This window comes from Oryx dammah, unplaced genomic scaffold, assembly GCF_014754425.2.
Source record: "Oryx dammah isolate SB20612 unplaced genomic scaffold, SCBI_Odam_1.1 HiC_scaffold_29, whole genome shotgun sequence".
NCBI lineage: Eukaryota > Metazoa > Chordata > Mammalia > Artiodactyla > Bovidae > Oryx > Oryx dammah.
Window position 1 is genome coordinate 78,849,160 of NW_024070213.1, and position 220,499 is coordinate 79,069,658.

The 220,499-nt window shown below is 38.7% G+C and overlaps 2 protein-coding genes across 10 annotated transcripts; both read right to left on the reverse strand.

Annotated features, from left to right (window-relative positions):
* Positions 1–36,332: 36,332 nt before the first annotated feature.
* GXYLT1 (glucoside xylosyltransferase 1) lies at positions 36,333–82,678 on the reverse strand. 2 transcript variants are annotated; one of them, XM_040233767.1, is made up of 8 exons: positions 82,338–82,678; positions 73,576–73,668; positions 64,270–64,441; positions 57,916–58,041; positions 53,813–54,064; positions 45,870–45,993; positions 45,484–45,656; positions 36,333–37,667 (listed from the first exon to the last, which is right to left on the reverse strand). In XM_040233767.1, exons 1-8 carry the CDS (start codon positions 82,556–82,558, stop codon positions 37,506–37,508), a joined length of 1,323 nt encoding a protein of 440 aa, XP_040089701.1. In that variant the 5' UTR covers positions 82,559–82,678; the 3' UTR covers positions 36,333–37,505. The 2 variants fall into 2 exon arrangements, with proteins under 2 accessions (XP_040089701.1, XP_040089703.1); XM_040233769.1 differs by lacking the exon at positions 73,576–73,668 and having other exon boundaries at positions 82,338–82,618.
* A 2,797-nt stretch (positions 82,679–85,475) lies between these two features.
* Positions 85,476–167,550, reverse strand: YAF2 (YY1 associated factor 2). 8 transcript variants are annotated; one of them, XR_005719768.1, is made up of 7 exons: positions 167,337–167,517; positions 166,769–166,894; positions 164,845–165,224; positions 141,631–141,702; positions 141,438–141,537; positions 94,737–94,889; positions 85,476–93,948 (listed from the first exon to the last, which is right to left on the reverse strand). XR_005719768.1 is itself a non-coding variant. In XM_040233773.1 (5 exons), the coding sequence occupies exons 1-5, from the start codon at positions 167,360–167,362 to the stop codon at positions 93,711–93,713; spliced, it is 615 nt and encodes a 204-aa protein (XP_040089707.1). In that variant the 5' UTR covers positions 167,363–167,517; the 3' UTR covers positions 85,476–93,710. The 8 variants fall into 8 exon arrangements, 3 of the variants coding, with proteins under 3 accessions (XP_040089707.1, XP_040089704.1, XP_040089705.1); XR_005719767.1 differs by having other exon boundaries at positions 141,631–141,763; XR_005719770.1 differs by lacking the exon at positions 164,845–165,224 and having other exon boundaries at positions 167,337–167,516.
* Positions 167,551–220,499: the final 52,949 nt, after the last annotated feature.

The window sequence follows — 220,499 nt, forward strand, 5'->3', positions numbered from 1 at the left end:
GAGATCCAACCAGTCCATTCTGAAGGAGATCAACCCTGGGATTTCTTTGGAAGGAATGATGCTAAAGCTGAAACTCCAGTACTTTGGCCACCTCATGCGAAGAGTTGACTCATTGGAAAAGACTCTGATGCTGAGAGGAATTGGGGGCAGGAGGAGAAGGGGACAACAGAGGATGAGATGGCTGGATGGCATCACCGACTCGATGGACATGAGTTTGAGTGAACTCCGGGAGTTGGTGATAAACAGGGAGGCCTGGCATGCTGCAATTCATGGGATTGCAAAGAGTCAGACACAACTGAGCAACTGAAGTGAGGACTAACATAAATACAGAGTACTATAAGAGCTCTGAGGTAGGCCATCTCACCCAGTAACAAACAAAGTCCTAGAAAAAGTGATGTCTCAGTCAAGCCTTGAAGAATAAGGGCTAGCAGAGGGAAAAAAAGAAAAAGTATAACAAAATAGTATATGCATGACTCAAACTGAGATAAAGCATAACTTGTCCCAATAATTATATATCTGATTGTATGTATGGAGTACAGTGTATGAGGGTGGGAGTGGTGAGAGATGAGGCTGGAAGTGACATAAAAGAGCATTATAGGATCTTTAGCTAATATAAGAAAAATTTATGAAGATTCTGGTAAGCCAAAATGATAAGCTAAATACAACAAGAAATTTAAGAGAGATAAATGCAAATTTCAAAGTCTAACTCAAACTCTACTCCAGGATATGTGGAAGTGTTTAAAAAGCATCAGAAAAGAGAACAGGGATTTTGGTTGACAACAAGATTAACACAATTTAAATGAGTGTGAAGGTGACCCATTTAAAAAAAAAAAAAAAAGTCTTCAAAATCCAAATCCTAGGGACTTCCCTGATGGTCCAAAAGTTAGGAATCTGCCTGCCAATGCAGGGGACATGATTCGATCCCTGGTCTGGAAAGATTCCACATGCAGTGGGGCAACTAAGCCCACGTGCCGCAACCACTAAGCCCACACACTGCCAGCTGCTGAAGCCTGCACACCTAGAGGCTGTGCTCCACAACAAGAGAAGCCACCACAATGAGCAGGTCGTACACTGCAACTAGACAGTAGCCCTGGCTCTCTGCAGCTAGATAAATCCCGCATACAGCAACAAAGACCCAGCACAGGCTCCTCTGTCCATGGAACTCTCTAGGCAGTTCTACTGGAGTAGGTCGCTGTTCCCTTCCCCAGGAGATCTTCTTAATCCAATGGTGTAGCACTTGCCACACCATAAATCAAATTTTGTGTCATTGTATTTGACTTCAAATGTCTAAAAGGCCTTTCACATGGAAGAAGGAACAGACTTGTTCTGTGAGGCTTCAGAGGACAAGCCTGGCATGAGAAAGTTATTTACTGAACAGATTTGGCTTTTCACCTTTCAAAATCAAACAACTGAGAGGCAAGTGTTGATGAGAAAGGAAGTCTGCTTTATTCAGAAAATCTGGCAATCTGGCGAGATAGTGAACACTTGTTTGAGGTTCGCTCAGCCATGACAATTTTTTAGGGAAAAGGGAGAAACAATCCCAGTTAATCATTAAGGTAAGAGGTCAGATTCTTTGTCATTTTTCCATTGAGTGCAGACCGACTGACTTCTCCTGATCCTTTTTTGGATGCTGTATTGCCCACATGGGCAACATGCAAATTTGCTAAGGGGAAGTTTGGCGTAGAGAGTCAGTTATTCTTTTACTACTTACTTCTTCACTTTTTACTCCTTTTAATCCAGGAAAGGAATCAACAGGTTAGGCAAGGCATTGTGTATGTTCAGTAAAGTAGAAGTCAAGAATTAGGTTAAATGTTACCTAGGGATCTCATTTTTATGATTAAGATTCGAGGAAAACAGAGATAAATAGTAAAGCTGCTTGCCAATTCCCACTGTCAGATATCCTTCCATATGAGATTAGGGGCAAAGGTCCCTCTTCTCTGTTTCATGCTGAGAAAGGGCATCGAGATCTTAGATTGAGAATTATCAGCATGGGTCTGCAGCATCTCTTTGCTGACAATTTTAGAGCAAGCTATGATTATTCTAATGCCCACAAAAATATAGATGATTATAAGCAACAGCATTAATCCCAATTTTTCATCAGACACTGAGTCTATGACTTTATTGTCCTAATCATTCATTGCTCCAGCCTGCTCTTATGTGATCCTGGGAGGCCTGGGAGACTTCAGCTTTTCTACAAACAAGAAGCAAGAGACACAGAGGGGTCTTTGTACTTGCAGGCAGGGAAGCTGCATGGCTCTGCTCAGTTTCAATTAAAGAAGAGCGAATAAAAATTCCTCAGGAGAAGAAAAGGTTTTCGCCTAAACTGTCAAAACCAGAATGGGTTGACTGGTATAGTGGGGGTAATTGTGTTGAAACATGTTCAAGCAGAGGCTTGTCCATGACCATTTAGATGGATATCTCCAAAGACCTTCATCCAAGACTGACCAGGCATAGTAGGAGTGAGAGGATAAAAAAGTGAATAAGAGATGTCCCTGCCTTTGATCTAATATCATGCTCTATATAAAGAGGTGCATGGAAATTAATAAGGCATGTTGAAATCATACTGTCCCTCAAAACTATCCTATTTTGGAAAGATTCTTTTGCCTAAATACTGACTTTTATAGCTCTTTGTGTATTTTTTGAAACTATATTGCCAAAATATTTTGTATTTCAATTTTGCAGTTAAAAAGCATTGATTTACAACCTAACATAAGCAAAGCCACACTCTGACTCTAAAGATTGAAAAGCTGTTTTCTGTGCATGCCACCATGGGGGCCCATCCAGTATCAAGGCTCCATGCTTTCTGTGAAATGGACTCAGACTTCGCCTCCAGCTGTACAATATAGAACCCTGTGGACAACATTTTTAAATTTGCCATTAAAAGTATAAGAACGTTTTCCAGACTCTACCGAAAACTACTCTTTCAGACAATGGAAGTCATTTTTTCATAGCACTAAACTGAAAAAGGCACTGTAAGTCAGAATCTTTATACTCAGAGAGCACACATATTCATTTATTCCAAATTCCATCTGAGAATGAACCACAGCAGTGGTGATTCACAATTTGTTACAGGCTGATTTATCCTGAAAAGATCCAAAATAGCCTTTCTATTCAGCATACAATATCTACTCATCTATTGTGAGAATCTCATCTTCACTACATACTCTCTCTAGGTATAGATATTCTTTGTGATATTCACTTGACTTTGATCACCAGTTTGCTAGCTTTAGCCTCTATTGAAGAAAGTGTTCTCTAGTTTAAATACTTTGACTTAAATAGAAAACTGTAATAGATTAGTTGAAGAAAGGCAATTTTATCTATTTTAGAATGTTTAGAGACTTGTAAGAATAAGACATTTTGAACTAGCTAATTTTTGTGGGTTTTTTAGAAATAATAATAAACTGATTTTTATAATGGACTCAGTAAAAACAATAGTTTGCCAGTCTCCTTTATATCAGGGACTAAGAAAAGTAGGGGAGGAAAGAAATAAAACACAGTGGTTTTTAATATTTCTCTTGAATAAGGTAAGAACTCAAAATACAGTTTTCAAAACAAATGTTATCTACTTTTCAGAAATAAGACAAAAATTGGCACAATGTATAACCAATAGAGCCTGGAAGTTTTACTCTGTAATGCTGACTCTATGAAATTTCTTTGATTCTATATAATATAAATCCTCTAACTATTAAAATTCAATGTAATTTAAAATTAATGATGTGAAGATTTTTTTTTCAGCTATCATTTAATCAAGCCACTTTCATAATTCAGCTAGTCACCTTGGCTTTTCAGAAACTAGTGAGAGAAATAACTTCCCAAATGGCAGGGGTTATGGACTTTGGCATCTGATGTTTTACTACAAATCAATCACTGACTACCTCTATAATCTTGGATAAGTCACTTCACTTCCCTGGTCACAGGTCTTTACCTGAAAATACGTACATTTTTTCTATGTGCCTATCACCAGTGCTGTCACCAGCTATGGACTGAAGGTTCCAACCAATCAAATTTGGTTTGATTAATTTGTTAAGAGTAGCTTGCAGAACTCAGAGAAACACCGTACTCACTACATGAGCAGTTTATTTTAGCAGGCATAACTCAGCAACAGCCACATAGAAGAGATGCATAGGATAAGGTCTAGGGAAAGGGCCCAGACCTCCCACTGTTCCTGAATGGCATACCATTCTTCCTGAGTCTCCACAAATTCACCAACCTGTCCTTTCAGGTTTTATGGAGGTTCATTACATAGGCATGATTGAGTAAATCACTGGCCACTGGCAATGAATTTAACCTCCAGACCCTCTACCTTCCCAGGAGGGCACGTGGCTGGACTGAAAGCTCCAGCCATCCTAATTATAATGGAGTGGGTTGTCATTTCCTTCTCAGAGTATCTTCCCAACCTAGGGTTCAAACCCTGCATTGGCAGGAGGGTTCTTTACCACTAGCACTGCCTGGGAAGCCCAATTCATGGAAGAAGAGACACCTTAACAGCTCTTATCACTTAGGAAATTCAGAGTTTTAGGAGCTCAACTGAGTGAAGACCAAATATATGTCACAATGGAAGAACTGATGCTAAAGTGGAAGCGCCAATACTTTGGCCACCTGATGCAAAGAGCTGACTCATTGGAAAAGACCCTGATGTTGGGAAAGATTGAAGGCAAAATTATAAGGGGGCAACAGAGGATGAGATGTTTAGATATCATCACCGACTCAATGGACTTGAATTCGAGCAAACTCTGGGAGACTGTAAAGGACAGGGAATGCTGTCGTGCTGTAGTCCATGGGGTCTCAAAGAGTCAGACACAACTTAGCAACTGAACAACAACAACAACATCATAGCAATATACAGAATACACACAAGGGGTGGATACAAAGAGTAATAGATAGAGTCCCATTTATATGGTATAATCAGAATTACAGTAAAGATTACAACAAAATAGAATCACAAATATAAAGCACTTGGCACATAAATGGCATTCAATAAACAGTATTTTCTTATTACATTGCTCAGAGCAAGATATGGAGAAAATTCTAAAATATGAGTAGGTAGTATTTGAAATTTAAAGGAATAGCAGGCTAGATGTTTTCTTTTTTTTTTTTTTTCTATAAGATACTTGGAAAAACTGAATCAAATATAAGTCATTCTCTCCAATGCATACCTGAGTTCATTTTTTTTAATGTATGGGTAATTCCCCCTAATTTTAAGCAAGTTGTTACCCATAGTTGCAAGCTGATCCTAAAAGTATAACTGGCCTCAAAGCAGTGGACAGTTCCCATTTTCTAAAGGCTTGGTTTTTAAGAGTGACCTGCAGACAGAAAATAAGATCTTGAACTTACAAAAACCAGGGATTTGGAGTTGAAATCCATGTGCTCAACCTCAGTAAAAAAAGAAACCTAGAAAATTGCTGTCTGCCTATCAGCAAAAAGGAAACGCAAGATTGTTCTGTCTTGGCGCAGATTTAGGGTGCTTAAAAAGTAAAAAATATCTTCTGAAATTCATAACTACTGGTTTACCCTCATGCATTTGGGATTAAAATTCAGTCTCTGATTGGTTTGGGAAACCCCCAAACAATAAATTAACATACAAAATTCATACAAACATGGTATCACCATCCAAAATTATAAAACACACCAGCCATGAGCAAAAGAGCTGGAGAAATAAAGAATTAGGCCCTCAAGAACTGTAGCTGTTGGAAATATCAGATAAAGAATACAAAATTAGAATGCCCCAAAGCAGCTTAAAGTGACCCCAAGGTAAAAATCTAGAAAAAATTATACTGATAATGGGATAGGATACCCACAAAAACTTAATCAAAAATAAAAAGCTGAAAAAATTATAGGGGAAATGGATGTCTATAAAATATAATGGAATTGTCTGGAAGGTGTCTGAAATTTACACAGATGTCTCAAACTACCTCTAATAAAATAAAATTCATACATCACAAATTTTTTAAAGTTTCAGGACTGAGAATAAACTGCTAAAATAGTGTCTTCTTCAGTGAAACAAAGATTCTTGTGCATATAATATAATATGATATGATATCTGAGGCGATCTCAGGCTTTCATTAGAACTACCTTATTTAGAATTGAAACAGCTATTCTTTTTACAATTTTGATCAAGAATAATTTTGACCAAGAACTGCTATTAGAAAAACAACTTCACAAAATTGGTATCTTGTAATGCAAGCCCAGGGTTGATCAGGAGTATACAAGAGAATCATATGTGTGAAATGTAGGTTTGTACACATCGGGGCACTGTCATTTTCTCCCCATTTGGTATCTGCTGAGAAAGTGGTCTTGTGTATGTGCCCCCAGGCTGACATGAACAGAGGAAGGGGAACAGGGGAGAAGCAGTATGGAGAAAGCAGCCATTGGAGTCAGTACTTGTGCTACTTTGTATGAATAACATGACTTTATGTGTGGTTGATGGATCCACAGAAACTGCGTGGAAGGGAATCATCCAACCAGAACAGCACTCATGGAAGCCATTGCCAGGAAAGTGGTCTGCTAGTAAGAAGAGGTCAAGGCAAGAGGCTGATCTGAAACCAAAGATCCCAGAGGAAGGGATGTTGTATTGGGAACCCCGTCAGAAAGTCAGCATCTGCATTTTGCAACCAGGCATCCTCTCCCATCAGCATTACCAGAAAAGCAACAAAAAGCAGATTGTAATCACCCAAAGAAGACAAAAGAAGTTTTTCTTCCCTGCCATCCCTTCCCCAAGCTCCAGATAGAAGACAGAAGGCGAAAAAGTCTGAACAGCACTGGAGAAGAGTTTTTGCATCAGATATGAAATTGAAGCTTTTAACTGGACTCAGTTCAGTTCAGTCCAGTCACTCAGTCATGTCCGACTGTTTACAACCCCATGGACCGCAGCATGCCAGGCTTCCCTGTCCATCACTAACTCCCGGAGCTTGCTCAAACTCAATCCATTGAGTCAGTGATGCCATCCAACTATCTCATCCTCTGTCGTCCCATTCTCCTGCCTTTAATCTTTCCCAGCCTCAGGGTCTTTTCCAACGAGTCAGTTCTTCACATCAGGTGGCCAAAGTATTAGACCTTCAGTTTCAGCATCAGTCCTTTCAATGAATATTCAGGATTGATTTCCTTTAGGATAGACTGCTTGGATCTCCTTGCAGTCCAAGGGACTCTCCAGAGTCTTCTCCAACATCACAACTCAAAAGCATCAATTCTTTCGTGCTCAGCTTTCTTTATAGTCCCACTCTCACATCCATACATGACTACTGAAAAAACCATAGCTTTGACTAGACAGACCTTTGTTGGCAGAGTAATGTCTCTACTTTTTAGACATGGTTGGTCATGGCTTTTCTTCCAAGGAGCAAACAACTTTTAATTTCATGGCCTGCAATCACCATCTGCAGTGATTTTGGAGCCAAAAAATATAAAATCTCTCGCTGTTTTCATTGTTTCCCCATCTATTTGCCATGAAGTGATGGGACCAGATGCCATGATCTTAGTTTTCTGAGTGTTGAGTTTTAAGCCAGCTTTGTCACCCTCCTCTTTCACTTTCATCAAGAGGCTCTTTAGTTCTTCTTCACTTTCTGCCATAACGGCGGTGTCATCTGAATATCTGAGGTTATCAGTATTTCTCCCTGCAACCTTGATTTGTTTGTGCTTCATCCAGCCTGGCATTTTGCATGGTGTACTCTGCATAGAAGTTAAATAAGCAGGGTGACAGTATACAGCCTTGATGTACCCCTTTCCCGATCTGGTTCCAAATCTGGTTCCATGTTCAGTTCTAACTGTTGCTTCTTGACCTACATACAGATTTCTCAGGAGGCAGGTGAGGTGGTCTGGTATTCCCATCTCTTGAAGAATTTTCCACAGTTTATTGTGATCCACACGTCAAAGTCTTTGGCGTAGTCAATAAAGCAGAAGTAGATGTTTTTCTGGAACTCTCTTGCTTTTTCAATGATCCAACAGATGTTGGCAATTTGATCTCTGGTTCTTCTGGCTTTTCTAAATTCAGCTTGAACATCTAGAAGTTCACAGTTCACGTACTGTTGAAACCTGACTGGAGAATTCTGAGCATTACTTTGCTAGCATGTGAGATGAGTGCAACTGTGCTCAAAATGCGGGGCTTCCCTGGTGGCTCAGCTGGGAAAGACTCCACCTGCAATGCGGGAGACCTGGGTTCAATCCTTGGATTGGGAAGATCCCCTGGAGAAGGGAAAGGCTACCCACTCCAGTATTCTGGCCTGGAAAATTCTATGGACTGTATAGTCTATGGGGTCACAAAGAGTTGGACACAACTGAGCAACTTTCACTGGCATTGCTTTTCTTTGGGATTGGAATGAAAACTGACTTTTTCCAGTCCTGTGGCCACTGCTGAGTTTTCCAAATTTGCTGGCATATTGAGTGCAGCACTTTCACAGCATCATCTTTTAGGATTTGAAATAGCTCATCTGGAATTCCATCACCTCCATTAGCTTTGTTTGTAGAAATTCTTCCTAAGACCCTCTTGACTTCACATTCCGGGATGTCTGGCTCTAGGTGAGTGATAACACCATCGTGATTATCTTGGTCATGATCTTTTTTGTAGAGTTCTGTGTATTCTTGCCACCTCTTAATATCTTCTGCTTCTTTTAAGACAATACCATTTCTGTCCTTTATTGTGTCCATCTTTGCATGAAATGTTTCCTTGGTATCTGCAATTTTCTTGAAGAGATCTCTAGTCTTTCCCATTCTATTGTTTTCCTCTATTTCTTTGCATTGATCACCAGGGAAGACTTTCTTATCCCTCCTTGCTATTCTTTGGAACTCTGGATTCAGATGGATATATCTTTCCTTTTCTCCTTTGCCTTTAGCTTCTCTTCTTTCCTCAGCTATTTGTAAGGGCTCCTCAGACTACCATTTTGCCTTTTTGCATTTCTTTTTCTTGAGGATGGTCTTGATCCCTGCCTCCTGTACAATGTGACAAACCTCCATCCATAGTTCTTCAGGCACTCTCTCAGATCTAATACCTTGAGTCTATTTGTCCCTTCTACCATATAATCATCAAGGATTTGATTTAGGTCATACCTGAATGGTCTAGTGCTTTTCCCTACTTTCTTCCAATTCAGTCTGAATTTGGCAATAAGAAGTTCATGATCTGAGTCACAGAGAGCTCCCAGTCTTCTTTTTACTGACTGTAAAAAACTTCTCCATCTTTGGCTGCAAAGAATATAATCAATCTAATTTCAGTATTGACCATCTGGTGATATCCATGTGTAGAGTCTTCTCTTGTGTTGTTGGAAAAGGGTGTTTGTATGACCAGTGTGTTCTCTTGGCAAAGCTCTGTTAGCCTTTGCCTTGCTTCATTTTGTACTCCAAGGCCAAATTTGCCTGTTACTCCAGGCAATTTCCTACTTTTCCTACTTTTGCATTTCAGTCCCCTATAATGAAAAAGACATCTTTTTTGGGTATTAGTTACAGAAGGTCTTCTAGGTCTTCATAGAACCATTCAACTTCAGCTTTTTCAGCATTATTGGTTGGGTCATAGACTTGGATTACTGTGATATTGAATGGTTTGCCTTGGAAATGAACAGAGATCATTCTGTCATTTTTGAGATTGTGCCCAACTACTGCATTTTGGACTCTTTTGTTGACTATGAGGGCTACTCCATTTTTTCTAAGGAATTCTTGCCCATAGTAGCAGATATAATGGTCATCTGATTTAAATTCACCCGTTTCTGTCCATTTTAATTCACTGATTCCTAAAATGTCAATGTTCACTCTTGCTGTCTGTTTGACCACTTCCAGTTTACCTTAATTCATGGACCTAACATTCCATCTTCCTATACAGTAGTGTTCTTTATAGCATCGGACTTTACTTCCATCACCAGTCACATCCACAACTGGGTGTTGTTTTTGCTTTGGCTTCATCTCTTGGCACCTACCGACCTGGGGAGTTCATCTTTCAGTGTCATATCTTTTTGCCTTTTCATACTGTTCATGGAACTCTCAAAGCAAGAATGCTGAAGTGGTTTGCCATTGCCTTCTCCAATGGACCACATTTTGTCAGAATTCTCCACCATGACCCATCCATCTTGGGCGGCCCTACATGGCATGGCTCATAGTTTTATTGAGTTAGACAAGGCTGTGGTCCATGTAATCAGTTTAATTAGTTTTCTATTATTGTGGTTTTCATTGCCCTTTGAGGGGTAAGGATAAGAGCCTTATGGAAGCTTCCTGATGGGAGAGGTTGACTGAAGGGGAAACTGGATCTTGTTCTAATGGGCGGGGCCATGCTCAGTAAATCTTTAATCCAACTTTCTGTTGCAGGGTGGGGCTGTGTTCCCTCCCTGTTGTTTGACCTGAGACCAATCTAGAGTGCAGGTAATGAAGATAAGGGCGACCTCCTTCAAAAGGTGCTGTGGACGCACTGCCGCACTCAGTGCCCCTGAACCTGCAGCAGGCCACTGCCGACCCACGCCTCCACTGGAGACTCCTCAACACTAACTCACAGGTAAGTCTGCGTCAGTCTCTTGTGGGGTCACTGCTCCTTTCTCCTGGGTCCTGGTGTGCACAAGGTTTTGTTTGTGCCCTCCACGAGTCTGTTTTCCCAGGCCTGTGTAAGTTCTGGTGGCTCTACGGTGGGGTTAAAGGTGACCTCCTCCAAGAGGGCTTATGCCATACCCGGGTCTGCTGCACCCAGAGCCCCTGCCCCTGTGGCAGGCCACTGCTGACCCACACCTCCGCAGGAGACACTCAAACACTCAAAGCCAGGTCTGGCTCAGCCTCTGTGGGGTCTCCTGGTGCACAAGGTTTTGTTTGATCCCCCCAAACATCTCTGGTGGGTATGGGGTTTGATTCTAAATGCGATTTTGCCCCTCCTACCATCTTGCTGGGGCTTCTCCTTTGCCCTTGGATGTGGGGTATCTTTTTTTGGTGGGCTCCAACATTCTCCTATTGATGGTTGTTCAGCAGCAAGTTGTAATTTTGGAGTTCTAGCAGGAGAAGATAAGTGCACATCCTTCTACTCTGCCATCTTGGCACAAATAACAGAAATTGATCAGAAAGGTGTAGGAATTGCTCAAGGTGTTGTTAGGAGGTTGAAAGTCATACTTGGCATAGAATTATTAAAAGTGGCTTGTATTCCAATGTTTCACATGTCTCAATATTGCAAAGAAAACTCTGCAAAAAAGCAGAAAACAATACTCAGTTTCCAGTTCCTCCATTAAATAGCACACCTGCATTAGTTTTTTTTGTGTGTGTGGATGGAAGTTTACAATCTATTTAGAGAGATTAAGTTCTCAGACATAAAACGTTAATGCAAAGTACTTCACATAGGCACAAGGGGTTAAGTGCTATATATGTGGCACAGACTATGAGTTGAGAGAAGGAAAATGCTGTGAGGTACCCAGTGAGGTTCACAGCCAATATAGGACATAAGCTGTGTCTGAAGAGATGAATATAATTTGCATTGATAAAGTGATGTCAGAAGGATTTTGCAAAAGGAAGAGGCATCATGAGCCAATGTGCAAGTATGGCAATCCAGGCAACCATGGTCTACCTAGCTGCCAGGGGATTCACATGAGGGAACAATGGGACATAAATGTGCAGAAAGAGTTCAAGGTCAGATTTCAGCAGCCATGACGAAACAGCCAAAGGAATTTGCATCTGATCAAACAAATAATAAGAAACTATTAGGGGTTTTGCACAAAGGTTGTCAAACAAGAGAGAGAAAGAAGCACTTAGGAAAGGAAAGAAAGCATTTATTTTCCAAGAGGGCAAAAGAATCAGACTTCAGAAGTGGCTGGCCAGAGTATTTAAATTTAAAAGCTGCAGAATTACCCAGGTGACCAAGTTTACGTAATTCTGTCCATGAAGGAAAAACAGCAGTTTTCTCATATGATCATCACATTCAAATGGTCATGATGTATCTTCGGACACCAACATGGCAAATAACAGGTATAAAATGATTTTCAGGGAATAGTCAAGCTTTTGCTCTGCATGGGCCAAACCCAGCCAAGGTGGCCTCATTATTTTTGGTATATGTCAGGGGGTTACATGTTTTCTCTGACTGTCATATATGAATTGCTTAAGCATATTGGAAAGAGGGCAAAATGTCCCTCGTAGCTTCTACAGGACCAGTGCAGAATTTGAAGCCAGTGCACTTGATACTGGTGTTCAGTCAGCTTGGTGAGCAGATGTCTCTGTAGGTCTGAGCAGTTTGTGTTTTCCAGTCTCACCACAAAGAAACTGAGGCAGAAGTGTCACTGACAGGCTCAATAACATATCCCACTGGGCCACGGTATGCAGTTGACTGCATGGCTGTCTGTTCCACTTCCCTAGCCCTTCTGATTAGGCTGCTGAATCATTTCACTTCTCATTCAGTAATAACTCCCAGTGAATTAATTCAAGTGTGGGTGTTTTGGAGTTGCTATCAACAAGACAAATGATACAAGCCTCACCAGCAGGGCCCATAATTCAATTATTCTTAATTAGGCAGTGCTAATCTGAGGAGGAGGCATCCTACAAGATCGCAGATGCCTCCCTGGATATATCAGCATTATTGTCAGAGCATCTGCCTCCTTTATTGCTCATTCCAAAACATATGATTTACTTCTTATTATCTTGTGGGGTTTTCCCCCTTGAACCTGGAATGTGCAGTTGGTGTCTTATTATTACATTTTTCATCTGGCCACAGAAGGAGCAATGTGAGGTTACAAATATGCCTCGGTGGTGTCATACCAATTCAGCCATTAAGAGAGTCCCATTATTTCTGCCTGGCTCCATCTGCTACTGTGCTGACGGGATGAATCCCTTTTTAAAATCTTGACAGTATTCATTTGGTTTTTAATACACAATGGACTATTGTTCAATAACTAAGTATTAAAAACACAATAATTCTCTACAATATGTTGTATAAAGCAGAGAATTTTTTCCATACCTGTTATTCAAAGTTGCAGATTCAGACCTTCTTGGGTCTTCATTTGTGTCACACAGTGATTTTTTTTTCTAACAGAGTGTTGACTTGGATTTTTCTGTTATCTTGACATTGCTGTTAATTTAGTCGCTCTTTGTACTGATCTGACACACACAGCATTCAGTGTCAAAACAGACACACAGCTCCATGACTCTGCAGTTACAGTTGTGTCTGTAGACATATTTATAAAACTGCATTGGGGCAGTGGGAGTTGGTAGTGGGGGTCAGAGGCAAAGAAAGAATAAATTACAGATGTTTGGGACTTGGAAGTAGACAGGGGTTCTCAAAATGCTCCAAATAAAACAACTTTTTTTGATGCTTTTCCTTATATAAAATGCTTTTACTATTTTGTGAAATTATAATAAACATGATTCAGTTCAATCACTCAGTCGTGTCTGACTCTTTGCAACCCCATGGCTGTAAAGGACTGAGAATACGTCAAAGATGTTTTGCTCAACAATTGACATCTTAATAATTTCATTTTAAAAAACTAAATTATAAATTAATATGATGTAAATTGAAATACAAACAAAACTTCCCCTTTAAAAGTAATTTCTGAGTGGAAAGCTTGTCCTTCGAGTTTTTGTCTTCTCCCCACTGATGGCAGTTTTCCCCTCAGCTAGTTTGATGTAATTTTATTGAGAAGCACTGTGTTCTCTAACAGGGTGGTAATCCTGAGGCAGAAGGAACCCCCTACCCAAACTGGACTCTGGAACGAGAAGAGTGCCAATCACTAGCACCTTTATGGCGTGTGTGTGGTATAATACATATACCATAAAATTTAACATCTCATCCATGTTTAAGTGGACAGTTCAGTAGTGACAAATACACTCACACTGCTCTGCAACCCATGACCAGAATTCTCCTCATCTTTTAAATCTGAAACTCTCTACCCATTAAACTATAATTCCCATTCCTTCCTACCCCCTCCTCTGGCATTTATGCCCTTTTAAGAACCCCTGTTTTGTTTCCTTTCAGTGCTGCCTGTTTGATGGTCCCCACCAGTTTTCAATATGCCAGCAAATTTGGAAAACTCAGCAGTGGGCACAGGACTGGAAAAAGTCAGTTTTCATTCCAATCCCAAAGAAAGGCAATGCCAAAGAATGCTCAAACTACCACACAATTGCACTCATCTCACACGCTAGTAAAGCAATGCTCAAAATTCTCCAAGCCAGGCTTCAGCAATAAGTGAACCATGAACTTCCAGATGTTCAAGCTGGTTTTAGAAAAGGCAGAGGAACCAGAGATCAAATTGCCAACATCTGCTGGATCATTGAAAAAGCAAGAGCATTCCAGAAAACATTTCTGCTTTATTGACTATGAAAAAGAATTTGACTGTGTGGATCACAATAAACTGTGGGAAATTCTTCAAGAGATGGGAATACCAGACCACCTGACCTGCCTCTTGAGAAACCTGTATGCAGGTCAGGAAGAAACAGTTAGAACTGGACATGGAACAACAGACTGGTTCCAATAGAAAAAGGAGTACATCAAGGCTGTATATTGTCACCCTGCTTATTTAACTTATATGCAGAGTACATCATGAGAAATGCTGGGCTGGAAGAAGCACAAGCTAGAATCAAGATTGCCAGGAGAAATATCAATAACCTCAGATATGCAGATGACACCACCCTTATGGCAGAAAGTGATGAGGAACTAAAAAGCCTCTTGATGAAAGTGAAAGAGGAGAGTGAAAAAGTTGGCTTAAAGCTCAACATTCAGAAAACTAAGATCGTGGCATCTGGTCCGATCACTTCATGGGAAATAGATGGGGAAGCAGTGGAAACAGTGTCAGACTTTATTTTTTGGGGCTCCAAAATCACTACAGATGGTGACTGCAGACACTCCTTGGAAGGAAAGCTATGACCAACCTAGACAGCATAAAAAGCAGAGACATTACTTTGCCAACAAAGGTCCATCTAGTCAATGGTTTTTCCAGTGGTCATGTATGGATGTGAGAATTAGACTGTGAAGAAAGCTGAGTGCCGAAGAATTGATGCTTTTGAACTGTGGTGTTGGAGAAGACTCTTGAGAGTCCCTTGGACTGCAAGCAGATCCAACTAGTGCATTCTGAAGGAGATCGGCCCTGGGATTTCTTTGGAAGGAATGATGCTGAAGCTGAAGCTCCAGTACTTTGGCCACCTCATGAGAAGAGTTGACTCATTGGAAAAGACTCTGATGCAGGGAGGGATTGGGGGAAGGAGGAGAAGGGGACAACAGAGGATGAGATGGCTGGATGGCATCACGGACTCAATGGACATGAGTCTGAGTGAACTCTGGGAGTTGGTGATGGACAGGGAGGCCTGGCGTGCTGCGATTCATGGGGTCGCAAAGAGTTGGACACGACTGAATGACTGAACTGAACTGAACTGAACTGAACCAGTTTTCTGCTTCTAGGAATGAAAGGCGTTGGCTCTGCCAGCTTCCACTCTCTGCCCAAGCAGCCCTCTTAGCTTTGTCGCACTCATCTCCATGCTTCTTCATCATTCCTCTCCTACCCAGTGCTCCCCGTTTCCTCTTTAGCATCCATAGTAGCTGGAACAGCTCTTCCTTCTCCCCAGATTTATTTTCTTTTAGATTGACTCTGAGTTGACATTTTAAACAGAAGTTTAAAACGTTTCTGAAGGCTGTGGTTGCTGAGTAGCAGTAGTAGCAGGGGAGTAGGCAGCTATCGTAAAGCAAAACTGAGACTGAGGAGACAATGAAAAGATGGCTGCCTCGAGCACCTGGACCAGAATTCATTCCTAAAAACTCCTTCTTGGCCATTCTCCCATTAAGAGTCTTCAACCTTCCCTTTTCAACCATAGCTCTGTACTTCCACCCCACCTTAGCCACTGATACTCCATCTTAGCCCGTTGTTTACAAACAGCACTGCATAGATGTGTCCGGAGAGATAGGAGGTGGGAGAAAGACTTCTGTGAGTACAAATTTAGACAATACTGCGTACTCTTTTCCCCTCTTGGACATTCCCAATGTTCCTTTGAATAATAAAAGCTCTGACAAGTGCAGTAATGAAGAAATGAATGTAATTTCATCTAAAATGTTGCTGTTCAGTTGCTCAGTCGTGTCCGACTCTTTGCAGACCCCATGGACTGCCGCACACCAGGCTTGCCGATCCTTCATTGTCTACCAGAGTTGGCTCAAACTTATGTCCATTGAATCGGTGATGCCATCCAACCATCTCACCTTCTGTTGCCCCCTTCTCCTCTTGTCCTCAATCTTTCCCAGCATCAGGGTCTTTTCCAGTGAGTCAGCTCTTTGCATAGGTGGCCAAAGTATTGGAGCTTCAGCTTCAGCATCAGCCCTTCCAATGGATATTCAGGATTGATTTCCTTTAGGATTGACTATTTTCATTTCCTTGCTGTCCAAGTGACTCCCAAGAGTCGTCTCCAGCACCACAATTCAAAAGCATCAATTCTTTGGTGCTTTATGGTCCAACTCTCACATCCATTCACGACTACTGACAAAACCATAGCTTTGGCTGTACAGAACTTTGTCGGCAAAGTGATGTCTCTGCTTTTTAATACGTTGTTTATGTTTGTCATAGCTTTTCTTCCAAGGAGCAAGAGCCTTTTAATTTCATGGTTGCAGTCACTGTCCACAATGATTTTGGAGCCCAAGAAAATAAAATCTGCCACTGTTTCCATTTTTTTCCTATCTTTTTGTCATAAAGTGATGGGGCCAAATGTCTAAAATAGCCTTTTCCAAATTACTTGACTATGTACCTCATAACATGATGGTGAAAAACACAGGTTTTTGGAATCATGAAGCTCTAGATTCCAGGACCAACTTTTCATTTTAAAAGTTTCACCAAGTTACTTACCCTCTCTCGGCTTTGGTTTCAACATCTGTGCAAAAGGTTAAATAACATCTACATTTGTAAGGAAGAAAGGGGAATCCTATAAACTCAATTTCTATGATGACATGGATTCAAACAATTTGATTTCATAGATTTAACCTAAATATAATAGTAATAGCAAAAAAAAAAAGTCAGGATCAAAAACTAAAAGCAGCGAATGAAATGTTCCAGATTAAAAGAGACTAAAGAAACGTGGCAGTGTTACACAATCCATGTGCATGGATTAAATCTTGAACCAAAAAAAAAAAAAAAGCTATAAAAGACAGTATTGGGATGATTGATAAAATTAGAATATAGGCTGTATTTTAAACAAACAAAATGGTGTACTTGTTAAATTTCTTTTTGTTTATTTACTTTGGGCTGTGTTGAGCCTCCATTGCTGCACAGGCTTGTCTCTAGTGGTGGTGCTCGGGCTTCTCACTGTGGTGGCTTCTCCTGTTGCGGAGAACAGGTGCTGCGTCTCTCAGTGGTTGCAGTGCACGGCTCTAGAGCACAGGCTCAGAAGTTGGGGTACACAGGCTTAGTTGCTCCACAGTATGTGAGATCTTCCTGGATCAGGGATTGAATCCATGTCTCCTGCATTGGCAGGTGGATTCTTTACCACTGAACCCCCAGGAAAGCCCGAAATTTCTCGATTTAAATTATTGTACCATGGTTATAAAAGAGAATGTCCTTATGCCTAGGAAACACACACTGAAGTAGTTCGGGTAAAGGAGGCATAATGTGTCTAACTTACTCTCTAATGGTTGAGGGAAGCCTCAGAATGCAAGAGGAGAGGTGGAAATGATAAAACAAATGAAGCAGAAGAATTAAGAATATATAGGAGTTCCTGGTGCTATTCTTGTAATTTTCTAGTTTGAAGTGAATCAAAATGAAAACTTACCTAAAATTCATGATAACATACATAATGGTTAGTTCAGGGCTCATCTTCTCAAAAACACCTTTGTGTATCTCCCACTGGCCCCTCAAGTTTGGCCTCCACCACCCTTCTTGCCCCAGTTTGATCTCTGGAGATCTGTCTTTGAGGCCTCTATCAATGGACTCTCTGCTTTCTGGTTTTCAACTGGATTTGCCCAGCAGGAGATGTTCTCTGGGTTCTGGCAACCCTAACACCCTGCTCTGCCCCTTTGGACTTAGAAGTGATAATAGTTCCCCAGTGTTATGAGCCCTGGATATTCCAACATTTTGTGTTGTTTTCCCTAAACCTTGACCCTCATTTGTAACTTGTTTCTCCATGTACTTCTGCTCAGTTACCCAATTTGAACATGCTTCAGTACACTCCCTAGACACTAGAGATAACAAGATGGTTGAACATGAATCACGTATTCTAAGTGCTCACGATCCAAAGTAAAAATTGAATCAGCTAATGCACTGTGATACCCTCAGTCATAACCTGAATTACTCAGGCACCTTTCCTCGACCCTCTCTTGCCTGGCTTGTGGTTTGGAGATTACTCTTGCCTAAATGTTCTCCGGCTGTATTTGAGCCATCCCCAAAGGATCTTGCAGAGACCAGGAGCAGGGTCTTTGGTCTCTTCTGCTCTGGCCTCGTGTCCACACACCACTGTGTTTGACAACAGTGACACGTGTACGATCACCTGCCGAGCCCAGTTAAGGTGGTTTTCATTCATTTCTCAGAGGAGAGATCTTCTCTCTAAATGGTGGCACTGGTGGTAAAGAACCCACCTGCCAATGCAAGAGATATGAGAGATGTGGGTTCCATTCCCGGGAAGATCCCCTGGAAGAGGGCAGGGCAACCCATTCCAGTGTTCTTACCTGGAGAATCCCAAGGACAGAGGAGCCTAGCGGGCTACAGTCCATAGAGTTGTAAAAGAGTTGGACACGACTGAATCAACTTAGCACACACACACACAAATCAGAGAAAATGTAGTCAGTGCTAATAGAAATTACTAAAAGTCTTAGAAAAATGGAATATTATAACTTAACACCTACCACTCTGCTCTGGAATGTCCTGGTGTTCTTCATCTAATTCACTCACTGCTTCAGTCCGCCACCAGAAGCAACCCCGCCTAAACTTCCAGTGTGAAACAATTGAGAAGATTAACAGATCAAATAAATCTTTAAAATGATGGGAAAGTAAACAGCCATTAAAGATTAAAGATATGCTAAAACGAAGATCATGGCATCTGGTCCCATCACTTCATGGGAAATTGATGGGGAAACAGTGGAAACAATGTCAGACTTTATTTTTGGGGGGCTCCAAAATCACTGCAGATGGTGATTGCAGCCATGAAATTAAAAGACACTTACTCCTTGGAAGAAAAGCTATGACCAACCTAGACAGCATATTCAAAAGCAGAGACATTACTTTGCCGACTAAGGTCCGTCTAGTCAAGGCTATGGTTTTTCCTGTGGTCATGTATGGATGTGAGAGTTGGACTGTGAAGAAGGCTGAGCACCGAAGAATTGATGCTTTTGAACTGTGGTGTTGGAGAAGACTCTTGAGAGTCCCTTGGACTGCAAGGAGATCCAACCAGTCCATTCTGAAGGAGATCAGCCCTGGGATCTTTGGAAGGAATGATGCTAAAGCTGAAACTACAGTACTTTGGTCACCTCATGCAAAGAGTTGACTCATTGGAAAAGACTCTGATGCTGGGAAGGATTGGGGGCAGGAGGAGAAGGGGACAACAGAGGATGAGATGGCTGGATGGCATCACCGCCTCAATGGACGTGAGTTTAAGTGAACTCCGGGAGATGGTGATGGACAGGGAGGCCTGGCGTGCTGGGATTCAAGGGGTCGCAAAGAGTCGGATATGACTGAGCAACTGAACTGAACTGAACTGAAAGAGCTATATAGACAATAGTGTTTACAATGGTTGAAGTAAGAAAAATAGTTTACAGAACTCCTTGTAGAGTATGAATTCATACTTCCTGGTGGCTCAGACAGTAAAGCATCTGTCTACAATGTGGGAGACCTGGGTTCGATCCCTGGGTCAGGAAGTTCCCTGGAGAAGGAAATGGCAACCCACTCTAGTACTCTTGCCTAGAAAATCCCATGGACGGAGAAGCCTGGTGTCCATTGGGTCACAAAGAGTCAGACATGACTGAGGGACTTCACTTTCACTATACAAACATGTATGTACTTACACACACACTATAGTCAAATTTGTTAACCTGGGAACCATGTTTCCCAGAAGCCCCTTCCCTGTCTAGGTCTGAGCTGGAGTCAGCAGCCACATTCTGAAGGAATTCCCAGTGAGATAGAGTCAGACAGACCCAGACTTACCTGGCAGCTTCCAACTTGTTCTAACAACCCTTCTCAGCCCATGTCCATCTCTTCTGCTGCTGCCACAGCAGCCCCATCCCAGCTCACCCCACAAAGGCAAAAGCTTCCCACAGATCTCACCACAAGTCTTGGCTTTTTTGTGAGAGGTAGTAGGGCTTCTCAGATTTCCTACAAGCTTCAACTTATCCACCCACAGCACTGCTTTGGGAGAGTGGCTACTAGCTCTTTCTCAATCCTCCAACTCCCTCTTCTGGACTTTCATTTTTCCAGCTCCCCCCCCCCCCAGTTGGCTAGACTCTAATTACTATAATTAACCCCTCTTCTGTAACATCCATGGGGACTCTGCTTCCTTGACTGTACCCCGACAGAAACAACACATGAATGTGTGAAGGAAAATATCTGAAAAGATACATACCAAATGGAAACCCTCATTATCTCTGTATGTTAGGCTTTTTAAACTTATTATATTCTATCAGTTCCCATAAACTATGTTTCCCATACTGTACAATATATCCTTGTAGCTTATTTTACGCATGGCAATAATCCCCTTCCCATGTATTACTCCTCCCACTTCCCTCTCCCTGCTGCTAACCATTATTTGTTCTTTATGAGTTTGTTTCTGTTTTGTTATATTCATCCATTTGCTTCATTTTTTAGATTCCACATATAAGTGAAAACATATAGTAAATACTATATGTTATGTCTTTCTCTGTTTGACTTACTTCACTAAGCATAATACTCTCCAGGTTCATTTACATATATATATATATATATATTATACATATAAAACATCTTTATCCATTGATCTGGTGATGGACATTTGTTTGCTCCCATACCTTGGCTAATGCTGCTTTGAACATAGGGGTCAATGTATCTTTTCAAATTAGTGTTTTTGTTTTTTCCAGATATATACTCAGGAGTAGAATTGCTCTATCATATGGTAGTTCTATTTTTAATTTTTTTGAGGAGCCTCCATAGTGTTTTCCACAGCTGCTGCACCAAGTTACATTCCCACCAACTGTGCACAAGGGTTCCCTTTTCTCTATTATCTTTGCCAGCAATTATTATATGTGGTCTTTTTGATGATAGTCATTCTGACAGGCCTGAGATGATAACTCATTGTAGTTTTGATTGACATTTCTCTGATGATTAGCAGTGTTAAGCATCTTTTTATGTGCCTGTTGGCCATCTGGATGTCTTCTTTGAAAAAACGTCTATTCAGGTCTTCTGCCCACTTTTTAAACTGACTTGTTTTTTGACATTCAGTTGTATGAGTTGATTATATATTTTGGATATTAACCACTTATTGGTCACAACATTTCCAAATATTTGCTCCCATTTATTAGGTCTTTTAATTTTGTCAATGGTTTTCTTTCTTTTTTGGTTGAGTTGCATGGCTTGTGGGATCTTAGTTCCCTGGCCAGGAATTGAACCTAGGGCCACAGCAGTGAAGGCCCAAGCTCTAATCATTGGACCACCAGGGAATTCCCTATCAGTGACTTTCTTTGCTGTGAAAAATCTTTTAAGTTTAATTAGATCCCATTTGTGTTTCCTTAGCCTTAGCAGACAAATCCATCAAAGTATTGCTATTGTTTATGTCAAAGAGTGTTCTGCTGCTGTTTTCTTCTAGGAGTTTTATGGTTTCTGCTTTTACATTTAGCTCTTTAATCCATTTTGAGTTTATTTTTGTATGTGGTGTGAAAAAATGGTCTAATTTCATTCTTTTACAAGTAGCTGTCTCATTTTCCCATCATCACGTTAAGAATGTCTTTTCTCCATTGTACAGTTTTATCTCCTTTGTCATAAATTAATTGGCCATAGGTGCATGGGTTTATTTCTGAGCTCTCTATTCTGTTTCATTGATCCATGATCTATGTTTTGTGCCAGTACCATACTGTTTTGATGACTATATCTTTGTAGTATAGTCTAAAGTCACAGGGTGTGATTATCTTCAGCTTTGTTCTTTTTCTCAAGATTGCTTTGGTAATTATGGGTCTTTTGTGGTTCTATATAAATTTTAGGATTATTTGTCCTATTTCTATGAAAATGTCATGGCTATTTTGATAGGAATTGCATTAAATCTGCAGATTGTTTTGAGTAGTATGGACATATTAACAATATTCTTATAGTTCATGAATATATGTTTCTATTTGTTTGTGTCATCTTCACTTTCTGTCATCAGTGTCTATAGTTCTCCATATAAAGGCCTTTTACCTCCTTAGTTCCATTTTTTTCTAAGTGTTCTAGTCTTTTTGATGTGATGATAAATGGGATTATTTACTCAATTTCTCTCTGACCGTTTGTTGTTATTGTATAGAAATGCAACGGATTTCTGTATATTAATTTTGTATTGTGCAACTTCATGAAATTTGTTGATGAGTTCTGGTAGTTTTTTGTTGAGTTCTTTAGAATTTTCATGTACAGTATCATGTCATCTGCAAACAGTGACAGTTTTACTTCTTCCTTTCCAGTTTGGATTCCTCTTCTTTCTTTTTCTTGTCTGACTACTGTGGCTAGGACATCCAGTACTGTGGTTTTTGTTGTTGCTGTTCCCTGAGGTAAGCTTGTATTACTATAGACTTCCCTCTTAGAACTGACTTTGCTGCATCCCAGAGATTTTGGATCACTGTGCTTCCATTTGTCTCCACATAATTTTTATTCCCTCTTTGATTTTTCAGTGATTCATAGTTGTTTAGTAGCATATTGTTTGGCCTCCACACATTTGTGTTTTTTGTAGTTTTTTCCTTGTACTTGATTTCTAGTCACATAAAATTTTGGTTAAAAAAGATGCTTGAGATGGTTTGGATTTTCTTAAATTTACTGTTTTGTTACCTAGTAACAAGCCATTTTTAATCACTTGTATACAAGAACCATAACAGGAATGAATAGAACTGACTAGCTGGCATCAATATTAGAATCTTCTCTTCAATATTTAGCCAGAAGTACTCAGTTTATTCCCTGAGGCAATTAAAGCATCTCTGAAATATTATGGGTTTTTTTTTAAAAGAGAGAGACAGAATAATTATAAAATTTCAGACTTTTGATCACCTTCACATTTCTTCACTGATTTTTTTTCTCACCCTGGAAAAATTCATATACAAGCTTTAATTTTACAGAGGGAGAGACTCACAGAGAGGGCAAAGGAGAGTAAATTTTAAATTTTAAAGTTTAAATATAATGTTTTTCTAAAACTATCACAAATAAGGATCAATGATATCTGGAATATATACAAATTCTGTATCAATTTGTAGGTCTTGGGTGGGAAGGTTTTCTCTTGTTTGCTTTTCCAGGGTAGGTTGATTTTTTTTTTAATAGACCAAGTGGTCACATGTTTGGAATACTTTATATAAATATATTAAATTAATTTTCAAGATGATATTTTAACATTAAAAAGTTGGCAAATTGTCAGCAAATTTGACAATTATTTAAAAATGAACATTTTATCAAATGAGTCTGTACGGTACAGTATATAATTACAGAGCTATGGCTATGATGCTAAGCTATCCGAAGGTTAAGCATGGGGTGAATTTGATTCTTGGAGCATGAGGGTAATGAAAAGCACTTTACTCTACTAAACTACCCTCCCTCACATGACCTAAAGTGGTATTAACATAAAAACCAACAGAAATTCCTTTTAAAGAGAAATTTAAATGATTCATTCAGTAGCTAACTACATATTCTCCAAAGATAATATAGTAGTAGAAAAAGGAAGAACCACAATAACAACAAAGCAAAAGGATGCATATTAGTTGCTCTGAGGCTAAGAGTAAGAGCACTGAGGAACTTCCAGTTCAAGATGGCATAGTAGAAGGACATGCACTTATCTCCTCCTGCGAGAGCACCAAAAGCACAACTAGCTATTGAACAGCCATCAGCAGGATGCTGGAACCTACCAAAAAAAAAGACACCCATGTCCAAAGATAAAGAAGAAGCCACAGCAAGACAGTAGAAGGGATACAACCACAATAAAATCAAATCTCATACCCACCAGGTGGGTGACCCACAAACTGAAGAACAATAATATCAAAGTTCTCCCACTGCTGTGAAGACTTGGAACACCACATCAGGCTTCCCACCTGGGGACTGACAAAGAGACTGGGAATCCCCAGAAAATCTGACCTTTAAGGCCAGTGGGATTTGATTATAAGACTTCCATAGGACTGGGGGAAACAGACTCCAATCTTGGAGGGCACAAACAAAACTTTGCCTGCACCAAGACTCAGAGGAAAAGAGCAGTGACTCCACAGGAAACCGAACCAAAACCACCTGCTAGTATTGGAGGGTCTCCTGTGGAGGCCACAGGAATGGGGGCACTGGCAGCAGCAGTCCTGGAGGGGCCCCTCGGCATAAGCCCTCTTGGAGGTTATCGTTAATTCTACCATAGACTTGAAGGCTGGGTCGCCTCAGGCCAAAAACTACCAGAGAGGGAGCACAAACCCACCAATCAGCAGATAACTTCACTGCAAGACCCAGTTTTTCCCACCACCAGTTCCTCCCATCAGAAAGCTTACACAAGCTTCTTAGCCTCCTCCATCAGAGGGCAGACAGAAGAAGCAAGAAGAACCAAAATCCCACAGTGACTAAAACAAAAACATTACAGAAAGTGAATCAATGAAAAAGCAGAAAGTTATGTCCCAGATGAAAGGACAAGATAAAACCCCAGATAACAACTAAATGAAGTGGAGATAGGCAACCTTCCAGAAAAAGAATTCAGAATAATAGTGAAGATGATTCAGGATCTCAGAAAAAGAATAGAGGCAAAGATTGAGAAGATGCAAGAAATGTTTACCAAAGACCTAGAATAACTAAAGAACAAAGAAACAGAGATGAATAATACACTAGAAGGGATCCTTAGCAGAATAACTGAAGCAGAAGAACAGATAAATGACTGGGAGGACAGAATGGTGGAAACCACTACCACAGAATAGAATAGAGAAAAAAAAAAAAAGAGAGAATAAATGAAGACAGCCTAAGAGATCAGAGACAACATTAAATGCAGTGAAATCTGCATTATAGGGGTCCCAGAAGGAGAAGAGAGAAAGGACAGAGAAAATATTTGAAGAGATAACTTCAAAGAGATAACATTTGAAGCTGAAAACTTCCCTAACATGGGAAAGGAAATAATCAAGTTCAAGAAGCACGGAGAGTTCCAGGCAGGATAAACCCAAGGAGGAACACACCAAGACACATAATAATAAAACTGATGTAAATTAAAGACAGATAAAATATTAAAAGAAACAGGGAAAAAAGACAAATAACATACAAGGGAACTCCCATCAGGCGATCAGCCGATTTCTCAACAGAAACTCTACAAGCCAGAAGGGAATGGCATAACATATTTAAAGTGACAAAAGGGAAGAAACTACAACCAAGAACATTCTACCAAGCAAGACTCCTCTTCAGAGTTGATGGAGAAATCAAAAGCCTTCACGACAAGCAAAAGTTCAGAGAATTCAGCACCACCAAACCAGCTTTACAACAAATGCTAAGGGAACTCCTCTAGGCAAGAAAGTAGAGAAGAAAAAGACCTACTTTTTCTTCAGTAAAGTAAATCAGAAAATAAATCAGAACAATTAAGAAAATGGTAATAGGATTATACATATTGATAATTACCTTAAATGTAAATGGATTAAATGCATCAACCAAAAGACATAGACTGGCTGGGTGGATGAAAACGTGCATGTGTGCACTTCCATTTACCACATCACTCTGCTTGATCCAAATTGTATGTAATTATTTTATATTGTTAGGTTAATCATGTTTCCATTATGACTTGCAATTTTAATTATCTTTTATTTTGGTCTGGCTATGGATTGTAAAAACTGATAAACATCTTTTACTATTGTGATTATTTAACTATTACTCACTTAATACCATTGCATCATAATTGGTCAACAGAAAAATAATTCTATATCACCAAAATTACCATTTAATAGAAAATCCAGTAATCACTTTTTAAAATCCAGGTGTATATCAGAATTATCTTGAAATTTTTTGAAAAATACAAATGCCCAGGTATTGCTTTTATTCACCAGAGATCCAGATATGTTTCTAATGAGCAGTGTGTTTAAAAACAACTGGAGTATATTAGGATCTTTTACTTTTGTCTAGTTTGATTGACTTTTTCTATTTCATATTCCGTGCTCCCATTTCATTTACTTTATGTTTTTCAATTTCTCCATCTCCTTTTTTTCTGATGTTCTTTCTCAAGCCTTTATCAAGCATAGTAGAAAAGTTTTTGTGTATGTATATATATATATAAATATGTATAATATATATATTTTAGAAAACATTAATTTCTGCCTAAAAACTATGACATTTTGATTTCACTTGTTTGACTTAGTATGAATAGAATGTTAGATTTCTAATTTTAAAAAATAGATATGCAAGAAGCAACAAAGGTTCACTGTATAGCATAAGGAATTATACTCAATATCTTGTAATAACCTATAATGGAAAATAATTTCAAAAATAATATGTGTATATGTGTAAGTGAATCACACAAAAAAATAATTCTTTTTGAAATTTAGTAATGTTTATCTTTTTGTTAGTTATTCTAAATGTCTAATCACAACGTGATATAAAGTTTTAAATATATTTGTGTAGGACATAAGAAGAGAAGGCAATGGCACCCCACTCCAGTACTCTTACCTGGAAAATCCCATGGACGGAGGAGCCTGGAAGGCCACATGCAGTCCATGGGGTCGCTAAGGGTTGGACATGACTGAGCGACTTCACTTTCACTTTTCACTTTCATGCACTAGAGAAGGAAATGGCAACCCACTCCAGTGTTCTTGCCTGGAGAATCCCAGGGACGGGGGAGCCTGGGGGCTGCCATCTCGGGTCACACAGAGTTGGACACGACTGAAGTGACTTAGCAATAGCAGCAGCAGGACATAAGATTAATACAAATGAATTAAATATAAATCTATTATATTTAAATTATTAATGATACAATTCAAGATGCTCCTGTTCTTATTTTTTCTCCACTTGATAAAATATTCTCAGAGAAATGTTAGTATGTCTCACTATGATTATATTTTTTTTCCTTTCCCTTGTTATTTCTTCTGCTTTTTGCTTTATATATCTTTCCTTTCCTTAGGTGTCTAACGGTTTATGATTTCTATTTTCTTTGTGAATTGTACCTTTTATTAAAAATACTCATCTGTTTCATTTATAACAAATAAATTAAAGAAAATAAAAACAATGCTAAAAAAAAAAAAAGAATAAGAGCATTGAAGTCTGCTTTTGCCACGTAGAAGTTGTTTTGCCTTAGGCCAGTAACATACCAGGCCTCTCATTTGCTCCACTTAAAAAGTGCAGATAGTACTATCTCACTCCTAGATCTGTCATAAAGATTTCATGAGATAATAAATATAAAGCAAAGAGCATCATACTTAGTGCTGTATCTCAGAAAAAGCTTAGCTCCTTTTATCAATTCTTGTTCAGGTGGAATAAGGAGCTTTCTGAAAGAAGAGGGAGCTTGAAACACCCAGAGTTTAGCTAAATGAGTCTTTCACATGTAATTAGGGCCATTAGACATGTATAAAGTTAGAAGCATAGTAGAAAAGAAAATCAAAACTCTTCATGTTGGAGTTTCAAGAGCAAAACTCTTCAGGCTTTCCTGGAGGCTCAGTGGTAAAGAATGCACTTGCCAGTGCAGGAGACAGAGGTTCAATCCCCGATCCGGAAGGATCCCATATGATGCATGGCAACTAAGCCCGTGCACTGCAAGGACCGAGCCTGTGCTCTAGGGCCCAAGAGCCACAACTCCTGAGCTCACATGCCACAAATACTGAAGCCTGCTTGCCCTGGCGCCTGTGCTCTGCAACAAGAGAAGCCACTGCAATTGGAAGCCCACACACCACAATTAGAGAGTAGCCCCAGCTCACCACAGCTAGAAAAAAGGCCATGCAGCAACAAAGACCCGGCACAGACACAAATAAACAAATTTTTTAAAAAGCTCTTCATGTTGGGACGTCCCTAGTGATCCAATGATTAGGACTCCATGCTTCCACTGCAGCATAGGACACAGGTTCGATCCCTGGTTGAGGAACTAAGATCCTGCAACAGCTCATGGCTAAAATACAACAAACTGCCTAATTACATAGTGAATTGAACTCACATATTTACCTTTGTGTCTTCACTAAATTCCACCAAAATGATAGCAAAACAGAAGCATACATCCACACGGGCAAAGAAAACAAGAAAGGAGATGAAAGCAGCAACAAAAAAATTGAAAGCTGAAAAGGGACAAGGAGTTGCTGACCATTTTCTTTGCTGAAATGTAAGCAGGAAATGGGCTTCCCTAGTGGTTTCAACAGCAAAGAATTCGCCAGCAATGCAGGATACACAGGAGACATGGGTTTGACCCCTGGGTTGGGAAGATTCCCTAGAGAAGGGCATGGCACCCCACTCCAGTATTCTTGCCTGGAGAATCCCAAGGACAGATGAGCCTGGTGGGTCACAAAGTCAGACACAACCAAAGCAACTTAGCACACAGCACAAGCAGGAAATGGGGAAAGCACAGGAATAAGCCACTTGAACCAGAGTCCTGAAGAAATATCAGGAACTGGAGTACAAGTTTCTACTGAAGGTAGGGCACTGGTGGCCTCAACAAATGAGAGCTAGCTGGAGCTGCTAGACAGCCCCCCTAACCTCACCCGACCCTGTACCTCTGTACAGTGAGTACCATTCCTCCACGAAGACAGAGACTGGAGTTTAACTGGCTAAAGAGTTTGAATTTTTAAAGAAAATAAAAATCTCTGACTTTGGATACATTAGCCTCAACTGATGTTACCAAAAAAAAAAAAAAAAGAGGGGGAGGTGAATTAAATGATAGCTAACAGCTCCCTTCCCCTCCTTAGTTCTTATAACTGAATGCAGGCTCAAACCACATAAACTTGGTCTCCTTTCTGAGGCATCTGACCAGCCCAAGAAAAAGACCTATAGATACTGAATCAAGAGTTCCCAATAAAACAGCACAGATTATCCTATGGTAAAGCCCATCAGATAATAAATCTCACCCACACAGAGCTTCCACTCAGCTCTAAGGCACTTTAATATTAACTACAATCACCAGACATCCAACATTAGAGGCAGACCAAATAAAAGGCAGAGAATAAAAAGAAACTTTGTGATTGGGATAATGCAAAACCATTAAGATCCTTGGGGAGAAAAAAGAAGAGAGTGCATTTTTGAAATGAGTACAAGATGCTATGAAAGAAAACACCGGAAATTTAAAATATAAAAACAAATTGAGAGATGAGTAGAAAAGAGGTGGGCACGCATGCTAAGTCGCTTCAGTCGTGTCTGACTGCAACCCTATGAACTATAGGCCGCCAAGAGGGCCCCAGGGAGAAGGCAGCGATCCACCTCTCTCCGCACTCTGCTGCGAGCACCACTGTGAGGGTGACTGTTGGCAGAGTGGGTACCTCTCACCACCGCACATGCTAACAGCAGCCTCATGACAAATCCAGTGCAAGGTGAAAGAACTGGCTTTAGACGGGAGGTATAGTAACATAGGAAAGCCAGAATCTACCAGAGCAGATTTAGGTTTATTACACATTTGAGATTAATATGGGTGCATGAATAATCAATGATCCAAGAAGTGGACCAGGAGGGTATGTGGATCATATGACCTCATACTGTCACTTAAGTTCTGTGCAGTGGACACCACAACCTTGCTAGCACTGAGCTTCCTCTCATTATCTCAGACATACACACTTTAATCAGACTAAAATTTTTTCACCCCTTCTGGTTAAACCTCCTTCACTATCCATGAGGGTATACATTTTTGGGAAATAGAATTTTGTCTTTAAAAATAAAATGGCCAGACTTCAAACTCGTACCAATTTACAAAACACCTCCAAAGTTTTATAAAACATCTCTCAATTAAAATATATTGAGCAAATCTGTGTCTACCATGTATAGTCATGGTGACAGACACTACTTGAAAAAAGAAATGACTTTTGCCTCCAGAGTTTACACTCTAGCAGAGCTGTGCTGTCCAATACATTAACCCCGAGCCACAAGTGGCCACTTGAAACGTGACAAAGCTGAACTGAGCTGTGCTGTACGTGATAAGTGCATGCTTATTAGTACACTAGGGAAAAAATATGATCTCACCAAACATGTTTATATTGACTACATGCCCAGATGATAATATTTTGGATATACTTAAGCAAAATATACTATTAAAATTAGTAGCAAGTGCTTTTCATTGCTTTTAACGTGGCTACTAGGAAACTTAATTATTTACGTGCTTGTATTGTTACTTGTCAGACAGCACCGTTCTAACAGACTAAAAACCTCTTTTAACCTGTTAAGTGACCCTATTAAAATATTTTAAATGCTAAAGAACAGTAGATAAAGCATAAGTAAAACTGATGGTCAAATTTTGTTAATTTTCACAAATTTTTTAAAACTTTACTATTCAAAATGTCTTTTTAAGAAAGAATGGAAAGATATAATAACCCCGAAGTAACAGTACTTAGACATGTCAGTCTCACAAAGATATAACTATTACTTGCTTTGATTATACTATTGTATATTACAAATTATTTTACAAAAAGTTTCGACTTAATGCACTTAAATTAACTCACAACTAGAAAAACGGTAAAAGTAGTTAATGACTACTTCCCCTAACAAGTTAAAACTCATTACTTTTGGTTTCATACTTCGAAGTCCATAGGCTAATCTCAACTTAAGTACACTATCATTACATAATATGTAGCTAAAGAACGAGGTGGACCTAATGTATCAACAAGGCAAGATATTATAATGTATAATCTGACATGAGGCAAGCTGTCAGACATTGTAGCAGCGAGCCCAGTGTGGGTGCCTCACCTGTAAATGTGCAGAGCAAGACAGGGAGGATACACACTAAATGCTCTCAGGGGTGGCTTGTTAGGAGTCTCTTTTTTTACTTAGTATACTTTTAATTCTGTATTGTTTTAATTTTTTTCAAAAAGGACATTGTGTAACATAAATGATTTAAAACAAAAGATAGTTGATTTTAACTCTCTTGTAAGTACTCATCACCTCAGTTATCTTTTAAAACCCTTATGCTTATGCTATTATTTGTGACCAGAAAACCACAGTATAAATAATAAAATATGTAAAAACCTGAGAACTATTGGATCATAACATTACAGAGACCCATTAAAGTACAATTACACTCTGGCACAGAAAAGGTGCTCTTCTCTAGATCTGAAATTTGATCCTCTGGGAAGTTTTAAGAAATACTTGGGCCAGTAAAATCATGTAGGTCTGTTATCTACCCCTCTACCCCACAGACTTCTAACAGAACCCTGATGTTACTTCCTTTTCCTTTCCTGTGAGTAGCCATTTTTCAAGAGGAGGCTATGTTTAAGTTTCGGGCAAATCAAGAGCTGAGCGAACCATTCAAGTTTCATTCTCTTTGAAAAGTAATTGTTTTGCACACAGACAGCCACTGCTATGGCTATGAGGGCAAGTGAATGGGGACACGTGGCACCTTCCTCTTATAAAAAGATGTATTTTTGCCTCTGGTTGTCATTTGGGACCCAGAATGCTGCCTGTCACTTAGGGGCCATGGGGGGAAAACTAGCTCACATGTGAGAACAGTAATGTAAAGACAGAAGGTGCCTAGGTTTCCAATGACATTGTCCAGTTGCTGAATTAGTCAATCCAGGAACTGCCACCTGCCTGGACTTTTAGTTATCAAGTTTCCCAAGCCTAATGATTTCAAAATTACTTTAAAAAAATTATTTAAATGGAAGATAATTACTTCACAATATTGTGATGGTTTTTTTGCCATATATCAATATGCATTAGCCTTCTAGAATAATTCAGACACATCATTTGAAGAAATCAGACATTTATTGAGTATATGTTCATTTAATAACACCACAGAAAAAGATGATATGAACTCCCCCCAAAACAGAACAAAGCAACTTGCCATTATTCTCACATTATATCTGAATCTATAGTCTTGAACTCACCTTCTCTTTAATAAATGTCAAGACACACAAACTACTTGGAGGAGGATATCCAATTTATCCTAAAATCATAATATTTTAAGGTAAAAAGCTGTTTAAGAGTAGTAATCGCTACGTATCACAGTATAGCAAAATGCCTTCTTGCAGCTTTAGAATCATTACTACTCAAAATATTAACACATTTATGCAAATACTTGTGAAAAATGGAAACACCTTCCAGTTTCTGATTTCAGGAACAGGTGCAAACCACCGTCTCCTTCACAGATCTTCTGTTACAACATCCATCAAAAGCCACTGGCCCAGCTCTCAAATCCTGACAATGATGTGATGCATGTGTGCTCAGTTTGAACTGGATGACAGGCTACAGCGAAGCTACAAGACCTTAATTATTTGTGCATAACACCCCAATATTCCCTGAAGAAATTTTATACGCAGATTGAAAACAGCTATTTTCCATCATAGTCAAAGTCCACTTATATTTTAAATGGAAGGTACACTGTTGCTTCTCTTTAGTTTTTATAAGGACTTAATATGATGTATATTTGAATATGCTTACAAATTCAGACAGTATATGTAAACTACACATCATCTGAGGCTTCACATCAGTTAAGTTTGTATTAAAAAGTCTGACCAGACCTTCCAAATAGCATTCACAGCATTAAAAGTGAGATTTTTTTCTTTCTTCTCTCCATATCTTTTCGAAGGCTCTCTTTTGTTTGAAAACTGGAGTTATAGAAAATTCTTAAAAAACAATCCCATTAGATATTTGGAATTATTGGTGGAAATGAGTTGACAATAGATATTTTCCATTTAGAAGTATGTCTGACATTGATTTGTAATCAATTTTAAATTGCCTAGTTCAACATGCTATTCCATGTTCTTATAGTTCTGTAATTGCTAGATATCTAAATTAACATCATATTCATTTTTAATTAAAAAAATTCTTGCACCATATTTTACACCTGCCTTAAGTTCATATAACTTAGTTTTAAAAATCTAGTTGCATGTTCAATGAATCAAGAAACAACAAACATCAGGACAGTTAAGCCAGGCTTTAATAGGCAAAAAAGGGTTGCTTTGGCAATGTATAAAAGGATAACTGTTACAGTACTAATCATTATTTAATCTATTTTAATTACATATTAAAATGCAATAAGGCAATTGTTTTAAGACACTTGAAGTTACATTTAATAAACTGATAACTGTTCCTACACTGACACACTGTGCACCTACCTTTCCTGACATCGTGTGCCCCTACTTCTGTTTACGAAATCAAAAAGTTAAAAACAAAAAATTAGTGGTCTTGCTAAATCACTACTGATTAACACTAAGATGTTTACTCCTTACAATATAAACTTCTGAAAAAGAAGACACTGACTACCCTCTTTTAAGGTTTTTCCATTTAATGTACTCCTGTTGTATCCTGTTCTCTTGAATCCCTTCCTAACACTTCACGTGGAAGAATGCCTATTGAGGAATCAATGGATGTGATGTGTGATTTAAACTGCCACTCAAGGCAGGGCAGTGGTTCCCAAACTGGCCTCCTATCAGTATCATCTGGGAAAACCAGAAAGATTCCTGGGCCCCCTGCAGATCTAATAAGGTTATCCCCTCCACCCTAACCTCCTGTATGATCCATGTGGTCAGTTCTACATAATCCATTATCTGGGAGGACTAAAAGGATGTCAGAAAGGAAGATATTTGTCATCCTGTTTCCACAGGTCTTAGGTCACAAACTGGGATCCAATATATAAAAAGAAGAAAAAAAAAACTGCAATGTAGAATCATAGCACTAAATGATCAGTAAGCAGAGTAACTGGGGAAAGACTCTACTATCAACAAATCAAACAAACAAATTCAACAGAGGTAGCCTGGCTGCCCCTTCCATGAAAGCCTGACCCCGCAGGGCCACGAACTGAAACAGGAAGGCAAGCTGGCAGCAGTCCAGGCTAGGGGGCTGCAGCTTCAAAAGTGACTGTCCCCACACCACTCCCCTCCCTCCTCCCTTCTCTATTCCCCACTCTTGGCCACTCTTCTCTTTCTCTGCCTTTGGCCATTCTCACTCTTATTCCCTTCTCTTTCCTCACTTCTCTCACTTCCTCTCTTTTCCTTCTTCCTCTAATCATTCATTTACATCATACTTTTCTTTGCTTTCTCTTCCTTAAAAATTCTTCCTTACACAAGCTAAGCAAATTCACACTGGAGATACAATGCACGTCAGCAAACATTCAGTCTAAAACAGAATGACCTGTACAGGAGGCAACAGGGCAGCCCAGAACTTCAGCAGCAAGGCTGCAGGGGCATAAGGCAAGCCATGCAACTAACCCAACCTTTCTTCTGGGTCTCATAGCTCCATGACTGCCAAGTCTCGTGAGGCGGGAAAGGCACACTGATTGTTCGCAAGCTTAGGGTACAGAGAAGGTGAATGATATGCCTTGGCCCCCTAACCAAGAAGAGAACGCAGATCCAGTTCAGTTTGGTTTTCTTTCCTTTATACCAATAACATTCGACTTGAGGCAAAATGAGAGCGCAGTGAAGCAGTGATACTGTTTCAGGCTCTAAAGTATCCGGAGATAACCGGGTTACTGAATATACATTATGAACTACTCTTTCCAGGGGGAAAAAACAAAGTATGTATTTTCTTAAAATGTAAATCACAATATATATTTTCTAAAGGTAGTTTCCAAGGTTTTTTCCTCTAAGATGGCAACTTCATATAAATGAAGGTTGACTACATTATAAAGTCATTCCACTTTGGTAACACTGTAGCCCAGAGATAATTCTGAGGTCAGAATTTTTCTAAGACATAGACTCAAAGAATATATAATTCAAATACACTGCATAGATACACTGTCTTAAGGAAAGAAATATAAAACATTCTCTAAGCTGCTCTAGAATTTAACCTCACTAATGCTGAGAAACTGTATTTCTTGAAACTTCTCAAGGAAAAAGTTTATCTAAACTCAGAAAATTCATTTTAATATTGTTAAGGACTTTCTGTGATATCCTAAATTTTACGTAAAAACAGTCCCTCAGTGGAGAGTTTTCACCATAACCCAATGTATGGTAAAATGCTAAAATTAGGTCAGGACTGAATAAACCAAGTGAAGAACCTTCCAACTGAGCCCACAATGGAGAGTGTGATGGTATAAAGAAGGCCCATGTGTGAGACCACAACACAGAGTCCAGTTAAACTACGACACATTCTACCCAGTCTCCATCATACTAGAGCCCATGGGGCTAAGAGTCTGTTCACTGAGAAAATTAAACCTAAGGAACTTCCTAACAATATAAATTCATATCTTGTAAATAACCCCAAGTACTTCCACTAACATTTCAGAATCACATTTATAATCCACCAACTGTGCTGAGAATTGTGGTCCTAACTTCAACCTTCAAGTTGGCAGAATAATTTCCAGTGGTTCCCAAACTAAATGACGCCAAAATCATCTGAGGTGCTTATAAAAATAAAATCATAAGGTGACTTATTTTTGCACTCTTATCATATGGGAAATGTGCCTTTGATATTAACTGAAGCCAAAAGGGGTACAATGTCATTGTAGCTACCAAAGTGTTTATACAGATGAAATAACATGATGACTGGCATTTTCTTTAAGATACACCAGCAAGGAAAAAGGGACAGATAACACACACGTGGTAAAACACTGACGTGTTCAATCTGGACGAGGAGGCCCAATGTACTGTTCTCTCCACTTCTGTGAAGTGTGCAGACCCAGCTGGATATGGCATACCAGGGTCATCTAGGGTGTAGCCCAGGCCATTCTCGTCAAGGTCCTCACAAGAGCCTAATGTGCCAGGCAGCCAAGGGTCTCCTCCGGGGCCATTAAAAATGATCCTATCTGCTCCAAACTTCGAAATTCTAGGGATCCCATTTTTTATTTAGCCAATTCGATCTCAACAAGTTCCCGAGTTCTCATGTTCACTGTGGCATTCCCTGAGTGCTTCTGTCCCATGAGAGCCGGGCTGGCTGTCAAATTCTGAGTCGTCTTCCTTACACCTTCCTTTCGCAACCTGTCCCTGACTGAATCGCGCCAGACAGAAGCCAGCTCTTCTCCCACGTCCCCACAGAGGGCACTGTGTCTTCATCAAGCCAGTCACCACTATTTTAGGTACTTCATGAATGACCAGGGAGTGGCAGTTTTCCTTCATGATTTTCTCTTCTCTATTTAAGTATTAAAATATCAAAAGGAGGAAAAGAAGTTGACTTCCTAGTACTTGGTAAAGAGACATGTGCCCCAGAGAGTACATGCTACGTACTCAGAATCTATAGTTGTATCAGTTAAAGGTCAAAAACACCAAGAAAAGTAATATTTTTCTTACTGTCAAGATAAAAAACATAGCTGTCTTAAGTGACATTCAAAAAAGGAGGACATGCACATTAACCAAATCAAAACTTTTTTCTACAGTCACATGTGACAATCTTAAGCCAAATCATCCATGAAGGTTTTCTAATGTACTTAAATTAAGGTTGTATACGTATATTTGCTTCTTCAAAGATATTTTGCAAAGCCCCTTTGAGGTAGAAGGGGAAAGGTTTCAATGGACCACTTTTTCCTGCTCCATTATAACTGTAATCACTGCTCACACAAGACGCAGCTTCTGTATTTTGGTCCATCACATTTTCCACCATCACGTAAGTATACTTATTAGGTTCTCACTTTATTATCTGCATATTTATTGCTTCCAGAATGCCCAGTAAAGCTGAAATTTTTCATTTAAAGTGATAAAAAATGTTCCTAAAATACTTGCTTAATAATCTTAGATTTGACTTTTGGCAAGACAGTTAAGCACATACAAATGGAAATACTACATTTCACAAATACACACAAAGACTAAAATCCAAACTTTCACTGTTTTTCTTATAGAGCTCAATCTTAAATGTGCAGCTTACATATAAACTAAAGACACTTTTAAACGTGATTGTCACAAAAATATTTTAAACAGAGATGAAATGTATAAAGGCACGCACAGATTGTCGATAGTGACATCAGTTACATCACATTTTTTTAGAAACAGAACCTTTCCTGTTTCTGTAAACAACTTTTTTTTTCTCACACATTTAAAGTGAGGTTAGTGCTGACATAAGATTATTGCTATACTCACAGTTTGAGTGTTTCCACTGTGTATGAGGTACATTTCTCCATCCATACATCCCTACTGCTCTTACCTACTTGAGAGTTAAGAGTCAACCCAAGTCTGTAGGCTATAACCATTCAATAATATTTTTGTCAATACTGGAATGATACCAGATAACATTATAAAACATCAGAGATCAAAAATATCTTCTTGTTGAGGTCCAAGACTTCAACTTGTTCTTCATTTCATGAAAATACAGCTCATTTAACTTCTTCAGGAAAAAAATTATACTGAAGATGAATAATTCCTTCCTGAAAACTTCATCTAAGACTATTCCTTCACAATAGTCTCTGATATTTTGTTGTTTTAATTCATTTGACTCAGCAGTCACCAAGAATCACCTTTCTTTTGGCGGTCTGTCGTAACGGTCTTGTATGCTTTTTGTCAGCTGTTTGATAAATATTTTGTAAATTTTTCCACAGTATGTATGCACTGTCTTTTGTAGTTCCAGTTCTAATGGCTTTAATAAGGAATGGATATTGTCATCTTCAAAGGAACACTAGAGAAAGAAGATAAAAAGACAAAGATATATATAAAAATTTAACTCTATTCCCAATAACTTCTTCAATCCACTTTATTATCAACACTCTCCACTTTAAGAAGTCTCATAGAAAGCACGTGCCCAACAAATAATTTCAATGAATTAAACAGAAGACATCTCATAGGAGGAGGGAAGAGGCAGAGAATCCTGTGTCAAGGAAAGGACATGGTTAAGAGCAGAAAAGACCCAGAGATTCTCACAGCTGTGAAAAGACAAGCAACAGGTCTGAAGATGGCTGAGAAAGACTAACAAAAGCCAAAAAATCACTCCAGTAAAACTGGTGAAGCTGGACTGGAAAGGAGTGAGATAAAGAGAGCACAGTTTAGGGTTTCCCAAAGAACCCTAGCTGCACAAGGATAAATGTTTGAGAACTGCTAAACACCATGCACTCTTGAGCGAGATTCACAGGGGCACGTGAGAAACTATTAAAACAGAAAATGTACCTGTTGAACGCTGTTTGCCCCACTAATTCCAAAATGTACTTTCAGAACCCTTTTTCACTACAAAATGTCTTCTTATCTCAAGAAATATATTTTGGAAAACACTGTAGTAGTAGTAAGTGGAAAAAAAGCTGAGATCTTAGTATTTTCGGCCATGCACCTTTTTGTTATTTGCAACCACAATTAGAAAGACTGAGGGGGCTTGAAAATATCTTACAGGAAAGTTTGAAGTCAGTAAAAAAATGGAAGACTCTAAAGGAAATTCAGAACCTGAAATCTAGGAGGACTGCAAATGACTTGAGGTTTACTACCCTGCCACAGAGGGAGAGGAATGGAAGCACCACTCGAATCACAATTAGTGAGTCTGTAGGAAGCTGCAGCCCCTCTATGGAGAACAGGCTGAACTTCAGTGCTCATTCAGAACACTGATGTGATAGGGCTGCACAGAGACCCTAAACCCTGGAGCCTCTAGTGCAAGAAAACTAGGATCATTATGCATGAAACCTTCCCTCTTGGGTCATTTTTTCAAACCTAATCCCATATACTGAAGAGAAATACCTTAAGGTATTTTTAAAAATGTAAAAAAAAAAAAAAAAAAGGTGGGGAGGAGAAGAGGCTTAACTAGGAAGAAATGTAATGAAAATAATAACTCTGGGATCTGGGAGAAACTGCTGAAAGCTAGACTGGTTAAAAAGAAAGCACTTCCTACACACCAGGCATCAGGCTAAGAGCTTTATATGTAGTAATGCATTTAAGCCTCACACTGACTTCATGAAACATGACAATTTACAATGAAGCAACTAAGGTAGGGAGAGAGGATTTTTCCAGTTACAAAGCTCTAAATGGCTGAGCCAGGATTCCACCTGCAAAGAGCTTTACAACCACATAGCACTGCTTACCCAAAAAAGCAAATGAAATTGCGCCAAGTGAGTTTCAAAAACTCTGCTGCAAAGATGAAGCTCAGTTAACAGTGGTGAACTGCCCTGTGCTATATATAGGTATGTCCACATTTCTCTGGGGTTAAAAGTAGCAGCCATGCTGAAGAATGTAACCTTCATCAAGCTGTAGCACCCGTATGAAGTGACACTGCCTGGTAACATTTCACTGTGTACAAAAACATCCTAGGACAACTGTGGCTGAGAGGCGAGTAATCCTGGGAAGACCAAACTCGTCTTTTTCCTACTCTACAATGACTAAAAATGAAAATGTTACAAAGGTGTTTAAAAGTTAATTCCTGGGAATACTTGAGATTCTGTTCATTTCCTTCTGATTTTAAATCCCAGTGTTTGTGGTTAAAAAATTTTTTTTCTTCACTGGGGAGGTCTTTTGATGAATATTTTCCTGAAATAAAAACAGTGCCTCATGGATTACAGCTCTTTTAGTCCACCATATACAAGAAGTTTGACCTTTAAAGAAGAAGGTGCTGCTGTTGCTGCTGCTAAGTCACTTCAGTCATGTCCAACTCTGTGCGACCCCATAGACGGCAGCCCACCAGGCTCCCCCATCCCTGGGACTCTCCAGGCAAGAACACTGGAGTGGGTTGCCATTTCCTTCTCCAAAGCATGAAAGTGAAAAGTGAAAGTGAGGTCGCTCAGTCGTGTCGGACTCTTAGCGACCCCATGGACTGCAGCCCACCAGGCTCCTCCGTCCATGGGATTTTCCAGGCAAGAGTGCTGGAGTGGGGTGCCATTGCCCTCTCCGAAAGAAGAAGGTGAGAAATCACCAAATGCCCACCTGTACATACAGAGCCAGCAGTCACGCCCTCCACCAGGCATAGACTCCACAAGCACCCAGGACCGTGCATGCACCTGCATCCAAAGGCTCACCTGCCCAGAGGCCACAGTGCCCTCAACTGACTACAAGTCTCCTCCTCCCCTACTGTGTGATACCCGGACTCATCCACACCTTTCCTGGCTGCCTGGTACTCGTCCTTCCAGCTCAGTCCAATGTCAGCTCCTCTGAGAAGCCTCCTGACACAGATAATCACTTCCTCTTCACTGGCACTGTACCCAGCACACAAACTTTCAGGAAGGCCATGTTTTATATTTAAGAATGTCAGCTGAAGGCAGATAGTAAACAGTGAGGCAATGATGCCCACAATGAGATACTTCAAGGCATTTTCAAAAAACAGAACATGTTTTAAAAATACAGGTACAATGGCAGGCAGTCCAATCCTTCAGATGCCAAGTGCCAGCTACATACAAGAAAACTGTGCAGGAGAGGAGGTCGAGTCCTCTACATCTCTGCAAATCTACTGCACCTTATGCAGATACAAGCAAGGTGTGAGGTAAATCAAAGTTAACACAGAAACACCACGAAATCTAATAATTCAAATGAAATACAGGAAGCAGAAAATACTTTACAGAGCAATAAAATGTTTTATTCCCACTATGAATCTGCACTTTTTAATCTTAGTGTTTGTATTCACTCAACAAATAATATTTAACAATTGTGTATGGACTATAAAACCTGATATGCTGGCAGACATAGCCATGCATTCACATTTTACAGGTGGTTCACGTCCTTATGGTTCACAACATTCAATGGCTATGACTAAGCTTCTTTCTTGAAACTTGCATAAATACCTCTCTCTGAACAGTAATTCTTTTAAAAATTATACTTTCCATTGAATAACAGAAAAGATAAAAAAACTAACCAAGCACCAAAAAGACTGATTAACTTCATTAAGTTGAAAACTGGGTAGATACGGCTAATTAATACAAACTGAAAACAACCACTAGTCATTAATTACTTCAGTGTTTGAAACAGTTTTTAAAATAAGATTTATTTCTTAAAAATTGAGTGTAATTAATCAGCTTAAAACAAATACTCAGTTTTTTTTAAGTATATACTTATAAGAGATCAAAGAAAAGATCAAATAAAACTAGTAAGATTTAATTCCTTAATAATGGATTTTTAAAAAATGCTCAGAGGCAACAAAGAAATCACATTTTTATAGGAGTGCATTTCTTTTCTACCCTGCAAAGTCTCAGAACTCCAAAAGTACCTTTTGTTATTTTTATCACCTCTTGACAAGCCATAATAAAGCATTATTAAAATATAATATTGATTCTGAAGGCATACAAGGTCAGCTACATGAAAATGAACATCAACACTAAATTTTATAATTCTTCAGTGAGTGTAGCTGTATCATGATAAACTGATTATTCAGAAACCCTATCTCTCAGGCTTATAGGATTAAGAAATTTAGAAAAACACTACTGTAGCCTACAACGCTATCAGCACTTTCCCTACCACCAAGTGTGAGCAATACTCATTTCCAGGAGAAAACTTCAGCTCCCTGCACTGCAGATCACCATTTTACACAGCACACATCGTCACCACATCCGGCCCAGTCCAGCCACTGCCTACTTTCACCCATCACCCCAGTTAAACAGCTCAACTCCTGACCTCCTCATGGGTTTTCTACCACCCACACGACTGAGCAACTTCACTTTCACTTTTCACTTTCATGCGTTTGAGAAGGAAATGGCAACCCATTCCAGTGTTCTTGCCTTGGAGAATCCCAGGGACGGGGGAGCCTGGTGGGCTGCCATCTGTGGGGTTGCACAGAGTCAGACACGACTGAAGCAACTTAGCAGCAGCAAGACCTTTTCTCAGGCAGTGTTGGTTCTGCCTGCTCACCTGGCAAACTCTTACTCATTCTTCAGGGTTCATTTCAAATGCCTCCTCATCAATGAGGCCTTCCCTGGCCGTTTGGTGCACAGCTGTTACACTCTTCTTCCACATCCTAAAACAGTCTGTGTCTCAGGAGATTAGAGTTCAGTATCTTTATTCTCATTCCTATTAATGAGACTGTACTAGCAAATACTGACTGAGATCAGTCATTAGCAAATGCTTAGAGTCTCACCAATAGGAGCATCAGCTCTTTTGATCCCCACACTTAGACCAAACCAGCACTCCTGCTACTGATATTTGTCTTCACATCCATATACGATTAGACACAGTCCAGCAGCACAGTGAACATACCCCCTGAGAGATGAACGGTCACATATAACTTCTCCCCAGGTATCAGTGAATTAGCTGCATGGATAGTGCCTGATATACAGCTCATTAAGCAAAATCATAAGTCCAATCCTTATTTGGCTTTGCCCCAAGTCTTGGTCCCCAACATACTCAGATACGTGAAGTATAATCATCTCCCCCTGTTAATCCACCTTAACTACATAAAAGCAGACCCAAGGGGAAAAAGAGACAGAAACAGGTATCTGGGGTGACAGGGCCAGAAAAATTTTTTCCAAACTCAATATAAAGTTTAGTATTTAAAAAAGAAAACCTCATTTACAAAGGCAACAAAGAAAACAGAATAGACTTAAGATATGTTCAAAATCTACAGTATGAAGAGATCTATTCAACATTCCTGAAAGACACAAATCAAAGACAACCCTTGTTCCTAAGATGTCTCAACACCATCAAAACGTCAGCAGTCACTAAGTCAACATGTGAAGACGACACACTCCCAACAAAAAAACAACTTTTTGTTAAATGCACTGATATCTGTGTAAAAATAAAAATACACTAAGTAGGAAGACACTAAGAGGACAGGATGTGAACAGGGAATAGCCCTATCAGGTATTAAAATACAGCACAAAGACTTCATACTGAAAACGGTGTGTGTCAGTGCACAAATGGACAGACCAGTGGAGCAGAAGAGAAAATCCAGAAATCACAAATGGAACTTTAGTACATGGTAAAGTCAGTATCTCAACTCTTCAGGTTATCGATAACCTTTCAAATAAACATAATTGGGACAAGACGGCCACTTGGAAAAAGATCAAATCAGATCTATCCCTTACTCAAGAGTAAATTCCAAATTGAGAAGAAGACTAAATGTAGTAAGTGAAACAGTATATAGGTGAAACTTTCTGTAAGCTGAGTATAGGTAGGGAAAGACTTTCTAACTATGACTTTTTTTAAAAGGTTTTAAATTTGATTACACAAAAATTTTTAAGAAAACAAACAACTCTGAACGACAAAAAACGCCATAAACAAAGTCAAACTGGGAGAAAATGTTTACATCAGATATAACAGAAAAAGAACTAATATCTTAAATACACAAAGGACTTGCAGCAACTGATGGGGAGGCGGGAAGTCAAGTATGAAAGCCTCACAGTAATGACTGTACAACTCTGTAAATATGCTAAAAACCACCAAACAATTTACACTATGAATGAAAAGGATGGCATATAAAATATGTTAAAAATAAAGTCATTTTAAAAAATCAATAGAAGACTAAGTAAGAGACCTGAAAGAAAATTCACTCCAAAAAGATGTAAAAACAGCTGTTAGATATATAAAAAGATGTTCATCTCACTCACAAGAGAAAGTGAAATTTAAACTAAGATTCTATTTCTCACTTATTAGCATGGCAAAAAATTTTCAAGGTTGACAATACACTCCTGTGCATAACAGGCTTCCTCATGAACTGCTGGCAGGAATGCAAATGATCCCTATGTAGGGGAAACAGGCAGCAACTTCAGTTAAAATTATCCCATGTCCAGGAATTTACCCGACTTAATACATTGCTTTTTCCTTCCTTCCTCCCTCCCTCCGTTACTTCCTTCCTTCTTTTCTCTCTCTCTCATTCTCTTTCCCCCCTTCTCTTTATTGGCCCACCTTGCAGTTTGCAGAATCTTAGTGCCCCCAAACTAGAGATCTAACCAGAGCCCTGGCAGTAAAAGCATGGAGTCCTAACCACTGGTCCACCAGGGAATTCTGCTGCATTCTTATTCAAAATGTTGGAGAATACCAAAACGTTCAAACATTAAGAGATTAATTGAATAAACTCCAGTACATGCATAAAGTGGAGTATCATACAGTTGTGCAAAAAAAGTATGAGGAAGATATTTATAAATGCCCAAACTTACAGAAAATTGTAAAACAAAAGCAAAGAACAAATAAAGATGAACAACACCTTTCATGTAAGAAAAGGGAACTTACAAAGCATACGTGTACCTACTCATCTGTATAGGAAGGACAAACCAGAACATGAAACTGGTGACTGGGGCTGGGACTTGGTGTAGAAGGAAGCAGAAAGAACAGGTTCTGAGTAAACCCTAACACAGCTTTGACTTTTTGAAGTATATTAATATTCCTCACATCAAATTGAACTGAGGACTTCCCTGGTGGTCCAGGGGTTAAGACTCTGCCTGCCAGTGCAGGACACGGCTTCAATTCCTGGTCTTGGAAGATTTCACATGCCATGGGGCAACGAAGCCCAAGAGCCACAACTCCTGAGGGCCCTGCTCTAGAGTCTGTGCTCTCCAACAAGAGAAGCCACTGTAAGGGGAAGCCTCCGCACTGAAACCAGAGAGCAGCTCCCACTCACTGCAACTACAGTAAGCCCCTGTGCAGCAACAAAGACCCAGCACGGCCAAAAAAGTGATTAAGTTCTTAAAAATTAAAGTTAAATCAACAAACATGAGAAAAAAACTTAAAACTGAAAGCATATGGAAATACATGAATCCAACAGTATTTCAAATGAATAAATAAAGACACTGACAGGAGCAGAAAAAAACTAATGCAAATAACGTCTGAACACAATACAGAACATACCCCCTGATCCAGTGGTGGGGAGGGCGGGAGAAGGACCGTGAACAAACTGAATGCTTACAGCCGGCTAGCTTTTCAAGGAAAGGAGTGGGGACAGTAGTCCAAATGGAGGATTTTTGAAATTATTTTAAATGAATTATAGCTTTAAGCAAAAGAGGAAAAGTTTTCATTTGGAGCCAGGATTCTAACTGGAAGAAAACAGAAACCAAGTAGAAGAGTAAAGGAAGGAGCCTGGGAGAATGCAACTGGGCACACAGGTGTGAGCACAGGACTCGGTGTGTGCATGTGCTTGCATTTTTGTATTTCCCAGCTCTGCTGCTGAAAGCGCTTAGAAGGGAAGACACCTTTGCAGCAGTAAGTATCAGAGTTCCTTAGAGAGACAACTAATTTCAGGGCGAGGGCAGGGAAGGCATAATAAGATAAGCCTGGGATATTTTGCTTGTACCTCCTCTTTGAGAAGGTACTCAAAATAATGATGGGAATGAGTCAAGCACAAGAGATCAGCATCAATATAAATAAAATTGAACACTGCATTATAATTTGCTGAAAAGAATAGTATCGTGAGCTCATACTGATAATGCATAGGTCAGTAAGTGGGCAAAAGGTAGTGCCCTTCCTTACAGCAGAAGGCCAAGTGCCAGAGCTGTATGGGGAGGGTGTGGTGGGGTTTATCACTGATGACCTAGAGTAAAGGATATGCACATTCTCTGTAAACCAGGGAGTATGTCCACAAAAATACTTAAAAAAAAAAGAGAGCTTACATTTCTCAATGCTTCATAAATAGCTCTAAATGCTGGTTGCTTATCATCATGGTAAACACCTCTGTTCCCATGGAGAATAAAGATTCCTTCTTCTTCAGCTTCTTGGCAATTGCTTCCATATATGCAATGATCTGGACGATAATTCCATTGGCAAGGAAAAACAAAAAGGCTTTCTATGCAAAAATAAAACAAAACAAAGAAGTAAACACACCCTAATTCCACAGAATTAACGTTCTGCAAAGATTTTAAACCTAGTTTACTCTGTTTTAAACATAAAGAGTGATAACTTAATATAAGCCAAAATCAAATAAATGTATTTTTTTCTATTTTGACTAAGTACTATGTTTTTCTTTTTTACAAAGAATAAAAGAAATTTTTAAAATTACCTGGATTATGAAAAAATATGATATTCAACAGATCTTGATCACCCCATGTAATGTTCAGTTTGTATTTTTTAAGCAGTGGCATCAGTATATCTCCCCATCGTAATCGCACGGTGGTCATATCATTCTGTTGGTAAATATATTAACAAATTTCTCAGACTTCCAGGTTAAAAATGGCAGCATAATGACAGTTCCTCATTCTTCCCTTAGCAATCGTTACAGAGCAACAGGAGGTGTGTAAACTTCTTTTGTTACAAAACAATGTGACCCTAACTTAAACCTAAATGTGAGGAAGAATGAACAGCTCAAGTGGAGAGACAACAAAAGATATCTGAAGCTGTACGGAGCCATGATGAAACTAAGAAGTCGGGAAGAAAAGGGAAAGAGAAAGGAGGTGGTGGTTTCAGTGATACGACTGTGCCCTCATCTTAAAAAGCACAGAGTTTCAGTACCTATGTCTTTGTAATACAGCTGTTGAAGATTAAAGGTGTTAATATATAAATGAAAAGTACTAGAAACAGTGGGGCTTCTCTGGTAGCTCAGACGACAAAGAATCTGCCTGCAATGCGGGAGACCAGGGTTCAATCCCTGAGTCAGGAAGATCCCTGAAGACGGGAATGTCTCCCCACTCCATTATTCTTGCCTGGAGAATTCCATGGACAGAGGAGCTTTGCAACCTATAGTCTATGGGATCGCAAAGAGTCAGACACGCTGCTGCTGCTAAGTCGCTTCAGCCGTGTCTGACTCTGTGCGACCCCACAGATGGTAGCCTACCAGGCTCCCCCGTCCCTGGGATTCTGCAGGCAAGAACATTGGAGTGGGTTGCCATTTCCTTCTCCAACGTATGAAAAGTGAAAGTGAAGTCGCTCAGTCATGTCCGACCCTTTGCGACCCCATGGACTGCAGCCTACCACGTTCCTCCGTCCACAGGAGTTTCCAGGCAAGAGTACTGGAGTGGGTTGTCATTTCCTTCTCTGGGAGTGGGACATGACTGAGCGACTAACACACACACACAGGAGCAGTACTTGGTACAGTGTTGGTTAGCTCTTATATTATCACCATGATCACTATGACTCTTAGACTGATTTGCTAATCCTTTGTAACTGGCATTTCAAAGAGATCACTTGAAACTGATAAATAAAAAATAGATACTGAATTTAATCAGATGCCTTTTCAGCCTCTATGGAATTACTCATAGCTCATTATTTTAAAACTCAAAGTCAGATACCTAAGGAAACAACAGAGTTGAAAGAGGGCTGGGGATCATTTGAATCTAGGATGAAAAGGGGTGGAGTTGAATACTAAGTCTTTTATACAAATTTGACTCTTGGAAACTCTCCAAGTTTAAACTAAGTACTTTTCAAATTATAGTTTGCAACATGCTGATGAGTGAATTTTTCATATCCTCTGAGAGATTCAAGTACAGAAATTCAGAGTAAGATTTAGAAACTTTTATAGCAATTTAACAGAGTAATTTTATATCTATTTATTTTAACATTTTCCAAGTAATTTATTTATATTATTTTTTTACAAAACCATTGGCTCAAGACAGATTCCAAACAATGTTTAAAAAAGCACTTTCCTTCTTCACTGATCCTATCTCCAGATAGTCTGAAAACAATTGTTACAAGCTATTCTGTTGCTGCTACTACTGCTGCTGCTAAGTCACTTCAGTCATGTCCAACTCTGTGCAACCCCATAGACGGCAGCCCACCAGACTCCTCTGTCCCTGGGATTCTCTAGGCAAGAATACTGGAGTGGGTTGCCATTTCCTTCTCCAATGCATGCAGGCATGCTGAGTCGCTTCAGTCGTGTCTGACTCTGTGTAACGCCATGGACAGCAGCCCACCAGGCTCCTCTGTCCAAGGGATTTCTCTAGGCAAGAATACTGGTATATATAATAAACTCAATGGAGGTATAAGCAATCTGTCCTTTGAGAAGGAAAAGTAAGAATTCCTAGGGGAAAAAACTACATATTTAAACTAAATGTAATCTACTATAGTAATTGTATTACCTTCTTTCTCAGGATGCAATAAATATAGTGACTATACACACATACAATCTGGAAAATGACTGAAACAAATTTTACTTAAGGAAATAGTAAGAAAACAATTTATTGAAAGGATAACTCTGCAGTGAGTCATTGATCATGTTAACTAAATGTTCTTAGGATCTGAAAAGGAAAATATGAGTTGATCAACAAGGACCAAGACCAGCAACACATTCAATAGACAGTACTTTGGAATATCCCTTGTATCATGTCATGCTCAAGTCTTCACTAGATTTTACTTATTTTAAAAAAAGAAGAAGAAAAATACACCTATTCAAAGAAACACATCTACTCAAAGAAAAAAAAATCTTTATTATGCAAAGGAAAAGTCCTACCAGAAAAATACTGGACAAGAAGCAATAACACTAGTAGTACTTGTTGAGGCTATAACCTAGAATATCCAAGACTAGAAAAGCCATGAAAAATGAGTTTAATAAAGAGGCATTATAAACAAAAAGAGTTTAAGCCAACAGAAACAGAAAAACAGCAAAGAAGAAAAAGTCAAAGGAAATGGACATACAGCCATTCAAAGGGAGGAAACAAAAACAGCTAAAAATTGTATGAAAAGGTTTTCACCCACATAGGTGGTGTAGTCAGGTAAGTAAAAATTAAAATACATGAGGTGTTTTTCAGCCATCAGTTCAGTTGCTCAGTCATGTCCAACTCTTTGTGACCCAGCGGACTGTAGCACACCAGGTCTCTCTGTCCATCACCAACTCCCAGAGTTTGCCCAAACTCATGTCCATTGAGTAGATGATGCCATCTAACCATCTTATCCTCTGTCATCCCCTTCTCCTCCTGCCTTCAGTCTTTCCCAGTATCACGGTCTTTTCAAATAAGTCAGCTCTTTGCAATAGGTGGCCAAAGTACTGGAGTTTCAGCTTCAGCATTAGTCCTTCCAATGAATATTCAGGACTGATTTCCTTTAGGATGGACTGGTTGAATCTCCTTGCAGTCCAAGGGACTCTCAAGAGTCTTCTCCAACACCACAGTTCAAAAGCATCAATTCTTTGGCACTCAGCTTTCTTTATAGTCCAGCTCTCATCACATCCATACATGACTACTGGAAAAACCATAGCCTTGACTAGACGGACCTTTCTTGACAAAGTAATGTCTCTACTTTTTAATACGCTGTCTAGGTTGGTCATAGCTTTTCTTCCAAGGAGTAAGCATCTTTTAATTTCATGGCTACAGTCACCAGCTGCAGTGATTTTGGAGCCCAAAAAACTAAAGTCAGCCACAGTTTCCACTGTTTCCCCATCTATTTGACATGAAGACATGGGACCAGATGCCATGATCTTAGTTTTCTGAATGTTGAACTTTAAGCCAGCTTTTTCACTCTCCTCTTTCACTTTCATCAAAAGGTTCTTTAGTTCTTCTTCACTTTCTGCCATAAGAGTGGTGTCATCCAAATATCTGAGGTTATTGATATTTCTCCTGGCAATCTTGATTCCAGCTTGTGCTTCCTCCAGGCCAGCGTTTCTCATGATGTACGCTGAATATAAGTTAAATAAGCAGGGTGACAATATACAGCCTTGACGTACTCCTTTTCCTATTTGGAACCAGTCTGTTGTTCCACGTCCAGTTCTAACTGTTGCTTCCTGACCTGCATACAGATTTCTCAAGAGGCAGGTCAGGTTGTCTGGTGTTCTCATCTCTTTCTGAATTTTCCACCATTTATTGTGATCCACACAGTCAAAGGCTTTGGCATAGTCAATAAAGCAGAAGTAACCATATAACTACATATTAATACCAGTACACAGAATCAAATCAAATTATTCTTTCTCCATAATATGACACACATTAAATGTGACGGGCTATATGTACTAACATAAAAATCAACTATATATTTGCTAAGTGAAAAAGGCAAACTGAAGCTGTATAAAAGGACTCCACATTTAAATGCTAATGTACATGTATATCTGCTTCAAAATGCCTTTTTAAAAGGGTCTGAAGAATACAGAGCAAAATACATAATGTCATTTGGGCAAAGAATGAAACTGGGGATAGTGGTATGTAAAGCAGAAAAATGTCTTTTTTTCAATGAATTGCCTGAATTTTTATAAGCATGATTTATTTTGTAATTTTTTTTAAAAGATGCAGCTCTAATATTCATTTCAGCAACTCTACTGAAAATGCACATGTATCATATTAAGATAAATTAGTTTCATTTTTAGAATTATGTAAGCTTTTGAAAACAAACTCATTATTTCCATCAGTCTATGTTATATGTAAAAATAAAATTGACAGATGACTATTCATATCATGCTCTGACAATGCTAGAAACTGAGAACTCATGAATTCTCAAAGATTGGTTACTCTACTAATTTCTGAAAAGTTCTGTCCCTTTTGGTAAGATGTTCAATGACACTGTTTTCTTAGGCTATATATGTAACACAATAATAGCCTTCCATCACACACATATTTCAAACATGTAAAAACAATCATCACAATTATCTCACAATAAGTATTCTATTTTTTAATACTTTATTCTAAAACTTCTGTCTGTCCTCTGCCAGTAATTATCCATTGAGTTGCTACTTTATGCCAGACTCCATGCTAAATATTCTGAAAGCAAAGCTGTATAAAAGACATACCCTCCCCTCAGTACATGGAGAAAACAGGCAAAAATTAAACTTTACAAAATAATAAATGGCAGGACACAAACAAGGTACAGCAAACATACAAGAAAAGAATTCTCAAGATGGCTTATTTATAGTCTTTGGTTTTTATCTAATAAATAGGAAAAGGTCAAGAAATATCCTAATAGGGATTCAACACTGCAGAAACAATCATAATACAAAATACAAAGTTGTATCTTAGCCAGGGTTATATCAGTGTCTATCAAGCACTATGAGAAACAAAACAAAAAGCTAAACTTTTACTATTTTAAATTTTAAAATACATGATTATAATACATAAGGTTGGAACTGAATAATTATGAATGGTAGGGGCTGGGTGACAACAAAGCATATTAAGAATTTAAAACATGTTCATTGTCCTATGGGTTGTCTTACAGCCTTTCATGTGATAATAACTATGGGATAACATTTGTGGACCTGTATGAAACAGTTTGAAAAGTTATTACAGGTAATTCAGTTATATCACTAGAGCTCTAAAATTTAACATCTGTGCCAGAAATTGTGAGTCAGTAGGAAAAAAAACAAAGCCATGTCTGCTAAAGATATGTTTGGAAATCAGGAAAAATAAAGAGATATAAAATGGAACAAAAAAAAAATCAATAAATTTTGTCAAAACATATCAGCAATCGAAAATAAAATATTTTAAAAACAGAGCAAATCTTTGTTCCCACTGGGCAAGAACAGAGTTGCCTGAAACAAAGGGATAGTACGTATGAAGTAAATTGTACCTACTAAATTAATATACAATCATACACCTCATATGTTCTTCATTAAATCATTAGCACACAGACAAAAACAAATGTTTGAAAGCTTAGAAATTATTTCAACTGCCATATCTACATCTCTAGCTGGATTAGAACATACCACAGACAAAAAGTAAAGGGGAGAAACTGTTACAGATACTTAAGAATGCCATTCAAATAAGTAAAAGGCAAATAAAAAATAATTATAGATTTGAATTACATAGCTTCAATTTGAAATGTTCTTAAAAATCAAATAATGGTGTTACACTAAATTATCTCTAAGGTTCTTTGCAACACAACACTTCTCATAATTCTAAGAATTTCAAATGATGAGTTCCTAAGCACGTACATTATTCCTTAGCACATAATCTTACAGCACCATCTTCTGGTATAGTATTACCGTGCATAGTCTAACCATCAGAAAAGGAAGAAAACTCACAGTGTGACACCTGCTTTATTTAGTATAATGTTATGGTAGATAAATTTTTAAAACTCAAAATATATTAGCAAATTGGGTAACTGAGGTTGACTGATAAGCAAGAACACAGGTTACACTGGCTTCACTAATGCATTCATTTGTGGAAGACAAACTGAAAAGACATCAAGATTTCATAAAGGTACAGAAGATGCGAAAGCTAAACAAACAAACAAACCCTATGTAGGCTAGATATACAGAAGACAAGAGTGATGGATATTAAACTGCCTTAAGATTGAACAGTCCAGATGTGGGTGGTGATGGCTACAAGCAGTACAGTGGCCTGTAGGAAGGATATGAAGGGACAATAGATTTAAATCAGACATGAAGACAGGAATAAAAATAATGGTGTAAACTCTGGTCCACCACAGCCAATGGAAAAATCCTAAATATATACATGTGCAAATATGTATGTATAGATATTCGTATCATAAAATATCCCTTAATGCTTAATTCAGTATTAACCAGATGTAAAGGGTCAAACAGTGAGTATGAGTGTTTCAGAAATCACTGCTTTTAGCTAACACTGAAGTGCTAACTACGTGTCATGCCTTATACTAAGCACTTTGAATGGGTCTCTTTTAAAAAGACAACCTACTTAAGTCATTTATTATCTGTTTTTCAGCTGAGAGAACTGACACTTGAAAATTAACTAGCTGGCTAGTAGTTGTGGTGAACAGGCGACAAAGTTAAACATAAGGCCAAACCACTTGACTCCAATGGCCCCAGACTACGACTTAAGGATTCATCAGCATGAAACTGATAAACAGCACAATGTGTTCAGAATGCACAGTCAGAGAATTGAAATAGCCATACTTTTCTGATCCCAAAATTTGAGACAAGAAACATGTACGGATTTTTTAAAAGTCACTATAACTTCCAGTAGCACCAAAATAGCCAACATTTCCTATGTGTTAGGCCTCTGTTCTAACTAATTTATTCCTCACAAAATCCCCATGACATACATACTGTTATCTATTATACCATTTCACAGATGAGGAAATCAAAGCCAGGAGATGTGCAAAACTTAACCAAGATCTCAGTGTTTGAATCAAGCTAATGTGAGTCTTAAGCGCTTAACTACAATCTGTGCTCCTCCAGGACATACCACACTTGAGAGTCAAGTACTATGAGGCTGCACTACTACAAAATGACAACTCTTGTCTAGAACACCAAGCTCGGAATGTTCACACTTGCCGCTTGATACTTGACTGTAATGCCACCTGCTGTGACCTACTGGCAAATAGAGGGGGAAACAGTGTCAGACTTTATTTTTCTGGGCTCCAAAATCACTGCAGATGGTGACTGCAGCCATGAAATTAAAAGACGCTTACTCCTTGGAAGGAAAGTTATGAACAACCCAGATAGCATATTCAAAAGCAGAGACACTACTTTGCCAACAAAGTCCGTCTAGTCAAGGCTATGGTTTTTCCTGTGGTCATGTATGGATGTGAGAGTTGGACTGTGAAGAAGGCTGAGCACCAAAGAATTGATGCTTTTCAACTGTGGTGTTGGAGAAGACTCTCGAGAGTCCCTTGGACTGCAAGGAGATCCAACCAGTCCATTCTGAAGGAGATCAGTCCTGGGTGTTCTTTGAAAGGAATGATGCTAAAGCTGAAACTCCAGTACTTTGGCCACCTCATGCGAAGAGTTGGCTCACTGGAAAAGACTGATGCTGGGAGGGATTGGGGGCAGGAGGAAAAGGGGAGACAGAGGATGAGGTGGCTGGATGACATCACCGACTCGATGGACGTTAATCTGAGTGAACTCCAGGAGTTGGTGACGGACAGGGAGGCCTTGGGTGCTGCAATTCATGGGGTCGCAAAGAGTCAGACACGACTGAGTGACTGAGCTGAACCGAGCTGAGCTGAATCCTCTAATGAACAGAATACTAAAAACATACTTGCTTCAATTACTCTAGGTTAGTAGAAAAATTCTGAATAGGTCAATCTAGCTTTTAAAAAAACAAAACTAAACTGGAAACCAAACAATCTGGAGGGAAAAGAGCAGAATGCTAACCTGAATCAGTAACTTACCTTAAAATACTTCCTTCTCATTCTGGTCATGTTCATCAGCATAACTCCCGAGTTCACTCCAGTTTTCCCATAGTATGGATGTCTGGCAAAACGATTATACCAGCCTATTCGAGGCTCTTCATGTTCTGGTGCCATTGCGGCAATTTGTGTGGAATTAAACTTCTTTAGCAAAGACCAAATATCGTCAACAGGCCGTAAAAAAAGGATATCAGTGTCGACATACAATAGTGAGTCAACTTCTTTCAGGATTAACTATGGGGAGAGATATTTGAATCAGTAACTCTATTTCATTTTAAAACAAAAAAGGCTTTCATTATTTTTTTAAAAAATACTTAAGAGATAAACTACTTGACATTAATTTTTTAAATTAATTTTTCCCAAGTCTGCCATTTTTACAACAGCATATATATTCTGCTAATTTTTGTATTAACTTTTAAAGAAGAAAAGCTATAAAAACACATCAGAATAAAAACTCAATACTAAAAACTGGAAGAAAAAAGTAAAAGCAATATCCTCAAAGACTAGGGAGGAAATGTTTTCCATAATGGAAAATAACATTATCTTTGGTGAACTGACATAGCAAATCTTAATTTCCTGAGATAAATACAGAAATTAGCCAATACAAATGAAGATCTGAACTTGTCCCCTCTGCCGTAACACTAATAACTGGTACCTTTACTTCATAATGCCCTCAGCCAGCAACTGGTAGAGCCAAAATTGAAATCCAGACCAGCAAGCTCGAGTCCATGCTGATAGGTGAGCTGACCATCTCCTAACAAATCAAAGATCCTGCACTTAAATAGCAAGGGCTAAAACAAGACTTGTGTTGGAAGACTGGTTATGTCACTTCCCCAAGAGATGTCAAACCTCCTGCCTGCTCTGGCTGTCCTCAGTTGTGTCTGACTCTTTGCAACCCCGTGACCTGCAGCCTGCCAAGCTCCTCTGTCCATGGCATTTTCCAGGCAAGAATGTTGGACTGGTTTGCCCTTTCCTACTCCACAGGATCTTCCCCACTCCAGGGGTTAAACCTCCAACATGTATCTTTTACAGGAATTTTCAAGGGTAAGTTTTTATTTCTGCCTCATCCAAAGACTTTAGAATCTGACCCCTGCAAATTTAAATTTGTCTATCCCAGTGTACTAGTAAGACTCAATGATTAGGTTAACCTAACTTAAAGCTTTTTGGTTAAGAATATAATGAGGATAAGAGCTTGATCCTCATTCTGCTCCCTTTCAAAGCTGCTGCCTCCTCCTGAAGCTAGGGTTAAGCCATCACCTTAATGACCAGTTAGGAAGCTGAAATCACTCCATGCCCCCACTGATTTAACACCAGGCTGAGGGAAAAACATCTGACAGTTAACCCCAGAGCCTGAATAGGGAAGGTTCATTTGTTCAAGGACTGTAATTAAAAGGATACGTATGTATGTGTCTGTATGTCTGTCCCTCTCTTTTTTGGGGGGACAGAAAAGTGAACGAAATTGTTTTGCTTCTGTACCATGAGACAAATGTGTTACAGACTGCTGCATTGGTAGCAATCCAGGAAGACGCTGGAGGAAGCTCCAAGGCCACTGTCGGGAGCCACTGCCACTGGCGGCCACGTTGTGTGTGTGCTCTATCACTTAGTCACGTCCCACTCTTTGTGAGTCGGTGGACTGTAGCCCACCAGGCTCCTCTGTCCACAGGATTTCCCAGGCAAGAGTACTGGAGTGGGTAATCATTTCCTCCTCAGGGGATCTCCTCCACCCAGGGATCGAACCCACGTTTCCTGCATTGCAGGTGGATGCTTTACTGCTGAGCCACCAGGAAAGTCCACCTGGAAGCCAGCAAGGAAGTCCACCTTCACACATAAGGTGAAATAACAATCCCATCAGCATTTTTCTATGGTTCCTTTTGGAGGAAGGAGGATTTGCCAGAGCTTACATTGGATCTTTTAATCCCTCCATTTAAAAAAATTTTTTTAAGGTTTATTAATTGACTTGGTTGTGTCAGGTCTCAGTTGTGGAACATGAGGTCTTCGCTGCAGTGTGCAGGCTTAGCTTCCCTGTGGCACGAGGGATGCTGGTTCCCTGTCCAGGAATCGAACCCACATCCCCTGCACTGTAAGGTAGATTCTTAACCACTGGACCGGGGAAGTCCCTTAATCCCTCCATTTTAAAAAAGGAGAAACAGTTAAGGTTTTTACTTAACTACTTCAGTAAATACTTTAAGAAAATTCTTCATTTAAGAAAAATGAAGAATCAATTTACTTAGAATCTGGTTTAAAAGATGCAGAACTAAGAGTGAATGAAGTACAAGAACAATTTGACAGGTTTCAAGTATTTAATTTCAGTATTTCAAATTTTTAACTAGATCACATCATTAAATGATCTGGCAAACTTCCTATCACAACATCAACAATTAAACTTTATACTGCTGAACAAAACAGAAGAGCAATGGTTGTAACCTCATGCTTCTTTCACCATTCATTGGTTTTCAGTGGTGTATTGTTTATTTAATGTCATAAAGTGTTTGTTTAAAAGTTCATCTCCCATATCAGACAATAAACTCTGTGAAAACAAGAAATCTGGATATATATTCATTCCTATATACCCAGCACTTCAGGACAGATACGTGGCAGAACAAAGGCACTCAAACTACTAATTAAATGATGTAACACTGCAATGATTCAATCTAAGTATTTTTTTTTTAATTTTTAAAATTTAAAGCCTGTGTGAAGTTATCTAAAACTTCTTAGGCTTTTCCCCTTTTAATCCCTTATTTGTGCGCTTCTTACAAGGGAGGCAGACAAGGAAGACATCCTAGGATCAAGATTTTTTATGCCCAGCAATAAACCTACTGGTTAGGCAGATTCAACTATCAAAATGCAACATGATTTTAAATCTTAACTGACATCCTAGATTTGACAAATTCTATTCTCAATATGCTTAGAACTGCCTTACTGCACTTAATAACAAATAACTTAAGTTTCTTCCCGATAATTCCTATACTTAACAGAACTCATGTGCTTTCAATATTTCTACTACCGTAATTATTTTAAACATTATAGTGGTTCTAACAACTACTGAGAATTTTTTAAATGTGGGTGAATTAAATTCAAAATGGAAGAGGTAATCTTGCTTCTGAATATTTTTAAAAATATTTATTATTTATTTGAGTGTACTGGGTCTTAATAGCGACACATGGGATCCTCTATCATTAGCTGTAGCAGTGGGATCTAGTTCCCTGACTAGGGATTAAACCTGGGCCCTCTACACTGGGGGCAGAGTCTTAATCACTGGACCACCAAGGAAGTCCCTGAATATTTTTAGATTAAAAAAATAATAATCAGGGTTTATCACCAAAGACTACCACCAAGGAAGAGCCCCACTGAATAAATGGTTCCCATTTCCCTTTTAGTTCACGGGCCTCAAATTCTGTTTCTGTGTTAAAAGTATCAGCTAGAAAAGGTGAACTGACTTGCTGTTAAAACAGAAATAGTTATTTAATAATCTGCTTCATTTCCCAAATTACAAATGCAGCCTGCAACTGGCAAGTGATCCTGCCACTGCATTCTTACTGGCAAAGATTTGGCTCCATTAAGATCTGATAACCTCTAACTCCTTCTTAGGGCCTCCCACATGGCACGAGCAGTAAAGAACCTGCCTGCCAATGCAGGTGGCATAAGAGACGTGGATTCAGTCCCTGGGTCGGGAAGATTCCCTGGAGAAGGGCATGGCAACCCACTCCAGTATTCCTGCGTAGAGAATCCCCTGGACAGAGGAGCCTGGTGGGCCACAGTCCATGGAGCCACAGGAATCAGACACGACTGAAGTGACTTAGCAGGCAGGGAGACAGGCAACTCCTTCTCAGAGAAGAAACAGTTTATAGCAACTGAATAAATTAAAACATAAGAAATAGTACTGCAACAGAAATTACTTACACTTTTCATTTTTAACAGCGTATTTTACCATAGCTTTTATTTGTTCTATGGGAAGTTTTTTCTTTCTTCTAATAGTCAAAGGGAAAATAATTTGAGTGTGTTTATTTAACTGATTTACATGAAATTCTTCATTAACTCGTGTGTAAAAGCAAGATGCAAACAAAAAACACTGGAGAAAAACTTACTGGCAAGAACAATCTCTGGGAAGCACACGGCTTAAACAGTTTTTTCCACTCTGCTGCATTCTCACTTGGAAAAGTTATCGGGTATAAGGAATAATTAAATGTTTGCAGAAATGACCAGCTGTCAAGCTACAATAAAAAAAAATAAAAGAACTCAATTCAAACTTGTTTCACTTTCTCTGCAAAATTATAAACCAAGATTATTTTTCAAAAGCTGAAAATTAAGATGTTATACATCGTATGTCACACACAGTTAAGAGAAAGTTAAGATTCTTCTTTCCCACCATTTTGTTTTCATTCAAAATCTTAAAATCATTCTAATAGCTAGAAAGACTTCACCACAAAGATCTAAGGGACAATTAAAATGATAAGAGTATCAATCAAAAAATCAGGAAGTTGAGACAACCATACAAACTGTTCACCTCCATTAAACTTGACCTGATGTACAAATCTTCTCAATCCTTAAACAAGTTAAACTCAGAAAAATTAAGCACTAATTTTATTACCATCATATGTATGACATAATAGAAAATGTTTACAATCAGAGTCAGACCAATGTAAAGAACTGATGAGAAAATATTATCTGGGACTTCTCTGGTGGTCCAGTGGTTAAGACTCCAGGTTTCCACCGCAGGGGGCTCAGGTTCATCCCTGATTGGGAAACTAAGATCCCACATGCTGTGAGGCACGGCCAAAATATATTTTTTAAAAAAGAAAGAAAATATTTATCTATGCATTTTCTATATTCATAGATGTTCCTCATAATAAAATATTTCAGTCAACATATATCTAGCGCAGAGTTTCTACTTCTGGCCGCACTGTGCGGCTCACAGGATCTCACATCTCCAATCAGGGACTGAACCCGGGCCCTTGGCCGCAAAAGCTCCAAGTCTTTACCACTGGTCTGCCAGGGAAGTTCTTCCAGTGCCCATTTTTAAAAAATCATTAGAAAAAAGCACAAAATCTGATTTTCTCATCTGAAAATCTATAATGAACACATTTACTTTTTAGTTTCCTGAATGCATCTGGAGACTGAATTGTTTCAAATTCAGAAAGCATTACCTATCATTGCTGCTTCAACAGTACTGTTGATGCAAATTTCCCACAGAGCACTCACAATCTCTGGGGGAAGAAAAAAATAACAGACTGAAGATCTCTTTTTGAATTATGTCTGTGTTCAAGTAATTTTTAGAAACATCCTCCTTCTTCTTTCTTTTCTTCCAACATATGTTTGGAAGGAACATATGCCTTCCAACATAGTTTAAGGGAATAGCTTTATATCTAACACAGCTTTGATGTCTCCATCAACTAATTTCAAACACTAAAATTTCAAGCATTTTATTTCCCTTGCATGACTTATTAATCACTTATTAAAGATCCTAAATACCAACATCAAAATGAAATCTTAATCATTTTTAAAGTTCCAGTATCTAGTCATCTTTTTTGCAGTGAAAGCACATTCCAGAAAATATTCGATTCTCTTTCATCAAAAGAAAACCCAAACATTCTCAGAGTTAACTATGATAGTTAAAGAAAAACTAAGTTTAAAAATATAACATATACTACACAAGCAATAACTCATCCAGATTTGAAGACAACACAGAGCTGCATATAAGATGAAGCAATAAATTTATTTTACTTTTATATTATATTTTCAAAGGCTTCCACAGTTGGTAGCAATCTGTTGCTAGTCTTTGAACTGTTAGGACAAGATTAATTCTTCTGTTAATATTTCAGAAAACAACCCAGATAATGACCTTAGCATCACAAAAGCACATATCACAGATACAGAAACTATAAATATTTTAAAACAGTTAAGTAAAGCCTTTATTTTGGTTATTTTATTGAACTACAGCTGATGTACAATATTCTGTAAGTTACAGGTATACAATACAGTGATACACACTTTTTAAAGGTTATACCATTTAAAGTTATAAAATACCAGCTACAGTTCCTATGTTGTACAATATATCCCGTAGCTTATTTTATACATAATAGTCTGCATCTCTTAATCTCCTACCGCTATATTATCCCTCCCCCTTTCCATCTTCCCACCGGTAACCAGTAGTTTGTTCTCTATAACTGTGAGTCTGTTTCTTTTTAGTTATATTCACTTGCTCACTGTAATTTTTAGATTCCACCTATAAGTAATATTATACAGTATCTTTTCTCTGTCTTATTTCATTTAGCACAATACATCAAATGGAAAATTTTCATTCTTTTTTATGGCTTGTTAGCATTTCACTGTGTGTGTGTGTGTGTGTGTGTGTGTGTGTACACACGACCTCTTCTTTATCCATTCATCTGTTGATGGACACTTAGGTTGCTTCCATATCTTAGCAACGGTAAATCATGTTGCTATGAACATTGGGGAAAAAACATTTAGGTTTTTTTCCCAAATATAAACCCATGAGTGGAACTGCTAAGTCATCATGAGAAACACTGGGCTGGAAGAAGCACAAGCTGGAATCAAGATTGCCGGGAGAAATCTCAATAACCTCAGATATGCAGATGACACCACCCTTATGGCAGAAAGTGAAGAGGAACTAAAAAGCCTCTTGATGAAAGTGAAAGAGGAGAGTGAAAAAGTTGGCTTAAAGCTCAACATTGAGAAAACGAAGATCATGGCATCTGGTCCCATCACTTCACGGGAAATAGATGGGGAAACAGTAGAAACAGTGTCAGATTTCATTTTGGGGGGCTCCAAAATCGCTGCAGATGGTGCTGCAGACATGATATTAAAAGACGCTTACTCCTTGGAAGAAAAGTTATGACCTAGATAGCATATTCAAAAGCAGAGACATTACTTTGCCAACAAAGATCCGTCTAGTCAAGGTTATGGTTTTTTCAGTGGTCAGGTATGGATGTGAGAGTTGGACTGTGAAGAAAGCTGAGTGCCGAAGAATTGATGCTTTTGAGCTGTGGTGTTGGAGAAGACTCTTGAGAGTCCCTTGGACTGCAAGGAGATCCAACCAGTCCATTCTGAAGGAGATCAGTCCTGGGTGTTCTTTGGAAGGAATGATGCTAAAGCTGAAGCTCCAGTACTTTGGCCACCTCATGTGAAGAGTTAACTCATTGGAAAAGACTCTGATGCTGGGAGGGATTGGGGGCAGGAGGAGAAGGGGATGACAGAGGATGAGATGGCTGGATGGCATCACTGACTCGATGGATGTGAGTTTGAGTGAACTCCGGGAGATGGTGATGGACAGGGAGGCCTGGCATGCTGTGATTCATGGGGTCGCAGAGTCAGACGCGACTGAACTGAACTGATGGTAGTTCTATTTTTAATTTTTTGAGAAACCTCCATACTGTTTCCCACAGTCTGCACCACTTTACATTCTCATCAAGAGCATACAAAGGTTCCTTTTTTCCAGGTCCTAACATTTGCTGTTTGGGTCTTCATGATGATAGCCATTATGACAGGTGTGAGGCAAGAGCACATGGTGGTTTTGATCTGCGTTTCCCTGATGATTAACATGCAACACTGAGCATCTCTTCCCGTGACTGTTGGTCATCTGCATGTCCTCTCTGGAGAAATGTCTATCCAGTTCTTCTGCCCAGTTTTTTAATCAGGCTGTTTTTTTGATGGTAGGTTGTATGAGCTGTTTATATATTTGGGACATTAACCCCTTACTGGTCATGTTGTTCAGTCACCAAATCGTGTCCAGCTCTTGTGACCCCATAGATTGCAGAACACCAGGCTTCCTTGTGCATCACCATCTTCCGGAGTTTGCCCAAGTTAATGTCCCTTGTATCAGTGATGCCATCCAGACATCTCATCCTCTGTCACCCTCTTCTCCTTCTGCCTTTAATCTTTCCCAGCATCAGTGTTTTCCAACGAGTTAGCTATTCACAACAAGAAGCCAAAGTGTTGGAACTTCAGCATCAGTGTTCAGGGTTGATTTGATTTCCTTTAAGATTGACTGGTTTTGATCTCCCTCCTATCCAAGGGACTCTCAGGAGTCTTCTCCAACACCACAGTTAAAAAGCATCAATTCTTCAGTGCTCTACCTTCTTTATGGTCCAGCTCCCACAAATGTACATAATTACTGGAAAGACCATAGCCTTGACTATACAGACCTTTGTCGGCAAAGTGATGTCTTTGCTTTGTAACACACTGTCTAGGTTTGTTATAGGTTTCTTGCCAAGAAACAATCGTCTTCTACTTTTAAGGCTACAGTAACCATCTGCAGTGATTTTGAGGAAATCTGTCACTGCTTCCACCTTTCCCCCCTCTATTTGCCATGAAGTGACAGGACCAGATTCCATGATTTTAGTTTTTCAACACTGAGTTTTAAGTCAGCTTTTTCACTCTCCTCCTTCACCTTCATCAAGAGGTTCTTTAGTTCCTCTTTGCTGCCATTCGAGTGGTATATCATCTGCATATCTGAGGTTGATGATATTTCTCCCAGCTATCTTGATTCCAGCTTATAACTCACCCAACCCAGCATTTCTCATGATGTGCTCTGTATGTAAGATAAATAAACGGGTGACAATATATAGCCTTGTCATACTCTTTTCTCAATCCTGTACCAGTCAGCTATTCCACACAGGTTTCTAACTGTTGCTTCTTGACTGGCACACGGGTTTCTCAACATACAGGTAAGGTGTCTGGTATTCCTATCTCTTAATTTAAGAGCCTTCCACAGTTTTTTATGATCCACACAGTCAAATGCTTTAGCACAGTCAATGAAACAGAGGTAGATGTTTTTCTGGAATTCCCTTGATTTCTCTATGATCCAGCAAATGTTGGCAATTTGATCTCTGGTTCCTCAGCCTTTTCTAAACCCAGCTTGGACATCTGGAAGTTCCCAGTTCACGTAATGCTAAAGCCTAGGATGCAGGATTTTGAGTAAATCCTGCATGCTAGGCATACTGGTCATATCATCTGCAAGTATTTCTCCCATTAAGCAGGTTGTGTCTTTTTGGCTGGTCAATGGTTTCCTTTGCTGTGTAAAAGCTTTTAAGCTTAATGAGGCCTTATGTGTTTATTTTTACTTTAGGAGACAGATCCAAAAAACACTGCTATGATATATGTCAAACAGTGTTCTTCCTATGTTTTCGTCCATGAGTTTTATGGTTTCAGGAGTTACATTTAGGTTTTTAATCCATTTTGAGTTTTTGTGTATGGTGTTAACAGAATGTTCCAATTTCATTCCTTGTAAAACGGTAAGTAAAGCTTTATACCTCTTAGAATCAAAGATTTTAGCAGGAAACTAAAAGACTTGAGGACACAAGTAGTATTTTTCAACTAATATGAAAAATGAACTAAATTACCTGAGAAAATATCAAACAAGCTTTTCCTACATAGGTCAAGCATAAAAATCCAAATCAGTTTGAAAGCTTAACTGAATGGACACAGAGAGACAGACAGAGATGGTGAAGGCATAATCACCATCACTTTTACCACCATTTCCGAACACAAGGTAATGAGATTTCTGGGGAATTTTCACTGTGTGTATGTTCTCCCTTCTATATTTATCTGTTCTCTTCTACTTGCATAGTAATTTTTTTTGGTTAAGATAATCCAGTGGTCCTGATTAAAAGAGTATATTTTCAGTCTTCACAAGTAGCTAGATATGGTCACGTGACTAAGATCAGACCAATGCTACACTGGCAGGAAGATCCTGTGCGACTTCTACAAAGTCTCCTTAGAAAGGAGGAGAACACCCTTCTTCACTCCTTTCTCCCTCATGTTGGCTAGGATATGAGTGTGATGACTGGAGTTTGAGCAGCCATCCTGGATCATGAGGTAGAAGTCCTATGTTAAAGATGGCTCAGCCACGAGAGAAAAAAGAGCAGAATCCCTGAAAACATGGGGCTGCCACGTAACACAGACTGCCTGCTTTTATATAAGATAGAAATAAACTTCTATGTTTTCAAGACATTTGGGGTTTTCTGCCAATCCAGCCAAACTGATTGCAACTAATGTAAAACCAAAATAAAAAACCTTACTATCAGAGCAAGAAGTCACTTCCCTCCATATTATCAATTAAAAGTTCCCCCCACTCAAAACAGAATCAAAACCTTGTGCACACTCTGACGCACTCTCAAGTCAAGGATGGGAACACAATTAAGACACAGGACTTCTCAGTCAAAACATCCTGAAACTACAGTTAGTAAAACAAAACCTCCATGCTTGGCAAAGGACTAAGTAGGACTAAGCAGCCTAACTCCTTCACAGAGACAAGCCTTCTTCTTAAACCCCAGATCTGGATGCACAGACAAAAGTGGCAGCAGGGAGCAGTCCCCACTCTAAGAGGGCAGAGCTGCAGGATAAATATTTTTGTTCAACAACATTTTACTATAGTATACGTTAAATATTCAACTCTACAGACCTAAGTCTCAAATACTTACTATGCCTTTAAAACTATCATGCAGTTGATCTTCAGCAAAAATATGGAACTGAAGAGGTTTGATGCTAAAGATGAGCGCTGACTTCAACATGGTTACTGTTTCTTCCAGTCTTTCCCCGCAGGCAACCACAGCTAGGTGCACTCTCTCAATGGGCTGCATTTTCACACCGTACCTGATACAAAAGATAACCACATTTTCCAACACTTTTAGTACAGGGTAACACGTTAACAACATGGTATTCTGACTGTGTTCAAAAACTTAGGTTTGAACAATAAGGTCCTACAGTATAGCAGAAGGAATTATATTCAATATCCTGTAATAAACCATAATGGAAAGAATATGAAAAAGAATATATGTATATAACAAAATCACTTTGTTGACTTCAATTTTTGGTTAGAGATCCTTTCTGTAAAATGTAAAAGGGGATTAGAAATTACATAGTTTAACATTAATACTTGTATGTATATATTACTAAGTAGCAGGGACAGGTGATCAATCATTTTTCTTAATTTTACAGGCTAAAATTATTGCAGTTACATTGCTTATTAGCACAGGACTTTAGAATCTTTTGAGTATTCACGTTTGCATGTGTCAGAGTGGACCCAGAACTGTTTTCTGAAGAAAATCTTATTCATGGATATTCCCTCAACTGACAAGGATATCAGAAAAGAGAAAATATGCTAAATAAAATTAAATACAAACAACTGACCACATAAAACATGCATGCATGTGTGTGTGCTCAGTCATGTCTGACTCTTTGCAACCCCATGGACTACAGCCCGCCAGGCTCCTCTGTCCATGGGATTTCCCAGGCAAGAATACTACAGTAGGTTACCATTTCCTCCTCCAGGGGATCTTCCCAACCCAGGGACTGAGCTCATGTCTTCTGCCTCTCTTGCCTTGGGCCTACTAAGCCAGGTAGGCCCAAATATTAAATTCATACATCTTAATGTTTTAACATTAAATATTTGGAATTATACTATTTTTTATCCTCTTTAATAATTATACCAATTATTAACATTATAAAAAATTAAGCCTGGATATATATATATATATATAAAAAACGTGCTCCTGCTTTTACTGTGGATCTGTCCATTCCTATTAACAAGCTTGTTTGTTAAGGGCCTAGAGACACTTAAGACAGCAGTTGAAACTGATGTTTTTCTGGTCTTACTGGGTTCCTGAGGCCTGAAAACAGGTTCATTTCTCTTGCATACATAATCACTGGTAACTGTCAGAGTTCAGCACAGAATACTCACCTCCTAGGAAAAAAAAAGGGGTGATTTCCTTCCCTAATCCCTCAACTGGCAGACTGAAACTCATAACCTTGATACCTTACCCTTAACGGGCTGATTATTCTAAAGGTGAAGCTCTTTAAAAACAAACAACAAAAATCACTTTTAAGAAAATGAAATTTCCCCCAGATAACTGACTAAGTTAAACATTATTATATCACTTTGTTAAAGGTGGTAAATGGAGAAGTCACATATAAAGTGGTATTCTTAGAAGAATATTTACTATTCAAGAAATGGTGCTGATATTTCATTCATCAAGTTATTAAGACTATTAATAAGATTAAGATATCAGGTACATATCTTGCTTTTAAAACTTGTATCAGTCTACCAGGAACTGATTTTTATGAGTGGTCTCAAGAGGGGACAACTGCACAATTTTGCATGTGGCTATCCAGTGGTCCAAGCTCCTTCTATTACAGGGTCACAGAGAGGCCAGCCTTTCCCTACCCACCTACTATGCCACCTCTCTCATACATAAGGTGTAGCCTAAGCCTGGGTCTTTTGAAAGCTCTGTTCTTCTGTACTGATAGCAATTAGAAAGCAACAGCACCTCCTTCCTTGTCTGCACCTTCTATCCATTCCCCTCTTTTCTGTTGAGCCCGTCAGTGTTTAACACTGGACCCCTATCAGAGGGGAGACCACCCACTTTCTATATCTAAACAAGGGCATGTGAACCCAGTTCATCTCTAAGCAGTGGAAGTCACATAACACAAGCAGAAGCCAGGGCAATCAAGACACTCAACAATTTCACAGAGCTCTAAACTGTCTCATCTTTCTGATAAATGCCTCCAGATCCTGTTCCTCATGATGACCAAGATTTGAGAATCTATAATGGGCTCGAATTACCCACCTGGCCATAACTCGATCCTGTTCCAAAGATAAAAAGCCTAGAGACTTAAGAGAGTAAGCAGCATGTGCCACTTTGCAGAGAACTCTCTACATACAGAGACAAGAAGCAGAATAAGCCTTCTCAAGAAAAACAAGTCAAATGTTCTTCATGAAAAAAAAGTCCCTCTGAGTCAGTCCCAGGGACTCTGGCTCTCAAGCACTGCAGCAAGACTTCTTCTCATCATACTGCTAGCACTCCTTCCACCAGTTTCTATGAAATTTGCTTTTCTGTTATGTGTCTCTTTTCAGTAAAAGCATTATACACAGTACATCTGCACTGAGAAGACAAAACATAGTTTGAAGATGTCTCTGCCCACCACCCTGTCCCTAGACCCAGGGATGGGAAGTCACTGCAACTGGACGAAATCTAAAGTAAGCTTCTACACTAGAGGAAGGGATGACTAAAACTTTCGAAGAAATATTAGGAAAGTAGCCATTCAAGGAATTTTGATTCCAGCTGAATGGTGTTAATATTGTCAGGATCTACAAAAATGTGCTATATGCTATATATTAATCACAGTGTCAATAAGAAAAAACCCCTGTGGATTTGTTATCCAAAAGGACATTTTAAAGTCAACTCTGTTCTTCTACAGATATAGGATCAGAAGATATCCTTCAGATAATTCAAAGTTAATACCTCAGGGACCGCATGACTAAATTTGGCATCACCTGAACACAAACAGCAATTTTAACAGTAATGAAGGGTAACACATTCTATTAAAAAAACTGAATCAATGGGTCCAAAATTATACTAGGTAAAGGGTAAAGAGGGCAGGGAGAGGAACTCTCCTTTAAAGAAGAATACCAGCCAATAAATGTAGAAGGAAAGAGAAAACCACAAAAAGCACTATTTTGCATTCACTCTTGTAGTAGATGATTTGAACAGGAATAATTAATAGATGCTAAAACCACACAGTATCAAGGTTTTATCCCCACACATTACAAAGGGGATAATGATACTGTTACAGTGTAGAAATGTGATACCACCACCATAACCACCTGATCAAACAACCAATTATGTTAACCGTCTGCCACCAGGTGCCTCCCAACAGCATGCCCAAAGGGCACCGGATCTCCTCTGCAGCATTCCTGCCAAAGATCCTGAATCTGATCCCAAGCGGACAGGCAAGTTCAAACAAAGGAACATTCTGCAAAACAAAAATATCATGTCCCTGCCCTGCACCCTCTCAAAAAAAAGTCTGCAAATTGTCCTAAAGAAAAGGGGGACTAAATAGATTTAAATAACTGAATGTAATGTATTTTCCTTGACTGGGTTCTGAATGGGGAAGCAAAGATATAAAATTCATTAATAGGTAAATAAGGAGATATGAATATATATAAATGTATTATAAATGTATCTGTAGTATATAAATATAATATTGTCAGTGTTTGAAGCAGGAAATGGCCACCCACTCCAGTATTCTCGCCTGGAGAATTTCATGGACAGAGGAGCCTGGTAGGCTACAGCCCATGGGGTCGCAAACAGTTGGACATGACTGGGCAACTAACATACACATATTGTCAGTGTTAAATAAACCGAAGTGCCAATTTTGTTATGGTGAAACTGGAGAATACCCATGTTCTTAGGCAATACACGCTGAGTATCTGTCGCGGTGGTGGTGATTTAATCTCTCAGTTGTGTCTGATTTTTGCGACTCCATTGACTGTAGCCTGCCAGGCTCCTCTGTCCACGAGATTTCCCAGGCTAGAATACTGGAATGGGTTGCCAATTCCTTCTCGGGGGATCTTCCTGACCCAGGGATCGAACCCGCATCTTCCGCACTGCTGGTGGGTTCTTTACTGCTGAGCCACCTGAGAAGCCCGTGAGTCATAATGGCTGTCGTTCAAATGGTTCAGCCAAAACAAAGTGGCACAATGTTAGCAACAGGTAAATATCCAGTGACTGGTAAGCGTGCCCACTCTGCTAGTCTTACAACCCCTGTAGATGTGAAAACTTATCAAAGTAGAAAGTTGAGAGGAGGAATCTAGGAAAAAAAGTTAACAATGTTTTAGATGAAAATTCTAATATAAATACTGTAAATAGACTTAAAAGCCTTAAGAACAGACTTATTTTAAGTAACATTCCTGTTATAAAGGAATAATAACTTTCCCTCTCTTTTTAAAAAATTAGGCCACAATGAAAGCTTCCAGTGTGTTCTTCTAGCCTATAATTAAATTACTGTTTTCTCTATAAAAGAAAACAATGTACAATAAGATTTAGACTAGGAATTTGCATTATAACGAAGTACATAAATTTAAGGTAAGTAAATTACATTTCTGGTAACATTCTCCTCAAACTAAAAAAATAACTACCATGAAATAATTTTTAAAATTTGCAGTTGAACAAAACTGGAAAACTGTACTCAGAAACACTAATGATAATTTCCTTCATGTGTAACCTTTTAAAAAAAGTTTTTATTCTTACTATAGAGAAAAAGAGTTGTAGTGAATTATCATACTAGGTAAAACTACTTTAAAGGTTGTATATAGATCACTTTTGGAAAAGGGCATGGCAACCCACTCCAGTATTCTTGCCTAGAGAATCCCATGGACAGTAGAGCCGGGCAGGCTACAGTCCATGGGGTTGCAAAGAGTCAAACACAACTGAAGCAACTTAACATGCAGCACGCATAAATCACTTTTGGGACAAAATACAATTCTTTGCAAAAAAACTCTGCAAGGTTTTATGTAAAGCATTAAAAAATCTAAAAATTCAATATGAAGTATTAACTGTTAAAATACAATTTTAAATAGTCCGTAAAAATGTACCTCTTAAAACTAGTATGGACAGTTCAGGTAGTAAATACACAGACACTATGAACTGAAAATCAATTCCCATCATAAAGAGAAAGATTAAATATTTTAAAAGCTCAAGTCATTTAATAATATTTAAATTAAAAGATTATATAATGAAAAGATAACTAAAATTTTAAAATTAAACTGATTAGTTAAACATTTGTAATCAACGTCAAAAGTAGAGTATATTCTTCTTAGAGTTCATAAAGTAAGCATTAAAAACCAAACCGGTAAATATCAATACAGACAATGCAAACAAAACTTTTAAAAGATAAACAAATACAGAAATATATTCAATAAATAATCAATGAATATAAATCAATAATAAAATATCATTTTACTCTAATAGGTGGCAAAATTATAATTCCCAATAATGAATGCTAAAGTTATGGTGACACACAATGCTGGTGCAGGCTTAAATCCGTATAATTTTTAGAACACAAGGGATTATCCATTCTTTGTAATATCTGAACTCCTTTCACATGCTAGACATGGGATAAGCCAGAAAGCCACGATCAGAACCTCATACAATTTACAGCCTGTTGTGAAGAACAGATTTTTTAAAGATTTAAACAGAAAGCATGGTAACTGCTTAACTAGAAAACAACTGAGGTTGCTAAGAGGGCTCACTACACAAACATCTAACCTTAAGTCTGGAAATGCTGGGGGAAATTATTGCTAGTCGTTTACTGGTTGCCAAGCACCTGGCTAAATAATGGGGCTTAAATAATGAGCAACCCTTGGTGTCCGTCTACAAAGCCAGCACTTCTTGAAATGGGTAACAATTCACAACCACAGGAGATGGAGCAGGTACGGTTAAGTGAGAGGATACAGAGAAGGAAGAAGAGGTGGGCAGGAAGTGAGATCACAGTGGCTGGATGAGCAGTGATGGCATGGGAGTTCAGGGAGAGAAAGGAGCAGGCCGGCCAGAGCGCGGGGCAAGAAAGGAGACAAGCAGGATAGTCACTGTGGACTGACATGTGCAAAGTCCACGGCGCATGAAGATACAAAACCCAGACGAGGGGAGGCGTGATGAGCCACAACGAGTCAGCAGGCAAAAATCACCCCAGTGCAGCTGCAAACACGGCTTGGGAGCCAGCAAAGAGCTCTGATGAAGAGACCAAATAAACAGGTGATCCCGTGACCATCCAGGGAGCAGGGAAAGAACAGAGTCCTAAGGAGTCCAGAGGCAGAGAAACAAACCCTGGGACACTGGTCTCAAGAGCCAGAGATGGAGACGGCACTGAAAGGAAGACAGAGGAAGAGGTAACAAGGAGGCAGATGAGGCCTCAGAACAATTCCAACATCAGAGGTGACCTCGGGTCAGAAGCAGGTGCTGCTCACAGTTGGGGTGTGAAGGTGGCTTTTTGTTTTGTTTTTTAAGGAAGTAAAGCCAGAAGATACTCTTATAAATGCTTGCTGGTGAAGAGAAAAAATAAAGGAAGGATGCTTGAAGGGAAAGGGCTGGAAGCAGGTGCTGTAGGGACATCGTACTTGTTGTTTCAAGGACAGAGGAGGGAGACGAGGTGTGAGCACTGGGGCACAGTCAGCCAGCAAACACTCAGATGCAGATACAAATTACCAAAAGCATATGCAGGAAATGGACAAAACACTGGTGGTGGGTGTCCTAGAGATTTTGGGTTTTTTGTTACTTTTAGCAGTCCATGGGGCTGCAAAAAGTCAGACAGGACTGAGCCACTGATGTTACTTTATGATCATTGTATAATAAATCAATTGGGAGGAATTAACCCTTAAGAAAAGATCAAAATATATAAAGAATTCAAACTGGGAACTCTGAGACAAGTCTGAGGAGAAAACGGTGCCAGCTGAGGGCCCACTGCTGCCAGACAAGACGGGAGTCCTAATGTTGGCAGAGGGGATTTCCAAGATGTTTTCCTAGGTGGGTGGAGAAGCTCTCGTGTCAGGCCGAAATGCGGTGTTAATTAAATACTGAAATGGAGCATGAGAATGACACAGCAGCTGTACAGCACTTTGGCTTGTCTACCAGTTTGAACAGGCTAAATAAATACGGGATTCCCAAGTTTAAAGCAAGAAACTACGCGTGCTGGACTGCAGCATGCAGGCCTGCAAGCCTGTACTCGCTCAGTTCCAAGACGGGAGGAGGAGGCTGGAGTCAGGCGACTGGGACATCAGTGGCTTAATGGACAAGGGGAGTTTACACATAGGAGCAAGGCCCTGCAGCAACTCCCCACCGTGTGCAGAGGACAGGCAGCAGTGTCTGTCTCTGGGGAAGGAACAATCACCAGTTACCGAGAACTGACCTCAGGTTGGCTCACTGGTTACCAGGGAAACCAGCAGAGGGGTTGGCCTCTTACCATCCCTTTGATAAACTATCATAGAGGAGATGTTTTGATTTAAATGTTAGAACACTCACTAGTCTGTTTAGGGGCAAGTACGCAGGAAGGTCAATCATGTGAGCAGGGTGAACGTAAAGTGGGCAGCGGTGGAGAGGGAATGTACAGAGAGCAAAAGAACAAGCCATCTTGGCTGGCCTGATCATACACTAAGTTTAAGAGATTTTACATAACGATACGATACATGTAACAGTATGTTACAGTAATATGTACATATATATATGTACACATACAGTAATATGCACACTTGCATCTAAAATGGTTTCAGAATTACACTTTGGATGTATAACTTTTCAAATCTCCAATTAAGGATGGTAAAAAGTGCAAGGTTTGCAATATCATGTAATGGAATGGAATTCCTTCCAGGGAATACGTGGGAGTGTTGGGGAAATACTGAGTTGGAGAGGCTCAAACAAAAGGAATACTAAGCAGAGCTCCAGGATTCAGACTAGGTCAGCTTCTCTAGGCTGCTCCTGCAGTAAAGGAGTAGGAAGATTATTACTCATGCCAGAACTTACAAAAGGGTCTGGGTTGTATAAATCAGAGAATACAGGGGCTTTCAAGCTTACCCAGCTTTCAGAGTGAATAGATTTATGCCACAAGACCAGAGATAACAAGTGGAGCTTGTCAATACTCTATTCATTAGCAAACTCTTTAAAGAAGGAAAAATATGGAGCTCCTACTCTCCAAAATTATGAACAAGTTGAATGGTAAGATTATCTTTTAAAGTTAATTCTTAAGTGTACATAATCTGACTTGACTGACCCATATTAGAATTTCATTCATCCAATCTTTTCCATAACAACCAGATTAAAATATCTGATTTCAACTATCTCTTCACAGTTGTTTGTGGGCTGCATAATATATCTGGACTATAAGAATTTAAAATTACACACTACTAGAATTGATTAAGAATGCAGTTCTTCCCACCTGGAATATATCACCTCCTGTCCTTAAGCCTGGCTAATTTCCTGTTCATCATGTAGTCAACCCCTCCAAAAAGCCTTCCTTAATGCCTTAAGATAATCCCATCTGATGACCACCTGCTTCTCCCATCATCTTGGCTATAACTTGTCACCCTCTACTATAATCTCAGATCTGAAGCTTCCATCAGAATGTAAGCTCCAGAAGGACAGGGCCATGTTAACCAGCCTCAGTCTGATTCTTACCAACTAGCACTGTGCCTGGCAAATGGAATGAGTAGAATTAAAATTCAAATGAATCACAAAACAATGTTACTCTTGGGGAGGGCATTTCAGTCTATTAGCTCACTCTCCTCCTGCCGCTATCGCAGAGTCTGCTATTCCATTTCTACCAACACTTGTTTCCCTCATTGAGGGTGAGAAGCAGGAGGTACCAGAGAGTCAGCCAACCCTGTGCCTTCATTATCCTGATAGGTGAACAAAGCCATACTCTTCAAAAGCTTTTTTAAAAAGGGTCAATAAACATTGTCACATCATTTGCTTCTTCATTGTACATTTGTCTTTTTCCTCCCATTCCCAAATATTCAATCCCTCTGCTAATGACCAACTTAACCCTTCCCCAGTTGTCTCCATCTACCTACAAATGTTTTTTTAGTATACCAGCTTTAAATTAGATAAATGCCATATGCCTGTAAATGTCAGTGGAAGTCTATATTCAATATCTGTTTATCATTTTATCACCTATTACCTAAAATTAGACCATAAATTGTTCTATGAACAATGGGTTATCTTAATAACATCTAAAAAATTTTAGAGCATTTCACGCAAAGTATGGATTTAAAAATTGGTCATAACTACTTCAAAGTGGGAAAAAAAAGAAAACCTAATGAGAAAATGAATTACTTACTTTTATGATAATATTAGATTACAAGAAAAGAAACCTTTTTCTGACCTGTTACAGTTAAAAATGTATTAGCTACTATCTGATCTTACCTACACTGATCTACCAATTAAATATTAAGTGCCTACCTAAAGGCCGCTTCCCAAAAGCAGTTCATTCCACAAACATCAGAGGGCAGCATCCAATAGGGATTCCAGTAACACAGAGAGAACTCTTTACACCTAACAGAGTGAGACAGAAACCTATGTGAGTATTCAGGCTTAAAACTAACAAGGAATTTACTCAATAACATAAAAACTTACTGTTCTATTTTACAGCAACAAAACTGCAAATCCAACCTGCTATGGTAATGAGGATTTCTGGAAATTGATTTCTCCCTTAGGGTACCACTATTTTAAACAGAACTGTGAAACTTTTAGGCAGAAAATACTACAGACTGGAAAAGTTTTTTAGTCATGAATTCTCTAATATATAATAAGATCTCCTTCTCAGATGACACAGAAAATACTGGCATACTTCTAAAATTTTCCTTCATGAACTGCACACATTCCCCCTAGAAAAAAAATCCATTTCAGCCAAACAAAACATCTGCTTATCCTGAAGCAAAATTTAAGCCACAAATGCTGGTAGAATGGAAAAAGATCTTTAAATGCTTTTAAACTAATCTTGAATCCAAGCTACACATATGATGTTTTAAGTGGGAAATAAGAAATCATGCTGATATTCACAGTTCAGTTTCACTTTTCTACACTTATCTCAGCTTCACTGTATTTCACAAGCTAAACAGGAGGATCAAATTTCTTCTTAGACTGCAGGTTGGAGCTAAAAAAAAGAAACCACACACAAAACAGCAGCTACTTACAATACAAAATGTGTGTATTTTCATTGTTATTTCTTCTCAAAACAATAGTCTAGCTGGTAATTCAGGACAGCGGAAGCCTGAGTTTACTAAAGTAATCAAGTATGAAGCCAGAGTCACTAAACCATGTCCCATCATCACGAATTCAATTAAGTGACTGTTCTTACAGTGAAAGGTCTATGAAATGTCATATTTGCAAGATCTCTGAGTCCACCTCTCACAAATACCAACAGGTTAAGAGGGGGGGGGGCTCAGATCCAGGACACACAGTGAAATCAGCAGAGACCCCTACACTTGACCTGTCAAATCAGAAACTCTGAAAACAGGGCCAGGCACTGCTGCTGCTAAGTCGCTTCAGTCGTGTCCGACTCTGTGCGACCCCATAGACGGCAGCCCACCAGGCTCCTCCGTCCCTGGGATTCTCCAGGAAGAACACTGGAGTGAGTTGCCATTTCCTTCCCCAATGCATGGAAGTGAAAAGTGAAAGTGAAGTTGCTCAGTCATGTCTGACTCTTCGCGATCCTATGGACTGCAGCCCACCAGGCTCCTCCGTCCATAGGATTTTCCAGGCAAGAGTACTGGAGTGGGGTGCCATCGCCTTCTCCAGGGCCAGGCACTAGTAGTTTTTAAAACCCTGCCTAAGTAATTCTGTATACTATTGCACAAAGAACTAAATCAGAATTTTAAATCAATGGGAAAAAACTGACATTGTGATGTGGTTTTTCTTGAAAGGGGCAGCATTCTCAAGCACAGCATAAAACGTTAACATATCTTAATTTAAATGGTTAAAAAATAAGAAAAAGAAAATGTGTACAGATCAGTAAAATGAACAACTTGATAAGGAAATTTACGTTTGTCCCCTTCCAGGTGTGGTCACCTAGTTTTTAACTTCTGCATTTCCTTAGGCTCAGTGGAAGCCGCAACAACTGAGATTTTTTTCCAGACTCAAGAGCTTTCACGTCCATTTAAGCCTCAAAACAAAACTGTTCAAATAGGTATCCCTATCTTTCGGATACAGACATTATCAAACCTTTCTTTCAAGTCCACAATTTATTTATAATCAGCACCTTTATTTAAGGAAGGAAGCTAGTTATTCCGTCTCCTGTCAAATCTTCCAACAGTAGAAAATGAAGTCTCAAGAAAATGACTAAGTTTTTCTGTAAAAATGATTATCTGAAATTATGTATTAACACCATTTTCTGCCTTAACTTGCATTACTCAATCCCTTAGCCCTAAGGAATCACACTATTTTCTGTCTCCATAGATAAATGGAATCATTAGTATGTGGCTTTTTGAGTCTGACTTTTTTTCACTTAGCTTATTTTCAAGGTTCACCCACTGCAGCACTTATCAGCACATTTCATTCCTTTTAGTGGCCAAATAATATTCCCTTTTATAAATGAATATATATACCACATTTTCTTTATCCATTCTTGAATTAGTGAATATTTGGGTCGTTGATAGTTTTGGCTATTATAAATAATGCTTTTATGAAGATTCATGTACAATTTTAAAGTGAACATATGTTTGCAATTCTCTTTGAGTGTGAGTATGTATCCCTACAAGAGGAATTGCTAGATCATGTAACCAACTGTAAACTGATTAATGCAGATAAAACTACAGGGGAAAAAAAATGTCAAGTTTTACCTAAGTTTCTTGATAACTCAATGTCAGAAAACACAGTTTATAGAAGAATGTTTTCTTTCTCTTTCTTTAATGAAAATATGAAACATATGCATTAGTGAGTATACATTTTCCTTATTTAAAAAAAAAAAAACACACATAAAACACTGAGGTGCTGCTGGCAAGAGGAGACATAATTTATTTAAGGTTTCTATCTCCCAAGCTTACATTCTCTCACTTATGAAAACTTGGTTTTAAAGACTGAAAAAAGTAGAAACTCATACTGAGAACTCATTACATACCAGTAGCCATCACTACAAACAATAAATTAGGAAAAGCAACTAAACTAGCAATGATAGTACTTGCACTTTCAGGCCAGAAAAAAAAAATCTTTAAAATGCTGGAAAAGTAAAGGTGACTTATCCAAGTTCTGGCTATTAGTTGCTTTTGCTTTTATGCCTTAAGACTACTGGAAAATGGAACATCAGATATACAAAATTCAAAAACATAACTTCAATATATTTAATGGAATAAAACTGTAGCTGAGCCAAATGGGTATATCTTCAGTAAGTAATAATATCCAGAATCAGTAAAGTTCATAAATGCAAAGTTTTTCCACCATGGATCAGACAGAAATAAAACTTTACTAAGGCTCACTCTTCTACTTCATAGGCTTAATGTTTCTAACTGGGTGGCTTGTCTAGACGCAAACTGATCAAGGGATAGCACGGGACTCTCCATGATGATAAAACAGTCTGTATCCTGACTGTGGAGGTGGTGACATGAATTTTACCTACTGATAAAACATCATAAAACTACACATACAAACAAGCGTATGTAAAACTGGTGATGTCTGAAGATGGTGTATGGGTCGTACAGTGTCAATTTCTGGGGTTCTAGTACTCCACTACGTTCATACACATATATTCCAGATATAGAGGTACTATACCAAGCTCATGTAAGATGTCACTATTGGGGAAAAACTGAGTGAAGATTAAATGGAATGTCCATGAAGTTTCCTGTAAACTTACATTTACTTCAAAAGTTTAAAAAAACAAACAGGTCACAAATTTCAGTAGGTGAAAAATGTTTTAAATATTGAGGCATCACGCTCTGGAGATTAAACAGAGCATTAAACAGTAATAATGCTCTCCACGATAACAGTTTTCAAACTTCAAATTTACTTAAATCCAATAGTGGAAGGTCACTTATACTTTTAAATTCAACTGGAAAAGGTATTTTTCACTTCAAAACATCCATGATAACCATGAGGCTTTAGTGAAAACCATGCATACTGAGGAGAGTTGGGGATATGCCTAGGCATATCCAGCATAACAGTGTGGAAGTCTGAATGAGGTGCCTCACCAATGAAGCACCTTAAGGCATGAACAGATACCTTCACTGTGACTGCAAGAGAAACGAAGATGCTCACAGCCACGTTAGAGGAGACTATTCCCATGGTTCTGGCCACCACTATTTAAAGATAAGTACCTGCACAACTCATTTTTACCTAAAAATTGTCTTCAGACAAGTTAGATTAGTTTCTAGCTCTAATCAGTTTTCTTTTTCTTAAATATCTAGTTTCAGGAATATTCAGGTAGTGAGAAAGAATTGTTTACATACAAATGGCAATGAACAGTTATTTCAAAAAATAAGTTAGCATCACACTGAACAACCTATCCTCTCTCTCAAAAAAAAAAAAAAAAAAAACTGAGTTAAAGATTTAAATGTAAAAAAAAAGGTGGGAAATCCCACTGATAGAAAGGTTTTCTACACGACAAAAATAAAAAGAAAAGAAAAAACTGCCAATCTGAATACAGTAAAATTTTGAACTTCACATAGTATACACTCCAAAAACAAATTTAAGTCAACATGTTTGGGGGAAGTATTTCCAACAGGTATGACATATAGATAATAATCTTAAGGTTTTAAAATAGGATTTCTAAGTCAAAAATACACATTTTTTCACTTGCCTAATCATTTCACTTTTCAAAATCACAGAACAATAACTAATTACTAGTTAAGTTTGTGCTAAGCACATTACAAATACATGAAATGTAATCTTCAATGAACTGAAATACAAGGTGCAAAGTTACTGGTTTTTATATAAGATGTCGCTGCATTAACAAAGCAGAGATTTAAAGTGGCTTTAGTAAATAATTCAGCCTTCTTCACTGTTCACTGCTTAACTCCTCTCCTCTTCAAAAATAAGCACAAGGAAGAGGGAAGAAAATTCTCCCCTAGAAAACAACAGTGCAAAAATAGTGGTCAAATGATTCCCAGTTAAATCAATGGTTTAATCAATCTTTGGTTTTATAACAATAACCTGGAGCACATATCTAAAATACAGATCCCCAGGCCCCACTGCCTAGCACTCTGGTTTAGTAGGTCTGGACTGGGGCCTGAATTTTCCCCCAAAGGTCAGAAATCAAGAAAAAAAAAAAATCACTTAAAATTTAAATGATCAAAACCATCACTGAATTATCTATAATTTTATTGTGCCAGGCACCACCAAGTAATCTACACATGCTATTTTATTTCAATTCCCACAAAAAAACCCAGTTATCATAGATACTCTTACCTCTTTGTAACTGATGAGGAAATGTGTTCAAGGTTAACACAGTCAATAAGGGGCAAAGCTGAAGTCTGTTTCCAAAGCCCTACTGGTGTTCCTGGGACCCAGCAGAAACCATAACTTGAGGGCCTGACCAGATCTGCAAAGGAAAGGAAGGTGCCTACCTCCCAAGGTAACAGTCACTCACACTAAGGGTAGGACAGTCCAGAAAAGGTATCACTCAAGTGTGTAGTAGTTTCTGGGTTCGCCACTACCAGGATTCATCAGTGAAATGTGAGAAATTACTCATCCTGAGAATCTAGTTACAAAACGGTTTAATTCCTTCTGGAGAATTACTGACACCTGGTAATATTAAGTGCTGTAGATCGAATACCTGTAATACAGTCTGTCCACGGTTAGCAGCTTCAGAGAGTCTCTCACTTCCCTCCACAGAGGCCACTCCTCTCCCACACCGGTCATGTGATTATGTCTGCAGTAGAGATGTGCAAGGGATATAGCCCACAAAATCAGAGTTCCCCATTCCAGTCAACAACAGCTGGCCCACGGACAGGCACGTGATGCAAAGCAAGTCCAGAGAGTCTTTTTCTAGAATTTTTACTTGAGATTTGAGATGAAACACTATAAGTGGAAAGACGCATGAACAAAGCCTGTCTATAGCAGCAGAGAAAGAGTCCTCAGCCCTTGAGGTTCCTATGGCTGACAGGCATTTTTCCTTTAATTCTGTTCCTTCTAACAACCCACATAAGTCTACATGTAATACTATATATACACAGAGAGAGAGAGACTCTCATATATATATCTCTATATATACAGTCTGTTATATAGGAGAAGGCAATGGCACCCCAACTCCAGTACTCTTGCCTGGAAAATCCCATGGATGGAGGAGCCTGGTGGGCTGCAGTCCATGGGGTCGCTAAGAGTTGGACACAATTGAGTGACTTCACTTTCACTTTCATGTATTGGAGAAGGAAATGGCAACCCACTCCAGTGTTCTTGCCTGGAGAATCCCAGGGACTGGGAAGCCTGGTGGGCTGCCGTCTATGGGGTTGCACAGAGTCGGACACGACTGAAGCGACTTAGCAGCAGCAGTCTATTATATATAGTCTACAGCCTATATATACTATATTGTCAGTTTTAATGGGTTCTGATGACTGACAACTAAGAATTCTGATTGTGTGTGTGCTGTGTGCTTAGTCATTCAGTCAAGTCCGACTCTTGAGACCCCATAGACTGTAGCCTGGCAGGCTCCTCTGTCCATGGGATTCTCCAGGCAAGAATACTGGAGTGGGTTGCCATGTCCTTCTCCAGGGTATCGTCCTGACCCAGGAATCGAACTCAGGTCTTCTGCATTGCAGGTGGATTCTTTACCAACTTGAGCTAGTTAAGGTAAATATAAACTACATTTTACAGGTGACAAAAGTAAAGCAGAAAGGCGGTCAAGGTTACACAGCAATCAGGACCAGAAAGACAACACAGGTTTGTCTGACACTAAGATCTACCCATTTTCTAAACACCAAAATAATGGATCCAAACAAAATGACTAATTAATAATAAATTTCACTGAAAAACTGTTTCCATCATTTTCGACTTTTTACTTTGAGAATGTGAAAGGACATTTCCAAGTATTTTGTTATCGTGGAATACTGTGAAATAAGTATTTTCTACTAAGATTTGACCAATGGAACCTATTAGATATAACTGTAATCCCATGTTTTAAATGAGAGAAAGAAATAGTAGTTTTAATCTTTGAGCTAAGACTGCTTCAAAAAAAAAAGAAAGAATGTAATTGATAATCAAGTCCTACCAAGAAAAAAACAGATGTTGCTTGCCTCATAGCCCCATTTTTCACTGATTAAACACCTTCTAGACTAGAGTCTTATCACAGCAGCTTTATAGAAAGTACTGGCAGAGCAAGCAAAGGGTACATAGTTTCTAATCCTGGTCCAGTACTGATGCTCTCTGCATCTTGGCTAAACAATTTATACACTGGAAGCAGGTTAATACCTACTCCATACCCCATGATAGCCAAAAAGATTGACTGAACTCTGTGAGAAGTCTAAAAAGATGTTATAAATGATAATATCTAAAATGGAAAGAGCCTGGTATCTTTTAGGAATTCTCCTGCCCCTAATCAAATCATGTGATCCAAGCAATCCAGCTTTTCCATGTTGGTCCTCTTCTCACCCTTCTTATGCATGCACACATGGTGAAATGTATTTCACAACATTTTAACAAAGAATGATACACCTTCAGTTTTAACTCAAATATATGCCTCATTTAAAATGAAGAGTTATGCTGCTCAGAGGACTTATAATACAAAGCTTTTAGTTGGTTCTGACACATCAAACTTCAGATTTCAGTAATGGCTCTATAAAATATCTTTTAAAACTGAGGCGCTTCTTTTCTGAATTTCAAATAACATAATTCTGTTAAAATTAGCTAGCCAAGCAAATACAGCTTATAAAAATTTGTCACAGAATATTTTAAGTATCTCAGGCAAGACACTAAAAACACATGGTACTCTATCAAATTGAAATGCTAATATCATAGTTCAATTTCATTCAATGTTTTGACAAAAATGTTTCTTCTTTTCATTTCTCCCCAATACAAAAACAGTGTCCTTCCCTTAACTTGGAATGGTTCACAGGAACAAAACAGACTTCGACCAGCTTTCCGTGAGTCGTCCGGATCTTCGGTCCCTGCCTCCCCCAGGACAGATAATGGCAGTGCCCAACCTGGCTCGGGAAAGCAGTTCTGCTTTTATGAACAGAGCCCTTGTAATCAAGTCACAGGGTGAAAACACGCCAGTCCGGCTTTTCCGTGCTGCTCCTCTGCCCAAACGTTCCTTTTCATTTTAGGAATGGCCATCAACTTTGAGAAGAACCTTCAACAGTCTACAGCTGACCTGCGCTCCCTCCTCCTACCAATCCGATATTTTATCCGATCAAAGCAGCCTTTGCCTCTTACTAAAAGAGTACTCGGAGTAAGAGAGTTGCCCACAAATGGAGGAGCCTCTTTTTGAAGGAAGTGGGAGCGCTCAGATTTTGTTAAGCATTCGTAATGCGTTGCATTCTTTTTTCCATTTAAACCTCGTACTCATTCCAACTCTGACAGTGATTTGTGTAAATCCACTTAAGTCACTGTGCTTTTTAAATTCCTATTTTTAAAGAAAGACACCTCTATCCCAACTCACAAAAGACGTATGTTAAGTATCCCTTATTTTTCTTAACTTGCTCTAAGTTTCACAATAGATCGATTGTTTCCTAAAGAAAAATTCACAATCAGCAGAAAATGCTCTCTCCAGATTTAGCTGATCGGCTAATAATGAAAAATTTAAGCGTTAACAGGAAATTTAGACGCCTCATTTAGGAGGGAGGCGGAAAGCTGAACCGGGGCGCCAGGCGGCTGTTTAAATATCTCAACTGGAACGCCATGGAAACAAGAGGGAATTCCCACTAGTCAGACAGCAAGAAGGTTTTTGTGGGACCCCCTTATTTTCGACAAATCCTAAGAAAGAAAGAAAAGGAAGAAGCAACTGTCAAGTACGAGTTGAAAATTAATTTCTAACTGCTCTGAATTGTGCCTAAGGAACAGGTTAGAAGACAAACGCAAAACGCGTGGTGTGCCCTCGGGCTAGAGCAGCACTGAGCTCACCCCTGGGGTGAAGGGAAGGAGGGAAACGAGCAAAGAGGGTCAGAGTCGGCTGCAAAGGAGCGGGAGATGCGGGCCCGGCGGCGAGAGGCGCTAGGCGGACTCGCCGGCAGCCCGGGCCAGGCCGAGTCCCCAACCCGTGCCACCGCACCCCCGGCCCCCCAAGACGGAACGGCCCGTACCTGTCCGACCGGCCGTGATGCGCCGCAGAGCCCGAGCTGCCCACCCCTCTCCCGGCTCCGCGTCCATCGCCCCCAAGCCAGGAAGCCGCTGCGGCCTGCGGCTTCCCGCCAACGCCGCTCGCTCCTTCCTCCAGGGACACGGCGAGCTGGCTGAAGGCGTAGAGAAGCGAGCAGAAGCCGCAGGCCAGGCACAGCACCACGACGCGCAGGTAGCGCCGCATCGCGCTGGCCCAGCGCTGCTGCCGCCGCCGCCGCCGCCGTCGCCGCGCCCGCCCGGGCGAACTGGAACCGAGGGAGCGGCACCGCGCAGCCGCGAGCGCAACAAGTTCCTCCTCCGCCACGGCCTCGCACCCGCCCCACTCCGCTCCCTGCCCACCACCTTCACCAGCGCGCCGACACCCCGCCCCGGCGTCCTGACCCCGCCTCCGCCGCGGGCCCCTCCCTGAGGGCTGGCGGCCCGACGCGCCGGCGCACTGAGCGCGAGGGCGGGGCGCGCCTGGTGGGCTGGGGTGTCCCGGAGCTCTGGGAGCTGGGGACTGCCGGGCTAGCCGCTCCGAAGCCCTGCAACTCCCAAATGCGCTGCAGAAGTGTGGCGAAATGAGCGGGGCGTTGGAGGCAACTGACCCAGTTTCAAATTATGGTTCTGCCACACGGTAGTTTGGGACGCTGAGCGACCTAAATTCTCTGAGCGGGTTTCTTTGTCTCTAAAATGGAGATGATATCCTCATCATAGGATGGTGGTAAAGATTAAATTGCTTAACGCACGAAAAACGCCTTGTATTTAGAAGGCACTTGATTAAGCCGCTTTTCCGCTGCAACCTCATCCAGCAGCGACTTCCCTAGCCTCTAGTATTCTGTGAGAGTTGGTTCGAGCCGTTCTCACGCAGATATCAACTGCAGGTGCCTAATGCTGTTAAGGATGCATATTCCGCCTCCCATCGAGGTTGTAAGTTCCTGTAAGACTAAGCTCCAAGCTTTTACTCCTTTATGAACCAGCTCACAACTCACCATTTGCAATAATATCTCCCTAAAGAGAGCTTTCCAGTTCTTCTCCCTCTTCTTCAGCCCTATTTTCACGCCATTCATTTATTGAACATTTATAGATCATCACTTTGTGCCAAGCACTGTGAGTATCTTGGGGCACAAAAAACCCCTAGTTGGGGCGTGGAGGTGGGACAGTGAATATTTGTAAGTGCAATACAACCATACAGACGTTAGGATAGGTGAAGGTGAAGTCGCTCAGTCGTGTCCGACTCTTTGCGACCCCGTGGACTGTAGCCTACCAGGCTTCTCATGGAATTCTCCAGGCAAGAATACTGGAGTGAATTACCATTTCCTTCTCCAGGGGATCTTCCCAACCCGGGGATCTAACCCTGGTCTTCCACACTGGAGGCAGACGCTTTAACCTCTGAGCCACCAGGGACGTTAGGATAGAAACCTGTAAAGGTGTGGGTACACACACAGAAAGGAGCAACCAGTTCTACCTGCGGGCATAGTCAGGAGATACTTCATAATGTCTTAATGAAACAGAGACCAGACTTGAAAATTCCTTGACCAGACAAAACCGGTCATACAAGCAAAGCTTAATTTAGCATATTTTGCAGGATAAGAGTTTAACTTGATCTGGGTCACTTCTTGCCTATACATCTGAAAATAATAAGTATAACTTAAATATTTAAGTTCCCAAAACTGGTATGAGGTAACCACTAATCAATTCCCTTTTAAGTAAATTCTCGCAGGGGATAGGCAAATAGATGAAGGGGGTCAATTGTATGGTGATGGTTGATAACTAGACTTATGGTAGCGATGACTTTGCAGAATATGTGTATTAAATTGCTTCAGTCCTGAGGGACTCTGCAACCCCATGAATTATAGCCCACCTGGCTCCTCTGTCCATGGGATTCTCCAGGCAATATTGGAGTGGATTGCCAAGTCCTCCTCCAGGGGATCTTCCCAACCCAGGGATTGAACCTAGGTCTCTTAGATCTCCTGCATTGGCAGGCAGGTTCTTTACTTCTAGTGCAACCTATAATGCTATACACCTGAAACTTGTATAATAAAAAGAATTTAGAAATAAGAAAGAAAAGCAGTTGAATAAAATATTCAATGTTTGAAGTTTAAACTGCAAAAAAAAAAAAAATGTAATGCTTTAACCAATCACTGAAGACAACACACTCACTGCCTTCACACTATATATACTGCTTGATAACAATCTACCCCTAAGCCTCACTGCCTATTTTGGTTTGAGTGTTACCAGTTTGCCGTCTTTTGGTTGTGTGCACCATACACTTTTACTGGTAACTACTTCAGTGATTCATAGTTTTCACTTCTGTTTTTTGTGGACCTTTGAGTATAGCAAAACTGGCCCCAGAGTCTTGGATGGGGTAATGGAAGTGATTCCAGGCTGAGGAATCAGTGAAACAGGCTCTTGTGTTCAGGGAGCTGTGAGAAGTTTGATACCATCAGTTAAGGAAACGCAAAAGAGGATATGATGAGCGATAAGACTGGAGGTTGAAGGGGCCGGATATCTGAATTCCTTGTTTAGCACACCAAGGAGTTTGAAGGTAATCTGGCAGACAACAGTGAACCACTGACGGTGTTTTAAGTTAGGAAGTAACATGGTAACATCTGCCTTTTGGAAGGCAGATTCTGGCTGCAGTGTGGAGGCTGGGACAGAGAGAGAGATAGCCAGAAAGCAGCTACAGTGCCAAAAAGTGAGGGAAAGGAAGGAGGCTTTAAACACACACACACACACACCGTCCCTCTCTCTCTCTCTTTAAACACACACACATACACACACCGTCCCTCTCTCTCTCTTTAAACACACACACACACACTGTCCCTCTCTCTCTCTCTCCATGGAGAAAAATCAAGCTGTTAAACTGTTCAAATTGCAGTTGAAGCTTTGAAGAGTTTGGCCATGTGAAACAAGATGGGGAACTGCTGTGTAATTAGCAGTAGTTCTTCATTTGGAATCCCTACACCAAACAAGAGCTGGTTCTGTGACCATGGGAACTACTTACTAACACATTGAAGCCTCAGTTTCTCCCCGTATAAGGATTAACTTTTTGCCTTACTTGACAAAAAAGTAAAACTTGCATGCTGTTAAGATGTATGAATAGAATGAAAACACACTTATTCATTCAATAAACATTTATTGAATATGTTCTACATGCCAGACAAGGGGCTATTCTGTACTGCCCCCAAAAGGGGAGACAGGCAAGTAAAAACAGCGACAATAATCCTTTCACTACACCTTACAATTCTTAGAGAAATAAATAGAAACTTAATGAGATACAAAGATGGATAATAAAAGCATCTGTAAGAACAGAAAATAGATTTTGAGAGAAAACTAAAGGATATTATAACAAGAAACTAGAGTAAGAGCTAGTACTCAACGTATGTTTAATTTAAAGAGATGCTAACTACGATTGTTTCTATTGCAACAAACTAAATGTAATAAAAATAAAGAATAATTTAATGACCCAGAGAATGTTAAAATATTGGAATGGCAGTATTCATTTCTGCACAATATATGGGAAGAGCATATCGAGAAGAACAATCATCCTTTTATTTGACATCAGGGTTCTAGACCTTTAGATCCCTTTTAATCCTGTAATTAAAAAGTAAATTGTTGAAAAAGTATATATGGCATTCCAAAACTAGATATGACTTTTGTATTGCCCACCCACTGTCCTAACTGGTTATCCTGGAGTATAAGGAGCTGTGTGAATACTTCTGATCATTTCCAGGATGCACACATATTGATATTTCTAAAATTAACTGTAAGTTACTGAAAGTGATTTAAAATATTTTTATGTCATAATGGTTAGGCATTTATTTCATTTACTTTGTGTAAGTACATGTTCTTAAGTCTATTTTTGCATCTCTAGATCACCCTCTTGATTCTCTAATGACAGGCTGGCTATATTCAGATTTTTAATCAATTTTGATTTTCCCTTCATTCTGTCAAAAAGGTTTAGTTTAGGTGGATGAAAAGAAATTTAAAAACAGCAACATTGGTTGTTGGTTAAATTATGGAGATAGAGACCTTCTCCAGACCTGGAAAACTCTGAGATTCAGGATAATCCAAATCTCAACAATCTTATATTCAAAAGATTAATCTTGATTTTTCATGCAGCTCCTGGTACATGTTGGATATATAATAGACACTCAAGTTAATGACATTTTAAAAATCTTTCCCAAGTCATTCTAGAGCAAATTTAGATTCTGCTCAACATTTCTTTTCCAATTCTACATTTTATTACTTCTTAAAAAAAGACATCCTTTGAGGGACAAGGTAAATTCTATACCTTTTCAGAGTGAAGTTCAAAGACTTTTTTTACATAAATTTCACTTTATAAAGGTCTGCATAATCGAACTTAATCCTGATAACAACTATATGAAACAGATGTTATTTTATTCTTTAAAAAAAAACAAGGAACCTGAAATTTAGAGAGGTTCATTAACTACATGGTTAATAATGAAGATCCATAATTCAAATGGAAACCTTTGAGGATCCAAAGTATTTGTTTTTTTCCCTTATACCTTGCTATCTCATTATGAACAAATAAATGCTAAACTAAGTGATGCAGATTAAAAGCAAAAAGGACAAAAAAGATATTACATGGAAATCTCTTAGACTGGTCTTAAGGAATAAGACAAATTAAATTTACAGTCAAAGAAATAGAAATCAGATTAGTTGCAGAGCACAAAGAATCAGAAGTTCACACTGAAAGTGAAAATCATTCTCTCCTCTTGTTGGCCTCTAGTGAAATTTCTTCATTTTTCACAAGCCACTTCCTAGAGACCTTGTTGGACCGGAGGAAAAAGTTGGAAGACTATGTTGTCAGTTGGAGCAAAAAATTTCATTTTGTGTTCATTCAGACCAGCAAATACGGAAAAAGGGAAGGGTAAGGGGGAAGATGAAAGAGTAAAGTGATTCTTTTCATGCTCAAAAAAACTCAGCTGTAGGCAAAAAGATTAGGAAAAAAGTGGCAGTGGAAAACTAATAAATGGTAACCCTTTAATGCAGGAGACCCCAGTTCGATTCCTGGGCTGGGAAGATCCCCTGGAGAAGGGAACAGGTACCCACTCCAGTATTGTGGCCTGGAGAATTCCATGGACTGTATAGTCCATGGGGTGGCAAAGAGTCAGACACGACTGAACGGCTCTCACTTTCACTTTTCACTCCCAAATAATCCCAGAATTCAGCTAGTTTATTTCTGCCCACAAAGGAGGGAAGAGTAGGAAGAGGCAGAGTGGGGATGGGAGAAAGGAATATCCTATGGGCCATCCTTATAATTCTCCCTGGTTAAATCTACAGCAACTGTCTATTCCCGTTAATAGATTACAATCTATTATTATTTACTGTCAGTGAAATTAAAAGTCTAGATCTGTAGGGAAATTTAGTCCCGGGGAAAATAAGACTTAAAACAGTCATGCCATCTGGACCCAGATTCCTCAAAATTAAAAGATGAAAATAAAGAATTCTGATACCATTACACTTCAGAAGTACAGTGCTTAGTTGAAAAATAAAGTCAGAATTCTTATCTATATTCCTTTCTATATAGAAATTACATCCTAAACAGTCCTGTTTTTTTTTTAAATATTAATAGGTTTCATATGTTGAAATGTTTTTTTTTCTCATTTCTGTATTTTAAATAAAGTTTAAAAATTCTTTTTGTTCTAATTAAGTGGCCCTTACATTATTTACCTTATCGTATATTGAAAATATCATAGTCTTTCATATATCTCTTATTAAAGACAAAAGCTCTCTCTCTGACCTAAGGCCAGATCACTCAGTTCTTTAATTTTGAAACCAGCCTACTTTCCTTTTTAATGCTCTCACTACATTTTTGTCCTTTAGGAGTCTTCTCCCCAACTGGTTTTGTAACAGTATCCCAACTCTAAACACAGGCTAACCTCATTGGTGCTATTAGTCTGAATTAAAGCAGTGAAAATACTACACATGAAGAAGTTTAAATTAATAAATCTTGGTACCCAGTTTAGCTTCTGAATTCTCTTGTAAGAGCTGATGAAAATGTGAAGATGAAATAGGAACTTTCATTCACATCCCCTACTTCTAGGTAAATCAGCGGATCCAGGTTTCCCAGGATGTCAACTGAAGACCTACCAAACTTGTGTATTATTTCCACTCCACAGGAATTTCAGTTGGATGCATTTTACTGGATACTTGCCCTGAAAATTTCACATTGGGGTTTATCCTCACAACTGAAATTAAGCAGCTTTTTTGAGATTTTTAAAGTATTACTATTTAGCCTTATTTACAGAAGAGATTTGAGGAACTTTGGACTACAAGGAGATCCAACCAGTCCATTCTAAAGATCAGTCCTGGGTGTTCTTTGGAAGGAATGATGCTAAAGCTGAAACTCCAATACTTTGGCCACCTCATGCGAAGAGTTGACTCATTGGAAAAGGCTCTGATGCTGGGAGGGATTGGGGGCAGGAGGAAAAGGGGATGACAGAGGATGAGATGGCTGAATGGCATCACTGACTCGATGGATGTGAGACTGAGTGAACTCCGGGAGATGGTGATGGACAAGGAGGTCTGGCGTGCTGCGATTCATGGGGTCGCAAAGAGTCGGACACGACTGAACGACTTAACTGAACTGAACTGAAGAGATTTGAGGAACTTTAGAACACAATGAAAAAGGTTAAGTAGATAAAAACTGGAATCTAGAAAAATATAGTTGGATCAAAAATAACGTCAGAATACAAATACACAGATGATTGAGTTCTACCTAATTATTAAAAGTAGGCCTGATTTTAATCTGAGATTTATCACAACTAAAGCAAACACTGAAAACAGTCAGTGATTTGCACTGTTCATAAGAAACACGCAACTTGATTTCTCAGGTTCAAGTAAAGCTCTTCCTGAAACAGGTCTGAACAAAATTTCTAATTTAGATTCTGAGAAATGTAATGTTTCCTCAATATCCTCACAAAAAGGCAACAGGAGATCTCATTCAATGGTTTACTGACTTTTAAACATTAGAACAGGAAAATAATAATCTCACATAACATGGCTTAAGGTCTAACTTTTGAAAATTCAAGCTAGGGTGATGAAATGGTAGCTGGCTCAAGTTACTGGTTAACACCCAACATTATCAGCTGCAAGTATCAAGGTGAGATCCTAGTATCTTCAATGTGGACTCACAGTGGGCAAGCCTGAATTTTCTAGGAAAGGAAAGTGGCAAGCACCCCCTCTTCTCTGTTACTTCTGTGTTATGTATTTTTAGTATGAGAGTTCCACATCTTAGTCCTCTTTGAAACCAACCCCCAGACCAGTGCCTAGCACACAAATATAATCAATAAATGTTCACTGAATACCAACATAAAGAAAATCAAGATCAGGAAAATACTGGAAGTAGAATAAAACAGCTATTATAGTCTACAACTTTCACTGAAGGAGCGGAGAGAAATCACCACCAAAAAGCAATTCAGAACATGAAACATGTCCCAGAGAATTGAAAGCTTTCAGAGCTCTACTTGATTTTTCTAGTACGTATGGACCTGGTCTTATCATGACATTTCATATGCTCCAGAATTGGCCCAATTGGCACAGGCAGGAATATCTGCACTGGCTAAATACAAAGCCGTATTAAAAAGTGTAACATTTAGATTATCCAGGCTAGCAGGGCTGTGCATTCAAGACAGTAAAGTGTTCATATAATTCAAGGTAAATCTTCTCTATGACGCTTCTAAAAGTGAACTGGTTTTGAAGAAAATAATTTTATAGCTATTACACATACTGCTGCTCTAGTAAACACAACTGCAACAATGACTGCATCATTATGAAGATGGCTTATCACGTTTTACATTTTTTTCCAAGACAAGAGACTTCCCAAGACAAATTCTTCTATTTGTTCTCTTTCTCCCTTCCTAGTGATTCTTCTCTGCTGTCATCAACTGCATTCCAATGTCCCATTTTCTAATTTCTCCTAATATTTTTGCTTATTCTCTGCCTCCCTCATTTTTTCCCATTTCTACACTTCCCTGCCTTGGTTATTAGGGGACCTTCTTTTTCATCACCCTCAATAGCCAGGGAATGTTTTTTTCTTTCTGCTTTCACAAAATGATCAGTCACATCGTGTAGTCTGTAACCTTCGCTGTCTCCTGATTCTGCTCAGCTATTTTGTCACTGATGACATTTCTACAGTTTTTCTACATTTCAGTTGTTGTTCCAGACACCTGAAGGTGCCTGTGGTTGAAGAGGGGAGCCAGTGCTAAGTCAAAGTATTACTCTGTGATTATTCTTAACACACACATTCACTGTTTTCACTTAATTTTCGAAGTACAGTACAGAAGTTTCTATTAATGGCCCAGTTCCTACTTCAAGTCTTTAAAAGATTTAAGGAAAGAGATAAGTGGCAGACCAAGGAAACAGGTAAAGTACGACTGTCAGTGGAAACTAAAAATTCTGGACCACTCAGCATAAATGCATATACTATGAATAAACTACAATATTGTCAGGCAATGAGGACTTTTGTCTAAAAAAATGGTAATAAATATGTCAACTTAGAAAAGCTGAGGTCTTTTCTTTTTAAATGTTTTCACTTTGTCTATAATCACTATAATTTTAGGAAGCATTTAATAAAAATAAAACCTTTAAGTTATTAAGTCAACTATTTCTGTGTAATATAAAAGGTTTTAAGAATATGTATTCTTGTATGCCTCAAATTATATCTTCACTCTTACTTATATCAAAATAAGCTAATAAACTCTGAAAAACATCCAAATGCTCTTTTTGTGTAGAATTTGGCTAAAAGAATCCACTATTAAATCCACAAGGTAAGTTGATGAAACAGAGCTAAATATATACCTTAAGCCCAGGCTCTGAATCTTTTTGCATACTTGAACATTAGAGATAAGTATTTATAGAATTGGGGTCTGTCTCCCGGTTTGGAAGTGTATTTGATGTAGGGTGAAACAAAAGCAGATAAATGTAACTATAATTAACGAAAGGAAAACAAAATGTCCAAGTAGCCAACTCATTTCTCGTCTCATAATGCATATCATCAAGTTCTTTAATTATAGAAAGATAGCTCATCTGGGATCAGAGCAAACATCTGGTGTAAAAATTCAGTTTAACCTGTAGAACACAATTCCTTTCAGTCATCCAAGAAGGCATGGAAATAATTTTTGTTACAAAAAAACCCAAAAAGCATTATGTTTCTGTAAATGGGATTTTACCTATAAAGACAGTAAAGGCTCACCTTTACTGAGCATTGGGTATGTATCAGGTAATATATTAAGAACTGTATATGGATTGACATTTAATCCAACAACACTACGAGCTAGACATGATTATCATTATCCCTGTATACCAGAGGGGAAATGACCTGGAGTGACTCACTCAAGCTAACTTAGGTTCTACAAGAGATTAAAACGCCAGACACCAGTTAGCACTCTTCATTTCCATGCGGCAGTGTCTCCTTACTATTTACAAAGATGACTATGCTCCGTTCAGGTAAAATCCCATCTTCTGTCCGATTATTCACTCTTGCAGTCCATTTAAAATACATCTAGAAAGTATTTGATCATCATGAGAAGACCCAGTACCTCCAAAGAGCAGTTCTAACTTAAATATTATAATATTTTCCCTATTATAGTTAATACTTGCAATTTTTACTATGTCTAAAAAATGAATATATATGCATATATATAAAACATTTGAAACATGTGAAAAATAATAAAATTTTAAAATTTCATGTTTTAAAAGAACATACCAGTTATTTGGGGTTCCACTGGAAGTATCTTAAAAACAAAATTCTTCCACTTAACAACACTAAAGAATGAGGTATATAAATGTTTTAATCACAGACTTTTACTGTATGCAATTAACTGTATTTCACAACTTGCATCTTACAAAAAGACAGTACCATAGTGCCTTGTAAAAAGTACTGCAATTAAACAAAAAGTTACATTACCACATGAAACCACCAAATATCACAACTGTCAGAGTCTACAGTTTCCTTTCTTCAAATGCTATCATGATGTTTTTATGTGATATTTTGTATCCACATTATGATTTAAAGTTCATTTATAGTTCAATAGTCTCCTACAGGTAAATATGTATTAAACAAATGGCTAAGAGAAAGCAGGAGACCCTAGAATTTAAGAAGTACTGTGTGGTTTCTAAGTTGGATTTTTAAAGACAACATAAAACACTTTTATTAGTTGCAAACAAAAATGCAAAATCTGTAGTCATAAAAATATTTTATTGGTAAATTTACATAATAGTAAGTGGGGCTGTAAATATTTTTTTAATTTTAGGATATTGATAAATGCATAAACCGGCAAGTGTCTCTGAAAATAGGGTACTATAATTTTTATAAGAATTGTTATATTTAATAAAGAGGCCAATTAAGCTGATTAAATATTAGTTATTTCCTAGTTCTGTGGAACAGTTCCCATTTGTGTATTAATTAGATTCATACTCCTATGACCCTGGATAAGTCTGGGGCAAGGAAACAGTGATAAAACTATTATTAAGTTAAAGCTTTTCCAAAATTGCAGCTCTTAAAATTACAGTTTTTCTATTCTGTTTTCGTCAAATGCTTATAATTACTTGAATTTTAACATTCTATACAATACAGAAAATACCAGTGTTCAATGACAATAGCACTAAACCTGAATTATAAAGCTACATAATCAATGTTTTATTGTTTACTAGTCTGCTAGTAAACATTACAACAAATGAATGTTTTGAAAGATAAGCAAACCCCCCCAAAACAGATAAAACCTAAAACATAATTCAGAAACAATAATTTAGTAAAATGTGTCAAAAACATTGGCAATGGTTCATACAAATTCTTTATTTAATAACAATCTTCCTATTTAACCACACCAAGTACCAGCAGGTGTATTTAAGAGGATAACCATTAAGAAAATTCTGTTGCAGCAATAGTTGATTAAGTTGATCTTTGACTTGTATACATATAACTATTTGTTTCACAATTCTCAAATAATACATATTTAGGCAGCTTGCACTATGTTATAAAAATTTAAATTCGTTACATGCCAATAGTAGAGAATTCAAGAATTATGTGTTAGAATTCACTAAACTAAAAGTGAAAATAGACTTACCAATAACACTGCATAATGAGTAACTCAACCACATTTTCATGGCAGTTTTAACTGTGGAGACCAAAACATTAAGTTTGGAAATGTTTGGTAGGCACAGATTGCAATTAAAATCTAACGAATTCTAACAAATTTCTATTTTAATTAAAACGCAAATTATGGATTGTGCATGAATATGTTTGTCATGAAAATGTGGTACTTCTTGGCATAATCTGTGTATCTGCATGGTATGACAGAAGTGACGGAAACTGGAGAAAATAGACTTTAATGAGATTCTCCATTCAGTGATGAGGCTTCTCCTCTGGGTGAAGATGACCTGGACATTCCCCTCTCTGTGTTATCAGAGCTGGATCCACTCTGACTGTGTTGATCTGCAGAGGCAGCACTAGATGCAGGCGGTGACTTCGTTTTCTCCTTAAAGTCTGTAATAATGACTGTCAGATCTCCCACGGTAACTTCCAAATGTTGAGCGCTACTCCGATCCACATTTTTCAATCTTGGCCTAAACACAAAAGATGATAAAATTTTTAACTAGCTTTTCTCTCTACCAAGTCTCTGAGCATGCAATGCATATTAAATTAAGTAAAAATGACAAAATAAGTACATCTATCTTTAAAGCTCTATATTCATGTGTAACTAAACGCAAAAATATAATTAAATGCTTGAAATCATTAACATTAATCAAGCCAATCATTCATGAATCTTCCTCAACATGACAAAAAACACTAGGAGTAATGGTCTCCTACTTGCGCTTTTATAGCTTTATCTTAATTTTGCAGACGGCTTATCAATTTTACTACAGTAAAGATTTTACAACAGCAGTCACAGCTGCATCAGAGGAAGCTGACAGCAGCTAACACCGAGTCAGATGGAGGGCTGCCACTCCACTGATGTGCACTTACGATAAGGGCATCATGACTGTCTGTTCTGCCAGGACTCACGACCATTCTGATTGGTTAGAATTCATGCAAATATCTGTTCAGTATTGTGAATATCACTCCTGGCTTTATGAGTGAAAAAGAAATAGTTCAAACACAAATGTCTTTTAATCTAATAAAACAAAAACAAAAAACAGAAAGTGTCCTCACACTTAAGCCTGTATTTGTGGCCTCCATATTTAATTTCTAATATCTTCAACTTGAAAAAATACTTTCATGACATAGTAAAACAGATGAAATCTTTTATTTCTACATATTTCATATTCTACTTTATATATCAGTGTTAAAAGACAATATTAAATGGTTAATTTTATTATTTCAAGAGTACCATTAAAACACTCTTCAAATTTACCTGGTTTTCTTATGACTGTTCTTTTTGCTAGTTGTTTCCTTTTCACTTTTTTCTTTTTCTACTTTATCTTTTTTCTCTTTCTTTGACTGTGTAGGGGGTACAAACTGCTGAGTAACCTGCTGTGCAACCAACTGGGAGACAGGTCGAGGTTTCCTGTGTACATGTTAAAAACAAAGGTTTTTTTCTTACTATAATTTAAGAACATGATTTTTTATGAGAATACCTCAAATTATGAGAATAGATATATATTATGATTTTCACATATAAAAATTTCTCATATGTAAGGTAATTCAGATGTGCAATTTAACAGATATATATATATGTATATACACACACACATACATTATTGTCTTTCCTAGTCAACAAAAATAGAACTATAATAATGGTTCAAAGTTATTGCCCAAGATATATAGTCAAACTATTAAAATGTAACTGTTACATAAATCAACATGAAAATTATTAAAAATGTATATCAAACTGTGCTCATGAGGAAGCAAACATATAAACAAACATGAAATTTTTAAATTAAACTTGAAAGTTTACACTGAAATAAAATCTAAATGTATCCCTCCTCTCTCAGAGAAGGAAACATCTCACCATCTGTGACAGCGGCTATTCTTTTCTTTAAAAATCTTTCGTTTATTCATTCAGTACATTTTCTCCTTATTGTTAAAGTCTTTAAGGTTCCTTACCTATCTAGCCACAATTTCACTGTGCTTTTTTGACCTTGGAGATCTTTCCAGTCTTTTGAGACTTGCCTAGCTTACTTATTAAAAAATAAATAAATAAATGTATTGAGAACCTACTGCAAAACTGTACCGAGAGAGATGAAACGTTGCCTGACTACAGCCTTTGGTACCAGTTGTCACGCTATTAGCCCAGGGTCAAGGATCCCTCCAACTTTATGTGTGGGTGGCTGAGGTCAAGATTCAAAGCTAATAGTCTCTTAAAATGAGAAAGACTACTAAAGAGGGGAAAAAAAAGATGGGAAGAACAAAACAGGGAAAAATAAGATAAAAATAAATCATAACAGATGGTCTACAAACAACAGTAATCTATTGCCTGGAAAATCCTGACCCTATTTTGGTCAGCACAACTATTAAAAAAATTTTTTTCCTCTGTTCTTCTAAAACAAGACAAAATAGAAACCAAGGAGAAAATACTGCACAATCTAGCTTTCAAAGCTGCAAGGAGGAAGGAATCCTCTGAAAGAGGAAACAGGAAATGCAGTATATAAAACATCTTAATAGATGGATATTGAATTTTGTTTAGAACCAACAGAGTCTGAAGTACAGGTAGGATATCCAGGAAAGATGTCCAGAATACAGTTTAAAAAGTAGGGCTGACCCAGATACCAGGCAGGGTTAATGATACATATCAAGAGTTACATAGATGAAAATATTATTGGCTGAGCTTGTTCAGGAAATAAACTTTAAAAGAAAAAGTACTAAAGCACTGGTTCTCAAATTTAAGGTACATCAGGATTACTAGAAAGTCTTGTTTAGCTTGCTTAGCTCTGCTCCCAGGGTTCTGATTCAGTATGTCTCAGATGGAGCCTAAAATCTGCATTTTTAATAGCTTCCCAGTTAAGCAGAAGCCTCTGGTCCAGCCACCATACTTTGCAAAGAAGCGTGAAGGAGTGTAATATATTAACATTACTGCAACAAAGAGTTTAAGATGGAGAGCAGGGAGCAACAGAGAAATGAAAAAAAGATATGAAGGAACCTGATAATGCAAAGCTAAGGAGTCTGATTTACTCTTTAAAGATGGGAGATCACTGAAGAAATTCAGACTTGAATTTTACAAAAATTACTGGCAGCAATATGGAAGAGAAAGGTACTACAGAGGCAGGGAAAGCTACTTTAATAGATCAGGCAAAAATAAAAAGGGCTTGAACTAAAAGGAAGAGGCCATGGGGTTATTTAAACACAGAATGAAGAAGCAGAATCAAGGGGACATGGTGACTAATTAAACGTGCCTTTCTCACTTCTCAACCAGCATAGTCCCTTAGCAAAATGTACAGAAACTCTTGCTTGTTCTCATGTAACCAGTATTCTGTGGATGAAATTAAACAAAAAACAAAGTCTTAGATGTGAATAAATGCTATGGAAGGAAAAAAAAGTAAGGAACACAGGGAGTTTTAAGGAAGCAGTTGCAATTTTAATTTTACCATCTCTTTTCTCATCTAGAGTATAAACTCCACAAAGAAAGAGACGGTATCAGTTTTATATACCACTGGATAATTAGTACCTAGCATAGTATTGGAAAATACTAGATACCTAATATTTGTTGAAAAATGAATGAATGATAAAATCAGGTTTAATGAGGAAAGGCTTTTTGCATTTATTAAAAAATTTTAATTGGAAGACAACTACTTTACAATCAGCCATAAGTATACATATGTTTCCTCCCTCTTGAACCTCCCTCCCACCCTTCACCCACAAAGATGTTTTTAAAGGAAAGGAATACTGTCTCTACGCTTATTCATAGGATCAACCACTCACTACATAGAAGCAAGCAAGTAGTGAAAGGCAAGAACAGCAGGAATTAATTTCTCTTTTAATTATTCTAGGGTATGCAAAGAGAAAGAAAGTTCAAAGGTGTGGCAGGTTGTGAAAACATTTGGTTAGACTAGTGCCTGGTGAACACTGAGTCACCTAAAATTGAGAGTCACTCCAAGCTATATAATGCAACTGAGTAGTGTAGTCATCATTTGTCTCCCAAGGTATTATGGGTGTCTGAATCTCTTCCTGCCGTAACAAATGGAAGTTTGACAACTTCCTTTATTACAGTTTGTACTGCTACTCCCTTAAACCTAAAACTGAATACAAAATAAATTTATAAAAATTTTCAATTGAATTTCAATAAATTGAAAAATTAAAAAAATTCACATTCTAGAGTAGAAATCCTGATGTTTCCATCAATCAGTAAATTGACATTAGTTATTTAGAGGCCATTATCACTAACTTCAGATATATAATCATGTATATTCTCTTTCTTTAGTGCTGTTTTTAAGCAAAACTGAATATTTTTCTAGGTTTTTCTGGATTCATTATTAACCTCAATACAGTATTTCCCTTAAGATGAAACTGTCTCAATCATAGATTCTCTGATCACGAAGTTTTTAGGAATATAACTGCTGTGTTGTAGTTAGGTACTTAATATTTTTACAACGCTATCAATCACTCCTCTTCCCCATCAGTATCTGTCTCCAAGTTGGTACATGTTGCTTATGAGACACAGTTCCTCAATCACTCCCACTTTTACATAAGAAAGAAAGAGAGCTAATTCCCAACCTCATGAACCTTACAATAAAACTGCTGCCAAATCTTTTTCATAGTTAACAAGTTCTCTCTCCAGAATCTTTCTAGAACCATTTGCCCTTTTTATATGGCCCATAAATCTGAAAAGGAAAGCATATCAGTCAGTAGAGAATGATTTTCTCCATAAAACCATGAGGTTGAGTTAAATAAATCAATATTTTAAAACAAGTTATGAATCTAGATTTCTTCTAAGTATCATATTCTGAGGTAAGAATAAAAATAATAAATGTATATTCTCCTACAAGGTGAAAACAACACAAAAAGAAAGACTAGCTGGCCTGGTCAAGTGAAAGACTGGAATCAGGAGACAAGCTAGAAGACCATCACAACAAACTAGAAATGATGGTGCTGGTCATGTTGGGTTTGTGGATTTAATAAAATTTAAGAAAAGGTATCCCTGGGGCAAGTGGAAATGTGAGACCAGTGTTTGCATAAGCAACCAGTAATCTGTGTACTTGGCACTGTCTGTCTGTTAATTTTTTGTTAGGTTTTAAGCACCAACAAATTTTCTATAGTTGCTCTCTTCTGCCTCAAAAAACATTTTTGTTTTTCAGTAGTTACAACTCTTTCTCTTTTAATCTTAGATTTTCCTAAATGTTTATTAATTTATTCTTTTATTCTTATTTTAATGAGATGGTTGATTTTCACTCAAAAATTACATCTTTACTCCCCTTTTGTAGGATTATTTGATCTGGTACAACTATGGATGAAAAGAAACACAAAACATGTGTATACATGTAGCTTAACTACTGAACAAGCTTTCTGCTGCTCTCTAATGGCTGAATGAATTTTAAAGATCCTTCAATGAAGGCAGGAGGAACACAGCTTCTGATGATCTTTTCAGCCTATCATAAACTGACCCACCTTCACCATGCTCTATTCAAAAGAAAGCTCTCCTATCTCTAGGGGTCTTAGGTTTAACTGTGATCCATTTTCTACTTAGTGAGAAAAATCTTAAGGAGAGCAGGGGATTTTAGAGGTGGGAGATAGATAGAGGGTATGTATAAGGTATGCCTTTTTTTATGTTCAGCAATTTATCATTCATGATTTTTGACAATACACCTATAACCCTGAAGGTTCTGTGATCAGGAGGACAAAAAGGTCACCCAGTTAGAAAAATAAGTGCTATCCAGACATATCTCAACTGTACTCTATTATTCACATATATCATGATTTGATGTAACTTGTAAAATGGCTTTCCAAAATTTGGGGGATCTCCATGTGTCCCTATGTATCCATGATAAATAGGTCAAGAGACTGTGTAAAGTTTGACAGTTCTCTTTTGCTTTCCTGTAACCTAAAAATTGGTTTCCTGTACCATTAAAAAAAGAGGAGGGAACATTTCAACAAACATTTATGGATATCTCCTATTCCTCAGAACAAAGTACTTTCAGGAGCTGTTTGACTTTTCATGTGGGTAGGAGACTGGTTAATGGTGGCTTGATATATACCATTTCTAACTACGTGTCTGCCCTCCACCCCAACCACCCTGCAACAAAAATTCTACGTGCTGAATATTACAAAATAAATATTTTAAGCTTGATTAACCTCATCACAAATTAGCTTTGTCAAGCTGGATAGGCAATAAATAAGATATAAAGCAATTACTCATTCTTTTCTAAAGGAGGCAGCATTATTCATAGCTGAGAAAGACACAATCTGTTGCAAAACACTAAAATATATATATTGTAAATTAAAGCAATATAATAAATTTAAGTGAGTAAAAGACTAAACCAAAAATCTAAACTTGTTGCGAGTTTGTGGATACACTGCTAACAAAGTCCAAAAATATACCAAGGAAGACTTTATAAACAAGCCCCAGTTCAGTTCAGTTCAGTTGCTCAGTTGTGTCCGACTCTGCCACCCCATGAATTGCAGCACGCCAGGCCTCCCTGTCCATCACCAACTCCTGGAGTTCACTCAGACTCACGTCCATTGAGTCGGTGATGCCATCCAGCCATCTCATCCTCTGTCGTCCCCTTCTCCTCCTGCCCCCAATCCCTCCCACCATCACAGTCTTTTCCAATGAGTCAACTCTTTGCATGAGGCAGCCAAAGTATTGGAGTTTCAGCTTTAGCATCATTCCTTCCAAAGAAATCCCAGGGCTGATCTCCTTCAGAATGGACTAGCTGGATCTCCTTGCAGTCCAAGGGACTCTCCAGAGCCTTCTCCAACACCACAGTTCAAAAGCATGAATTCTTCGGCACTCAGCCTTCTTCACAGTCCAACTCTCACATCCATACATGACCACAGGAAAAACCACAGCCTTGACTAGACGGACCTTAGTCGGCAAAGTAATGTCTCTGCTTTTGAATATACTATCTAGGTTGGTCATAACTTTTTTTCCAAGGAGTAAGCGTCTTTTAATTTCATGGCTGCTATCACCATCTGCAGTGATTTTGGAGCACCCAAAAATAAAGTCTGACACTGTTTCCACTGTTTCCCCATCTATTTCCCAGTAAGTGATGGGACCGGATGCCATGATCTTTTTTTGAATGTTGAGCTTTAAGCCAACTTTTTCACTCTCCTCTTTCACTTTCATCAAGAGGCTTTTTAGCTCCTCTTCACTTTCTGCCATAAGGGTGGTGTCATCTGCATATCTGAGGTTATTGATATTTCTCCCGGCAATCTTGATTCCAGCTTGTGTTACTTCCAGTCCAGGGTTTCTCATGATGTACTCTGCATATAAGTTAAATAAGCAGGGTGACAATATACAGCCTTGACATACTCCTTTTCCTATTTGGAACCAGTCTGTTGTTCCATGTCCAGTCCTAACTGTTAAAAACCTGTTAAGTATGCATAAATACAACTATAAATTAATTTTGTAAACACTGATTTAACTAGGTGCCAACTTCCAAGAATTCACTTTCTTGAAAAATTTTCTGATGTCATTTTGCTTCTGAGCCATTTACTTCCTTTTTCATGAAAATGGAATGAAAGGTTTAAAGTATGACTGCTTTGCATAAATAGTGACTATTAAATCAAAGGATTAAAGAGTCCTTGTGGCTTTCCCCACCTCCAAACAATGAAATAATCTACTCTGTTAATACCAGCAATAGTTAGATAGCTAACTTCTCAGCAAAACTCAATGCTACCTACCCTAGAGATAAACAAATATTTTCTGTTACTGTTTCTACAGTAGATAATCATGCAAATAAAATCTTTACAAAGAATCACAATATATAAAACTGAAAGCAAACTAATGTCTTTTTATATATCTTTCTTTATTTTTTAAATTATAAGTATGATAACACAGGAGACTTAGAAAATACAGAACAAAGTTACATATATTTCCACTATATATTACAATTAATTTTAAGTAAATTAAGATTTTTAGTTGGAGTTTCAATATTAAACTTTCAAAAATTAATAGGATGAATATATAGAAAAGTAGAAGGGTATAGTAGACCTGAAAAGTACCATGAATCAACTTAACATAATTAAGATCTATACAATTTTCACACAACAGTAGACTACAAATTCTGTTTAAGTTCCCAAAGACTATCAACTAGGAGACACTGGAACGCATCCAGGGACATAAAACAAAGTACAAAAGTTTCATGGTCGAGTAGTGGCCACAGGACTGCAAAAGGTCAATCCTTTTGCAGGATTTCCAAGAAGAGCAGTACTAAAGAATGTTCAAACCACCAGACAATTGCAATCACCCCCCATGCTAGTAAGGTTATGCTCAAACTCCTGCATGTTAGGCTTCAGCATTATGTGAACAGAGAACCTCCAGATGTTAAAGCTGGGTTTAGAAAAGGCAAAGAAATCAGAGATCTAATTGCCTATGTTTGCTGGATCACAGAGAAAGCAAGGGAATTCCAGAAAAAATCTACCTGTTTCATTGACAACGCTAAAGCCTTTGACTGTGTGGATCATAACAAACTGTGAAAAACTCTAAAGAGATGGGAATACCAGACCACCTTATCCGTCTGCTGAGGCCAAGAACAACAATAAGAATCCTGTAGAGAACTGACTGGTTCAGGACTGACAAACTAGTATGACAAGGCTGTTTATTGTCACCCTGTTTATTAAACTTATACACTGAGTGCATCATGAGAAATGCCAGGCTGGATGAGTTATAAGCTGGAATCAAGAATGCTGGGAGAAATATCAACAACCTCAGATATGTGGATGGTATCACTCTAATGGCAGAAAGCAAAGAGGAACTAAACAGTCTCTCGATGTGAAGGAAGAGAGTGAAAAGGCCGGCTTAAAACACAATATTAAAAAAACTAAGATCATGGCATCCAGCCCCATCACTTCAAGGTAAATAGAAGGGGAAAAGGTAGAAGTGGTGACTGATTTCCTCTTCTTGGGCTCTATAATCACTGTGGATGGTGACTGCAGCCATGAAATTAGTAGACGATTGCTTCTTGACAGGAAAGCTATTACAAACCTAAACAGTCTGTTAAAAAAGCAAAGACATCACTTTGACAACAAAGTATAGTCAAGGCTATGGTCTTTCCAGTAGTCACATACGGTTGTGAGACCTGGACCATAAAGAAGGTAGAGTGTCAAAGAACTGATGCTTTGAAACTGTGGTGCTCCTTGGACAGCAAGTAGATCAAACCAGTCAATCTTAAAGGAAATCAACCCAAAATAATCATTGAAAGGACTGATGTTGAAGCTGAAGCTCAAATACTTTGGCCATCTGATGAGAATAGCCAACTCATTGGAAAAGACCATGATGCTAGGAAAGATTGAAGGCAGAAGGAAAAGAGAGTCACAGAAGATGAGATGGCTGGATGGCCTCACCAATGTAATGGAAATGAACTTGGGCAAATTCCAGGAGATGGTGAGGAACAGGGAAGCCTGGTGCACTGCAAAGTCAGACACAACTAGGTGAATGAACAACAACAAAGGTACTGAAATCATACAGACTCTGTTCTCTTATCACTATGGAGTTTTGTTAAGAATCAGTATCAAAAGATATTTGAAAATAACCAACATATTTCCAAGTGCAATGTGACATTTACCAAGAGAGATCTTTGATTTAGCCACTGAACGCCTCAATCAAGTCAGCAGACTGAAAAAACAGAGGGTGATGACAGAGAAGAAAGCATTTAAATAAGCAATCAATATCAAAATGAGAAATTTAATGTCTAAGATAACTTAAAATTTGAAAATTAAATGTCCACTTTTAAATGATGGGTATATCTAAGAAGATACAACAAAGAAAATCAGAAAATATTTGTACTAGAATAAAAATTAAAAAAGAACTTACCAGAATCCGTTGCATGCACTGGAGATGCTCAGTGCAACTAAATACAATGTGGAATCTTGAATAAGGTATGAAAATAAATAATGGACACTAGCAGAAGATTTTTTTGTAATGTGAACAAAATCTGTACTTTAACAATACTGTATCACATTTCCTGTTTTTTTATGATATAGTATTTCTTTATATTCTCAGAATTGGATTAGAGGTTTCAAGCCTCATTCAAATTGTCTTTTTCAAATATCACTAATAAATTTTCTAAACTTTCAGCAGTAATACTAGATGCCAAAATCCATGAACTATATCAAAGTTCTGAGTAAATATAAATCAGAAATCTATCATTCTGTTCATATTAAGTCAAATAAGTGGAATCAGAATGTCATAAATTATTTAGCTAGGCAAAAATTCCTAAAATTTCTAAAATATATGTATTATACATACTCTTTATATTATACATACTAAAGCTTTTCCACTACGCTTGATAAAGGATTGAGAAAAAACAAGAAAAAAGAGATGGAAAAATTGGAAAACAAACTAAATGAAAAGGGAGCACTGAATATGAAATAGAAAAAGTGAAACATACTAGATAAAAGTAAACGACCATCATATAGTCCAGGTGGTTTTAAACATAGGTGCTCATTAGAAACACGTCTGGAGCTTTGGAGAAAAAAGCAATACTTGGGCATTTGTATTTCTCAAAAAATTTCAAGATAATTCTGATATGCACCTAAATTTTAAATAGGTTTTTCTATTAAATGATAGTTTTAGTGATAACAGAAGTCTAATTTTTGTTGACCAATCATGATACAATAGTATTAAGCAAATAACAGTTACATAATCACAATAATAAAAGATGTTTATCAGTTTTCACACTCAATAGCCAGACAAAAAAATAAAAGATAATTGTAACTTCAAACCATAATGGAAATACGATGAACCTAACAATATAAAGTAATTGCATACAATTTGGGGGGTTAAGTAGAATGCTGTGCTAAGTGCAAGTGCATACAGGTACATGTTTTCATCCGCCTAGCCAGTCTACGGAGTCTATGACGGATCCTGAGGATTCCTCTCCAGTCTTTTGGTTGGTGTATTTAATCCATTTACACTTAAGGTAATTATCTTAATTGTTTTGGGTTTGTTTTGTGTAGGTCTTTTCCTTCTCTTGTGGTTCCTGCCAGAGAAGTTCCCTTAGCATTTGCTGTAAAGCTGATTTGGTGCTGCTGAATTCTCTTAACTTTTGTTTGTCTGGAAAGCTTTTGATTTCTCCATCAAATGTCAATGAGACTCCAGTAGTCTTAGTTGTAAGTTCTTCCCTTTCATCACTTCAAATAATCTTGTCATTCCCTTCTGGCTTGTACCCTTGTATGTTTTCATTTTTCCCTTGTTGTTTTTCATATTTTATCTGTGTCTTTAGTTTTTATCAGTTTGATTATGATGTGTCTCAGTGTGTTCCTCCTTGGGTTTATCCTGCCTGGGATTCTCTGGGTGAAATTCCTGGACTTGGCTGATTATTTCCTTTCCCATGTTAGGGAACTTTTCAGCTATCATCTCTTCAAATATTTTCTTGGATCCTTTTTCTCTCTCTTCTCCTTCTGGGACCCCTAAAATGCAAATGTTGGTGCATTTAATGTTGTCCCAGAGGTCTCTTAGGCTGTCTTCATTTTCTTTCTTTTTCCTATATTCTGTCCTCCAGGTCACTTATCCATTCTTCTGCCTCAGTTATTCTGTTACTGATTCCTTCTACTGTATTGTTCATCTGTTTGTTCTTTAGTTCTTCTAGGTCTTTGGTAAGCATTTCTTGCATCTTCTCCATTCTTTTTCCAAGATTCTGGATCATCTTCACTCTCATTATCCTGAATTCTTATTCTGGACAGTTGCCTATCTCCACTTCACTTCATTTAGTTGCTTTTCTGGGGTTTTATCTTGTCCCTTCATCTGAGACATAACCCGCTACCTTTTCATTCTGATTCTTTCTGTGACGTGGTTTTTGTTCTACCACTGTGGGATTGTGGTTCTTCTTGCCCTCTGATGGATGAGGCTAAGAGGCTTGTGTAAGTTTCCTGATGGGAGGGACTAGTGGGGGGGAAAACTGGGTCTTGGTCTGGCAGGCAGGGCCATGCTCAGTAAAACTTTAACCCAATTATCTGCTGATAGGTGGGGCTGCACTCCCTTCTTGTTAGTTGTTTGGCCTGAGGCGTCTCAGCCCTGGGGTCTATGCGCTCTGTGGTAGGGTTAACTATCTCCAAGAGGGCTTATGCCAAGGAGCACCTTCCAGGATTGCTGCTCCCAGTGCCCCGATCCCAGTGGGGAGCCACCAGTGACTCACGCCTCCGCAGGAGACCCTCCAACACTAGCAGGTAGGTCTGGTTCAGTCCCCTGGAGAGTCACTGCTCCCCTCCCCGGACACTCAATGCCACAGGATTTTGTCTGTGGCCTCTAAGAGTAGAATCTCTGTTCCCCCTAGTCCGGTGGAAGTCCTATAATAAAATCGCACTGGCCTTCAAAGTCAAGACTCCCTGGGGATTCCCACTCCCTTTGTCAGATCCCCAGGCTGGGAAGCATGATGTAGGGCTCAGAACCTTCCCAAATGCAAGAGAACTTCTTTGGTATTATTGTGCTCCACTTTGTTGGTCACCCACCTGGCGAGTATGTGATTTGATTTTATTGTGATTGTGCTCCTCCTACTGTCTCGTTGTGGCTTTTTCCTCGTCTTTGGACATGGGGTGTCTTCTTTAGGCGGGGTTCTAGCGTCCTCCTGTCGATGGCTATTTAACAGCCAACTGCGATTTTGGTGCTCCCCCAGGAGGAGAAGAACACATGTCCTTCTACGCCATCATCGTGAATCAATCTCAAAAGCAAACTAACTTCTACTGAAGTTAATGTGGAGACTCCACAGCCCCCACCTGTTCAGTGCTCATCCTTGCATCTCCCAGTTGACCCTGAGGTATGGGTGTGAGGAAAACAATTCTCTCTGCTGATCCAAGGTATTCACACCAAACCAATTGACACCTCAGGTTCAATGCACTTTGTCTTTTTACTTGCCTTAATTTGCTTATAGAATGCAATGTACAGTATCCTTCATCATTTTAAGAATCTATGCTGAGTATTTTGAAGAATTTTTATTCCGAGGTTTATATACATTTAATTTTCAAACATCAAACATTTCATCAGAGGCGCAGGAGACAATTTTCCCTAAATTCCTGAGAGGTGGTGGCAGGAGACTTGATTCCTTGGGAGCTACTGAAACACTCTCTGGTAAGTATAGACAAGATAGATGACTACATCAACTTTATAAAAACTATGCTAGTGTTCAGCAATTAAGTCTTTGAAAAATCACTCAAATTATTAAAGAACATCACAGTCCACTTCATTTGAAAGACTAAAGACATGCTCCAGAGCTACAGACAAGTTCATCCTCAACTTTTCCATCCCCTGAGTCAAACTAAAATCAAGTCCTTTCACTTTTCTTTCAGTATTATTGGAACAGCTCTCCTCATCATTCCCATAAGCACCACACTGGCCTAAGCCAACAGCCACCGTCTATACTATCTGACTGACTCCTTACCTCCTCCCTCCAATCCAAGGTCATTCTTCCCTACAGTCATTCACTTAACAAATATTAACTAAGCCCTCACATGTTCAAATCACCATTCTAAGTACTGAGGATAGTGTGCTAAACAAACCTTACTGTGTTCTCTTTACTTGTCATGGAGTGACCTTGACTCTCATTTCAGAAAGACAACAGAAGCTATTTGATAGTTTAATTTTCCCTCTCCATATTCCAATTTAAGGTCATGCCTCTATCTGCCAACAAGATCCCTTCTCCCAGGACACAACCCCTGCTCCAACCATATTTCCTTCTCTACTAAGTTATCCCTGTCAGCATACAAACACATGATAGTTTTTACCTGAAAAAGAAAAAAAAGAAAGCCCATCCCTACTTCCACATCCCCTTCTAGTCACCTGCCCCATTTCTTTGTTCTCTTTTCCACAGTAAGCATTAAATGATTTGTCTGTACTTACTCTCCCCCCTTCTCTCATGAGCTCACATCAATCAGGCTTTTGTCCCTATCACTCTACCAAAAGCATTTCTTTCAAGTAAAGTATTTCAATGAGCACTTTACCATGTCCATTAGTCAACTATAGCTCGAATTTCACTCCGTTTCTTCAAGCCATATTTTAGAGTTTATCACACTTTACCTCCAGACAGAACTATAATTATCTTCAGAAGCCTCTAGAATACCACACTCTTTTTTTTTTTTTTTTTTTTTGGCCTCATTTTCTACTCCTCTTTCCAAATTCTAAACTTTGGAGGGGCCAAGAATCAGCCTTGAGGTTATCTCTTCTATCTACATTAACCTTCTAGGATGGGCCATTCAAAGTATGATCCATCGGCTCAACTGAGGGTATCAGCATCTGGGAGCCTCACAGAAATACAAATTCTCAGAATTTGCCCCAGAAATATGTGTATTTGCTTGCAAACAAAAGCTTGAAAAATGACTATCCTAGGTGACCTCATTCAATACTTGGCTTTAAATACTATCTGTACCATGGTTCTCAGCCCTGGCTCCACATCAGAATTAACCTGTGATGCTTTTTAAAAATAACTGCACCTAGGAAAAAAGAAGTTAAATTTTGCTAAATTTTCTAAATTGAATAAGATCTGTCAAAATGAATATTTAAGAAAAAAATTATATATTTAAACTGAAATTAATATACTAGTATTCATTTTAATAATGAAAATAGTGTGTGAAAAACTTCGGGGCATAAAAGTTTTCCTCAAGGACACACATACATCCATGCACCCACAAAATCCCTCATGCTGAAATATATGAAAAAATGTGATCCATACAAGCCAGCTATTCCATTCTAAGATATTCATCTAAAGGAAATATATGTCCACGCAAAGACTTATACACAAACGTTCACAGTAGCTTTATTTGCGGTGGCCCCAAACTGAAAACAACCCAAATGTTCATTAACAGCTGAATAAAAAAAGAAATTCATACCATGGAATACTACTCAGTATCAAAAAGGAATTATACTTAAAGTAGTTACACTCAAAACAGTTACAGAAGACACACAGAAGAGTATATACTGTTAAGATTTCATTTATAGAATCCCAGGAAATTTAAGCTAATCTACACAGAAAGCAGATCAGCAGTTGCCCAGTAACTGAAGATGGGAGGGAGGCATAATAGGGAAGAACATTTGAAATAGGATATAAAGAAACTTCTATTGGTGATGGATATGTTTCACTATCATAATTGTGGTGATGGTCTCACAGGTGTACTCATCTGCCAAAACTTATCAAACTACACTCTGTGTGTGTAGTATATTGGGCGTCAAATATACCTCAATAAAAGTTGTTTAAAAAATGTTTAATCTAACCACTAGCCAAATTAAAACAGGAATACCTGAGCCCCACTCCCACATTAAATGAGAATATATAGGGGTGGGGCCAGGTTTAGAAATGTTCTGAAAATTCCCAAACTGATTATAAAGGGCATCCAAGGTTGAAAACTACTGATCTATACAATGATACTCCAAAACTTCTATCACCAGCCCCAATGTCCCCTCTAAACTCCAGTCTTATAAACCAACTACCTACTCAAATCTTCATTTGGATGTTTAGCAGCAACTCAAAATAACTTATAATTTTGATTGCTCCCTCCTCCCATTCTTCCATTCTTTGAGTCTTCCTATCTTAGTAAATAGCACGCCATTTTTTCAGTTTCTCTGACCAGATACTTAGACACAGTATTCATGCCCCACTTTCTCTCACACCCACATCTAATTCACAAGCAATTTCTTTCCACTCTACCTTCAAACTATATCTAGAATTGGATGATTTCACACTGTTCCCACTGATACTACATGTGCAACAGTTATGAAGACAACTAATGTCCCTGGAAGAAAGACTATGCTCCCTCAAAGCAGCCAGCTGATCCTTCTAGGTGTAAATCAAAGTATACCACTCCTATGCCTGAAACAATTCAATGGATTCCTCCTCCCTACCCAAACTCCTTCCCCAGGCAAAAAGAATACATGGCAACCGACAAGAAAATCCAAAATTCTTGCTCCAGACTGCAGCCCTACATGATTTAGTTCCTCTTCTGCTTCATCTCCTATACTCTCCCCTCTGAAATCCTCTGTTTCTGGAGTCTCAGTTGGTTCAGTTCAGTCACTTAGTTGTGTCTGACTCTTTGCGACCCCATGGACTCCAGGCTTCTCTGTCTATCACCAACTCCCAGAGCTTGTTCAAACTCAAGTCCATCGAGTCGGTGATGTCATTCAACCATCTTGTCCTCTGTAATCCCCTTCTCCTCCTGCCTTCAATCTTTCCCAGAATCAGGGTCTTTTCTTATGAATCAGTTCCTCACATCAGGTGGCCTAAGTATTGAAGGTTCAGCTTCTGCTATCAGTCCTTCCAATGAATATTCAGGATTGATTTCTTTTAGGATTGAATGGTTGGATCTCCTTGCAGTCCAAGGACTCTCAGGAGTCTTCTCCAACACCACAGTTCAAAAGCATCAATTCTTCAGCACTCAGCTTTCTTTATGGTCCAATACTCACATCCATACATGACTACTCGAAAAAACCATACTTTGACTATATGGATCTTTGATGGCAAAGTAATGTCTCTGCTTTTTAATATGCTGTCTTAGTTGGCTAGGGCTGCCATAACAAATACTGGAGACTGGGTAGCTCAAAGAACAGAAATTTATTTTCTCAAAGTTTGGGAGACAGAAAGTCCAACATCAAGTCTATCAGGATTCAGCTTCTGGTGAGTACTCCCCCTCCTGGCTTGCAGAGGCCTCCTTGCTGTTCCTCATATGGCAAACAGAGAGAGTGGTTTCTTTTTCCTCTTCTTAAAAGGTCACCAATCCCATCCCATTAGGATTTCATACTTATGACCTTGGCCTTCCCTGCTGGTTCAGCTGGTAAAGAATCTGCCTGCAATGTGGGAGACCTGAGTTTGATCCCTAGATTGGGAAGATCCCCTGAAGAAGGGAGCAGCTATCCATTCCAGTATTCTGGCCTGGATAATTCCATGGACCGTGTAGCCCATGGGACGGCAAAGAGTCGGACACAACTGAGCGACTTTCACTTCACTTACAACTTATTTAATTTGCATGACCTCCTGGAAGCCCTATCTCCAAACAGTCATGCTGGGGGTTAAGGTTTGGATATATAAATGGGTATGTGTATGTGTTTTGCACAATGCAGTCCACAACATCCAACCTCACTGGCCTATGCCTGCCTGGAGGTTTCCCTTATGACTTCCTCTGTCTACTCACTCCCTCACTTCTTCCATGCCTCTGTTCACATGCCAACCATCACGGAAGTCTCTCCTAACTTGACAAAATAGCACTCTCTTCTCTGACCCTACTTCCCCTTCTGTGCCCATTCCTGTTTCCCTCATTATGCTTTATTTCCTTCAAAACATTTGTTTTTAATTACCACATCATGTATTATTAGTTTATTGCCTGTCTTCCCCTAACAGAAACGAATTTAAGCTGCCTTCCACCCCTATAAGTGTAAAAAAGGACTTTTTCCTGTTTTATTCTGTTCACTGCTGTTTGCCCTATTCCTATGGCATAAAAACAAAACAAAACAAAAAGCCACCCTAATGTGTTTTTAATAGATGGGTGAACTGAAACCCTCCTCCTCAAAAATTTCCAGGGACCTTAGGCAGTCCTATAGCAGTTGTTCAATGCTGGCTGCACAGTAGAGAACACAGAAAGTCTTTTGCCAATTACAATACTTAGGCCCCACTCAGACCGATGGAATAAAATTCCCCAGCAGTGAAACTTGGTATTTTTCATAGCTCCTCCATTGCTCTTCTTCTATAGCCACTGCAGAGTAAGATCAAGCTAAACTGCCAAGTTTCTCCAAGTCAGATTCTAGGATCTGTCAAGTGAAGCAAATTACTGCCTTTCACCTGTACTTCTCTAATGCACCCAGATCCCACCTCTTCCAAACAGCCTTCTTACTGGAGCCTGTATGTATCTCTCCCCTCTAGAAAACCCCACAGCCCATGAGGACTATCAGGTAATCATAGTAAATACATATATACCATGAAGTAAAGCTTAGTCCCATTTTTAAACTTCTTATATGTATTTTAATCCCCCACATGTGCTATGCACATACTAGACACAATAAACACGTTGAATAAAGAAAGCTTGTTAATAAAATTATTTTCTTTTTCACTTTGTCCTAAACCTGAGAAAGGGTACACGCTCAAATCTTTTCTTTAAGAACCAGTTAGGGGTTCCCTGGTGGTTCAGTGGTAAAGAATCTGCCTGCCAATGCAGCAGACACAGGTTTGTTTGATCACCCATCCAGAAGATCCCACATGCCGCAGAGCAACCGAGCCTGTGCGTCACAACTAATGAGCCTGTGCCCTAGAATCCGGGAGCCGAAACTACTGAAGGCTGCACGCCCTAGAGCCCAGGTTCCACAACAAGAGGAGCCACCTCAACGAGAAGCCCTCACACCACAGCTAGAGAGTAGCCCGTGCTCCCATCACACCATCAACAACTAGAGAAAAGCCAATGCAGCCGCGAAGACCCAGCACAGCCAAAAATAAGTAGTTTCTTAAAAATATCAATCCCTCTCATCTGATCTATCAATGCATCACAACCCCCTTCCCTCCAAAAAATAGAACCACTTAAATCAGTGGTCCCAAACCCTGATGACAAATTGCAAACACCTGAGGAGCTTTTAAGACACTATTTCCTTGTCTGGGCCCCACCTTTAGGAGCTGTGATTTATTTAGCCTGGGATAGAGCCTGGTCGGAGAAGGCAATGGCACCCCACTCCCGTACTCTTGCCTGGAAAATCCCATGGACGGAGGAGCCTGGTGGGCTGCGGTCCGTGGGGTTGCTAGGAGTCGGACTTGACTGAGCGACTTCACTTTCACTTTTCACTTTCATGCATTAGAGAAGGAAATGGCAACCCACTCCAGTGTTCTTGCCTGGAGAATCCCAGGGACAGGGGAGCCTGGTGGGCTGCCGTCTATGGAGTCACACAGAATCGGACACGACTGAAGCGACTTAGCAGCAGCAGCAGCAGAGCCTGGTATTCTTTTTTAGTTTGGTTTTTTAGTTTCTAAAGTGATTCCGATGTGCAGGAGAGCTGGGAACCAATGACTGAAACACATCAAAAGTCATTACCTTTTGTAAACATAGAAACTGACAACATTTAAAAGATGGTGAGAAAAACTTAGCCTTTGAGCCACAACTACTTAGTCCACAGGCAAGTCGAAACTACTGAGCCCACTACTGAAGCCCGTACACCTACAGCCAGTATTCAGCAACAAGAAAAGCCACCACAATGAGAAAATGCACCATAATGAAAAGGCAACCCCGCTCACTGCAACTACAGAAAGCCCGAGTACAGCAATAAAGACTCACCACGGTCAAAAAATTAAATAAGTAAGTAAATCATTAAAAAAAAAGATGTTGCATTACAGTCTGCAAAAAATAGCTCTTATATTTTCAAAGTCTTTATGATATTGATGAACTCCTACTTATTGATCAAGATGTCTATTTTAAGCTACAACAAGTCTTATCCAAAGATTAATTTTCTGTTTTGGGGCTCAACTTCTCTTCTAGTAATCTACATTTGTAGAGGACTTACTAGTACAAGCTATTTTTCTTAAGTTTTTCTTCTTTCCTTCATTCATCTACTCATTCATGAACATGTTTATTGTGGCAGCCTTCTTCTAAGATGTCCCCAGTAATCCCACTCACTGGTATTCATGCCCTATCTCATGTCCCTGGGAGTGACTGGATCTGGTAAAGTGCTTCTAACAAACAGACTACAGCAAAACTGATTTTTGCAAAATTAGGATACCAAAGGACTCTATCTTCCATCTTGTTCACATCTTGCTGCCTTGTTGTGAGTGCCTCTATATAAAGTGGTCCTCATGACAAAGAAGCCTGTTCAGCACCCAGTGAGGAAAAGAGGGCTGCCAACAGCCACCTAAGTAAGCCTGGAAGCACTTCCTCCCTCACCGATGCCTTGAGATGACTGCAGTCCAAGAGAGACCCCAAGTCAGAAGCGCCAGCTAAGCTGTCCCCAGATTCCTAACCCACAAAAACAGTGAGGCAATTAATGTTTGTGTTTTTAAGCAGCTAAATGTTGAGATAATTTATTATGCAGAAATAGATAATATACTTATTGAAACCAATTTATATTCCAGGTATTATAATGTCATCCTTCATTACAGAAAATCTGATGCCCATATTGGATGATAATCTCTTTGATACACCTAGCTCTGATCCACTGAATCTTTACATATCACACAGAGGTTATGGTATGGACTTAGGTCACCACTGGACTACAACAAATCATCTGTCAGATACAGCACCTTCAGCATGGGACAAGCTGTCCTGTGCCTGAAGGTACTCAAGTAAATACTTGATTTGTTCTTCACTTAATGTTCTCACAAGTTCCAATTAGTATTTCTTTTCACTCCTTTGTACTGTTCACCTTTATTCTGTGCTATCAGTTCTTCTTGTTAAGAAGTTTACTTTGTGTTGTCTATCCTAACTCCTTGCTCTATTGCTTCTCCTCTGCTTCCTGGCCTGGTGTGGGTTAGTTAAGACAATGGTTTTCAGAGTCATCACAAGGCATTAATAACTTTTACTTTCATTTTTATCTCTCCTTTATTTTTTACCTGCCAGACCTATTGCTACTGCTGCTGCCGCTAAGTTGCCTCAATCGTGTCCGACTCTGTGCAACCCCATAGATGGCAGCCCACCAGGCTCCCCCGTCCCTGGGATTCTCCAGGCAAGAACACTGGAGTGGGTTGCCATTTCCTTCTCTAATGCATGAAAGTGAAAAGTGAAAGTGAAGTCGTTCAGTCCTATCTGACTCCTAGCAACCCCATGAACTGCAGCCCACCAGTCTCCTAGGTCCATGGGATTTTCCAGGCAAGAGTACTGGAGTGGGGTGCCATTGCCTTCTCCGCCAGACCTGTTACGTATGTAATAATCAGATCTGTGGCTATTTTAACAACTGCTCCTGGAACAACTCAGTGCAATACTTTCAAAGTTTGGCTTGTGTACCACCAGTGTCCCTGTCATCTATTAAGTATCCACAGGCAGCCTGATATAATTATAAATTTAAAAGGTAAGATCAATTACAAATTTCCACAAAAACCTTATTATTTTGTAATGTGTAATTCAAACTCATAAAAGTAGAGGTGAAAGTAATTCCAGAAATACCAGAATTCACTGAACAGGGCTTCAAGAGAATACAGAACGTCAATCATTATGACAGGTAAATCAATCTATATCATGTGTATGCAGAAGTACCTGGAAAAGAAAAGTGTGAGTGGAAAAATATCTGATAAATATCTGAAAACTGTTTTTTAATAAACTAGCATCCTGTCATCTCACATGATCACAGTATAATCTTTTTTCAAATAGTGGCATGAGTATTGAAGTTTCTGAATTATTTTTAAAAATGTAGTACTTTTCTGGCAAACCAAGTAAGCTTTTACAAAATGAAGGCAAAATACACTCTTTGGTGTGAAATCAATGAACTCTGTCATCAAAAACAGCTAAGTCTAAAACTATAAAGGGAGCATTCATAGTTATACTCAATATCAAAAACATCATAAACTAGAAGCTTTTTTAAAAAATTCACGAAGTCGATGATATTTAAAGGGAAAGTAGAAGGCATAAAATTCCTGTAATATGATATAGCTGGACATCACATAATGTTAATAGCATACAATACTATGTATTGTACATGTCCACACTAGCAGATATTTTTGTTTTACAGTTGGAAAAAAATAAATGTGAAAAAGACCCAAGCAGTTCTTATGTCATTATAAGCAATCTATTTGAAAGAGAAATGATAAATGATTTTGTGATTTATCACTGACCTCCCAAACTACAGAAAAGTTATCTCCAGTAGAGTGACACTATATTGAAAACTGTGAACTACAGTATCAGTTGCAAAAGGCGGGTCAGGGCCAGTACTGACAGAACACCAGGCATTTATACAGATGCGTGTGTGCATGCTATGTCGCTTCAGTCGTGTCCAACTCTCTGCGACCCTTTGGACTATAGCCCACCAGGCTCCTCTGTCCATGGGATTCTCCAGGCAAAGATACTGCAGTGGGTTACCATGCTTCCTGACCCAGGGATCGAACCCATGTCTCTTATGTCTCCTGCACTGGCAGGCAGGTACTTTACCACTAGTGCCACCTGGGAAGCCCATTTGTATAGATACAAACTTACAAAAGAGGCTGCAGTTGATTGCCTAACCTTCACATTGCTTTACTGTTCAGTATATAGCTGGCAATCAAAAATACACCTCCCTGTTTTGATTCAATGTGATCAGAATGGTCATAATGTTTTTCTATACAAAGAAAACATTGAATATACTGAATTTTGCACGTCAATATAAACTGTTGCAGTAAAAAATGTTTATGTTGCTTTAAAACACTGATAACATGTGAAATGATCATTTCTATGACTCCTAGAGACTTGTTCAAGTAATACAAACATCTGAGCAATATGTTTAAAATCTTGAGTAGCATGAAATATGGTGATTTAGGGTACAAAGTAATAAATTTAATTTTTAGTTTAAGAAAAAGTCAGATATGGTGGGTGGATCACCAAGAAATTGATTTTCCCACTAAAAAATAACCAGGAAGCTAATTAATATTACACTCACCACTGCCTCAATTTGAAAAAATGCAAACTTTCAGCATTTTAGTAAGACAAAGTTGATCAAGAGTTTGAGAATGCAATAAACAGTTTAAGGAACTATCTATAATTCTGGAGATATGTTCAGTTTGAACATTCAGAATTATCTGAGCAAGCCATTGCTTGCTATCATTTCAGCAACCTATAATTGAGTACTTAAGAAATCTGAAAGCTGATATTTGAAGGCAGAACTAAAATATGACTTAGGAACACATACTTTTATAAGACTTTACATTTTTCATACTTTGTCATCTTTAAAAAAAAAAATCACTTCTACACTACAAAATCCCAATTTGGAAAAAACTAAAAGCTATTTGGCTTATTCATTTCCCCTCTGTTTCACAGTTCTGGAGCTAGATTAGACAACTGTTGCAGGCCTCCAAGACAGTTTCAAATCTCTTGGCATTCACACCCTTACACATGCTCCTCCTAGGATGAATAGTGCTGATTTCTACCAACAGAAGGATATTGCAGAAATGGATATAAGTGGGACTTTCGAGGCTATGTCACAAACAACACTTGCCTTCTGTCTTGCTCACCCTTGGTCACTCACACTGGGGAAGCCAGCTGCTATGTCATCAGAACATTCGTGCAGGGCCAATGAGGAAGTACACATGGCAAGACACCGAGCCCTCCCGCCAACGAGAGCGCCACCTTGGAAGCAGATGCTGTAGCTGGGTCTGGCCTCCAAATGACTGTAGCCTCAGGTAACATCTTAATTGCAACCCCATGATAAACCCAAGGCCAGAGCTATCAAGCTAAGCTGTTCCCAAATTACTGCTTCACAAAAGCTGTAAGAAAACAAATGTTTTGGAATACTCTGTTACACAGAAATATATAAATCTGTTTGCCAAAAATCCAGGTGAAAAGACAGTGGTTTCTGGTGTGGGAAAGAGGAACACAGAAGGGGATGGGGGTGGGGAAGACACTGAATCAAGTGAACAGAATAAATCAATGCAAAGTGTTAAAAATGTTTTAGGTTGTTATCTCTAGGTTTCAAAAATCATTTTAATCTTCTTTTTTGTCCTTACCTATATTTCCCACATTTTTAACAATTTTACTTTAAAAATAAAAACTAAAAAATTAAAACATAAATCTGTAATCCTACAAACATTTTAATTTTTAATTCTAAAGACTTTCTAAATTTCACGTGTATAATTTTATTAGGTAATGATCTATTTGAAAATAACTGAAGGTCAACTGTTGAGATCACTACTGACTTCAAAGCTTCATCTATATGCAAGACACTATGCTAAACAGAAGAAGACACCAAATGATGAAGATGCTGTGGTTCCTAATGTCGTGGAGGCTCAATTTAGTAGAAGAGACTGTCAGGAGGAATTCAATAATGGTCTAGAACTTGGGATAGTCTTCATATTTGTTGAAAAAAAATATGAGGAGTAGGATACACTAAAAGAGCATACCTGCAGCTAGGAGAGTCAGAGTTGAAAAGAAACATGTCAGGAAAGCCCCACTAAGGAGATGGTACTTAAACTCAGCCTCATGTGTAGAGATAAAGGTGGAAAGGCAAGTTGAAGCCAGGCTATGGACAGTTCTGACTGATATATATTCAGTGGTCTGGGGTCTGGATTTCATTCCGAAAAAATAAGGAGCTATCAAGTTCAATCCATATAATATTCTATCATATGTTTGAAACTTCATATAATGTTATATAAATAAAGCCACCATAGCAGGTGACTGCAGCCATGAAATTAGAAGACACTTGCTTCTTGGAAGGAAAGCTATGACCAATCTAGACAGCATATTAAAAAGCAAAGAAATCACTTTGCTGACAAAGGTCCATATAGTCAAAGCTATGGATTTTCCAGTAGTCATGGACAGGTGTCAGAGTAGGACCATAAAGAGGGCTTTCGAAGCAAAGAACAGATGCTTTCTTAGGTGCTGAAGAAGACTCTTGAGAATCCTTTGAACAGCAAGGAGATCAAACCAGTCAATGCTAAAGGAAATCAACCCTGAATATTCAATGGAAGGACTGATGCTGAAGCTGAATCTCCAATACTTTGGCCACCAAATGCAAAGAGCCATCTCACTGGAAAAGACAGTGATGCTGAAAAAGACTGAAGGCAAAAGAAGAGAGCAGCAGATGATGAAAAGGTTAGATAGCACCACTGACTCAATGGACATGAACTTGAGCAAATCGCAGGACATAGTGGAGGACAGGGAAGCCTGGCGTGCTGCAGTCCATGGGTCACAAAGAGTGGGAAACAACTTAGCTACTGAATAACAACAACAACATATAAATTAAAGTTTAAAAGTTGAAACTGTTTTTGAATCCTCATTGCTGACCATGCAAGAGGCTCAGGGTTAGACTGAAAGCAAAGAAAATCATTAAGAAATCTATAATTAAAGAAATCTATAATTAAATACTATAGAAGTATTTAAAATAGAGCTTCAGGGATTAGATGGGCTACACGCAAGAGCATATGTAGGGAAAATAATCAGAAATCTATTTTTATTTGGAGGTGTTGAGACAGAGGGGAGGAATGAACAATGATGTCACAATTTACAACTGAAACATAAGAGCATGTTGACAGCCAGAGACGTGCTTCAACTTTATTATTTGGCCTGGTATATGTATATACGTGCTTCCCTTGTGGCTCAGATGGTAAAGAGTCCACCAGCAAGACAGGAGACCGGAGTCTGATCCCTGGGTTGGGAAGCTCCCCTAAAGGAGGGCATGGTAATCCACTCCAATATTCTTGCCTGGAGAATCCCATGTGCCCAGGAGCAAGGCAGGCTATAATCCATGGGGTCACAAAGAGTCAGACACAACTGAAACGACTAACATACACACCCGTATATATGTATTAGACGTGTGTATACACTTAATTTTTAAAACATTAATCACGAATTTGATCAAAATTGTCTTTTTTTTAATATAAATGCCATAAAATCAACTTTGTGTATTCTTCAGATTGTTTGTTCTATTCTTCAGATTGTTTGTTCTATTCTTCAGATTGTTTGTTCTATTTAATTCAAGATCTCTACAGTCACAAAGATTTCTAATTTAAAGAGTATTCTTTCAAAAGGTAGTGTCCTGTAATCAGAAAGATTTTTAAAACACTGAGCCTAGTAATACTAATCACTGTTAAGTCTGTTTCCCTTTGATTATATTATATATCAATTCTTCACAGAGACATAAGATATCAATAAATGATTATTATTTTTTGTCTGCTAACAGATTTAACTCAGCCTTCACAAAGTTCTCCAAAAATTTGGATTAATGGTTATATATCTTGTTTATCTCTTTTTTTTTTTGGTGGGATCCAACATTCTCCTGTTAATGGTTGTTCAGCAGGAAGTTGCAATTCTGGAGTTCTCACAGGAGAAGATGAGTGCACATCCTTTTACTCCACCATTCAATATCACAGTAATCCAAGTCTATGCCCTAACCACCAATGCCAAAGAAGCTGAAGCTGAATGGTTCTATGATGACCTACAAGACTTTCTGGAACTAACACCCAAAAAAGATGTCCTTTTCACATAGGAGACTGGAATGCAAAAGTAGGAAGTCAAGAGATACCTGGAGTAACAGACAAGTTTGGCCTTGGAGTACAAAATGAAGCAGAGCAAAGGCTAACAGAGTTTTGCCAAGAGAACACATTGGTCATAGCAAACACCCTCTTCCAACAACACAACAGACCACTCTACACATGGACATCACCAGATGGTCAATACCGAAATCAGACTGATTATATTCCTGGCAGCCAGACATGGAGAAGCTCTACACAGTCAGCAAAAACAAGACTGGGAGCTGACTGTGGCTCAGATCATGAACTCCTTATTGCCAAATTCAGACTTAAATTGAAGAAAGTAGGGAAAACCACTAGACCATTCAGGCATGACTTAAATCAAATCCCTTAATTTCTCAGTGGAAGTGACAAACAGATTCAAGGGATTAGAGCTGATAGACAGAGTGCCTGAAGAACTATGGTCGGAGGTGTACATTGTATGGTCCTGATGTACAGGAGGTGGTGATCAAAACCATTCCCAAGAAAAAGAAATGCAAAAATGCTAAATGGTTGTCTGAGGAGGGCTTAAAATAGGTGAGAAAAGAAGACAAACAAAAGACAAAGGAGAAAAGGAAAGATATATTCACCTGAATGCAGAGTCCAAAGAATAACAAGGGGAGATAAGAAAGCCTTCCTCAGTGATCAATGCAAAGAAATAGAGGAAAACAAAAGAATGGGAAAGACTAGAGATCATTCAAGAAAATTAAGAGATACCAAGGGAACATTTCATGCAAAGATGGGCACAATTAAGGAAAGAAATGGCATGGACCTAACAGAAGCTAAAGATACTAAGAAGATGTGGCAAAATACACAGAAGAACTATACAAGAAAGATGTTAATGACACAGATAATCATGATGGTGTCTGGCTCACCTAGAGCCAGACAACCTGGAGTCTGAAGTCAAGTCGGCCTTAGGAAGCATCACCACGGACAAGGCTAGGGGAGGTGATGGAATTCCAGTTGAGCTATTTCAAATCCAGTTATAAAAGTGCTGCACTCGATATACCAGCACATTTGGAAAACTCAGCAGTGGCCACAGGACTGAAAAAGGTCAATTTTCATTCCAATCCCAAAGAAAGGCAACGCCAAAGAATGTTCAAACACATTTTGAGCACAACTGCACTCAAGTCCCTTGGACTGCAAGGAGATCCAACCAGTCCATCCTAAAGTAAATCAGTCCTGAATATTCATTGGAAGGACTGATGCTGAAGCTGAAATTCCAATACTTTGGCCACCTGATGTGAAGAACGGACTCGTCTGAAAGGACCATGATGCTGGGAAAGATCGAAGGTGGGAGAAGAGGGTGACAGAGGATGAGATGGTTGGATGGCATCACCAACTTGATGGACATGAATTTGTGCAAGCTCTGGGAGTTGATGATGGACAGGGAAGCCTGGCGTGCTACAGTCCATGGGGTCGTAGAGTCAGACACAACTGAGCAACTGAACTGATTTTATATTGTTAAGTTAATCATGTTTCATTATGGCTTGCAAACTGTAATTATCTTTTATTTTTGTCTGGCTACTGATTGTGAAAACTGATAAAGATCTTTCATTATTCTGATTAAGTAAATATTACTCACTTAATACCACTGTATCATGTTGGTCAACAGAAAAATAATAGAAATTTATATTAGCAAAATGAGGATCTGATAGAAAAATCTGTAATCACTCCTTAAAATCCAGATGGATACCAGAATTATCTTGAAATATATAAATGCTCAGGTATTGCTTTTTTCTCCAGAGCTCCATGTATGTTTCTAATGAGTAGTCCTGTTTAAAAACAACTGGACTCTATGATAATCTTTTACTTATATCTAATTTGTTTCACTTTTTCTATTTCATATTCAGCGCTCCCCTTTCATTTAGTTTATCTTCTCCAATTTCTCCATCTGTTTTTGTTTTTTTTTTATGTTCTTACTCCAGCCTTTATCAAGTGTGGAAGAAAAGCTTTTATATACATATATATATAAACATGCATAATGTATATATTTTAGAAAACTTATGAGTTTTTGCCTAACTAAAAAAATCATGACATCTTGATTCCACTTGTTTGACTTAGTATGAATAGAAGCTAGATTTCTAATTTAAAAATAGATATGCAACAAGCAACAAAGGTTTACTGTACAGCATAGGGAACCATAGTCAAAATCTTCCAATAACCTATGATGGAAAATAATTTCAAAAATAATTTATGTGTATTTGAATAATTGACTCACCTTGTTGTGCACCTGAAACATTGTAAGTCAACTATATTTCAATAAAATAGATATATTTTATATATATAGATATATATATACATAAAAAAACTAATCTTTTAATTTTGTTCCCCAAATGCAGTACAGGCTTCACTGCCTTAGTACACAGTACATATAAAAGCTATTAATCTTTTCAAGACATCTTACAAGTGCCAAAGGTCATACTAAGCTTTATACATTCACTAACTTATTTAATTTCATATTCTTTTTATACGACAGGTAAACCAAGGCTCAGTACTTTTAAGACATCTGTAATGATCATATTTCAAGTTATACTCAACTCCAGGTTTGCCTGATTCTGAAGTCTGTACTTTTATTTTTTTGCCAGCTTTATTAAGGTGCAATTGACAAAGACAAGGGAGCACACTCTGGCCACTATTAGTCAACATAGTTTTGGAAGTCCTAGCCACTGCAAACAGAGAAGAAAAAGAAATAAAAGGAATCCAGACTGGAAAGGAAGAACTAAAACTCTCACTGTTTGCAGATGACATTAATACTATCCACAGAAAACCCTAAAGATGCCACCAGAAAATTACTAGAGCTAATCAATGACTATAGTAAAGTTGAAGGATATAAAGTTAATAGACAGAAATCACTTTCATTCTTATAAACTAACAATGAAAAATCAGAAAGAGAAGTTAAGGAAACAATCCAATTCACCAACACAACGAAAAGAATAAAACACCTAGGAATAAACCTACCTAAAGAGACAAAAAACTTGTATGCAGAAAAGTGTAAGACAGCGATGAAAGAAATCAAAGACAACACAACAGATGGAGAGGTAGACCATGTTCTTGGAGTGGAAGAATCAATATTATAAAAATGACTATATGACCCAAGGCAATCTATAAATTCAATACAATCCTTATCAAACTACCAAAGGCATTTTTCACAGAGCTAGCACAAAAAATTTCACAATTTGTATGGAAACACAAAAGACCCTGAATAGTCAAAGCAATCTTGAGAAAGAAGAATCGAGCTGGAGAAATCAATCTTCCTGACTTCAGACTATACTACAAAGCTACAGTCATAAAGACAGTATGGTACTGGCACAAAAAAACAGAAATATAAACCAGCAGAGCAAGGTAAAAGCCCAGAGATAGACCCACACATCTATGGGAACCTTTGGAGAAAAGACAGTCTCTTCAATAGGGGTGCTGGGAAAACTGGACAGGTATGTATAAAAGAATGAAATTAGAACACTTCCTAATACCATAGGCAAAGATAAACTCAAAACGGATTAAAGACCAAACGTAAGACCAGAAACTATAAAATATAAGCAGAACACTCTGACATAAAACACAGCAAAATTCTTTATGATCCACCTTTTAAAGTAATAGAAATAAAAACAAAAATAAACAAATGGGACCTAATTAAACGTAAAGGCTTTTGTACAGTGAAGGTAAATGTACAACAAGGTAAAGAGACAAAACTCAAAAATGGGAGAGAACAATAGCAAATGAAACAACTGACAAAGGATTAATCTCCAACATATACAAGCAGCTTATGCAGTTCAAAACCAGAAAAACAAACAACCCAATCTAACAGCAGGCAGAAGACCTAAACAGTTATTTCTCCAAAAAAGATACACAGATGGCTAACAAGCACATGAAAAGATGCTCAACATCATTCATTATTATAGAAACGCAAATCAAAACTACAATGAGGGGTCACCTCACACCAGTCAGAATGGCCATCATCAAAAGATCTACAAATAATAAATGCTGGAAAGGGTATAGATAAAAAAGAACCCTCTTGCACTGTTGGTGGGAATGTAAACTGAGACAGCCTCTATGGAGAACAGTACGGAGATTCCTTAAAAAATTAGGAATAAAACTACCGTTTGACCTAACAGTCCCATTACTGGTCATATACTCTGAGGAAACCATAACTGAAAAAGATGCCATGTACCCCAATGTTCATCACAGCAGCATTTACAATAGGTAGGATATGGAAGCAACCGAAATGTAAATGAAGCTATGGTACATATATAGAATGAAATATTACTCAGCCATAAAAAGGAATGCATTTGAGCCAGTTCTAATGAAGTATATGAACCTAGAGCCTATTATACAGTGAAGTCAGTCAGAAAGAGAAAAACAAGTATCATGTATCAACACGTATTATGGAACCTAGAAAGATGGTACTGATGAACCTATCTGCAAGGCAGCAATGGAGACACAGACATAGACAACAGACCTGTGGACACAGTGGGGCAAGGAGAGGGTGGGACGAATTAAGAGAGTAGCACTGAAACATACACATTACCATATATAAAACAGAGAGCCAGTGGGGATTTGCTGTATGAAGCAGGGAGCTCAAATCCAGTGCTCTGTGACAACCTAGAGGGGTGGGATACGGTGGGAGGTAGAAGGGAGGTTCAAAAGGGAGGGGACATACATATACCTACGGCTGATTCAAGCTGATGTATGGCAGAAACCAACAATATTGTAAAGCAATTATCCTCGAATTAAAAATAAAACAAAAAAAGCACAACTGACAAAACTATATACAATTTAAGCTGTACTATGTAATGTTTTGATATACATATATAATATGAAATGGTTACACAGACTAATTAACATATCCATCACATAATATCACCTTTTTGTGGTGGTGAAAACATTAAAGATGTAATCTTTTGACAATTTTCCAGTATAGAATATTACTAACTACAACAACCATGCTGTACATGCTTACTATAGTTAACCATGTATTAACTTGAATTAATCCAAAATCACTGCAGATGGTGACTGCAGCCCATCTAGTCAAGCCTATGATTTTTCCAGTAGTCATGTATGGATGTGAGAGTTTGACTACAAAGAAAGCTGAGTGCCAAAGTATTGATGTTTTTGAACTGTGGTGTTGGAGAAGACTCTTGAGAGTCCCTTGGACTACAAGGAGATCCAACTAGTCCATCTTAAAGGAGATCAGTCCTGAATATTCATTGGAAGGATTGATCCTGAAGCTGAAACTCCAATACTTTGGCCACCTGATGCAAAGAACCAACTCATTTGAAAAGACTCTGATGTTGGGAAAGATTGAAGGCAGGAGGAGAAGGCGACAACAGAGGATGAGATGGTTGGATGGCATCACTGACTCAATGGACATGAGAGTGAGTAGACTCTTGGAGCTGGTGATGAACAGAGAGGCCTGGCATGCTGCAGTCCATGGGGCTGCAAAGTGTCAGACACAACTGAGTGACTGAACTGAACTGAATACATGGATTAATAATTAGATTCCTCAGAATTTACTCATTCTGCATAACTGATACTTTGTAGCATTTTACCAACATTTCCCCATTTCTTTCATCCTCAGCCCCTGGAAGCAACCATTCACCCTGCTTTTATGAGTTCAACTTTTTTAGATTCCACATACATTCCACATCATATAGTATCTGTCTTTCCACAGCCCATACTTCCCACATGTCACAAGGCTGTGCTCTCTTCTACTCAGAACCATCTTTTAGAACTTCATGCAGCATGGTATTCTGGAGCCATTAAGATGTTTTGGAACATCTGCCTTTATCTGAAATGGCAGTTCCAGAATGCTGCCTCATTCTAGGGGTTTTTATTGTGTCCCATCTTGGCATCAGTTACCACTTCTCTGTATAACTGCTTTGGGCAATCTTAGTCATCTCAATAGCAACTCCAACCTCCAAGCTGCTTCTAATTTAATATCTACCATAACCAAAGAAGGACTGAAAATTGCCAAGAATAATAAGATCTTATCAAATTGGTGGTCATATTTTATGCAAAAATTGTTTTATATCACTATTAACAACTGTGACACACAAAAAAATTCCATGAAGCAGAATAGGGTTGTAATTCTTGAAGTTGCACACAGCATTCCCGGAAGCTAATGGAGGAGTCATGGATGACGAAGAGGTGATTACAGTGCTTTCTAATCCCTCTGCAACAAAAGTAGTCCTGCTTTCACTTTATTCATTAGCGCTCCAAACAAAATTTTTTGAGATTTTTTAAAATGTGAAAACCACTAAAATAAGCTAACCAAAAACACTGTGAGACTGCATTTGTGGAAATAACTGAAATGTGACTGAAAATTTAACAAGGTAGATAGCTCTTGAACATGGTAACTAAATGCCCAGAACAAAGCACTTGAATGTTATCCAAAGTGTTTGGGGATTACTTCGATATCATGCTTCTCTAATTTCTTTAAATGTTAGCACATCTAGAACAAAGTTAAATAATAGTGATGAGAATTTCCTTGCCTTGTTTCTAATATTAATGTCACTTAATTTCTAATGTATCTCCCTGAAGCACTTTCCCGAGTATGATTTTGAGGTACATATTTTAATTATGTTATTACTAAAGCTGCTTCCAGGCATAAATGTCTGACTTTATTAACTGTATTTCAAGATCTATTGAGATAATCACATAGCTTTTCTTCTTTTATCTACTAACACACTGAAGTATCTGGAAATTCTCAGTTCACATACTACTGAATGCTAGATTGAAGGACTTTGAGCATAACCTTGGGAGCATGTGAAATGAGTGTAACTGTATGCCACTGTTATGAATACCGACCTTTTCCAGTCCTGTGGCAACTACTGAGTTTTGCAAATTTGCTGGCATATTGAGTGAAGTACTTTAACAGCATTATGTTTCCAGATTTTAAATAGCTCAGCTGGAATTCCATCATCTCCCCTAGTTTTGTTCACAATAATGCGTCCTAAGCCCCACTTAACTTCACACTCCAGGATGTCCAGTTCTAGGTAAGTGACCACACCATCGTGGTTATCCGGGTCATTAAAACCTTTCTTGTATAGTTCTGTGTATTCTTACCACCTCTTCTGTCTGTCAGGTCCTGTCATTTGTCTTTTATCATACCCATTCTTGCATGAAATGTTCCCTTGATATCTCCAGTTGTCTTGAAGGGATCTCTAGTTTTTCCTATTCTATTGTTCTCCTCTCTTCGCTTGCACTGTTCATTGAAGAAGACTTTCTTATCGCTCTCTCTGTTCTCTGGAAATCTCCAACTCAGTTGGGTATACTTTCCCTTTCTCCCTTGCCTTTTGCTTCAACAGTTAGAATTGGACATGGAACAACTGACTGGTTCAAAACTGAGAAAGTAGTACAAGGCTATATATTTTCACCCTGTTTATTTAACTGCTATGCAGAGTAACATCATGTGAAATGCCAGGCTGGATGAAACATAATCTGGAATCAAGATAGCCGAGAGAAATATGAACCACCTCAGATATGCAAATGACATCACCCTTATGGCAGAAAGTGAAGAGAAACTAAAGACCTTACTGACAAAGGTGAACGAGCTGGCTTGAAACTCAACGCTGTAAAAATGAAGATCATGGTATCCAGTCCCATCACTTTATGACAAACAGAAGGGGGAAAAGTGGAAGCAGTTATAGATTTTATTTTCTTGGGCTCCAAAATCACTGTGGATGGTGACTGAGGCCACAAAATTAAGACGTCTCCTCCTTGGAAGGAAAGCAATGGAAAAATCTAGACAGTGTATTAAAAGGCAGACACATCACTTTGCTGACAAAGGTCCCATATAGTCAAAGTTATGGTTTTTCCAGTAGTCATGTACAGATATGAGAGCTGGATAGTAAAGAAGGCTGAGCACCAAAGAAGTGATGCTTTCAAACTGTGGTGCTGGAGAAGATTCTTGACAGTCCCTTGGACTACAAGATCAAACAAGTCAATCCTAAAGAAAATCAGTCTTGAATATTTATTGGAAGGACTTATGCTGAAGTTTTTTAAAAAATAATAGGAAAGCCTCAATTCTTCCTTATTTTCTCTAGGTCAATTTAAATATATGTGAAATTATCTGTTCCAGGAAGGCTTGAAAGAAACCACTTGTAAAACCATTTGGGCTTGGTAGGTTTAAATTTTCAGTCTCTTCTTGGATCAGTTTGGAATACAAAATAATCTACATTTTCCTAGAAAATGATAGTTTTCCCAATGCTTTCTAATTTATTTATTGTGCCAACCATTCTCTTATGTTTGTATTATTTACATCTATGGTTGTTTTCTTCTTCATAATCTAAATTTTAATTTTTATACTTTATCCTTTTGTTTACCAAAAAAAAAGTTAGCTAGTCTTATTTTTGTTTTAATCAAAGAATCAGTTCTTGGTTGTATTTATCTTAACTACCTGTTCTGTTTTCTAATTTATTACTTGCTATGTTGTGCTTTATTATTTTTTTCCATCTTTCCTTAGGTTTGTGTTATTGTTCTTTTAATAAATTCTTTGAATGTTAACTTATTTTCATTTAATAATGAAACTTTTAGAAATTACCTATGTCTTATATTTATATATTTAATTTTTTAAAATAAATTTATGTATTTATTTAGTTTATTCTTTTAAGCCATACTATGTGGTATGTGGGATCCTCAACTAGGGATTGAACCTGTGCCCCCTGCACTGGGAGTAGAGTCTTAACCGCTGAACTGCCAGGGAAGTCCTTGTATTTAATTTTTATTATAATTATTTTATAGAGAGACCACAATTGCTGGTTTGCGGTACCTTTAGACCTTTGATCTAAAATTTTTTAGGAGAATGTTTTTACATTTTTAAACTCCATTAGCTGAGGTTTTTGTTTTGAGGTTGGGAAGATTCTGTGGTTGGTTTCTGGTTCTAACTTTTCTACTAACTTAAAATTTCATTGTAGAGCATGTAGTTAATACCTTTTTTCTCCCAACTTTCTTTCTAGTATTTATTTTTGACAATGTCCCATGGGGATTAAAAATATGCTATTCTTTTTGTAATAACAAAGTATATGAGATTAATTACATAATTCAGATCTCCATATTCTATTTTTAATTTCTCTGACTTGGCTAGAACTGAAAGATGTTTTAAAGTTTCCTGTTACTGTTCTTTCTCTTCCTACTTGAATTTATAATTTTTACTTTAAACATTTCAATGCTTCACCTTTAAGAAATAAAGGTTTGTGGTTCTCTTCATATTAGTAGAAGGAAATGGCAACCCACTCCAGTATTCTTGCCTGGAGAATCTCATGGATGGAGGAGCCTGGTAGGCTACAGTCCACGGGGTCACAAAGAGTCGGACACCACTGAGCGACTTCACCTTTCACTTTCACATTAGTAACTATATGCTTGATTTTGTATATATGTGTGTGTGTGTGTGTATACATAGAGAAATAGATAAGATAGATATGTATGTATATACATACTACAATGTGCATCTTTTTTCACCTAATGTTCATTCACTTTTAATTCACCTTTGTCTAGCAATACCATCCAACAATTAATTTTTTATTTATCTAGTATCTTGTTTTGATTATACATTTACCTATAACTCCCTTAGAAGTTTTGTTCTAAATGTTTCTAAAATCAAGCATGTAGTTGGGTTTTGTGATTTATCAGAGTCTTGATTAACAGCTGAGCTTATGTCATGGATTTCTGTTGTTTTAATCAGTACATACGATCTTTTTTCTAGTTTTGGGGGTCTTTTTTCCTTTCATACTCATTTTTATATTCCATCTTTTGCTACACAGTTATTCACATATTAAATATTTACTGAGCACCTATTATGTGCCAAGTACCATACTTAGCATTAAGAACACAATGGTAAACAAACAAAAAAAAAAGTCAGCACATATACATAATAATGGAGAAAGGAATGGCAATCCACTCCAGTATTCTTGACTGGAGGATCCCATGGACAGAGGAGCCTGGCGGGCTACAGTTCGTTGGGTCGGAGGCAACTGAGCGACTAACACTATACATAATTACAAACTGTGGTTTTGTTCTTCCCCACCCCATGCAAATATCAAAAGCAATTCTAACAGGAGCAGGGGTAGATACGGTTTTCAAGGAAGACTGCTCACAAGATCCAACACACTCAGACTTAAATAACACAAAGAAGGTGCTTCAATGACACAGTGAAAGAAAGGTTATAATGGGCAGAAGGTAAGCACTAAGTGTGTAAGTACAGCAGAGAACTTGACAGCCTATAGAAACGGAAGGAAAAGCTGAAGGGTATTGAGCAAGAGGGAACAACTAAATGAGATTAAAAGGTAAAAAGGCCACACCAGGTCTCCAAGTTAAAGAAAGAATCTCAGTTTTATTTTAGGTACAGTAAGGATCCTGAAATACTTTTAAATTTTAAACATAGAGAATGAAACAACACATATGGAACTGAAGAACAAATGGTACAGTATTAGAGTAGGCCTGACAAGCAACGGTGCTGGCTTGTAGTAGTTGGCAAATGGTGAAGCTGGATCCAAAAATTTAAATCAACATAGTACTATCGCTCATCCTCGTCCCCTTTCTCCCAATTCTGGAGTTCTGTGGTCTACTTTTAGTTCTATTCAACTTTACTTTTACATATAGCATAATTTGGTTGTTTATTTAAAAGATATGCTACATAAACTCATTCATTCAGCAAATATTTAATCAAATGTGTATTACTGCCAGGAAACATTCTAGGCATGGGAATATAGCAAGAAAGAAAAATTCCCTAGCCTTGCATAGATTACATGTTGTGAAATTAAAGTGTTATATATTAATTATTTATTAAGTTTTAAGCCTTCCTTATGTATCTGATTATGCCCTACCATAATATTCTAAATCACTAACATTAAAGCATTTTTTGATGTAATACAATCATTCATTCACTCAACAGATAAACATCATCTGTGTACCAGGTTCTACTCTAGAGGTATACAGAAATATCTCTTCATGAAGCACACATACATTCTCATAAAGATAGGCTACATATATATGTATATGTAATATATAATATATATATAATTATAAACAAACATACACATATATATTATGAGGTAGCAGTAGAAGAAAAATAAAGCAGGATATAGGAAGAAGCACAGAAGTGCTATTTTTTGGCAGGAAAATCAGAGAAGCATCTCTGACAAGGTTACACTTAAGCAGAGTCCTCAGTGAAATACAGGAGTAAGCCCTGAAAGTGTCTAGATGTGAAACATTCCAGGAAAGGCAAGACCAACTGCAAAGGCCCTGAAGCAGAAGGCTGGCATGTTCAAAGAACACTAGGGTGACCAACATGTCTGAACTGCAATGAAAAAGAGAAAATGGTAAAACTAAAGAGGTGGCCATGGGCCAGATCATACAAAGCTTTCCTCTCATACAGCTGGAAATAACTTGGGATTTTATTCTAAGTACGATGGGAAAGGAAGTAGGATGTGAAGGTTCCAAACAGGGAAATAACATGATCTTACTAAAGTTAAAACAAAAATTACTTGGTTGCCCTGCTTGGAATGGTCAAAATCCAGAACCTGGTAACACCAAACACTGGAGAGATTTGAAGCAACAGGAATTCTCATTCATCGTTGGTGGGCCTGAAAAATGGTAGTCACTTTAAAAAATAAATTTTAAAAGATACTAGCATTTTCAGATTATAAATACTAATACCACCTGGAAATAGTTCATGGACTCAGCACAAAGAAAATTATATTAGATTTTAGAGATCCAAAATTTCCTACAGATGAAAATATTTCTCAAGTCAGAATTCTTTGGCACAAAACAATTTGACACAACACTTCATATAAAGTTCTCAGGTAACTTTATTAGTCAATGGAAGATACCCTAGATGGCTTAAGAACTTTGGGTTGAGGTGCTAAGTCATTTGAGAGTGAAATGTCAAAGTGCATCAGTTATTCATTCCAACATCCAGGGGCCTGTTAAACACAGGGCATTATACCAAGTTTCAGAGATGGTAAACAAGGCAAATCACTGACCATTATAGAATTTACTCCCCGGTAGTTTTTAAAAGAATAGGAAGTAGGATCACAATCAATATTTCATTGCCTGTTTCTCTTGCCCCAGCTCAAGACATTTCCCCCTTCTCCTATTTGCATATGGAGGGGAAAGGATGGGGACAGATAAATAGGGAAGAAGAAGAGATCTGGATATAACATACTAAATTAAAAATTTTTTTCTTATCTCTTTCCTTGTACAACTCTCAACTCCTTAAAAAGAGAGGATGAAAGTGTTAGCCCCTCAGCCATGTCCAACTCTTTTGTTCACTCCATGGACTATAGCCTTCCAAGCCCCTCTGTCCATGGGATTTTCCAGGTAAAAATACTGTAGTCGGTTGCCATTTCCTCCTCCAGGGGATCTTCCCAACTCAGGGATCGAACCTGCGTCTCCTGCATTGCAGGCAGATTCTTTACCCACTGAGCCATCGGGGATGAAACCACCCTAACTCCAGCACCCTAATCCAGGGTCTGGCACTTCTGTGCTGCTCACTATCTCATAACTAGACTAAATTATAGCCACTGTGCTAGGGCCACTGCTTTTTTCTTTTTTCTATATAACCAATATCAAGAAAAATAAAGATTAGTATAAAGGCCAATCTTTTCAGTGTTTCCTTTTACAGAATAAGCATATATGTATATACAGTAAGTGCAAGTATTTAAAAGCTATATAGTAATGTACATAATCTTGAAGGAAAAGTTCCCTATGCTAGTTTCATTTTACCATCATCACTACATCTCCCTCACCTCCCAATCCCATTCAGTGGTAACAACTACCATGAATTCAGTGTAAATGAGACTTTTCCTTACATTTATGTAAGGCATTAACTTTTCCTTACATTTAGGAGGCCTCTCCATATTTTTAAACATCAAAAGGCAGCATGGCATAGTGGACTCTGGAGCAAGACAACTTTGAATCCCAGCTCTGCTATTTACTACCCATGAGAGCCTCTCCATATTTTTAAACATCAAAAGGCAGCATGGCATAGTGGACTCTGGAGCAAGACAACTTTGAATCCCAGCTCTGCTATTTACTACCCATGAGAGTAGGCAGGGGTATTTACTCCTCTATGCTTTAGTATTCCATCTAAAAAGTGGAGACAATGGCAGTACTTACTTCTAAGTTTTCATGAGGACTAAAATATTTAACGTTTATAAAATGCTTAAAACAATCATGGTTATAGACAGTACCACTTTATTATATTTAAAAAAAAAAATCACTGGACTTCTCTGGTGGCTCAGAAGTAAAGAAGCAGCCTACCAATGCAGAGGACTCGGATTTGATCCCTGGTCTGGGAAGATTCCACATGCCACGGGGCAACTAAGCCCACGAGCCACCACTACTGAGCCCTCGTTCTAGAGCCTGTGCTCTGCAACAAGAGAAGCCACAAAATGAGAAGCCCAAACACCACAACAAAGAAGAGCCCCAACTCTCGATAACTAGAGGAAGCCTGTGTACAGCAATGAAGACCAAGTGTAGCCATAAATGAGTAAATTAAACCACTGATAATAACCTAATCATGAAAAGCGAAAGTGTAGTGGCTCATCATGTCCGACTCTTTGCGACCGTATGGACTGTAGCCCACTAGGCTTCTCTGTCCATGAGATTTTCCAAGCAAGAATACTATAGTTGGTCACCATTTCATTCTCCAGGGGATCTTCCAAACCCAAGGATCGAACTGCAGGCAGACTCTGCAGGCAGACTTTTTACCATCTGAGCCACCAGGGAAGCCTGTAATCTAATCAAAGATTCAGGGAATTCTTAATTAAATAACTGTTTTCTATCCTATATATCCATGACTCTTATTGCAGCCATTTAGACTGTTTTCCAAATGAACATCCCTGCACAAATCACCCTAGGCAAATGTGCAAGCTTCTCTAGACAATATCTTAAATAGAAATTGTTGGATAACCGTGTATGCACATTTCTAATTGTGTAACACTTATCTTATGTGTGTAACACTTACCTGATCCTGAGCCTTGCAACTTAATGGGTAAACACTGATGACTCATAAGTTTTTAATTGCATCTACCCTAAAAATGGGATGTCCGTGGTGGCTCAGACAATAAAGAATTCACCTGCAATGTACGAGACCCAGGTTCAACCCCTGGGTTGAGAAGAGCCCCTGGAGAAGGGAATGGCTACCCACTCTGGTATTCTTGCCTGGAGAATTCCATAGACATAGGACCCTGGCAGGCTACAATCTATGGGGTCACAAAGAGTCAGACATGACTGAGCAACTAATACTTTCAAATAAAATCCCTACAAACAGACTAACCATCTTCTCAGTACAATGTCCAGTCTTTGCCTGAATTGTCTTACTATCACTTGTTCATTTTATTTGTATTACCTATCTTACCTCTTTACATATTCTGAACACAAAACCACTGGATAGTACAGACATTATATATATCTCCCAGTTGTGACATTATGTTTTATCTGGGTTTATGGGAACTTACATTAAACCTAAGGTTGTTTTTTCTTTTTTTTTTTTTTTAGGTAGTCAAATCCTTGATAGTTTTTCATCCCTGATGGTATCTTCTTTTTTTCTTGACTTGTTAAAAAAGGCCTTACATATTCTGAAGATACGTATTCATCTATACTTTCCTTTTTTAAAAAAACAGGTTTCACGTTTAGTATTTAATTCAACTGGAATTTATTTCTGCATATGGCCTGAAGTAGAAATCTAGTTCTCCCCCATACAGAAAAACCAATTCAACAGTTCACATTTCCTTTCCCTGATGACAGAAAATGCCATCTCAAGCACCAACCAACTTCTCAAATATATATGAATCCATTTCTTAAATCTATTCTATGAATCTGTTTTTCCATATATTAAGACTATACTACTTTAAATACAAGTACTGTGTACAACCTGATTTTTAAGTATGTATACCCCTGTGTGATCCAACTCAGACTAAGATATTAACTTTTTTCAATGCTTCAGAATCTCCCTCATACACATTCTCAGTTAGTACCATGCTTCCAAGAGAACTACTATTCTGATCTCAATATTCATAGATTAGTTCTGTTTTTGAGCTTCCTAAAAATGAACTCATACTATATGAACTCTTTTCTGTCCCACTTCTTTTGCTCAACGCTAAGTCTGGAAGATTCATTTCATGTTGTGTGTGCCGATGTTTCCTGACCCCACGGACTGTAGCCCGCCAGGCTCCTCTGTCCATGGGATTTCTCAGGCAACAATACTGGAGTGGGTTGCCATGCCCTCCTCCAGGGGATCTTCCCAACCCAGAGCTCAAACCCAGGCTCCCACATTGCAGGTGAATTCTTCATTGTCTGAGCCACCAGGAAAGCCACACACATGTTGTGTGTAGCAGTTTACTATTTTTCATTACTGTGTAGGATTCTATTCTAAATACCAAATTTAAGATTAATCTAGATATCCAACAGTCAACTCCCTCCTCTTCATTCTTTTTCTTCTTTCAGAACTGTCTTGGTTCTTTACTTTTGTATATGAAGATCATTTTCCTCCAAAAAAGAAAACAAATTCTATCAGGTTTCTATCTGAAACTACATCTAAGTCATAGAGAAGTTAATTTTTTAGCAATATTTATACTTCCCACTAATAATTATGTCTTGCCTTTTATTCATGTCTAATTTTATGACCTTCAATAAAACTTTGGGTCCTCATAGAATTTGCTGTAAAAGAGGTATTTTTATTTCCTAATTGGCTACTGTCAATTTGAATGTTGATCTTGTATCCAGCAACACTGAATTCTCTTATGAATATAGTTAGTTTGTTGATGGTTTTTCGGTTTTTGACCAAGCCATCTGACTTGGGAGATCTTAGTCCCCTGATCGGGATGGAACCCAGGCTCATAGGAATGAAAGTGCTGAATCTTAACTACTGCACTGCCAGGGAATTCCCTATTCTGTTGATTTCTTTTTTTTTTTTTTTTTTGGCCACATCACATGGCACATGGGATCTTAGTTTACTGAGCAGGAATTGAACCTGTGCCTCCTGCTTGGGAATGTCGAGTCTTAACCACTGAACCACAGGGCAGTCCCATAGTCTGTTGATTTTTTGTTTTTAATTTCCTATGGATACATTCATCTCATTTTTCTTCCTTTCCAATCCTTTTGTACTTTATTTCCTTTTTTTAAAAATCTTACTAGTAGAGATATATTTGTCCTATTCTTGATATTAACGGGAATGTTTCTAAGATTTAGACAGTTAAGTTTTAAAGAGAGCCTTTATTGGAAGAAACATGTTTCTCATCATGGTTTAAAGGTTACTTAAAAAAAAAAAAAAAACTAACGAGTATTGAGTTCTATCAGAATTTTACCAAATCTTTCAAGATCTTTTCCCCTAAATCTTACCTTAATAAATTTCAAATATTGAGCTATGCTTACATTCTTATCCTAATTAAAAATTTTGTCTCTGTTTGTAAATGAGATTGAATGTACCATTATTTTTCCTTGCATATTCTTTTCAGTTTAGGTTTCCAGGGTAAGTTTCTCTGATAAACAACAGAACAGCTCTCCCTCTTTTTTCTATTATCTAGATCAGTTTGTATAAAATTGGGATTACCTGTTCCCCAAAAGTATGTCTGAAATTATGATAACAAAATCAAAATTAAAACTATTCTTTCTGATACTGCTCCACACCCATTTTTTTTAATAAAAAAAGCATATAATGAAAATGCTGATGAGAGTATAGAAAAACTAGAACTTTCATACACTGTTGGTTGGAAAGTAAAATGGTACAGCTGCTCTGGAAAATAGTCTGATAGTTCCTTAAAAGCTTCAGTGGTTACCACAGTTCAGTTCAGTTCAGTTGCTCAGTTGTGTCTGACTCTTTGCAACCGCAGGGACTACAACACACCAGGCCGCCCTGTCCATCATCAACTCCCGGAGTCCACTCAAACTCATGTCCATTGATTCAGTGATGCCATCCAACCATCTCATCCTCTGTCACCCCCTTCTCCTCCCGCCTTCAATCTTTCCCAGCATCAGGGTCTTTTCAAATGAGTCAGTTCTTTGCATCCAGTGGCCAAAGTATTGGAGTTTCAGCTTTAGTCCTTCCAATGAACACCCAGGACTGATCTCCTTTAGGATGGACTGGTTGGATCTCCTTGCAGTCCAAGGGACTCTCAAGAGTCTTCTCCAACATCACAGTTCAAAAGCATCAATTCTTCGGCACTCAGCTTTCTTTATAATCCAACTCTCACATCCATACATGACTACTGGGAAAACCAAAGCTTTGACTAGACGGACCGTTGCTGGCAAAGTAATATCTCTGCTTTTTAATAAACTGTCTAGGTTGGTCATAATTTTTCTTCCAAGGAGCAAGCATCTTTTAATTTCATGGCTGCAGTCACCATCAGCAGTGATTTTGGAGCCCCCAAAATAAAGTCTGTCACTGTTTCCACTGTTTCCCCATCTATTTGCCATGAAGTGATAGGACCAGATGCCATGATCTTAGTTTTCTGAATGTTGAGTTTTAAGCCAACTTTTTCAAGCTCCTCCTTCACTTTCATCAAGAGGCTCTTTAGTTCTTTGCTTTCTGCCATAAGGGTGGTGTCATCTGCATATATGAGGTTATTGACATTTCTCCCAGCAATCTTGATTTCAGCTTGTGCTTCATCCAGCCCAGTGTTTCTCATGAAGTACTCTGCATAGAAGTTAAATAAGCAGGGTGATGATATACAGCCCTGACGGACTCCTTTCCTGATTTGCTGTTGTTCCATGGTTTCCACAAGACCCAACAATTCTACTCCTAGGTATACATCCAAGAGAAATGAAAACATGTAACTATGTTTACACAAAATCTTATACACAAATGCCAGTATATGGACTATTCATAATGGGAAAAAATCCAAATATCCATCAACTGATGTGGTATAACCACACAATGAAATATTATATGGCCATAAAAAGGAATGAGGTATATGATACATGTTTCAACATGGCTGGACCTTAAAAATATTATGCTAAATGAAAGAAGCAAACCACAAAAGGCATTTACTGAATGATTCTATTTAAGTGAAAGATCTGGAACAGGCAAACCTATAGAAACAGAGAGTAGATTAGTGACCATCTAAGGCTGGAGGGTTTCAGAGAATTGGAACTGACTGCTAATAGGTACACAGTTTCTTTCTGAGGTAATAAAAATATTCTAAAAATTAACTGTGGTAATGATTCAACAATTATGTAAAAATAGTAAAAACCATTAAATTGTACATTTTAGGTGGTAGGTGGTATGGTTTATGAACTATACTCCAATTAAGCTGATATTTAAAAAAACTTCTTGGGGAAATTTACTACAGCTTCAATTTTTTAATGGTTTTTAGTTTCTATGACTATCTTTTTCTTGTACAGTCAATTTCTAAATGATATTTTGCCTAGAAAACAGACAATTTCATCAGGTTTTTAAAATTTGTACACATATAAATTAATAGTGATTTCTTTTGATTTTTAAAATTACAATTATTATCTCTAATTATATCCCATCTTATAACGTTATTGTGTCATGTACTTCTTGGTATTTCCAGTTCTTAATCAGCTGAAGAGAAACAGCTTTGATTTGAAAGACGATTGCTGTCATTTCTATTGTTGATTATTTCTATTTCATCTAATTCCATTTTTATTTTCTCTTTTCTCCTGTCTTTGGTTTTACTTTTTATTTTTGTTTCTTGAGTTGTATATATGGCTCACTTACTTTTTTTCAATCTAACACAGCCATTTAAGGTTATAAATTTATCCCTAAGTACCACTTTTCTTACATCCTTCAAGTTTTGATACAACATTTTTGTGATTCCACTCTAGTTATTTCTTAATTTCCACTATTTCTTTTGAATATTTGAAAAATCCTTAGTCATTTTTCTTCAATATTGCTTCTCTACCACTCTCCATATTCTCTGTTCTGGACATTACACTGGAGCTTTTCAATCTAGCCCTAAAGTATCTTAGTTTTCCTTTTCTATTTTTCATTCTTTATCTCCCTGGGCTCTGGTCCTGGATGAGTTATTGGTTTTATCTTGGAATTAACAACGTTTCTCTTTATCTATGTCTAATCTTCTGTTTTGCCCACGATTATTTTATAACTAGATATTTTCATTTTCAAGATTTCAACTGGTTAATTTATATATCTACATGTATTTACTGTTTCTTGATTGCTTTTATTCAATTATAATGGAACATGCTCTGAATAATAAAAAAGGGAACAGATATATTTTAATCTAATATACTTTTAGGTGGAATGTTCTTTGAAAAGTTCTCCACTATAAAATTCTTTCTTAACGTAAAAAGAAAATTACTTCTTAAAAAGCTCTCCTGACTGCTATTCTACCAAATGTTATCCCACTGTGCCTACCTGCATCAAGGCATGGAAAGAATAAGTTCTATTATTGTCATTTTAGAATTAGAGAAACTGGAGCACAATAAAGTTCTTTTTAAAATACTCTCCCACACACACAACTTTCCTTTGAAAAATATCAGAGCCACAGGAAAGCTTAAAGTACAACCACTATACCCTTCAACTAGATCCAAAACTGTAAAAACTTGCCAGATTTGCTTTCTCTCTCCCTTTATCTCTCTTTACATACACATAACATATACCATATTCAGATACCCACACATGATTTTTCTGAACTCATCATGACATTTCACTTCTAAGTATTTCAGCATGCATCTCTAAAGAATAAGGCCATTCTCAATATAACAACCATACCACAATCACACTAAAAAACCAGGAGATTGAACAGTCGGCAGATTCAAATCAAACACTGATGTCATCTGACTAAACATTCTTCAGTTTGGCTCATCTAACTGGACCTGAAATGGTTCTCTGGTGATTATTTAAAAGTGACACCTGGGACTTCACTGGAGCCCCAGTGAAGACCCTACACTTTCAATGAAGAGGGCACAGGTTTGATCCCTTGTCAGGGAACTAAGATCCCACACGACGCATGGGACAGCCACAAAAAAAAAAATAAAATAAAGTGACACCCAATCTGTCAAAGAGCATTTCCTTCCTTCAATGGCCTTGAAACCAGATTTTATATACTGTTTCATCAGACAGGTATTTTTAAATCCAAGCATTTCTGAAAAAAAATCAACCAATTATCTCCTAAGATATTCAGGCCTCAAAAATCAAGTACACTAAGTTTCCAGACTGTTTTCCAATAATACACAGTCTTAAAGTGAATACAATCTAATTAACACTCTCAAAACTATACAGTCTGTTCTCAAGCGCAATGGAAGTTTACAACGTATATCAGCTTTGAAGGAAAGCTGTCCTTATGAAAAATGTACAGTACAAACAGGATTGATTAGCCAAATGAAAACCTATTTTACAAATGAAAAAACTGGTAAGTATATATGTCATTCTACATGAAAACTAACTTTTCAATGGGCATGATTTAATCTCAGTCACTAACCTTAAGGAGTAAGGTTACAGACCAAAAAAAGCCTATTAAAAAAAAAAAAAGTCTCTCAGTCGTGTCAAACTTTTCGCTACCCAATGGACTATAAAGTCCATGGAATTTTCTAGGCCAAAATACTGGAGTGGGTAGCCTTTACCTTCTCCAGGGGATCTTCCCAACCCAGGCGTATTCTTTGTTCTCTGAGCCACAAGGGAAGCCCAATAAAAGCCTACACTTGCTGTCAAAGACCATACCAGTCAGAGTAAGAGTTTTATATCAGAAGAAATATCTATTGGTACAACCTGACACTAATATTTAAAGCTAAACTGTGTCATACAGATAAAAAGTATACGTATAATCACAAAATATTTAAGATAAATCTATGGTCAAATAATAGTTAATAAGAGAAGTTAGTGTGTGCTGCTAGTCACTATTCTAAGTACATTTCATTAATTAATTAATTCAAGCCTCATAGTAATCTCATTTTTTCACTGAAGAAACAGATGAACAGAGATGTCAGCATAAAAAGATATATGTAAGGGGTAGGACTTAACTTCAACTTTAAAATATAGAGAAGCAGAATGGATCTTTCCAAGGTCATTTCAAGAAAACAGAAAAGCATAAGCTAAAGCATAAATGCCAAAGTAACACCAAAACAAAAGTTTCAAATTGAAGAAATTAAGGCTGGATAAATAGGATAGGACTGGATTATGAGAGGCCCTAAGTACTGAGCTACGGATAAAATTTTATAAAACAGCAAGAGCATGTTATCACTACTGCTCTTTATGTAATGTAAGTGCCCTTTTAGAAATGGTTAACTGGTAACAATACAGAGTGAGTAAGAGAGAAATGGGAAGCAAGGAACTCGATACAATTCTAACATTTATACAAATACATAGGGTTAGTAACAGAGGCAGAGCTCACACTGAACCAACTGTGTTACCCTTCACATTAATAAGGCTATCCATTATAAACAACGAAGTAGTAAATATAATTGCAACATACCTTAAATTATTTCCAAACATACATTCAATGAAATTTAAGGTACACTGAAAATTATATCAGTAAGAAGTGTTGGTCAATTCATGTAAAACTATTCTTACTGTTCAGTACAATGTGAAAAGAATTTGGCTAAATTAGACACAAGCAGCAATTTTACAGTACAAGTATCTACTTCAATAAAAGCAATATGACAAACAAAACAACTAAAGTAATTCAACACATAGCTCCTCATATTGCCTTAGAACTATTACAGTATTTACCAAAAGGTAGTAAATACATAATTTTTATAAACTATTATGTAAATGATGTACTTTAATGTCACATTTATTCATATGCCCATTAAGAACTAGGTATTTATCTATACAATAAAGACTATAAACCACATAAAACTTTCAAAAAGAAACTATCCCAAACCATTTCCTCTCTTTGCAATTAAATGAACTCCTAAAGAGAAGAAATGGGCAAAACAAATCTCAAGTCTGTGAAAACTAGATTACTTACCAGTAACTTGAGTTATCCTATTGGGTCATTTCCCTCACAGATCCACCTCTCTTGCCCTTCTGTCCAGCCTGAGAATCTTCCTGACGGGCATCCACTGGAACTGAGGGGGCATGCAGTACAGACGCATATGTAAGAAAGTTGAGGGAAGGGGATTTGGGAGATGCTAGAGACATGCTTCAGTGTGCTTGCTTACCTTCCTGAAATTGGAAATTTCAACAGTCCCATGGTCCACGAGGCATTCACAATAACTTCAAAGAATGTGGATCTGTGGAGATTACCCAATAGGAGAACTCCAGTTACTGGTAAGTGATCCAGCTTTTTCTTCTCTATCAGAATAAGAAAATTATTTAAATTTATTTGAGATTAATACATAAAGAACTACAGGGGAAAGGGCTGCAAATTAGATAGATAACTATACATGAACAAAGAAAAGTAAATACAGAAACAATGTGATAACTATAAAGTGAACAGAAACTTCTGGCACTATTAGAAACACAAGAAAAAGAAAATGATTTGAATAGTTTCATTTTAAAATCTCTACTGTAACAACAGCAACATTTTAATTTATAAAATAATCAGCTATCAGACTATTTCGTCTCATTAAAGTACTACCATCATTTTTTAATATCCGTAAAGGGTAATTAATTGATCAAAATCTACTGTTTCTTAACTAGGCACTGTCATTAACATAGACTGAATTTGGGTGTAGAGGCCACTACAGTAGATTAACAATCTATAACACTTCAGATAAACAGCATCAATGCAATTCCCATTCATCACTCAATAAATCTTTAAAATAACCATTTGTCACCTATAACAAACCAACCACATACATATATTTAAGTATGCCACTGTGCTATGCTCATGTCTGACTCTTTGTGACCCCATGGACTATAGCCCACCAGGCTCCTCTGTCCATGGGGATTCTCCAGGCAAGAATACTGGAGTGGGTTGCCATTTCTTTCTCCAGGGGATCTTCCTGACCCAGGGATCAAACCCACATCTCTTGCGTTGGCAGGCGGATTCTTTACCACTTCACCACCTGTGAAGCCCTTACGAATGCCAGGCCACTGACAAATAATAATGCTGATTTTAATGTAAACACTTGTACAAAGTGGTACAGTAATATTTTCGATTAACTGTTATACTTTTTCAATTGGACCTGTCATTAAAAAACAAACCAAAGAAAAGAGAAATTAAAAAAACAAAAAAAAAATATTTCTAACAAAAGAAAGGTATCCTCAGTAGAACGTTATCTTCAGGGACACATGAAGATTGCTTTTACCTTTGACTCAATACATATTCGAAGAAGGCAATGGCACCCCACTCCAGTAGTCTTGCCTGGAAAATCCCATGGATGGAGGAGCCTGGTGGGTCCATGGGGTCACTAAGAGTCGGACGCGACTTCACTTTCACTTTTCACTTTCATGCATTAGAGAAAGAAATGGCAACCCACTCCAGTATTCTCGCCTGGAGAATCCCAGGGACAGTGGAACCTGGTGGGCTGCCGTCTATGGGGTCGCACAGAGTGGGACACGACTGAAGCAACTTAGCAGCAGCAGCAGCAGCAGCAGCAATACATATTCATCAGGTACATGTTCATTTTGATGTGCTATAGTAGTGATGACTTCAAACACTAGTTCCTATTGAAGATACAGATATATTTCAGTAACAGTCTTCCTTTTCTCATTATACTGCTATTTAATAATTATTTCCTACCTTCAAAAAACATGGTTTCATGGTTCTTTTTTCAATGGAAAAAATTAAATGCATAGCTTCTACTTTAAGAGTAAACAGGGTAAGATGGTATATAAAATCATTAATTCATCAAAAACAAAATGTAATTCCAAAAAAAATTCTTAAAATGTAACTCTAATGAAAATCTAGCATTTCAAACTTGTTATGAGGTAATATTTACATTTAGTAAAGGTGGACAGCACCATGTCAAGATTTTTCCTAGATTCTCACTTAAGGATACAATTTGTTTTGGATAAACTATATCCATTTTATATAAATCTGAGTTTTAAAAAATAATAGCAATTAGTGCATTAGTTTTTAAATGACTCATTCAGGCAAACAGGGGCACTACACAGACCTCAATTTCTAACTGCAATATAGAGATAAAGTCCAAAAGGATGATCTAGTTTAAATTAGATTCCTAGTTAACTTATATTTCCTGAAGTGTGAAGCAGTGCATGGCATGAAGGTCCTATGTGTTTGGATTGACTGATACAGGAGCAATAATTCAAATATTTTATCATTACAGTAAAAGCTAGTATAAAACTTTTCATTAAGAACAAAATAATAATTTCCAATTTTAATTTATAACAACACATACAGTCTTCATTTAGACTAAGATCTTGTGAACTTAAAATAAAATCAAATGTACTTTTTAAAATAATTTGAGAATTAAAATATCTTGAAAATATTTTAAGGTAACCTAAAAGGTCACTTAAGAGACCAGCATTCAAAGCTATTTGTTGCTGTTATTATGCCATAGGTTTAACTAAAATGGATTTTACTAGAATAGCTTAGAAAAGAAATTCCAGAAATTAGAATACTCTACTCAAAACTATCCTTTGTAAGTTCTAACAATTATAATGCTGGTCCACAAAAAGGTTAACAAGTAATTAAGAACCTAATAAAGCATTTCACTAATGAGAATCTACTCCAAAAAAATCAACCTGAATTTTTGAAAAAACTGCTCAGAAAAAAATATAAGCTAGCTAACTTTCATCACCTCCACTACTGCTAGATATTATGTTTTGGTTGGAAGAAACTTAAATGACAACTGGTTTTGTGATTCCAAGTACATGTTCGAATTTTCAAATAAGGTTTGCAATTCTAAAGTAAGGTACTATAGTAGAAAGTTGTTCACGGTAAATGGGGGATGTGAAATCCTTTAGCAGGTAATAAAATTTAATATCATACATATATTCACATATACTTAAATGACATCATAATGGTTCATAAATATGGAGGGAGGTGTGTAGCTCAATTAAGTAAAATAAGGTCAAAAGTGAACTGTAAACTTACTTATTAAATAATGTTATTTACGGAAACTGTCATCTTTCTTTGTTCCTTAACAAGCTCATCAGATAATCTGTTAATTAAATTTTCCTTTCCTTCAGCTTTATTCTTTAGCTCTACATGAACTCACAAAGAAACAAAACCAGCACTATTTTCTTGTTAACATAAATAACCTAAAATCAAGATGAAAAAACTATACTTATCTGAAAAATAGGGGTAAAAACAGAACCTACTTCACAGAACAGTTATGAGGATTAAGTTAATAAAAATGTAAGTTCAGTTTAGTTCAGTTGCTCAGTCATGTCCGACTCTTTGCAACCCCATGAATCACAGCACGCCAGGCCTCCCTGTCCATCACCAACTCCCAGAGTTCACTCAAACTCACGTCCATGGAGTCGGTGATGCTATCCAGCCATCTCATCCTCTGTCGTCCCCTTCTCCTCCTGCCCCCAATCCCTTCCAGCATCAGAGTCTTTTCTAATGAGTCAACTCTTCGCATGAGGTGGCCAAAGTACTGGAGTTAAGTAAAGCATTTAAAAACCATGCCTGGAATCTAACCATGTTATCAAACTGTAACATATCCACCTAGAAATGGAATTATTTTCAAATGATTTTACATATCTGCAAAGAACTACTAAAAAAATTCTAAGTTTAGAGATTTATTGTTTGTATTAACTGTTGGCTCTCTGTATCACGGGTTCAGGATCCACAGATTCCAAAAAGCAGAACATGAATTTCTCATGCTAACAACTATTTACAGAGCATTTATATTGTATTAGGAATTATAAGCAACCCAGGGATTATTTAAAATATACAAGAGGATGTGTAGGTTTGTGGAATATGCCATTAACAATCCTAAACCTACATATAAGGGACTGCAGCATATTCAGATTTTGGTAACCAAGAAGGTCCCAAAACCAATCCCCCATAGGTACACAAGGATAACTGTACTATTATTTTGAGATTATATTCTTTATATTGCAAGAGAAAGAAAATAAGTAATTTATGGTATTCATTAGGAATCATGAATCAGTCTTCCCTGATAGTTCAATTGGTAAAGAATCTGCCTGCAATGCAGGAGACCCCAGTTTGATTCCTGGGTCAGGAAGATCTGCTGAGGAAGGGATAGATTACCCACTCCAGTATTCTTGGGCTTCCCTTGCGGCTCAGCTGATAAAGAGTCTGCCTGCAATGTGGGAGATCTGTGTTTGATCCCTGGGTTGGGACGACCCCCTGGAGAAGGGAAAGGCTGCCCATTCCAGTATTCTGGCCTGGAGAATTTCATGGACTGTATAGTCCATGGGTTCCCAAAGAGTCGGACATGACTGAGTGGCTTTCACTTCACTTAGGAATCATGATTTGCAGTATGAAAGAGATATGAAGCACATTAATATTGAAGTTGAAGTACAAATATCATTGATATACATGTGTTTTTAAAAATACATACAATTTGGAAATAGTTAAGAAAACATTCTAGACAGTAGTTACTAAGTAAATCACTATCACTATCCTATCAATATATAAATTATATCTGCTAATATTACAAAATCAGGTATTCCATTAGATTTACTAGTAAAGAAAGCTCTCCAGACTATTACAATTGCCAGAAACATTTACACAAATCATTTTTCATGTTCTAAAACCTGATTGTTATAAGCTAGAATCTTAGAACTGAAACTGCTAACAAATTATAAAAGGAAAGGTTGAGGAAAATAGTATATATTCATGTTCCTGATGGACATTAGATGGTAAACATACTAATATTCAAACTGTTCAGAAAAGCTGAAGGGGAGGGATGCTAGTAGGTTAGCTCTAGCTTCCTAAAACCCCTGCTCTGGACAGAACAGCTCTCTATTTATCCATTTTATATTCTGGGTTTCCTCTATAAACTTTCAATAACAAATTCTGTAACAACAAAAAGAAAAGGTTTTCAACTTTAAAGGACATTGTGGTGGGCAGCCTTTAAGATGGTCCACAATGATCCCACCTCCTGGTGTGCATGCCCTTCTGTAATCTCCTCCCCTGAGTATGGGCTGAATTTAGTGACCCACTTCTAGGGAACAGAATTTAGCAGAAGTAATGTTAGTGGCTCAGTCATGTCCCACTCTTTGCAACCCCATGGACGGTAGCCCACCAGGCTCCTCTGTCCATGGAATTCTCCAGGGAGGAATCCTGGAGTGTGTAGCTGTTTCTTTCTCCAGGGGTTCTTCTCAACCCAGGGCTTCAACCCAGGTCTCCTGCACTGCAGCAGATTCTTTACCATCTGAGCCACCAGGGAAGCTGCCAAAGTAATGGATGTCACTCCCAAAATTAGATTATAAAAGGACAGTGGCTCTTGTTTTCACAACTCTCACCAGATACGGCGCTTTGAGGTAAGTAAGCTGTCATGTTGTGACAGCCAGAGTTCCGCCAGAGGCCTGCTAACAGCTGTGTGAGTAACCTGGGGGCCGGCGTTCTAAGGCCGCTGAAAACGATGAGAGCTTGGACATGGATCCCTCCATAGTTGGGCCTGAGAGATCCTGAGCCAGAGCCACCTGCTAAACTGAAGGGATGGGGGAGAGGGAGGCAGTATAATAAATGCTGACTGTTTTCTACCACTAAATTCTGGGGTAGTTTGTTATACAGCAATAGGTAACTTATATGGAAAGTGTCACAAAGTAATTAGTATTAAGCTAAAAATTGCAAAGTGAGTATCAGTTTGGTGCCCAAAAAGGAACTCACAGGAAAACATGAGTCCCAATTGGTGGAGGCCCAATTCTGAATTTGGTTCTTGGGTTTTAGGTTCAAAAATTCAACCTAAGGCTAAAGCAGATAAGACCCAACTCAATTATACCTAGAACCTCCTCAAACTGCTAACAAATCAGACGTCATCTTCCAGGTCTGTTTCCTTCCCCACATCAACCCATCTGAACAGAGCCAAAGCACTACAAAGACCCGCACAGTGCACACAGTCTAAGTGTGCAGCCCTGAAAACTGGCTGCTGTTATCTACAAGCTAAGCTTTCTAATTTTTAAGTTTAAGATGTGGTTAACTTAATATAAAGAAGCCTACATTACTACAACTCCAGAATAAAGCACCATTCTAGCAAGTGCCAAATAGCATCTCTCACTTCCTACCGCCTCCTGTACTATGTTGCTGCTGCTGCGTCGCTTCAGTCGTGTCCGACTCTGTGCGATCCCACAGACGGCAGCCCACCAGGCTCCCCCATCCCTGGGATTCTCCAGACAAGAACACTGGCGTGGGTTGCCATTTCCTTCTCCAACGCATGAAAGTGAAGAGTGAAAGTGAAGCCGCTCAGTCGTGCCCAACTCTCAGCCACCCTGTACTATGCTAAGCATGACCAATTATCCAGGGTCATAATGCTCTGTGGTTTTGCGTTTTATATCATTTTATGTTCTAGTCATTCTTCCTAAGGATACCTTAATCACATTAATTGATCTTCAATATTCTGATCTTCCTAATTTGACAAACACCCTAGTCCTTTAACTAAGCACCACATTTTACAAATGATATCTTAAAATGAGGTACTTCTGTAGAAAGTTAATATGTTGTTGTTCAGTCATTAAGTCACGTCTGATGCTTTGCAACCCATGAACTGCAGCATGCCAGGACCTTCTGTCCTCCACTATCTCCCAGGAATTTGCTCAAATTCCTGTCCACTGAGTCAGTGATGCTATCTAACCATTTCATCCTCTGCTGCCCCTTTCTCCTTTTGCCTTCAGTCTTTCCCAGCATCTGCTGCTGCTACTGCTAAGTCACTTCAGTCGTGTCCGACTCTGTGCGACCCCATACAGCAGCCCACCAGGCTCTGCTGTCCCTGGGATTCTCCAGGCAAGAACACTGGAGTGGGTTGCCATTTCCTTCTCCAATGCATGAAAGTGAAACGTGAAAGTGAAGTCGTTCAGTCCTGTCCGACTCTCATGGACTACAGCCTACCAGGCTCCTCTGTCCATGGGATTTTCCAGGCAAGAGTACTGGAGTGGGGTGCCATATTCTTGGGGCTTCCCTGGTAGCTCAGTTGGTAAAGAATCTGCCTGCAGTGCAGGAGACCCCAGTTCGATTGCTGGGTCAGGAAGATCCACTGGAGAAGGGAAAGACTACCCACTCCAGTATTCCCGGGCTTCCCTTGTGGCTCAGCTGCTAAAGAATCTGCCTGCAACGCAGGAGACTCCCGTTCAATTCCTGGGTTGGGAAGATGCCTGAGTTGGGAAGATCCCCTGGAGAAGGGAAGGGCTGCCCACTTCAGTAGTGTGGCCTGGCGAATTCCATGGACTGTATAGTCTATGGGGTCCCAAAGAATCAGACTGAGCAACTTTCACCCACTCACTCACTCACTCCTCTATCCTTAATAGTTTCTAGTTCAAGGAAATATTTTCCTGATCCTAGTTCAAAATATCAGGAGCATTAGTCCTTCATATGTTAATTATAGTCAGTATCCAAGTTAAATACACAAAAACAACAATCAGCTAACTATTCTGAATGTCAACATGATAAAGAAGTCTAACCTTTACTCTGCAACTTCATCCTTTTTTCTCACCTTTTCTGACTATAATATTAAAATTAATGAGATTCTAAGCCCTGTATTCATTTTCAATTCAATTTTTAATAACCATCTCTAAAATACAAGTGCATATTTTCAGTGTAAAACTGATTTTATAAAACAATGGCAAACTTTTCTAACAATAAATCTCAAATAGTCTGAGGTCAACAGTAATAGTTTGCAACCTACTGACTATATTCTAAATATTGTTAATTCAGCACTCATAAAATCTGAATCATAGTGAAATGAACGTACATTCTCAAAAGAGATACCCCACAAATGAGCTTATTAGAGCTTATCTATATCTAGCTATATATCTGCTTGTCTATGTCTAGCTAGCATATATCTGCTTATTGTTGTTTAGTCCCTAAGTCATGTTTGACCCTTTTTCGACCCCACAGACTGTAGCCCTCCAGGCTCCTCTGTCCATGGGATTTGCCATGCAAGAATACTGGAGTGGGTTGCTGTTTCCTTCTCTAGGGCATCTATTAAAAGGTCACAAAATTATTTTGCCTGAAAAAAAAAAAAATCTGAATCATGGATCACATCAAATTCAACATACCCCACAATGGATATCACTTTCGAGATCAAACAAACTATAGAATTGTATGAAAAGTATTGTGATTTGCTTACTAAGCTAATATAAAACTATTATTCATTCCTTCTAAAAACAGAAGATAAGGACTTCTTCAAACTATACAAGCTCCCCCACAATTAACAATGCAATTTTCCAAAAGTGTTCCAAGTTAATATACTTACCACATAAAATATTTTTGATATCAACATGGACCCGATTTTTAAATTAATTCTATTCATTTCTAGAGCTACAATCAGGAATTACCTGTAAACGCAGAGGCTTAGTTACAGATTTAACTAGATAATTAGAGCATTATTCCTTAAAAGAGTAACATAATTTTACTTGTCTCTTGATCTACCATCATTCAGTTCAATTCAGTTCAGTTCAGTCCCTCAGTCATATCTGACTCTTTGCGACCCCATGAACCGCAGCACACCAGGCCTCCCTGTCCATCACCAACTCCCAGAGTCCACCCAAACCCATGTCCATCGAGTCGATGATGACATCCAACCAATCTCATCCTCTGTCATCCCCTTCTCCTCCTGCCCTCAATCTTTCCCAGGATCAGGGTCTTTTCCAATGAGTCAGCTCTTTGCATCAGGTGGCTAAAGTATTAGAGTTTCAGCCTCAATATCAGTCCTTCCAAAGAGCAACCAGGACTGATCTCCTTTAGAATGGGCTGGTTGGATCTCCTTGCAGTCCAAGGGACTCTCAAGAGTCTTCGCCAATACCACAGTTCAAAAGCATCAATTCTTCGGCGCTCAGCTTTCTTTATAGTCCAACTCTCACATCCATAACCTCCTTTATGTAATCTATAGATATAATTCAGAATTGTTGAGACTATCATGGAAAGCTTAGCCCAAGCACTATGCAGGATTATATTCTTGTTACAATTTGAAATATAAATGTTAATGTAACACTTGTTTAAAATAAACATTACACAGAATGCAAAGGAAAAATTAGATTCTGACAAAAGTAAAAGCCCTTTGCCATGGCCAATCACATCCTCTCCTTTTGAAAACATTCTTTTCCTTCTATTCCTATAAAATTACTTTCTCCTGGGCTTTTTATTCCCTAATTTTCCTTTCTCCTCCATTTCTTTCTTCTTCTTTATATGATGCTTTTCTTCTACCTTAAGGAAGTGATGATGTTTCTCAGTTTCTGTCCTAGGTTCTCTTTTCTCATGCTATTCAATCTATTCTCTCCTTGATCTGTCTCACTCTCATGGCTTCAACTGGTCATATATGCTGATGACTACTGAACATACACTTATAGCTCTGATTTCCTTCCTAAGCTTAAGCACCACATATCCAACTGCCTCATATATCTACCCTCTCATATTTCTCTCATATGCTTGAAATTCAACATATCTAAAAGTGACCCATTTATTGCTATTCAGTCGCCAAGTCATGTCTGACTCCTTCTCACCCCATGAACTGCAGTATGCCAGGATTCCTTGTCCTTCACTATCTCCCAAAGTTTGCTCAAATGCATGTTCATTGAGTCAATGATGCTATTTCAGTCTCCATCTCTGCTGCCCCCTTCTCCTTTTGCCTTCAATCTTTCCCAGCATCAGGGCCTTTTCCAATGAGTCGGCTCTTCACCTCAGCTGGCCAAAGTACTGGAGCTTCAGCATCAGCATCAGTCCTTCCAATGAATATTCCTTGCTCAAAACCTGTCCTTCCTTTTGTTCCCTTTCAGTGAAAAGTATCTCCATTTACCTAGCTGTATAACTAAGCCAGAATCCTGGGATTTATCCTCAATTTCTCTCTAAACACTCTCTAAATTTCCTCTCTAAAACCCAACTTCCTATCTTCCACAACCATATTCAACCATCCATCAAGGCCTATATATTTTCTCCTTAACATATCTAGAATCCATTCATTTCTCTCTCCTATTGGCATTAACTTTGTTTAGGTCACTACTGTCTCTTGCCTAGCATACTGCAATGAATTCCACCAAATGGTTTCTCTACCTCTAGTTAAGATTCAACAAACAGTAAGCATGACTTAAACAGAATAAAATGCTACCTGCTCTGGTTTCTACTATGCATTATTTTGATGGCAAAAGAAAACATCTTAAACTGCTGCAAAAGTTGAGTATGAGGTAATTTAGGTTAATACAAGTTCTTTTATGAAGTAAATACTCTACCCAACTCAAAAGTTCAAAAAATGAAATGAAATGATGTCAGTGTTCCTTAAAAACAAGTGGCAAACAGTTTAAAGCAACAACAGAACCAGATAAATGATAAAGAGCCTTTGCAATTCAGTTAAGCATTGTCAGTACCTATGGGCCTCCCTGGTGGCTCAGCTGGTAAAGAATCTGTCCGCAATGCAGGAGACCTGGGTTCGATCCCTGGGTTGGGAAGATCCCCTGGAGAAGGGAATGGTCACCCTCTCCAGTATTCTGGCCTGGAGAATTCCATGGATTGTGTAGTCCAGGGGGTCCCAAAAAGTCGGACATGGCTAAGCAACTTTCACGCAAGACACAATGACAGACATTGGGATCTTTTATTAATGTCATTTACAATGATTATCATTGTTATTAACTAAAAATTATGTTAAGTTTCATATATCAATTATCACATTTAATCATCAACAGAGTCCTATGGTTATATGACCATAAATGGCATATTTGGGATTTAAACTAAAATGTGATTCCAGTATCAGTGGCACTATTCTCAAGGAAATACAGTTCAGGGAAGCAAAATGAAATATTTTCAGTACACTGTGTAAACACGATCATTACATTTTGCACAGAACACTTTTAAGACTAATTGAAAGGGCATTCATTCTAGCCTAATAGATAAAGAAATGCTTCTTGAGAGAGATGATGCTTTGAGCAGTCATAAAGAATAAGAAAGAAACTGTCGCGAATAGGAGAGTATGAAGCAGAGGAAATAATATAATCAACAAGAAGTCACAGTGGCCTAAAAAAGACCATGACCAAGCTGCCTGTCAATCCAACCTTGAAAACAGACTTGCTGCTGCTGTGCAGTCACTAAGTCATGTCGGACTCCTTGGAACCCCACGGACTGCAGCACATCAGGCTCCTCTGTCCTCCACTATCTCCTGGAGTTTGCGCAAATACACGAAAATACACTTACTCTTAGTTTAAAAAAAAAAAGAGGCTGTCTTTAACTATTCAATTCTTAAGTCTATATGAACTCCTTACCACTACTATACTATCAAAGTACTTCCTAGGGGTTAAAACTTTTACTGGTGAGGTCCAAATGTTTCTATGACAGTCCACATCAGCTTCACACACACACACATACACACACACACAAGGAGAAGAAAGAGGGAGAGATGGAAGGAGGTAAGAGGAGAAAACATCCCTGAGGCAATCTGATGAAATATTATTTTTCAGTAGAAGACACTTGTTCTGGTTTTGTCAGTCACCCCACTGGAACCCACACATTTGACAATAGGGATTGTTATCCCCAATATACAAGTCTACTATGATATCACCACTCAGGTATTTGACTGTTTCAACTAATATTTTCTGAGGACTTATTGTGTGCCAGGCACTGTGCCAAGTACTTTACAAAAATTATCTCATTTAATCCTTACAACCACCCTTGGTTGTTATAATCATCTCCATTTTACAAATGAAAAAACAGGTTCACAGTTATTAACTTTCATAAGTTCACATAGTAAGTGGAGACTAATATGTAAGTCTAAGAAGATGAGTTACAGAATCAAAACTCTTCACCACTATACTACATAATTGCAAGCAACTCACAAATATTAACATTCTTTCATAATGAGTACAGATAAAAATTAAAAACAAATACACATCTGAAAAAAATAAAACTAAATATATTTTCCTGCACTAAAAAGAAGTATAATGAAACTCTACACAAGTGGAAGGTGGCAAGATTACAATTAAAATGTACACTATCAAGGAACCAAAAAAGTGCTGTGCGAATCAGAGACATGAAGTTTATAAAAAACTAGCATACTGAGCAAATCTGATAACCACGTTCATATAGACGATGAAATAGTCTTACTAAGTTTTATCATAAAGTACAACTTGATGACATTATGAACTTAAGGTATTTTTCACCTGTAAGTTGTATTGCTCATTATGCATCTAATAAATGATTTTAGAGCTCTGGGCCTTACCAGCCTTGGTCTTTAAAAAAAAAAAAATAGCAAAAATGTCTTTAAAAAAATAAAAAGAGCAAAACTGTCAGTGAAAGAAAGGTAAACAAAAAGGAAAGGAACAGGGAAGGAGGGAGAAAGAAAAAGGCTTTTCAAAGGGAAAAGCTTCAAATTCCACCACCAGTATACAAAAGTCAGTATTAGCTCTTCCCTTTGAAATGTGAGGCTAAGAAGTCTAGTCACAATTAATGCAGCCTGTGCTGAACAGAATTTGAGTGGTAGAATGGATGGAACAGGAAAATGATTTTCAAAAAGTTCTGACAGCGGAACACGTTTAGGAAATAAAAATTAAGAGAAATCCTAGTAAGTAAAATGTGTAAGTCAAGGCTATGGTCTTCCCAGTGGTCACGTATAGTTGTGAGAGCTGAACTGTAAAGAAGGCAGAAAGTGGAAGAATTGATGCCTTCAAATTGTGGTACTGGAGAATACTCCTGAAAGTCCCTTGGACAAGATCAAGTCAGTCAATCTTAAGGGAAATGAACCCTAAATATTCATTGGAAGGACTGGTGCTGAAGTTGAAGCTTCAGTATTTTCGTCATCTGATGCGAACTGCTGACTCGATGGACAACTCCCTGATCCTGGGAAAGACTGAAGGCAGGAGAACGGGATGACAGAGGATGAGATGGTTGGATGGCATCACTGATGCAATGGACATGAACTTGGGTAAACTCGGGAATGGTGAGGATCAGAGAGGCTTGGTGTGCTGCAATGCATGGGGTCACAAAGAGTCACACACGATGAGCAGTAACTCAACAACAAAATGTATAAGAGCACAGATGATCTGGCTGAAGCAGAGTAGGGGAACACAGAGCCCCACGTGTTTACTTTATTGGCAGCCACTGAGACAACTTCAGATCTCAGGGCTCCAAAAAGCACAATTCATAAACCTCTGCACCCTTCTAAAGGAAGAAACAGCTCTCTCTACGCCAAGAAACGTGTTACTTGATTCTAAGCGGTAAACCCGTCTCCTCCTTACTCCTTATTTCCTGCAACTTGCAGGAAGGAGGCTTGCCAGAGCTAGCCCTGAACAAGCAGTACAGCTCAAAGAATGGATGGCTGTGCATTCAATGCTGTACTAACATCTCTCTGGCTGGAGAGATGTCATAATGGGTGGGCATTCCTATTTTCCTCCTTATACTTTAGTATCTTCAATAAATATGTAATACTTTTATCATCAAAAAGAGTTACTGTCTTAAAGAAAAAAAATAATTCTGTCCCCCATGCTCAGGTTATTTACATTCATACTTGAAAGTATTATTTTATTTAGATTTACCTAAAACAGGAAAGTTCTAATAAAGGAATAACTGCTGGTGGAGTAACAACCTAAAGGAATCAGAACATTTCAGAAAGTAGGCTATAAATTATTATCAAGCAGATTCTGGGCCTTGGGTAGACAAAAAGTAAATAAAAAGGATGGAAAAAGATGAAAAACGACTAAAACAACTCTGCCTACTCTGAAAATACACATATAGGTCTACTTCCTGAGCAACTATTTCTCTGGCATGGAATATTATCTACTTGCTGCTGCTGTAATTTTATTATCATTAGTATATCCTATAAAGGATGATATTGTATAAAAGAGCCGTGATCAGACTATAAAATATGTAAAGATGAAGTGACTCTCAACTCATGCCTAAAAATTATCAGAGAACTGTACAAATTTTATCATACACACACAAACATTCAAATTTGTTATGAGTTATACTATTAGAGATTCTTAGTATTTGTATCACAAATAAAAGAGGGAAATAATATTTACTGAGATTTTCCTCCTAAGAAATACTATGGTATCAAAGAAGTCAGAATATATAGCACAATAACCATTATTATAGAAGACATCAAAATCAAGTTTAACATTTTAACTTCAAAAATATTACCTAAAATAAGGAAAGCAATAGTCATTTTGTTCTTCATTCAGTATAATGCTAGCCCAACTTTTAACATAAGTTCTTGTATTAGTTATAACTAGTAGGTTTAATGTTAGAAGTTTTCAGGGTGTACAACACTAGCTACAGGCATAGGAAATTCATCAGAAAAAATCCTTAAGAAACTACTTGCTAGCAAATTTAAAGCTACCACAGCAAGGTAATAAAAAAGACTTAAAGAAATCCAAACATTTGAACCTGGCACTAACCAGCTACTGACCTTGAACAGGTCACAATCTTTCCAGGCCTGTTTTCTGACTTGTCAAGAAACTAAGCTAGAGCCATAAGTTCCAACACATAGAAAAGACCTCACCCAGCATATTGCTATGTGTTACCTGGCAGTTCTCTAGACTTCAGTGCAAGAATCCTCTAAACTGAGCTGAAAATGTCAAACAAAAGGATCTGGAAACAATAATGGCCTCGACAATTTCATAAGTTTTAATACCAACATCTCTGCCCCATACCCCTCAAAACTTCCCTCTGCAAACTACCTTCTCTCTCTATCATTAGGTGCATGTGCGCGCAGCCGTGCCCAACTCTCTGTGACCTCGTGAACTGTAGCCCACCAGGCTCCTCTGTCCATGAGATTTTCCAGGCAAGAATACCGAAGTGGGTTGCCATTTCCTCCTCCAAGGGACAGTTCCGACCCAGGGATCAAACCCAGTCTCCTGAGTCTCCTGGATTACAGATGGACTCTTTACTGCTGAGCCATCTGGGAAGCCCTCTACCATTAAGGTTTCAAGAAATAAAAAACAGCCTCTCTCAGGAAATGACTAAACACTATGGCCACTCTTAAAAGTCTCAATAATTCTGTAAATTTCCATAATAAACAATATTTCAGAATGAAATCTCTACTGAATCTTTTAAAAGTGATCAATCATAGATCACATATGTAACAAAAGGTAGAGATTTTAGCAGGAATAAAAGCCAATAAACAAAACACAGCTAAGCGTTCAGTAAATATTTGTTAAATGAATAATTTATTTTTAAAGTCACAATTACATAATATTTTACAACTTATTAAAATCACTATTTAAGGAAAATGTATCTTTTAAAAAAAAGAAACACCTCAGGTTTCACTGAATGAAAACGTGATACCCCAAAGAATGCCAATCTTGTACCAAAGTATGTTGGCCAGATATCTAACCTCGAAAGAAAGAGGAATAGCAAAGAAATCTTTCACCCAAATAAAATAGTTTCATAAACCTCTTTATCAGAGACAGAAGGGTGAGTCAAACAAACTTGTGTTTCTTTGATTTATTTAGAAGTAAAAAAAAAAAAAACTATGCTTCTAGCAATAGAACTATGATTAGATGACCATCTACCTCTCCTGAATGCAGGGTGGCTTGATGAGCAAACGGAAGAATAAACAAAAGCATTCTGAACACAGTAAAGCACTACATGAATTATAAATAATTTAATGATACTGCTTTTAATGAATTCCTACCCACAGAAACAACCTATAATAACTAAGAATTAATTTGGTAGCAATAAGTTACAAATATTTTTTAAAAATATTTAGTGAGCACTTACTTGTACCAGCCACAATGATAAAGGCTTTACAGAAATTCTTTTAATTTTCTCAACAACACTTTTAAAGGAAAAAGAAACAAGCTAGAAAAACAAAAACTGAGTGGCATAATGAAGATCACTGCCAATATAACCAATAAGACAGCTGAGAAAAGAGACATTAAGTTTAATAATGCAGTCCTATTATAATTATTTTACTCTCAGAAAAAGATGGTTCCTGGGATAAGTACAAAATATATATAAACGTCATCCAATCCATCCTATGTAAATTTGTCATAGTCTTCATAGTAACCATCTTAGTCTTCTGAAATCTTCAGCTACATAGGAAACATCCTCCTGTTGTTCATTGTTCAGTCACTAAGTCATGTCTGACTCTTTGTGACCCCATGGACTGCAGCACACAGGTTTCCTTGTCCTTCACCATCTCCTGGAGTTTACTCAAATTCATGTCCACTGAGTCGGTGATGCTATCCAACCATCTCATCCTCTGTCAACCCCTTCTCCTCCTTAAACATCTTGTTAAAAACAGCAATCGCTTTTAAAAACATATTTATACATATATGCATATACACACACACACACACACACACACACACACACAAAGAGAAAGAGGGTTTTACCCAACAATGAAGTGGCAGCTTCATTTGGCTGAAATTTCTTAGGAGAAAGGTAATCAATCAAACTGGAAATTGGCCACAACGTTAAAGCACACTCTGTACCAAAAGCACTTTACTACTGGCCACTACAGTAACTGTTTTTATACTCAACTTGAATATAAAAACTATATGTCCAAAAACTAGACAATATTGTAAAATTTTAAATTTCTTCTTTTGTTTACTCATTAGCAAATACTATCAATCTTCTTTGCTAGATTTCAAACTCTTAGAAGCTGGAACTGGTGTCTCATCCACAATTCTATAGGCCTAACATAATTTCTGGCATATGGTACATGTCCAATGACAACATGTTGCCCAACGAACAACAAGAATATGTTTGTTATGCAATTGAAGATTTAAGAATCTAGATTCTGTTCACTTCTGATCATTTATTTCCAATAATTCATGCATGTATACAGAAGGTTTCTTTTCCAAGTATTGACTTAAACTGTATCAGAATTCCAACTTTTTCAAATACTCAGCTTCATGAGAATGACAAAACCAATTCTGGGTTTATGAGGAAATGCTCAAGTTAGAGATCACAATGAGAGGTATGAACAAAGACACAAAGGAAGGCAAGCTTTGGATGGACTTAGGAGAATGGCACAGAGACTATGTATGTGAGCTGGATCTTGAAGAAGCAGTTAACAAGGCAGGCAAAATAACAAATTCTAGAAAGATATCAATGACTAGTTCTTTTAGCTTGACTCACAAAAATTAGAAATAGTAAAGAAGCACAAGATGAGGGAAACTTCTTTTTTTTTTTAATGTCTGCCTAATTCCTCTCAGGAAAGGAGAAGTGGGAGAAGATGAGACGGATAGATAGCATCACTGACTCAGTGGACATGAATTTGAGCAAACTCCCGGAGACAGAGGAGGACAGAGGAACCTGGTGTGCAAACCCCTGGAGTCGCAAGAGTTGGACATGACTTAGTGGCTGAAAAACAACTAATTTCCATAGTTACACAGGTGTCTGCTAATTTGTACGACTGATTTATCTTTAAAAGTAATGTTGATAGATAAAACAATGCTACCTCAATCATAAGGTAAAAATTAGTGCCAATTATAATTAAATTTAATTCATTCCATTGGTTAATTTTAAAGTCAGTACAGTTCAAACAAATGCAAAACTCTGAATTCTAAATTATTTTTCAATTAAACAATCTCAACTATTACAAATTTATGTTCAGTATATTTTAGTTTCTGATAGGCTCTTGACATCCTATTTTAACTCTGAATATTCAACAGAGAACTTACAATTTAATCGAGTAATAAAAAATATTTGATAATGTTGTACTCTTTTATGATTTCAGTATAGTCAAGAAGTACTTCTATACTATGCAAATTTCAGTAATGTGAATAACAAGACCTAAATAAAAGGGTGTACATGAGATAATAAACACAGAATTTTCCAAAGTTAAACCTTAAAAATGTTAAGGTATTCATGTACAATATCATCCTTGAAATAATGTTAAAACATGAAACATATGTTATATGTCAATACAAAAAATGATAAAGCTAAAAATGTACTAAAACTGAGATAAAAGTTGTATTTTCTCTTGTACACAGACATGCTTTTAAGAATGTATATAAGAACAAATAAAATATAGTAACAGAATTAAGACATGTGCTAAGCTCTTTGTTTTTATCTGATCTTTGAAATAAACAAATATTGTATTATAAAAATACTATTTCCATGTTTAAACAAGTACTCAGAATTACTCATCTCAGTTGAGTGAAGTTGCTCAGTCGTCTCCGACTCTTTGCGACCCCGTGGACTGTAGCCTGCCAGGCTCCTCTGTCCATGGGATTTTCCAGGCAAGAATACTGGAGTGGGTTACCATTTCCTTCTCCAGGGGATCTTCCCAACCCAGGGATCGAACCCAGGTCTCCCACATTGGAGGCAGACGCTTTAACCTCTGAGCCACCAGGGAAGCCAAAACCAATACTGTATTATAAAAATACTATTTCCATGTTTAAACAAATACTCAGAATTACTCATCTCAGTTACTAATCCAACTGTAAAAATAGTGCTTTTACTATATGCCAAAACTGCAAAAAAATTTTTAAATGCATGAAGGATTAATATATACTTAACAAATTATGACAAAATAATCCAATCATATTTTTACAAAGATAATCTCTAAAGTTACTGGAAAAGCAATACCAGGTGGCAAATAGTAACAAATTTAAAAGAACATTAACTGACAAGGTTTAAATGCCTAAAATGTTCCAAGTACTTTACTAGCTTCAGAGATAGCAAAGTAAGATAGTACTTGCTGGGGAGAGCAAACATCTACACAGTACTGTGTTCTGTGGAAGTAATTATATACACATACACATAAAAAGATACACTGAATCAATATGACAGTGGGAGTGGGTACAGGGATGGCTGCAATCCCACAGGACTTCTTTTTAGAAGCACCATCTGATAGGAATACTTGAGTGCTGATGCAGCACAGGCCTGGCTGGGATACACAGCAAGAACTGAAGCTAGCAAGGCAATCTAGACATAGGTTGTCATGGCCTTGAATACCATGCTCAAGAGCTCAAAGTTTATTCAGCAGTCACTAGAAAGATCTCAATTTTTTTTTAATACAGTGTAATCAAAATAATCCCATAGGTTTCAAAAAAGTGCTGAAGAGAACATTAGCAGTGTTCTTGAGAAGAGATCCATTTGTCCAATAACTCATGAGAGAAATGATACTGGCTTCTTAACTCTAACAACATAAACTGTAAAAAGGACAGATTTGAGAAAGAGCCAAAAGAAGACTGGACATGAGGGAAGATGATGAATTTAAATCAAATGTTGATGAATCAAAGTTGAGACAATGAAATTCCATAAAGCTCATGCCCCATATAAAATAAGGAATAGAGAGAAGTCAATTTTGGGTAAGCAAAAGTTAATTTCAAAATGTATTAGGAAAACTAAGAAAAAGGAGTGTTAGAGACGTCAAGGAAGGGGAACTTACATTTTTAGGAAAGGCCACCAACATCAAATACTGCTGAAATGTCATGAAAAAGACTTGAGATTAGGCTTCTGAGTTTAACAACTAGGTCACTAGGGGTCACTAGGTTATGTCTGAGAGCTGTCACTTAACTAAGGACAAAAGAAAAGGAAAGAATGCTTGATGAAGGACATCTACTGCATACAGAAACCCAAGGTAGTAAAACTCTACGCCAGTAGTGCATAAGTATTTTGGTCCCAGGACCTCATTATACGCGCAAAAGCTAAAAGAGCTTTTGTTTATCTAGCTCTTATCTAAACCAAGAAATAAATTACTACACTGAAAATAAAAACAGAAAAATTTAAATATATATTACTTCATTTTAAAATGTTTTAATATATTTCTATGAAAAAAAACTATTATTTTCCTAAACAAATATAACTTTGTGTACTCGTGTATTTTTATTGGTACTCAACTATTCAGCTTAACATAAGACATGTGGATTGTCGTATTGCCTCTTGCATTCAATTTGATGCAATGTGTTTTTTTAAGAATACGAAGACAATCTTGACTCCCACAAATTTGTAGTTGAGAAAGGGAGGCATATTTTAATAGCCTTTTCAGATAATTGTGGATATTCTTCGATACGTACATAAAAACACAACAAGGAGTTGTTTCTCAAAGGTTGGTTGCATGTGAATCTGGAACCACATCAATGAAGTTTTCATAGGGTTCCCTTAAAATCCACTGGTTCTTTTATACTTTAAGTAGATTATCTATGTATGGTTTTATAACATAACACACTGGTAATTGGGAAATACTGGTTTACTGAGTTATGCAAATCTTCCAAATGATAACAAATTTTATGATAAAGTATCAGAAATTATATTTGTTGACATAACCATTCAATCTCATCTTTAAAGTACTAGGAAGCTCTTAAACTCAATACAGAGGTTACAAGTTTTCAAAATTTTTCACTTGAAAGCTCAGTTTTCTTCACTGGCAACAAATACCATCGATTGTTTTCCTTGAAGAGACAGACTACGTTCATTTTTGAGAAAATATCTAATGAGTATCCAAGTCTGAATAACCACAGTTTGCCAGGTATTCTCTCAAACAAAAATAATGTTCTATCAAAAAAGCTAGTTCTGCTCAAAACTCAAACAACTACAAAAATGCTTTCCCGTGAATCAACATGATTTTGGTATGCAGCAGGAATGCCTTACTTGTACTTCCCAGTGCATCAGACAGAGTATTTTAAAAGACACAAGACTTTCTAAAATTAATCACTTTTATTGCTTCATGAAGGATATTCTAAAGTGAAACTAGCATTATGTTTACGACATGTGCGTGGTGGTGAAGATTACAATGAATACAGCAGTGCGGTGCCACTGAAGAGCTGGCAGGTTTGGGTTTTTTAATAACTTTATTTATTTACTTTTGGCTGTGCTGGGTCTCCACTGCTGGACAGGCTTTTCTCTAGCTGAGGCCAGCAGAGGCCTCTCATTGTGGCGGCGTCTCTTGTGGCTCCTGGGCTCTAGAGAGCTCTAGTACTCAGCAGTTGTGGCATATGGGCTTAGTTGTTCCGAGACATGTGGAGTCTCCCTGGATCAGGGATTGAACCCGTGTCTCCTGCACTGGCAGGCGGATTCTTATTCACTGAGCCACCAGCAGAGCCCCAAGCCAACAATGCTTCCCAGCATTAACTCTGCACCACCACCTCAAGTGTCAACACGGTGAAAAAGGCAAACAACATCTTAGAATGGTTATGAAAACTGTTTGGACCTTACAGACTCCCTAAGAAGTCTTTAGGGACTCTCGGGGTTCACACTTTGAAAACCACTACTATCCGAACACTAATCACTTTTAAAACTCCTCTGTAAACAACGAAATCGTTCTAACCCAAGATGTAGAGAAAAAAACAAACAAGCCAACCTCTTAGAATCAGAAGTCTATGAACAATAACTGTGTGGTAGTGGGAAAGGTTCCTCAGGTAAGGGAGGCTCAGAACCCTGCATTTCTAAAAACAGACTGCCTGAGATGGTCCTCAATTTTTTTCTCCACATTCTCACACAAGAGTCTAGATGAAATCTGTGCCAAGCCTCAAATTAGAAGACAGAAAGCAAGCATGACAACAATGACACTGAGAAGATTTTTATCAGATGATAACTGGTTTAAGGTTTCTTCAAAAAAATGTGAATTTTATCACTTACTTCCATTTTATAGAAACTAAAATAAATCACTCTTTTTACCAACAGTCAAACCCTAACCATAATGCTGTATTTAATTATAAACACTATTTTTTTTTAATAAAAATTCACCTCTTCTGCTCACACATAAAGAATTACTAATACGACCTCATGTATAGAATTGGGTACAATTCAAAGTGTTTCTGAACTGACAGCAAATCATAAAATTTTATAGAAGAAACAAGTATCTATTTTGTTCACCACTGTAAGTCTAGTACCTAGCTCAACCCCAGGACAAAATAAGATGTTCAATAAACATTGCTGAATGTTGAAGTGGTTAAAAATAAGAATTCATGGTCAAACTCCTACTATAACACCTAGTGCTCTTGCTAATATATGAAATCTTTCTCATCATTCTTATAACATCTCTGAGAAACCCAAAGGAACTAATACAATTTACCCTGAGAAAATATAACACTACCTATTATACTCGAAATTACATTTGCAAGTCTGCTCTGGGCTAGGTGTTTTGTAAGTATTTATTTAGATCACAGTTCAAAACCAAATAGCTCTATCAACTTTCATGTTCAAATATCTACAATCTGAATTAAGCATTAATTTCCATTCCTATATGAAGTGGCAATAAGATACCACTCTAACTCAACACATTGATTGTACTACCTCACACATACTATACTACTTCTTTTTCTCTGATAATTAAAAATAGCTCTTGATTTTTTTAAGTTTCTTAGACTTATATCTGAGACACTATTGCCTTAAAAAGAATGTGAAATATAAAGATAAAGGAAAATGTGTAGCACTTTTAATAGTAATTGTCACTGTAACTTTTTCAATTTTTCCTGTCAGACTGACATTTGTCATTGATTCTCTTACAAAAGCACAATGTATAAAACTTTCAGTACTGGAACTATCTAGTTGTTTAAATTTTAGATTTTTTTTTTAAAATTAATCAAATTTAAACTAATTAAGGCCAGCAAGTACAAAATTGCAATTCAACTGGGGAAATGGCATACATTTAAAGAAGCTAACAATTTAGGAATTGAAGTTACTTCAAATCACATTTCATCTTGAAACTCTGCTATGAACATAACCCCATTTTATTTCATACTACTCTGCAGAAAAACATGACTTACCAGGGATATTGTCAAAGGAAAAGATCTTCTGTTGCAATATAAAAGGATTTGAACTAGATATCCTTTAAACAAAAAAGACTGTCGGAAAGACTTTAAAGGGAGACCACAGACTCCATCTTCTCTGGAGGTTTAAAAAGAAAAGTTTTTCAAATGTCTGGGATTGGCTTAGACATGGCCTCACTCACATTTGGCAACTAAGACAGAATTAGTTCAAAGATCAGTCTGACCCAAGGGACTGAAGTCCCGTCTGTCAGTCTCACAAACAAGTCATTAGCAAACTGCCTCCTTCTGCTCTGCAGCTATCCAGTCCCCTGCCTTGGTAATCGCCAACCTCATTCTTGAAATTACCCTAACTGCTAATTAACATGTCAGTCGTAGAGAATTATTTCTTCCAACTACTGAAACTTCTGCTCCTCCAAGTATCATGTAGTCCTTTAATTCTGTATTTCTAACATTACCAGAGAGGCAAATATTCTGTGGTGCAATCAATATCTGCCCTATTAACAATGCCCTGTTCCATTGTTCTCTCCAAACATGGGTTCCACTCTGCATTTCAGAAACAGTGGGAGAAAAGTAACAAATAACAGAGAAATTAGAGCTCTTAGATTTACCTTAGGGCCAAAATCAAAAAAAGAGACAAATTCAGAGAGAGGAAGGAAGCGGCTGAGAGGGTCGTAGTGAAGAACACTTACTTTTAGGAACAGAGTGTCCCTTAGACTTCTGGTGAGTTGCCCAGAGCCTCTTCAGTTTCAATCCAAATGACAATGCTTCTCTGAGTCCTTCTCAAGAAATGTTTCCACCACTAAAAACTGGATCTATAAGAGCTCAGATGTACTGGTAAAAAAATGTCAGGGGCCCCCAACGTGGGCCTCAAACCTCTTTTAAACTAGGCCCACTTCTCTGTCCTGGGCCAACTCCCCTGTGCACTATATTCCTTCTTCTTCCAGGTGCCAGGTATTCGGCCTGTTTCTTCTCTTCTGAGCTGCCACCACCTACTCTATTTCTCAGGGTTCCTCTAACCCCAAGACTGGCTGTGGAGTAGGACACCAGCTTCCCCCCTTCCTTGCTGTCCCTGCAAATAAACATATAGGCTCTTCTAGTTTCAGTATTTTTCTAATGGCTACAAGAACATAGAGAGGGAACAACAAAAAGCAACAATACCGTACCAGAAGTTAAGATTGTAACTGTCTCCACATTAAAGTTCCTGCCTTTTCTTAACATTGTTTATTGAGCATTATAAAAAGTACAAAGTACTACATTGATAAACAAATATAATGTAAAACAAATCAAACCTTATATAAACTAAAAGGTATAAAGATACTTTGCTTTTCAAAATACTTAAATCACGGGTCCAAAAACAGCTACCACATTCATTTCAGCAAATGGTGCTTTTTCCTTTTTCATATGTTCTATTACATTCCCTTGAATTTAGTAGTTGTTCGAAAGTTTGCTTTTTAAAAGATATCAGGAAAATATTTAATTTATTGAATCTAATGAGACTATACAAACAGCATATTATGGTTTACAAAAAGACAGGTATGTCAAAAGCAGCTAGCTTCAATAAGCAAATCTTAAAATTTCAAGTTTTTTTTAACCATTTATGTCTCTACATTTAAAATTTAATTAGAATCAAGATATCTCCTCGTTTTTAGAATCATAACTTTTACTGAATATATTCCCCAAGGTTAATATCATATAGCCTTTTCAAAAGCAACAGTATATTCCATGTGTATACTCGTGATAATTCATTTTCCAAGAAACTTTAATCAAAAATATATGTCCTCTAAATATCAGGCCACAAATCATAGCAACTAAGTGCTGGCAGTTCAAGAATGTCACTGATTTTGAATCTCCTGAATGATCTTCTTTATCCACTTAATACACTTAAGTGGTTTTTTGAAAGACTGTTATCATACTGTAAGCTGACAATGAAATAAAGACTGAAAATAGGCAGAGATCATTTTATCTCATTTGTATAGTAAAATAGATTGCCATTTAATCAAACTAAAGATATTCAGATACTTTCAGGAAAAAAATGTGTCCCTGTGACTGGGCTCACCTCCAACTATTTATAAAACATTAGAGAACTGAGATTTAAAACACTACACAAATCCCTGATTTGACCTTTCCAGAGTCTATATTAAAAAAGGAAGCTTAATCTATTGTGTATTCTCTCATCAGATACTTTTTTTGAGGAACGAAATTAAATTACATCGTTTGCTTCTAAAGAGGTTTTCATGATATTTCTCTGATTGCTACACACTAACACAACAATGCGGCCAACGTTATTTCATCCAGAAAATGTGGTGCGGATGAGGGGGTGGGGGTGGCATTACATCCAGCGACACAAATTAATCGCGGTAGAGCTAATGCCTCCCTTAAATAATTTATTCTCTCTTGGCAGCAAAAAACATAACAGCCTCTTCAATTACCCTCACCGCAAAGCATCGCTCGGGTCGTGATCAATCTGACCCAGTTCCTATCGCGGCCACCACCTCAGTCTCGCCTCGGCCAGCCGGGTCTGCCAGTATCCCGGGAGGGGGCAGCGGCCGCAGGGTCGTCCTCGGCGCCGGGACCCCGGGGGCTGGCGGCGCGCGGGGCAGGCCCCGGACTCACCGGGTGGAGGTGCCCTTCCGCACATCGCACATCATGCACTTGAAGGCCTCGGCGCTGTTCCGGAAGGTGCAGACGCTACAGTCCCAGTAACCCTCATCCGAGGACGGCTTCGGCTGCCGCTTCGGCCTGCAGGACATAACCCGGACACGACGCGGCGCGGGGTCACCAGCGGGCCGCGCCCGGGCCCCGCAGCCGCCCCCGCCCCGCCCCCAGCCCCAGTGCCGCGACCCCCGCCCCGCCGGTCCCCGGCGCGCCAGGCTCCCGCTCGGAGGGGGAGGGGAGTCAGGAAGGCGGGGGCGCGAGCGCGGCCGCAGCAGGAGCCGCCGCCGCTGGACACCCGGGACCGCCGCTGGACACCCGGGGCCGCTGGACACCCGGGGCCGCCGCCATCGCGGCTCCATTGTGGGGTGGCCGGCGCCGGCCCTTCACGCGGCAGCGCTCGCACAGCGGCGGCACCGCCCCCGTTCTCGCCCCGCTGCCCCGGCGGCGAGCGAGGCGGCCGCCCGAAGCCCGGAGCAAGGGCCCCGCCGCCTGCACAGTCCAGGCCCGGGGGCCCGGGCGCTGTTACCTGGTGGGGCTCTTCTTGTCTCCCATGACTTGGCTACAAACGCACGCCGGGAGTCGCCGCCGCAGCCGCTCTGTTTGTCAATAAGGAGGATAATAAGCCGGGCGGAAGCGGGCGGGGGAGAAGGGAGGGAGGGGGTGGGGAAGGCCGCACCGCCGAGCTCCGGAGCCGCCGCCGGATCCCACGCAGCCTCCAGCTGTCGGGGAAACTCCTGCCTGGGCCACGTGACCCGCGCCAGCCAACCAGCGGCCGCGCCGGAGACTTCAAACGCGGCCAGCGCGGCCCAGCACTCGCGGGGAGTTCGCTGGCGGCGGCGTGGGGGCGGCCGCCGCAGCCTCCAACGCCGTCGCCGCCTCTCTGCCCGAGCCGCCAGCTTCCCTTGGGCGTCCCCCGAGCCCCTCTGTTGGGGTTATCTTCTGCCATCCCGCCCGAAGCCTGGGCCAAGGTGGGCCGGCGTTCGGAGGGCAGCTCGGCTCCGGACCAGAGTGCGCGGCCGCGGTCTCCAGGTAGAACCGCTTTCCGGGCCTGGCGCGTCTGCCCCAGCCCGAAGGATCCCCGGGGGCAGGCGGGAGCCACCAGTGAGCGCCATTGCTAGGTGCTTTAAGCCACTTGGTTTTGTGCACACGAATGCTCTACCAAGTAAGGATTGTTGCCCTTACTCCGGAGGAAAAGAAACTGAGGCTCAGGAGAGGTTAGGGGATTTCCTCTATATTACATAATTAGAAAAGGATAAAGCTAGGACTGTAACCCTGGTTTAATTGCAGATGCGCTCTTCTCGACTCCCAGGCCTCTACAGTAACTGCTTCAAAAAAAAAAAAAAAGAAGAAGAAGAAGAAGAAAACACTCATAAGACCTTTTTTCTTCTTTTTAAATGATGAGCTTGTATATGCCCTGAACGTTGTTAAAGAAAGAACACTTTCAGAGAGTGGGATGAATGGAGAGAGTAGCATGGAAACATACGCACTAACATCTGTAAAATAGAGAGCCAGTGGGAATTTGCTGTATGACTCAGGGAACTCAAACCGGGGGTCTGTGACAACCCAGGAGGGTGGGGTGGGTGGAGTGGGAGGAGAGAGAGAGGCTCAAGAAGGAGGGGACATGTGTATACCTATGGCAGATCCATGTTGACGTAGGGCAGAAACCAACACAATATTGTAATTATCCTTCAATTAAAAATAAATTAAAAAAAAAAAAAACACTGTCCTCCCAGGTCTGATTACCCCAGCGTACTGGATGCCATCCTGGACTCTGGCAGTTGCCATCCAACTAGTCTCTGAGATCCAGCCCCATCTGCTCAATCTATTCAGTAATTCACAACCAGATTAATAATAAAATTCTGGTAACATTCTGTCACCTCGCTGATCAAGAACTTTGCTTAGGCTCGCAGACTTGGCCTAATTAAAAAAAAAAAAAACACTCTTTAGCACTATGTTATGGCACTTTGTAAATTTCTTTACACATTCGTGTTTTAAAGGTCTGGAAATTTACACATTTGTACTATGCAAATGCTCTCATCAACTGGCCTAACTACATTTGAAAGAAAAGGAATTTAGGGACCAGGTTAAATGTTTTATTTAATGAACTGGTCAGGTTAGAGCTCAAATATCCTGTCAGTCTTTCACCAAGTCGTTTTCTTTCGTTTCTTTTTCAACTGAAGTATAGTTGACTAACAATTTCAGGCTGCAGCCTAGTGATTCAATATTGTTACAGATTATACTCCATTATAAAGTATTACAAGATAATGGTTATAATTCTGGGTACTATACGATATATCTTTGTTGCTTATCTATTTTATACATATTAGTTTGTGTCTGTTAATCCCTAACTTGCCCCTCCCTGCTTCCCTCTCCCCTTTGGTAACCACAAGTTTGTCTTGTGTGTGTCTGCTTTCAAGCCTTACTTTTTGGTTAACCAAATGAGGTTTACAGTTTACAGCCATTTCTGAACTTATTGCACCACCTGTATTTTTGGCAAGCATCACTTCTTACCATTCATACCTCGATGCAAAAACCCGGGAACTGTAAGGAAGGCACACAAGAGATATAAGGTCTAGTCTTCAATCTCTCACTAATGCAATGGGTAGGTTTAGGTAAGTCATTTCCTTTTTTCCATCTGGTGAAATAAAGGGGTTAAAAATTATTATCTCAATTCAGGTTCCTTCAGCTCTAAGGTATTGTGATGTTTTTAAATTCCTCAACTGGATAGATTATCAATGAGATTAACAAAAACTGACCTACTTGCAAAAGATGGCAAGATGGCAACAAAGTATTTTTGAATCAAAAGAAAAGCAAATGGAGCACTCTAGAAATCCCCAGTGCCGCAAATCACCATTTTGCTAGAATATAGCATCCCCCACTATGAAACAGTACTTCCCCGGGTGGCTCAAACTGTAAAGAATCTTCCTGCAATGCAAAAGATCTGGATTCAATCCCTGGATCAGGAAGATTATCTGAGAAAGACATGGCAACTCACTCCAGTGTTCTTGCATGGAGAATCCCATGGACAGGGGAACCCGGCAAGCTACAATCCATGGGGTCACAAAGAGCTGGACACCAGTGAACGACTCACACACACACTATGAAATAAACTTCATCTCTGATTCATAAGCTCAAGAAATGTAGGAACATTTATTTATTGTCTTCATCATTGCATCTAGGATAGTCTGACACGTAGCAGGCAGTCAATAAGTATTCTCAGAACGAATACATTCACCTGTGTCAATTCTACAATGAGGTATTTTTTCATACCAAGACTTATAGCCTGTTATGCTGAAATTTACAACGGCCCTTCAAACTATACAACTTTGCAAAGTAGTCCGTATAAAAGAACCAGAAATTCATTTTCTGGGGAGGACCAAATTGTTGAAGTTTACTAATGATATACCTTTTTAAAATTAAAGTAATCCCTGGATTCCCTGGCGGTCCAGTGATTAGGACTCCATGCTTCCACTGCAGGTGGCCCAGGTTCGATCCCTGCTCAAAGAACTAAGATTCCAAAAGCCATATGGCACAGCCAAAAAATTAAAATCTCCCTGGATCATTAATATAATAATATTAATTTCCATTCTGTTATGTTTCCAAGAATGGTGAAGACTGGAGAAGTTACTGAAACTCTGTGTGGGATCCTGCACACAGGATTCTGTTCTCTGTGGAAGTGGATAAAAAAGATTGAGTGCACTGGCTTTAGATCAGAAACTTGACCTTGGATCCCAGAGCCCCCAGGATGTTCTGATGAATTCTGAGCTTATACCATAAGACAAGCATAACAATGACAATAAAAAATATGTATTAAAGTTTTGTATATAGTTATTAGGCAACAGGAGCTAATAACTGAAATGAGTGCCATCTTGCTTATCAACTTGAATTTGAGGGAAAAAAATGGTATAAATTAGGCAGAAAGCTGGTGATTGCAGCCATGAAATTAAAAGACGCTTACTCTTTGGAAGAAAAGTTATGAGCAACCTAGATAGCATATTCAAAAGCAGAGATGTTACTTTGCTGACTAAGGTCCATCTAGTCAAGGCTATGGTTTTTCCTGTGGTCATGTATGGATGTGAGAGTTGGACTGTGAAGAAGGCTGAGCGCCAAAGAATTGATGCTTTTGAACTGTGGTGCTGGAGAAGACTCTTGAGAGTCCCTTGGACTACAAGGAGATCCAACCAGTCCATTCTGAAGGAGATCAGCCCTGGGATTTCTTTGGAAGGAATGATGCTCAAGCTGAAGCTCCAGTACTTTGGCCACCTCATGTGAAGAGTTGACTCATTGGAAAAGACTCTGATGCTGGGAGGGATTGGGGGCAGGAGGAGAAGGGGACCACCGAGGATGAGATGGCTGGATGGCATCACTGACTCGATGGACGCAATTCTGAGTGAACTCCGGGAGTTGGTGAAGGACAGGGAGGCCCGGCGTGCTGCGATTCGTGGGGTCGCAAAGAGTCAGACACGACTGAGCGACTGAACTGAACTGAAGCTATAAACCCTCCCTGAAAGAACTCAAAATAAAGTAAAACAATAATAAGCTACATCTGTAAAACCAATCATACTTTAAAAGGTTGATAGGTTTTTGTTTAGTTGTCGGTGTTTTTTGGTATTTTGTTGGTTATAAAAATTATATGTTACCAGTTGTATTAGCTTCTAGGGTGCCAAGACAAAACACCACAGACTAGGTGACTTCGGCAGCAGAACTGTATCTTTTTCACAATTCTGGAGGCTGGAAGTCCAAGATCAAGGTGTCGGCGAGGTGGTTTCTTCTGAGGTCTCTTTCCTTGGCTTTCAGATGGCTGCTTTCTCTCTGTTTCTTCATGTGGTCTTCCCTCTGTGTATGTGTCCTAACCTCATCTTCTCAGAACGGGGGAGCCTGATGGGCTGCCGTCTATGGGGTTGCACAGGGTCGGACATGACTGAAGTGACTTAACAGTAACAGCATGTTGGAATAGGGCCTAACCTAAGGCTTCCCTGGTGGCTCAGAGATTAAAGCGTCTGCCTGCAATGTGGGAGACCTGGGTTCAATCCCTGGGTCAGGACGATCCCCTGGAGAAGGAAAAGGCAACCCACTCCAGTATTCTTGCCTGCAGAATCCCATGGACGGAGGAGCCTGGTAGGCTGCAGTCCATGGGGTCGCAAAGAGTCGGACACGACTGAGCGACTTCATTTTCTTTCTTTAAGGACCTCATTTTATCTTAATTACCTCTTTGAAGACCCTATCTTCAAAAACAGTCACATTCTGAGGTACTAGGAGTACTTCAATGTGAATGGCGGGGGCAGTCGGGGGGGGGTGCAGAATTCACCCCATAACACTAGTGAAAAAGTTCAGCAAAGATTTTTTTAATTAACACGTCCAGCACATTCTTGTAACACTGCTGGTACAGCCTCACAATCCTCATCTGAAACCCTTAAAGGCTGGATATGTTTCATAAATAATATATTTGGGATTTTCAAAAGTATGTTCCAAATACTGCATAATTACCTAATACTCCACATGAGTTCTGAAGCAGTAACCTATAATCAGATGCATTAATGTTTCTGCAAAACATAAATATTCACACTAAGTGGGAAAATAAAGTCTATAAGTTACCTCACATCAGTTCTACTCAAGTTTTACTGCTGAATGATTACAGATCAGGCAAAATGTGAAAATGCTCTCAATTTTCAATGCTTTTTGATTACAGAATTGTGGACAAAGGAGTGTGGATCTGTAAGAATGTGCAGATGAATTCAGATTGAAAAGGTGAGCCAGTCTTTCATTTCTAAATGCTCAGTGGTCCTGCCTTGATTTGGTTGCTGAAATTTGCATTAAATTTTACTTTTGGACATGGAAGTACTAAGAGGTGCACTCAACAGCATTCTGGGTTGAAGACATAGTCCTTCCTACACTCACAGTGTTCCAGCAACACAATTTTCCCTTCATAATCAGGATCAATCTCTCCATCCAAAAAAAGCTAATCTGCTGGTTCAGAAGCGTGAGGAGCACTGAACGTCCATTCTGGCAGTTTCATCTTCCAGTCCAGTAAAAGAACCATTGTTGTGGTCCCTGATAGAAGTATTCCTACCCCAGGAATCAGGATCTCCAGATCTTTAGAGTTTGATGTTAGGGGGATGGAAGGCAAAAACTCTGCAATCGGGTTTTTAGGTATAATAGTGAGAAGAGCCACTCCCACTTCCACCCTTTTTATTCCACTCTTTAGTCTGGCTATGGGAAGGACTGTACCACACCCCGGGCTCTGATTCAAAGCATGTGCTGCCTTTTAAGATGTAAGATGTAGATGATGAAAGATGGGACATAATCCACATTTTGGATGTTGTCTTCAAACTGACTGAATCTTGAGTAAGGCACTCCACTGTTCTGTCAGGCCAGGTACTTAATCAGAACCAGTGTTGTACAGAATAGAATGAAAATAAGTGAGACGTTTTATGAGGATGGTGATGCCAGCAGAATGTATAATCCAGTAAAAAGATTTCTGTCCTCTTCCATGAGGGAAGTAGTCCAAAGTACTCAACAGATAGCTGGCTTGTCCCTCCAAGAAGGATATCAAATAGAAGACCTAGTGTTGGTTGTGCTGTTAACTAGTTAAGCACTCAGTGGTAATTTGGTAATTCAGCTAATTTGTAGCAAGGCTACAAGGTCTGCCTTCCTGAGCAGACAATATTGCTGAGCCCATGCAGAGCTTCAATTTCAAGACATATGACCACTTTACACATGGATCCATTAAGAAAGCATTGAGGTGGCTGTGGACAGTGGCTTATAGACATAAGAGAGCATCACTTTGTCCACCTGATTATTGAAAGCCTCCTCTTCAAGTGATACCCTTTGATAAATATTTGCATGGAACAAATATCTTTACAACCTGTCTGTGTTCTGCGAGAGCCATTCATATACCTCTTCCCCAGACCTTCTTGTATCAATATTCCAATCTTGTCTTCTCCGAGTCCCTGACAATCCAATCCAAATGTTAGCAAGTGCTGGTGAATCACTGAAGATCCATATTTCTGAGCGTGTTTCAGTCCACGTGGACATTCAAATGTGTTGCTCTCAATTATGCTCATTAGAAGAATTTCCCCTCTATTACTGCTCTCCAGAACTCTCTCTCCACTGGAACTATAATGATGCAATCATATGCCTGGATGCCAGCAAATCATGAAGAACCATTTGGAAACCAGTCCTGGATTTGTTGTCTTCCTCCTGGATAAACCAGTGATAAGAAACTCCCACAAGGCCATAAGTATAGATTGAAGGAGAGGAAGAATCACTGTTGAAAAACTCCTCATGCAATTACTTGTGTCTTTCATCTTTGTTCAAATCCAATATCTTATTTGATAATAGATTTCTGCCAAGCACACACAACCTTATCATTTGGTGGTCCAAATAACACTCATTTCATAAAAGGAAGCTCAGTTATTATGGTCACTTGATGTTCTATGGTTAGGCATTCAGTCTCTACCCACGACTAAATGGCAAGATAGGAGCTCTTTCTAAAAAGAAGAATTATCTGAAATAGAGAACATGGATTTTTTTCCAAAGCCCTAGTGATCTGCACTGTGACTTCCCTTTGGTGCAAAGGATATCTGCTTACCTCATAATAGGGTCAATTTTCATATGTACAGCCATTTGAGTATTAAATATTAATATTACCATTCTTAACGATTTTTTGTTAAAAATCTTTTTGTTGGGGACTTCCCTGGCACTCCAGTGGTTAGGATTCAATGCTTCCATTGCAGAAGGTGTGTGCAAATCCTCATCAGGGAACTAAGATCCCACAAGCCATGTGGTATGGCAAAATATATTTTTTGTTAAAAATGTATGCTTTGGTCTTCTGGTCTTCTTCAGTTTTCTGTTTTGGATTCTATTATTCTCATTAACTTATGTTCATTTCTCCTTCACTTTCCTATTGTGTTTTTTCTTTTTGTTTTCCTTCGTTTTCTGCAGATATTGCCTTTTCAATTGACCTTTTTCAAGTTTTCCTCTTTCATTTCAGTTTTCTATTGACATACTTTCTTCTCTTAAGGTTTCCTATGATTCTTTACCAACTCCACTTTTATCTCTGTATTTTCTTATCAATTCTATTAGTGCCATTTAAGTTTTTAACACAAGACTCTGGGATAGGTTTTTTATATTTATCCTTATTGATCTTACTGAAATTTTTTTGAAAAATTTATAGCCTATGAAAAATTTCCCTCATAGCTCAGTTGGTAAAGAATCCACCTGCAATGCAGGTGACCCCAGTTCGATTCCTGAGTTGGGAAGATCCACTGGAGAAGGGATAGGCTACCCACTCCAGTATTCTTAGGCTTCACTTGTGGCTCAGCTGGTAAAGAATTTGCCTGCAATGCAGGAGACCTGGGTTCGATCCCTGGGTTGGGAAGATCCCCTGGAGAAGGGAAAAGCTACCCACTCCAGTATTCTGGCCTGGAGAATTCCATGGACTAGTCCATGGGGTCACAAAAAGTCGGACATGACTGAGTGACTTTTACTTTTCACACTAACAGTCTATGAGAATATTTAATATGGTATGGTTGGATTAGCTGTTGAGAAGAACGTAAATTTGATATTCCTAGAAATCAGAGGGTTCAAAACTGACATAATCTTTGTGCATGCATGCTTAGTTGCTCAGTTGTGTCCAACTCTTTGCAACCCCAAGGATTGTAGGCCACCAGGCTCCCCTGTCCATGGGATTCTCCAGACAAGAGTCCCGGAGTGGGTAGCCATTCACTTCCCCAGGGGATCAAACCTGGGTCTCCTGCATTTGTAGGCAGATTCTTTACCGTCTAAGCCATCAGGGAAGCCCAACTGCAGTCATACTACATCACTAACTCTTCACACATCTTTACCTTCAATGTGAGAGGAGTGCAAGGAAAGCAGCTCCATGTGCATATCCAATAGCCAAGCAAATTAATGGCATTGTATTTATTATAAAAAGGATCATGGTAATAAACTCCACGGTTGTAAAGACTTCATCCTTAATTATATATTATGTAATTTTATAGAATTTCCATATAAAATACAGTAATTATAGAGCTACACTTAGAAACTCTAGTATAAAGTCAAATATATTTTAACTATGTTTTATTAACATGTTTGACCCAAAGAAGTCTACTGTAAAGTATCTGAAAATTTTATTAAGTACCCCAAATCTTCCTGCCAATAACATAAACATAACTGAAACATTGCTAGTGAAAGTAATATTTCCCTGAGGTATAATCTTAGAGACAGATGTTTAAGGAGAATTTTCAATCTGTTGTCACATATAGCTTCATAAGAAAATGAATTAGCATTAGTTTTTGCAATAGTATGAATAAAACCAGCCATTCTTGCAATGATTTCTTGCAGCAAACACATTGCCACTTAAATAGTACATTTCATTAGCACATTATATTCTTGAAAAAAAAGTATGTTGGTAATATATTAAAGTAACATATTTTAGAAGTTATCTATTGCTTGACATTTCTCAGATTAAATGTATATTTTTAAAATATTTTTTTGGTTACACTGAGTCTTCACTGCTGTAGGCTTTCTCTAGTTGCAGCGAGCAGGGGCCAGTCTTCTTTGTGGCATGCATGCTTCTCATTGCTGCGGCTTCTCTCATTTCAGAGCACCGGCTTTAGGCGAGGGAGCTTCGGTAGTTGTGGCACACCGCCTCAGTAGTTGTGACGTGTGTGCTTAGTTGCTCCGTGGCATGTGGAATCTTCCCAGACCAGTGATAAAATCCATGTCCCCTGCATTGGCAGGTGAATTCTTAACCACTGTACCACCAGGAAAGTAAAGATTAAATATATTTTCAAATTTTAATGTGAATAAATGTTGGCAATAAGCAAAGCAAAACCGTTTGCTTAACCAACACTTAATGACATTATCTATTCAGCCAGTTTGCTTGGATTCAAATTCTGGCTCTGAAACTCAGTAGCTGTGTTACCTTAAATTTACCTAACCTGTCCCCCAGTTTTTACATTTATGAAGTAGAGTTAATAATATTAGATATTTATAGGATTATAATGCAGATTAAACAAGTCGATTGTCGACAGTCCCTTAGAAAGGATGTATGTGTATATGTTAGTCACTCAGTTGTGTCCAGGTCTTTGCAACCCCATGGACTGTAGCCCACCAGGCTCCTCTGTCCATGGAATTCTGCAGGCAAGAATACTGGAGTGAGGAGACATTCTTTTCTCCAGGCGATCTTCCTGACTCAAGGACTGACATTCTTCACTGTCTGAGCCACCAGGGAAACCCTCTTAGAAAGAATGCTATTAATATTCTTTCGAGGTACCTTAGCAGAATGGCTAGAGCCAGACTAACAGTTGCTTATCCCAGCTCTACAATTTACTGCTGCCTGCATAACATTGGACAAGTTATTTAACCTTTTTGTACCTGAGTTTCCTCATCTATAAAATGGGAATTATGCTAATACTTGCCTCATAGAATTACTGTGGGCTGATATACGTAAAGTTCTGTGCTGAGTACACAGTAGACTCAATATGAACATTTCCTTTGACCATCAACCTTTGCCCTGAAAGCCAGCGAGGCTTGAAAGCCTTAAAAACGTGGTGAATTTTCAGGCAGTCCATCCTCCCTGGACTCACTGTGTGGTAACCAGGTCAAACAGCAGGATTTCTTCTGTTCAGGGTTCCCTGTGCCCTTCCAGGCAACTAGAAGTTGATAGATAATAAAAATTATCCATCTTTTGGATTAAAACAAGGAGAGAAGTATACAATCAGCTGAAGATTGTAAGATATTTGACTCGGTTCTGGTTTTCCTACACTGGAACTGCTTTTTATCTAGTTGTTTGTTGGTATCTAAATATATCTATCATTAGGCTTCTCTGGTCCTCAGTTTTCTTACTTGTAAAATGAGAGGATTGTACTCAAAAATCTCTCATGTCCCTTCCAGGTATAAAATTCTAGCATTCCATCCACACATGGAGTCTTAGTTGCTATTTGAATCAAGTCCATAGCTCAAATACCTCTCACTGTTGGTAGCAGCTGCCTAAACACTTGGTCTCTACAAATCCTATAATTTGTTATTATTATGGAGAAAAATTACCAAAGTTAATTGGAATGTTTATCATGATATGAATTTCCATGACTAAATTGCTATAAAACTCATGAACTACTTTGAAATAACAGAATTTTATAGGTTTGAAAGTTTCTAAAGTCCTTCCAAGCATAAATTTTAACTGAGGATATGTATATGTATATCTGTATATATGTATGTATACACATATCCTCAGTTATATCCTCATTTCAAACACACATATATGTTCTTCCTACAGTTAATACATTTACAAATGCTAGATGTCATCATTTTAAAAAAGCAATCTTGTCTTAACTTGTTTTAACAAAAGAACTTTGTAACAGTTTATGAAGATAGAAACCTCTGATTATTTAAGAAGCATATAGAATCCTTGATTCTAAACTGACATCAAAGCATTTCTGTGTGATAAGATGTCCAAGTAAGATTTCATGTATATGATGTCATGCCAGTTGCTGGAAGGATAAGCAGCTTTACTTGATGGTTTTGAGTTTCCACATTTGCTTTTAGCTCCCCTGGTAGAGGTACCCCTCACCCCCAGATAAATGTCTCTGATGTTTTTAGATAGCAAGGCTTTTTTCCCACTGCCTTTTCAGTTTTATCAGATAGCAGAATGACTCATCTGTTGGCAAAATTTGTTCATCTGTTTTTGTCTATTAGCATGTAATATAGGAGTTAATTCTATTGTATTCTTTAAAATATGGCTTGGGTTTATCATCACAGTGAAATACAGTGGTCCATTTATCAACGTCTGTTTGAAAGACAATTTTTGGTGCAAAATACTGCAAATTCACTTTGTCATTGTCATGCCTGGTGAAAGGTTGACATTAATTAGCACATCTCACAAATGGTGCAGTATTTGTGTTGATATTTTTATGTTTCTTGATCATATATTCAGTGTTTCACTAATCACCTCAATTGATCTGGAGGATTACTTTTTCCTCAAGTTTTATTGAAACAATTGACATACAGCACTATAAGTTTAAGGTGTACAGCCAAATGATTTGACTTACATATATCATGAAATGATTATCTCAATAAATTAAGTGAAAATTCATCATGTTATATAGATGCAAAATTAAACAAATAGAAAAGCTTTATTCCTTGTAATGAGAACTCTTAAGATTTATGCTAACAACTTTCATGTAAATATACAGCAGGGTTAATTATGTTGTACATTACATTCCTTGTATTGTTTATCTTGTAACTGAATGTTTGTACCTTTTGACAGCCTTCCAATTCTGCCTCCCTCTACCCCTCCAACCTCTGGTAAACAGAAATATGATCTTTTTTCCTATGAGTTTTTTGCTTGTTTGTTTTAGAAGTATAACTGACCTACAACACTGTTAGATACTGGTATACAACTTAGTGATTTGATATTTCTATACATTTCAAAATTAACAGCATGATAAGTCTAGTTACCATCTATCACCAAACAAAAATGTTATTTAATTATTCACTATATTCCCCACACTGTACCTTGCATACCTGTGTGTGCTTAGTCACTTAGTCATGTCTGACTCTTTGTGACCCTGTAGAATATAGCCCACCAGGCTCCTCTGTCCATGGGATTTTCCAGGCAAAAATACTGGAATGAGTTGCTGCTGGGAGCCAGCGTGAGGAACTCTGCCTGTGGCAAAGGTCATGAGAAGGAGGCTTGGCATACGCAAAGGCGGGATTGAGCCTCAGGAGACCCCTTGTTCCCGAGCATCTACCCCCAAAACCAGAGTCTGCCTACTTTACTGCTTCATGCTCTCACCTACACCTCTGATTTTACGGGGGGGCTGTCCCCCACCACCTCTCTCGGAGAAGGAGTTAACTTGCAGCTCCAGTCAATAAAAATTCCTGGGTGTGACAAGAGTGTTTCAACTTACAAACTCCTCTGAAGGTTCTCTAGCCTGCCTGAACAAGTTCGTCCGGCCACATGTAATTGTTTATAGCCTCCCAACTGTGAGAGGCACAAGATGCTTTAAATTTTCTAAATACAGATTCTTTTGAGAAGTTAGAAATTATTAGTATAGTGGGTTGGTTAGAAGTTATACTGGTGAAGGGTTTTCATTTGTTGGGCCAATATTTGCTGCTAAGTCTCCATATTCCTTGCTCTTATACACATTAATGAATATAACTAGCATATAGGAGAAATAAGTATTAACCTTTGATATTAATCATGTTAAACCTTAGGCTAAGTAAATTCCTTTCTTAATTGTAACCCATTATACCCTCACCCTATAGGAATGCAATTTTGTCTGGTATCTTTGGAGGGTGGCTCCTGGTTTAAGAAAAAGTCACCCCTGGAAAAAATAAGTTTTCTGGGTGACTGACCATTAATTAGAAAGGGCCATAAAATGTCAGCAGGCCTCATGGCCAGAAGATGATGTAAAACCCCTAAGACCTTTGTATACATTTATATGAAGCACCTGATTTTGACAAGGGTCAGGTCTGCTGACCCCACATGACTCTGTATTCTATCTCTATGTGTAACAAAAAGTATATAAGCAAACCTGAAAATAAAGAAAATAGATCAGTTTCTGGAAAGACTGATTCCCCCATGTCGTTCGTTCTTGTTCTCCATGTTTCTGGCTGAATTCCCACCTGGAGCGTGGAGGCTCACCATGTCTACTTACTTGCCCTGGCTTCTAAGGCCCACGCAAGAGGGAGCCCAAGGCGGGGCACCCTCCGCTATTCAAGCGGGCGCCGGTGGCCTAAGTAGATGGTGCAAATTCCTTGTCTTGGATTTTTATTGGTTTTCCACGTAAACCAAGTTATTCAGCATCTTTTTCTCCACTAATTTTCTTACTACACTATTCTTTTCTAATCTCTCTTTCTATTTCTAATTAAATAGCTTTTTCCTAAGACGCTAACTCCGTCTCCCCTTCGAATTACCCTGGATCCACAGGGGCTGGACCCCGGCAGGTTGCCATTTCCTTCTCCAGGGGATCTTCCTGATCCAGGGATTGAACTGGGATCTCCTGCATTGCATGCAGACTCTACCATCTGAGTCGCCAGGGAAGCCTGTACATTTTATTTACTTTATATAGGAAAGTTTGTACCTCTCAATCTCTCTCACCTATTTTTCTTCTCCCTCCACTGCCCTCTTCTCTGGCAACTACCTGTTTGTTCTCTGTATCAGTGAGTCTGTTGCTATTTGGTTGTGTTTGTTCAGCCATTTTTTTTTTTTTAAGATTCCACATGTAAGTGAAATCGTACAGTGTTTTTCTTTCTCTGTCTGACTTATTTCACTTGGCGTAATACCCACCCTATAGGTCCATCCATGTTATTATAAATGGCTAGGCTTCTTTTTATGGCGTATTATGGTCAAAGCTATGGTTTTTCCAGTAGTCACGTACAAATGTGAGAGTTGGACCATATAGAAGGCTGAGTGCTGAAGAACTGATGCTTGTGAACTGTAGAGCTGGAAAAGACTCTTGAGAATCCCTGGGACAGGAAGAAGATCAAACCAGTCAACCCTAAAGGAAATCAACCCTGAATATTCATTGGAGGGACTGATGCTGAAGCTGAAGCTCCAATACTTTGGCCCCCTGATGCAAAAAGCCAACTCTTTGGAAAAGACCTTGATGCTGGGAAAGATTGAGGGCAGAAGGAGAAGGGGATGACAGAGGATGAGATGGTTGGATGGCATCACTGACTCAGTGGACATAAATCTGAGCAAACTCCAGGACATAGTGAAGGACAGGGAAGCCCGGCATGCTGCAGTCCATGAGGTCACAAAGAGTTTGAAATGACCAAGCGACTGACCAACAAGTCCATTGTGTGTGTGTATATATGTGTGTGTTTGTGTGTGTGTAGATAGATAGATATCTTACATATTATTTATCCATTCATTTGTTGTGGATACTTAGTTTTCTTCCACATCTTGACTAATGTAAATAATGCTGCTGTGAATATTGGGATGATGTATCTTTTTGAATTAGTTTTCTTTTATTTTTTTCTGGGTAAATAGCCAGACATGGAATTGCTAGATCATATAGTAATTCTATTTTTAATCTTTGAGGAATATCTTTAGTATTTTTCATAATGGCTACACTAATCTACATTTCCACCAACTGTGCACAAGGATGTCCTTTTTTCTACATCCTTGCTAACACTTATCTGTTGAGTTTTTGATAATAGTCATTCTGATAGGTGTGCCGTGATATTTGTGGTTTTGATTTGCATTTCCCTGATGAATGATATTGAGTATCTTTTCATGTGTTTGTTGACCATCTATATGTCTTCTTTGGAAAAAAAGTTTATTCATGTCCTCTGTTTTTTAGTTGGGTTGGTTTTTTGATGTTGAGTTGTATGTGTTCTTTGTATATCTTGGATATTAGCCTTTTATCAAATGTATCTTTGCAAATATCTTCTCCCATGCAGTAGGTGGCCTTTCTGTTTTGTTAATAGTTTCCTTTGCTGTGGAACAGGCTTTTTAGTTTGATGCAGTCCCACTTGTTTATTTTTGCTTTTGTTCTCTTGTCTCAGAAGGTATATCCAAAAAATATTTTTGCTAAGACCAATGTCAAAGATTTTACTCCCTATATTTCCCTCTAGAAATCTTAAGGCTTCAGGTCTTACCTTTAAGTCTCTAATTCATTTGGAGTGAACTCTTGTGTGTGGTGTGAAAAAGCAATCCAGATTGATTCTTTTGCATGTAGCTGTGCAGTTTTCCCAGTACTACTTACTAAAGAGGGTGTCTTTTCACCATTGTACATACTTGCTCCTTTGTTGTAGATTAACTGTCCATGTAAATGTGGGTTAATTTCTGAGCTCTAATGAGCTTGGTTTTTTTTGTTTGTTTGTTTGTTTTTGTACCAGTGTTTGTTTTGTGCCAGTACCATACTGTTTTGATTACTTTGGCTTTGTAGTATATTTTGAAATCCAGGAGCATACGGTCTCCAACTTTTTCTTTCTCAAGATTCTTTTGCCTATTCAGGGTTTTTTGTGTTTCTGTACAAATTTTAGAATTATTTGTTCTAGTTCTACAAAATATGCCAAAAATATTTTGATAGAGATTGCACTGAATCTGTGGATTGCTCTGAGTAGTATAGTAAATATTTTAACAATATTAATTCTTCCAGTCCATGAACACAGTAGATCTTCCTATCTGTTTGTGTCATCTTCAGTTTGACACAGTTGATGTGTCAACCTTCATCAACTTCTTATAGTTTTCTGAGTGCAGATCTTTTACCTCTTTAGATAGATTCAATCCTACGTATTTTATTCTTTTCAATGTAGTTGTAAATTAAATGATTTTCTTAATTTCTCTTTCTGATAGTTCATTGTTAGTGCATAGAAGCACAACACATTTCTATATATTGACTTTGTAACCTGAAACTTTACCAAATTCCTTGAGGAGTTCCAGCAGTCTTTGATGGCATCACTAGAATTTTCCATGTATAGTATCATTTCAAACAGTGACAGTTTTACTTCTTCCTTTCCAATTTAGATTCCTTTTATTTTTCTTGTCTGATTGTCATGGCTAAGACTTCCAAAACTATGTTAAATAAAAGAAGTGAGAGTAGGCATCCTTGTCTTATTCCTGGTCTTAGAGGAAAGGCTTTCAGCTTTCACCATTAAGTATATGTCAGCTGGGGGTTTGTCTTAAATGATCTTTATTATGAAGTATGTTCCCACTTTGTTGAGAGTTTTTATCATAAATGGATGTTGAATTGTGTCAAATGCTTCCTCCACATGTATTGAGATGATCATATAATTTTTATTCTTCAATTTGTTAATATGCTATATCATGTGATTGATTGGCAGATATTGATCCATCCTTGCAACTGTTGGATAAATCCCACTCGATTTTAGTATATGACTCTTTTGCTGTATATTGAAAACAGTTTGTTAAGACTTTGCTGAGAATTTTTACATCTATGTTCATAAGTCTTATTGGTCTGTATTTTCTTTTTTGTGTGTTATCTTTGTCTGGTTTTGGTATCAGGGTGATTCTGTCCACATAGAATGAGTTTAGAAGCATTTATTCCTCTGAAAATTTTGAAATATTTTGAGAAAGATAGGTGTTAACTGTTTTCAACTGGTTTTAACATATTTTACATCTTTTTGGTTTGTGTATCTCTTAACTACTTATAGTAGATATAGATGATTTTTACTAATTTTGTCTTTTTTACCTTCCTTCTAGTTTTATACATGATTGATCTACTACATTTACTGTGTATTTGCCTTTACTAGTGAGGTTTTTTTCCTTTCATAATTTTCATATTTCTAGTGTGGCCTTTTATTTTCCACTTAAGAGAAGTTCCTTTAACATTTTTCATAAAGCCAGATTTGTGGTGCCAAACTTTTAGATTTTGCTTGTTTGTAAAACTTTTCATCTCCTTCAAATCTGAATCATAACGTTGCTGGGTGGAGTACTTTTGGTTGTAGATTTTTACCTTTATGCCACTCCCTTCTGGCCTGCAGATTTTTTTGCTGGAAAAAATCCCATAGCTTTATAGGAGTTTCCTTGTACATCAATTCAGTTCGGTTCAGATGCTCAGTCATGTCCGACTCTGCGACCCCATGAATCGCAGCATGCCAGGCCTCCCTGTCCATCACCAACTCCCGGAGTTCACTCAGATTCACGTCCATCGAGTCAGTGATGCCATCAGCCATCTCATCCCCTTCTCCTCCTGCCCCCAATCCCTCCCAGCATCAAAATATTTTCCAATGAGTCAACTCTTCGCATGAGGTGGCCAAAGTACTGGAGTTTCAGCTTTAGCATCATTCCTTCCAAAGAAATCCCAGGGCTGATCTCCTTCAGAATGGACTAGTTGGATCTCCTTGCAGTCCAAGGGACTCTCAAGAGTTCTCCAATACCACAGTTCAAAAGCATCAGTTCTTCGGTGCTCAGCCTTCTTCACAGTCCAACTCTCACATCCATACATGACCACAGGAAAAACCATAGCCTTGACTAGATAGACCTTAGTTGGCAAAGTAATGTCTCTGCTTTTTAATATGCTATCTAGGTTGGTCATAACTTTTCTTCCAAGGAGTAAGTGTCTTTTAATTTCATGTCTGCAGTCACTATCTGCAGTGATTTTGGAGCCCCCAAAAATAAAATCTGACAATGTTTCCACTGTTTCCCCATCTATTTCCCATGAAGTGATGGGACCGGAGGCCATGATCTTCATTTTCTGAATGTTGAGCTTTAAGCCAACTTTTTACTCTCCACTTTCACTTTCATCAAGAGGCTTTTTAGTTCCTCTTCACTCTCTACCATAAGGGTGGTGTCATCTGCATATCTGAGGTTATTGATATTTCTCCCGGCAATCTTGATTCCAGCTTGTGCTTCTTCCAGTCCAGCATTTCTCATGATGTACTCTGCATATAAGTTAAATAAGCAGGGTGACAATATACAGCCTTGACAGACTCCTTTTCCTATTTGAAACCAGTCTGTTGTTCCATGTCCAGTTCTAACTGTTGCTTCCTGGCCTGCATACAGATTTCTCAAGAGGCAGGTCAGGTGGTCTGGTATTCCCATATCTCTCAGAATCTTCCACAGTTTATTGTGATCCACACAGTCAAACGCTTTGGCATACTCAATAAAACAGAAATAAATGTTTTTCTGGAACTCTCTTGCTTTTTCCATGATCTTTTTCCATGATTGGCAATTTGATCTCTGATTCCTCTGCCTTTTCTAAAACCAGCTTGAACATCAGGAGGTTCATGGTTCACGTATTGCTGAAGTCTGGCTTGGAGAATTTTGAGCATTACTTTGCTAGCATGTGAGATGAGTGCAATTGTGCAGTAGTTTGAGCATTCTTTGGCATTGCCTTTCTTTGGGATTGGAATGAAAACTGACCTTTTCCAGTCCTGTGGCCACTGCTGAGTTTTCCAAATTTGCTGGCATATTGAGTGCAGCACTTTCACAGCATCATAACTTGTTGCTTTTCCCTTGTTTGCATCCATGCACGATCATGTCCGACACTTTGTGACCACATGAACTATAACTTGCTGAGCTCCTCTCTCCATGGAATTTTCAAGGCAAAAATACTGGAATAGGCAGACTTTTCCTACTTCAGGAGATCTTCTTGACCTAAGGATGGAACCCAAGTCTGTTTCATTTCCTGCATTGACAGGTGGATTCTTTACTGCTGCACCACCTTGGAATTACCTGCTTTTCCCTTGCAAATTTTAATTCTCTCCTTATTTTTCATTTTTGCCATTTTAATTGTAACATGTCTTGGTGTGGTCCTCTTTAGCTGTATCCTCTTTGGGACTCTCTGTGTTTCCTGTACTTGGATGTCTAATACCTTTCCTAGGTTAGAGACATTTTCAGCTGGTATGTCCTCAAATATGATCTCTGTTGCTTTCTCCCTCTTCTCTTTCTGGGACCCCTATAATATGAATGTAATGCTTGATGTTGTCTGAAAGGTTTCTTAAACTGTCCTCATTTTTAAAATTCTTTTTCCTGTTCATCTTGAGTGCCCTCCACTGTTCTATCTTCCAGGTCACTGATCCATTCCTCTGTTTCATTTTAATCTACTGCTGACTCCCCTTAGTGTATCTTTTAGTTCAGGTACTATATTCTTCAGCTCTGTTTGGTTCTTTTTTGTATTATCTGTTTGGTTACCAGAGCCTAACTTGTGCAGATGCTACAGGCCACTCATGGGCAAGGCCATGTCCTATCACGGCTGTCTGCATGACCAGGGGAATCCTGGTTCTGGTGCCAGCCCACTGGTGGGCAAGGCCAGGTCACAAGGTAGGTGGTTTTAGGGCCAGGGATTGTAGAGCTAAAGTTGGCCTCTGGTAGATGGAACCACATACGGGAGCAGCTATCTCGGGATCCCAAGGTGTCTTAGAACTGATGTCAGCCTACTGGCAGGCGGAGTGCAGTCCATGCAATCCCAGAATTGTGCCAGCCTCCTGGTAGAGTGCTGGGTCTTGATGTTTCTGGCTCTAGGACCGCAGTTATCCCAGGACTGGCGTTGGTTCCCTTGTGGGTGGGGTTGGGGCTTAGAAGATCCTGGGGCTGGCTGTGGCCTGCTGGTGGGTGAGCTGAGTCTTGACATGGCTGACTGTGAGGCCACAGTGGTCCCGAAACTAGTGCCCATTCCTTGGCTGGGGTGGTAAGATCCCAGGACTAATGTTGGCCCACTTATGGGTGCAGCTGGGTCCCAGGGTCTCTGGCTGTGGGGCCTGGGGCTCCTAGACCTGGTGGGCAGTGCTCTGTTAGATGGCTGGTTATGATGCCTGGGTCCAAGGGCTAGTGCTAGCCCACTGGTGGGTGGCACCAGATCCTGGGCCCTCTGGGAGATAAGATCGGGTCCCCAGGGCAACTGGGGACTCAGGAGGTTCTAAGGCAGCTGGACTGCTGGTGAATATGGCTGTGTCCCTCCCCCACTAGCTGCTTGGCTTGTGGGTGTTCCAAGACTAGTGCTGACTAGCTAGGGCCAGGTTCCAGTGCTAATAAGCTAGAGAGTAAATTCCAAAATGGCTCTTCCCACCACCAGTGTCCTGATGGTAGGATGTGTGTGTGTGGTCAGTTGTGTCTGGCTCTTTGCAGTCCACTGGACTGTAACCCGCCAGAGTCCTCTGTCCATGGAATTTTCCAGGCAAGAATACTGGAGTGGGTAACTATTCCTTCTCTAGGGCATCTTCCTGACCTAAGGATTGAACCCACATCTCCTGAGTGTCCTGCTTTGGCAGATGGCTTCTTTACCACTGCACCACCTGGGAAGCCAAATGGTAGGATGTTTCTCTCAATGGGTGCTGCCAGCATCTGTGTCCCCAAGGTGAATCCCAGTTATCTCCTTACTCTCTGTGATACTCTCTGATATCAATATCAGTATCTCCAGTATCAACAAATTTATCTGACCAAGGTTCCTTTCAAATTACTGCCTCTGCTCTACATCTCAGATCATGTGAATTTGTATATATCCTTTAAGAGTGGAGTCTTTATTTCCCACAACCCTCTATCTCTCTTGAATGTAAGTCCTGCTGGCCTTCAAAGTTCTAGGGGCTTGTCTTCATGGTGCAGAATCCCAGGCAAGGGAGATTGATGTGGGGCTTTGACCTCTTTCTCCTTGGGGCGAACTCCTGAAATTGTAATTGTCCTTCAATTTGTGGATTGTATACCTGGGGGTATGAATTTGATGGCGCTGTATCTCCACTCCTCCCATTCATCTTGCTTTTGTTCCTTCTTTATATGTTTAGTTGTAGAAGACGTTTTCTGATAGTCTTCCAATGTTTATGAGCCATAGTTGCTCTGGAAATAGATGTAATTTTGGTGTGCTATGGGAGGACCTGAGATCAGGGTCTTCCTGATCAGAGATCAGGATCTGCCATCTTGGCCACTCTCCCCCCTCCAGGATTATTAAATTAACTACACTTTTCATTATTAAATGTGTGTTTTCTTCTTTAAAAAATTGTATTTCAGTCTTATACAATAAAATTCACTCTATTTTGAGTTTTGACTAATACATGGAGTCACCTAACTCCCCTAGTAGGCAAGATGTAGTTAACAGTTTCATGGTCGAAAACTTTCCTTCATTCAGTCCCTATATAATCAAATTTATCCTCATCCTCTAACTCCTGGCAATTACTGATCTGTTCTCCACCTTTTCTAACCTTTTCTACCATGCCTTTTCTAGCATGTTGTAGAGATGGAATCATACAGACAGATGTATGTAGCTTTTCCAGCCCAGCTTCTTTCACTTAGAATAACGAGTTTGAGATTCATCAGTGCTGTTCTTTGTGTCAATAGTTTTCATTCCTTGTTTTGCTGAGTAGAATTTCCGGGCTGTTTATCCATTCTCTAGTATAAGGACATTGAGTTATTTCCAAGTCTGGTGATTATGAATAATCCTGCTATAAAATTTGCATACAAGGTTTTATGTGAGTATAAATTTTTATTGCTCTTGAGTAAATACTTAAGACTGGGATTGCTGGGTCACTTGGCATTTTATGTTCAAATTTATAAGAAACTGCCAAACATCTTCTCAAAGTTCTGTACCATTTTACATTCTCACCAGCTATGTATGAGAGTTCTAGGTGCTCCAAATATACATCAGTACTCGGTATTATCAGTCTTTCTTTTTTTTTTTTTTTTAACTACAGCCATTCTTTTGAGTATACAACAGTGTCTCATTCTTTTCAATTTGTATTTCCTTTATGATAAACAATGTTGAGCACTTTTTTCATGGACTGATTAGGCATTTACACTTCTTTGGTGAAGTGTCTGTTCAACATTTTGCTCATTTTTTTAATGCAGTTATTTCTTATTATTAAGCTTTTCAAATTTTTTGTTAAATATATATAATATTTAACTTTTTAAGCCATTCACAATTATATAATTTATTGGTATTAAATACAATCACAGTGTTGTATAACCATCACCATTATCTATATCCAGAAGTTTTTCGTTATCCCTGTTAGTAGAAAGCTAGGCATGAGTGAAGAATTGTGATCTATCTGAAAGGGATGCAAGCTGATCTCTAAATCCCAAGACATACCCAGGAGAGCTCACAGATATACTGCAAACTAACCGCAGGGTCTTCTCTAACTCTAGCACATACATTCTAAGGACACAGTGGATACAGACTAACCACAGGGGTTTCATCCAGTGTCTTAGGCAGCTAGGAGCCAATGCACTTCAGTTCAGTCCCTCAGTCATGTCCTGACTCTTTGTGACCCCATGGACTGCAGCTCACCAGGCCTCCCTGTCCATCACCAACTCCCAGAGTTTACCCAAACTCATTCCATTGAGTCAGTGATGCCATCCAACCATCTCATCTTCTGTCGTCCCCTTCTCCTCCTGCCCTCAATCTTTCCCAGCATCAGTGTCTTTTCAAATGAGTCAGCTCTTCGCATCAGGTGGCCAAAGAGCTGGAGTTTCAGCTTCATCATCAGTCTTTCCAATGAACACCCAGGACTGATCTCCTTTAGGATGGACTGTTTGGATCTCCTTGCAGTCCAAGGGACTCTCAAGAGTCTTCTCCAACACCACAGTTCAAAAGCATCAATTCTTCAGCACTCAGCTTTCTTTACAATCCAACTCTCACATCCATACAAGACCACTGGAAAACCATAGCCTTGACTAGACAGACCTTTGTTGGCAAAGTAATGTCTCTGCTTTTTAATATGCTGTCTAGGTTGGTCATATCTTTTCTTCCAAGGAGTAAGCGTCTTTTAATTTCATGGCTGCAGTCACCATCTGCAGTGATTTTGGAGCCCCAAATAATAAAGTCTGCCACTGTTTCCACTGTTTCCCCATCTATTTCCCATGAAGTGATGGGACCAGATGCCATGATCTTCGTTTTCTGAATGTTGAGCTTTAAGACAACTTTTTCAAGCTCCTCTTTCACTTTCATCAAGAGGCTCTTTAGTTCTTCACTTTTTGCCATAAGGTTGGTGTCTTCTGCATATCTGAGGTTATTGATATTTCTCCCAGCAATCTTGATTCCAGCTTGTGCTTCATCCAGCCCAGCATTTCTCATGATATACTCTGCATATAAGTTAAATAAGCAGAGTGACAATATACCGCCTTGACGTACTCCTTTTTCCTATTTGGAACCAGTCTGTTGTTCCATGTCCAGTTCTAACTGTTGTTTCCTGACCTGCATACATTAAAAGTTCATAAAATATTCTACACATATGTAGATCTGGTTATAACAGACTGAATCACGGGAAGACATACACACAGAGCCTGTTATATAACTAGCAATTTTCTATTGGCCTTGAACATATGCCCATTTGCATCCCCTTTCTTGACTGGTGGTGAGTACAAGCACTATTGTACACAGGGCACAACCAAAAAAAGGAGACGGAAAGTATAAAAGGGTGAAAGCCAAGAGGGATTGGGAGGAGGACTTCTTTGGGGTCAGCCTGCTCCCACGTCTTGGGAATGTCTGTCTAAGAAAGGATCTGTGTGCTTGAACTGAACTGAACTGAGCTGTAACTTGTGTGTTGTTTTAAACCTTGTAGTCTATCATTCCAAATTTTTGTAGTGTTGAGACAAGAACCAAGGAAGAGAAACAAACCAACCTGACATCCCCAACAAAAGTTGTGTATCCATTCAACACTAACACCCCTGTTCTCCTTGTTCCCCCTAGTCCCTAGTAACCTTTACTCTTCTTTTTGTCTCTGTTAATTTTCTTAGTCTAAGGGCTTCATATAAAGGAATGTTTGTCCTTCTGTGTTTGGCTTATTTCTCTGCATAATGCTTTAAAGTCCATCCATGTTGTACCATATATCAAAATTTCATTCCTTTTTATGACTGAATAATATTCTGTTATATCTAATTATTGTCTTTAAGTGGAAGCTAATCTAAACTTAATGTATGACAATTTGCAGTGGGATATAAAAAGTGCTTACCCAGTGTTGTAAGTTACTTGACAAAAAGACAAATACTATTACTTTTGATTAGTTTTTTACAATGAAATAACACTTTAACTTTCAGTGTTTGTAATATTTTAAACTACAGTGTACTAGGTACAATTTTTTTTCATTTCCTTTAACATTTATAACAGACACTTTTTAATATTTTGACAAGTTTTTTTCCAGGGTCAAAGAACAATAATAATTTTCTCCATTAATTATTAAAGTTATTTAATTGACACTACCACCCATGCAAGGCAAGGACTGCCTATAAGGGAGAATAGTACCTACTTCAGGAAAAATTAATTTTGATACAACTGAATAGTTGAGCTATTTTGGAAATAATCTCCATAAAGAAGTGCTAAGTATATTATTTCTTCTCCCCACTTATCTTTTTTTTTTTTAATACTGAAACCTTTCATTGCGTAACTGTTTTTTTTTTTTATGAAAATTTGTTCTTGGTGGCAAAAATCTTATTCTATGTGTAAAGCATACATATACATACAATATATAAACAGATATGTCTTTTTTTAATTTTCCAGGTGGCACAGTGGTAAAGAATCCGCCTGACAATGCTGGAGACACAAAAGTGTGGGTTCGATCCCTGGGTTGGAAAGATCCCCTGGAAGAGGACATGGCAACCCACTCCAGTATTCTTGCCTGAAAAATGCTATGGACAGAGGAGCCTGATAGACTATACAGTTCATGAGGTCACAGAGTCAGACACACTTGAGCACTCATGTACGTTGCGTTTAAAGAGCTCTTGTTATGTTCTGTTTACAAGTTCTTGGTCAGGTATGTAAATTGCAAATATTTTCTTCCAGTCTGTTGTTTATCTTTCGTTTTCTTTGAGGTTTTTCAGAGGAAAAGAATTTTTAATTTTGTTGAAATCCAATATATAAATATTTTAAGGACTATGATTTGAATGTTATACCTAAGAACTGTTTGTCTAACCCAGTGTCACAAAGATTTCCTCTTATGCATTCCTCTAATGGTTTAAATTTTTACTTTTGGACTATGATCCATTTTAAGCAAAATTTTATATAAAGTGTGAAGTATGAATCAAATTTATATTTTACATGTGGATTCAACTTTTCTAGCACAATTTGTTGAAAAAACTAACCTTTCTCCATTGAATTGCCTTTGTACCACTTTCAAAAATTAATTGACGTATCTTTGAGGATTTAATTATGTACTCTCTATATTCCATTGATCTATATGTCTATCCTTTAGCCAAAACCATGCTATCTTGATTACTATGAATTTATAGTAAATCTTGAAATCAGGTAGTGTGAGTCCTCCAACTTCTTTTTCAAAATTGTTCTGGCTATCCTAGCTCCTTTGCCTTTATATAAAAATTCTGGAATCAACTTGCTCATATCTACAAGAAATCCTGCTGAGATTTTTATTGGGATGAGGGTGAATCTACAGATTAATTGGCAAGCCCTGACATCTTAACATGTGTGGTTACTTTGGGATGCAACTATCTGATTCTAAATTTCTGCAACAAATCTTTCACGTCTTTTAAATAAAATTTGACTTTGTCATATCTTAGCTAACCTAATGTAGATATTTAAAATGAAGCTTTTTCTGTAGCAATTGTTGCCAGGTGATTTTATGTTGTAAGAGATTACTCTCAGCTATTAACCTTTAGTGACACAAAGCTATGGTCACTTTTTATTTATTGTTTTAGTTATCCTATTATTATTAAAATGGTGATTTTTTTTATTTGATTTTTATAACCATTTAAATTTTACATCAGGTAAAGTCTTATTGATTTATTGTGGTAAAATATACATAACATAAAAATTACCATTTTAATCATTTTTAAGTTCAGTAACATTAGGTACATTAACAATCTTGTGCAACCGTCGCTACCATCCACCTCCAGAACTTTATCATTTTTCTAGACTGAAAGTCTGTACCATTAAATAATAACTCCCCTTTCCCCACTGCCTCCTACCCAGCCTCTGGCAACCACTGTTCCACTTTCTGTCTCTGCATTTGACTGCTCTAGGCACCTAATGTAAGTGGAATCACACTCTCTAACTGCCCTTTTGTGAGGGCAGTATGCCCTTTTGTGGCTTATTTTACTTAGCGTAATGTTTTCAAGGCTCATCCATGTTGTAGCATATGTCAGAATTTCCTTCCTTTTTCCCCTCTTTAAAGTAATCAGTTTGTTTATTTTTGGCTGTGCTGGGGCTTTGTATCTTCTCACCAGCTTTTCTCCACTTGGGACTTGCAGAAGCTGCTCTTTGTTGTGGGACACAGGCTTCTCTTGTTGCAGAGCATGGGCTCTAGAGCTGGGCTTCAGCAGTTGTGGCCCATGGGCTTAGTTGCCCCATGGAATCTTCCTGGACCAGGGATTGACTCCATGACCCCTTCACTGGCAGGCTGATTCCTATCACTGGACCACCAGGGAAGTCCTTTTTAAGACTGAAATATACATATTACTGGCTTCCCAGGTGGCTCAGTGGTAAGGAATCTGCTTGCCAATGCAGGAGACATAGGTTTGATCCCTGGGTTGGGAAGAACCCCTGGAGGAGAGAACGGCAACCCACTCCAGCATTCTTGCCTGGAAAACCCCAAGGATAGAGGAACATGGTGGACTACAGTCCATGGGGTCGCAGAGTCAGACAACTGAGTGCACACACACACACACATATATATTACATTTTTTAATTCCATTTTTCTGTTGACAGACACTCAGATTACTTCCTCCTTTTGGCTGTTATGGATAATGCTGCTGTGAACCTGAATGTACAAATATCTGTTCTTGGGAATATCCCCAGAAGTGAAATTGTTGAATCATGGTAATTCTATGTTTAATTTTTTGAGGAACCCCCACACCATTGAGCTAAAAAAAAATGAAATACTTAAAAAAAAGAATGATAAAAAGAATGATAAAAAAGAATGATAAAAAGAATGATATAGTTAATTAGAGGAGGGCATGGCAACCCATTGCAGGCAAGTGTTCTTGCCTCGAGAATCCCCAGGAACAGAGGATCCGGGTGGGCTATAGGCCATGGGATCACAAAGAGTCGGACACGACTGATTGACTAAGCATAGCACATACTTAATTAACATTGTTTTTCATATATTATTGCTGAATTTATGAGGAATATTTAGAAAAGAAAATGGATTTCAGATGCAATGGACAACAGCATGGCTAGTATGGCGAGTCAGGAAAGACCTGCTGAAAAGAAAGAAACTTCGGAAAAGAATTTCTGATGTCTCCCTGTACTTACATACCAACTAGATCAGCAGTACATTCACAGAATTATTTGTTTTCTAAAATTCTAGTATCAGAGGTATATACAAAATACAGATTTTTAAATTTTGTTTGCCAAAAGAAAATCTGACATTCCAAATTACTTAGCTATGGAAACAGCCTTTGCACCAGGTGTTTTGAAAATTAATTTCTATAATAAGCTATTTTATGGCTTTATCCAGAATTTCCCATAATGATGTTTTTAAAATACTATGAGAAGCAAATAAAAGATACAAAAGTTACAAAGAATTAAATGTTTTATTTGTTCAGTTCAGCTCAGTTCAGTCGCTCAGTAGTGTCTGAATCTTTGCGACCCCATGAATCGCAGCACGCCAGGCCTCCCTGTCCATCACCATCTCCCAGAGTTCACTCAGACTCACGTCCATCGAGTCAGTGATGCCATCCAGCCATCTCATCCTCTGTCGTCCCCTTCTCCTCTTGCCCCCAATCCCTCCCAGCATCAGAGTCTTTTCCAATAAGTCAACTCTTTGCATGAGGTGGCCAAAGTACTGGAGCTTCAGCTTTAGCATCATTCCTTCCAAAGAAATCCCAGGGCTGATCTCCTTCAGAATGGACTAGTTGGATCTCCTTGCAGTCCGAGGGACTCTCAAGAGTCTTCTCCAACACCACAGTTCAAAAGCATCAATTCTTCGGTGCTCAGCCTTCTTCACAGTCCAACTCTCACATCCATACATGACCACAGGAAAAACCATAGCCTTGACTAGACAGACCTTAGTCGGCAAAGTAATGTCCCTGCTTTTGAATATGCTATCTAATTTGGTCATAACTTTTCTTCCAAGGAGTAAGCGTCTTTTAATTTCATGGCTGCAATCACCATCTGCAGTGATTTTGGAGCCCCCCAAAATAAATTCTGACACTGTTTTCACTGTTTCCCCATCTATTTCCCATGAAGTGATGGGACCAGATGCCCTGATCTTAGTTTTCTGAATGTTGAGCTTTAAGCCAACTTTTTCACTCTCCACTTTCACTTTCATCAAGAGGCTTTTTAGTTCCTCTTCACTTTCTGCCATAAGGGTGGTGTCATCTGCATATCTGAAGTTATTGATATTTCTCCCGGCAATCTTGATTCCAGCTTGTGTTTCTTCCAGTCCAAAAAAGCAAAATGGCTGTCTGGGGAGGCCTTACAAATAGCTATGAAAGAAGAGAGGCAAAAAACAAATGAGGAAAGGAAAGATATAAGCATCTGAATGCAGAGTTCCAAAGAAAAGCAAGAAGAGATAAGAAAGCCTTCTTCAGCGATCAATGCAAAGAAATAGAGGAAAACAACAGAATGGGAAAGACTAGAGATCTCTTCAAGAAAATTAGAGATACCAAGGGAACATTTCACACAAAGATGGGCTCAATAAAGGACAGAAATGGTATGGACCTAACAGAAGCGGAAGATATTAAGAAGAGGGGGCAAGAATACACAGAAGAACTGTACAAAAAAGATCTTCATGACCTGGATAATCACGATGGTATGATCACTCATCTAGAGTCAGACATCCTGGAATGTGAAGTCAAGTGGGCCTTAGAAAGCATCACTATGAACAAAGCTAGTGGAGGTGATGGCATTCCAGTTGAGCTATTTCAAATCCTGAAAGATGATGCTGTGAAAGTGCTGCACTCAATATGCCAGCAAATTTGGAAAACTCAGCAGTGGCCACAGGACTGGAAAAGGTTAGTTTTCATTCCAATCCCAAAGAAAGTCTATGCCAAAGAATGCTCAAACTACTGCACAATTGCACTCATCTTACACACTAGTAAAGTAATGCTCAAAATTCTCCAAGCCAGGCTTCAGCAATACGTGAACCGTGAACTTCCTGATGTTCAAGCTGGTTTTAGAAAAGGCAGAGGAATCAGAGATCAAATTGCCAACATCCACTGGATCATGGAAAAAGCAAAAGAGTTCCAGAAAAACATCTATTTCTGCTTTATTGACTATGCCAAAGCATTTGACTGTGTGGATGACAATAAACTGTGGAAAATTCTGAAAGAGATGGGAATACCAGACCACCTGTCCTGCCTCTTGAGAAACCTATATGCAGGTCAGGAAGCAACAGTTAGAACTGGACATGGAACAACAGACTGGTTTCAAATAGGAAAAGGAGTCCGTCAAGGCTGTATATTGTCACCCTGCTTATTTATTTATTTGTTAAGTTGTGTTTATTATTAACTAGGTATTGTCCTAGACGTTAGGAATTTAAAAAACAACATCCTTATTCATTTAGAATATACAGCAGATGTTGAAAAAATACACACACATAAATGATCTAACCATAATCATGTCTTAGCATCAATCATTCCTCTGTTATTACCACATATGGAAGTGATGCTGAGGACCCACTTTGTGGAGAAGCAGCTTCAGGGATATGAGTACTACTTGCACATTGAAGAGAGTTTCTAATTTCTTTAAATGCAAACAATAGCTTTCAAGTCACACTGGGCCCAAACTGTATGGTGAGATCCTTGGAAGTGACGCAGCTTTCCACCTCCATCTCACTTACCAAGAGAACACTTTAGGAACCCTGTCACTCTCATCCAGCTGAATTTTCCCTGGGGAGCTCACAACACAGACCATGCACTGCTCTAATGAGAACATGAGCAAAGAGCGCAGACTTTAAGGAGTAGAGCCTCATCAAGTCTGACACCATTAGAGGACTTAGCCTGGGGCAGTTCTGAACCTCAAAGGTGATTAATCCTAGAATGTTTCTTATCTTGTCATTTTCGATCTGTCTCACAATTGCAAACCACAGTCTCCCTCCTCCACCAATGTATACACTCTGTCTTTTAAAGTATTGCTGTCCTGCTGCTGCTTAGTACTTTCTCTGCAAATAAATCGCTTTCCCTCTGGAGGTTGCCCACTCATCCAAGCCCTTTTACCATGCCTTTTGAAGTGCTCCCCCCACCAACCAACCAAACAAATCTTTTTCTAAAGATTTTTCTTTTGAAGGTGCTTTCCTTTTTGAATTGGCTGCTAGAACACTTGAAGTCAATTTTGTGAATGGACCCCACTTACATTTCCATCATATGATTTTATTTTTATTTCTTCTTTGCTTTATCTCTTAGCTGTTTTAAAAACTTTGCTAAGGTCTTAACATCTTTGTAAAACCTCCTTTAGTACCTTTTAGAACATGAGACAGTATACATGAATACTCTGGCATTCATTTATTACATATTCAAAATTCTGTTACCTCCCATTCCTTATTAACAGAATATCAGTTTTACTTGGAATATCAATGTGCCTCCAGATTAAACAATTTTGATTTTTTTCAGTCTTCTTTTAAAGCTAGGAGTGGTCATTTGACATAATTTTATCTAATAAGATGTTTATTTCAAGTAACAATTTTTCTTCAGAATTTCCAGAAAAACTATTGTTTTGCTATTAAAAGAGAGTGACTCAGGCTGGCACAACTTTCGCCTTTCTTCTTTTTTTCCTTCTGTAACTAGAACATGATGTCTGGCATTACGGAAGGCATCTTAGCACCATAAGTTCAAAAGCCACATGCGAAGAACAATGTCTCAAGAAGGAAATATGATTCTTTCCTGATGATCTCATAAAACCACCTTACCACCCCTGGAATGCTTTTTCTTAGACTTTTTATTTCATAAGATCAAGAAATTCCTTATTTGTCTAAAGTAGCTCAAGATTCTATTACATACTACCAAATCCAAACCTAGCTCTACAGACCCTCTCTATTTCTGTGTCCTCCAGTGGATGTTGCTTCTCCCAGCCTCTGCCTTCACTTTTGTTGTTGTTGTTCAGTTGCTAAGTCATGTCTGACTCTTTGTGATCCTGTGGGCTGTAGCCTGCCAGGCTCCTCATTCCTTCACCATCTCCGGGGAGTTTGTTCCAACTCACGTCCATTGAGTCAGTGATGCTATCTAACCATCTCATCCTCTGCTGCCGTCTTGCTATCAATCTTTCCCAGCATCAGGGTCTTTTCCATTGAGTCAGCTCTTCACATCAGGTGGCCAAAGTATTGGAGCTTCAGCATCAGTCCTTCCAATGAATATTCAGGATTGATTTCCTTTAGGATTGACTAGTTTGATCTTCTTGTAGTCCAAGGAGACTATAAAACTCTCAAGAGTTTTTCTAACACCACAGTTCAAATGCATCAATTCTTCAGCACTCAGCCTTATTTATGGTCTAGCTCTGACATCCATACATGACTACTGGAAAAATCATAGCTTTCACTGTATGGACCTTTGTCAGCAAAGTAATGTGTCTGCTTTTTAATACGCTGTCTAGTTTTGTCATAGCTTTCCTTCCAAGGAGCAAGTGCCTTTTAATTTCATGGCTGCAGTCACCATCCACAGTAATTTTGGAGCCCAAGAAATTAAAATCTGTCACTGCTTCCACATTTTCCCCTTCTATTTGCCGTGAAGTGATGGGAGCAGATGCCATGATCTTAATTTTTTGACTGTTGAGTTTTAAGCCAGCTTTTTCACTCTCCTCTTTCATCTTCATCAAGAGGCTCCTTAGTTCTTCACTTTCTGCCATTAGAGTGATACCATCTACTTTCATGAGTTACCTTCTTATCATACCATTTTCACTAGAACTCCATTGAGAAGAGGCTATCCATCCTTTCATACCCCACAAACCAAAGGCCTAAGAGGAGAAATCATCTTTTTCTGCCTCTCTCTTTCCCAATTTTAACCATTATTTTTCTACTCTAATGTAAAAACACTTCCTTCTTCCAGGGGCACACCACTGATTTCACCCTTTAACACTCCACTTTGCTATCATTATCCTACTTCCAGAGAATCCCCCTCAACTGCACTCTCCAACCAGAATTCCATAACCATTATAGACAGTTTCAGTGCAAACATATCTCATTTTGTTGCTCTTTGCTTTGTTTGCACTTTGCAGATACTGTGTTTTTCACAACTTGAAAGTTTGTGGCAACCCAAGTCTATCAGCTCCATTTTTGCAATAGCATTTCCTCACTTGGTGTCTCGGTGACACATTTTGGTAATTCTCACATTTCTAACTTTGTCATTATTATTATATTTGTTATGGTGATCTGTGATCACTGAGCTTTCATTTTACTATTGTAATTGTTTTGAAGTACCACAAACCATGCCCACATAAAGATAGTAAACATAATTGATAAATGTACTGACTAGCCATTCCTTCATTTCTCACCCTTTCCTTGGGCTTCCCTATTCCCTTAGAAGCAGCAATATTTAAATAAGACTGATTAATAACACTACAATGGCCTCTAAGTATTTGAGTGAAAGGAAGTTTTTTATTTCTCACTTTAAATCAAAAAATAGAAATAATTAAGCTTAGTGAAGTAGGCATGTGGATAGCCAAGACAGACTGAAGCCTAGGCTTCTTGCAACAAATATACACATTAGTGCTACTTCAGTGAATATAGGAATGATTAAAAAAAAAAAAGCAATACAGCCTTATTACTGACATGGAGAAAGTTTTGGTGGTCTTGGTAAAGGGTCAAATCAGATGACATTCCCATAAGCCAAAGTCTAATCCAGACAAAGGCCCTCACTCTTCAATTCTTTGAACACTGAGACAGGTGAGGAAGCTGTGGAAGAAAAACGTTAAGCTAAAAGAGGTTGATTCATGAAGTTTAAGCAAAGGAGTTGTCCATAACATAAAAGGACAGGCAAACAGCAAGTGCTGATATAGAAACTGTTGCTTCTGCAGTTGTCAAGATCTAGCTAAGATAATTAATGAAGGTGGCTACATGACACAACAGTTTTTTCAATATAAATGAAACAACTTTTTATTGGAAGAAGATGCCATCTAGGACTTTCATGGCTAGAGAAGAAGTCAATACCTGGCTTCATAGCTTCAAAGGACAGGCTGACTCTCTCATTAGGGGCTAATGCAGCTGGGGACTTTTAAGTTGAAGCCAATGCTCATTTACCATTCTGAAAATCCTAGGCTCTTAAGCATTCTAAATCTACTCTGCCTATACTATATAAATGGAACAATAAAGGATGACTGCACTTGTGTTTAAAACATGTTTACTAAATATTTGAAACCCATTTTTGAGACCTACTGCTCAGGAAAACAGGTTCCTTTCACAACAGTACTGTTTGCTAACAATATACCTGGTCACCCAAGAGCTCTGATGGAAATGTGCAATAAGGTTAATGTTGTTTTCATGCCTGTAAACACAAAATCCATTCTGCAACCCACAGATCAAGGAGTAATTTAGACTTTCAAGAAATACTCTTCATAAGACTATAGCTGCCATGTATAGTGATTCATCTGTTGAATCTAGACAAAGTTAATTGAAAACTTCTGGAAAGAATTCACCATTCTAGATGCCATTCAGAACATTCATGACTCATGGGAAGAGATCCAAATATGAAGATTAACAGGAGTTTGGAAGAAGTTGCTTCCAACCCTAACAGATGGCTTGGAGGGGTTCAAGACTTCAGTGGAGGAAGTAACTGCAGCTGTGTGAAAATAACAAGAGAACAGGAGTTAGAAGTGAGGCCTGAAGGTATCACTGAATTGCAGCAATCTCATGGTAAAAGTTTTGTGGATGAGGAGTTGCTTCTTATGGATAAGCAAAGAAAGTGTTTTTTTGAGATGAAATCTACTCCTGGTGAAGTTGCTGTGAAAACTGTTGACATGAAAACAAAATACTTAGATGATTACATAAGAATGGTTGATAAAGCAGCAGCTGAGCTTGAGAGGATTGACTAATTTTAAAAGAAGTGGGGAAGGAAATGACAACCCACTCCAGTATTCTTGCCTGGAAAGCCCCATGGACAGGGGAACCTGGTAGGCTACAGTCTATGGGGTCACAAAGAGTTGGACATGACTGAGCAACTTCACTTTCTTTCTATCTTTCTTTCTTTCTACTCTAGGTAAAATGCTATCAAACAGTGTTACATATACAGAGGAATTGTTCATGAAAAGAAGAGTCAATTGATGCAGCAAACTTCATTGTTGTTTTAAGAAATTGGACAGTCACTCCAACCTTGAACAACAACCACCATCCTGATCAGTCAGCAGCCATCAAAATTAAGGCAAAATCCTTCACCAGCAAAAAGATTAGGACTCACTGAAGGCTCAGATGATGGTTAGCATTTTTCAGTTATGAAGTATTAATAGACTACATTATAGGGTAAGCAGAACTTTTATATGCATTGGAAAACCAAAAGATTTGTGGGACTCACTTTATTGTGATATTTACTTTATTACAGTGATCTGGAACTAAACCTGTGTTATCTCTGAAGTATGCCTGTATCACTACTCAACATCCTGAACTTGAAGTTTCTTGACTTCTTTCAATCATTCCAACAGCCCATTCCCAAGGCCACAGTCAGACTATGTTATCTCCTTGAGCTCCTCTATGTGTTGTTTTGTATAGAATTATCTCTAAGAATTTTAATATATACTTAATTTTTTAAAGGATAGTCTGTTTTTTAATTAACAAATTAATCTATTTTCCATGTTCATAGTTACTATAGTTTGGACAAATTTTACCATCTTATATTTATCATGTACATATTCTCTTGTTTTATTTTATCCTTATTTTGCTTTTTTTTTTTTGAGAAAGATCTTTATTTTCTTTACACAGCAGTAAAAAATATGTATTATACATTGGGTATGTGTGGCAGCTGTGCGGTGCCAGAATGGCGATGAGGAGATTGCCCATGTCCAAGGTCAGAGAAGCCCCAGCAAGATGGTAGGCACTGGAGTGGTGGCAGCGCGGTGCTGGAGCGACTGTGAGGAGTTACCCCACATCCAAGAGCAAAGGAGAAGTCCCAGCAAGATGGGAGGATGGTCAAATTTGCATTTAAAATCAAACCCCATTCCCACCAGAGCTGCTCAGAGGGCTCAAACAAACCTTGTGCACACCAGGACCTAGAGACCCAACAGAGACTGAGAAAGAACTGTGTCTGAGCGTCTCTTGTGGAGGTCTGGGTCAGCAGTGGCCTGCCACAGGGGCAGGGGCTCTGGGTGCAGCAGACTTGGGTATGGCATAAGCCCTCTTGGAAGAGGTCACCATTAACCCCACCACAGAGCTGCCAGAATGTACACAGGACTAGGAAATAGAATCTTGAAGGGCACAAAAAAATTTTGTGTGCACCAGGACCCAGGAGAAAGGAGCAGTGACCGCACAAGAGACTGACCCAGACTTGCCTGGGAGTGTCCAGGAGTCTCCAGTGAAGGCATGGGTTGGTGGTGGCCTGCTGCAGGGTTGGGGGCACTGAGTCTAGCAGAACATGCATGGGACCTTTTGAAGGAGGTCACCATTATCTTCATTACCTCCACCACAGTATAGAAAGAAAGTGAAGTCGCTCAGTCGTGTCCGACTCTTTGCAACCCCATGGACTGTAGCCTACCAGGCTCCTCTGTCCATGGGATTCTCCAGGCAAGAATACTGGAGTGGGTTGCCATTTCCTTCTCCAGGGGATCTTCCCGACCTAGGGGTTGAACCCTGGTCTCCCACATTCCAGGCAGATGCTTTAACCTCTGAGCCACCAGGGAAGCCAATAACTAGGAGGGAACACAGCTCCACCTATCAACAAAAAACTGGATTAAAGATTTACTGAGCATGGCCCCGCCCATCAGAACAAGACCCAGTTTCCCCCTCAGTCAGTCTCTCCCATCAGGAAGCTTCCAAAAGCCTCTTATCTTTCTCCATCAGAGGGCAGACAAACTGAAAACCACAGTCACAGAAAACTAACCAATCTGATCACATGGACCACAGCCTTGTCTAACTCAGTGAAACTATGAGCCATGCCGTGTAGGGTCACCCAAGACAGACGAATCATGGTGAAGAGTTCTGACAAAATGTGGTCAACTGGAGAAGGGCCACTTCAGCATTCTTGCCTTGAGAACCCCATGAACAGTAAGAAAAAGCAAAAAGATATGACAGTGAAAGATGAGCTCCTCAGGTCAGTAGATGCCCAATATGCTACTGGAGATCAGTGGAGAAATGACTCCAGAAAGAATGAAGAGATGGAGCCAAAGCAAAACCACACCCGGGCGTGGATGTGACTGGTGATAGAGGCAAGGTCTGATGCAGTAAAGAGCAATCTTGCATAGGAACCTGGAATGTCAGGTCCCTGAATCAAGGCAAATTGGAAGTGGTCAAACAGGAGATGGCATGAGTGAACATTGACATTTTAGGAATCAGTGAACTAAAATGGACTGGAATGAGTGAATTTAACACAGATGACCATTGTATCTACTACTGTGGGCAAGAATCCCTTAGAAGAAATGGACTAGCCATCATAGTCAACAAAAGAGTCCAAAATCCAGTACTTGGATGCAATCTCAAAAATGACAGAATGATCTCTGTTAATTTCCAAGGCAAACCATGCAATATCACAGTAATCCAAGTCTATGCTCCAACCAGTAATGATGAAGATGCTGAAGTTGAATGGTTCTATAAAGGCCTACAAGACCTTCTAGAACTAACATCCAAAAAAGATGTCCTTTTCATTATAGGGGACTGAAATGCAAAAGTATGAAGTCAAGAAATACCTGGAGTAACAGGCAAATTTGGCCTTGGAGTACAGAATGAACCAGGGCAAAGGCTAATAGAGTTTTGCAAAGAGAATGCACTGGTCATAGCAAACACCCTCTTCCAACAACACAAGAGAAGACTCTACACATGGACATCACCGGATGGTCAATACCGAAATCAGATTGATTGCATTTTTTGCAGATGAAGATGGAGAAGTTCTATACAGTCAGCAAAAACAAGACCAGGAGCTGACTGTGGCTCAGATCATGAACTTCTTATTGCCAGATTCAGATTTAAATTGAAGACAGTAGAGAAAGCTACTATACCATTCAGGTATGACCTAAATCAAATCTCTTACTATTATACAGTGGAAGTGACAAATAGATTCAAGGGATTAGATCTGATAGACAGAGTGCCTGAAGAACTATGGACAGAGGTTCATGACATTGTATATGAGACAGGGATCAAGAACTTCCCCCAAAAAAAGAAATGCAAAAAAGCAAAATGGCTGTCTGAGGAGGCCTTACAAATAGCTATGAAAAGAAGAGAAGCAAAAAGCAAAGGAGAAAAGGAAAGACATAAGCATCTGAATGCAGAGTTCCAAAGAATAGCAAGGACAAATAAGAAAGCCTTCCTCAGTGATCATTAGGAAGAAATAGAGGAAAACACATGCTAGTAAAGTGATACTCAAAATTCTCCAAGCCAAGTTTCAACAATACAGGAACCGTGAATTTCCAGATGTTCAAGCTGGATTTAAAAAGGCAGAGGAACCAGAGATCAAATTGCCTACATCCACTGGATCATCAAAAAAGCAAAAGAGTTCCAGAAAAACACCTATTTCTGCTTTATTGACTATGCCAAATGCTTCGACTGTGTGGATGACAACAAACTGGAAAATTCTTCACGAGATGGAAGTACTAGAGTACCTTATCTGCCTCCTGAGAAATCTGTATGCAGGTCAGGAAGCAACAGTTAGAACTGGACATGGAACAACAGACTGGTTCCAAATAGGGAAAGGAGTACGTCAAGGCTGTATATTGTCACCCTGCTTATTTAACTTATATGCAGAGTACATCATGAGAAATGCTGAGCCAGGTGAAGCACAAGCTGGAATCAAGATTGCTGGGAGAAATATCAATAACCTCAGATATGCAGGTGACACCACCCTTAAGGCAGAAAGTGAAGAGGAACTAGAGTCTCTTGATGAAAGTGAAAGAGGAAAGTGAAAAAGTTGGCTTAAAACTCAACATTCAGAAAACTAAGATCATGGCATCTGGTCCCATCACTTCATGGCAAATAAGTGGGGAAACAGTGGAAACAGCAGCTGACTTTATTTTTGGGGGCTCCAAAATCACTGCAGATGGTGACTGCAGCCATGAAATTAAAAGACACTTGCTCCTTGGAAGAAAAGTTATGACCAGCCTAGACAGCATATTAAAAAGCAGAGACATTACTTTGCCAACAACAGTCCATCTGGTCAAAGCTATGGTTTTCCCAGTAGTCATATATGGATGTGAGAGTTGGGCTATAAAGAAAGCTGAGTGCTGAAGAACTGATTCTTTTGAACTGTGGTGTTGGAGAAGACTCTTAAGAGTCCCTTGGACTGCAAGGAGATCCAACCAGTCCATCCTAAAGGAAATCAGTCCTGAATATTCACTGGAAGGACTGATGCTGAAGCTGAAACTCCAATACTTTGGCCGCCTGATGCGAAGAACTGACTCATTTGAAAAGACTGTTGCTAGGAAAGACTGAAGGTGGGAGAAGGGGATGACGGAGGATGAGATGGTTGGATGGCATCACCAACTCAATGCACAAGAGTTTGAGTAAACTCTGGGAGTTGATGATGGACAGGGAGGCCAGGTGTGCTGCAGTTCATGGGATCTCAAAGAGTCGGACACAATTGAGTGACTGAACTGACTGTGCAGACTCAGTCACTATGTTACATCCAACTCTTTTGTAACCCTCCTGGACTGTGATCCACCAGGCTCCTCTGTCCATGGGATTTCCCAGGCAAGAATCCTAGAGTGGCTTGCCTTTACATTCTCCCCTATTTTACTTTTTATTAGAGCAATTAGATTTTATTAATTTTATTTTAACTGTTTAGGAGTTATACACTCTATTTTGGTAGTACCAGAAGGTATTGTTTCACAATTTTATTGAGGTATATAATTTATATGCTATACAATAAAATGAAAGTGTTAGTTGTTCAGTTGTTCAGTTGTTCAGTTAGTTGTTCACTCTTTGGAACCCAGTGAACTATAGCCTGCCAGGCTCCTGTGTCCATGGAATTCTCCAGTCAAGAATACTAGTATTGGTAGCCATTTCATTCTCCAGGGGATCTTCCTGACCCAGAAATCGAACCCAGGTCTCCTCCAATGCAGGCAGATACTTTACTGTCTGAGCCAGGGAAGTCCAATAAACGTTTTGTAAGCAGATGATTTTTCAATGATTTTTTACAAATTTATGCAACTGTGCAGCCATCAGTATAATTCAGTTTTAGAACTCTTTCATCATCCTATAAAATTTCATTATGTCCTTTTGCAGTCAGCTTCAGGCACACATTGATTTTCTATCTCCATAGTTCTGCCTTTTCTAGAAATGTCATATAAATGCAATCATACAGTATGTAATCTTTGTGTCTGACTTCCTTCACTTTGCATAATAATCTTAGGTTCATACATGTTGTTGCATATATCAGTTGCTGCTGCTGCTGCTAAGTCACTTCAGTTGTGTCTGACTCTGTGCGACCCCACAGATGGCAGCCCACCAGGCTCCCCTGTCCCTGGGATTCTCCAGGCAAGAATATTGGAGTGGGTTGCCATTTCCTTCTCCAATGCATGAAAGTGAAAAGTGAAAGTGAAGTCACTCAGTTGTGTCCGACCCTAAGCGACCCCATGGACTGCAGCCTACCAGGCTCCTCCATCCATGGGATTTTCCAGGCAAGGAGTGGGGTGCCAATGCCTTCTCCATATCAGTTGCTAATTCCTGTTAATTCCTGAGTAACTGGTACTCTCAAAAGTCTTCTCCAACACCATAATTCAAAAGAATCAATTCTTCAGTGCTCAGCTTTCTTTATAGTCCAACTCTCACATCCATACATGACTACTGGAAAAACCATAACCTTGACTAGACAGACCTTTATTGGCAAAGTAATGTCTCTCTGCTTTTTAATATGCTGTATAGATTGGTCATAACTTTCCTTTGGACTGCAAGGAGATCCAACCAGTCCATCCTAAAGGAGATCAGTCCTGAGTGTTCATTGGAAGGTCTGATGTTGAAGCTGAAACTCCAATACTTTGGCCACCTGATGCAAAGAACTGACTTATTTGAAAAGACTCTGATGCTGGGAAAGACTGAAGACAGGAGGAGAAGGTGATGACAGAGGATGAGATGGTTGGATGGCATCACCAACTCAATGGACTTGAGTTTGTGAAAACTCTGAGCATTGGTGATGGACAGGGAGGCTTGGCGTGCTGCAGTCCATGGGGTAGCAAAGAGTTGGACACGATTGAGCAACTGAACTGAACTGAACAATATTCTTTGTATGGATATACCATTTTTTATTTTATCTGTTCATCATGAGTTGATGAATGTATTGTTTCCAGTTTTTGGCCTTTATCAATAATGTTGCTGTTAATGTTCACATACAAGTCTTCATACAGACCTATGCTTTCAGTTCTCTTGGGTAAATATCTAGGAGTAGAATGCTAGCTAGGCTATATGAGAACTGTGTGTTTCCGCTATTCGCTGCTTGGCATAAACCAAGAAGGGGAAGGGCCTAAGCTCTCTGGCTACTTGTGCTCTAACCAATGCTTCTGACACTTTCACTGGGCTCTTCCTTGCTCCCTTTGTACAGTCCTTCTGAACCTTCAGCATCCCCAAAACCCTTCCCATATTTTTAACCATCCTCTTTTTTCCTTTGTTTGGGGTTTTAGTTCTTCTCTCAGACTGAGTCCAGCTACTTTTTGCCTTGAGCGATGCCTCATAATTTTCGGCCCAACAGGAACACCTTTACTTGCTTTTCAACACTGTCATAAATTTATCTATAGTGTGATTGGTTGTGAAAGTGAAAGTTCTGACCAAAATCAAAAGATAGTAAATAATCAGGTCTCAAAGTGAAGTGATAGACAGGTTTTCAAAGCAGGAGATTGGAAAGCAGTTAAAAAACTGATCCACAATGAAGATAAAACGGGTTAGAAAAGTGGCTGCTAAGTCGCTTCAGTCGTGTCCGACTCTGTGCGACCCCATAGACGGCAGCCCACCAGGCTCCCCTGTCCCCAGGATTCCCCACGCAAGAACAGTGGGTTGCCATTTCCTTCTCCAATGCATGAAAGTGAAAAGTGAAAGGGAAGTCGCTCAGTCGAGTCCGACCCTCAGCGACCCCATGGACTGCAGCCCACCAGGCTCCTCCGTCCTTGGGATTTTCCAGGCAAGAGTACTGGAGTGGGGTGCCATTGTCTTCTCCGCAGGAAAGTGAAGGAGGGAGAAAATGTGTGGAGAGCTGCTGCCATTATGGTAATTCACTCCTGTCCTAGCGCCTCCATTTCCTCCTTCCCCTCAAGCCCAGAGTAGACATCAAGGAATCACTGGGGAGCTTGATATCTGTTCCCTGGAGTTTGGGGAGCACATTGGTCTCATGTCTGTCACTGGGCTGAGAAGTCAGGGAAGAGACACAGATGTTTCTGCCTTGAGAAGGAATTGCATTCCTTTCTGACACAAGCCAAAGGTACGTGACCATCAGGGATGACGTGTGGAAATCTTGGGAGGAATATCAGCCAGGAGTCACTTTAAAAGTGTTTCAGTGCTTCTGCTAAAGGAAAAGGAGACCCCAAGAAGGGGTCTGTGCAAGTGGGCTGAGACTCGAGAGGAGAAGCAGCAGGGTTCACTAAGGGATGTGAATTCATTACAGCCCTTGCAACTGGGTAAACACAGCAAAGAACCTACAGAGCACTGTGAGAGAGTCCACTTGAACACCTGCAAGGCCTAGAGAGAAGGTCATTTATAACAGTATTAGTCAAATGAGAACATTCTCTTTCTGTGTTCCTTTCTTTTCCTCTCTCTTTGTGGCCCAGCCTCCAAGGTATCGTAAGTTATAAGTAGCATGCTGAAGGAGGACACATCAGAGGGAAAAGAAAGTCTTGACATCTCCTCTTCCAGGGGTCAGGAGGCCTGCCTGAAGTTGGTCCTAACTGCAAGAGAGGATAATTTCATTCCAAATCAACTTTAGAATTATGATTCCTGCAAAGAGTTGACCATACTAATTTTCATATTCAAATTATGTTTTGTGACTTAAAGTGAACATGAGTCTATTTCCAAAGAGAGATTAAGAAAGTCATGGGGACCTTCTGGAGATTTCAATGTGGCAGCAGAACTACTTCCCTCACTTATTAAGTTTTAAAGGGATGATAGTCAACCACATAGTTAGTTCATCAATTATAACTTTTCATTTGGGTTTGCCAAACAATATGGTTACAATTTTTATTTCTGTGTAATGGACTTAGAGTGGTGGGGGAAGTTGAAGTTCTTTCATAGTCCAATTTTTTGTTTAACCTCTGAAATCTTATATTCTTTAATGATTGTTTTCCAAATATAACCATCTATTTCCCCAGCATTCTTATTGCTTCTTCATGTTAGTTCTAGGCACTAGTCAATTAAACCTTGTGTTTCCCAGCTTGGACTCAACTTCCTTTCCTTTCCACCCAAGATGTTCTAGTGCATTGTTTCAACTTTGCCATCGCACTTCTACTACCTGATCGTTTTTTCCTTTATATGGCCATGCTGTGTGGTATGCAAGATCTTAATTCCCCAACCAGGGGTCGAACCCATGCCTCCTGCAGTGAAAGTGTGGAGTCCTGACCTCTGGACCACCAGGGAATTCCCATCATCCACCTCATCTTTGCACTGATCCTGCTGTCTGACTTTTCTGGTTCCATACACAGGCTGCTGAGCGATACTGCAGAAATTATTTAAACCCACATTCAGCAAATTCCTATTCTCACAACTAAGCTGGGTTCCTAGTACTACTTTGCAAAATATTTATACATTTTTCTGGGCCAATTTCCTTTTCTGCCCATTTTTGTAGTTTTTATAATTCTTCGTCACTCATTTCAAACTCTGTGCTCTGAATAAATTCATGTTTTATTAATAAATTCAAATTTATTTATGAATTCATGTTCTATTTATATTTATAAAATACCAACCCAGTGTTTATGATCAAGTTCTCACTTTCTCAATTCCACCTAAAAATTTATTTATATTTCCATGTTTTCTCTAGTCCCTCTAGTGTCAGGTGGGGATTACCTTCCTACTGACTTCATTTATTTTGTTTCCTTGTGTTCTGGGTCAGTGCACGTGAATAGTCAGGGGATCTTTTTAAAATGATTCATCAGGTCTGGGATGAGACCAGAAACTGTGGGGTTCTAACTGGTGGCTCAGAGGTAAAGAATCTGTCTACCAATGCAGGAGATGAGGGTTTGATTCCCTGGGTCAGAAAGATCCCTTAGAGAAGGTAATGGCAACCCACTCCATTATTCTTGCCTGGGAATTTCCATGGACAGAGGGGCTTGGCGGGCTACAGTCCATGGGGTTGCAAAGAGTCAGACGTTACTGAGCAACCATACAACAACAACCACCACCTTCCAGGTGATGCTGCTGTTGCTGGTCCACAGACCACACCTGGACCACCACACTTACATTCACTTTTCAGATCTTTAGATTTGGTTCCCCCTCTCACTGCTTACTAGAGAGATATCCTAGTTGTCAAATCCAAAAATTATTTCTCAGCACCCACCTGACTTGATCTTTTACTTAGCTGCCATAACACTATTCTCTCCTATGTGAAAGTGAAAGTGAAGTCGCTCAGTCGTGGCTCTTTGCAACCTCATGGACTGCAGCCTACCAGGCTCCTCCGTCCGTGGGATTCTCCAGGCAAGAATACTGGAGTAATACTGGTTGCCATTTCCTTCTGCAGGGGATCTTCCCGACCCAGGGATCGAACCCAGGTCTCTCACATTGCAGGCAGATGCTTTAACCTCTGAGCCACCTCCCTATTCCTTGAACCAAATCCTTCTCAATATCTTTCCTAAATACTTTTCATCAATGCGTATATTTTTATGTTTTAATTTTTTATCCTTTGGCCGCACTGCTTGGCATGTGAGATCTTAGTTTCCTGACCAGGGGTTGAACCCATACCGTCTGTGCTGGAAGTGTGGAGTCTTAACCACTGGACCACCAGGAAAGTGCCTATGCATATTTTAAATGTAGGTGTTTCAAGTTCCTGTGCTTCATTTTCTTTTCACTCTGTACATAGTGCTCTGACTTTCACCTCCAGCTTTCTTCATCACATATTCATGATAGTCTTAGGGTTCTCCAGTGAACCAGAACCAGTGGGAACCATATATGTGAGATTTATTATGAGAATTGGCTAATGCGATCATAGAGGCTGAGATAAGCCACAGCATGCCATCTGCAAGCTAGCAAACCAGCAAAGCCAGTGGTATAATTCAGACTGAGTTGGAAGGTCTGAGAACCAAGAGAGACAACGGTGTAACTCCCTGCCTGAGAACCTAGAGCCACTGTGCAAGTGACAGAGTCCAGCGGCCCGAGAAACAGGAGTTTCGACATCTGAGGGCAGAATGAGGTGGATATTACAGCTCCAGAAGAGAAAGAAAATTTGCTTTCTCTCTCTGCTTTTTTGTGGGCTTCACAGGTGACGTTAGTGGTAAAGAACCTGCTTGCCAATGCATGGTTTCAATCCCTGGGTGGGGAAGGTCTCCTAGAAGAGCACACGGCAACCCGCTCCAGTATTCTTGCTTGTAGAAGCCCATGGACAGAGGGAACTGGTGGGCCACAGTCCATAGCATTGCAAAGAGCCAGACATGACTGAAGCGACTTAGCACATACTGCCTGGCACTTGATGGATTGGAAGATGCCTGCCCACCCTGAGCTTTACTCCATCTACAGATTCAAATGCTAATCTCATCCAAAAACATCTTCATAGACACACCCAGAAATAATGTTTCACCAGCAATCTGAGCAGCCCTTAGCTCAGTCAAGTTGAACATGTAAAATTAACCATCAATGATAATGCCAAAGAATATTCTTTAGAACTCCAGAACAGTATTTCTGACTTCTGATTGTCCCATAAACCTCACAATCATGAACTCATCCTTTCCCTCAAATACACTTATCTTCTTGTTTCTCATATCCTGCTCAATGTCATGACAATCTACCCGACTGCCCATATTGGAAATCTGGCCTCATCTTGGAACCTTGGCTCCCTGTCACCTTTCACATCCACATCTAAGGCTTGTTGCTTTTATCATCTTCTGTGTTCTAGCCATTCATCTACTGGGTCTAGCATCTTTGATTCCTTCTTCCACATTGTAAACCCCATGAGGATAGGGAGTGTAGCTTGTTCACTTCCATGATCTTACCACCAGTCCAGGGAGTATTGCTCTTGCTAAATATTCCTTGTCTGGTTGATTAAAACTAAAATTTATATCTGACTATGCTATTGTAATACTTATAAGTCTTTAAGTTAAGTCACTTGGTCAGTCGTGTCCGACTCTTTGTGACCCCATGGACTGTAGCCCACCAGGCTCCTCTGTCCATGGGATTCTCCAGGCAAGAATACTGGAGTGGGTTGCCATTTCCTTCTCCAGGGGATCTTCCCAACCCAGGGATCAAACCCAGGTCTCCCACATTTCAGGCAGATGCTTTAACCTCTGAGCCACCAGGGAAGCCCTATAAGTCTTTAATGACTTATAATTACTTATCTAAATTCTTTAATATCAAATAAAAGATATTCCCCTATTCAGATGTATAGATTTGTTTACACATTTAATAGATACACTCGGATGCCTGTTTTAAGGTTTTCCAATCTGCTTTTGCATTTTTGTTCTGACACTTCCCTCATTATTCAGCTGTCCACTTCTATTGCTTCTTATACTATTATTATACTTGCTGTTAACTGTCTTATCTTCCTTTCCAATTGGTTGCTTCCATGCTGCCATAGAGAAGGCAATGGCCACCCACTCCAGTACTCTTGACTGGAAAATCCCATGGATGGAGGAGCCTGGTAGGCCGCAGTTCATGGGGTCACTAAGAGTCGGACACGACTGAGCGTCTTCACTTTCATGCATTGGAGAAGGAAATGGCAACCCACTCCAGTGTTCTTGCCTGGAGAATCCCAGGGACAGGGGAGCCTGGTGGGCTGCCGTCTATGGTGTTGCACAGAGTCGGACATGACTGAAGTGACTTAGTAGCAGCAGCAGTATGCTGCCACAGGCAGGGAAAACAGACTGTCTGAAAATCCAAAGGGTTGTCTTTTTGTGAAGTTCATGAGCACTTGTGAACAAAAATTATAATTTCTCATTTGGCTTATCACAGCTTTCCCCTTATTTCCTACTTCTTGTTTATATTAGAGAGACAAGAGATTGTTGACTGAATGTCTTTTAGATAAGTAAGGCATAGTAATATATAGCAATTTAAAAAATTATATGTCAGTTCTGCTTATGTTTTCCATGTGGGGGAACATTTCTATTAGCAAATCAATAATCCAGTACTTAAATCTGAACTAGAAGTGGCTCATTCACTCTATTTTCTTGCACTTTACTCTCAGTTCTTTTTTACCATCCTACTTTTTTCTCATAGCAATCTCAAGCATAAAATGGTAGGTGTAGGGCAATGTACATGACCATAAAAGAGAATTCTAGAAAAATCTTAATGCTTTTCATCTCCTGTTTCATAATTTTTGGTGGAGAGATCATGAGAAATCACTCTATCCACTGGCAGATTGATAACTTATACCTCCTGTCACCATATAAGGTAACTTAACTGAAAATTATTATTTAAATTAACATATTACTGATGATTAAAAAGCGGCCTTATATATACCTAGCATTGATTCTTGTTGATGTAAGGCAAAGGCCAACATAACATTGTAAAGCTATTATCCTTCAATTAGTAATAAATAAATTTTAAAAGGTAAAAAGGGGCCCATCCTAAGCTATTTGATTCCTTGCCCAAAATAAAAGCAAAAACTAAATCCACTGGACAACTCTATCCGCAGGTGAGCTGATTAGTTCTGCCAAAACAGGGTGAATATTTAGTCATCAGGAAATGCATGAAATGACAACACTCTCACAAGCTGTCCATTAGACCAGGTATATGTGAAGATGCAGATAAATGCGAGGAGCAGATAAACAAATATGGGGATTCCTTTGGCAGTTCTCAACTGGAATTAGTTGTAAGAGCCTGGAGTGACGGAACGCAAGAGAAGAAGCTTCCATTTGAGCTGAGATTTGTTTATCCTACTTCTCTGAAGTCAGAGCCAATAATCCCAGTGATCCCAAGAATGGCAATAAGTGTTCTTTCCACATTTAGAAAGAGCCAATTGGCAGAGCCTTTGCAAATGCACCACTTCTTCTAGTAACATGATACAGATAGGGCTCTTCTGATTTCATTCTGGTGGGTCAGGTGCCTTGCGTTGTTTCTTATAAATAAGCAGAGAGATTCACACTCATTCTCATGTTTTCTGGCTCCAGCTGTTATAGTTCATCTTTGATGCATTCCACAAAGACAATTTTCTTTGTGTGTGTGCTTCTTTGATTCGATTCTTTTAGCCCAGCAGTCTAAATCTTAAATATCTTTTAGATATTTGCTCTTTCTTAAAAAAAAAAAAATTTTTTTAATCTTATTTATTTTTGGTTGTGCTGAGTCTTTGTTGCTGCTCCGGCTTTTCTCTAGTTGTGGCGAGCAGGGGCTACTCTAGTTGCGGTACACATACTTCTCATTGAGCCTAGGGCACAGGCTCAATAGCTGTGGCACATGGACTTGTTTGTCTGAGGCATATGGGATCTTCCCAGACCAGGGATCGAACCCGTGTCTCTTGCATTAGCAGGCAGATTTTTTACCACTGAGTCAGGGATGCCCTGGATCTCTCCTCTTTCTGTCTCTACCAGTTTTCATTGTTTTGTTTGGGCAGCTTGCTTTCTACCCTTGGCCAATATCTGGTTCTGATTTTCCTTTATTTCACTATGACTCATGGACCTGCTTTCGCCCTCTCCTGTATCTGGTTTCAGCCTCTGGCTACTTTTGCTTTGGTTTTTCCCTAACAGTCTGCAGAGACTTTGATCTGTCTTGCCACACAAGACATGAAGAGCTACACTGTGTTCATGTGCTAAGTGGCTTCAATTGTGTCTGACTCTTTGTGATCCCATGGACCGTAGCCGGCCAGGCTTCTCTGTCCATGGGATTCTCCAGACAAGAATACTGGAGTGGGTTGCCCTGCTCTCCTCAAGGGGTTCTTCCTGATCCTGGAATCGAACCCCCAACCCCGATGTCTCCTGCATTGGCAGGCAGGTTCTTTACCACTAGCGCCACCTGGGATGTGCTGGAGAGCTACATCAGAACAGTGTTATCAGCCACTGTGACCTCCTATCTTCTAAAATGATTTTATTTGTAGGCTTTTTAGTGAAAGCTGGTGTACAGCCTTGTATGATGACCTGTAAGTAAGAATCTTACGATGAGGATGGATAGAAAGTAACATTTCTTCTCTCAATTCCCATCCCTTTGTTTATAACATGAATGCTGAACCTCCCTAGGAGGAAGTATTTCACTTGCCTTTAGAAATAACTTGAAGCTATTATGCCCCCAAAGGAATGCAGATTAATAGCCCCATTAATTAATAGAAATCTAGGGAAGAAAGATCTCAGTGTTTTTCCCTTGAGTAATTAATGACACCATATGTGAATCTAAGTGATTTTTGTAATTTTTAGACTGAGTCTCAGCTATGAGCTGAAACTGTTCATACCAGCACTAAAGAGGGTTGTACTCCCACAAGTTGCCATTTCATATATTTTAACTCCTTACTACCAACATGCAGAATAAAGGAGTTTCCAGCTCTAAAGGGATGATTTTATTTCCAATGTACTGTGTTTCTTTTGAGGATAAAATCAAAAGAGAAAGAGCCGGTTCCTTTTTAAAGGTGTAGTACTAGTTCTTACCTCTTACTGCTATCCCAATCTTGGTCAGGCATTTGATAAATGGCCTCTAACCATCACCAATGCAGCATTCCTTAAACCAAACCAATCAAACCACAGGAACTCCTCTTTGTAGACTGAGTCAGAGAACAAGACTAGAGCAATGAGCACCACCTTTGCATATGAGCACCACCTGTCTTCCAGGATCGTAATGCTGGTTGGCAATAACGTATGTAATGTACATTGTGCATAATAGATCCACAAATTGTAGCTCTTTTGCTTCATTTTGCTATTATGATTATTTAAGACAATACACTATGATAGATACAGAAACACACAAAACTGAAAATGCAAAAATTATGTAGTGCTTAATAAAACCGTTGCATCTCCCAGAGCTATATTTAGGGCTTAAAATCTGTAGAGTAGCTTTATTTTCAGTCTTTGTAATTAGTGGCTACAGGTGGTCAAATGCAATTTTGGGTTATAGAGTTAAGAAACTTAAAATGAGTACAGAATCTGCCAACTATGTTCCATCTAGATTTAAGTCACATTTAGAGTTTGGCTGGGATGTTAGCCAAAAGAGATTTGCTATAGTTTCATGAGACAAAATTATGGCGTGAATCATCATCTCTCCCTCTTATGCAAGTAAAGATATTTTTTTCAGAGGATATTTTAAAGACACAGTTCATAATCCAATGTATGTGTTTCTACAATTTGATTCTTTAATTTCAAATGGTATGGTGAAGGGCATACATTATCTGAAGGATTTATGTTTGGATTTAACAGATGAGAACTAAATAAAGGAATGCAAGGACATTTTTTAAAAGGAGCTAGAGGTTCTGTTTAAAAAGAATTGACATTTTCTAGACTAAACTGTTGTTATAGAACTTAGAACTTTTATAAAAATACAAATGTCTTTCTAAGCAAGAACTTTAAAGACCAATTATCATTGTTTTGATAGTATAAGAGAAATGCAGAATATTGGAAGAGCCCACACGGAGATCACCATCAACTAACACTGCAGCCATAAAACATTTCAGTCCAACCTTAGAATTCTTGACATTTTAAAAGACTAATTCAGTAAGATATATTTCCTCATTTATTCTGGAATTTTTGGTTGGCTAAGCTTTCACAATGGCACCCCCCTCCAGTACTCTTGCCTGGAAAATCCCATGGACAGAGGAGCCTGGAAGGCTGCAGTCCATGGGGTCGCTAAGAGTCGGACACGACTGAGCGACTTCACTTTCACTTTTCACTTTCCTGAACTGGAGAAGGAAATGGCAACCCACTCCAGTGTTCTTGCCTGGAGAATCCCAGGGACGGGGGAGCCTGGTGGGCTGCTGTCTATGGGGTTGCGCAGAGTTGGACACGACTGAAGCGACTTAGCAACAGCAGCAAGCTTTCACAAGTCAATTTAATCTTTTTCCTTTACCATAACCTGTAAGTATTAGCATCCAGCATTCTATTGAAGTTAACTGTAGTGTCCTTAACAATCTTTTTTTTTAAAGGTATTAGAAAATTATGTAATTTAAGTAAGATGTGTTATTTAGGCTAATTCTGCATAAACTTAAGTGTCACCTGGTATTACAGCCATAAAATGTGCCGATTACTTAATTTCTCTGTGGCTTGGTTTCTTCTGCTGTAAAATGGGCATTTCTCCTTCCATTCTTAGGAGGATTAAATTAGAAAATACATTTCAAGAGCTTAAAATAGCTCTTGGCACATAGTAAGCATTCAACATAGGATATATGTTATCAGTAGCAGCAGTTGCCTAAGGAAAATGATGGCTTAATAAATTGTAATATGAAAATAAATAAAGGACATATTGTTTTAGAATTTATCCACCTAAAATTTGGACAGAATGTTTTATTTTTCCTAATCAATGAAAATGCTTCTTAAAAATACCTAATGCACAATTAATATTTAGTGAGCATTCAGTAATATATAATTACTACCCCTTAGAAACTTTAGTACTTTGGCTACTTCATGCGAAGAGTTGACTCATTGGAAAAGACTCTGATGCTGGGAGGGATTGGGGGCAGGAGGAGAAGGGGACGACAGAGGATGAGATGGCTGGATGGCATCACGGACTCGATGGACGTGAGTCTGAGTGAACTCTGGGAGTTGGTGATGGACAGGGAGGCCTGGCGTGCTGCCATTCATGGGGTCGCGGAGTCGGACACGACTGAGGGACTGAATTGAACTGAAGCAAAAGAAACAAAATAAACTTAAAATGTTATACATAATACATAAAATAGGACTTGTTATCATCATACACTTTATGGTTTAAAAAAATTTCCCTGAATTTAGATGTTCCCTACAAAAATCTTCCATTGTAGATTATCACTATGTTAAAATCCTTTTATAACCTAGCTTGTTCAGTACCTAGATTTGTGTGCTGTGTCAAATCATTTCCACTGAAAGTATACCTTATCTAAAACAAAATCTCATTAATTTATTGTTTAAAGTGGTAGGTCAAATAACGTTTTCCTGAAAAAGAACTATTATAATGTTAGGCTAAAAAAGACATTAATTTTCCTCACCAACACTGTGATTTCTGTATATCTGTGTTTAGGAAGGCAAGTAATTCCCAACATACCATGGCAGTGTAATTGGTGTAATTGTTTCCCCAAATTTGTACAAGTTCTGACTCATTAATTAATAACTTTGTAGAATAACTTCATAAAATTTGGTCTTAAAAAATAAAACCTTTTCTATATTCTGCATTCCAATTGTATTGTTACAGCTCCATTTTCTATCACCTCTTTATAGTCTTTGTGGTCGAAGATGGATGTCCAGAGAAAGAAGAATGAGAGGGGCAGGAAAAGGAATAGAAAAACAGAGTTTCCAAAACTCTGAAGATTAATAAGAAAAAGATGGAGAAGGAATGGCATGAAAAAGAGAGGTGAAAGAGAAACACTGAGGCTAATCTAGTACCTATCCTAATCTGTGCCCAGGTCTAACTGTAAACTCAGAAATTATATTTTAGAGCTACAGTTATTGGACAACTTTCCAAGACAACTCATTTGCATTAATATCAGCAGACAAATTGATGCTGTCTGCTGGGAACTTCTGACCAGTGCTGACACATTCTTCATGAGGCTTATTTTTCCAACATGACAGCTGGGCTCCCAAAGGGAGCATCGTAAATGCTAAGGGTCCCCAGACTAAGCATTTCAGGTGGTGGCTACAGAACTTCTTGTGATCTAATCTTGGAAGTCCTAGGACATCACTTCTAAAGCATCTATTGACCAAGCAAATCATTAAAGTCAGCTCAGATTCGGAATTGCACTTCACATCTCAATAGAAAGTATAACAAAGAATTTGTGGCTATCCTTAAACAACTGCCAATTTGAAAAATAATTCTAGAAATGAAAATCTTTATGAAAAAATTTAAGAATGTAGCATATAGGTTTTACAGAATTTTTGACAAAGTTTAAGAAATAATGATAAAACTGGAAGAGAATATTCAGGATAAAAAATTTCAAAGATAATACATTTTATTGTAATTTTGACTGCACTGCACAACATATGGGATCTTAGTTCCCTGACCAAGAATGGAACCTGTGTCTCCTGCAGTGGAAGCTTGGAGGGTTAGCTACTGAAGTACCAGGGAAGTCCCCTGAAAAAATATTTTTGAAAAGGCAATGGGAACCAGAAGATCATGAAACACACTTTTCAATAAGCTGAAAGAAAATAACTGCCAACCTAAAATTCTGCACCAAGTGAAAATATTCTTCAGGAATGTTTTACACTAATAAAAGCTAAGATAATCCATCACCAGCACAGTTGTATTAAAGGAAATACTAATGAGAATTTCTTGGCAAAAAATGAGAATGGTCCTAGGTAGAAGTTCCCAAATATAAGAAGGAATGAAGTATACAAAAATAGTAAAGATATGGGTAAATATGAATAAACAAAGACTATCAAATAATTAAACTAGGATTTGTGGGGTTCAAAAATATATATAGAAAATTGGATCTTCCCTGGTGGCTCAGACGGTAAAGCGTCTACCTATAATGCCTACCATGTGGGAGACCCGGCTTCAATCCCTGGGTTGGGAAGATCTCCTGGAGAAGGAAATGGCAACCCACTCCAATATTCTTGCCTGGAAAATCCCATGGATGGTGGAACCTGGTAGGCTACAGTCCCTGGGGTCGCAAAGAGTCAGACATGACTGAGCGACTTCACTCACTTGTGGGGTTCAAAAATGTATATAGAAAATTGAAACATGATAATGCTAGCATATAAACCAATAGAGACGTTAGGCAGAGTAAACATACACTGGGGAAAAAGTAAACTAATGATCATTAGAATCTGACAAATCACAAACACATTTTTGAATCCAGACATAAATCCTTGTATTTATTATAAGTTGATATACAAAAGTGCCAAGGCAATTCAGTGAGGGAAAGGATGATTTTTTTTCTTCAACAAATAGCACAGGAATAATTAGATATCTATAAAATGATGAATTTGGACTCTTGTCTCATGTCATACACAAAAATAAACTCAAAATGGATCACAGATATAAATGTAAGTGCTAGAACTATGAAAATCCTAAAAGAACACACAGAAGCAAACCTTCATGGTTGTCCATTAGGCAAAGTTTT

Coding starts and splice junctions, on each gene's coding strand:
- YAF2 (XM_040233773.1), bottom strand. CDS start 167,362: ATGGGAGACAAGAAGAGCCCCACCAG. Junction 166,895..167,336: donor GACAAGAAGAGCCCCACCAG/GTAACAGCGCCC, acceptor TATGTCCTGCAG/GCCGAAGCGGCAGCCGAAGC. Junction 93,949..94,736: donor AACAGTCATAAGAAAACCAG/GTAAATTTGAAG, acceptor TTTTGTGTTTAG/GCCAAGATTGAAAAATGTGG.
- GXYLT1 (XM_040233767.1), bottom strand. CDS start 82,558: ATGCGGCGCTACCTGCGCGTCGTGGTGCTGTGCCTGGCCTGCGGCTTC. Junction 73,669..82,337: donor CATCACGGCCGGTCGGACAG/GTACGGGCCGTT, acceptor TCACTCTGTTAG/GTGTAAAGAGTTCTCTCTGT. Junction 45,657..45,869: donor CATATTTTTTCATAATCCAG/GTAATTTTAAAA, acceptor ATTTTTGCATAG/AAAGCCTTTTTGTTTTTCCT.